This window comes from Cercospora kikuchii, assembly GCF_019650295.1.
Source record: "Cercospora kikuchii DNA, contig_00009, whole genome shotgun sequence".
NCBI classification, from domain to species: Eukaryota; Fungi; Ascomycota; class Dothideomycetes; order Mycosphaerellales; family Mycosphaerellaceae; genus Cercospora; species Cercospora kikuchii.
This window is the reverse complement of record NW_025408590.1, coordinates 664,864-931,023: the sequence shown is the minus strand read 5'-3', so window position 1 is coordinate 931,023 and position 266,160 is coordinate 664,864. Positions and strand designations below refer to the sequence as shown.

General features: G+C 52.6%; 109 protein-coding genes across 111 annotated transcripts in view; 60 read left to right on the top strand and 49 right to left on the bottom strand.

Moving 5' to 3' along the window:
- The window catches only part of CKM354_001248100 (uncharacterized protein), a gene marked incomplete at both ends in the record, with an annotated part of 983 nt that extends 147 nt beyond the window's left edge, over positions 1–836 (bottom strand). Inside the window, 2 exons of the mRNA XM_044808003.1 lie at positions 1–722; positions 785–836. The exon at positions 1–722 is cut by the window's left edge and continues 147 nt beyond it. Of these exons, the coding sequence (XP_044663938.1) occupies positions 1–722; positions 785–836 (774 nt within the window). The remainder of the gene's footprint in view (positions 723–784) is intronic.
- A 1,021-nt stretch (positions 837–1,857) lies between these two features.
- On the bottom strand, positions 1,858–3,131 carry CKM354_001248000 (uncharacterized protein; the record flags this gene model as incomplete). The annotated part of the gene is made up of 3 exons (XM_044808002.1): positions 1,858–2,615; positions 2,667–2,933; positions 2,987–3,131. 3 exons carry the CDS (start codon positions 3,129–3,131, stop codon positions 1,858–1,860), a joined length of 1,170 nt encoding a protein of 389 aa, XP_044663937.1.
- Positions 3,132–5,100: 1,969 nt separating this feature from the next.
- CKM354_001247900 (uncharacterized protein) lies at positions 5,101–5,766 on the top strand (the record flags this gene model as incomplete). The annotated part of the gene is made up of 2 exons (XM_044808001.1): positions 5,101–5,304; positions 5,368–5,766. The coding sequence occupies 2 exons, from the start codon at positions 5,101–5,103 to the stop codon at positions 5,764–5,766; spliced, it is 603 nt and encodes a 200-aa protein (XP_044663936.1).
- A 181-nt stretch (positions 5,767–5,947) lies between these two features.
- Positions 5,948–7,838, bottom strand: CKM354_001247800 (uncharacterized protein; the record flags this gene model as incomplete). The annotated part of the gene is made up of 5 exons (XM_044808000.1): positions 5,948–6,066; positions 6,126–6,910; positions 6,980–7,008; positions 7,063–7,076; positions 7,151–7,838. 5 exons carry the CDS (start codon positions 7,836–7,838, stop codon positions 5,948–5,950), a joined length of 1,635 nt encoding a protein of 544 aa, XP_044663935.1.
- Positions 7,839–8,102: 264 nt separating this feature from the next.
- CKM354_001247700 (uncharacterized protein) lies at positions 8,103–9,839 on the bottom strand (the record flags this gene model as incomplete). The annotated part of the gene is made up of 1 exon (XM_044807999.1): positions 8,103–9,839. The coding sequence occupies one exon, from the start codon at positions 9,837–9,839 to the stop codon at positions 8,103–8,105; it is 1,737 nt and encodes a 578-aa protein (XP_044663934.1).
- A 1,223-nt stretch (positions 9,840–11,062) lies between these two features.
- CKM354_001247600 (uncharacterized protein) lies at positions 11,063–12,250 on the top strand (the record flags this gene model as incomplete). The annotated part of the gene is made up of 1 exon (XM_044807998.1): positions 11,063–12,250. The coding sequence occupies one exon, from the start codon at positions 11,063–11,065 to the stop codon at positions 12,248–12,250; it is 1,188 nt and encodes a 395-aa protein (XP_044663933.1).
- A 254-nt stretch (positions 12,251–12,504) lies between these two features.
- On the bottom strand, positions 12,505–13,336 carry CKM354_001247500 (uncharacterized protein; the record flags this gene model as incomplete). The annotated part of the gene is made up of 2 exons (XM_044807997.1): positions 12,505–12,734; positions 12,790–13,336. 2 exons carry the CDS (start codon positions 13,334–13,336, stop codon positions 12,505–12,507), a joined length of 777 nt encoding a protein of 258 aa, XP_044663932.1.
- Positions 13,337–13,704: 368 nt separating this feature from the next.
- CKM354_001247400 (uncharacterized protein) lies at positions 13,705–15,733 on the bottom strand (the record flags this gene model as incomplete). The annotated part of the gene is made up of 5 exons (XM_044807996.1): positions 13,705–13,980; positions 14,044–14,177; positions 14,228–14,528; positions 14,578–14,955; positions 15,017–15,733. The coding sequence occupies 5 exons, from the start codon at positions 15,731–15,733 to the stop codon at positions 13,705–13,707; spliced, it is 1,806 nt and encodes a 601-aa protein (XP_044663931.1).
- Positions 15,734–17,018: 1,285 nt separating this feature from the next.
- On the top strand, positions 17,019–18,650 carry CKM354_001247300 (uncharacterized protein; the record flags this gene model as incomplete). Its single annotated transcript, XM_044807995.1, has 2 exons — positions 17,019–17,637; positions 17,686–18,650. 2 exons carry the CDS (start codon positions 17,019–17,021, stop codon positions 18,648–18,650), a joined length of 1,584 nt encoding a protein of 527 aa, XP_044663930.1.
- A 972-nt stretch (positions 18,651–19,622) lies between these two features.
- On the top strand, positions 19,623–23,589 carry CKM354_001247200 (uncharacterized protein; the record flags this gene model as incomplete). Its single annotated transcript, XM_044807994.1, has 3 exons — positions 19,623–20,252; positions 20,362–23,434; positions 23,486–23,589. The coding sequence occupies 3 exons, from the start codon at positions 19,623–19,625 to the stop codon at positions 23,587–23,589; spliced, it is 3,807 nt and encodes a 1,268-aa protein (XP_044663929.1).
- Positions 23,590–24,342: 753 nt separating this feature from the next.
- Positions 24,343–25,488, bottom strand: CKM354_001247100 (uncharacterized protein; the record flags this gene model as incomplete). The annotated part of the gene is made up of 1 exon (XM_044807993.1): positions 24,343–25,488. The coding sequence occupies one exon, from the start codon at positions 25,486–25,488 to the stop codon at positions 24,343–24,345; it is 1,146 nt and encodes a 381-aa protein (XP_044663928.1).
- Positions 25,489–25,793: 305 nt separating this feature from the next.
- CKM354_001247000 (uncharacterized protein) lies at positions 25,794–26,557 on the top strand (the record flags this gene model as incomplete). Its single annotated transcript, XM_044807992.1, has 3 exons — positions 25,794–25,811; positions 25,977–26,281; positions 26,395–26,557. The coding sequence occupies 3 exons, from the start codon at positions 25,794–25,796 to the stop codon at positions 26,555–26,557; spliced, it is 486 nt and encodes a 161-aa protein (XP_044663927.1).
- Positions 26,558–27,276: 719 nt separating this feature from the next.
- CKM354_001246900 (uncharacterized protein) lies at positions 27,277–28,237 on the bottom strand (the record flags this gene model as incomplete). Its single annotated transcript, XM_044807991.1, has 3 exons — positions 27,277–27,672; positions 27,736–28,005; positions 28,085–28,237. 3 exons carry the CDS (start codon positions 28,235–28,237, stop codon positions 27,277–27,279), a joined length of 819 nt encoding a protein of 272 aa, XP_044663926.1.
- Positions 28,238–29,736: 1,499 nt separating this feature from the next.
- Positions 29,737–30,408, top strand: CKM354_001246800 (uncharacterized protein; the record flags this gene model as incomplete). Its single annotated transcript, XM_044807990.1, has 2 exons — positions 29,737–30,276; positions 30,352–30,408. 2 exons carry the CDS (start codon positions 29,737–29,739, stop codon positions 30,406–30,408), a joined length of 597 nt encoding a protein of 198 aa, XP_044663925.1.
- An 849-nt stretch (positions 30,409–31,257) lies between these two features.
- On the bottom strand, positions 31,258–32,269 carry CKM354_001246700 (uncharacterized protein; the record flags this gene model as incomplete). Its single annotated transcript, XM_044807989.1, has 4 exons — positions 31,258–31,487; positions 31,539–31,562; positions 31,616–31,799; positions 31,865–32,269. 4 exons carry the CDS (start codon positions 32,267–32,269, stop codon positions 31,258–31,260), a joined length of 843 nt encoding a protein of 280 aa, XP_044663924.1.
- An 801-nt stretch (positions 32,270–33,070) lies between these two features.
- Positions 33,071–33,768, top strand: CKM354_001246600 (uncharacterized protein; the record flags this gene model as incomplete). The annotated part of the gene is made up of 2 exons (XM_044807988.1): positions 33,071–33,610; positions 33,676–33,768. The coding sequence occupies 2 exons, from the start codon at positions 33,071–33,073 to the stop codon at positions 33,766–33,768; spliced, it is 633 nt and encodes a 210-aa protein (XP_044663923.1).
- Positions 33,769–34,654: 886 nt separating this feature from the next.
- Positions 34,655–36,455, top strand: CKM354_001246500 (uncharacterized protein; the record flags this gene model as incomplete). Its single annotated transcript, XM_044807987.1, has 5 exons — positions 34,655–35,326; positions 35,380–35,629; positions 35,687–35,865; positions 35,915–36,047; positions 36,106–36,455. 5 exons carry the CDS (start codon positions 34,655–34,657, stop codon positions 36,453–36,455), a joined length of 1,584 nt encoding a protein of 527 aa, XP_044663922.1.
- A 1,249-nt stretch (positions 36,456–37,704) lies between these two features.
- CKM354_001246400 (uncharacterized protein) lies at positions 37,705–38,451 on the top strand (the record flags this gene model as incomplete). The annotated part of the gene is made up of 2 exons (XM_044807986.1): positions 37,705–37,788; positions 37,837–38,451. 2 exons carry the CDS (start codon positions 37,705–37,707, stop codon positions 38,449–38,451), a joined length of 699 nt encoding a protein of 232 aa, XP_044663921.1.
- A 1,115-nt stretch (positions 38,452–39,566) lies between these two features.
- Positions 39,567–40,151, top strand: CKM354_001246300 (uncharacterized protein; the record flags this gene model as incomplete). Its single annotated transcript, XM_044807985.1, has 1 exon — positions 39,567–40,151. One exon carries the CDS (start codon positions 39,567–39,569, stop codon positions 40,149–40,151), a length of 585 nt encoding a protein of 194 aa, XP_044663920.1.
- A 14-nt stretch (positions 40,152–40,165) lies between these two features.
- Positions 40,166–41,310, bottom strand: CKM354_001246200 (uncharacterized protein; the record flags this gene model as incomplete). The annotated part of the gene is made up of 2 exons (XM_044807984.1): positions 40,166–41,026; positions 41,077–41,310. The coding sequence occupies 2 exons, from the start codon at positions 41,308–41,310 to the stop codon at positions 40,166–40,168; spliced, it is 1,095 nt and encodes a 364-aa protein (XP_044663919.1).
- Positions 41,311–41,879: 569 nt separating this feature from the next.
- CKM354_001246100 (uncharacterized protein) lies at positions 41,880–43,733 on the top strand (the record flags this gene model as incomplete). The annotated part of the gene is made up of 2 exons (XM_044807983.1): positions 41,880–42,747; positions 42,808–43,733. 2 exons carry the CDS (start codon positions 41,880–41,882, stop codon positions 43,731–43,733), a joined length of 1,794 nt encoding a protein of 597 aa, XP_044663918.1.
- Positions 43,734–44,150: 417 nt separating this feature from the next.
- On the top strand, positions 44,151–44,915 carry CKM354_001246000 (uncharacterized protein; the record flags this gene model as incomplete). Its single annotated transcript, XM_044807982.1, has 1 exon — positions 44,151–44,915. The coding sequence occupies one exon, from the start codon at positions 44,151–44,153 to the stop codon at positions 44,913–44,915; it is 765 nt and encodes a 254-aa protein (XP_044663917.1).
- Positions 44,916–45,083: 168 nt separating this feature from the next.
- On the bottom strand, positions 45,084–46,139 carry CKM354_001245900 (uncharacterized protein; the record flags this gene model as incomplete). The annotated part of the gene is made up of 2 exons (XM_044807981.1): positions 45,084–45,338; positions 45,396–46,139. The coding sequence occupies 2 exons, from the start codon at positions 46,137–46,139 to the stop codon at positions 45,084–45,086; spliced, it is 999 nt and encodes a 332-aa protein (XP_044663916.1).
- Positions 46,140–46,361: 222 nt separating this feature from the next.
- On the top strand, positions 46,362–47,377 carry CKM354_001245800 (uncharacterized protein; the record flags this gene model as incomplete). The annotated part of the gene is made up of 2 exons (XM_044807980.1): positions 46,362–46,944; positions 46,992–47,377. The coding sequence occupies 2 exons, from the start codon at positions 46,362–46,364 to the stop codon at positions 47,375–47,377; spliced, it is 969 nt and encodes a 322-aa protein (XP_044663915.1).
- Positions 47,378–48,036: 659 nt separating this feature from the next.
- CKM354_001245700 (uncharacterized protein) lies at positions 48,037–48,759 on the top strand (the record flags this gene model as incomplete). Its single annotated transcript, XM_044807979.1, has 1 exon — positions 48,037–48,759. The coding sequence occupies one exon, from the start codon at positions 48,037–48,039 to the stop codon at positions 48,757–48,759; it is 723 nt and encodes a 240-aa protein (XP_044663914.1).
- A 1,665-nt stretch (positions 48,760–50,424) lies between these two features.
- Positions 50,425–51,255, top strand: CKM354_001245600 (uncharacterized protein; the record flags this gene model as incomplete). The annotated part of the gene is made up of 3 exons (XM_044807978.1): positions 50,425–50,580; positions 50,650–50,853; positions 50,953–51,255. 3 exons carry the CDS (start codon positions 50,425–50,427, stop codon positions 51,253–51,255), a joined length of 663 nt encoding a protein of 220 aa, XP_044663913.1.
- A 1,245-nt stretch (positions 51,256–52,500) lies between these two features.
- On the top strand, positions 52,501–53,130 carry CKM354_001245500 (uncharacterized protein; the record flags this gene model as incomplete). The annotated part of the gene is made up of 2 exons (XM_044807977.1): positions 52,501–52,572; positions 52,630–53,130. 2 exons carry the CDS (start codon positions 52,501–52,503, stop codon positions 53,128–53,130), a joined length of 573 nt encoding a protein of 190 aa, XP_044663912.1.
- An 895-nt stretch (positions 53,131–54,025) lies between these two features.
- CKM354_001245400 (uncharacterized protein) lies at positions 54,026–57,148 on the top strand (the record flags this gene model as incomplete). The annotated part of the gene is made up of 3 exons (XM_044807976.1): positions 54,026–54,143; positions 54,202–56,675; positions 56,729–57,148. The coding sequence occupies 3 exons, from the start codon at positions 54,026–54,028 to the stop codon at positions 57,146–57,148; spliced, it is 3,012 nt and encodes a 1,003-aa protein (XP_044663911.1).
- Positions 57,149–57,653: 505 nt separating this feature from the next.
- Positions 57,654–58,160, bottom strand: CKM354_001245300 (uncharacterized protein; the record flags this gene model as incomplete). The annotated part of the gene is made up of 1 exon (XM_044807975.1): positions 57,654–58,160. One exon carries the CDS (start codon positions 58,158–58,160, stop codon positions 57,654–57,656), a length of 507 nt encoding a protein of 168 aa, XP_044663910.1.
- Positions 58,161–58,982: 822 nt separating this feature from the next.
- Positions 58,983–59,774, top strand: CKM354_001245200 (uncharacterized protein; the record flags this gene model as incomplete). The annotated part of the gene is made up of 1 exon (XM_044807974.1): positions 58,983–59,774. One exon carries the CDS (start codon positions 58,983–58,985, stop codon positions 59,772–59,774), a length of 792 nt encoding a protein of 263 aa, XP_044663909.1.
- A 4,095-nt stretch (positions 59,775–63,869) lies between these two features.
- Positions 63,870–65,722, top strand: CKM354_001245100 (uncharacterized protein; the record flags this gene model as incomplete). The annotated part of the gene is made up of 2 exons (XM_044807973.1): positions 63,870–63,960; positions 64,014–65,722. 2 exons carry the CDS (start codon positions 63,870–63,872, stop codon positions 65,720–65,722), a joined length of 1,800 nt encoding a protein of 599 aa, XP_044663908.1.
- A 3,537-nt stretch (positions 65,723–69,259) lies between these two features.
- Positions 69,260–71,824, top strand: CKM354_001245000 (uncharacterized protein; the record flags this gene model as incomplete). The annotated part of the gene is made up of 1 exon (XM_044807972.1): positions 69,260–71,824. One exon carries the CDS (start codon positions 69,260–69,262, stop codon positions 71,822–71,824), a length of 2,565 nt encoding a protein of 854 aa, XP_044663907.1.
- Positions 71,825–72,088: 264 nt separating this feature from the next.
- Positions 72,089–73,255, top strand: CKM354_001244900 (uncharacterized protein; the record flags this gene model as incomplete). Its single annotated transcript, XM_044807971.1, has 2 exons — positions 72,089–72,852; positions 72,910–73,255. The coding sequence occupies 2 exons, from the start codon at positions 72,089–72,091 to the stop codon at positions 73,253–73,255; spliced, it is 1,110 nt and encodes a 369-aa protein (XP_044663906.1).
- Positions 73,256–75,174: 1,919 nt separating this feature from the next.
- Positions 75,175–76,707, top strand: CKM354_001244800 (uncharacterized protein; the record flags this gene model as incomplete). Its single annotated transcript, XM_044807970.1, has 1 exon — positions 75,175–76,707. The coding sequence occupies one exon, from the start codon at positions 75,175–75,177 to the stop codon at positions 76,705–76,707; it is 1,533 nt and encodes a 510-aa protein (XP_044663905.1).
- Positions 76,708–78,470: 1,763 nt separating this feature from the next.
- On the top strand, positions 78,471–80,429 carry CKM354_001244700 (uncharacterized protein; the record flags this gene model as incomplete). Its single annotated transcript, XM_044807969.1, has 1 exon — positions 78,471–80,429. The coding sequence occupies one exon, from the start codon at positions 78,471–78,473 to the stop codon at positions 80,427–80,429; it is 1,959 nt and encodes a 652-aa protein (XP_044663904.1).
- Positions 80,430–80,696: 267 nt separating this feature from the next.
- On the bottom strand, positions 80,697–81,227 carry CKM354_001244600 (uncharacterized protein; the record flags this gene model as incomplete). Its single annotated transcript, XM_044807968.1, has 1 exon — positions 80,697–81,227. One exon carries the CDS (start codon positions 81,225–81,227, stop codon positions 80,697–80,699), a length of 531 nt encoding a protein of 176 aa, XP_044663903.1.
- Positions 81,228–81,625: 398 nt separating this feature from the next.
- Positions 81,626–82,612, bottom strand: CKM354_001244500 (uncharacterized protein; the record flags this gene model as incomplete). The annotated part of the gene is made up of 4 exons (XM_044807967.1): positions 81,626–81,927; positions 81,991–82,422; positions 82,479–82,505; positions 82,552–82,612. 4 exons carry the CDS (start codon positions 82,610–82,612, stop codon positions 81,626–81,628), a joined length of 822 nt encoding a protein of 273 aa, XP_044663902.1.
- A 563-nt stretch (positions 82,613–83,175) lies between these two features.
- CKM354_001244400 (proteasome core particle subunit beta 3) lies at positions 83,176–83,913 on the bottom strand (the record flags this gene model as incomplete). The annotated part of the gene is made up of 3 exons (XM_044807966.1): positions 83,176–83,425; positions 83,489–83,837; positions 83,892–83,913. The coding sequence occupies 3 exons, from the start codon at positions 83,911–83,913 to the stop codon at positions 83,176–83,178; spliced, it is 621 nt and encodes a 206-aa protein (XP_044663901.1).
- A 279-nt stretch (positions 83,914–84,192) lies between these two features.
- CKM354_001244300 (mitochondrial 54S ribosomal protein YmL25) lies at positions 84,193–84,828 on the top strand (the record flags this gene model as incomplete). Its single annotated transcript, XM_044807965.1, has 1 exon — positions 84,193–84,828. The coding sequence occupies one exon, from the start codon at positions 84,193–84,195 to the stop codon at positions 84,826–84,828; it is 636 nt and encodes a 211-aa protein (XP_044663900.1).
- A 509-nt stretch (positions 84,829–85,337) lies between these two features.
- Positions 85,338–86,432, bottom strand: CKM354_001244200 (uncharacterized protein; the record flags this gene model as incomplete). Its single annotated transcript, XM_044807964.1, has 1 exon — positions 85,338–86,432. One exon carries the CDS (start codon positions 86,430–86,432, stop codon positions 85,338–85,340), a length of 1,095 nt encoding a protein of 364 aa, XP_044663899.1.
- Positions 86,433–87,269: 837 nt separating this feature from the next.
- CKM354_001244100 (uncharacterized protein) lies at positions 87,270–88,166 on the top strand (the record flags this gene model as incomplete). Its single annotated transcript, XM_044807963.1, has 2 exons — positions 87,270–87,291; positions 87,346–88,166. The coding sequence occupies 2 exons, from the start codon at positions 87,270–87,272 to the stop codon at positions 88,164–88,166; spliced, it is 843 nt and encodes a 280-aa protein (XP_044663898.1).
- A 248-nt stretch (positions 88,167–88,414) lies between these two features.
- CKM354_001244000 (AAA family ATPase CDC6) lies at positions 88,415–90,358 on the top strand (the record flags this gene model as incomplete). The annotated part of the gene is made up of 1 exon (XM_044807962.1): positions 88,415–90,358. The coding sequence occupies one exon, from the start codon at positions 88,415–88,417 to the stop codon at positions 90,356–90,358; it is 1,944 nt and encodes a 647-aa protein (XP_044663897.1).
- Positions 90,359–97,601: 7,243 nt separating this feature from the next.
- On the bottom strand, positions 97,602–98,334 carry CKM354_001243900 (uncharacterized protein; the record flags this gene model as incomplete). The annotated part of the gene is made up of 2 exons (XM_044807961.1): positions 97,602–97,912; positions 97,971–98,334. 2 exons carry the CDS (start codon positions 98,332–98,334, stop codon positions 97,602–97,604), a joined length of 675 nt encoding a protein of 224 aa, XP_044663896.1.
- A 2,347-nt stretch (positions 98,335–100,681) lies between these two features.
- On the top strand, positions 100,682–101,388 carry CKM354_001243800 (uncharacterized protein; the record flags this gene model as incomplete). The annotated part of the gene is made up of 2 exons (XM_044807960.1): positions 100,682–100,850; positions 100,901–101,388. 2 exons carry the CDS (start codon positions 100,682–100,684, stop codon positions 101,386–101,388), a joined length of 657 nt encoding a protein of 218 aa, XP_044663895.1.
- A 715-nt stretch (positions 101,389–102,103) lies between these two features.
- CKM354_001243700 (ATP phosphoribosyltransferase) lies at positions 102,104–103,173 on the bottom strand (the record flags this gene model as incomplete). Its single annotated transcript, XM_044807959.1, has 2 exons — positions 102,104–103,028; positions 103,157–103,173. 2 exons carry the CDS (start codon positions 103,171–103,173, stop codon positions 102,104–102,106), a joined length of 942 nt encoding a protein of 313 aa, XP_044663894.1.
- A 587-nt stretch (positions 103,174–103,760) lies between these two features.
- CKM354_001243600 (uncharacterized protein) lies at positions 103,761–104,161 on the top strand (the record flags this gene model as incomplete). The annotated part of the gene is made up of 4 exons (XM_044807958.1): positions 103,761–103,774; positions 103,841–103,887; positions 103,956–104,039; positions 104,100–104,161. 4 exons carry the CDS (start codon positions 103,761–103,763, stop codon positions 104,159–104,161), a joined length of 207 nt encoding a protein of 68 aa, XP_044663893.1.
- Positions 104,162–106,801: 2,640 nt separating this feature from the next.
- On the bottom strand, positions 106,802–107,142 carry CKM354_001243500 (uncharacterized protein; the record flags this gene model as incomplete). The annotated part of the gene is made up of 2 exons (XM_044807957.1): positions 106,802–107,034; positions 107,103–107,142. The coding sequence occupies 2 exons, from the start codon at positions 107,140–107,142 to the stop codon at positions 106,802–106,804; spliced, it is 273 nt and encodes a 90-aa protein (XP_044663892.1).
- A 789-nt stretch (positions 107,143–107,931) lies between these two features.
- Positions 107,932–109,279, bottom strand: CKM354_001243400 (uncharacterized protein; the record flags this gene model as incomplete). Its single annotated transcript, XM_044807956.1, has 6 exons — positions 107,932–108,279; positions 108,337–108,424; positions 108,497–108,771; positions 108,943–108,962; positions 109,019–109,061; positions 109,268–109,279. 6 exons carry the CDS (start codon positions 109,277–109,279, stop codon positions 107,932–107,934), a joined length of 786 nt encoding a protein of 261 aa, XP_044663891.1.
- A 2,278-nt stretch (positions 109,280–111,557) lies between these two features.
- Positions 111,558–116,825, top strand: CKM354_001243300 (clathrin heavy chain; the record flags this gene model as incomplete). The annotated part of the gene is made up of 6 exons (XM_044807955.1): positions 111,558–111,617; positions 111,676–114,570; positions 114,622–115,612; positions 115,665–115,749; positions 115,809–116,457; positions 116,508–116,825. The coding sequence occupies 6 exons, from the start codon at positions 111,558–111,560 to the stop codon at positions 116,823–116,825; spliced, it is 4,998 nt and encodes a 1,665-aa protein (XP_044663890.1).
- Positions 116,826–117,253: 428 nt separating this feature from the next.
- On the bottom strand, positions 117,254–118,324 carry CKM354_001243200 (uncharacterized protein; the record flags this gene model as incomplete). The annotated part of the gene is made up of 1 exon (XM_044807954.1): positions 117,254–118,324. The coding sequence occupies one exon, from the start codon at positions 118,322–118,324 to the stop codon at positions 117,254–117,256; it is 1,071 nt and encodes a 356-aa protein (XP_044663889.1).
- Positions 118,325–118,959: 635 nt separating this feature from the next.
- CKM354_001243100 (uncharacterized protein) lies at positions 118,960–119,593 on the top strand (the record flags this gene model as incomplete). The annotated part of the gene is made up of 3 exons (XM_044807953.1): positions 118,960–118,976; positions 119,189–119,247; positions 119,304–119,593. 3 exons carry the CDS (start codon positions 118,960–118,962, stop codon positions 119,591–119,593), a joined length of 366 nt encoding a protein of 121 aa, XP_044663888.1.
- A 382-nt stretch (positions 119,594–119,975) lies between these two features.
- On the top strand, positions 119,976–121,262 carry CKM354_001243000 (uncharacterized protein; the record flags this gene model as incomplete). The annotated part of the gene is made up of 2 exons (XM_044807952.1): positions 119,976–120,137; positions 120,183–121,262. The coding sequence occupies 2 exons, from the start codon at positions 119,976–119,978 to the stop codon at positions 121,260–121,262; spliced, it is 1,242 nt and encodes a 413-aa protein (XP_044663887.1).
- A 549-nt stretch (positions 121,263–121,811) lies between these two features.
- Positions 121,812–122,642, top strand: CKM354_001242900 (uncharacterized protein; the record flags this gene model as incomplete). The annotated part of the gene is made up of 1 exon (XM_044807951.1): positions 121,812–122,642. The coding sequence occupies one exon, from the start codon at positions 121,812–121,814 to the stop codon at positions 122,640–122,642; it is 831 nt and encodes a 276-aa protein (XP_044663886.1).
- A 499-nt stretch (positions 122,643–123,141) lies between these two features.
- On the bottom strand, positions 123,142–124,505 carry CKM354_001242800 (uncharacterized protein; the record flags this gene model as incomplete). The annotated part of the gene is made up of 2 exons (XM_044807950.1): positions 123,142–123,778; positions 123,829–124,505. The coding sequence occupies 2 exons, from the start codon at positions 124,503–124,505 to the stop codon at positions 123,142–123,144; spliced, it is 1,314 nt and encodes a 437-aa protein (XP_044663885.1).
- Positions 124,506–125,205: 700 nt separating this feature from the next.
- On the top strand, positions 125,206–125,913 carry CKM354_001242700 (RNase P/RNase MRP complex subunit; the record flags this gene model as incomplete). Its single annotated transcript, XM_044807949.1, has 1 exon — positions 125,206–125,913. One exon carries the CDS (start codon positions 125,206–125,208, stop codon positions 125,911–125,913), a length of 708 nt encoding a protein of 235 aa, XP_044663884.1.
- A 431-nt stretch (positions 125,914–126,344) lies between these two features.
- Positions 126,345–126,981, bottom strand: CKM354_001242600 (uncharacterized protein; the record flags this gene model as incomplete). Its single annotated transcript, XM_044807948.1, has 3 exons — positions 126,345–126,471; positions 126,534–126,783; positions 126,864–126,981. 3 exons carry the CDS (start codon positions 126,979–126,981, stop codon positions 126,345–126,347), a joined length of 495 nt encoding a protein of 164 aa, XP_044663883.1.
- A 548-nt stretch (positions 126,982–127,529) lies between these two features.
- On the top strand, positions 127,530–128,327 carry CKM354_001242500 (uncharacterized protein; the record flags this gene model as incomplete). The annotated part of the gene is made up of 3 exons (XM_044807947.1): positions 127,530–127,559; positions 127,697–127,768; positions 127,818–128,327. The coding sequence occupies 3 exons, from the start codon at positions 127,530–127,532 to the stop codon at positions 128,325–128,327; spliced, it is 612 nt and encodes a 203-aa protein (XP_044663882.1).
- Positions 128,328–128,816: 489 nt separating this feature from the next.
- On the bottom strand, positions 128,817–129,416 carry CKM354_001242400 (uncharacterized protein; the record flags this gene model as incomplete). Its single annotated transcript, XM_044807946.1, has 2 exons — positions 128,817–129,130; positions 129,182–129,416. 2 exons carry the CDS (start codon positions 129,414–129,416, stop codon positions 128,817–128,819), a joined length of 549 nt encoding a protein of 182 aa, XP_044663881.1.
- A 1,796-nt stretch (positions 129,417–131,212) lies between these two features.
- Positions 131,213–133,586, bottom strand: CKM354_001242300 (uncharacterized protein; the record flags this gene model as incomplete). The annotated part of the gene is made up of 2 exons (XM_044807945.1): positions 131,213–132,528; positions 132,719–133,586. The coding sequence occupies 2 exons, from the start codon at positions 133,584–133,586 to the stop codon at positions 131,213–131,215; spliced, it is 2,184 nt and encodes a 727-aa protein (XP_044663880.1).
- Positions 133,587–134,121: 535 nt separating this feature from the next.
- CKM354_001242200 (ornithine-oxo-acid transaminase) lies at positions 134,122–135,608 on the bottom strand (the record flags this gene model as incomplete). Its single annotated transcript, XM_044807944.1, has 2 exons — positions 134,122–134,307; positions 134,358–135,608. 2 exons carry the CDS (start codon positions 135,606–135,608, stop codon positions 134,122–134,124), a joined length of 1,437 nt encoding a protein of 478 aa, XP_044663879.1.
- Positions 135,609–136,177: 569 nt separating this feature from the next.
- Positions 136,178–137,528, top strand: CKM354_001242100 (uncharacterized protein; the record flags this gene model as incomplete). Its single annotated transcript, XM_044807943.1, has 2 exons — positions 136,178–136,264; positions 136,326–137,528. The coding sequence occupies 2 exons, from the start codon at positions 136,178–136,180 to the stop codon at positions 137,526–137,528; spliced, it is 1,290 nt and encodes a 429-aa protein (XP_044663878.1).
- Positions 137,529–137,668: 140 nt separating this feature from the next.
- On the bottom strand, positions 137,669–138,103 carry CKM354_001242000 (uncharacterized protein; the record flags this gene model as incomplete). Its single annotated transcript, XM_044807942.1, has 1 exon — positions 137,669–138,103. The coding sequence occupies one exon, from the start codon at positions 138,101–138,103 to the stop codon at positions 137,669–137,671; it is 435 nt and encodes a 144-aa protein (XP_044663877.1).
- A 445-nt stretch (positions 138,104–138,548) lies between these two features.
- CKM354_001241900 (uncharacterized protein) lies at positions 138,549–139,076 on the top strand (the record flags this gene model as incomplete). The annotated part of the gene is made up of 1 exon (XM_044807941.1): positions 138,549–139,076. The coding sequence occupies one exon, from the start codon at positions 138,549–138,551 to the stop codon at positions 139,074–139,076; it is 528 nt and encodes a 175-aa protein (XP_044663876.1).
- A 685-nt stretch (positions 139,077–139,761) lies between these two features.
- On the bottom strand, positions 139,762–140,833 carry CKM354_001241800 (uncharacterized protein; the record flags this gene model as incomplete). Its single annotated transcript, XM_044807940.1, has 4 exons — positions 139,762–140,007; positions 140,063–140,512; positions 140,564–140,700; positions 140,821–140,833. The coding sequence occupies 4 exons, from the start codon at positions 140,831–140,833 to the stop codon at positions 139,762–139,764; spliced, it is 846 nt and encodes a 281-aa protein (XP_044663875.1).
- Positions 140,834–141,439: 606 nt separating this feature from the next.
- On the bottom strand, positions 141,440–143,321 carry CKM354_001241700 (uncharacterized protein; the record flags this gene model as incomplete). Its single annotated transcript, XM_044807939.1, has 3 exons — positions 141,440–142,804; positions 142,856–143,022; positions 143,072–143,321. The coding sequence occupies 3 exons, from the start codon at positions 143,319–143,321 to the stop codon at positions 141,440–141,442; spliced, it is 1,782 nt and encodes a 593-aa protein (XP_044663874.1).
- Positions 143,322–144,913: 1,592 nt separating this feature from the next.
- CKM354_001241600 (uncharacterized protein) lies at positions 144,914–145,723 on the top strand (the record flags this gene model as incomplete). The annotated part of the gene is made up of 1 exon (XM_044807938.1): positions 144,914–145,723. One exon carries the CDS (start codon positions 144,914–144,916, stop codon positions 145,721–145,723), a length of 810 nt encoding a protein of 269 aa, XP_044663873.1.
- A 72-nt stretch (positions 145,724–145,795) lies between these two features.
- CKM354_001241500 (uncharacterized protein) lies at positions 145,796–147,286 on the top strand (the record flags this gene model as incomplete). The annotated part of the gene is made up of 1 exon (XM_044807937.1): positions 145,796–147,286. One exon carries the CDS (start codon positions 145,796–145,798, stop codon positions 147,284–147,286), a length of 1,491 nt encoding a protein of 496 aa, XP_044663872.1.
- A 56-nt stretch (positions 147,287–147,342) lies between these two features.
- On the bottom strand, positions 147,343–148,859 carry CKM354_001241400 (zinc metalloprotease; the record flags this gene model as incomplete). Its single annotated transcript, XM_044807936.1, has 3 exons — positions 147,343–147,602; positions 147,661–148,219; positions 148,278–148,859. 3 exons carry the CDS (start codon positions 148,857–148,859, stop codon positions 147,343–147,345), a joined length of 1,401 nt encoding a protein of 466 aa, XP_044663871.1.
- Positions 148,860–149,232: 373 nt separating this feature from the next.
- On the bottom strand, positions 149,233–150,599 carry CKM354_001241300 (uncharacterized protein; the record flags this gene model as incomplete). The annotated part of the gene is made up of 2 exons (XM_044807935.1): positions 149,233–149,280; positions 149,346–150,599. 2 exons carry the CDS (start codon positions 150,597–150,599, stop codon positions 149,233–149,235), a joined length of 1,302 nt encoding a protein of 433 aa, XP_044663870.1.
- A 2,042-nt stretch (positions 150,600–152,641) lies between these two features.
- On the top strand, positions 152,642–153,311 carry CKM354_001241200 (uncharacterized protein; the record flags this gene model as incomplete). Its single annotated transcript, XM_044807934.1, has 2 exons — positions 152,642–152,761; positions 152,811–153,311. 2 exons carry the CDS (start codon positions 152,642–152,644, stop codon positions 153,309–153,311), a joined length of 621 nt encoding a protein of 206 aa, XP_044663869.1.
- Positions 153,312–153,871: 560 nt separating this feature from the next.
- Positions 153,872–154,617, bottom strand: CKM354_001241100 (uncharacterized protein; the record flags this gene model as incomplete). The annotated part of the gene is made up of 2 exons (XM_044807933.1): positions 153,872–154,008; positions 154,065–154,617. The coding sequence occupies 2 exons, from the start codon at positions 154,615–154,617 to the stop codon at positions 153,872–153,874; spliced, it is 690 nt and encodes a 229-aa protein (XP_044663868.1).
- Positions 154,618–159,763: 5,146 nt separating this feature from the next.
- CKM354_001241000 (uncharacterized protein) lies at positions 159,764–161,788 on the bottom strand (the record flags this gene model as incomplete). The annotated part of the gene is made up of 1 exon (XM_044807932.1): positions 159,764–161,788. The coding sequence occupies one exon, from the start codon at positions 161,786–161,788 to the stop codon at positions 159,764–159,766; it is 2,025 nt and encodes a 674-aa protein (XP_044663867.1).
- Positions 161,789–162,333: 545 nt separating this feature from the next.
- Positions 162,334–163,617, top strand: CKM354_001240900 (uncharacterized protein; the record flags this gene model as incomplete). The annotated part of the gene is made up of 2 exons (XM_044807931.1): positions 162,334–162,642; positions 162,700–163,617. 2 exons carry the CDS (start codon positions 162,334–162,336, stop codon positions 163,615–163,617), a joined length of 1,227 nt encoding a protein of 408 aa, XP_044663866.1.
- A 1,631-nt stretch (positions 163,618–165,248) lies between these two features.
- Positions 165,249–166,880, bottom strand: CKM354_001240800 (uncharacterized protein; the record flags this gene model as incomplete). Its single annotated transcript, XM_044807930.1, has 1 exon — positions 165,249–166,880. One exon carries the CDS (start codon positions 166,878–166,880, stop codon positions 165,249–165,251), a length of 1,632 nt encoding a protein of 543 aa, XP_044663865.1.
- A 572-nt stretch (positions 166,881–167,452) lies between these two features.
- CKM354_001240700 (uncharacterized protein) lies at positions 167,453–168,022 on the top strand (the record flags this gene model as incomplete). The annotated part of the gene is made up of 1 exon (XM_044807929.1): positions 167,453–168,022. The coding sequence occupies one exon, from the start codon at positions 167,453–167,455 to the stop codon at positions 168,020–168,022; it is 570 nt and encodes a 189-aa protein (XP_044663864.1).
- Positions 168,023–168,591: 569 nt separating this feature from the next.
- Positions 168,592–169,899, top strand: CKM354_001240600 (uncharacterized protein; the record flags this gene model as incomplete). Its single annotated transcript, XM_044807928.1, has 1 exon — positions 168,592–169,899. One exon carries the CDS (start codon positions 168,592–168,594, stop codon positions 169,897–169,899), a length of 1,308 nt encoding a protein of 435 aa, XP_044663863.1.
- Positions 169,900–170,421: 522 nt separating this feature from the next.
- CKM354_001240500 (uncharacterized protein) lies at positions 170,422–170,811 on the bottom strand (the record flags this gene model as incomplete). The annotated part of the gene is made up of 1 exon (XM_044807927.1): positions 170,422–170,811. One exon carries the CDS (start codon positions 170,809–170,811, stop codon positions 170,422–170,424), a length of 390 nt encoding a protein of 129 aa, XP_044663862.1.
- A 1,694-nt stretch (positions 170,812–172,505) lies between these two features.
- Positions 172,506–173,327, bottom strand: CKM354_001240400 (uncharacterized protein; the record flags this gene model as incomplete). Its single annotated transcript, XM_044807926.1, has 4 exons — positions 172,506–172,690; positions 172,785–172,948; positions 173,004–173,126; positions 173,182–173,327. The coding sequence occupies 4 exons, from the start codon at positions 173,325–173,327 to the stop codon at positions 172,506–172,508; spliced, it is 618 nt and encodes a 205-aa protein (XP_044663861.1).
- A 475-nt stretch (positions 173,328–173,802) lies between these two features.
- CKM354_001240300 (uncharacterized protein) lies at positions 173,803–175,023 on the top strand (the record flags this gene model as incomplete). The annotated part of the gene is made up of 1 exon (XM_044807925.1): positions 173,803–175,023. One exon carries the CDS (start codon positions 173,803–173,805, stop codon positions 175,021–175,023), a length of 1,221 nt encoding a protein of 406 aa, XP_044663860.1.
- A 993-nt stretch (positions 175,024–176,016) lies between these two features.
- Positions 176,017–176,622, top strand: CKM354_001240200 (uncharacterized protein; the record flags this gene model as incomplete). Its single annotated transcript, XM_044807924.1, has 3 exons — positions 176,017–176,089; positions 176,180–176,252; positions 176,331–176,622. The coding sequence occupies 3 exons, from the start codon at positions 176,017–176,019 to the stop codon at positions 176,620–176,622; spliced, it is 438 nt and encodes a 145-aa protein (XP_044663859.1).
- A 493-nt stretch (positions 176,623–177,115) lies between these two features.
- Positions 177,116–178,186, bottom strand: CKM354_001240100 (uncharacterized protein; the record flags this gene model as incomplete). Its single annotated transcript, XM_044807923.1, has 1 exon — positions 177,116–178,186. The coding sequence occupies one exon, from the start codon at positions 178,184–178,186 to the stop codon at positions 177,116–177,118; it is 1,071 nt and encodes a 356-aa protein (XP_044663858.1).
- A 759-nt stretch (positions 178,187–178,945) lies between these two features.
- CKM354_001240000 (uncharacterized protein) lies at positions 178,946–184,571 on the top strand (the record flags this gene model as incomplete). Its single annotated transcript, XM_044807922.1, has 3 exons — positions 178,946–183,817; positions 183,878–184,080; positions 184,130–184,571. 3 exons carry the CDS (start codon positions 178,946–178,948, stop codon positions 184,569–184,571), a joined length of 5,517 nt encoding a protein of 1,838 aa, XP_044663857.1.
- Positions 184,572–186,230: 1,659 nt separating this feature from the next.
- On the top strand, positions 186,231–188,490 carry CKM354_001239900 (uncharacterized protein; the record flags this gene model as incomplete). The annotated part of the gene is made up of 2 exons (XM_044807921.1): positions 186,231–186,453; positions 186,587–188,490. 2 exons carry the CDS (start codon positions 186,231–186,233, stop codon positions 188,488–188,490), a joined length of 2,127 nt encoding a protein of 708 aa, XP_044663856.1.
- A 526-nt stretch (positions 188,491–189,016) lies between these two features.
- CKM354_001239800 (uncharacterized protein) lies at positions 189,017–189,766 on the bottom strand (the record flags this gene model as incomplete). Its single annotated transcript, XM_044807920.1, has 1 exon — positions 189,017–189,766. One exon carries the CDS (start codon positions 189,764–189,766, stop codon positions 189,017–189,019), a length of 750 nt encoding a protein of 249 aa, XP_044663855.1.
- An 872-nt stretch (positions 189,767–190,638) lies between these two features.
- Positions 190,639–191,250, top strand: CKM354_001239700 (uncharacterized protein; the record flags this gene model as incomplete). Its single annotated transcript, XM_044807919.1, has 2 exons — positions 190,639–191,002; positions 191,054–191,250. The coding sequence occupies 2 exons, from the start codon at positions 190,639–190,641 to the stop codon at positions 191,248–191,250; spliced, it is 561 nt and encodes a 186-aa protein (XP_044663854.1).
- A 128-nt stretch (positions 191,251–191,378) lies between these two features.
- On the bottom strand, positions 191,379–192,416 carry CKM354_001239600 (uncharacterized protein; the record flags this gene model as incomplete). Its single annotated transcript, XM_044807918.1, has 2 exons — positions 191,379–192,296; positions 192,348–192,416. 2 exons carry the CDS (start codon positions 192,414–192,416, stop codon positions 191,379–191,381), a joined length of 987 nt encoding a protein of 328 aa, XP_044663853.1.
- Positions 192,417–193,845: 1,429 nt separating this feature from the next.
- Positions 193,846–196,182, top strand: CKM354_001239500 (uncharacterized protein; the record flags this gene model as incomplete). The annotated part of the gene is made up of 1 exon (XM_044807917.1): positions 193,846–196,182. The coding sequence occupies one exon, from the start codon at positions 193,846–193,848 to the stop codon at positions 196,180–196,182; it is 2,337 nt and encodes a 778-aa protein (XP_044663852.1).
- A 574-nt stretch (positions 196,183–196,756) lies between these two features.
- On the top strand, positions 196,757–198,883 carry CKM354_001239400 (uncharacterized protein; the record flags this gene model as incomplete). Its single annotated transcript, XM_044807916.1, has 6 exons — positions 196,757–196,928; positions 196,987–197,017; positions 197,070–197,322; positions 197,374–197,739; positions 197,789–198,787; positions 198,842–198,883. The coding sequence occupies 6 exons, from the start codon at positions 196,757–196,759 to the stop codon at positions 198,881–198,883; spliced, it is 1,863 nt and encodes a 620-aa protein (XP_044663851.1).
- A 1,345-nt stretch (positions 198,884–200,228) lies between these two features.
- CKM354_001239300 (uncharacterized protein) lies at positions 200,229–201,482 on the top strand (the record flags this gene model as incomplete). The annotated part of the gene is made up of 3 exons (XM_044807915.1): positions 200,229–200,457; positions 200,510–201,230; positions 201,284–201,482. 3 exons carry the CDS (start codon positions 200,229–200,231, stop codon positions 201,480–201,482), a joined length of 1,149 nt encoding a protein of 382 aa, XP_044663850.1.
- A 1,643-nt stretch (positions 201,483–203,125) lies between these two features.
- Positions 203,126–203,841, bottom strand: CKM354_001239200 (uncharacterized protein; the record flags this gene model as incomplete). The annotated part of the gene is made up of 2 exons (XM_044807914.1): positions 203,126–203,193; positions 203,523–203,841. 2 exons carry the CDS (start codon positions 203,839–203,841, stop codon positions 203,126–203,128), a joined length of 387 nt encoding a protein of 128 aa, XP_044663849.1.
- Positions 203,842–203,915: 74 nt separating this feature from the next.
- Positions 203,916–204,221, bottom strand: CKM354_001239100 (uncharacterized protein; the record flags this gene model as incomplete). Its single annotated transcript, XM_044807913.1, has 1 exon — positions 203,916–204,221. One exon carries the CDS (start codon positions 204,219–204,221, stop codon positions 203,916–203,918), a length of 306 nt encoding a protein of 101 aa, XP_044663848.1.
- Positions 204,222–205,124: 903 nt separating this feature from the next.
- CKM354_001239000 (uncharacterized protein) lies at positions 205,125–206,250 on the bottom strand (the record flags this gene model as incomplete). The annotated part of the gene is made up of 2 exons (XM_044807912.1): positions 205,125–205,448; positions 205,507–206,250. 2 exons carry the CDS (start codon positions 206,248–206,250, stop codon positions 205,125–205,127), a joined length of 1,068 nt encoding a protein of 355 aa, XP_044663847.1.
- A 590-nt stretch (positions 206,251–206,840) lies between these two features.
- CKM354_001238900 (uncharacterized protein) lies at positions 206,841–208,898 on the bottom strand (the record flags this gene model as incomplete). The annotated part of the gene is made up of 1 exon (XM_044807911.1): positions 206,841–208,898. One exon carries the CDS (start codon positions 208,896–208,898, stop codon positions 206,841–206,843), a length of 2,058 nt encoding a protein of 685 aa, XP_044663846.1.
- A 599-nt stretch (positions 208,899–209,497) lies between these two features.
- Positions 209,498–210,703, bottom strand: CKM354_001238800 (uncharacterized protein; the record flags this gene model as incomplete). The annotated part of the gene is made up of 1 exon (XM_044807910.1): positions 209,498–210,703. The coding sequence occupies one exon, from the start codon at positions 210,701–210,703 to the stop codon at positions 209,498–209,500; it is 1,206 nt and encodes a 401-aa protein (XP_044663845.1).
- Positions 210,704–211,986: 1,283 nt separating this feature from the next.
- On the bottom strand, positions 211,987–216,872 carry CKM354_001238700 (uncharacterized protein; the record flags this gene model as incomplete). Its single annotated transcript, XM_044807909.1, has 8 exons — positions 211,987–212,113; positions 212,184–213,530; positions 213,586–213,905; positions 213,965–215,086; positions 215,139–215,741; positions 215,797–215,923; positions 215,977–216,086; positions 216,147–216,872. 8 exons carry the CDS (start codon positions 216,870–216,872, stop codon positions 211,987–211,989), a joined length of 4,482 nt encoding a protein of 1,493 aa, XP_044663844.1.
- A 1,581-nt stretch (positions 216,873–218,453) lies between these two features.
- On the bottom strand, positions 218,454–220,095 carry CKM354_001238600 (uncharacterized protein; the record flags this gene model as incomplete). The annotated part of the gene is made up of 2 exons (XM_044807908.1): positions 218,454–219,288; positions 219,347–220,095. 2 exons carry the CDS (start codon positions 220,093–220,095, stop codon positions 218,454–218,456), a joined length of 1,584 nt encoding a protein of 527 aa, XP_044663843.1.
- A 746-nt stretch (positions 220,096–220,841) lies between these two features.
- Positions 220,842–221,666, top strand: CKM354_001238500 (uncharacterized protein; the record flags this gene model as incomplete). Its single annotated transcript, XM_044807907.1, has 1 exon — positions 220,842–221,666. The coding sequence occupies one exon, from the start codon at positions 220,842–220,844 to the stop codon at positions 221,664–221,666; it is 825 nt and encodes a 274-aa protein (XP_044663842.1).
- A 1,794-nt stretch (positions 221,667–223,460) lies between these two features.
- CKM354_001238400 (uncharacterized protein) lies at positions 223,461–224,776 on the top strand (the record flags this gene model as incomplete). The annotated part of the gene is made up of 3 exons (XM_044807906.1): positions 223,461–223,832; positions 223,888–224,476; positions 224,532–224,776. The coding sequence occupies 3 exons, from the start codon at positions 223,461–223,463 to the stop codon at positions 224,774–224,776; spliced, it is 1,206 nt and encodes a 401-aa protein (XP_044663841.1).
- Positions 224,777–225,473: 697 nt separating this feature from the next.
- CKM354_001238300 (uncharacterized protein) lies at positions 225,474–227,210 on the top strand (the record flags this gene model as incomplete). The annotated part of the gene is made up of 1 exon (XM_044807905.1): positions 225,474–227,210. The coding sequence occupies one exon, from the start codon at positions 225,474–225,476 to the stop codon at positions 227,208–227,210; it is 1,737 nt and encodes a 578-aa protein (XP_044663840.1).
- A 658-nt stretch (positions 227,211–227,868) lies between these two features.
- On the top strand, positions 227,869–228,325 carry CKM354_001238200 (uncharacterized protein; the record flags this gene model as incomplete). The annotated part of the gene is made up of 2 exons (XM_044807904.1): positions 227,869–227,913; positions 227,963–228,325. The coding sequence occupies 2 exons, from the start codon at positions 227,869–227,871 to the stop codon at positions 228,323–228,325; spliced, it is 408 nt and encodes a 135-aa protein (XP_044663839.1).
- A 2,702-nt stretch (positions 228,326–231,027) lies between these two features.
- Positions 231,028–232,548, top strand: CKM354_001238100 (uncharacterized protein; the record flags this gene model as incomplete). The annotated part of the gene is made up of 1 exon (XM_044807903.1): positions 231,028–232,548. The coding sequence occupies one exon, from the start codon at positions 231,028–231,030 to the stop codon at positions 232,546–232,548; it is 1,521 nt and encodes a 506-aa protein (XP_044663838.1).
- A 782-nt stretch (positions 232,549–233,330) lies between these two features.
- On the top strand, positions 233,331–234,989 carry CKM354_001238000 (uncharacterized protein; the record flags this gene model as incomplete). The annotated part of the gene is made up of 1 exon (XM_044807902.1): positions 233,331–234,989. The coding sequence occupies one exon, from the start codon at positions 233,331–233,333 to the stop codon at positions 234,987–234,989; it is 1,659 nt and encodes a 552-aa protein (XP_044663837.1).
- Positions 234,990–236,252: 1,263 nt separating this feature from the next.
- CKM354_001237900 (uncharacterized protein) lies at positions 236,253–238,205 on the bottom strand (the record flags this gene model as incomplete). The annotated part of the gene is made up of 2 exons (XM_044807901.1): positions 236,253–237,971; positions 238,032–238,205. The coding sequence occupies 2 exons, from the start codon at positions 238,203–238,205 to the stop codon at positions 236,253–236,255; spliced, it is 1,893 nt and encodes a 630-aa protein (XP_044663836.1).
- Positions 238,206–241,090: 2,885 nt separating this feature from the next.
- On the top strand, positions 241,091–244,902 carry CKM354_001237800 (uncharacterized protein; the record flags this gene model as incomplete). 3 transcript variants are annotated; one of them, XM_044807899.1, is made up of 3 exons in its annotated part: positions 241,091–241,155; positions 241,212–244,010; positions 244,500–244,902. In XM_044807899.1, 3 exons carry the CDS (start codon positions 241,091–241,093, stop codon positions 244,900–244,902), a joined length of 3,267 nt encoding a protein of 1,088 aa, XP_044663834.1. The 3 variants fall into 3 exon arrangements, with proteins under 3 accessions (XP_044663834.1, XP_044663833.1, XP_044663835.1); XM_044807898.1 differs by having other exon boundaries at positions 241,212–244,445; XM_044807900.1 differs by lacking the exon at positions 241,091–241,155 and having other exon boundaries at positions 241,234–244,010.
- Positions 244,903–246,255: 1,353 nt separating this feature from the next.
- Positions 246,256–248,357, top strand: CKM354_001237700 (uncharacterized protein; the record flags this gene model as incomplete). Its single annotated transcript, XM_044807897.1, has 2 exons — positions 246,256–247,336; positions 247,429–248,357. The coding sequence occupies 2 exons, from the start codon at positions 246,256–246,258 to the stop codon at positions 248,355–248,357; spliced, it is 2,010 nt and encodes a 669-aa protein (XP_044663832.1).
- Positions 248,358–250,393: 2,036 nt separating this feature from the next.
- Positions 250,394–254,608, bottom strand: CKM354_001237600 (uncharacterized protein; the record flags this gene model as incomplete). The annotated part of the gene is made up of 4 exons (XM_044807896.1): positions 250,394–251,930; positions 251,988–252,894; positions 252,946–253,397; positions 253,449–254,608. 4 exons carry the CDS (start codon positions 254,606–254,608, stop codon positions 250,394–250,396), a joined length of 4,056 nt encoding a protein of 1,351 aa, XP_044663831.1.
- A 1,515-nt stretch (positions 254,609–256,123) lies between these two features.
- On the top strand, positions 256,124–257,734 carry CKM354_001237500 (uncharacterized protein; the record flags this gene model as incomplete). Its single annotated transcript, XM_044807895.1, has 3 exons — positions 256,124–256,656; positions 256,710–257,049; positions 257,102–257,734. The coding sequence occupies 3 exons, from the start codon at positions 256,124–256,126 to the stop codon at positions 257,732–257,734; spliced, it is 1,506 nt and encodes a 501-aa protein (XP_044663830.1).
- Positions 257,735–257,961: 227 nt separating this feature from the next.
- Positions 257,962–258,792, top strand: CKM354_001237400 (uncharacterized protein; the record flags this gene model as incomplete). The annotated part of the gene is made up of 1 exon (XM_044807894.1): positions 257,962–258,792. One exon carries the CDS (start codon positions 257,962–257,964, stop codon positions 258,790–258,792), a length of 831 nt encoding a protein of 276 aa, XP_044663829.1.
- A 2,108-nt stretch (positions 258,793–260,900) lies between these two features.
- CKM354_001237300 (uncharacterized protein) lies at positions 260,901–263,483 on the bottom strand (the record flags this gene model as incomplete). Its single annotated transcript, XM_044807893.1, has 1 exon — positions 260,901–263,483. One exon carries the CDS (start codon positions 263,481–263,483, stop codon positions 260,901–260,903), a length of 2,583 nt encoding a protein of 860 aa, XP_044663828.1.
- Positions 263,484–266,160: the final 2,677 nt, after the last annotated feature.

Sequence of the window (266,160 nt, the reverse complement as noted above, 5' to 3'; positions counted from 1 at the left end):
AATGTAGTCGATCAGAGTGTTAGACTGACCCTGGAAGCCGCTGAACGTTCCAATCCTGTTGCCGTATCGTTGTTCCTCTGGAACACTCTCCCGCACATCATAGACCGGCGACGATGGTTGCGTAAGATACTGATACGCCTCCTGTCCAGGCTCCGAATTGAAATCCCCAGTAACAAAAATCGCAGGCCTTTGTCGACCACGACCACTTCCCGTCGCATTCTGTCGCTTGTTGATTTGTTCAGCAATAATCCTCGCCGAATTCTCTCTTGCCACAGTCCCCACATGATCGAAATGCGTATTCATAGCCGTGACCAATGCCCCAGTCTCTCTATGCTTAAAATCCCCAATCGTCAAGACCCTGGTAACAGCCGCATCCCAGCCTTTCGATCCAGGAACATCAGGCGTAGGAGATAACCAGATCGTCTCCGAATCCTTCAACTCCCACACCGAAGGGCGATACAACAGAGGACTATACTCTCCAGCTTCCTTACCATCATCTCTCCCGACGCCAAGAAATGCCCATTCAGGCTCACTCGTCGTTCGATTCGCATTCAACCCAGCCACAACATCATCAAGTTGTGATTTCAGAACTTCTTGCATACCGACAAAAGCGGCTGGGTTGTTGATCGTGTTAAATCGAATTTGGGAAATCACCCGGGGTGCTCGGACGCCGCTCCATGGCTCTTCTCCATTTCCTCGGTCCGTGGCGGCAAACCGAATATCTGCAGGAGACGGTCAATTGAACTAAATTCTACGCCAACGCGGTTGGTGTCATTTTGCTTACTGTAGGAAATGATTCTGATGAGTAATGTGCTGAGTCCTACTGGGAGCTGCATGACTTCTGAGGAGTCCGTCGACGACTGATGTTGTTGGGATTGCGCCTATGCAAGTTCAATGAAGGCGAAGACATCAAAGTATATAAACGCACCATGATCGCCACGCAAAGGGACTGTTACCTGCGAATTCTTAGGTTACGCTCAACGTCACTGCCACGAGGTTGCTGCGCGACTCTTGACTTGCTGTTGAGAAGCGAAGGCCAAGAGCCAAGCGGGATCTGCGTCTGCGGAAGATGTCGACGTCAGTCGCAGATGTTGCGGGCAGCTGAGTTCAGTGACTTCGTACAGAAAGCGAGACCATGTGGAAGAGAATCGAATGCAGAGACTGCAGTGTGCATCCAGACTGCAGAACTGCAGTGTAGGGTAAGCGCGATGTACCGAGAGTCCGATGCTGTCGAAGCCGAAATAAGCGACCAGGGCAGTCACGACTGATGGTTCATTGGCGCTTACGCCAATTTGCGATGTCTCTCTTTGCAGGTTGCCATTGATAGCGATTATTCAATTCGTAGTTCTTGTACATTGCTTGGGGTATCATCTTCATCTCTTCACTAATCTCGGGTATCACAGTCATCTTCACTAATAATGTCCTCCTGCATTTGGCTTCCATTGCGAATGCGCACAGCATTCTGGCTGAGGCATCAGCCTATATCGGGATTGACAATCCCGTCGTCCAGCTTCATCCCCGTCGGTCATGCGAACTCTGCTTCCCTACTCCCGAGTGATCCTGGCTCCTGGCAACTCGGCAAGAACCCTGGTGTCGCAACGCCTGGGAAACGGCCATGCCCGTTTAGAAATCAGGTCTGACTGCTCCTGAACACCGATGATGCCAGTCTGTTGATCGTGCCGTGGTATCGTTGCCAGCTTTCTAGCGAGCCAGGAGTGCTGATTTGAGCTCTGTTGCTCAAGGGGCACCTCTCAGAGGACCTGCAAAGGGGGAACGAAGGTAGTCGGAGGCTCGGAGATCCAACACGGTTTCATCTGCGTCTCATCCAAGAGTCTAAACTTGTGCGCTGCTGTTTTCTCAGCGATGCACCGATGGCTGGCGAATCCTCTGGATAAGCTGCTCATTGTACGCATAGGTCAAAGCATTCGCAAAGCCGACCAACTGCGTGCTCGCTTGCATGCCTCGGAGCCAAAGTGGTGCAGTGTCAAAAGCCTCCCAGATGCGAGTGGCCATACCAGGAATCCACAGAATGACATAAAGGATTGGGTACCCATTGAGGAGTAGCATCTTTCGTACCGCTTGCTTTCGCTGTCGGGCTGCAGCTGATGAGATTCGTGTATTCGCGGAAGCGGGCGATGTTTGTCCGACGAAGCTCAATGGTGCAGTGTCACTGGCGGTGCTGCAGCTCGGCGTATGCCCGTGTTTGACATTACTGCCAATGCTGCCCACCTCAGACTCCTCTTCGCCGATGTTGGGCTCTTTAGTCTTCCAAGGCGTGTCGTGATGATGGCCAAAAGTTGTCGTTATAGAGGACCTCACACGTATGTGACGACCTCCTCGCTCCTCGTGTGTTGTGGGATGGTGCTTGTCTTCAATGGTGCCGAGCGGGTGTCCGGAGGAGTCGTATGTGCCGCCGCTACTGGAACCCACACCCAATCGTCCGTATGCGCGCATGAGGTAGATGTAAATATATGTGTAAATGGCAATGGTAATGACAAAGATGGCTATGCGCCAACCATGCGTCAAAGCATATCGCAGACCAAAGTATTTGGCTTGGATCCAACACCAGTTACCACTCACTGGTCCGTAGAGGTCGAGACCTAAAGCAACGTTCGCTATTTGCCGTCAGCGGACAACCTCATCAGTAGAGCTTGCTGCAAATTTACCAGTGATAATCGGTGGTATCCATGGAATCGCACATACGCAGGCCACCTGCCACCACGGAGGCTCGATGACGAATCGTGGTTGCCGCACAGTCAGGAGCACTGACAAAGAGATCACGAGAATGTTGAAGTCGATCGCCTGGACCGAGAATTGTCCAATGTAGCCATTTGCCGTGCATGCGGGGCCAATGGAGAGCTCAGGGCCAGGTTTGTGTACTCTCGACAGCACGACGGCGCCGGAAATGCTGTTATTCAGAGAGTTGATCCAATCTGCAAGGGGTCAATACTTATCCGGCTTCTTCGAGACCGGTGTCATCGCATACCAGATACCAATAGGTTCACAATCAGTGCTTGTCTGAAGTGTCGCTCGGGCGGATACATGATGTAGAAGATGCCGAAAACTGTGCTAGCCAGAAAGGACAGGCAGGAGCATATGAAAGTCGGGATCGCGGCCTCGAGAGGAACCATCTTGACGATTGAGAGGACGTGAAGTCCAGCTGCGCATGTGTCGACTCCGCGCAATTGAGGAGTCGTCGCGATCGGCGGGATACGGCCCTAAGTAAGCTGCGAGCTGCGCAGTCGATGGCCAGCACCCCCATGCTTGCCGTCCTCACGCTGCCAGGTTGTCATCTGAGGCCTGGCAATCCGCTTGCTTGGGCCTGAGCGAAAACGCCGGGACCATGTCTTGAACTCTGCACTTGCCGTCAAATACTCCGAAAAGAGAGACAAGTCCCTTCATCATGCTGGGCACCAAATGCGATAATTGCTGAAGACGACAGTCATCAAACTTTCAAAGGGCGATGCAATCAGATGGAAGATTGAGCGATAATGTCTACGAGGAACGCCAGTTGCAGAGTGTGTCGAGAAGATGAAAGGACGACCGGACACGAACGGGCCAAGAAAAGGTTCGTGCCAAGTCGAATGCCCGCACGAGGCCGGCGCGTGGGGATGGGGAAGCCCTTGTGCTCTCTCGTCACAGTCAGACCTGCCTCAGTTCACTCTTCATCATTGGTCCCTATTTTGAATGACTATGGCTTGGTCTGGTCTTCGCGTCCATCGTATCGACCGGGTGCTTCACTAATCGAGCTCGATGAGGAATTCCAGGGGCTATGCCAAAGCCGCAGTGAGCAGCGACGCGCTGAGGCCCAGAACTTGGCCACGAGCACGGTGATCCCGAGCGATCCTATCCGGAGCATTGCAACCTGAACAAGACGCCATCTTCTCCTTCACAGAGAGCGGCGAAAAGGCCAACGCCAAGCACGGCGATGTAGGGATGGAAGTGCCCAGCTCAATATTGGCTATGCAGTGAGTCCGGAGCGGCCGAGAGATGTTGGATTGTCCAATAGGTGCAAACTTCGTCGGCGTAACTGCAACTGAAGCATTGCGATATCTGGACATCTGCACATTCACACGCGTGTATGGCATTTGCGCATCCGCCAAGCATCGTCCTAGTTGTGGAGAAACCATGATGTCGATGATCGCCGCTGGAACACCGTGCGTCCACCATCAAGGGCTCGGTTAATCAACTTCAAACAATTCCGGTGATGCTGGAAGCCCGGACACGGCGCAAGGACATTCTGTTGTAAACTTTGAGCATCTTGCGACCAGAATTTTGGGACGCGATTTCCATGTCTTGATGCCAATCGATTAGGGCAACCGGCCCGAGATATGCTGCGACCTTTTATATAACAGGAGAACCATACGTAAGTGCTGGCCCAGTCAGACTTGAACCAGTCAACAGATGAGAGAATGTGCGCAGGACGGCAAGACTTCCTGAAAGAGGTGATAAGTAATCCAATCTGACATCTCAGCACCGCCGGCTTCAATTTTCTTCCATGCCGGCCGTCACTGGTTATGGAAAGACATCCTACGATGGCAGGTACCAAGTCTTGGTGTTCCTCTCGCGTGCACAACTCAGCATGGGCCAAAATGCCGAACTCAAGTCGTGATCGCCTGCGGAGAAAACAAGACCGAGGCTGCAGCTGATACCAAGACCTTTCGTTGATCTTGTGCCTGATTGGCTCCATCGTTTCTTCCATGGCACCGTGACAGCTCTAACTTGACTACACTTTCACCTGCAACTGGCTCGCTGGGAGAGCCTCTTGCCAATGTGGGTAGTTCATTGGAAAGATCTGTCGTCAGATGTTGCTTCTCCGGCTTGACTTGCTCGCAGACACAGTCGATCATCTGCGTATTGCATGCGAGCATACGAGCTGAACCACTGTCTTGTGCGCCAACTGCACAAATTGTGCCAAAGCATGGCATCTCATCTGGAGGATCATGCAAAACGAGCCAGGAACGAGATGCGACCCCGCAGATCTAGAGATGTCGTCAAAACGTGAAGAACGTATAATAAGAACGATGGATCACCAGTCTCCAAGGCCTCATCGACAAAGATCCTCCCCAATCAAACAATCGCCCAAGAACATCCTTCGTCATGCGTCTCACATCTCTCATCATCAGCGGTCTGTTAACAGTCGCTTCCGCTCATCCACTCTACACAGTCGTCAAACGTGACGCAGCAAGCATAGTCGCTGCCCTCAAGAACGTCCAAACCAACGTCCAAACCTTGAACGCAACAGTCAACACCTTCAACAAAGGCGACCTCGACGGACTCATCAAAGTCCTAAAGATCCAAAAGGTACCTTCCACCACCTAAGTCCATAACCCTCACCAGAAAATCATCCTAACACCACCCCACCAGCAAACCTCCGCAGTCGGCGACTCCGTCGTAACCGCCGCCTCCACAGCCCAACAATCCGAAGTCCTCAACGAAGCCGACACCCAAAAAGTCGCCGAAGGCGTCCTCGCACTCAAAGCAGACCTCGATACCTTTCTCCCCAACCTCTCAAGCAAGAAATCAGCTTTCGATAGCGTCGCATTCCTCTTCTCTGTCAGCAAGACAGTCGCGCAATCCCTCCAGACGCAAAAACAACAAAGTGCGAATTTGGGAGATGCGATTACGGCGAAATTGACGGGACCTTTGGCTGGGTTTGCGCCTCTGATTAATGCGCAGATTGCGGAGCAGTTTGATAAGGCTATTGCTGTGTTTCAGCAGAAGGGAGGGGTGATTTCTTTGCCGCCGATTCCGTCGTTTGGTTGAAGGATTGTTAGACTGAGGACGATGTCGATGAGAAATGTAGATGAGGCATGACAGGACCTCTAAGTAGAGAAAGCCGACAGAGAATATACCATGTATGACTGTATGACTACTTTGCTGCCTCTGCAGCTTGCAATGTGGTCTTCTGATACTCCCGCCCTGTGTCGCTCCAATCTTTGCACACCTATGCACCTTTCAACACTTTATCAATGACCCTGGCATAGCTAACAAGCTCTTCATCCTGCATTGCTCTAGTCACAAGCTGTATCGACGTCGGTGCACCATGTACGTCTTCACTTCGATCTGCATCATAGTCAGCATAATTGCGTTCAACGACCTCACTTAAACACAACTTCACTCACAAATGCGATTCGTCTCCACCTCCGGCTTCGCCAACTCATCCCGATCAACAGCCTTGTCAACCTTTCCCACCGGGATAATCAACCCCGGATACGACAACAGATTCCACAAAATCGTATAATGCGGCACTCCAAAATCATCGTGCGGCACAGCAGTCGTCTGTGCCGGCGGACAGAGGATGATGTCCAGTTTATTCGCTACCCATAAATCGTGCCAGAGAGCTTTATATTCTCCAGCAAGAACATTCACGCTAAAGAGTTCTTCGAGTGTGTAACCTTCAGGTTTCGCCACCATTGTACCCAATGTGCGCTGCAGAGAAGGGATAAGAGGTTCACCTCCAGCTTCGATGTTTTTGAGGAATGTTCGGGTGTTGTCCATGGACCAGTATGCTGTTGCGATGTCGACGGAGGTGTTGATGGAGGGTGTGTTATTCAATACTATGATTTCGTGGCCGGCTGCTGCGAGGGCTTTGGCTGCTTCGTCGAGGGTTCGGCGGACTGGTGGGTGAGTGGGGAAGGATGGGTCTTCGATGTAGTAGCCTATGCGAAGCTTGGAGGGAGTTTGGTCTGCGATTGCGGAGCGCCAGGGATAGAATATTGCTGTGGCGTCGTGGTTCCAGGGTGAGGCTTCGAGGATGGTACGTAGGAAGAATGCTGTGTCTTCGAATGAGTTTGCGAGGGGACCTGCGCATGCTGGGAAACCTGGGCTTCCGCGTGCTGAGCACCAGGCTTGGTTTCCGTAGGGCACTCGGCCTGGGGTGGGTTTGAAGCCATATGTGCCGTTGCACCTGGTGTGGAAAGCATAGGTCAGAATTGTTTGGGGTCATACAACGCAGATACTCCTCTCAACAACTTACAGTGCTGGGATTCTCACACTACCGCCAATCTAAGCAGCAAAAGGTCAGTAACCCACCCCTCATGACAGCCTCTCACAACTCACATCTGTACCAACACCTATTTCACACATTAGCAAAAAGTCCTTTTACAAGTTTACCAACATCCAAACAAAAAAGAAAGAAACCACTTACCAATCACCGACCCCCTAAAAGCCACCAACGCTCCCTCCCCCCCACTACTCCCCCCAGCACCCAACCTCAAATTCCCGGGATTCAAAACCCGTCCAAAAACATTATTATGACTATCCGCCGTCATAAGCGTCAAAGGTACATTCGTCTTACAATACAAAATCGCCCCCAACTCCAACAACAAATCCACCAACGGAGAATTCTCCTCATCAACTCCCCTCTCCAAAAACGAAACAAATCCAAGCGAAGATTGCACGCCTTTGTAGCGGAAAGAATCTTTGATGGAGATTGGGACACCGTGGAGAGGGCCAACGGGTTTTCCGTGCTCGGTGAGGTAAGCGTCGAGTTGGGCGCCGCGGGTGAGAGCGCCGGAGAAGAAGGTTTCGGTGAGGCAGTTGGTGAGTTGTTGGGCGATTGCGGCGCGTTTGCAGAAGGCTTGGGCGACGGATGAGGCTTTGAGGGTGCCGGATTGGACTTTTTGGGCGAGGGAGGTTGCGGTGAGTTCTGTGATTTCGAGCTCGGTTTGGGAGAGGATGCCACATTTGGCTGGTATGTCGAGGACGCTGATGGGAGTTGTTTCGTTCCCGGTGAGGTATTCTTGGGGAAGACGCCATTCTTGTGGGATCTTGGAGAGCTCTGCTGCTCGTTTTGCAGCTGCTTTGGCTTGCCAGTCTATTGTTGTGTCGGCCATGATAGACGAATGTTGACTTTGATTGCTGTGTTCCTGCTTGATGTGAGGACTGAATCTATAGCTGATTGTCAGCCGAGGTTGCAGGAAGTCTGCAGAGCTCGTGCGCGTTCAATTATATCCTCATCCGGTAGCTTAGGAGCACTCGGACACGAGGTGCGATACGTGTATACCACCGGGCCCACATAGGCAGGGCGTGAAGACGAAGGAAGGAGGGGAAGCGGGCAGGGTAAGCTCGGAAGCCCTGAGCTTGGCATAACATCTAGTTTACTGCTTCAATACAATTGCACCATATGCACCAAGTGTCACCCGATCGCCTTTGATCTGAACTCTCCCATTGGAAATCAGCTCGGTCAAGCCATTATACTTGCCGATCGGGACAGCTTGCTCTTGGTCAGAGAAGTTCAGCAGCACGACAGCTCTAGAGCCCTCTGTATCTGTCCGCTCCCATCCGAGTACGTACTCTCCAGTCTCTTGCTCGTCGATCGGCTCATAGGTGCCGTAGACAAACAAATCCTTCTGCTCCTTCCGCAGACTAAGCATCTTTTTGTAAAATGACATGACACCATCCGGATCGTCCAACTGGCTCTCGGCATTCCATTCCTTGTGATCTTTGTTGATAGTCATCCAAGGTTTGGCCTCGGGCGAGGTGAAGCCTGCGTTAGGGCTTGCATCCCATTGCACAGGCAAGCGTCCGTGGTCACGAGCTTTCAATTGAAGTTCCTTTAGCACATCATCCATCTTCGATGCGTCACCGCCCCGTCGTTGAAGGATTTCCTTGTAGTAATTGCTGCCCTCGACATCGATATATGCCTCGGCAGGATAGTCTTTGCCGAGATTAGCCATGCCAAACTCCTGGCCAGCAAGCAGATACGGAGTACCACTGAGTGTAGTCAGGTAGACTGCGAAGAGTTTGGCCGCGGCAGCGCGATGTTCCGGAAGATCTGAGCCGTATCTGCTGAGACTTCGACCACTGTCGTGGTTGTCCAGGTATATGCTGTTCCAGCCATCAAACTTTGGCATAGCTTGTTGCCACATGTTGGTGATTTTGCGCAATTTTCGCGGGTGGAAGTCATCCCGAGAGTACTTTCCAGTTGGTCCGAAGTCCATGTCAACCACATCGCCGGTGAAGACCATATTCAGCTCGTGTCGGTGTTTCGCCACGTAATCTGACACAGACTGCTCATCTTTGGTAAAACCCAGTTCTCCGACAGTCATCACATCGTAATGATCGAATACCTCGGTCCGCATCTCACGAATGTAGTCGTGCATCCTGGGTCCCGAAGCGAAGAACTCGGACCCGTCTTGGTACTTTGACTCCGGGTCTGTGATCTTTCCGTCCGGCAAGTCTGGGTGTTTGCTCATCAAATTCATGCTGTCAATACGGAACCCGTCGACGCCACGATCGAGCCAGAAGCGCATGTCCCCGTAGGTCGCTTGTCTCATTTCCTCGTTCTCCCAGTTGAGGTCAGGTTGTGACGGGAGGAATAGTGCAAGGTAGTATTGCTGTGTAACTTCGTCAAAGTGCCAAGCACTGCCACCGAAAATGCTCCTCCAGTTGTTCGGCTCTGTGCGATTGCCATGTTCGTCGATTTTAGGAACACGCCAGAAGTACCAGTCCCGCTTTGGATTACTCTTGGATTTCCGGGACTCCTTGAACCAGTCATGTTCGTCACTCGTGTGATTCACAACCAAGTCCATGAGCAGCTTGATCTGGTTGGCATGAAGCTCATCAATCAGCCGCTGAACGTCTTCAAGTGTTCCGTAGGGGCGGTGGATGTCTCTGTAATCTGAAATGTCGTAGCCCATGTCATTTTGTGGCGAGGCGTATATCGGTGATAACCAAAGGGCGTCCACTCCGAGTGACTTGATGTAGGGTATTTTTGATATGATGCCAGGAACATCTCCAAGCCCATCTCCGTTGCTGTCCTTGAACGATGCCGGGTAGATCTGATAAACGCTGGCTTCCTTCCACCACGTCTTCTCGATCGTCTTCTGAGCCATCTTGGCGTGCTGTGGAGGCGGAGATTCTCTGTGAGGCATTGTAAGATTTTGAGAACGACGAATTGGACTTGACTTACAATGCTTGAGTTCACGCTGATATATCAATTGACAACACCACTAGGTCATGGCCTTCGTGCGAATAGTGGAGGGCAATCCTACTGCCGTAGACAAGACCTCCGCAGTGTGGAGTGTGGAGTCGGCGAAATTTGCTTCTTTGGGAGATTTGGCGAAAGAAGAACTTGGTCGGACCGAGCTTACAGAATGTGAAGCAGCAGAGCAGACAGAGCAACAACAAGTAGACATGTGAGACTCGCTCGACATGACGATTTCATTGCCACTGCTCAGTGATGGCCCTACATCCGCGCAGTGCCTCGAACGACGACTCACCCATTCCAAAGGGCCACGTCTGCACTGATCGAGCTTGCACCACGCGACTGTCCGTGGACTCATGATCGACTCTTACAGCGTTGCTGTCGTCAACATCGGGGTGGAGAGGCACTATATCCCAGACCCCAAATCCGATGCCTTGCACTTCGAGATGCGATTCCTCTTTGCCAAGTCCTGAATCTGGCTCCGGCCGTTCGCAGCGTCGCCATCGACGTGGAATGCCAGCAACGCAAGCTCAGCACAACGATCATCCCGTAGAGAGATGCTTGCGGCTGCACACGCATACATGTGCACCATTGTCATCCACTCTCGTCACTGTCGAGATGTGCTCATTTCCTCCTCGTGAAAGCGTGATCGGATGTGATTCGGCGATCTCGGGTTCTTCTGTGCCGTGTTGCACTCGTCGCATCGGTGAGGGCCAGCAGGCGCATCAGGCTGTATATGGAGAGCGTGTTGTTGCTGCCTTCATGCTCGCTGCCGTGAACCAGGCTGTCGTCCAGTGGTCTTGCGCAAGCAGCGAGACTTCGAAGCGGCTCTCGTGGTTGATTTCGTCGGCGACCAGTCCAGCGCGATAACAGACTTCATTGGTCGATGTTGATGCAGATCATTGCGGACCCCGAATCTCCTGGCGAGGCGGGCGAGGAGGCGTCTGCAGGTACCGCCCGACGAGGCTAGGGAGTGGCCAGGCTGAGAGGGCGCGCGAGGCGACAGCTGTTCGCGTTATCCACACTGCTTCACTGTACTCGCGACACCCCGCGCAATCTGCGACACCGCGCGCGCTGGCAGACTCGTAATCGGCGCGTCGTGTGCGACATACCCAGTGGGAGCCAGCGGCGATGTGGTCGGAAGGGCGGAAGCGATCAACATGGCGCAACACATGGGCCGGCAGTCCAGGGGGCCCCGGTTGGCACGGTTTGGATGCTGCACCACGCAGAACCGGCGAGCCCCAGTCGCACACCCAATCTCCCCTCCACGCCAGACACACCCTCCATGCCACCACCTTCCGCGACTTCGCCCAGGCCTGCGCTCTGAAATTCTCCAAGTCGCGGAGCAGGATGTCCTTTCGCTCGGCCAACAATGACCGCGAAATGGTCTCGCCCGTCTCCGACCGATCGTCCGGAGGGCCAACGGGGATGCATGCCGCCTTCGAGTCAGCAGTCACACCTCCCATGGTACCGGACGATATGGAAGGCGTCCAAGTGATCACATCAGACATCGAACCCATCATCCACACCCTGTATGAACAATCCACCAACCGGCATCAGTACCTCGTGGCGGACCCTTCGACCAAAGAGGCAATCATCATTGACCCGGTGCTTGACCGAAATCCATACTCTCCAGGAATCAACACCACCGCAGCTGATCAAATCTTGTATCTCGTGAAGGAATACAACTACCATGTGGTCCACATCCTGGAAACGCATGCCGTCCAGGATCATCCCACATCGGCATGGTACCTGAGGACGCAATTACGAGACAACGATGGCCAGTTCCCACGGATATGTACTGGAAAGGCGCTCGCAGGTGTACAGCGCATGTTTGCACGGCAGTACGGAGTGCAGAACGCAGGATGGGGATCGAAGTTCGATTCTTTCCGCGATGGGCAAGTCTTCGCCGTGGGCGAGATGAGGGTCCAATGCATCCACTTACTTAGCGAGCCGGACTGGTTCGGCTTCGTCATCGGCCATAATGTCTTCCTAGGCAAGGAAGTGTCCCAAGAATCAATGCATTCAGCCTCAGTACGGCCTACGATGCAGGTTGTGTTCAGGAAATTGGCTAGATTCGCAAACATCTACGCTTTCCATCCACAAAAACAACAAGAAATTTCCCGGCCTTCCACAGCACAGACAGAGGTATCCGAATGGATGCACGAGCCCGCCACACCACGAGGCTCGATCAGTATGAGACGCATGATCAGCAGATCGCACTTGGGCGCCATAGGTGGGAGCAGGAGCTCCATATCCAGCGAAGCCTCGAGCAGGCAATCACAACGACGTATCAGCCAGATTCCAGAACTTGCATAGCGAAATGCGGCAGCGAGCATTTTTGGTTCTTCACGGGCGCGAACGAGATCAAAATGATTGGATCGGAGGAAACACAACCACAGCATGGACCACGGCGCACGAATTGAGCGATTTTCGTATGTCTTTCCACATTTCGCATTACAATCTCGGAGAGAGAGCATCATCATCACGACAGCTGTACAGCATTTCCGTTCAGATATGTAGCGCATATTCTCATCGAAGCGGCGGCAGCACCACCGAACAGTTTATACTTACTACTTTGTCCACCAATCGAACCAGTCGAGGATACCTTGAAAACTGGCCTCTTTCGCATACCGCTGCCATTTGTCATCCATATCGCCGCGCAAGGCGAAGCCGTGGCTGACACCTTGGAAGACTTGAACTTGATATCGCGCCTTCTTCTCGTCGAGGATATCGACTGCACGGCGGCGGAACTCCTTTGGAAACGTTTGATCGATTTCGGAGCAAGAGAGGAAGATTGGCTCTGCCATACAAGTCAGCACCTCATGGAACTTCTGACATCCAAGTCACAAACTCACTCTTCACATTCTCAAAATGCGACTCCTGCAAAAACGCCGGATGCGCAAAAGCCCCCGCCTCGCAAATCCCCTTCTCCGAAAGTTGATCGCAAACATACGGCGCACCATAACAATACCCCGTACAAACATACTTGGTCCCGGGTTTCCCATACTTCTGCTTCACCTCTTCCACCCACTTGGGCACAAACGGATGCGAAAATTCCTGGTGTTTCGCTAACCAAGCCGGAAAATCAAATGTCGGATTATCATTCGGATCGGCCAAGTTCTTTTTATGTTTGTAAATTGCATCGCCGCGGAAATAGTCGGGGGCGAGGACGAGGTAGCCTGCTTCAGCCATGCCGTCCATCATGAGTTTGCTGTTGGTGAAGAGGGCGAAGACGTCGGGGAAGTAGAGCACGATGTTGCCGTTTGCTTTGGCGGGGGAGGGTTCGGCGATGTAGGTTTCCACATCGAGGATTTGTTCCGTGCGGCCTTTGGGGTCGCCGGTGTGGATTTTGCCGGAGATGCAGCAGGCTGCTGAGGGGTGGGCTATGACTTTGTCGGACATTATGGGCGATGGATGAAGGGGGCGAGGTTTGAGAGAAGTTGTTCTCGTTGGAGGTTGGATGAAGTCCTTCGAATGAAGTATACCCCTCGTCCCCCACCCGCCCTACCTAGGTACAATAGAGCCAAGCTTTATTTTAGCCTTTCCGTCCTCATCAGAGAGCTGTCTGGTGCTTTGTGCAGGAGCTGCATCTGGAATGTCGTCGGAATGGGGTAGACTAGCGGAAGCTCGATTCCGGAGCTCCATGCGAGCGTCATGAGCCCCCACGTGTGCTGTGCTGCTTCCCCAGTATGCCATGGCGATGTTCCGCGTTCCACGCTCTTTGCATTTTGTATTCTCCGACCATTCTCAGGTCTGTGCAATACAGGAATTCACATGCCCACAGAACTCCTCCGTCGCACCTCCTCAACATCACCACCGAAATACTTCACAAGTTCTGCTTCAAGAGCATTGTCCTCCAGCTTCGGCATCTCTTTGGCTCGCTTCACAGGACTGACACCATCTGCATGAGCACTTGCGAAAATAATATCAAGCTCTTCCAGACTTCGTCCTTTGGGCTCCGGGAAGAAGAAGTACACGGCAGGAATGATCGCCGTGTTCAATACCGCAAAGATGATGTATGTCTGGTAGCCCAAACTTGCGAATGCCTGGGAGAATTGAATCATCAGCATGGAACTGAGAGAGATTTCGTCTACTGCTTCTCGACTTACCGGAGGAGTAATCATAACAATCACAAAATTGCTCAACCAATTCGAGCAAGTGGCCAAAGCATTTGCTTGGATTCGAATTCGCAAGCTTGTGATTTCTGCTGGGTAGAGCCAGGTCATGCCTAGCCAGCCAATGGCTTCTTAAGGTCAGCATAGGCTAGAAGCGCAGCGGATCAGGACAACATACCGAAGAACGTGTTGAAGACGAACAGCATCACAGTGGCGGTGATGCCAGCAGCGTTGCCTAATACCGGGGCACCAGTTTCAGGATCTTCTTGTCCTGTACTGACGGTCCCAGCTAGAATGGCCATACTAGCTGCCATACCGAATGCACAGCTCAACATGAGTTTCCGTCGACCGAGTCGTTCAATCAGAGGTAGACCGCATAGTGCCGCGATGAAATATTCTGTGCCGTTCGCCGCTGCTAGTAGACGGGACATATCTGGACCGAAGCCAAGGGAGTTTTCGAAGACGAAAGTTGCGTAGTACTGCGAATGAGGTCAGCATCACAACGAATCAGTAGAGCTTCTGACTTACAGTGACAAGATTAATACCAGTGAACTGCTGAAAGAACTGGCTTGCGACACCTAATAGAGTGCGACGCAAGTTTTGCGAAGGGCCATTGGTGAGTAATTCTTTCATTTCGAAACCATTGCCCAGGTTCTGGACTTCGAGGGATTCTTTGATATTCTGTAGCTCCATCCGGACTTCTGGGTCATCGAGCTCTTTCCCGCGCAGACGTGCGATAATGTCCTTTGCTTCGGTCATTCGTCCTTTTGAGGCTAACCAACGCGGTGAGTCCGGCAGAACGAACAAGCCCATCATGACTAAGATCGTAAAAAACGACTGGAAAGCAATCGGAAAGCGCCATCGCACGCTACCCTCGAGGAAATAAAATCCATAGTTGGTCCAGTACTGCTTTCACGTCAGTAACCCTCACCGAATCTCACCAGGCTCTGAGAAATCCCCAACTTACAGCAACCATAATCCCCGAAACAATCAACGCCCCCGAAAGAATAATCACAAAACCCCTTCTCTCCGGCCTCGCACACTCCGACTGCCAAGTCGGCATAGTAGAAGTGACCATCCCATTCCCAATCCCCCCAACAACCCTCCCCACCACAAAAACCCCATACCCGCTCGTCGCAGCCTGAAAAATCGTCCCGAAAATCATAATCAAAGATCCCCAAAACGTCGTACTCTTCCTCCCCCAACTCTCTCCGAAAAACAACACCACAACCGCTCCGAGGAAACATCCAATTAAATAAACTGCAACACCCGCTGCTTGGGTATTCGGTGATCCGGTACATTGATTTAGGTCGGGTCGGGCACGATCTCCGTCAATCCAGCAAAGATCGTTGGCGGTTGTGCGAGGTGTCATGAGGGGGATGACGCGTTGGAAACTGTCGAGGGTTAAGATGGCGGAGAGGACGCCTTGGTCGTAGCCGAACATGAGGAAAGCTGCGCCGAGGATGAGGCTCATGCTGTTGTTGAGGGTTTTGCCAGAGAGTTTTTTGGATTCGGGGATTTCGAGGTATTTGGCCCATTTGCTTCGTGGAGGTTCTGGAGGGTGTGAGGTTGTTGTTGTTGTTGGAGCGAGGAGGACATTTTCGTGTCTGGAATCTGTTGAGGAGGTACGGCTTTTGCGGTCTTCGTGTTTTTCGTCTTCTGGTTTCTCGGTGGTGGCTGCCATATTCGCGATCTAGTAAGATAATGGGACGTGTGAGAGAGTCAGAAGAAGTAGCTGATGAGCGAGACATAGTGCTACGCAAGAGACGGCTATATCACCTACCGTCTTGGATCGTACGTCTTAGCTCCATATTTCTTTCGCAGAGCCGCTCCTCGCAATACCTCGTAAGGAAATCCGATGAGCTGAGCCGCGGGCTGTGTGTGCCAATGTCTACGTCCCCAACTTTTAGATTGCGGCTCTGTGGCACACGATGTTAGTGAAGCACTAGTTGTACGTAGGTCAAGGGCTCGGCGCCATGGCCGCCGCTGACCTCACTGACGAGTGGTGTCTATTGGGGACGCACAGCTCACATATGAATTTCCGCGGTACACAGAACCGTTCTTACGAATGCTTGGAATTGTATTGAAGTCTGACCGTGAAAGAGCGCGCCGAGGTGGAGTCGAATAAGTGCAAGCCATTCTGTTTGGAGGGCGCATGCCTGCCAAGCGATCCTTTGAGAGTGCCGGCCTTTATTCTGATAAACTCGCGTATCTATGTTCGTGAAGGTGGTAGCGGTGCGCAGCTAATGAACAGTTATGTGGTCTAATTTTTACTAGAAGACTGCTTACTGATAAAACTTCGAAGGCTTGACCGCGATCGTCGCCGACTCTACACCCGTCTTTAGCAGGAATCATTTATGGATGTGGCCGGGTGTCGAGCCACACGCTGGCATCTCGATCATGCGAGAATTCATGATATGTAGCAGTGCTTCCCGCTGCCGTTCAGCGTGGGGGCGGCCGCAGTCCTGCCCGGTCCATAGGCCGGAGAGAGGGAATGGGCTTCAGTGGCAGGTTTGCGACAGCAACGTTGAAACCCGATGCGCGTCGCTGCACCACCGGAGGCTATAGCCGACCAGTAAGACGGCTGCTCAGTCCAGGAGAAACTGTCCTTCATGTGATCAGTTAGCAGCAAAAGTGGAAGCCTCTGCCCTTGAAAGATTGTTGCTCGCCGAATTCCCGATGGGCACCTGATGTCAATGACATCTAGGCCCTACAGGCTTCAGCTGCGATGAGATGCAGATTAACGAATCACATGCTTGAGATGGCTGCACGAAGAGCAGAACTCCATGGCACCCATGACTTATGTGCAGGCCTGCGGCCTGGTCCGTACTCTCGCCAAGAATACCGCCGCTCGGACCGAGTGGGTATCCTTGTCCACACGAGGTACTGCATGCATACCATAGACTGCTTCTCCGTCGTTCTCCTTCCTCTAGCAACAGCGAGATAATTCCTGGTCGAGCCTGTTTGCAATGAGTAAAAACGACAAGAAGAGGCCGGGGTCGCAAGTGGTTAAAGTTGAAGACGACGAGAAGCAAGCTGTCGAAAGTGCTGTCGATGGCACGCAGACCGAAAGTGTCGAGTATGGCGCGGACAAGATGGGAACAATCCAAAGACGAATCGTCGTCTTCTCTCTGTGCCTGGCCCAATTCTTATACGCGCTGGACATCACAATCGTGGCAACTGCACTACCGACCATTGCCAGAACTCTGGACGCAACAGCCTCGGAATATGCCTGGGTCGGCAGCTCATACACCTTGGCCAGCACAGCGCTGACGCCTATCTGGGCTAAGATGTCCGACGTCTTCGGGACGAAAATATTGCTGATATTGTCGAGTGTCATTTTCATGGCTGGCAGTCTGATTGCAGCGTTGTCGAGCTCTGCGAAGATGCTCATCGTTGGCAGGACCTTCCAAGGTGTTGGTGGAGCCGGCCTCCAGATACTGGTGACAATCCTGATCGGGGTACTCTTCAGGATCGAGGATCGTGCAAAATATTATGGCATCACCGCCGCCGTATGGGCTGTGGCCGGAGGTCTTGGGCCCGTGCTAGGTGGAGTGTTTACGCAGTCACTGGGTTGGAGATGGTGCTGTGAGTACTCGAGACACTCCCTGTTGGCCCGTTACTGACTCGTCACAGTCTACATCAACATGCCCTTCGGCGGTGCGTCGTTGGTGATGCTGGTATTCGCCTTGAAGATAGAGTCTCCAAACTTGCCCATAACTGAAGGGCTTCGTGCAGTCGATTGGACAGGTGCGACGTTGATCGTGACCGGCACGATCTTATTTCTTCTCGGACTGGAAACAGGCGCTGGAGGATCCAAAGCCTGGGGATCGGCTGAAGTGGTCTGCCTGATCGTGTTTGGCGTTGTCCTTCTCGGCCTGTTCCTGCTGTTCGAAGCCAAGCTGGCGAGCAACCCGCTGATCCCAACTAGGGTCTTCTCTTCTCGAACGAATGCCGCCTCATTTGCGGTGACCTGCTTGCACAACTTTGTGTTCATACCGTGCGACTTCTTCATACCACTTTACTGTCAAGTTGTCGTAGGACTGTCGCCAATCATCTCTGGAGTTACCATGTTCGCCTTCGTCTTTCCGGTGACCTTTGCAACCTGTCTTACCGGATGGGTAATCAAGCGGACCGGAAACTACGTCTGGCCGATGTACTTTGGTACAGTAGTAACGACAATTGGAATAGGCCTCTTCATCGACTATGGTGTCGGAAGGGACTGGGCCAAAATCATCATGTACCTTGTTGTCGCCGGCATTGGTCTCGGCCCAGTGATTCAGGTGCCACTGATCGCCTTGCAAGCGAATACAGAACCGAAGGACTTGACTGCGGCAATGTCAGCGATGACATTCGCACGGACCTTGTTCACCAGTATCTCGATAGTAGTGGGCAGTGTCATATTGCAGAGTAAGCTTGGAGGAAGTTCGTTAAGCGACCTGCATCAAGTGCGAGGCAGTCTGGGCGTTTACGCCGCTGCGCTGAAGAACATGTGGGGCTTTTATACAGCCATGAGCGGGCTGATGATTCCTGCGGCGCTGCTTGTAAAAAGCAAAAATCTCAAGCGAGCGGTTGGATTAGAAGAGGTGACAGAGAAGTGACATGAACAGGGATACCGTACGCAAGGGGGCATAAATATCTCAGACCATTAGCCAGTACTGCCAATAGAACCGCTCTCCAGCAATATGTTGTCGTCCTTGCCCCGGAGATACTGACCTGCGAGTTGTGCTTGTAGAAGGGCTATGTGCTAAATCTGCCAAACGCCATTGCTTGTTTTACGGCTCCAAGAGGCTGCTCGTTTCTGCAGAGTCCCGGAGCATCAGCTACTCAATGCATCACTGAGGTCGAGCCAATCCGCCGAGCATATCTTTAACGATCACGACCTGCACTCAATAGTCGGTCCTCCCAAGATGCGCATAGCTGATGGTGAAGTCTGCCTGTTGCGGACCTTCTACTGCCACACCATCGTCGGAATTGTCATGGAGGAGAGTGCGCGTTGGAATGGAGGAATCCGTAGGGCGAGAATTGATGACGGCAAGTATTTGGGTCGTGTCGGCCGCGCGTTGCTCGTCGTGAAGCTGAAGCGCCGTAGAGCATGCAGTCCATAGACGTAGGAGGTGAATATCTGTGCGGTTCAGCGATCGCGAGTGACTTCTGGCGTTGACGTGGTGCTGTGTCGACGAATGGACGACAGGTGCCGGGCAAGCTGTGCTTGGATCTCCTGAGGAGAAGCTGGAATGGAGAAAGCCGTGCGCGCCGTCGAAGCCGTCCTCCTTTGCACAACCCACCTCCCTCCATCGCACCTTTCCACCACCGCCGCCCAGCGCGACCGCGTCACGCCCACGACCCCGGCCAAAGCTGCATCTCCGCCAGCGACACGACATATTCATCTCTTTGTGCCGTCCGCCGCCGTCGCGAGCCTCCAGCGGCGCTTGCAGCATCCGCGTCGCGCGACCTCGGAAAAGTTGGCCGGCGCTCCTCACGCGTCACTTCCACCGCCGGCTCCTCGAATGTTTCACCCCTCATACCGCACCTGCAGGAGATGAGGCTGAAGTGAGCGTCGCGGCGGCATCATGTCGCAGACTGCGGGCATCGGGGCCACCGCCGGGGGTCTCTCTCCCAGGTCGCTGAAGCGTAAGCGCGAGGCTGCAGATTTCACCCGCTCACGCCCATCACCAGCCATGGCCACGCAGCACTCGAGGCTCGTCAACGGCGCCAGCTCGAATCCAGCCTCCATCAATGGCAATCACTACACATCGCCACAATCCGATGAGATGCAGACTTCGGATCATGGCGACATGCTACACGGTGTCGGCTCCGCGAGCTCACTGAACAGCACCGTGTCGTCGGTCTTCTCGCGCAACTCACATACTTTTGGCAACAACAGCAAAACATCTGCCAACGGCTACACACCTCTTACCGCCCACGCAGACTCCTCGCCGTCCAAGGGTAACAGCCCGCGGCACTCGAAAAATGCCTCGGAAATGGCATCCCTCAATGGCGCCGTTGCGTCCACCTCGCACATGCCTCCATCGGACACTCCAGATTCCTCCCAACAACCACAAAACCAGCGTCCGCGGATGCTGCCGCCACCTGGGTCAGTGAAGGGGTACAGAGCGGTTTGGGATCCAGAATTGGACAACAAGCTCAGCAGAGAAGAACGAAAACGGGCCGCATTCAAAAAGAGAGACTTTGGCGCAGAGGTACGCTACATATTTCATATTTTGCTGAGCTTGTACAACATGACAAACATAACTTGAAGATGAGAGAAAGACCGCTCTGTACCCTTTCGCTGACACATGGATAATTCAGACATACGAGCCAGATCCGCCACCAGATCCTCGCTTGGCCATACCTGGATACATGTCTGGGCTGTGCAGGCCAAAGACACAGCCTAGCAAAGCCATTCTTCGAATCGCGCCGTACACTTTGCCACCATACAAAGTGGACAGGTATTCGGTTGGACCTGGTGAGGCACAACAAGTTGTCGCAGTCGGCTTTGATCCGTTCTTGGCGGAAAGCACTTTGAAGCTGAACTTCAGCACATTTGGTAGCATCGCTTCCGTGCAGAACAAGACGGATCCAGAGACCGGCAGTTTCCTCGGCATCGCCCTGATTAAGTATCGCGACGCCGTTAGGGACGGCTTCGAGGTGTCTGCGGTCGCTGCAGCGAAGCGAGCTGAGGTGGAGTTCAGCGGAGCGCGCATTGGTCTACACACGATCAAAGTGGAACTAGATCGCGAAGGTCGGAGGTGCAAGCGATACGTGGAACAAGCGCTCAAACAAGCTCGCGAAGAGCGGCAGAAGCTACACCCCGTGGCACCGCCCGCAGCTCCGGCAGAACCAAAAACGAGGGACTTCCTCGCTCCTCCGCCGACGGCACCGAAGGGACCATCGGGGAAAAAGTCCAAGGCACCACCAGTAGGTCCACGCGGTCGTCCTGGTCCCGATCCTGCCCCAACGAGCGACATACCTACAAATCCACGGACTGGCGCTGCGTCACTGATCGAGGACACACCTGTTCTGAGCAAGATCAAGCGCAAGCCATATATTCACATCCCTCACAAGTCTGTCCCTGTTCTCGGGACGACGATTCCCCACCTGAAGAAGCGACTGAAAGCATTCGATTGGCGAGAAGTGCGTTTGGACAAGAGCGGTTACTATGTTATATTCGACGATTCCAAGCGGGGAGAGGATGAGACGGAGAGATGCTACAATGAGTGCAACCAGGGTGCGCTCTTCACATACAAAATGGCCATGGAGTGTCAGAAATATGGTAATCCGGACTACGAGCGGAGTCCTAGTCCTGAGCGGGTCATGGCGGAGAGCAAGAAGCGAGAAGAGCTTGAGCGACTGCAGCGCGAGGAAGCTGAAGATCTCGAGATCGAGAAGAAGAATCGAGCCGAAAACTTGGATCCCGTGCAAGGTGCGCTGGAGCAGCTTCGCGCGGAGTTGCGGGACAAGATCATGAGCGACATCAAGACTCGCGTCGCCATCCCCATCTTCCACGAGAGCCTCGATCCGGCTCGACATGTCGAAAAGCGCAGAAAGCTTGGGCTGCGAGATCCCGCTGAAAATGACAAAGGAGGCTCATTACTGTACAACAAAGCGGGAGACACACCACCCGATACGCCGAAAGGCCGACGAGGTCATCCTTTGTCTCATTCGAGGCCACTGCGACCTCACGATCCTCATCACCGAGGTAGAAAGGGCGAGAACCGACACAAGGAGCCTAGCAATGCGTTCGTTGATGAAAGGCGGCGCAAGCCCGCCGCGAGGCCGAATCAGCATGCAAGAGGTTTGCACTTCCGACTGCAACAGATGTACGCCGAAGAAGAAGAAGACTCAGATGACGAGCGCCAGACGTCCGGTACGCGCGGCGACACAGAAGAGCAGGAGAGCCGGCCACTCAGCCGTGCGAGTCGTACGTCTACGCCATTTGACACGGAGTCTGTTGCAGACACGCCTAAGCACAAGCGCCGAAAGGTCAGCGAATGGGAGGACGATGACCAGGAGACGTTCGATGCGTTCCACAAAGAGATGCTTGGTCACCTCTTGCGTAAGGAGCCTGAGGATCTTGCGACTCGGGAGTTGGAGCTCGTTGTGAACACGCTGCCACGGACTTCACGATATGGTACAAGAGCGAGGACAGAGCTATACATCCGGCAGCGGTCAAGAGACGATGACGCACTATTCCAAGTCAAGAGCGAGAAGAAAGATGATGTGGCTGATATCTCGATCACAACGAGTCGCGAGCAGGACGGCACACCGGCAGCAGACGAGAGCAAGTCTGTCAAGGAGAAGCCGAAGAGGAAGCGAAAGACCAAGAAGCAAGAGCGCGAGGAGCGAGAAGAACGAGAAGCTCTGGAGGCTGAGCTCAAAAAGGCCGAGGCCGACAGTAAGCCTGTCACACCCATCATCACCAAAATTGAGGAGAAGGAGCGTGAGCTCGAATCGGTTGCGGATGAAGATGGTGTCGATTTGCACCTCACGTTCGACAAGCCCCGACGCACCGTCGAAGAAGACCGCTCCGTTGTGCTTGATATCGATGGCTGGCAGTCATTCATCAAGGACGATGAAGATTTGGCTTTTGCTAAACGCGCACTGGCTGAGTACGCTGCTTACGATGTGGGCGATGTGAAGCAGTGGGCTTGGAAGCAGAAGGAGATCAAAGCACTGAATACCGACGGCGAACCTGGCACCGCTCAACCTGAGCCACTCATTCCTGGATATTACGTGCCTAATCCGACTGGCGCCGCCCGCACGGAAGGCGTGAAGAAGATCATGAACGAGGAGAAGTCTAGGTACCTTCCCCACCGTATCAAGGTCCAAAAGGCGCGCGAAGAGCGGCAGGCACTCGCAAAGGCCACGCCATCTGCGGCTGCTGAGGCGGCGAAGGTAGCAGCAGCGGAGAAAGTGGTCACCACAGCGACATCTCGCAGCAATCGTGTCAACAACAGACGACTTGTGAACGACATCAACTTGCAGAAACAGAGTCTGTCAAACGCCGGCGATGCTGACGTTGCGATCCGCTTCAACCAGCTGAAGAAGCGGAAGAAGCTCGTCAAATTTGACCGCTCTGCTATTCATGGCTGGGGTCTGTACGCCGAGGAGAACATTGCTATCAATGATCTCATCATCGAATATGTTGGCGAGAAGGTTCGACAAAAGGTGGCAGACATGCGAGAGATCAAATACGACAAGCAGGGTGTTGGCTCGTCTTATCTCTTCCGCATGCTGGACGACGAGATCGTGGATGCTACAAAGAAGGGAGGCATTGCTCGTTTCATCAACCATTCTTGCAGCCCGAACTGCACCGCCAAGATTATCAAAGTCGAGGGCACTCCGAGAATCGTCATTTATGCCCTCAAGGACATCATGAAGAGTGAGTAGTTTGCAGAATTGAACATCGGAACACAGCTAACAGATGCAACAGATGACGAACTCACCTACGACTACAAGTTTGAACGCGAGATTGGCGCCACTGACCGGATTCCATGTCTTTGTGGTTCTGCGAACTGCAAGGGCTTCTTGAATTAAACAAAAGACGAGTACTTCATTTCCACCGCGATACCCTGTGACGAATATGATTTTGGAAGGACGAGGAACAGTTGTCACGTAGCACAAAACACTCACTGCTACTAGCATTATTCACATCTCGGCTGTTCTTGGTTCTTCGATTTGCGAGCGTGGGTGGCTGCCAAATCGGATGATTGGCAATTTTCTTGCATGAATGCGCGAGGGGGAAAAAGATAAAAGCACGAGAAAAGGTCGGGGAATGTACGCTTGGGCTGTCGCGCGGTAGAAGCGATTCGCTCCCGCTTTTGCGAGGGCGAGCGGAGGAGTGCTACGAGTAGTAGATTTAGCAAAAATGGGATGCGGCTAGACAGTGCTGCTGACCTTCTGAGCCAGTACGAGAAGTAGTGTGGAGAATGAAAAGAATATTGAGTGCCATTTGACGGAATCTTATCTCCTGCTCAAAGCATCTGTATGCCATTATCAGTGTTGTTGGCCCGAGAATGCTACTCAAAGCTGCTTTGTTGCGTCGGCGAGGGCCGATTTCGATCAACGGTAAACGACAGTACGAAATATAGACTCTGTCTACTAATAGCCTACGATCCATCTTCCAATCTGGTTCATGTGCATACTATGCAATCTGTGGTATACCCCCGCTGCCACACAATCATCCGTGGTCTTACGAACGCCAAAACAAAACGAAAAGAAAAGCTCCTGTGGGAAGAGAATGCTTGTAAGGGTACAGACACCATCAAGCCCCAGCCATCGACGATCCCCTCAGAGATCCTGGACTGGATCAAGCTGGAAGACTTCCTCCTCGTCTTCATCACCAAAGAGGGCATCTAGAGCATTGTTTGTGGGAACAGGTGCTGTGTCTTCGTCCTCGTCCCCGTTGTTCAGCTCCAAGGCGGAGAGCTTGAGCAGGTTGTCGAGGGTGTTCGATTTTGGTTGCACTGGCTCTTTGGGAGCTTGTGGCCGGGCGTGGATATTGGAAAGTGGTGGGCGAGTCGAAGTAGAGACGGTCCTGCCTTTGGAGTACCCGATTGTGCTGTTTGATGCTGCTCTGGCGGCCGCGAAGCGTGGGTTGCCGGATACTGGAGCTGGCTTGCGAGTCGCTGAGGTGGCAGGTCCAGTGAGACGAGCTCTTGCCATCGGAGCAGGTCTAGCCGTAGGCTTCGTACCAAGTGCTGATGCCGCAGTCTTCGCACGCAGGGAAGAGGGAGCAGCTTTAGGAGCAGCCGCAGTGCCAGTCCTGCTCACGAGCGGCTTCGACGTCTGCTTGGCCTTCTTCGCCTCTTCTTTCTTCCGTTGAGCTTCTGCCTTCTCGATTTTCTCTTCCAAGTCGCTGAACTCGTCATCGATGTCTCTCTGCGAATACTCTGCCCACCAGCCTCGAGTCAAGTTCTCTCCCTTCAGCAAGTCCAAGTTCATGGGATGTGGCAAAATGTCGTCTGGATCATCGTTCAACGGCACACCGCGAGGTGGCATATACTCGATCTCGCGCTCCTCGGGATCCGTGTTGAGCACATCATGGGCCGTATCAAGACTCTCGTGGACTTTGATCTTTGATCGTCGTAGACGCGGTGATGTCGCCTTCGGCTTGTCCTCCGATGGCACTTGCAAGGCCGGGGTCTGGAGGGCTTTGGCATTTGTCGTTTTGTTCCCTAACGGCGCACGAGGGCGATTGTTGGCAGGCGTTACAAAAGCATTGAGATCAGCTTTGCCTGGCTTGTCTCCGGCTTTGCCAAAGTCCAGCTTCGAGTTCTCATCGTGCTTGTTGTCGCGCGCGGGCGTCTTGAAGGCCGGCTTATTCGCGGGCGTTTTCGGTGCCAGGCCTCGGACGCTCTGGTTCAGCGGTTTCGCCGCGGCGACCTGCTGCCGCGCGTTGATGGCATTCTCATCCTGATTGCGAGTGGCGAACATGGTGCTGTGAAAGGCGCGTCTTTCGTCTCATCAAAGCAGTCGGTGCATGACAGCTGCGGTTGCTTGTTTGCAAGTGTAAACACAAGAAAGTCGGCGTGGAGATAAACTTCGGCCGTGCCTTCCCTTTGAACCCTGTCACTTTCTGTCACTCTGGGCCACGCTTCTTTGTCCGTCCAGCATCAGGCACTCACCAAACACCCTCTGACCTTCTCTCCGACAACCACAGCTCCGACCACCACCGTCAGCTTTCACTTCGATTCTTTCCCCCACCACCCAATCCTATTTCCCTTTGCACCACCGCCGCCATGGACCAGATCAAGAAGGTGAGTCCGCTGACCGCTCCCACGCTGCCCCTCAATCGCCAGCAGAAACGCCCAACACGCTTTTCTTGGCCGCACGCGCACGATCACAACCAGCTGTGGCGCACTGCCGCGTCGCCCTTTTTGGACAATGTGATGTTGGAACAGCAAGACTGACCATGTTGCCAGCGTATGAATGCCCTCCGCATCGAGGCCGACGAGTCCGCCGCCAAGGTTGAGGAGTTGTCCGCAAAGGTCAAGGCCTTGGAGCAGGAGAACCTTCAAAAGGAGCAGGAAATCACATCGTTGCAGCACAAGACCTCCATGCTCGAGCAAGAAGTGGAGAAGCTCGAGAAGCTGCACAGCGAGGCCAAGTCGGCCGCAGACGACTCAGCACAGCACGGCACACAAAACGAGGCGCTGACGAGGAAGCTGCAACTGCTCGAGGAGGAGGCCGAGGCCAACGACAAGCAACTGCGAGAGACCAACGAGAAGTACGTAACACAAAGTGTACCCCTGATGTGGTGGGATGAATGGACGGCTCGGTGGGGAACCACCAGGTGTTCCAGCAGGGGAACATTGATGTGCTGACAAACGTGTACAACAGGCTTCGCCAAACAGATGTCAAGGCCGGTCACTATGAGCGAAAGGTCCAGGCACTCGAGGCCAACAATTCCCAGTGGGAGACAAAGTACGAAGAGATGGCCAAGAAATATGCAGACACCAAGAAGGAGCTCGACGACTTTGTTGCTGAGATTGGCAACATTTAAGCATGTCATCTTGTTGGAGTATCTCACATCGGTGTGATCACGAGGCGCCGTAATGGCCGATGTGAGCGAGTTGACAATACTGCGAGCGCGGCATCGACTTCGCGAACCACTGCATGGTTTAAGTTGAAGCAATTAGAGGATGCGACAAAGGGACGTGCGGAGCATGAGATTGAGGAGAAGCATGGCTGTAGAATGTCCAGATACATGGCGTTCGTCTGTCACTCCTTTGTGATGTATCTGGCTGCTTGATAGAGATCGGCTTTGTTGCTGATGTGGAGTTCGAAATGCTATTGCAGCAGATACCCTGAATACCAATACCATTTCCCCATTCAAATTCATCTCTATTCGTTGCACACCAGATGATCGCAGCACATGATCTACACTCGGAGATAAAATGGCGCCAGGCAATCTGCCGAAATAAATCTCCGACGCGCGCAATCTTTTCGATAGCACTAGCATATGAAATCGATGGTCGCAGTCGACAATGTAAACATGACCTGCAGGCGACAGACAGCTTTCAGAGTATCTGAGCACCGCGTCAGGTCGTGAGGGTTCCATTCCAGGAGCTAGTTGTATTTCAGACGCTCTATACCCAATACTAGCAATACAATTCACGTATGCAGAGACGCTATTCATAACATTCTAAAACCCTTCAATACCATGTTTCCTATTCACACAATGCCAAATACTCCATCCCTTTCGTGGGCCATTCCTGTCTCTCAGTTGTTACTCTGACTGTTCAGAATCCTCAAAATCGCCAAGAACAAGTTCAGAATGTCCAAATACAGACTGATCGCCGCCGCGATCTCCTCTTCCACGTGGTAGTGGCGGATGATCAGTTGCGTGTCGACGAGAATGTATCCGGAGAAGATGAGTGCTGCGACGATTCCATAGCCGAGTTCGACGCCGCTGCTGTGCGGGAAGAAAGCGGACATGAAGCCGAAGATGATGAGCACCCAGAGGGCACCGAAGAGATAAGGCATCCAGGATGTGAAGTCGTACTTGGTTTGGCAGGCGAAGAGGGAGAGGAATACGAAGATTCCGAGCGTGAATATTAGGGCTTGGAGGACGATGCGAGATTCGTAGAAGGAGGTTATTACGGAGATGCTGTAGGCCTGTGTGGGAAGTTAGTGGGCGGTCCTTCGAGGAGTGTGTGAGAATGGGTTGATACAGCTTACCTCCATCGCTGTGAAGACTCCCAGGAACGCGAGATTCATAGGATAGCTCTTTCTCTTCCAGAATGTCAAGAGCATAAAACCGATCGCTCCGAAGAGCGAAACCCACATCGCCCATTGATTCGATTGGATCCACTTCTTGTATGATTCGGAGAAGAATGAAACCGCGCTGAGCGCTGTGGTGAGGAGGAGCTGGACTGTGAGAATCGCGTAGACTTTGCGGATGAATTGCATGCGGATGGGCAGAGTGGCTTCTGCGACTGAGCCGCCGAACTGTGTCCCTTGTCAGTATACTGTCCTTCTCCTTGCCACTCATGCTAGGCTCCGGTTGTGGCTTCCTCCTTTCTCTTACCTTGAAGTCGTCCGGCACGTTATCATCCTCGCTTCTTGCTTCGCCCATCAACGGTTCGGCTTGGTAGGAGGGTGGCGCTTGGGAGTATTGCGGCGCTTCATCCTCGAAGCTGTCGCGCTGCGGCGCGGGCGTGTACTTGGTGTTCGCTGCCATCGTGCGCGTCGCTACTCGATGAAAGGAGACGGTTTCCGTCGCTGCGCGGAGTCGTGATGTCGATTGGCGTAGGCGGGAGCTGAGGATCTGGTGACAGAATCCGGCAGAAGGTCCAGGGTGCAGCCTGCGAGCTGGCGTAGTGGTGATGGCGGCTTTGTCGCGCGGGGCTTAGCGCGAAATCACCGAGCACGTGAAGGAAGGTCTGTGCACGTGGCCTCTCGACTCAAACTCAGCTCAACTCAACTCAACTTTCGTCCTCCAAAGAGGAGTGGGAGACCCGTTTCCATCACACGGCCACTGAACCCGGACTGACCATGTCGCTGAATCGCTCTCTATGACACGAGCGACCGTCCACCACGATAGGCTTTTCGACTTCTTAGTCGGCGGGAAGGTTCTTGCGAAGCGAGCGTATAGTGGTTGTTGTCTAATTGCTCTGTCAGGATACCAGATTGCACTCACATCTACTGTACTTTCTCCCCCGCACCATTATCCGAACGCTTTGTGTTCCTTGCTAGCAAGTCGTCAAGTACCTCCTGCTCGTATCACAGCCTTGCGACGATGCGCCCTTCTTCACATTGGCCTAGGCCCATCATGGGGATCATGGATTTCGATCAAAATTTGTATATGCCGCAAGTTGAACACCAGCGCGGTTGTTGACTCATCTAAACAGATTGTCCACATTCAATAGGGTGTCAGGCTGTTCTTCAAGATGAGCTAGGGCCGCTGACGAAGGTCGAAGAACTCACAATTGTCGACTGGCTATGGCCTCGACCGCCCATAGATTCACTGCTAACGGGCCCTCTTTCCGCCACACCGCATAGACCTGCATTATGATAAGGCATCCTTCGGCAAGGACGAACGCGCAGGGGGCAGCCAGAGTGCCAGCGAGTTCAGTGGCTTGGGCGTCCGTCCGCAGAAAGCGTGCCAGGGCTCGTGGTGTGATGGAAACCATGCCCGCCCTGGTAATACCACTACAGGCGATACCTTCGCGGTAAACACGGCACACCTCGATTGGCCGCATCTTCTTGCATTTCTCTTCTTCTCTCCGCCTTCGACCGAGGATGTAATCTTATTTACACTCTGCAAGCTTCCTGGAACAAATGAGTGCCGAGGACTACTCATACGTGACCGGCGTCGCGGTCGACCAAGGCCAGGTTCGCATGCGCAGAGCCTTACGACTTATTTGACAGTGAACAGCATCACGATGCGACGCGGAGCTTGACAGGGTGTATAGGCCCTGCCTCAGCGCCAAACGCAACAACCGAATAACAGCAACCTTATGGTAGCGCAACGACAGACCCAGGCTTTCTACCAATATCGACCTGTTCTGACTCTCTCCTTCTCCGTTTACCCCATTGCTTATTCGCAAGCGAGCATTGCTAAGCACCACATTCGTTTACTGGATAGTCTTCGGCACCCACGCTACCCACGCTACCCACGCTCTTTTGAGATAACAGAGACACCTACCCAATCGACTAACCGAGCCGTTCGAGACAAAAATGCGCTTCGTTACCACCGTTCTCTTAGGCGCAATCCCGATCGCTTTCGCTCAGTATAGTGGCTACCTTGTTAGCTGTATTGGACAGATCCAGCAACAGATTGAGGCCCTTGACTATACGGTCGCCGGCTTCGATGGCGCTCCCCTTACCGGAGTAGGAGACATTCTCGGAATTCAGACACAAGCCGATTCTCTTGGTCGCACTATCCAGTCATGCACATACACCGCCTATTACACCCCACTCCTCAACAGTCAAGACTCAGAAGCCGTCTCAGCTGCCATCTTGCAGGTACGACCAATTGTCGAGGATCTTCTGACCCGCCTTCAATTCTTGAGGCCAAAATTCGACTCGGCCTTCTTTGGAGTTTTCAGCGTGAGCAAGCAAATTCAACAGGTTTTGACAGACCAGAAGGCTTTGGCTGTCGCTTTCGCTCATGAGGTCACGAAGAAACTGTCGGGAGCCTACCGTGAAAAGGCGCCAGAGCTTACGGATGAGTTCAAGGATGCTTTCGATGTGGCAATTGCTGAATACGCCGTCGCGGTATGTATCATTCTTTCTTAGAACTTCGACTGATCCACAAACTGCTGAGATGCTGACGCATCATTCTTGTTACAGGACGGTATTCAGCTTCCAGGAATTCCAATCCCACCTTTTGTGCCAAAGAAAGTTTAAGCGCGAGGCTCAGGCTGGGGCGTTGATTTGAGCGAACGAGAGGAAAGGCAGCGGAACTACATATCGACGACAAGTTCGTGCGAAGGCGAGAGCCAGAAGTCTCACCACACGTCGAACCTGAGTGGAAACAGAACATAAACATGTTTGGAGTATATCTCTATTACTTGCATAATGTCTGATTGAAATCACATAAGTGTAGTGTAATTTAATTTATGGAAATATACATTCACATCAGTCTACGCCACATCTTTCCACTTCAAACTTCAAACCCTTCGTACCACTATTCAGTGCCATCCCATACGAATGCTCGGGCGAAAACTTCGCGGCATTGAACTTAGAGCCCGGTGCGAGGATGCGATGTTTCTTTCCGAGTCTCGTTTCATAAGTGACAAATTTGTCCACCTTCTGCAGAACGATGAAGTCCTCCTCCTAGGCTCCTTCAATTCACCTGTGTGTTTCCTGCCCGGTTCTCGGGCCCTTCGGAAAAAGGCTCCGCCGCTTCCGAACTTTGATGTCACTTCCACTTCCACCTCCGTATGGATGGATACGTGGTGTTCAAAACCTGATGCACAGCAAACAGTATGTACAACAAAAGCCCCACAACGACGCAGGACGAGAGTCGCTCAGCGTAGTCGAGGCGTAAAGATGAGCGGAGAAGTTACGCGGGAATACGGGGCTCAGACTTCGAACGGACGAACGGGCTGAGCGCACCGAGAATATTATACTACTACTACTGACTGCACCGTGCGAGCGAATACAAGGTGATGGTCGCAAGTGTTGACCTCCACCACACGAGCTGAAGTCTTGTCATTAATGCTTGGCCGGCCCCCTTCCACTTGTTGAAACCTGCTAAAAAGCAAGCCCAGCTAACATTGCTACAGCGATGGCAGCCACAGAACCTTGTCCAGCGATGTGTACAGCAGCACCCGTGTATGCCGCAGGTGTGAAGGTTCCTGTAGGAGTATTGCCAGTCGTATTGCTCGCAGCGCTAGTCATCGAAGGAGAACCCGCCCCTGGAGCGCCATACCCTGCTGGTGATCCTGCTGGAGCGGATTTTGGCGCTGCGGCGGCGGGCGCTGCTGTCTGCCACATTAGCTCAAAGTCCGACAACATGGCTGCAAATCACTTACAAGCTGCTGGTGACGCGTGTTGTCCTAGGGGCAATGTCAGCACAATACTTTGTACAATATTCGAGCGCAATTCCCACCTTGTTGCGCGGCCGGAGCCGGAGCCGGAGAGGAGCTTCCACCAGAACTTCCGGATGCTGCTGAGCCACCACCAGCACTCTTGAAATCAGCAATGGTGCTGGCCAGCTGGTCCTGAGCTGGTTTGATGACTCCTGAAGCGACTGGGGCAAGTGATGGTGGAACCTTGCTGAGAACGGTGTCGACCTAGAATCACAGATTCATGGTTAACCAATGTATCTCGCACTGCCGACCATTTTGACTGCACTCACCAAGTCCTTCTGTACCTTGTCAGCTTCTTGGAGCTTGCTCAGCACATCCTGGACTGCACCGGCAGAAGCAAGCGCACTCTTCTGGGCACTCAAATCTGTCAACGCCTGCTGTACGGCCTTCGCCAGGTCTTGCACTGGCGAAGCAAGAGAAAGGGCGTCGGCTTGCTCGATGGATGCAGACGCTTTAGCATCAGTTGCACCCTTGCTAAGTGCGGTTGTGATTGCATCCAGCTTGCTCTTGACCTTGTCGTTGTCACCCTGGCCACTGTAGCTGGTGATGGTGGCGTCGAAGTCGTTGACAGCATCGATCGCTGCCTGAACATCTTGGGCTAGCGTAGCAGTATCTCGAGTGGCAATGGTTGCTGCCAAGGCACCAATGGCGAAGCCTAGAAGTGAGAGCTTCATGACGATATGCTTGGATGAGATGTAAGAGAAGGATCGAGGAGAAATGTGGACTTGGATACGGCAAAGGCAAGGCGTTTGTCCCTACAAATATTCTCGCCAACCGACGCAAATCCCTTCGGATTCCTGTATGACTCGGATAGCCATACTCGCAGAAGCTTGCGATGTATACCTGCAAGGTACGCCGATCCGACGCTTGGTCCTGCAACACCTCAGCCTCACCCTGGTTCGTTCCTCTTCGGATATTTACCGAAAGTGGAGAGACTTAACTTCACCGACTGGACAGCCGTTGTACGCTGCACTCGGTCGCAAGATACGCTTTTCTCATGGCATGAGCTTTATACGACAAAGCCAATAAAGCTTCTCGAACTGCTGACGCCCATGTATGGAGGACGTGAAGCATGGATCAGAGCGATGAACGGAAATGTACGTATCGACCATATTTCATGTACACTTTCTCAGTCCTGCTAGTGCGGCCACAACCACATTGAGTTCACCAGGTTCTCCGCACGCACGTGAAAGGTCTGCCGATGGTCTGCACGTACCAACAGCGAGCTTCATCCTTGTAATGGAGAGCCTCGAAAATTGTGACTTTTACCGTATTGGGCAAACAACGGTCCGACTAACTGCCCGTGCTGGTAAACGCACCCTTCCTCACGAGTGTGAAAAGACACTGCGCAGAATCTCTTCACTAATCCACAAGACTACCTCACGGACCTGTCACTCGCTCAGTGACGTTCCGCACTTTGCTTGACAACGGCACCATCTAACTACTTCGCCACTCGCTAAGTGCTATCGCCCACCATGAAGCTCCTAATGTTTGTCACCCTGCTCAGCTGCCTCACGACAGTCTCCGGCCAAGCACAGAGCATTGTCGACGCGCTGCAACTTGTGCAGCAGGGTATCAGGTATTCCGACTCACTTGTATACCGCTTCGACGGCAATCCTTACACTGGCGCTCTGGACGCTATCAATATTCAAGAATCAGCCAATCAAGTCGGCCATGCAGTCGAATACTGTATTGCAGTCGCCAATGCCTCCCCACTCCTGAACGATCAAGACTCTGGAGCAGTCGCCGTCGCCATCCTGTCTTTGCGCCCAGACGTTGAGACTCTGCTCAAGAGGATTATTTCTAAGAAATGGAACTTCGACCAGGTTGTCGTCGGGCTCTTCAGCGTGAGCAAGCAAGTCCAGCAGGCACTCACAGATCAGAAAGCTCAGACTATCGCACTCGGAAACGCCGTCGCGTCAAAGCTATCTGGAGCCTACAGACAAGCCGCACCTCTCCTCTTGGAAGAATTCAGTGCTTCATTTGATAGCGCCATCGCAGCATTTGTCCCCCAAGTGCCATAGGTCAGAACTGCAACCCATGCGATCCAAAGACTACGAGCTGACACATTTGACCTTAGAGTATGGACTACTCAACGAGAGACAGTGGGATCCTCATCCAGGGCGTATGCTTCAGCCCGACGCACCTTCGAAGCAGTTCAATAGTTCAGTGATTTGCACATGTACCATATTCTTTAATATCATCGCATAGTATCAACTGGTCAAGAATCCGCTTCTTGTCCTGATCTAGTCTTCATCACTCTCGCTTCATCATTCTCACCCTCAGCTTGTTCACTCCCAATCATTTCACGTGTTCGAAGGCCTGTCGAAGACGCTGATCACCTTGCCAGGAGCAAATCTCACTTCGGCCGAAATTTGAACGAGCTGGTATAGGAGTTCGCCATTCTCTCTTTTTAATTTAGTGACCGACCTGGATGCCAGAATGTATTTCTTACGCAATAGCCCTGGTCCTGGTGCTGGCCAAGAGATGTACTGTACGTAACGGCAAATTCTGTTACAGACAGGCAATTGCGGCATATTCAATGCTTGGTGCGAAACGCATACCGATGGATGGCGAAGCGAAGAGATGCTTGTCCAATACCGGGCTCCCCGTGGGGTCTGCAGAGTGATGCGGAGCAATTCTGGGTTGGCCTGTCTATCGGGTATGTCTGACGGCTATCGTCGTGGCATCGAAGAGTTCCGATGAAGCGTAAGGTATGGCTGATGAAAGACGTCGAAGAACTGAGATGACTCTTAGCTCGTTTGCATTTCGTCCACTCATCCGTCTTACTGGATCGCACATCAACGAATATCTCGAACTCTAGCTACGATGACTTCAGAGAAACACTTCGCTATCAGCAGTGATCCAACGACTACTCATTCCAGCGAGAGTCCTCATAGTGCTTTCGAACACGAACATGCTTTTAAAGCAGGACTCTCGGACGAAAGAGCCAGTGCCTACCACGGCGGCAACGCAGATGCAGATGCCGGTGCCTTCCCTAAGGTATTCGACCAATACACCATCGTCCACAACCTATACGCCACTAATATTCGCAACAGATGTGCTGGAAACTCTTCGGCTCCCTTTCAGCCATGTCCTTCCTCTGGGTCGGCTCCCAAATCGGACTCTTCCTCTTCGGCTCCTCGCTAGTCCCCATATACTCAGAAATCGGCGGCGCCGACGGAATCTTCCTCTGGATGGTCATCGGCTACCTGATACCCAACTCCGCTCTTTGCCCCTTTGTCGGCGCTCTGTCGGATATGTTTGGACGCAAATACGTTGCGGCTGTCGGTCAGATTCTGCTAGTTGCTGGACCTGCTGTGGTTTCAACATCTCATTCCATGACTCAAGCGATTTTTGGCATGGTCCTTTCGGGTCTGGGAGCGGGTTTGAATGAGATGATCGCTTTGGCTGGAACCTCTGAGTTAGTTCCGATCAAGAAGCGGCCCTTTTATGTGAGTATGATTATTTTCACGATCAGCCCGTTCATTCCGAGTCCCATGTGGGCGCAGTTGATTATCAGGGCGAAAAATTGGAGATACGTGGGATTTCTGGTTGGTGGGTACAATCTCGTGGGATTGTTCTTGGTCATCTTCTGTTATTATCCTCCTCCGAGGCCGCATCGTAGACCGGCGATGGAGATTTGGAAGACAGTGGACTACTGGGGTGGAATTTTGAGTACGCTAGGAGTCACGCTGTTCATGATGGGTATGCAGTGGGGTGCTTATCAGGTAAGTTATGCTTGATTGATGCCATCATGTGCCGGTGCTGACTGTTCGAGTAGTACGCCTGGAGTAGCTCTCACGTACTGGTCCCGTTTATGCTCGGAATCCTAGTCATTGCTGCATTCTTCGTCTGGGAGATGAAGTATGCGCCACATCCTATGATTCCGAAGGCCGTGTTTTCAAAGGATAAGCGATCGATGATCATGATCCTCCTGATCACGTTCTTCAGCGGGGGGAACCTGTTCGTCATGCTCATCTTCTGGCCAACTCAAGTCTATAATGTATATGGCGATGATCCAATCCAGATCGGTAAGGCTTGCAATATCTATCGTGGAACAAAAGTGAATGCTGATGATCGGTCTGCAGGCATTCGGACACTCCCAATTGGTTCAGGAATTATCTTCGGTGCAGCTTTCAACCTGCTTCTTTTTGGCATATTCAAAGGCCGCACGACACTCTTGATGATCTTCTGGACATCAGTTATGACGATTTTTACAGGCTGTGTCTCGATTGCCGATCGACACAATTTGAACCCCACGATCTATGTAAGTCTGTTTGCCTTATCACAGCCAGAGCAACGCTGACGCCGTGTAGGCTATCTTGACTATCGCGAATTTGGGCGTGGGTGCTGTCATCTTTCCTGCGTCAATCATGGCGCAGATATACTGTCCTACGGAGTACATCGGAACCATTACAGCGATCAGCTTGGCAGTACGCTACATTGGAGGTCAGCATCCATCAGGGAGTGGATCGACAACGTTGTTTTGACTGACTTTCTTGATCAGGCGCTGTCGGTTTCACTGCCTACTACAACGTCTTCTACCACAAACTTACAGAAGAATACGCCATTCCCGCAGGCGTCAAGATTGTTCTTGCGGGCATTACCGACGATTATGACACTCTTTTCCACCTCATCACCTACGCTGCACAAGCTCAGTATCATGCTCTGAGGGACTTAATCGAAACCAATCCGTCGGTCACCATGAAAGGGCAAGCAGTCTACGATGATATCATATTTCATGTGCAGGATGCTTTCGTCCTTGCTTATAGATGGCCATATTGGATTAGTGTGGCATTCGGTGGAGCATGCGTCGTATGTGCTCTGGGCCTGTGGGACATTAGGCGGGTGATGTAAGCGTATTGCTGATCGAATAAGGTCAACGCAATATCTGGCAAGAAAGTGCCACCTGGTCGATACGTGGTGGAGTTGAGCAATGTTTGGCAGGATGCAAAGGAAGGACGACTGCGTGTCTGGAGTGGCAGCTAAACATCTACTTCTGATGAATTCGGATGCGACCACGCTACCGCGATGCCAAATCGACGATTTTCCAACGATCTATTGCGAGCTTCCACTTGGGCTTCGAACAGCGTGAATGAACTTGTCAGACTCTCGTGCTGATTGTGCTTTTCACCAAGACAGCGACTCTGACTGAATGAAATCTGCCACAGCCTTGGGACTGACGACATGCAAACGGCTCGGGGGATGAACCCCCGCATCGATACGCTACAAAGGATTTTATGAAGTACGCCACTGTGTGATTAATTTGCATGCCTAATTCTTTCTCATGGAGCATGTCCAAACCATTGCTGTGCATGGAAGATCATGGCGGATCGACGGTCGGAAATTATTCCAGACACTTCAGGCGACTCGCATCTTCCTCGTCATTCTTCGCAACGGCGAAGGTTAAAACCAGGAAGCGTCCAGAACTATGCCGACGGCGTTTTATCAAAGCTGTGCTAGAATGACCCATGTTGTTGTCCCTCCGTGAGCGATCGCAAATTTGCTTTCCAAGCTTGTAGTATTCAGGCCAACTAGCGGCTGTATGCAACTACTTCGGTTGATGTGACTGGAAGACGAGGGCACATTCGGCATCGTGCGGTGCAAGTAAACAATGTGCCGTATCGTATCCCCGCATTTCGGATCGATGGTGTACCATTGGAGCAGCGGATGTCTTTTGACCGGGTTTGTGCAAGGCTGGCAAGCGAACTCGGTAGCGTGTGCTATGTGTAACTTACTTTAGAGTTCTGTTCGTGGGTGAAAATGTCGCTTGCAGTGGTCATGCCGCTCGAGTAGTCAATGCTGAGTATCTTCACATGATCTCCGCAGACGCAGCACACCAGGGCGTAGTTCTAGAGATGAATAGCTCCGCGATAGCCGACACTATCTCCACGAAACTGGGATCATGTCCCTGCCAAACCTTCACGTCCCGTAACATGGTGCCCCTGGGTCTGCCTGAACGTTATGCTTGCGCCGTATTTCCATGATCGTGCGGGACGCAAGACGATGCAAAAGACGAGTGCTGCGCTCAGGACTTGGAGCAGTCCAGAGCGCGATAAAAATTCAAAGTTCTTGCTCTACACTTCCCTCGACCCTTCGCAGCAATATGAGGTCCGCCAAATTTCTGTTGTTCGGTAGCGTGGTGGCTGCCAGTTTTGACAATGACTGCCGTCAAGTCGAACTGGAGAAGGTGTGCAATTTCATCCACGTTGTTGGCTCGTAGACTCATTGAGAACAGGCGCTGGTGAAGCGAACAGATATCGGAAACATTGTTGCCGGCGTGAAAAACATCACAGACCAAGCGACAATCTTAGCCAAAGATATCGAAGCCATCGATCCTACCAACGTTGTGTCAGCCATCGCGGTCAACTCACAAGGCCAAGTGGTCCAAGCTGCGATCAACACCAGTGTTGTACAGGCCGGTACATTCAAAGACATATCCTTGAACGACGGCGTGAAGCTGATCCGACCGATCCACACTCTGGTGACTGTCGCTCTCGAAGTTGTCAATGGCCTCACAAGCAGGAAAGCGTTTTTTGAAGACAGCCAACTTGCGCCCATAGTTCTTGACGTCTTCAAAACCCTGAATGCAACCGCTCGAGACTTCTCCGACACGGTAGTCGGCCAACTTCCGAAAAATCTTAGGGCAAGCGCTGCAGCTCTAACGAAACCAGTGTTCGAGGGTCTCGATGGAGCGATATCTTGCTTCGGGACGGAAGGGACTGGAAAGTGTTTCAATGTCACCGATCCCCTTGTGAACGCCACAATTTTGACGAGCGGCGCAACGCGTACAGCATCGGCTTGCTATATGATGTTGACGGCGGTAGCCCTGGCTATAGCGTTCGTAGTTTGAGCAAACTATTGTAGCTAGGACACTTCGACATATAGACGAATGTCTAGCGTTCGTCGGCTCCTCCATGCTTCGTGGATTCTTTCGACCACGACGCTGACCGTTTGCTCTGCCGAGATTTTCCTCTTGTCCCCAAAGTGCTTCGACGGGAGGAGCTGGTAGGCTTCTGCGACATAGCTGAGTCGCGCGGCGATGACCGCCTCGAGTCCTTTGCTTATCGTCGCCAGGAAGGATATGGGTCGGAGAGCTTTTGGTTCCGTGCAATCGGGCTTTCAGGGCTTCCTTAATGTGGCATCTTTGCTATTTTCCAGCCCGTGGGCAGCCTTCGCAGGTCGAGCGACACCTGGTATGCCCGGAGGACCGCCTTGCCCATACCAGCCTACAGACCTCGAACGCGACCTAGTCAGGTTCCGCTGCCCTTAGGGGATGTGCGCGTGCGATGGCCCGTTGTACTTCTCGTAGTGTCTACCTCGTGAGTGTTGCCGGCATGTCGTCCGGTGGTGGCCGTGTGGGTCCTTGGTCAACTTACCGCGGATGTGGAGGGATCGGGTAAAATATTCGCATGAGGAGGCTGGCCTTCTCGCCCTCTTCTTCCGCGAACTGCGTTCCTTGGTGGAGGGTCAGCACCTCGAATGTCGGTGTCGCTGTCCGCGTGTACTTGTGCGCCTTCCAGATGTTCGCGTCATCGTTCAGGAAGTCGGCCAGTGTCGATTCTTTTGTTCGTCCATTGCTCCACGATTCGAGCTGTTGCTATGATTAGCATGTTCGTTAACAGTGCCCCAATACATGCACGCCAGTGCCACAAGCGTGCTGACGCGAGCGTGGAAGAGGCAGAGAGGTCTGAGTTAGTGATAGAAGTGTGATTGAAACGGCACATGACTAAGCAGCCTCCCGTCCCGTCCAGCCAACAGCCTAAAACCAACACAATTCATACCACTCTCATTCATCCAATTCCTGGCATGTAACAGCATGTTGCAGCTGAAGGGCAGCGCTTGCTTCATGTTATGCTTGCCACAGTGCGAACGTGAAAACCCGCCATCAACACCTTCGACGCGTTCTTCATCCTACACCTGAAGCCGTCCGTTTGAATCATCATCCACCGGCCCCAGTGAAACGAAATGTCCGATAACTCTTCAGAAGCGAGCCATGACCGCCAGAGACGTACGAAGCGCGTGCGCAAGTGGACCAAAGAAGACCGCGCCAAACATCGTATTGTGGAAAAGGAGCGTCGCGAGGCTTTCAATGAGTCGCTCATGAAGCTCGCTGCCCTCATTCCGGCCCTGGAGACTTCCCCGCAAAGCCAGCTCTCGAAGCATGTGGTGGTAAATGCCAGCATACGGCAGCATGAGCTGCAGATGGAGGCCCTGGCGACGGTCATCGCAGAGCGAGATGCCTTACTGGCTGAAGTCAATCAGTGGCGTTCGCTATGCGGCATGGGCGACGCGCAGGTTCCTGGCGATCTGAATTCACTTGGTGCGATAAACCTGCCAGACACAGTGAGCAATCTTCCGTCGTTACCACCATTACAGTCGTCCGCGGTACAAGTACAGCCGTCGGCAACTGCGGAACTCATTTACGACACCATGACACTCTACGAAGGAATGGAACAATCGGCCTCGCATATTGAAGACTCTGTTCTCAGTGTAACACTCTATCCGGATTCTGCGCTACAAGACGCGACATGCAATACGGCTGCGTACTGAAGAAAGCTGTTGTGCTATGGTATCGCCTGGAAAGCTTGCTCAATCTTGGCCTTGCTTTCCATCAAACCACCTGTGAACAATGCGAGTGCGTCGTCCAAGCGCTGTTTAGTCACTGGGTCGCCAAGGATGGCCTTCTGCAATTCTTCTCCATTGTTTGCCAAATAGTCCGTCTCCGTGCCGGCTGCACTTGGAATACCCTTGATGGAGAGCGGATCGCTCTTCGACACGCCTCGCAGACGTTCCGGTGTACTCCAGTCAGCATAAGCGTGTGCCGCCTTTGGCTTGCCCACGCCTGGTCGCTTCGATTCATCGTAGGACAGACTGGCGAGCTCATTCAACACTTCTGGCGAGATTGTTGCGCTGTGGCAGCCATGTTCTCCTGCGGCCATGGCCTCTTTCGCATTGATGAAACTGGCTTGTTTGAGCAACGGCTGCTCCCTGCCAGTCGCTTTGTACAATCGAGCGTACGTCTCCAGGATCTGCAGCGTGCGCGCCGACATTGTGTGCTGCAACGCCGGATCTTCTGAATTGGGCCACAGAGCGTGATCGTCATGGGCTTTCACCTCATTGAAGTACGGACTGATGTACAAGCATTCGGCCTGACTAGCGGCGATTGCCTGTGGCAGACTGAATAGGGCAGTCCCTAATGTCCGAATACCTTCCCTTTTCAAGATCGGGCATGCGTTCAAGGCTGGTCCAGTGGACGGGATCTTGATACAGTATCGATCTTGCGAGATCCCAGCCCTCGCAAATTCCTTGGCATAAGCTCTGGCAGAGTCTAGGACTGCTTGAGTATCGTACGCCTCGTTGGGGTACACTTGGAGAAGCACACGGCCTTTAATGTTGTCGATGTTGTTCTTGCACATCTGAACTGCCTGCCGGAAATCAGTCGTTTTATCGCCAAAGCCAGAGTTTCAAGACTCACAATCCGAGTGTACGCGGCCTTCCAACCTAATGGCTTCAACTCCTTGCACACTTCTGCAAACATGGTCTTATTCTCTGGATGAGACATCTGCTGATTAACCCAAAGATTGTTACTTGTCATATCATTTGGTGTGATTTGCAGATCCTTTGAGTATGTTGGATCCATCCAATCTACATCCACATTCAATTCTTCCTCGAGCTGCTGCAGCCATGTCTTCGATGTTGTGTGAGGCATCTTGAAGTACAAAGATGATCTAAACGTGCACAAACTTTGCAATAGCAGGACTGGCAGCTGTTTAAAATCTTTACACCCTCAGAAACGGCCGTATAAAGTCTTGCCACGTCGCTGACGAGACCTGCACAGGCGCCCTCGCCACCCTGCACAGGCTCGTGTCCCAACCACCCACGTGGACGTCTGGAACAAGAGTATTCTTCCTCGTTTCAGATGGAAATTCCATGAACCCCAGACCGTGCCTGTACAGGCCACGAGGGGAAAAGCGGGGTTCCTGGGGCCGAGCAGGGCGCGGACAGGGAACCTGAATCAAAACTGGCCCACGAAACATGACCCAAAGTTGCTCCACCGTGCTATCCTGTGCAGGTCATCGATGGTTTGTCAGGTGATGTCGCATCGGGTTCGTCGGGTCGAAGTCGAGCACGAAAGAGGCGGCGATATCGTTGCACTGCATCGTACCACCAGGGCCGTTAGTGTATATGAGTAGCACTTCAGGCTCAAGACCGCGCGCTGTCGCACGGCTTGCAACAACAATTTTGTCTCCCAGCGTCACACTACCGTGAGCCGACATTATGTCGAAGCCCATCGATGTCTCGAAGGTTGATGCAACTTCAGCAGAACACTTGGAAGATACGAAACATGCATTAGACTGGCAGCGGAACATCGAAGCAACGATACGCAATCCTCTCGCTCATCTCACCAAGGAAGAGCTCCAACGTCAAGCTGACCTGTTCTGCACCACTTATGAATTCCAAGATGAGTCGGAGATTTTTCGCAAAGCAGCGCTCCTTGCTCAACGGCCAGAAGAATTCGAGGATATCGAGGAGCTTACTGAAGATGACAAGAAATACCTCCGCATGGAACAAACGCATCGATGGAATTTGCCCTGGACTCTGTATCTCTGCATCGGCATCGTCTCGCTGGGTTCCGCAATTCAAGGCTGGGATAACACAGGCGCAAATGGAGCGAATCTCAGCTTTCCCGAAGAGTTCGGCATTGCTCATAATGGATGGCTTGTCGGTGCTATCAACGCCAGCCCTACTATGTTCGGGCTACTGAGCGCATGGGCCGCGGATCCCATTAACAACCTGCTCGGCCGTCGCGGGACCATCTTTCTGACCAACATATTCGTCGTCTTCCCCGTATTGGCTCAGGCGTTCACTCACAGCTGGTGGGAACTGATGCTCTGCCGCCTGTTCATGGGTATTGGCATGGGTATCAAGATCTCGACCATTCCAATCTACACTGCTGAAGTGGCGCCCACAAATATCAGAGGCGGACTGGTCACAAGCTTCCAGCTCTGGGTCGCTTTCGGCATTCTCGTGGGCTTCTCTGTGAATCTGATGTTCAAAGATGTTGGAAAGAATGCATGGAGATTCCAGCTAGCAGCAGCTTTCGCGCCTGCTGTGCCTTTGCTGTTCTTGATCTGGCTTTGCCCTGGTAAGTTTCTCGAAGAATATCGATGTCATTGAGGCTTCAGGTCCACTGATCGCTTAACAGAATCGCCTCGCTGGTACCTGAAGAAGAATCAATACCGCAAAGCCTTCGCATCCTTCTGCCGCATCCGGAACTCACAACTGATCGCTGCGCGTGAGCTTTACTTTGCGCATGCCCAGCTTGTGCAAGAGCGTCTTGCGTTTGAGGGTACATCGCTCGCTCGGCGCGCTCTGGAACTTTTTACAGTACCACGTCTTCGACGAGCTACCGCTGCATCTGCTTGGATTGTGATCTCCCAACAATTCTCAGGAATTAATGTGATGGCCTTCTATTCATCGACAGTCTTCGCTGAGGCCGGATACTCAGTCACAAATTCTTTACTGGCATCCTGGGGCTTTGGATTAGTGACTCTGATCTTCGCTCTGCCTGCCGTGTATAACATGGACACGTTCGGAAGACGCAACATGCTTCTTTCTACCTTCCCCAACATGGCTTGGTGCCTGCTCGCTGCCGGCTTATGCTTCCTCCTGAATGATTCCAACTCGGCCCGCATCCCGCTTATCGCCCTCTTCATCTACCTCTTCGCAGCCTTCTACGGAGTCGGAATTGGCCCAATACCCTCAATCTATTTTAGCGAGGCGTTCCCTCTGTCACATCGCGAAATCGGCGGAGCTTTCACCATCTGCGTCAATAACTCGGTCAGCAGCGCACTGGGCCTGACTTTCCCTTCACTCCTGAACAAGATAGGTGCCACCGGAGCCTTTGGACTCTACGCCGGCCTCAACATGGTGGCCTTTGTCGTCATATTCTTTATCGTGCCTGAGACCAAACAGCTGTCACTCGAGCAACTTGATTATGTCTTTGGCGTCCCCACTACCAAGCACGCCAGCTATCAGTCTCAGGTGTGGTTGCCGTGGTTTGTCAGACGTTGGATCTTGTGGAGGCGGAACGAGAAGCTGGTGCCATTGTATCAGATTGAGCGCTTGTGAACGGCTCAGGCCAATCCGTTTCATGTATTGTTTGAAGATTTGCAGTCCGTTCAATAAAAGTCTACGTGAAAGATGTACTTTTCTTCATTTCTTTTTCCCCCGCTCGGTGAATGAAACGAATATCGGTATAGACCCTTGAGCGTGGTAGCGGGTTGAAACCGTTGCACGAGTGAAGGTGGAGTGAATGAGGGAATGTTCGGTCTGTTGATAGTGGTCTGAAATCTTGAGACAGTGTGGAGTTCAATTGGAAGCAGCCCCAGGGTCTGACAAGCTACGTCATAGCAGTCACGATGAAGCTCCAAACGCATGCCAGGCACGAGCTGTCATTCAAAGTTACACCTCGCCTGAAAACTCTCTGCGAAACCTCCACATTACTCAGTGTGTTAACTCGCACTCGAACCACTCTTAGCGGTCATCATGTCCGCCCCACCGGTCGACTACTATGCCACCCTCGAAATCGACAGCAAAGCAACCCAGCAGCAAATAAGAGATGCCTACAAGAAGCAAGCCCTCCGTCACCACCCTGATCGCGTGCCCGCCGACTCACCAGAACGTCAAACCCGCACGAAGAAGTTTCAACAGATAAATGACGCGTACTACACTCTCTCCGACCCGACTCGAAGACGAGACTACGATACCACGCGCACGAACTTCTACGGCTTTGGAGGAGGCAGCAATACCGGGAGCGGTAGAAACACACGCTCAAATGCACAGAATCCTCCTGGAGGGTTTGATTTCGACGAAGAAATTCCCCGACCAGAAGCTGGTTCGAGCACAGGAGGAAATGGGGGTGGAGCTGGTTTCAATTTCCCATTCGGCATGTTTGGGAATATGTTTGGCGGGCAGGCCAAGACAGAAGGCGACGCGAATCGATTCAGTAATGAGCAATTCGGCTCTGTGTTTGAAGAGATGATGCGTGATGAGGGCATGGCAGATGGGGAGAACAGGCCGACGGGGACATTTTGGAGTATCGTTGGAGGGGTCAGTGGAGGGGCAATGGGCTTCATTGTTGGCAACTTCCCTGGTGCGGTCGCTGGTGCAGTGGCGGGGAATCGATTGGGTGCTGTGAGAGACAAGAGAGGCAAGTCGGTGTACAGTGTCTTCCAGGAGTTGGACCAACCTGAGAAGATGAGATTGCTGAGCGAGCTGGCGCAGAAGGTGTTTGCGCATGCGATTTCATAGGCGACATCGACAGAGGGATGACAAAGTAATGGCGTTGAAGGTGGCTTAGGGGTTGGATTGGCGGATATACCAAGACATTTTTGTGTACTGGCCTGAGATGATTGCTTTCATCCTTTTGTTTCAACTGGGTATCTTGTCTATGTCTTCATATCGTGTTGGCTCGCTCGGTCATCTTGCAATCTGTTGCGTGTCTTTGTCTAATAATTCCCGAGCGGCAGCGATCTCAGCTGCATTGTAGCCATCCCATCCCTTCTCGCCAGATGTACTTCTTCGTACAATCTCAGCAAGTTTTGCTGTCGCCAATTCATTCAGTTTCTTGACGTTTTCTATGCTTGGCGGTGCAAGGTCTCCCGCCGAAGGGTCGGAGCTTGTGACTTGGCCCTTCTTGCTCGTGGATAGGACATCCAATAACCGTGTTGAGCTCTAGAAACACTGTTAGCTCCCATATGTCATCACCGTCTACAAATGCTTCCCACTTACCAGCTTCAGTCCGTAGTAGCCGCGCAGATAGTCGTCACACAATTCTACACTTCTGCAGAACCTCCTCACTGCCTCGCTAAGCTGCTTCAATTGTTCTCCGCTCCCAGCTTGCTGTGCATTGGCGCTCAGTATTGTGACTTCTCCCATCCGCGCATGCAGGTTCCATCCATTCGGTGCAAGCAACAGAACTTCTTCCAAGCAGAACTTTGCTTGATCATACAATCCTTGCTGCACATATAACTCCGCCAGCTCGCTCCAACTCTCGACGTCCGTGGGACTTGTATCAAGTAAGTTGGTCAATGCTGCGGCCGCTTCTCCCGTCTTGCCCATACTTTTCAGCAAAGCTATCCGCCTCTTGCGAATCGTAAATACTGTAGGGTCTTCTTTCAGAATCTCTTCGTAGTGGTTCATCACATTCTCCAAGTCCTCTTGTGTCTTGGCTGTAGCTTCGGCCCAGAGCCCACGGAGAGCTGCCACGCGTTCATTTGTCTGGCCGAAGCGGTCGGTGAGTTCCTCAAGGCATAGGTACGCTGCATCATCGTCGCCGGTGCGTAGCGCAGAAAGGAAGATGTTCTCGTACGAGGCCCATTTCTCCTGCGATTCGGAGTTGGAGAAGAGTGATAGCGGGTACGGGAGCGACCAGGAAGATTGCGATTTGAAGAACGATTTGGCTTGTGCAGAAACGGCAAGAGTCTTTGAAGGGTCGTTCGCAGTCGGCGGCGTGAGGAGTATTGATGAAGACATGATTGACAACTGGCTGAAGTCGTGTTCGTGAATGCATGAAGCTCCAACAAGTTGGTCGCATGTGAACAATGCCAAGCCCCGATCGCCGACCATGCGGACATCAGCTTGCTTCTCTGACAACCACTATTTGTGAACTACTTCGTCTCCGCACTATTTGCTTAATATCACGATGCTGGTCGAAGTAACGAATCCGCATCTGTCACTCTCGAGAAGTCTGCGGTGATGCCTGACACCGCCAACGCCATAGCCGCCTTACAGACCAAGATATGGAGCGGGTCCATCGCACTCGAGATCCGGTTGGCAGCATCAGATTGCAGGACCTATGATCAGTCTGAGACGTACCTGGTGCAGTATCCTCGACTGTCTTACCTAGGCTTCCTCCTGCCTCGATTGCACGCCTTCTTTGCGCCAAGTCTGATCAATCCTGAAGTTCCGGCCCATGATGCCTGGATCTCCTTCGAAGGTGTGCCGATGAAATGGCACTATCCTCTTGGATTGCTGTACGATCTCTTTTCTGGTGCGGAGCCACTTGACTTAGACCCCCCAGGTCTACCTGACGCCGAAGAGTCGCAACTGCTTAGTGGCAAGCCTTCGGGGTCTTCGACTATACCTTGGCAGCTAGTGATACATTACTCAGACTTCCCAGCCGATCAGCTCATCCAACTCGATGCAGAAGGTCGAACGATGCAGGATACCTACATCAACGCAGTGAAGGAAGCAGATTACGTCAGAAATGGAACAGCTAGGACAGTTATGTCGATGAGCAAAGAAGATTCGGACAACCTTTGGCTGTCTGTGCAGAATCGTAGGTCAAATGTAATTCGCAATTGAGACCTCGCTGACTTTTGACAGACGACAGACCACTCTTCAACACGGTCAATGCCAAGCTTCTAAACCCTCCGGGTCTTACAATACGACACGTGCCGATGAAGATCTATCTACCCACGTCCGGCAACAGAGAAGCCACCGAGACCATAGAGGAGGAAGTCGCGCCTGGTCACCTGAGAGTGGTACAAGCCCTCGTTCCCATACAACAGGCCTCGAAGCAGCCACAGACGCTCGGCACTGCGCTGAACACTCTGTTGCCTACCATCTTTCCGAGCAGAAGAAGTCCTATCTATGCTAGGCCCGTGTTACATGGAGCTGCTGTACCTCTTGCTGCCAGGTTGGACGATCTTGGCAAGGCTGGAGCTTATACAGACGGGTTCCTGCATGTTGCTATCGTGATGCATGGGTAACAATGATCGAGACAAACATATCAAATAGGGCAAATCGCAGGTTGGCAGAGTTTACCTCTGTCCCTGGCCCTAAGGGAGCTAAGAAGGCCGGTGTATTCTCTCTGAATCAACGATTCAAGCATACAGCGCAGAGAAAGCAACTTAGTGAGCACAGGTATGTATGCGCATATCAGGAGACGCAATGGCTTTCATCGAACATTGCATGTGCAAATCTCGGCCTCTGCTATCCGAGAGTGGGGACTACTACAGCTGACTTACCTCCCATTCACCATTCTGTGGGCCGTTGGCCAATCGAGTCTCTTCGCTGCGGTGAGTGAATACAAACATTTGTGGGTCGCTGGACCCACAGAAAACTTACTCCCATTCACCCAGCAGCCTTGTTCGCACTATAAATTCTCTCTTTCTGCTGCAAACTTTCTCCCCCGACATCCACTCGAACCATCGGCGACAACCACTCGAACGCACCCTTTCAACAACATTGCTTGTCAATAGAACAACACAAAGCAACATACACAAAGCTCCATCAACACACAACCAGGTAACCAAACACTGTCGCCATTTATGTATTGCTTCGTCGATCGACGTTTACTGACATATCAATGCGTTTATATAGTTCAACACGCACTCTTTTATCACCTCCGAATTTGAGCACCATTACCATGGCATCCACCAGCGCCATCACTCCCTCCGAGAACCCCGCATACAGCCTGAGTGGCCACATGCCAGCCAACCCTGCCTTTCTCGTCGCGTCAAAGACGCTGTCCCAAGCCATCGCCGAGAAGGCCGCCTCAGTCTACGGCCATTACCACGAGAGCGCCCCTGTGGACAACGCGAGCGCAAAGAAGGCAAAGGTCAAGCGCTGCGATATGTGCAAGCCGCTCCGCAAATTTTGCCACCACAACGCCCCCATCGAAGTGGGTTCCAAGAACGATGTCGACGCCGCGGCCAAGAAGATCTTCCAGTTCTTCATAGGCCAATTCTACAGCCATACGGTCGACATCGTCGGGCCAGCCCAGGCGTACTTGAACCGCCGTGAGCAGAAGGGCGAGGCGACCGAGTTCGTGGTCGACTTGATGCTCGGCATCGTGGGCGTCATTCAGGCCTACCAGACGGCTCCGCAGCCGAACGTCATCATTCCGCCGACACCATACACGTGGAACACGTTGCCGAAAGGCACAACCAGTGTAATCTACACCGGCACGGGGTACGCCGAGGAAGTGAATGTGACGGTATTTGAGAATCTGGTCGAGTCTATGGATGGAGATGGGCCAGATGGTACGGAGGGCAATGCGGGGTGGAGTGTTGCTACAGGGCCTGGTGGTGGAGGTGATGATGACGAAGAGAGTGACGAGGGCGAAGAGGGCGGTGAGAGCTCTGATTGAAGAATCGATGAGCAGATGTTGTGATAGGCAAGCGATGACCCACGCTGGCTTGTGAAATTAGCAGAGATCATGAGATCAATCACGGAACACTCGGATGGAACGCATATGAATTGTCTTGCTTGCCTGTGATAGTGTCTCTTTTCCCGAATCGTGCCGTCAACTTCGTGCTTCCAGAATGAAAAGCAACGAGCGACATGGCTCAACGATGTCTTCAGAGAAGGTCAGTGATATGTCATCGAAGTCTGAGATATATTCCATTTAATGCAGTTGCTTCCAATACCTTTGCGGAAGCGATGCCGACAACCTGCCTTTCGAAAGGTTGCAACTAGTAGTCTAGGGAAATGAGAATTGATCAATAATTTCTGAGAATCTTGTAAGAGAAGAATAGCTTTTGGTCTACGTGGCTCGCATGGGTGTTGCTTCTGTATCAATGGATGTCGATTGAGGTAACCAATATTGAAAGTCTGTATGTGACGGGTCTGATGAGTGAGAGGAAACGAAGAATCAATGAAATGCTTCAATCGGCAAGTTTTCGGTAACGCTGTCCTGTACGATCAATGTACAAGACGCCATCGACTAAGTATGTGCTGAGAAGAGCATACGAATCGACCAAATCCGGTGGCATCCTCTTCTCTTCCCAAATATCGAATTGCTTGCGAGCCATCAAATTGAAAGAAGCAGTCTGTTATGGCGTAGTCCTGTACCCAGAGACATAACTGCGTAGAAGAATACTACGGAGGCACAACTTTCTATGTTCGCTCCCTGGCAGCAAGCTGCTGCTCTTGAGCTGGCACGCGGAGTTGTGCTGCCAGTCCGAGAACAAATTGGACACGGGCAACTTGCTGCCATTACAGCTCAATCTTTACAAGCTTATCAATTCTTGCGTTGAGCATAGCTAGAGGCTAAGACTAAGACTAAATACCGTAAGCAACCCATTAACAATCGAATTGTCCTACTCCGCAACTCTATAACCGTTCGCCTTCCACTACTACTCTCCTTAGTACCGTAAAAATTAATGACACCCCAGAATGGCTCTGATCAACGAAATCAGAGCTTGGCCTACGCTACTGCTCGATATCCATTACGCAAACATCTGGATCGTCGAATTCCCCGCTGGTATGAAGGACCACGTGCAATCTCGCGATTGCATCTGGTCCGCTCTGGAGACTGGATTCGGTGTAGAAGGGATGCTGTCGTATAATCTCCGTCTTCAGCAAGTAAGTAAGAGCCGTGTAGGATTATCGTGCTCCAATACTCTGATCCTTTGGCACCGACGGCCTACAATCGAAATTCTGCTGTACTAGTAGTCGACATCCTCAGGAAGTCATTCTCTGCTTGATAGGCTGGGCTGCGTTTCACGCTCATCCTTCTATACCGCAGCTGCGATGCATCGATCTATTCAGAGATACGGATCCTGGATCCTTATGTCTCTGCAAGAAGAGAGTAAAAAGATTTGTGGCCATCTCCCAGTTCAGCACCTGCGTTACTTGCTTAGATCCAGAGTCATCATTTGGTAGTCGACCCCGGTTCGATCGGGAGGAACTGCAACAGTCACGATTTCTGATCAGCTGTCATGAGCGACTTCTCTTTCGGTGAATGGCAAGCGCGACTTCACATGCATTGCTCGTTCACATGCATCCATGTGAAGAAGTGAAGAAGGAAGTCATGACTACCATGACTACCTTTATTCGAAATTCTCTCTTCTGTTCCACTACCACCAACACACCAACACGAGACATCAAATCCACCATGAAGGCTCTCGACCTGCTCATCGCAGTACTCCTTGCTGCTTCCACTGCCACTGCCGCTGCGATATCCAGTGTAAATTCATGCAGAACACCTCAGGTGCCCACTTCCTGTTCGACTGGAGTTACTGATATTGTGCGACAGCTCTCTGCCAACACTTCCACCTTGGTCAACATCAATCTCCCCGCGCCGCCGCACCCACACCCTGATCCTGCGCGGAACTACGACATCACATGTATCGAGCCGAGCAAGAACACGTTAACGACGAACTACCATGATTACTGGCACACACTGGACATTTTCTGTCGCTACCTCTCGGATGAGGGAATTGAGTTCGATCAGGGCCAGGTATGTTCACTTTCGTGTCACTCACTTTCGTGTCATTTCACTTCAGTGTCAATTCACTTGAATGTGATCTTTCACTTGAACTAACGCGAGTGATTCCAGGTTTTCGGCGCCGCTGACAGCCTGTGCACCCCGGACCACTGCATGTTCGCTTCAGCTCAGTACCTGTGCAACAAGCCCAAGGCGACGGTGCAGTGGAAGGATTGCATGCTCAGCATGCAGTATCCGTACTGGACTGGGAGTGAGCCCCCAGATTTATTGAAGGATCACGTGGGCAAATGCATAAAGGATGACCCTCTGCCAAAAATGAGGGGCGCAAGCACGATTGAGCCAACGGGATGCTGGAAGTTCTCCGCCGAAGTCCACAAGCCAATGCTAGAGTGGTTCAGTGGTGCTGATTGGTGAGACCTTCGAGATGGCCATATGTAGTTGGAGCGATTGTGACTCTGATTGTCGAGAGGTTTGCGAGGCCACAGAATGAGATGTTTTCGAATTCGAGGTTTGTGCATCGTTGAGAGTCAATGGTTTCTTGAGTATTTCATACTGTCCGGTACACCTTATCGATCCTCGTTGTCCCCACCTGATGCAGCGTCGCTCAGGTGCTCCGTGTCGACAAGCGTGGTAGTCGCGGATTCGAATTCGCCAGAGATATTGCACAATGTGCATATCTCCGAAAATCCGTGTTGCTGTTGCATTCAGTCGCGGTTCCGTGTGTTGGCGTTCACGGGCGACTGCTCTCAGAGTGCATGGCAACCTTGTCGATGTTATATGAATTTTCGATTCTGTCTCCGAATTTCCATTTTGCAGTTGCAATTAATCGGGATTCCTGGTAGTAGCGTTTATAAGCGACTTCTTTCCGAGAAAACAGCAACTTTGCCTGATTCCATGTGCGTTTTCAGTTCTGTCTCCGAACCCCCATTTTGCCATTCCAGTATAGTCGGGTTTGCCATCGTTGGCTCCTACGAGCAACGCCTTTCTGAGTCGATGGCAACCTTGCCTGATTTCACATGCATTTTGGTCTTGTCTCCGACCCACGCAGCATAGCTCAGGCACCCTGTCTCGACATACTGAGAGATTTGCGGATCCAAGTTCGCGAGACAGATGTCAGCGTGCATGTTTCTGAGTTTCCGGTTCCCTGTTGCAACTCGTCGGGTTTCGTCGTGTTGGCGTTTACGAGCGACTTGTTCCTGAGTGACTGGCAACTCGTCCGATCTCAGGGTGAAAGGTAACCTAACTTAGTCCGATCTCACCTGCATTCTCAGTTTTGTCTCCGCCTTTTGTAGCGTAGCTCAGGCACTCCGTGTTCAGATACTGAAAAAAAACTGCGGATCCGAGTTCGCCAGAGAGATCGAAAATGTGCATGTTTCCAAAGTCCCATTTTGCGGTCGATTACGAGCGACTATGCACTCTTCTCTGCAGGCCATCTCCGCAGCCGGCTTCGCGGATCAGTCGTGATTTCAAGTTCTGATTGTCATGAGCGACTTCCCGTTGACTGAACGGCAAGTTCGACTTCACATGCATCCATGTGATGATGTGGGGAAGTCATCAGTTACTGCCAACTGTAATGACCTTGCCACCTTTCGTTCGGGTTCCTCTCTTCTGTTCCACTACCACAAAATATCAGCACAACCAAACACGACACGACACATCATGAAGTTGATCGACGTGCTCGTTACGGTGCTGCTTGTCGCGACGACTGCTGCCGCCGCTGCGCTCCCTAGTGTGAGTGAATGCCAGACAACGGGAACACTTTTGTGTGCCTCAGCTAATAAGCAGCAGCTCTCTGCGTCTCTCGCCAACAGCTCCGCCTTGGTCGACACCACATTCTCTGGGTCTGCCGCTCCAAATTTCACCATTCAAAAGGCCAAAGATCCGTGGGGATTCATGCAAGGGTGGGGATTCATGTGCGTCCACGCGTCCGCGTACACGATATCAACGACATACGACGACTACTGGCATAGCATGGACATTTTTTGCCATTATCTAGCCGACAACCAGATCAAGTTCGAGTATGATGAGGTTTTTGACGCCGCCGACAGCCTCTGTGACGACGAGCGCTGCTTTTTCGTCCAAGCCAAGAACATTTGCCACGATCCTAAGCACAGGATTGTGACATTGGAGGAGTGTATCGTAGCCTTTCAGTTTCCGTTCTATCAGAAGTCGAGGCCCAGGAACGACGGTCCGTGCATTCTGGCCGGCAAACGTGTCGCAGGCGCAAGCGTAAAGGAACCTACTCGCTGCTGGATCTTCTCGAGCGAGGTGCGTGCGCCACTGTGGTGAGGCTATCGGGTGCCACAGGTGCTTGAAGCGATTTGATGACTCCTCTGTCATTGTCCGAGGAGGGTAGCATCTTCTCAACATTGGAGGCGTGCAGCAGGCTGAGGATTGGTACTTTTCGTGGCGACAATAGATGGTTGTCCTGGCTCGTTCGATTCGTCTCTGCGTATTATAGCGGACATTGTGCCAACCAGCGTCGGCAGGGGGAACAAATCAGAGCCTTCAGAACGCAGAGACAGCCAGAAGCCAAAACTTTCACTCAACGTTTAGCGCATCGCTCTCAGTGCTGCGGTCTTTCCCTGCTCCCTGCGCTCCACTTGCTCAAGTCTTCCGTTCGGCGACTGCTGTGAGTCATGGAACAAGCCAAGCAGCTTCGACTTTAAAGTGAAGGATATTGGATGCTCTACGAAGCGGTCTGACGAAGTGAATTGGCGTGCAGGAGAGAGGAAGATGAAGAGTGCCGGAAACGGAAGGAAGCTCACTGCCAAGTTCAGGCCGCATGCGTGCTGGTGCCGGTCAGACATGGCCGCAGCTGCAGGACCTGCATCATGCAACAGGCGATCGTGGGGTCTGCGTGGTCGGCAAACGTAGGTTTTTGCTTCGATAGGTGGCCTCTTGGCCGCTGTCCCGTAGAAACATCTGGCACCCTCCGAGAGCTCGTCCAGACCACCGCGTGCACGTGTGAGACTACTCCAGCGCCATCCTCCGCCGAACGAGGCGCAACGTGTCCTGAGTCGCATCCCCACCACCATCGTCACCACCGCAGACCCACCGTCGCCACACGCCGGACATGATAAGAAGCGGCGAAGTTTTCTAGAATTTCCCCTCCGCTGCGAGAAGAGCTGTGTTGGAGTGGTAGCACCCACGAACCTGCTGCAAGGCGTCATCGGCGCTAGCCATGGAGAACGCGTTCGTGCGCTCGCCGCAAGACGTGCTCAAGCACTTCAATGTCACCGAGCAGTCGGGCTACTCATCGAGTGCCGTTGAAGGTGCGAGGAAGAAGTACGGAAAGAATGGTATGCACAACGACATCGTGCACCAGCGACAAGAGCAGCACTGACCATCCATCTACAGCAATCCCAGAAGACCCTCCCACGCCCATATGGGAACTCATCCTCGAGCAGTTCAAGGATCAGCTAGTCATCATCCTGTTAGGCTCCGCCGCCGTATCGTTCGTTCTCGCGCTTTTCGAGGAGGAAGAAGGATGGACTGCATTCGTCGATCCGGCTGTCATACTCACCATCCTGATATTGAACGCAGTCGTTGGAGTCAGTCAAGAGAGCTCGGCAGAGAAGGCGATCGCAGCGTTGCAGGAGTACACAGCAAACACGGCAAAGGTGATACGCGATGGCAAGATTCAGACAGTGAAGGCAGAGGATTTAGTGCCAGGTGATATCGTGGATGTGGCTGTTGGAAACCAAGTACCAGCGGATTGCAGGCTGCTCAGCATCAACAGCAATTCATTCCGCGTCGACCAGAGTATCTTGACTGGAGAGAGCGAGAGTGTGGGCAAGGACGTCGCGGCGATCAAGGATACACAAGCTGTCAAGCAGGATCAGATCAACATGTTGTTCTCGGGAACGACGGTCGTGACAGGTCATGCTCATGCCATTGTCGTCCTCACTGGAACGAGCACTGCGATGGGAAACATCCACGAGAGCATCACTTCTCAAATCTCCCAACCTACACCTCTCAAGGAGAAGCTCAATGATTTCGGCGACACTCTGGCAAAGGTCATCTCTGGCATCTGTATCCTGGTCTGGTTGATCAACATCCGTCACTTCAATGACGATTCTTTTGGCGGATCCTGGACCAAGGGAGCCATTTACTACCTCAAAATTGCCGTCTCGCTCGGTGTCGCGGCCATTCCTGAGGGTCTTGCCGTGGTCATCACAACTTGTCTTGCGTTGGGAACAAGGACAATGGCCAAGAAGAACGCTATCGTGCGCAGCTTGCCATCTGTGGAGACTCTCGGCAGTTGCAGTGTTATCTGCTCTGACAAAACCGGTACTCTGACAACAAACCAAATGAGCGTCAACAGAATCGTATACATCAACGAAGGACAATCTGGATTGGAAGAGCTCGATGTAGAAGGTAGCAGCTTTGCTCCTGATGGCGTTGTCAAGCGCGGGGAGAAGGTCATTGAAGCGCCAGCTGCCACATCGAAGACCATCGCACAGATCACCGAATGTGCCTCCATTTGTAACGATGCAGAACTGGCCTACGACAGCAAGACTGGCAACTACGTGAATGTTGGCGAGCCCACCGAAGGCGCATTGAGAACTCTGGTCGAGAAGGTCGGAACTCCTGAAGCATCGCACAACTCGCAAAAGAGAAGCCTGCAGCCTGAGCAGAAGACCAACTTTGCGAGCAAGTATTACGCCACGCACTCGCAGAAGCTGAGGACATATGAATTCTCTCGAGACCGCAAGAGCATGTCAGTTCTCGTCAATGGCGGCAGCGTGCGACGTCTGCTTGTGAAAGGCGCACCAGAATCCATCATCGAGCGCTGCACACAGACAATAGTCGGAGCCGATGGCGAGCAGGTTCAGCTCAGCGCTAAGCACGCATCATTGTTACAGAAGGAAGTTCTGGATCTTGCTAATAAAGGTCTGCGTGTGATTGCATTCGCCAGTGTCAATAACATCTCCAACCCACTCACTGAGACTGCCAAGACACCAAAGGATTACGCGCAGCTCGAACAAGGCATGACCTTCCTTGGTCTTGTCGGTATGTTGGATCCACCCCGACCGGAGGTGGCAGACAGCATTGCCAAGTGCCGATCCGCAGGCATTCGCGTTGTGGTCATCACTGGTGACAACCAGAACACTGCCGAGACGATTTGCAGACAGATTGGCGTGTTTGGCCCTAACGAGGATCTCACTGGCAAGAGCTTCACCGGGCGCCAATTCGATCAGCTCAGCGATGCCGATCAACTCAAGGCTGCACGTAACGCTTCTCTCTTCTCCCGTGTTGAGCCTGGACATAAGTCTAAGCTTGTCGACCTTCTGCAGTCTGACAACCAGGTTGTCGCCATGACGGGTGATGGTGTCAACGATGCGCCTGCCCTCAAGAAGAGTGACATTGGTGTCGCCATGGGATCTGGTACTGATGTCGCCAAGCTCGCCGCTGATATGGTCCTTGCCGATGACAACTTTGCAACGATCGAGGTGGCTGTCGAGGAGGGCCGCAGCATCTACAACAACACCCAGCAGTTCATCCGATACCTGATCTCATCAAACATTGGCGAGGTCGTGTCGATTTTCCTGACAGCAGCGCTTGGCATGCCTGAGGCACTCATCCCGGTTCAACTCCTCTGGGTCAATTTGGTCACTGATGGTCTTCCCGCTACGGCGCTCAGCTTCAACCCGAAAGATCACGATGTGATGAAGCGACCTCCACGAAAGCGAGACGAGGCTCTTGTCGGCGGCTGGCTCTTCTTCCGGTACATGGTCATTGGAACTTATGTCGGTTTGGCCACTGTAGGAGGCTATGCGTGGTGGTTCATGTTCTTTGAAGGAGGGCCACAAATCTCCTTCTACCAACTGGTGAGCTTTCCCTGCGCACTGATTCATTTCCAAGCATACTAACATGGTCGTAGACCCACTTCCACCGCTGCTCCAGCGCGTTCCCTCAGATCGGCTGCAGCATGTTCTCCGACTCCTCCGCCAAGACCGCGTCTACGATCTCGCTATCCATCCTCGTCGTCATCGAAATGCTGAACGCCATGAACGCCCTCTCCTCATCGGAATCCCTCCTCACGCTTCCCGTCTGGAAGAACATGATCCTCATCTACGCCATCACGCTCTCCATGGTTCTTCACTTCGCGCTCTTGTACACTCCCATCCTACAAGGAATCTTTGGAATTGTGCCGCTCGGGTGGCCGGAGTGGAAGATTGTGTTGGCGTGGAGTGCGCCGATTATTATCATTGATGAGGTGTTGAAGGCGCTTGAGAGGGCTTTCTTCATGGAGAAGGCCGATACGCCAAACCGAATTGCGAGGAGCAAGAAGGTTGATTAGACTTCTATATTTGATGTTGAAGGGAGATTTTCTGGATCATAGGACCAACCCTTAGAGATTTTCATAGAATAGAGACTGTAGAGAAATAGCAGAGCTCTCGCTTGGAAAGTCGTGTCTCTGAAGATACAATTCTTCTATTGTTGCTGAGTGAACCACTCTCACAATTGTACTGCAGTGGCATCACATCTCGCTGTGTCGTCCCATGAAAATGTGAACTGTGAGAAAATGGGTGAAAGAAACTGTAACTTTTGATTCTTGTCTGCTAAACCTCCGGACTTTTGATGCTCTCCGCGCCCGTGCTGTGTATGATTCTTTGCAGATAAGACACATGCTCCCTCGCATGCAACAAAACCGATCAAGTACATTTCCCAAAGACCGCCTCTCCAATAACAAAAAAGAGTATAGGGTATATTGCTTTCCAAAGCCCACTTTCGCTCTCGATGCATTGCATCGCATCGCATCGCCACCGAATCAAATTCAACCACATGCCAAAAGGACATCACCCTTACTCAATCGCACTCTCATTCTCCTTGGCCAACTGCGACCCATTCTTCCCATTCTTTTCCTTATTCAACCCCAACAACTCCTTCCCCTTATTCACCATCCCCGAAAAACTCCCCGCTCTCCCTCCATTCGGCCTCTCACTCCCCTCTTCCCCACGACTCAACCTCTTCTCCCTCTTGCGTTCCATACTCTTATCTCTCGCCTGCTGCGCACCACTTTTTCCCAGCGTTGTCATATTTCCTTGTCCGCCTCGTCCCCAGTGGTATGTCCCTTCCATTTCTTTGTTGTGGTGGGCGGGGGTGTCGACATCTTGGGCTTGGCGGGCTTCGGAGGCGTTGGAGGGGTCGTTTTTGGCCATGTTGCCGCTTCCGCCGCGGCCGGTGGTGTAGGTGGTGGATTTTATTGTGGGCGTTTCGAGGTCGGAGTGTTGGAGTTTGGCTTGCGGGCGGGTGTTGAGGTTTCCGGCGCCGCCGCGGCCGGTGAGGGTTGGTTTGTTTTCTGCGGCCATTGCGACCGGTATGTTTGTAGGCTACTGGTGGGAGATACAGTGGGTGTTCTTGTGGTGTCTTCTTGTTATTGGGAAATGGCGTGAGAGCTTGGTATTCGGCGCCGAGAAATGTTCACGCGAGAGTGAGTTTCACGAAGAGTTGAGATGCGCGGGGCAAGCAGATACGGAGGATTGCAGACGTCGGGACTTCTTATAAGCAGAACAATGCCGCCGTTTTCGGAGGGGCTGGAGAGGAGAAGGAGAAAAGGTCAAGAAGTCAAGAAACGGCTACCGTTGCTTGGACAAAGGCTGCGACCCAAGGATTTTTTTTCTCAGACCTCATGATCAAGAAAATGCAAGCCTCCCCTTCACCCCTCCTCCTCGGCAGCGATCAAAAGTGCGTGCTCGACGTGCTTTGCGGGCTGCGCGGCGTCATTGCCGAGACGACCGCTCGACTCGGCGCGGCGAAACGTAATGCGACCAGACATGGCTTCTGCGGTGCTTGGGATCGGTTGAGCAAACGTTCTTCTTCTCTAGTGCCGGCTGCTTTTGATGGTGCCTTCTCACGTGCAGAGGGGGCGGCTGTCACATGCAAGATGCGGATTATATGGGGCCCAGGACGTGAGGTGAAGTGAAGTGAAGAGAGCAGAGATAACGGTGGTGATAGACTCGTCGCGTTTTCATTGGCGGCGCGCGACGACCAGGGTGTGTGTTGCGGGTCAGCCTGTTGCGCTCCTCCTCGTGCTCGTGCTGCAGCTTCCGCATGACGTTTCTCCAACATCTCCATCTGGAACTCTGCAGACGACATCAAAACCACCGGCTCAACACAACGACTTCCCAGCCATGAGCGTTTCCGCATTGGCCTCTCGCGCCGTCCAGCGAGCCTGGACAGCAAGCTCCATCCGGCCCACAGCATCTCTCCTCCAACAAACCTCCCCACAACCTCACACTCCTCCGTGCTCCGAGTCCAGACGAACAACCGCCACAGCAGCCTTCGCACGCAACACCTGGGCCCAACGCCGAACAGTCACACCCTCACCCTCCATCCAGCATGCCGCCCGCCGCGCCTTCTCCGCCACGCCCCCCAAAGCGAAAGACCACCACTTCGACACCCTAAAATTCGTCCAACGCCTCCAACAAGAAGGGTTCACCGAAGAACAATCCCGCGCAATGATGGTAGTTCTCTCCGACGTAATCGAAGAATCCATTCAAAACCTCACCCGCACCATGGTCCTCCGCGAAGACCAAGAAAAAGCCACTTATACCCAAAAAGTCGACTTTGCAAAACTCCGCTCCGAGCTCTTATCCGCCGATAGTACGGAATCGAGTCTCACGCGCGCGAGTCATGAGAGATTATCGAATGAATTGACGAAATTGAATAATCGACTCAGAGATGAAGTGCAGAGGACGCAAGCGAGTGTGAGGTTGGATTTGAACTTGGAAAAGGGGAGGATTAGAGAGGAGGCGAATAGTCAGGATTTGAAGATTAAGGAGACGGAGACGAGGATTGAGCAGGAGAGTGCGGCGTTGAGGGAGAGGTTGGAGGCGGTGAAGTTTTCCACGCTGCAGTGGTTGATGGGTGTGTGTACGGGTACGGCGGCGATTATTTTGGGTGTGTGGCGGTTGTTGATGTGAGGAAAAGGAGAGCTATATCTGTATATGTGGCAGAAACAGATATATGGCAGAAGGAAGTGGGTTTTGTGAGAAGGAAGAGGGCCTTTTCAGAGCGTGGACAATGACTATTGGAAGAGGACCGAGGTGTCGATATTGTGCTACATCTCATGGGCTGAGCGCAGGAACCACAGTGCACGGAAGTGAGGCTTGTAACATTCTCTTGCTACTCTGCACTTGCGCCGCTGTGGGCGACTGTCGCCATGAAAGAGAAAGTTTTCGTCACGAGAGATCGGCTTGCCAAACTTACAGCAATGCCATCAAGACGAACATACACTCGCCATTATCTGTTCCTACTCTCACAGCCGAGATGAAAGCTTCGATACCCTCGAAACATTGACGACTTTATACATCAAGCTGAGCCGTCACATAACCTTACTGGCCCAGTGACGCATCGAAGCGAAAATGAGTGCATTGCACTCTCCCAAACAGCACGAGCTTTATACATCCTGTCATGACTCTTTGCGGGGGAGAAGTCTGTCGACTTTCATAGATTTCCAATCAACACAATAGAGCCGACAAATTGCAGACATTGCAGACAGGCAAATCGGAACGCCATTGATTATGAAGTTCCACGGGGGGTCGACACTACCCATGCGCGGTAACAAATGTCCTTTGGCCCTCGCCGTGCGTATGGAGGACGGATGTACAGTCTCCGATTCTATGGCGGACACAGACAGAGTCGCGAACGGCGGAGAGAGAGTAGTCGCTTTGTTATATGATTCGTCATCTCTACCATCGGATCGGAATGGAATGTCAACGAAAAAAAGAGTATTTCTTCACCCCACTTTGGTCGCAACTTCGGACAAGGGCAACCGCATTGCTTCTCAAAGTCCTGTGGTCGATACGGGCGAAGGACATGAGCGTGGCGCCATTTATGTTGCGCAATCTACATCCACGGCAGCTCTTCAGCATAGATTGAGAATCATTCGAGCATACCTTGGTACCCGTCCAGGTTTCGTAATGCTATTGGTGCGATGTCCCTGTGCAGTTGTTCGCAAGTTGACGGTCAATCGTTACTTGGGAAGAGGAACTTACCGGGAGAGCGCGTGATGGTGCGACGATAGTGGAGTGGGTGCCGCGACTGTGATGCTGCTCAAAGCTCCAACTGCTGCTTGACCCTCGCCCTCAAAGTGACGGCTCAAGCGGTCCGGACCTTGTTCTGCTGGTTATGAGGCTGATTCGAATCGTCGCTGGGTGAGAATCGCATGGTTCATTGAGATATTTCGCACCTCGGTGAGCGAGGCCAAGATCAGGAGGTGATGAGGCACACATGAGACGCCCGACGGTAACTCCCAGTTGCTCGCCGTGTCGCTCGACATTGCGCACGCCAGATGCTTGTCCGGCATGATCGCACGGTTGGGTTCCTGGTCTTCTCACTTCCAGATTTCATAATCGTATTATCGTTGCTGCGCAACAACGTCTCTCGCCCAACGTGTCGTATCGTCGCGTAAGTGAGGCTCTATCATCAGGGTCAATACGAGAGGTTGCAATGCGAGGCGAATTATGATGTGCTTCGTTGGGATCATGAACACGACGAAGAGATTTCGTGTAATTTCTGGACGACTGGCCGTCTCCTCCTTGGATGGACTCATGACTCAGTCGCTATCTTGTGTCCAGCATTGTCGAGGTCCTGCTTAGCATGCACTCTTCCTCTTGCCATCCAGGACGGCCGACTCAGTCAGGGGAACCACCGCACACACCTCTATCTTGCTTTTCCTCGACGTCGTCCGCCTTCAGTACTACAACGAGCGAAGAAGGTCAGTCTGTGGCCGATACCACTGTTGTCGCCCATCGTCATATTTCGTCAGGGCGATGTAGAGGGCGGATTGTACAGGTCGCGACCGGTATCGTTCTTGCTGCTGGGTCGTCACACTTCGTCAGGGTGGTACCGCACCAGGGTTCCGCAGTCCCTGAACAATACCAAGTGTCTTTACTGCCCGTCATAAAGGATCATCTCGCAGGATATCTGCACGGCGGATTCGTCGAGTCCATTGTGCTTGCCATTTTGGTTGACAGGTGGCGAAGATCGAGCTGATCTACGGTCAGAAGGACGCGCCAAACGACAAAAAGCATTCGGCAGCACTGATGAACATGAAGAACGACCGAGATTTGCATACGATGCAGAGTCTAGCATCAGGATCTACGACAGGTGCTGTTCCAGCCCTGAAGATGCCAAGACACGTGCTATCGTTACTGCCTGTCACTTGTTCGGGCAGCGCCTGCTAGGCTGAACGGCTTATAGCCTTCCCATCGCCAAGGAAGCCCGCCACAACAAGCTCCATGTCCTGCATCCCCGGCTATGCAGCCCTTTCGCCTGTCACCAGGCCCATCTAGATCGATGCGTAGGTTTGCGAAGTCATGCTCGGCGTGGGAATAATTATGGGGCTTGCTCCGAATTGGCTTTGAATTTGATGCCCGTCTGAGGCACAGCGGGTTGACTTTCCACTAGGCTGAAGAGCACCGTGAGCACGAAGATTCGATGGGGGTGGCCGGTCAACTGTCGTACCTCCCTATTACCACGTGCATTATATTGCGAGCCAGGACGATGCAGATCTCATGGAGAGATCTTCAAGAGCCTACCTCAGAATCTTTTGAGCTATGCCAGGTGGCGAGCCCAGTCCTGCAGCGATATGTAGCGAGCGACATCGAGGCAATGTTGCCGACCAGAGCTGTTACCCAGGTGCTCGATGTCTGACAGTCCTGCGATGCTGCTAGGGCATAGTTTTCGCCAGCATTCATGCACGGGTGCCGCGGGCCGGAGGTTGCCAGCAAAACTGGGCAGGCGCTGCCGTGGGTATGCGTTGTGAGCGCCGTCAATAACGCCTCCAGCGAGACTAATTGAGCCTTGCTGCCATTCCTCCCACGTGCTGTGATGCAGTAGCTTGCAAGGGGAATATGTGGGTGGCGTGCGTGAGTATCTGGTCGTCGGTCGTCCGAAGAGGCGGCATCAGAGCGACATCAATTGGATCTCGAATCCATAAGGCATGAATTGTAGGACACCTTCGAACGGCAAGACCGTTGATGGGCGATCCATGTCTAAGTCGAGGGAACCTGTTAAGAACGACAAGGCACCCACGTGGCCAAGAGATATCCTACTCGCAAAGCCATGCGTGCATCCAGGCCTCATTAGACAGATGGGGAATTCGAGATTGCCCAAACTCTGATGTGCTCGCGTGGGCAATCGCACGACGTGATGCTTGTCGAGCGCAGCTAAGATTGGCCGAGGCGCATAAGCACACGAACCAAGAGCAGCGAATTGTCCGGAAGAGTTCAGCGACGGGGTGGAGCGGTGCCAAGAGGGTCAGCGTTGGCGGAGGTGATGTTCCATCGAGAGAGAAGTGAGGTCAGCCAGCAGATCAAACACGTTGAAGAATGCGGGGAGGTGATTCGCTGACACAATTCTCCGCCCAGAGTGCCAAGTCGCCAAGCTTTGCGCTCGCTGCGCCTTCAACGAGCTTCCTCGAGCTGAGGCCGGCTCCTCCAGCATTCGCGTGGGAGACAAGCGGTCTTGTGCGCGAGGATCAGACTTGGGCGATTTCTTCGCTGCGGCAGGAGGCAAGCAATCGCCCAGAGATGCAGCAGGAGCGAAGGCCTGTCGATGGAAGGCGCTGTAGAACACCAGGAAACAGCGATATGGACTGGTAATTCTGTTGCAAAAGCACCAGCGGAAGTAAACTCGACGCCACCGCGCTCGCAATCCTCTCGCGGACGCCCACAGCGCCAAGCGCGATGGCCACCGAACCTGCGACGCGGGCGGCACTGCAGCGACCCTCATGCGCGCTCGCCGCTAGAACGCGCCTGGAACGACGACCGCGAGACGTCGAGGGTGGGTTGATCCCAAGATCGCCTCACACCTCGTACCGACCCAATGAGGCCCGGCGAACGCCGTGAGAAGGCTCTTCTCGTCTCGTTGAGCCAGAGGATTATTCTGGTATATAGTCCTCCCAGCCGGACCACCATTCACCTTTTCGAGTCCACAGCATCTTGTCAACACTTCACCCCAACCATCACCTTCCTTGCACGGTATCACTCGTTAGCTGATACACCACCGTCAAGATGGTTCTCACCGATTACACCTACGTGTTCGTGATCGGCACATTCTTTGCCTTGCTCGATGCATACAACAACGGTGCCAACGATGTCGCCAGTGAGTAGCCTTCTACTGAGACCGCACCTGAGCACCGCTGACTTGATATCCAGACGCCTGGGCTACCTCCGTTTCCTCCAGGTCCATCTCCTACCGATGGGCCATGGTCCTCGCTACCGTCTTCGAGATGGTAGGCGCCATCACTGTCGGTGCCCGTACCGCAGACACCATCAAGAACGGCATTATCCCAACCGATTCCTTCCGTGACAACGCCGGTGTTCAGATGCTGGCTTTCACCTGCGCTCTTGCTGGTGCCTCGATCTGGGTCATGTGGTGCACACGCCACTCCGCCCACGTCTCCTCGACCTACTCCCTGATCTCCTCCGTCGCTGGTGTCGGTGTTGCCACTGCTGGTGCACGCAACGTTCAGTGGGGATGGAACGGAGGCAAGGGTCTCGGTGCCATTTTCGCCGGTTTGGGCATGGCTCCAGCCATTGCAGCTGGTTTCGGTGCCACCATCTTCATGCTGATCAAGGTCGTGGTCCACATGCGCTCCAACCCAATCCCATGGTCGGTCTGGACTGCTCCATTCTTCTTCCTCATCGCCGGAACTATTTGCACGCTCTCCATCGTGTACAAGGGATCGCCAAACCTCAAGCTCAACGACAAGCCACCGCCATTCATTGCTGGTGTTACCGTCGGCACTGGTGCTGCTCTTGCAGTCCTGTCTGCCATCTTCTTCGTGCCATTCCTGTACATGCGCGTCATCCGCCGCGATGCTTCGATCAAATGGTACAACGTTTTCGAAGGCCCACTTCTCTTCAGACGTGCTCCACCTACCGGCGACGCTGTCGCCACTGTGCCCAACTACGCCGTTGAGCAGCACGACGACGAGGATGACAAGCAGTCCACCGAGAGCACCGTCGTCGAGTCCGCCATCTTCGAGAAGGGAGCTGCCTCTCCAGCTGTCCAATCCCTCAGCGAGGCTGAGGCTCAGCAAGCCCAGGCCCGCTACAAGCAAGCTCAAGTCGACGCCCGCGAGAAGCTCCACCGCAAGCTCCGCAACGGCCGTGGTCCTCTCGCCTGGGCCATGCGCTACCTCCACGAGAACAAGCAGGGATCTGGTGAGATCTACGAGTTCAAGAACATGGCCATCGCTATCAAGCGCATCCCAGCCATGATCGTTGTCGGTGCTCTTTACGGTTCTCACTACGACATCCACGCTGCTCAGGCCGGTATTTCTGGTACTCCAGAGGGCAACCGCATGTCTCGCGTCTACTCTCACGCACCAAAGTACCCCAATGAGGTCGAACACGCCTACTCCTTCGTCCAAGTCTTGACCGCCTGTACCGCCTCTTTCGCTCACGGTGCCAACGATGTCGGTAACGCTGTCGCTCCATGGGCCGTCATCTACTCTGCCTGGAGGACCGGCGACGCCGCAGCTTCCAAGCTCCCAGTCCCAACCTGGCAAATCGCTGTCCTCGCCGCCACCATCTCCATCGGTTTCATCACCTACGGTTACAACATCATGAAGGTCATGGGTAACAAGATTACCTACCACTCGCCTTCTCGTGGCTGTTCCATGGAGATGGGTGCCGCCATCACTGTACTGCTCTTCTCTCAATTCAAGCTCCCAGTTTCCACCTCCATGTGCATCACTGGTGCCACCGTCGGTGTTGGTCTCTGCAACGGAACTTGGAGAGCAGTCAACTGGCAGCGAGTCGGTCTCCTCGTGATCTCTTGGATCGCTACCATCCCAATCGCTGGTCTCATTGGTGGTATCACCATGGGTATCCTCCTCAACACTCCTCACTTCTCTTAGATTGATGAAGCTGGATTTGTTGTACTATGGTTAACGGCACATACATGATGATACCCGGGACTTTTATGAAAGCGAGCATCCTGTTTCATAGACTTTTTTTGACGTAGCGATTGTATAATTGTCTCTCGTTCAAGAATTGTTCTCGCTTTATTTGCCTTCTCGTCACTGACTAACCTCTTCCACTTCCTTCTTCTGATCGTCGATTTATCATCTTCGCTGAATGATATTCTTCGGCTTCGACTTGTGTTCCTTGTGCCCACAACAGTTCTACTTGCTTTGCGCGCGAGATGATTCGGGTGGCGTTCTCAAGTCAACGTCTTCCCTTCACCTTCTCACAGCACTCATCACCCATCCATACCCTATCCCCTCGGATCCATCATGTGCATCATAGCACCATCAATCGCCATCCTACTGTACATGTACATGCACATGTAATAAGTGAGGTCAAAATTGACTCTGAACATGGGTACCCTTTAGGATGGCAAGCATTAACAGTCTCCGCAAAATGCCGAAGTCTTTGCGGTATGCTTGGTCAGCTTGGCAACTTCCCTCTCCCCTGCTCTGTTCCAAGACTTCGTCAATCTCTAGGCATTCCTGCAGCCGAGAAAAATAGAATGGTTCATGACATTGGCATTGGCATTGAAGAATTTAGCGACTTGTGGTCGAAAACGAGGAAATGGGGAGGATTTTCGAGAAATTTTGGGGTGATCGAAGGGATATTACAGCAGATGCGTGATCGTTTTTTTTCTTTGTTTCTGTTCTCTGTAAAGAAGTAGGAGCGGAGAATTGGAATTGGTGTCGATGTTGTTGAGATCTTGAGTATGAAGGATTTGCTTGCTGTGATTGTCTGCTATGTCATGATGAGAGAGAATTCTATGGAGTCTTCTCTGCTGTGCTGAGATCTTTGCTGCTGCGGAGCCTTTCTCGCGAGTGTAGCAGAGTCAATGGCATAAGCTGGGGGCATAGTGAGATATTGACGTTGGACTTATATACAGTGAACACGGCTGGGCAATTTCGAGAGCTGACGAGACGACTGCGAGATCATAGCATGGATCTGGGCGAGACCATTGTGAGCCACTCCATTGACCGCTCTTCGCGAGTTGCACGCATCGGCGGTTCACTGCTCATCGAGACTCCGGTCTTCAGTTTCAGACGCTAGGCCTGCATGCATCACATGCCAAGATTGAGAACAGGTCGGAAGGCGTGATCAGTATCAGAGCAGGCAAAGTGCTCTCAACAGTGGAGCTCCTTTTCTGGCGATGCGATATCGTAGCAGCAGGCCCGGCAGCTTGCCACTCATCGTTGCCACCGCGACAGCTTACCTGGCGATCAACACCCGACGGCATGGTGGTGGTTTCAGTCATTCTCCGCCTTCGTATGCACAACTGCTGACTGCAGGTAATCAACAACGCGTAGTGGAGGAGCCTGGTCATTGCCATGCTAGGGCTTTGCATGTCATGTCTCAAGAATGTTGATTGTGCCGCCGCGTCCATGTCGTGCGGGGGACAAGTTTTGCGCCATGGCGTTCGTACCGAATTCTCGCTTTCCAATGGTCACAGGGCCAGAGACGTGTAGTTGTTTACTTTTGTAGACATTGTTCCTGGTTCTTCTCAGGGCTGAGCATTGGTGCCTGGTGGGATTTCCCTACTGCATGCCTAGGTCATGGATGCGTAGGAGGAAGTACCTGTGACTTCTTATGTTTCAAGTCAGTGGCGCTTACCGCGAAGTTGTTCGTGCAACGTGGCTCGCCTTGGAGCCCGTTGATTGCAACGACTTGAGAAACAACCGTCTGACCCACAACGCGTACACATGCACGTGGTTAGTCCGACAAACGCGCTGAGTCCAATGGGTTCCAATGGAGTGGAGGAGGCGTCTTGCTACCCTTCCGGTGTTGCAGGATACGCGATCCGTTTGTCTGACCGACGTTGTAAGCCACGCGTTCTGGCGATTTGTCGTCATTTGTGACTACAGCACGATAATCGAGGACCGATCAGTGCAGCTGATGGGAGAGCGGCGTGATCGTGTGCTCAAGGTGACTACGCGTCGAAGGATTCCGTTGGCGTTTGCCGAGCGACGCAGCATTTGCTAATATGCTTGGCGGGAAGTCGCGAACGTGGACTGGCTGTTTTTCCGGGCAGGCATGATACATGCTGTTGAGGCCGTTTTGAAACTGTGAGGATTCCCCAGTACACCGATGTTCGTTGTTTCACGGCACGTGCAGCAACAGCAGCAACGCGTGCGCGTGCTCGGGTTGAGCCGAATGGTCGTGGTGTATCCTGGCTGGGCGTCTGTGTACCCGCGAATTTTGCAAGGAAGAGCTGCTGCGTCGAGACATTGGCTGGGAAGGAGCTGCGGGAATTTGTCTCCAGCACGACATCTTGCTCAGATCTGTCGGAGAAAATTGAGTTTTGCTGTCGAGAGTTCCATCAACTCTACTTGATTGAAATCGCTCAGCGAAGCGAGGTGAAGATACCTCAACGGGACTTGCCAGGGGACACGTGGGAGAATGGAGAGAAGTGGCGCGCGGCGTGTCCGGGCTTGCATGGAAGGTCGTGCTCCAGCCGCCTGGGGACTCTGCAGACGCCCGCCCGTTGAGGACTTGTCGTGCTGTGCGCTCTGCTCATCTCGCGCAAATGATGAATCATGCGTGCGTGGCCGGTTCGACCATGCGACAGAGGGCAGCAGCAAGATGTGGACGAGGAGAGGCAGGAAATAGCACGCCTCCAATGTCGATCGGCCGACATGACGTTTGCGCAACCGGACGCTGCGAGATCCGTGATCGATTAAACTCGGCGCGGCGAGTCGGCTATCGCTGTGCCCATGTCGGGAGCCGCATCTGCTGGGACGTGGTTTGACGCGCTGACTTGTGCAATCAGACCGACTCCAACTTGCATTTCCCGTCTGGTACGTGTACTTTCCCAACGCGGACGGTGGCTCGCTGTACGTCGACTGCAAGAGGCGAATCAGACTGGCCGAGGGCATCATGCAGTGCCCGCTTGTCCTCGTCACCACTCGTCCAGCGCGCTCGCCGCCACCAAAAGGCTCGGCAGCTCTGGCCAGCGCCTCGGGCCTTGTAGGCGCAGGTGTGGCCTGATAGGCCTCTCATTCGAGACATGCACGGGCATATACCAGCGCATTCGCGCTCGGTGCCATGCCTGTCCCGGTGACATCTGGATTCCCCAGTCGCTGTCTCGAATGTCCTGCGAGACCGCCCTCTGCTCATCATCCAGACGCGTGTTGCGCGTTGTATGAGTGCATCGGAGCTCTTTGTATGCGTCCGCAATCCCTGCAACAGCACCACGGCTACGACTCCACTCTGCACGAATTGTTGGCTTTCCAGCACTGCGATCGGCTTCGGGGAGGCCTTGCATGAACCACTCTGCTGTACCCAGCATGCATCCGATGCAGCTCCGCCAGCTGCATATCTGATAAACAATTCCCTACCGACTCCAATTGGTACCACTCCACTTACTCGGGACAAGGCTCGCTCGAAGGAGGCAACGCCGGTCGCTTGATTGATTAATTGGGGATTGTGATATGGCGATGCAGCGGGAGCCTTATGTGCGGTCCTTCACTCTCGACAGCGTGCCGACAATCAACTCTCGTGGCGAAGTTCAACACATTGGCCGTTTCGATGGCATCAACAACAAGACCGAGCATTGGGACCACTTACGCAAAGACGAAGAGCTGTGGTTCCAAGACGCAGATTGCCTAGTACACTTCTACGCAGCTAACACTTCCCGCCGTGGACCAAGTCTCAGAGTACCTCTGAAAGTCGTCGAGCAAACCAAAAGCCGCTTCCTGCTCGAACAATGCCTCCATAGGCCGACTCCCGCTAGTCCAATAACCAGCGAGGACGACAACTCCGATAGTGGTTACAGCGGCTCCGTCAATGGCAGTCAACATGGGTGCTTTGAACTGCACATTCCATCGCCGCCGTATCCAACCCGGCAACAAGCTCATTCGTTTCATCTTACCACGAGGAACTTCTTCGCATTCCTGCTCGGCGTGCCATTGGTGGGCTCGACTCTTGGTAGCGCGCTCACTCAGCTGTGGCATCGGCTTCAGCTTTGGCAGGTCGACGACGCTTGCGAGTCGAAGTTCCATACGTACTGTGAAGAGCAGGGCTACCGCAACTATGTGGAGAATCCGGACTATGCAGCAGCATCGTTGTACTTTGCAGAGCAGACGAAAGCGAGAGAACTGTGGTCGGAGACTTTCACACACTGCGTGGGCATGTACGAGCGATTAGTCCATAGTGAGGACTACGCTCAGCTATGCGATGGAACAAAAGACATGCTGGCACGATCTGCGATTGCCATGAAGGCTCATATTGTTGGTGTGACAGAGAGCTTGGGCACTTTTCTCGAGGAAGATCTTGGACCAGACAAGCTTGGCTTGTCGAAGCAATTGAGAGATCATCTCGACAGGTTTCGAACTACATTGCACTTGTTCTACGTGCATGAGATCAACGGCTACTTCCCTCCGGACGCGAACGATCCTTGGGGTAAGCGACTGTGGCACGGCATGTACAACGACTTCCACAACCTTTACATCTACCTCGCAGACACGAAATCTACCGACGAATATGCTAGCATTCTTGGCTCTCAAGGTGGATTGTGTGTCGCTCAGAATCTCAATGCGTTTGATCGTCGCCACGGGTTTGCTGCTTTGCCGTACACAATGCCTCTTCTGCCAGAGCAACAAAAGAGTACACAGAGCTGGACCACCGGACCTCGGCGAACATTCGGATCCTTGCGTGTGAGCCGATCGAATACAAACAGCCCGCCAAAGTCATCTCCAAGGCAGGCGCTATCAAAAGCAAGTAATCAGAGCGACAGCAGTGTGACGAGCAATCGTTTGGTGCAAGAATATATTCGATTCGAAAACTTAAAAGACGAAGAGAAGCTTCCGGCAACTGAAGCTCGCAAAGTTCGATGGATCCTGGTGTACAGCGTACTGCAATTGTTGATCAGTATCACAAAAGCGCCAGCTGAGGTCCGTCACACACAAGGCACGACTTATCCCCTCTGCGTTCTGGATCCAGCATGTCCTGCATGGCCTGAAGATCACCTGACTGTTCCACGACCCGAGCAGCATCATGCAGCGCAGTATCTTGCTGCTGTGGAGGAAGTGCGAAAGTCTTTTGAGGAGGACAGGATCTCCATTCATCCTGATTGCGAGGCAAGCTGTGCCGCCGACTACTTCTCCATGAACGCACTTCCAAAGAATGATCCTAGCCCGCCTTCGACAACTCCCGCTGTGCCTCCACTCAGAAGGTCCTTGACCTTATCTCGTACTGCTTCCATACGATCCAGTGTGAGTACTCTACACAGGTCTGTGGTTGGCAGTCTGGCGCGAAGGAACAGTTCACGGAGAAACAGTATCTTGGCGCCTTCGACAAAATCCCCAACCCAGGGCACCTTCTGCGAGACACTTCATGAGTTGCAAGGCAGTGAAGTCGGCGAGTCTTCCCCTGTTGACAGCATCATGAATGTCGACTCAAAGTTCGACGAGGCGAAGGCCGCGCCGTTCGAGCAGCCACAGTCCAAGTGGACAGATGCTCCAGCTTTGGAGATGCAACAGCTTTCTCTCACCGAATCTGCAGTGCCCATGAGAAAGTTGCGCCACACGAATGGAATGCAACGACACAAACGGATCAAGTCCCGATCAGGACCTGTCAATTGCGGCAATTCGCTTTCGGAAGATGCATCGGATTCTAACGCGCCCATGGATCTGCCTCAGAAGCTCGCATCAGATCTTAGTACCTTTGCGGGATTCCACTTCGACTTTGACATAGCGCAGAAGACTGCAGAGTCTGACAGGCAGAAGTCTGCAGTGCCGCAAGCAGTTTACCACGAATCTACCCCAGGAAAATGGGCCAACATCAACGTGGGATGTTATCAGCCTACGGGCCAATTCACGAGGAAGAATCGAGTGGCAAGTGACACATCACTGGCCTCGATGGCTTCGAACTCGAGCTCCAACTATCCAGAAGACAGTTTACAGGCAGATGATATTGAGGAAGAAGATGTGCGCGGGAGAGGTCGCGTCAGAGGTCTCGGCAGACGACAGCATTTGGCTTTTGTTCATGTTAGATAAGATACCCACTCCTGCGATCGATGCATTTTTGTAGCTCTTAAAAGACTATCATTTTTATGCTCTACTGTCGTGCATCTTCACAGTGAACTCTTGAATTGTTCTCCACTCGATCGCGTGAGGGCATTTTATCGGCGAAACGTGACCCACTTGCCGCCGCGGCGCCAGCCGCTGCAGGGATAGGCAATGGTTGAAGCCACACTTCAACTTGAGAACGAACTTCTCCCAGACAATCATCAAAACTTCAACAAAAATCCACCACAGGACATGGACAAGCCCAGCCCGGCGGAAGGACCAGATGCCTTCAGCCGGGTACTTCCTCTTCCCTTCCGATTACAATTCGAATTCATTCTCGGCTTCTGGTTCTGGGCTCTCAACCTTCATGGCTTCCATCTCCTGAATATCGACATTTACACGCTCATACACTATCCCACGCGACCGACGCAAGATGAGCCGCCGTTACATGTTTCTACGTACCGGCTTGCGACTCTATTGAGTGGACTTTGGGCAGGCTCGATCGTGTTGTTTTGGTTTTTGACGCAGGGCGATACCGATCTTGTAATTGCGTACGACTGGATCCCGAACTTGTTGTTCTTCGTCATCCTGGCCGTTTTCTTCCTCCCTCGACTCCCATGGGCTCGAGGAGTCTTCGGCACGAACAATGCGCACGGCGTAGCCAGATTATTCACCGGTCTGATCCGATGCGCGCCAGGGGGAATCGCGAAGCCCAAGGGAGAGAAATTTGGAGACGTTCTGCTGGCAGATGCTCTGACTTCGTATTCGAAGCCGATTTCAGAGATTTTGGTTGTGATTTGTATGTTTTTGAAGGGGATGCATACGACGAATAAACCGGATCGCGCTTGTGGGCATGAGTTTATTGTACCGTTGGCGATTGCTTGGCCGTTTGTGATTCGGTTGAGGCAGTGTATTATTGAAGGGCAGAGGGCGAACGCGTTGAAGTATGCGACGGCTTTCCCGGTGATTATTTTGAGCTCGATTAGTGGGAAGGATCCGACGTGGAAGGTGTTTTGGTATGTTTGACAGACGCGTGGCAGTGGAGGAGATTTGTACTGACATGATTTGCTCAGGCGCTTGGCAGCTCTCGTCAACTCACTCTACTCCTTCTGGTGGGATGTTAGCATGGATTGGGATCTGACCCTCCTCTCAAGACATCGTCACAAGTCCCCTTACGGCCTTCGACAGTACCGGATTTTTAGGCAACCAGTCATCTACTACTTGCTCGTGGGGTTTGATCTCGGTATCCGGTTCGCTTGGTCGTGGAAACTGTCACTTGCATTGGTGAAACTGGATGGCATAGAAGGCGGCATCTTCTTGCTCGAGATTCTGGAACTTACACGGCGCTGGGTCTGGGTCTACTTCCGCGTCGAAACAGAGTGGGTCAGGTCGAGTGGGCCATCAGGTATTGCATTATAGAGGACAGGCTTGGACAGAAACATGGTAATCGCACTGGACAGATCAACAAAAAAACGCGAAGCGACTATCTTTAGCAGTGAGGCCTCAAATTCTGCCAAGATATGGTAGTATGGCGGGCACTAAACACAACATCCCAAGAGGAAGCTCGTGAGTCATCCAACCAATGAGCTTTATGAGTGCTGGCCAGCTCGGTGCCTAGGATTGATCAATCTTGCCGCTGCCTGCCAAGAAAGCGCCCACTTTGATATGGATCCCGTTCCGCGTAGGTATAAGTTGTCCGTTTCCCCTCCGCGGTCAATGACATGTGCTCACCCTCGAGTCTAATTGCAGCACAAGCGAGCACTCCATTAGCGCCCTACTACCAGCCTTCGTCAAACTCCATGCTGTATGGCATCCAACCACGATGGCTTGCAAAACAACTTTTTCAGCAGAAGCTCGGTAGCATTCTGTCCTTGAAAGTATAAACCTTATTCAAAGAGTGCTCACGAAGGACCTCGATCCCAAAGTCTGGCGAAGGCCATAGTATACCAAGCCGTCCCGTCCTTAAGATACCTTGCTCTCCGAACACATCGCTCTCTCCCAGCTCCCTCTCATCCGTATCGCACAAAAGGATACATCGCCTCTCTATCAGAGCTACGAACATCACCATTTGCAAACTACTCTCACAAGCAACCATGTCTCCACTCTCTCAAGCCTCACCCTTCTCGTCCATACCAGCAGAACTCCGCCTCGACATCTTTCGCCACGTACACTCTGGCAGAAACGACGCCCACATCCCAGAAAGCGGGAAACTCCCACCTGAAGTAACAGAAAACCTCGCAAGTATGAGAATTTCCTCCAGTTTACAGCACTGGGCGAGAGAAGCTTACTTGGAATCTCTCACATGGTATTTCGAGTCTGTGGAGGCTGCGAGGTGGTTTGTCGGTGCTGGGGAGAATGCTAGGATTTTGAGAAAGGTTTGGCATGTCTCTGTCGACTTAGACCAGACTGAGGTCCTGAAGGTTCTGAAGCGAGCTGGGGTGAAGTGAGGAGTGTGGAGGTTAGGGGAATGTGGGGAGGGCTTTCGGAATGGGTTCTGCTTCTGCTTCTGCTTCTGGGAGTCAAAGGGTTTTACGAGGTACGCAGGGTGACGAAGATGAAGTTTTGGGAGATTGCTTTGAGAGGAGTTGTAAGGTGATGGATGTTCTCGATGAGGAGAAATTCGAGTTTGGAAGCAGTCCTCTCTTGCAAGTTCTGGCGAGTTTCTCTGCCCTCGAGTCTGTGGCCATGGAAGCAAGGTGTAAGCTCTGCGCCGAGCACGATCTCGTGTGCGATTGGAGATTGGTGGTCCGTCGGGCGGAGCTATACGCGCTCACGACGGGGAATAGAGGATGGGTTTCGAATGGAAGACAGCAGAGGATTAGGGAGTTGGAGGGAGAGGTGGCGCGTTTGACAGAGGAATTGGAGGGGAGTCAGAGGAGGGATAGTGTAATTGGAATTGACTGCGGGATGGATTGGGAGGATGAGTTGGAGAGTGAAGAGGAGCTTGCTTTACTTATGCCAGAGTGAATATCGCCACTCAAAGTAAAACACCGTAGTTCAACTTCGTTGCCGACACCAATGGTCAGTACAGTAGCACATTCGAGAATGGTTTAAGCGTCGCGTACAAATACTGTTCATGTGTTGATGTTGCTTCTTCTAACAAGAGCTCAACGGGTACAAGTGACATGATCAGTTCTGTATTGAGTCTCGTTCAGTCCTGCAGCTGGCGAGGAAGCAGAAGTCTGGCCTAATGCTTATTGAGGCGGTGGTGGCGCACAATCCTGCAGCTCGAGGTCTCGACCTGGCGGCAGCTCAGCTGGCTGAATTGCTGTCGATTCGTTGCACCTACAACATCATTTCGGGGTGACTCATATCATCTCTGCTTCCAAACTCCAGTCATGCGTCTGATCAATATCCACACTCTGGAACAGCGGAACTTCAACGCTTTCCCGCCGAGATACGCTTGCCTCTCTCATCGATGGCAGGGAGCTGAGACGACATACGTCGACTTCATCAGCACACCGAGATCAGCGAGCGCCGGTATCGAGAAGATCCAATCTTTTTGCGACTTTCTCAAGCGGCCGGAGCTCTATGAGGATGGCCAAGTGCCACCGGTAAAGTGGTGCTGGGTCGATACGTGCTGCATTGACAAGCGATCAAGCGCCGAGCTATCTGAGGCGATAAATTCCATGGCGAAGTGGTATCGAAATGCCGAATTCTGTGTTGCTTACCTGAGCGACGTGCCCGCATTAGCTGACGCGGAGTCTCACGAAGACTACTTTCGCAAAAGTCAATGGTTCATGCGCGGATGGACCTTACAAGAGCTCTTATTCCCATGCCGTGTACTCTTCACTACGATGCAGTGGGAGCTTCTGCCGAATCTCGATACTGCATCCTCGCATGGACGTCGGATTATCAGCGAAATAACGACAATTCCAGAGTCGTGCATCGGAGACCACAGAGCAATGTTAAGGTGCACAGTGGCGTTGCGAATGAGATGGGCCGCTCGTCGACAGACATCCCGCCTAGAGGACATCGCGTATTGCCTGCTAGGCATCTTCCAGATCAACATGCCTTTGCTGTATGGAGAAGGCGAGAGGGCTTTCCTTCGACTTCAGGAACAGATCATCAGCAACTACGATGACGAGTCCATATTTGCTTGGACGAGTCGCAATAATGGTCCAATGCCAGTGTTGGCAAGCAGTCCACATGCATTCAGAAATAGCTGCATGATATCGCCCGTGTCTCTCCAGCCTCGGCCTCCCTACAGGATCAGCAACAGAGGGTTAGAATTCCAGACAGATGCAGTGCAGCTTACCGTGCAGGGTCTGGCTGTCGATGTAGTGCAACTCAACTGCTGTCAGGACCGATCTGGAGACAGATATGTCTGGCTCATCGCTTTACAGCAAGCTACAGAATTGCCCAATAATGTCGTCCCTCGCTGGCATCGTGTCTATTCGAAATTCGAGCCAGCAGATGACCTGTGGGGCGCTCTGCTTTCTATGGGCGCGAAGCTAGCCGGGAAGGTCGAGTCGAAAATCTACCATATTGCAACCTCCCCCGAGAATCTGGCATGCATGGTCCCTCTGATTGTCAAAAGACGCTACATCCTTACTCTGGATGAGATGTACGAAGACCATTGCCAAAAGGAAAGTGCTGAAGTTCAATTCGATTCGGCGAAGCCCTCCCTGTTGAGAGAATCGTCCAGCAGGGCGCCAGCAGGATCCAGTGGCGCAACCACTACGCATATGGATCTTGCAAAACTGCAAGGTGATAGAAATATCGCTTTGTCTCAGCCGGAAGGCACAATGCCGACAAGCTTCGGGCCACCTATGAGATGGACAGAGATTCAACGTTTCTACGCACAGCCTAATGACTTCAGTGCGCTGGCAGCACTGACCGAGGATGATGCTGATGCTGACTGGTACTGAACTCGAACGGAGTAAAGCTGGGGACTTTCCAATTCAGCGAGCATTGCAGATCAGCCCCTGTTTGAAAACCTTCACTCGTTCGACTGGAGTGTCCGCCAGAGGCCAGCTCATTTGCCAGACCCTGAGCGGTAGAAACTGGCCTATGTTCGAAGGGGCGATTTAAGCCTGCGAGTATATTCCTGCTGCCGCACTGTGAGCCTTAACCCCTGAACACACGACGGACAAGTTGATTCTCATTGCCAGCCCCGTATCTATACCGCCAGATATGTGGTTTCCATACTTGCATCAGACGAGTGTGAGCGATTTCAATTTCATGTCGCTCAGCTATCATGCCTCTTTTGGCTGCGAACATCTCGGCAATGTCCAATAGAGTCTCAAGATGATTGTGAGTACTGAGTTCATGGCGTGAAGGCGAATTGGTCGTGAATTGTTTTGGCAAAGCTCTGACAATGCGCATCGTAGACTCCAAATTTGGTGACTTCGGATGGGCAAGATCCATTCGTGCGCAATCCACATCTGTCAAGCGCTGGACTTTGTAATGGTCGTATAACCTGACAAAATTTCGAAATCGGTCCCATTGGGCAGTGTCGGTCTTTCCGTAATAGCGGCTCGGTAGATTGTTACACAGTTCTACCATGGCTGGTCTCAACGACATGCGTCTTTGAATAGAGGCATAGGGGAACCGCGCTTTCAGATCATGAGCAGTCCAGAAGTCTCGAAGCGCGATGTCGGCGGACCAAGTTCGATACGCACGTGCCTGGTGAAGTCTCACACGAATTATGCTTCTCACAAGCGATGCGCGCCACAAGGATTCTCGTTGTACAGCGTTTTCCTTCTCGGTGTCGGTGAGGTGAGCGGAATAAGTGCTCGGGTCGTCAAACTCTCTCGCATCGGTCTGCATCCAGTCCCACAAATACTTTTCATTGCCTTCTTCTATCAGAAAGTATGACAACTCGAACTGAAATGCAGGATGAGTCACGGCGTCGTTGATGTGGCGCGTGTACTTCACTTCATCCGATCGATCGATGCCCGACCATAGCCAATGCAACAACCTTCTGCCGGCCTGGTCGGTCTGTACTTTTTGTTGCACATCATCCTGCCTCATGCCTTCCAAGGAGAGAAGATATGCGGCCATACATTGGACAGCAGTCGTTACAGTAGCCGCGCCTCTCACAACAGATGCCTGCCAAATAGAGAAGGGGCTCGCATTTCTGGCCTTCAAAGCTTCCAGAGCAATGGGGTCAGGGGGCAGGTATGAGACTTTGACTGCCAGTGGCCTCGTCAGAGCCTCTCTGCGCATGCAAAATACCTCGGCGCCTCGACCGGTAGCGGTCGTAGTGGCATGCTGGCAAACTTGCTGAGTACATGAAAAGTTTCGGTCGTGGTATCGCAAGGTCATGAATGACAGGGTGTGGCCATGGTTAAGAGTGCGCCTCAGCAGACAAGGCGTGCGCCACAAGCTCGCCATCAAAGTCTTGTGCTGTTCAGCTTCCCCTCTGCGTCCACGACATGTTGTGGGGCCTCGTATGCAGAGACAATACTGGGTTCCTCGATCGATGTTGGGTGAGATGGCTCCGTCAGTGTTTATTGTTGATGAAGACTTCCAGCATAAACAGAAGCCACTCGCTAAAGGACGGCAATCGGACATGCGATCCCTGTCAAGCCATGTGGCACAGACTTTCTGCTTCTCCGCAGTCTGATGATCACTCTTCTCCGCTCCCCACCCAGCCCTTGCGTCTTGCTCCAAACATGCATGCGCTATCATGTTCACCATCCTCGACGCCGCCGATGGCAATCTCAACAGCAACCGGCCGAAGACGTCGGCAGATCGCGCGTGCGATCAGTGCAAAAGCAGAAAGGTCCGCTGCGACATGACCAAGCCGTGCCTGACTTGTGCTGCCAAAGGCTTCACATGCACCTACGATCGAGCGAGGAAGAAGCGTGGCCCGGCAGGAAAGCGAATTTCAGAAATCCAGTTGCACCAGAGGAGCATGTCTACCGGCGATCACGAAGTTGTGCGACCGCTGCAAAGCCCCCCAATGAGTGATCTCTTCCGCGTCTCCACAGCACAGTTCGATAGCAAAGGCCATCCCGCCGAAAATGGCTACACTAACGATTCGATGCCCTGGTCTGCAACGACTCCTTCTCAGGGCTCTGTCGGCTACAGTCCTAGGGGCTTTGCAGATGTCGACTATCAACAACAACAAGCAGGAGCTCCACGCTCGGCGCCATCCGAACACTCCGGCCGTGCTTCTACTGGAGATGGCATGATGACTAGTCCGAACGGTTTCATATTCCCAAGTCTCCCTGCAGAGTCGCCCTCAGGCACTGCAGATCCATTCGTTGCTATTTTGGAACAGGAATTGCCACCTCTCGCTGAAGCCGCGGATGTTTGGCCTGCTAAAGTGAATGAGACGACCTTACTACCTTGGATCGATGTCTACTTCAAACGCTTACACCCGACTATACCGATATTAAACAGGACGAATATTTACTCCGACATGCTGCTACGCAAACACCGCATCGAACCACAATACGGAGCCATGCTACTCAGCATGTGTGCCTTTGCCATGACTCAACCTGTACAAATTCATGAAAGGGCTTCGATGCCTTCACGATCTGTTCAGGCTCGCATGCTCATGGAAGAATGTGTCAAGATGCGAGTTGCGGCGGACTTCGGCGAAAATCCAACAATGGAGATGATACTGACCAGCTTCTTCCTCTTCGCTTGTCTCTTTGGCAATAATCAGCATAAGGCAGCCCGTCACCGATTGAGAGAGGCAGTCGACCTTGCATACTCGTTGCGCCTCCACTTGCCCGAATCATATAACGGCCTCACACCGGAAGCCAAAGAACAGTGGCTGCGAACGTATTTGGTGCTTTCTGTCACTGAACGCGCGTATGCGCTGCAGCAGAACCACGCAATTAGCTTCCGCGGTCAGCCTGGTATTACAGCTCGATTCATGCAGGCTTTTGATCCCAACGTGACAAGCGAGTACATAGCGTCGCTCATCTTTCAGGACCAGTCAGACTCGGTGGGCATGACAGGCTTATTGTACCTCATGGACACGTTCGACGCCATCGATGAGAGCGTCACGGATTGCTGGAACGGATTTTGTCGATTTAGCGACGGATCATGCGAGACCTTCGATCGCCGCAGAGCGCTGCAAATGTTCCGAGCTCAAAGAAGAGCGCGCGAGGCGTGTATATCTGGTAACATCTTGTTTGCGCCGACTGTCAACCCATTGCCGCTTCTACAGCTGCTCGAGAGCCAGCAAGCAGATATCTCCGTCACTCAATTCTGGACGTTGAACCGGCTGTGGAACCTATGCCTGTCTCATCAGCTACTGCGAGAGCAGTCGGACCACTGGGAATTGCGACTCGAATTTGCTTGTCACATCGCTCATGCCTTGCTGAGCTACTGCCAGAAGCTGGCTCTGGCTTCGATGGAGGTTCATGGAGTGGGGATCATGGAGAAGGTGTTCGATATGGCTATGGGCGTTATCGTTGCGATGAACACTTCAGCGAGCTTACATTTGGACCTGGCCATCACACCTATCGAGAATGATGTGATACCTGGGAGCTTCGTCCCGGCTGGCAGTGAGATTACAATCAGACAGCTGCTCGACGGTTTGAGTAGACTGATGGGAGATTTCAGAGGTGGCGATCACCCATACAACGCGCGGTTCACAGCAGCGCTGCAAGCATTACAAGGAGTCTGAATGACGACAGTGAGACTGTAAAAAGCATGACCCAGAGTCCTTGAGGGAGGTAGTGGCATTTCGAACAGTTTTTTGCGACATAACCTCACCCAGGCCCAGCTGGCCAGCTCGGAGCCTCCGCGGCATTCAGAGACAATAGATGCCTTTACGGGACTGCTTCGAGGGGTGGCAGTCTCATGCAGATTGGCAAGCATTCGGCTGGAAGGACTACGAGCAAGGACAACAGCACCTCTTCAATTTCGCAGCTCGTTCGTCGACAAGCGAGGATTATGGTAGAGTGTAAAACAGCGAAGCGCCCTGCAACACAAGATCGATCTTTCCAGCGGCCGCACCCCCTGGCAAAACCTGATCAAGGCTCAACTTTGCACCAACAGCCAAACTGAACGTCTCATGGTCGAACTTCAACAAATCAATCGTCGCCTTCACCAGACTAGAAAGCTGCGCCTCATCGAACAATGGCTTCTTCGCCTTGATTACTTCCACGCCGGCAGGAATGCTCACACCCACGCTATTGCTGACATTGTCGACGATTACTTTGGATTCTGCGGAGGTGAACCGTGGAGCAGCGTTGGCGTCTGCGAAACCTTTTCGGTTGATGGCGTGGACTGCAAGTGCAGCGTCAAAAATTGGCGAGGATTCTTCGATCCCGCCTTGGTAGGCTTGGACAGCTGCTGTGAGTTGGCGGACTGCGGTGTCAATGCCTGTGATGTCGTTGTTGACGTCTTGTGCTGTTGCTCGTTTTTGGAGTGGGGCGGCGATCGCCAGTGGTGCCAGGAGAAGAAGGTTGAGGAGACGCATGTTGGCTGTGTTGATTTCTGGAAGACTTGTGTTGCTGTGTTGTCGCTTGCTGCTATGTCAAAGCAAGCAGGACAGAGAAGTCATTTTGTACATCAGTGCCCGCAACGCACATGCTGTGCATGCCGAGGCGATCGACAGTTTTTACATGAACCATTGGTTCTGTCGTTTTGTCCAAGAGAAGACGATCCGAACTCTATTTACGAACCACTTTTGCGAGCTTTGTACGCATAAGTACGTCAGTGGCCTCAATCAAAAGCACGTGTGAGAACGTGGAGGTGATCGAGATCTTGTGCTTCAAGAATTGTTCCTCCTATATATCAATACACATTTGAACGTAAGTAGTCATGGGAAGCGGCTCCCAAAGCCTAGATTACAGCAAATGTTTGTCTCCACTGTGATCACATCACAGCTCTCCCACCCGGCCCTCGGAACGCACCCTCCGCGGCAGTACCATTAACGATACCGTGCACAACGTTCCTCGAAATCGGCTGCAAGATCTTTCTCGCCTTATTCGAATCCTGACTCTCTTTGGGCTCATGTTTCGATACGACACAGCCATCTGCAGAGCCGGTTTCATCACAACAATCCCAGATAAAACCCTCTTCGTATGTGGAATCACTCATTAAATCTTCGGGGTGCCCGTGGACATTCTCATCGTGGTCGGCCCAGGTATCAGCGTCGTCATTGACCTCTTTGTTGCCTAGAGATTTTACGTTAGTGCTGGCTGAGCAAAGGTGAAAAGAAGCGGAAGTCATTTTCGTACCGTCGTGATATACACAATCGCCCTTGCGATTGTCGTTCACTTGATACTCTGCATTGCAATTTTTGCATATTTCATAAGCTTTGCGTTTCAGAGATGTAATTGGTTGCTTTTCTTGTGTTGACGCTTCTGCTTCTGCTTCTGCTACGGACCTGTCTTTTGCTTCGATGGGGAGGAGAAGCCGCTCTTCTGCTAGGGCTTTTGCAGCTGGGATGGTGGTAACAATTTCCAGGAGCAGAGTGTAAACTCGGTCCTGAGTGGAACCGTGGATGGCTTGAACGACTGTTGTTGGCTCCGGGATTGGACTTGCTACCTCGCGATAGTTTTGATGTTCTTCCAAGTTGTCCAACGAAGTGCTGGAAGCAACAGATGATTCTCGTTGTTCTGAGCCATCGCCGTCATTGCTCGCGTGAGACATTGTGGAAAAGTACGAGTCTGCTAGCCATTAGAGAAATACGTGCAAGCGAGCAACAAGGCATTGGCGTACACACCGAAGGTGAGCCTTCTAGCAACCGACGCTTTTAGTTCAGCTTCGTCAAGCTGGTTGTACAATTAATCAATAACAGTCAAGACTGTCAAGGTACGCCCACTTCAAAACGAGACAGAGCTGTTCGGCCTCCGACATTTAGATGAAATGTAGGCAAGTAAGACACGACTGTTGTCGTGGCATCGAGAGTTCGCGACGCGTCGGAAACGCCCTTGTCAGCGGAGGAACGCTAAGATTGGCTCAACCCTGTACACGAGCGCACGTGAAATGGCGATCGAGATTAAGCCGGAAGCTGTCGAGCGTGTCCGCTGTGTGTATCGCTTTCATGTAGTGCTGCGGCTCAAGTTTCGGGGTCGAGAGTATTCAGAGCGATCATGGCTTGATCGACCTAACTGCTGGTGAGTACGCTCATCCTCAAGCATACTTGATTGTTCGACAATTCTTCCCACAAAGCATCGAACCATGGAGCCGGATGAATCATTATGTTGTATCATTGTCATTCGTGCGAGCTATCGCGCAGCGCAGGGCAGAGCTATCGCAACGCTTCTATGTCGCATGCCGCTTCTCCATATGCAAGATTCTTGCTATCATACATGGGCGTGACGCAGGCTCCGGGCTGCTTGTTCTGCGATGTGGCCATATCAAGCTTCGCTGCTCTTCTGAATGCGCTTGACCATGCCGGGCAGATCCATAATGCTCATTTAATCTTGTCGTCCCTTCAACAATCGCTTCGTGACCTTGTCCTTCTCAATGATGTACACATGAGCACCCCAGCCGGAGAGCGCATCACGGTCGACAGCACTCAGCAATGCCTGCGACATAGTCTCGAAGAGGTCCTCAGGCTCGAGATCGGGCTCCCAGAGACCTTCGCATGTACCGAAGAGCTGGTCTGATGCAGTGCCGGAAACGATGAAGTCCTTCGCGAAGTCGATACAGCCGATCGAATCGAATCTGGTAGGAAACGTCAGTATACTTAACCACTCGCATCGTGTACTCTTGCGGCATATCACTCACCCGCAGATGAACGGCTTCCCCGTCTTCTGATCAATGCCGGCCACAACAGGTGACACGAACCATGGCCCAAATCGCCTCTCATACAACGAACTTGACACCAAGTTGGCAAACGTCCGCGGGCTGATGTCTCTCTCTTCTCTTAGTCTGTACATGTTCACTTTGTAGCGGAACAGCTCCGATACTGTGCTGACATCTGTGGCGAGGCCTGTGAGACCGAGGTAGGTTGATGATCCGAAGGGGAAGATCTTGGGGAAGTTGTTGGAGACTGTGAGCGCTTGGAGACCGAGACGCAGATCGCAAGCGATGGCTACGCAGTCTTTGCCGACCATGGCAACGCAGGCACCGCCATCTATATTATCTTGTCAGTGGATGCACGAGGGGCAGTAATGTTGATGCGACTGACTGATGCTGAACGGCGAAGACATGACGCCGTTTGGTGGATATGGAGCTCCAGGCGATGGAGTTGGAGGTAGCTAAGTCGTCGTGATCTTCGGAGTTCTGTGTATCGAAGATGTCGGAGAGAAGTGTTCGGTGTCGGCGGCGGAGATGTGGTGGATATGCAGCAGTGTTGAATGGTCGACCGCTCGATGGCAGTTCAAGGCAACTCAAGCTGGCGTAGACGCGATGGAGCTTCATGCACAAGCTCGCATGCACAAAGCGGATGTTCCCGCACGCACAACTCCCGATGGTCTGTCTTCACTTTCATGTCCGCATCTCCTTCACGCATTGCCCCATCGCTCTCCGCAGCGTCTGGCAAGATGAACGCTTCAAGGGAGATGGCCAACATGTCTGCGGCACAACTGCCTTCCAGATTACTGAACTTCTTCGCGAAATACCCTCCACCACAACTCCGCGCAGTAACAGCGACCTCCGCGGCAGTACAAACGACCTCGAACACTTCATCAGCAGATCCGAATGTCGCCGCAGTGACAGAATCACTATCACAAACGTCCATGACCGATTCCGCGACTGGTGTCACGGATAAAAGATCTCACAACCCTTTCCTACCATTCAAGAACCCACGAACCGGAATCTGGCACGGCCCAGCCTACAGTCTACGACGGCAGGCAGAGCTTTACAAATTGGCCGATAGATACCATGTAATGCCTCTGATGCCCATTGCGCCCAAACATCCTGAAGTGAAAGCTCAGAAGCGGATTGAGCGTGGCCTGGCGGTGCAAGGGACAGGAGAGGGCAAGAGGGTGAAGGGTAAGCTGTGGGAGAGACAATTGAGGAGCAAGCTGGAGGAGAGGAGAAAGGCGATGGAGGGTATGAATGCTATGATTGTGCACTGGAAGGAGAGAGGGCATGGAAGAGGATGGAAGAAGTGGCCGAAATAGATGGTCGGTGGCTTGATGCGATTGAGAAAGCTATGAGTTATGCATTGCACAAAATTGCGAGCGCACGCTTTGCTGGAGTTTGAAACGCCCTACTGGAAGTGCGGAAGGACGTGGGATACATTACGCTCGGCGTAAGCCTGCATTTGTTGGCGACGAGTGACCAGAGTCCAGATTAGTCGACACGAGCAAGCAGAGCGCGCGACGCGCCAGGGGAAATGCTATCAGAAGGAAGACGCTGTACGTCATGTAAAATACCGCGGAGCTCAGCTTCATCACATACACCTTGTACACTGAACTCAGCCTACCTCGCGGAGCAATATTTTCACGCGAAATCGCGCAGGCCACTGAACGCTCAGCACACATCTTCCAACCTACTCTGCTCTCGAAAATGGAGAAATTACGGATCGCAATTTCTGACGATCGCTGCACCCAAGGCAATGGCAGTCGATGGAGCGCGATGGGGAATAGAGACATGGATATTCTGGCTCAAACTTCGTCGCTCTAACTTATCACGTCTTTGCCAACTTATGCTTCCCAGATGATTGCCTTGCGAGATACTTCTTGTAGTCGTCGCACCAAAGTCGCACGCCTTCCGATATACCAACATCTGGCTTGTAGCCCAGAATCTCGATCGCCTTTGAATTATCGGAGTATTGCGTCCTCACTCCATCCTTGACGCTGCCAGTATCAAGCGTGACTGCTCCACCTGTGAAAAACGTGATGATTTCCAGAAGGAATGCCACAGTCCATGCCAGCCACAAGGGTATGAAAATTCGAAAACGCGGCACATGGCCGAATTGTGCCCAGATAGCTAAGAAGAAATCCCAGAAATATACTGGTTCCTGGTTCGAGATGAAGAATGCATGTCCTGCAGCTGTTTCTGTCGTGAGTAGATTTTCGATCGCGAGAACGTGGGCTTTGACTGCGTTGTCGATATATACGAAATCATAAAGGTTGTGCCCGTCGCCAACGACGAAGTAGGTCTCCCCCTTTGCGATGAGATCGTGAATAATACTGATCACAGCAAGGTCTTCGGGCCCGATGATGGTGCAGGGTCGCAATGCACAAGCTTTCAAGCCTTCGGCTGCGTGTTGTGAGGAGAGCACATACTGCTCAGCCATCGCTTTGGATTTGCCGTAGTGCAGGGTTGCCAGACCGAGTGGCATGCTCTCGTTCATATTGTGGTAGTCATGGTCGAGGTCGTCGATGACCGTAGTACAACTGCTGGTGTAGACGAATTTGCGACAACCGGTTTCCAACGTCGCATTGAGGACGTTTATCGTGCCTTGATAGTTGATGGCTTTCACTTTCTCCCATTGCTTGCTGTTGGTGCTGTACCGGAGATCTCGGGCTGGTACTATGCCTGCAGAATGCATCACAATGTCCGGGTGGTAGTCTTGAAAAGCATTTCGGACGCTCTCCGTGGATATGATGTTGACATACTTCCACTCAGCGATGCGTTTTCGAATGTCGTCGTCCGGAGGGTGGAGGTCCATTACTGTGATCCTCCATTTTGGATGCTTCTCAAGCAGAGTCCGCACGACATTTCGACCTAGGAAGCCAGTGCCGCCTGTGACAAGGCACTCGACGATGCCGTTGATCATCTTCTGAAGTCACTGCAGGCATGATGCGAGGTTATGTCGCCAAAGTCAATGATGACAGGAGGAGCAGGGCTCGCGGCTTGGCGTTTGGTTAGACTCAGTTCGCTGAGTCGCAGTTTCTCTATCACCATCATCAGCATGGTCGACGAGTCAGGTCATATTCAAGTTGTGCTCTCAGGCATAACGCCAGTTCATCAATCTTGGATCAAGCCACATCTTCGCCAAAGCTGCTGTCAGCACCAGCAGTACACGGTACCGGTCGTGGCAACCTCCGCGAGCCCCTCAGTCCCTGCGCAGCCATGGTGCTACTGTGCGATGCGGGAGCTCATTCTCACGAACAACGTTTCTTCTGAAGCTCGCGCATGGTGCTCAATGGACTTCCATTGCAAGCTTGCACGACTCTATAGTACAAGTTGAGAATCGGCACAAATCAGGAGCACAACGTTTATGGCACTTCATGCCCGATGTCGGACCGTTTGGCACCGACCAGCACACATTCTTTGCTCCCTGTTACGCTTTTCCTAACTCGTTGCCTTGAGCAGCAGATTGACGCATACTGGCCAACGAAGACCTCAAAACGTGGCAGCGATGGCTTAGGTCTGCGATTGCTATCTTCGCTTGGTCCTGGTGTCGCAGGATAACGTCAAGCTTGCGTAATTGGGATTTATTTAGTCTGCTAGTTTGCATGTCCATATCGCTGACCACAGTCACGAGCTGGACAAGCTCGCAGGACGTGAGCCGAAAGTGCCTTGGGCAAATGCAGATTTGTTGTCCTACCAGACGCCAGCTTCGTGTTTCAAAGCACGCATACTATTCTCAAACGTCTGACGTGAGGGCAAGATGAGAGTCAACGAGCACACAGGTAAGCTTTGGTGACCATTTCTTGACCGATAACTGCGACTGAAAACATATGTAGCCCTCGCTACAGGCTCAATACTTCTGGTACCTTACAGCGAGAACCATGTCCCAACTTATCACGAATGGATGCAAGACCCAGAGCTCCAAGAGGCCACGGCTTCGGAACCCCTGAGCATGGAAGAAGAATATGCCATGCAGCGCTCATGGCGCAACGACCGCGACAAACTAACGTTCATCGTCTGTAAACCTCTGGAGTCAAGCGTTTCGCCCACTGAGGCAGCGCGTATCACAGTTGCCAGGGCAAAGGTTGACGATGCAGAAGATCGCATGATTGGCGACATTAACCTGTTCCTCTTTCCACCTGACTCCGAAGAAATGGAGGAAGACGTCGCAGCCTTGGGCGGGAGCATAGTTGGCGAGGTGGAACTGATGGTTGCTCGCAAAGAGCTTCAGCAGAAAGGCTATGGGAGAGCAGCGTTGCTCACGTTCTTGGATTACATTTTGACGAATTGGAGTTTGATCGCTCAAGAATATGCCGAAAAGCCAGCGACTTCATCAACACAAAATAACGGACTCGAAGAAGGCGAAATGCACGCAGGCAGTGTTTCAAGCGACTCAGGCCGGCTTGCACTTACTCCTCAGCTTGCCTTTCTTCGAGTAAAGATCAATCAGACAAATGTAGGTAGCATTAGGTTGTTTGAGAGTGTGGGGTTTGTCCGCACTGTCGATGAGCCCAACTATTTTGGCGAGTTGGAGCTACGTTGGCTCCCAGATGTCATGATCCTGCGGAGACAGAAGGGCTGGGAAAAGGCGAACGAGCTGATCTATCGCGAGCTGGACGACGAAGGATTTCGAGAGGAGCTGAGTAGGAGAGATTGATGAAGCATGTGAGACACAGTAACAATCGATCTCGATGGAACAGGATCACGAAGATGGCTGGAGGGGAATAGCCTTGGCGGACGCGAAAAACGCGTCGTCGGCTGAATGTCGGAAGTGGATTCACGCGTCGCGCGGCAAGTAACTGCGACCCACCATTCCATTGCTGTTTCTCCAGTACCACACCTTCCATACATCTCTGCCCTCGCGACTTCCCAGCTTCAGAATCTTGATACAGAGAAGCTGCAAGCATGCCGTCCTCCATTCTCGGCAAGCGCACTCGAAGTGCGGCAACAATAGCAGCAGCAGGTGCGACGACATCAGCAAAAGCGCGGGAAAGTACATTGGCTAATGGCGCGCATGCAGACAGCACAATCGTAGCGACACGAACAAAGCGACGGCTAGCCGTCAATGGACCAAACGAGGAGGATGCGAACGTCTTCGCGCCAAAGCGACAGCATGTCAGCAATAGCGAAGACGAGATGGACCTGGACGCGTTGGAGCCGCCCACGAAGAAGACGCGTCGGGCTGCGAGAGTCGCGCCTGCGAAAGATACAGATCGTGTAGCGCGCTCTCCTGCGACAGTCAGCGCGCACTTCCGGGTTGGTAAGAGTGTGTATCAAGATGGCAAGGCCGATCAAGACAAGGAAAACACACCACAAACGCCGAGACATCGCGACGCGCTCTCGAAGAAGGTGCCCATCACACCGCGACACAGGGTGCTTGCAAGCAAAGCGACTCCACAATCAGCAAGAACACCAGTCACGCCTTCGCGCGCATCCATCTACAATCAGGCGCGCCAGCTCTTCGCACGATGCTCTAATCCTGGCAAGCTTGTGGGACGCGACAATGAGCGCCAAGAGCTGTCGAACTTTGTGTCAACCGCGATCGCGTCTAAGTCCACAGGATGTCTATATGTATCTGGTCCTCCGGGAACGGGCAAGAGCGCGCTTCTGAATGAGATCATCGAGGAACAGACGAAAGATAGCGGCGTGCCGGTTTCAGTGATAAACTGCATGAGCGTACGAAGTACGAAAGATCTCAGTCAAAAGCTCTCCGAGGACTTGAGTCTCCGAGAAAATGCGGGCTTTGAATACCTCAAGTCGGTGTTTGTGCGCGGAAAGGCAAAGGACAAGAAGAAATATTTGGTGGTACTTGACGAGGTTGACATCTTGGTGGATCTGGATCTCGAGCTGCTCTACAGCCTCTTCGAATGGTCGATGCAACCAACATCACGCCTGATTTTGATTGGGATAGCGAACGCGCTGGATCTGACTGACCGCTTCCTTCCTAGACTGAAGGCACGAAACCTCAAGCCCGAGCTTCTGCCATTCATGCCTTACACCGCAGCGCAGATCGCCGAAGTCATCACCTCGAAACTCAAGAGTCTAGCCTCGGCAGAGTCTACGGCCGTGCCGTTCCTGCATCCAGCTGCAATTCAATTTTGCGCGAAAAAGGTCGCGGCTCAGACTGGCGATCTACGTAAAGCCTTCGACATTTGCAAACGTGCAATCGATTTGATCGACATTGAGACTCGCGACAAAGCTGCGGCACTCGAGCTCAGCCCCTCGAAAACACCGCTCATGGACAACATCAATCTCTCTTCTCCGGTTGTGTCGCCGTCCAAGAAGGCTACAATTGAACACACGGTTGAAACAGCACCGAAGGCCACAATTGCACACATGGCGAAAGTCACAGCACAGGCTTTCTCGAATGGTGCTACTCAGCGTCTCAGCACGCTGAACCTACAACAAAAGGCTGTTCTCTGTGCCCTTGCAGCGCTCGAGAGAAAGAAGAGGGAGACGCAAGTCGATCGCACCATGTTCGCGACTCCATCGAAGTCGAACACTTCTGCACCAAGCATCAAGCAACTGTACGATGCATACTCGACTCTCTGCAAGCGCGAGAATTTGTTCCACGCGCTGTCATCCGTGGAGTTCCGCGACGTTGTTGCTGGGCTGGAGACTTTGTCATTGGTGAACGCAGTGGATGGAGGGAAGAGCGGGAGCTTCGCAGTCCCGATTACTCCTTCCAGAACTCCCGGCCGACCAAAGAAGAATGGATTCTCTGGTCCTGCGCTGACAGAGGAGAGGCGAGTTGCGAGTACTGTCGGTCTCAAAGAGCTCAATGCAGCTCTTGATGGTCCCGCAGCAGATTTATTGAAGGAGATGCTTGTGGGAGACGCATTGGCATGAATGTTTATGGCGAGCTACCAGACCCGAGGAGACATGTGATGGCGTGATTTGAGAGCGTGTTCTGTCGTTTTGGAAATGTTTGAGAGATTGCGTGGCAATTTGGGAGGTGATGCGATGTGTTTAGCGTGGCGTTCTGGGACTTCTACTGCATAGCGGACGGAGGGCATGGCATAGGGCATATCATGACTTGAGCGACTTTCAGCTAACTGTACAGATGCATGCATGAGTGAAATGAAGATGGCGAGCACCACTGTTTCTCAATACTCAATTTTGCAAGATTACACACAGTTATCAAATCCTGCTCTATGTGCGATTCTCTGACAACTCGGAAATCGGCGTCTGCTACAGCTTGCCAATCATTACCAACACTTTACCTATGGCAAACTGGAGTTCAAGCTCGATTCGATAGCAGCGCCATTCTGGTTTTCTCACCAACGATCGGCCTCCCAATGACAAGCATTTTTGCGATCTTTAAAGTGCTGTTCCTCGCATGGGATGTCGACTTTTCACTACGAGCAAGATGATGCAACGACTTCCCCACGTTTGCTTCGCCAGCGCACGATTGCAAGTGTGGCGTGGACAACTGGTTGTTCTTATCTTTGGCCAGTAAAGTTGGGTCATCTCTTTGCTTCTGCAAAGTGTTGAGGGGATCTATGCTGACTCGTGTTGTAGTGTGAAGTCGCTCTCTGCGAATCTTCGATATCTTCTGCTATCGATGAACTACGACAAAGCGGCTCGTGGCGATGGTAAGCTGTAAAGTGGAAATCATTGTCGTTTGATCAAAGCGGCTTGCTGACCCGGCGCAATGGTGTCACCTGTCCGATTTCGTCTTCGAAGAAAAGAGTGTCAAAGGCAAGAGTCTTGAGGTAAGGCCGGTGTGGCATGAGTGGCGGGACATTAGTATTCGTACTTATCTTTGCATTATCGACATATTGGCACTGCTGCAGTAAGTATTGCGATAGATGGACGAGATTGGGGTTCACCAGATCACTTCCTCTCAGTTGAGGTGCTCACTTTTCTTTTCTTTCATTCTCTTATCTGTCCACGCTGCTGCAAGTTTGGGCCATGATAGGGCCGACTGAAGTCGAGACAAGGTTATACGCATCCGACTCGTGCTGGAAGGAGACGATGCTTGCATGTTCAACAGCGAATAGCGTCAACCTCGCGATGTTTCAACAGCGCTTGGCTACGGATATGCGTCAACGCCAATGCTCGTCCGGACTCGATATCATGATGTTCCTGCTTGGCGGCCACGTCGAACCCACGGAACGTTTCATCTATGCTTGTGATGGTCACAGAATCGGGAGATGTGGCTGGCTTGACTCCAGTGGCGCAGCTACGCTGGAAAGTCGCCCCCAAATCTGCTCGTCGATGAGACGAGATCTGCCCCAATCTGATGCACCCGGCTCTCGGCGGTCGTCGAACCTCGCAGCGAGAGTGGTGGCATGCCCCCATGTACTGCGACAAGGCGCGGACTGGGTGCGTGGGAGCTGAGGAGCTCCTGTCCGACCGTGACACGATGATCGAGCACCAAGGCGTCTCGAGTAACGCGTCGCCCCTGGCCCCCTCACGCACGCTGTTTGGAGCACAGCGTAGCGGGAGCAGTTGATGAGCAGCGTGCGTGGGTGCACCGCCTGCGTACCTGCATGCGTGCTGCGGCGGTCAAGCGGAAGAGGCTTCCGCAGTGTGCTCGCATGACTGCTCCTGCTGCGAAAAGCACCGGCTTGCTCGACCACTTCCGGGCACGCCTTGGCGGCGAGGGCGGTCGAGTGCGGTCAGGCTCGGGCCAAGGTGTGCACGATCAAAAGCAAGTCGTGCGCGAGTGAGGAGGTGTCTCCAAGGTAACCACGCCTGGAAAATGCCCCCTCGTCCCTGTTGTCGGCGTTGACGTGGCCTCTGCTCCAGGCCGTCTGCTGCCAGAGCTCACACGCGTGGGCACAATACAAATCTCGCCGTCCCACTCTGAACGTGCCGCCGACTCCAACCACCGTCCGCCCTTAGACAATCGATTCACGTTCGCAGATCTGGTCTGGCGTCTGAGGGAGACAGCCGCCGGGATTAACAGCCAGCCTTATCGTGAGACCCGAGGACCTGTCACCGTATTCGGTCATCCGTGCGCGCATTCCCCACCGTCATAGCTCGCCGAGCTCCCAGAGCGTCGAGAGCCATTCTTTTGACCAGCGGGCCAACTTTTCTTCTGCACTCCTCTCGCAAGAGTCACGAGCTGAAGAAGCTCGTCTCCCGCCTTACTCAACTCATATTGCACCCAGAGTAGCAACAGCAGCAGCAAGAACGGTCTCAATCGCGAGATCGAGCTAGCTACTCGCCCACCATGTCTGACTCTAACGCCCGCGATGAGTCTGCCATTGAGGATGGAGACTACGGCACTCAGGATCCTCATGGCGAGACACACCACCAAAAGAACACCGTTCACCAACGGCTGCGGGCAAACTCTTCTATTATGCAACTGAACAAAATTCTGGTCGCCAACAGAGGAGAAATCCCCATTCGTATCTTCCGTACCGCACACGAGCTGTCTCTGCAGACAGTCGCAGTCTACAGTCATGAGGACCGCCTCTCGATGCACAGACAAAAGGCTGACGAGGCATATGTCATTGGAAAGCGAGGAGAATTCACACCTGTGGGAGCCTATCTGGCTGGAGACGCGATCATCAAGATTGCGAAGGAACATGGCGTCAACATGGTAAGTCTTGATGCGGAGCGGATACGATTGTGGATGCAGATATGATCTCAGTGATGTGCGGGCAAAGCCTCAGCGTGTGCCTTGCATTTCAAATCTGGCCTTGTCTGACTTGGTGCATAGATCCATCCTGGCTATGGTTTCCTCAGTGAGAACTACGAGTTCGCAAAGGCTGTTGAAGCCGCAGGCATTATTTGGGTCGGTCCTGAACCAAAGACCATCAACGACCTCGGTGACAAGGTCTCTGCACGAACCCTCGCTGCGAAAGCTGATGTTCCGACTGTACCCGGTACCGAGGGACCTGTGGCCAAGTTCGAGGCCGCGAAGGAGTTCACCGACGAGTATGGCTTCCCAATCATTATCAAGGCGGCTTTCGGCGGTGGTGGCCGTGGTATGCGTGTTGTTTGGAAGCAAGAAGATCTGAAGGACTCTTTTGAGCGTGCTACCTCGGAAGCTAAATCCGCCTTCGGCAACGGCACAGTCTTCATTGAGCGTTTCCTGTACCGACCAAAGCACATCGAGGTGCAGCTCCTGGGAGACAACTATGGAAACGTTGTGCACCTTTACGAGCGTGACTGCTCCGTGCAGCGTCGTCATCAAAAGGTCGTCGAATTGGCACCCGCTAAGGACTTGCCACAGGAGACCCGCGATGCCATCCTGAACGATGCAGTCAGACTCGCCAAATCGGCAAACTACCGCAACGCAGGTACTGCTGAATTCCTGGTTGATCAAGAGAACCGCCACTACTTCATTGAAATCAACCCGCGTATCCAAGTCGAGCACACCATTACCGAGGAAATCACGGGTATCGACATCGTTGCTGCACAAATCCAAATTGCCGCAGGAGCATCACTCGCACAGCTTGGCCTTACTCAGGACAGAATCTCGACACGAGGCTTTGCTATTCAATGTCGTATCACCACTGAGGACCCATCTGAGGGCTTCAAACCGGATACTGGAAAGATCGAAGTCTAGTAAGTTTCCTACCGCCAAACACATTTTAGAAAGAGTACTGACAACCTCTCATCCGTTCGGCTGGTGGCAACGGGGTGCGGCAAGTACCTTGAACTACGAATCTTGAGTGATTTGAGCTGATTTTGGTGTCCAGACTTGATGGTGGAAACGGCTTCTCCGGAGCTGTCATCACTCCATACTACGACTCTATGTTGGTCAAGTGCTCTTGCCACGGCTCAACGTAAGTTCAGCAGACTACTCCTCATCTTTTCTCTGCGGAATCGAGTGGCTCAGAGGCCACCTGCTTGGAAATGCGCAACATTTTAGCCTTGGAGACTGGCTGAGACAACTACTGACCACAATCGCAGATACGAGATCGCTCGCAGAAAGGTGCTTCGTGCATTGGTCGAGTTCCGTATTCGCGGTCTCAAGACGAACATTCCTTTCCTTGCCTCGCTCCTCACGCATCCAACCTTCATCGACGGTACTTGCTGGACGACATTCATTGACGATACCCCAGAGCTGTTCAACCTCATTGGCAGCCAAAACCGTGCGCAAAAGCTCCTTGGCTACCTTGGAGAGATCATTGTCAACGGCCCTCAAGTCATTGGACAAATTGGCGAGTCAAAATTCAAGGGCGATGCTATCATCCCAACATTGGCAGGCGACGATGGCAAGCCACTAGAGCTCGACGGGCCATGCCAGAAGGGTTGGAGGAACATCATCACAGAGCAAGGTCCAGAAGCCTTTGCAAAGGCCGTCAGGCAGAACAAGGGCTGCTTGATCATGGATACTACATGGCGTGACGCTCACCAGTCTCTCCTTGCGACGAGAATGCGAACGGTCGACCTGCTCAACATCGCAAAGGAGACCAGCTATGCTCTTAGCAACGCTTGGGCATTGGAGTGCTGGGGTGGTGCCACTTTCGACGTGGCCATGCGTTTCCTTTACGAAGACCCATGGGACCGTTTGAGGAAGATGCGAAAGGCTGTGCCGAACATTCCTTTCCAGATGCTGCTCCGTGGTGCTAACGGTGTGGCTTATTCTTCTCTGCCAGACAACGCCATCTACCACTTCTGTGAGCAGGCAAAGAAGAACGGCATGGACATTTTCCGTGTCTTCGACGCGCTCAACGACATGAACCAGCTCGAGGTTGGTGTCAAGGCAGTCCTCAAGGCCGGTGGTGTTGCAGAGGGTACCGTCTGCTACTCCGGCGATAGTAAGGCTTCCCACTGAGACAGAATCACGTTCACCACGCATGCTGACCGAATGATTACAGTGTTGAACCCAGAGAAGAAGTACAATCTTGAGTACTACATGAACTGCGTGGACAAGATTGTTGGCATGGGCGCCCACATTCTCGGTAAGTCGTTCTCAAGCTTGAAATTATTGATGAAGGTGGTCGTGCCTCGAACAATCTCTGCGGCGAAATTGTACCTGGAGCCAGGTTGATGAGCAGCGGCCCCTCATTGTCCGCGGAGTGACGACCGTTCTTTATCGATCGCGTTTCGGTCAACACCTGCTGATTGCAGATATACAGGTATCAAGGATATGGCTGGTGTGTTGAAGCCAAAGGCCGCCACTCTGCTTATTGGCACCATCCGCAAGAAGTACCCAGATCTTCCGATTCACGTCCACACTCACGACTCAGCTGGTACTGGTGTGGCGTCTATGGTCGCCTGCGCCCAGGCCGGTGCTGATGCCGTTGACGCTGCGACCGACAGCATGTCTGGCACCACCTCTCAGCCAAGCATTGGTGCCATTGTTGCTTCTCTCGAGGGCAGCGAATTTGAGTCTGGACTGAACCCAGTCCACCTGCGAGCAATCGATTCGTATTGGGCACAGGTCCGCATGCTGTACTCGCCATTCGAAGCTTGGTTGACTGGGCCGGATCCGGAAGTCTACGAGCACGAAATTCCTGGAGGTCAGCTTACCAACTTGATCTTCCAAGCTGCACAACAAGGTCTTGGCGAGCGGTGGGCACAAACCAAGAAGGCCTACGAACAAGCCAACGATATTCTTGGCGATATCGTCAAAGTCACACCCACTTCCAAGGTCGTTGGTGACCTTGCACAGTTCATGGTCGCGAACAACTTGACCTACGATGATGTGCACGAGAAGGCTGAGGAGCTTGACTTCCCATCTTCGGTTCTTGAGTTCTTTGAGGGATTGATGGGTCAGCCTTACGGGGGCTTCCCAGAACCACTCCGATCCAAGGCTCTCCGTGATCGCAGAAAGATGGACAAGCGACCAGGCCTCTACCTTGATCCAGTCAACTTCGACAAGGTCCGTGAGACACTGAAGGAGAAGTATGGCGGCTGCTCAGAGACCGATGTGGCCAGCTACGTCATGTATCCGAAGGTCTTCGAGGACTACAAGAAGTGGACATCGCAGTTCGGTGACCTGTCAGTCCTGCCGACGAGATACTTCCTCAACAAGCCAGAGATTGGCGAGGAATTCCACGTCGAGCTTGAGAAGGGCAAGGTTCTCATTCTCAAGCTCTTGGCCACGGGTCCACTTAGCGACCAGACTGGTCAACGTGAGGTCTTCTTCGAGGTCAACGGCGAGATGAGACAGGTAACTGTTCAAGACAAGCACGCTGCAGTGGAGAACACCAGCCGACCAAAGGCCGACTCTGGCGACAGCAGCCAAGTCGGAGCGCCAATGAGCGGTATGGTCGTTGAAATCCGTGTCAAGGACGGCGGAGAGATCAAGAAGGGTGATCCAATTGCCATCTTGTCGGCAATGAAGATGGTAAGTTATCACATGCATTCATGGACGTGTGGCAATGCTGACAATCACAGGAAATGGTCATCTCATCGCCTCACTCTGGCAAGATTGAAGAACTCAGCGTCAAGGAGGGCGACTCTGTTGACAGTGCTGACCTGATATGCAAGATCGCCAAAGCATAGTCTTGCTTCTATGATTCTAAATGAAGCAACGCATTTGATGATGATACCTTTACTACCATCCGCGCTATGGTCGGCGTTTGGTTCACGATGTATGCAACCAGTCTTTCCACAAAGATTACCCCAGTCTCAGCCACCACAGTGCAACCCCCATCACTCATACCATCATGGTCATTTCTTGAGACATCCCGGCCATAGCTACGGCTACGGCTACTGTACGGCTATTGCGGTTGTTCGTTTAGTGAAAGCTCTAAAAGCTTGCTTACCATTTACGTAACAACGACATGGAAATAAGCAAACGATTGAAGTTGTTATTCTGTGTCTCGATCTGTTGCATAGCAGTTCCCTTTGTCCGACCTCGTGCGAGCAATGTGTGCAAGACAAGCATCTGTGGCTCTGCCGAGCATGGGTCAGACGTTGGTCTCGGGATACATTGGCCCGAAAAGGTAATTTACGAGAGAATGCGGAGTGAGCACGAGATGGGGACGGGTCAGCATGTGTGAGTTGTTTTCTTATTGGAAGAGAGGGGTTTGCGCAGATGTCTCCGAAGGTGGTTGGTGGTCTATGGTGAGGTGGTTGGAGAGGCTTGGAGTTTGTGGGGTTTGATGGGGAGCAGAGACACGTTGTTCAGTGCTGACTTGCAAGTTTCTATTGCTGCTTTTGATCTATTTACTTCTCTCTAAACCTCCTTCCCCTTTGGAATCTTCTCATACGCTGCCTTGATTTCCGGCAAAGCAGAAACTTGCTCTAACCACTTCTTCACATTTGGATAAGAGTCCATGCTCAATCCTGCGAAGCTGTGTTGGTAGACCCATGGGTAGAAATGGAAGTCTACGGCGGAGACTGAGTTTCCTGGGAGGATGAAAGGTCCGCCGTGTTTCTTGAGCTGGCCGTCGAGGACACCGAAGCAGCGGTATGCTTGCTCTTCGTAACGCTTCAGTGCGTCGTCGTTTTTGGAAGAGTGGTAGTGGCGGAACCAGTTAACTTGGCCTGTGCATGAAGTGTCAGCAATGTGTTCCAGTTTACCTGACAACGGCGTACTACATACCCATCATAGGTCCCAATGTTGACAACAAGAAGTATTCCCACTTCTCGAAGTCTACGATATCTTGCTCCGAGCTTGATCTTGGGCCAAGTTTGTTTTGCTTGTCGTACACGCGTCGGATATAGTTCATCACAGCACCAGATTCCCAGCTTGTAACACCAGTATTTGGGTCCTCCAGGGCGGGAACACGGCCATTCTCATTGATTTTAGTGAATTGTGCACCTTTCACTCCGTTTGCAGCATCACCGAATTGCCAGAGCTTGACTTCGTATGGAATGTTCAATGACTCCAGGACTGCGGCGACCTTGAAAGGATTTGGTCCGGTGCCATGGGCGTGCAGGATGAGGGGCTTGATGCTTGAGGACATTGTGGCTGATGTTAGATTCGAGGTTGATAGTGATTGTCTGAAAGGATTCAATGTTGTTTTGCGAGGTGAAGTTCGAATAGAAGCTGAATTGCGTCAGAGGGTCTTTGGATAACGTGGGCTAGAGCTTTCCATCATCATGGCTACGCGTTTCAGTCTGGCAGCAGAGCTCTTCTTTAGGTCATAGAAGATGCCCCTCGGACAGCGTCATCCAGTTTGTCAAACCACGTTGAATTACAAATACGGGCCTTCTTCGTGACTTTCGTGGGCGTGGACCAATGCACATCTGACTAGGTGTCCATATCTAGCTGCCCCAATTCTTGGAGACCTGGGATTGAGGTAAGAGCTCAGTGCCGATGCTTTGTACTGTGCCAAGAACATGAACGATTCGTGTCGCATCATTGAATTCGCAGCATCCTTGTCCGTGCACTAAGACAACAACTTCACCTTCCCATATCACTCCGCTACTACCAAGTTTGATGTACGACTATGCCGCGATGAGCCAGTATACGCTTCTCAGAGACAATATGGAGACAGCATCGAGATGACCCAAGCGCAGTCCAGCCATGGAGACGTGCCTGGCCCGGCTGAAGTCTTTCGGAGAATCCTTTGGCGCAACTTCCAGCTCCAGATGTTGCTTGGCCATGATTTCTCTGTTCGACACTCGAGGCTTCCGTGATGCAAAATGTTCCAGTGGGTGGATGTCGTGCGCCTTCTTTATCTCCGCGTGGGCTCCTTCTGGCCTACTGACCCCTAGGCGAGGTGTGCACGTCGCGCCGCATCGCGTCGACTTTCGCCATGCTCCGAGGTCCACAACAAGTCCTCATTCGAATCGCATTTCCAGGCACCTCAACAAGCCTTGTTTGCGATCATTTGCCGTCAACTGCAGCGACCTAAGTCAAGACGCATATCTTCTCATCGATTGGCCCGGCCTAGAGTCAAGTTATGCCGGCAGAGGATCAAGACCGGATGTACCTGTGCACCATTCAGCAGCATGCATTCGCGCGCCTGCAGCTTCCTCCAGTCCAATCGGCGGCAGTCACAGCATATGGTATGACAGGACATCACCTGTTGAAGACGTGAAGGCGATGCAAGCCCAAAGACTTCTGGCTCTTAGCCTTCAGCAACGCGTGATACTCCCGCAGACCGGAAGCAGGCAGGCGACTGTATTCAAATTCAATAAGTAAGCGCCGCGCAAGGCTGACACGGAGACAGCGCTGCCGTCGCGTTAAGCTCACGTACATGAGCCTGCGGATCTTCCTGGTTGTATGGGCGCAGATGGTTCATGCGAAGTGAGCTCGCCTACTCCCTCCTCGGCTGCAAGGCTGAAGCGAAAGAAAAGACCCCGCGCTCTCCCGCGTGTGCGTGGCATGTGTGCAGCTGGAATGCGCCATTGATGCAAGATGAAAAATGATGGTGTGAGAGGTTGGGATTTAGCAGACCAATATGGGAGTGGCCTGCGGCAGTCAAATACTAGGCTCAGCTCGCGCTGCGGCACGCTGCCTTTTTGCTCCTGCTCTCCCCATTGGAGACACGACACACTCGTACTGTTCACCTATCACGTCGACCCTCGCATCCCTCACTCACCGACACAAGATTGATTACATGTCCACGTGATCCATCCCGCCCTCCCGTCTGGCAAGCTCGAATCACTCGCCTCACCAATCCTCCCGCCGCAGCAGCGGCCTCACGCTCCACGCTCCCGAGTCAGGCTGCATTACTCAAGATCTGGTTGTTACGGGCGCTACCTGCCAGTGCCGCGAAGGCTCAAAGACCTGCATAGCAAAGATATCCAAGTGGCTGCCACGAGGTGAATAACATGTCGACAACCACACAACTGGCCCTGCAGCTGTGACAAAACATGCTGGCCCAGATGCGATGCAACGAAAAAGAGCCTGGCTCGTCTGCCAAGTGAGGTTACACGCCTCAGGCACTGCATCTTTGCCACTCTACAGTGCAACATAGCGGTGAAGTTTCACGATTGCGATGGACGAAACCTACGTCAGTCACTCCGAGTCGACTCGCCGGGAGCGATGGGCTGTGCTCTGATCGCTGTCTGTCGCCCTCTGCACGGACCGGGTATGGGATGTGAGCCAGACGTCGCACAGCCCGTACTGGGAGCACGAGCTTCAACTGCGGTTGGGCTCGTGTAGTATTCAGTTTGACGCCTTGATCGCGCGTGCCATGCCGGGCTTGCTAGTCTGTACAACAGGGACCCGAGCCATCACGTAGCGTCAACCCATAAGAGTGGCTTCCTGGTCGGACGTCGAGCTCCTGTTTGCCCTCCTTCACCCAGCCCACACGCACCACAACTCCTGCGGACATCCCGACGAACACAATCGAAACAAATATGGCGGCTTCGTTTTGCCCATCGTGCGGTCAACATGTCTCTGCAGGCTTGAGAAGTTGCCCCCGCTGCCGCCGCCCTACCCCTCTCCCAGCCAACGGCACCTCGCCCAACCCAGATGCCGAGCGACTTGCTATGGAACGCTACCTTCTTCACCAGGCTCGAACGCAGCGTACGTAAGTGTCGCAACATGTGGTGACATCTCCGCTAACAACGAAGCAGAGATTTGGAACGACCAGCAGGCTCTCAACCGTCAGCGACCCTCTGCCCGCGCTACTTGGGGCAACGATCGATCCGTGGCCGACAACATAGTCGGCAGTGCCGGTCCAAGCACTCTGCCGTCCATCTATCCGTATGCGACGGCCATCGATGATCGAGACTTAAATGCGACAGCTGGTCCTGAGCCCATCCAGCAAGGCCCGTTGTATGAAGCGCAGCAAATTCCGCCGTATGGACAGCGGCGAGTCTCGCAGTACGTACCGCAGCAAGGTGGACCATCTGCCCCACAGCAAATCCAGACACAAAGGCCCCAAAGATACGAGAACGGCTTCAGCGCACCAAACGGCGTGATCCTACGCCCAAATCAAGACACGCAGGTTGAGCGCAGGGACACAGAAGACGCCGACCGTACAGAGACTTCTGCGACACCTGTCTCCATGCCGTCAGCACGCCGAAGGGAAAGGGGTTATCGTGGCTCCTACAGACAATAGCGCTGCGCACCCATTCCACAACGTCCTGATCCCATCGATCACGCCCACGGACGACTTCATCACCACCACACTGTCGCACAAGCGTGTTGCTTGACTTGCGCTTCCCGCTGATCCATCCGACACCCATTTCGGCATTACACGGGACGGAGAGGCCCACAAGCATAGCGTAACCACAACGCTGAAATGTCTGACGGTCACAGACCCGAAAATGTCGCCGTGAAGACGCAATGAATCTCGCCTGCCACCGACGCTACCTTGCTGCCTCCCACTCGGCCGTGCTTGGTCAGACCAAACCCCATTTTTCAGCAGTAAGAAAGACCAGAAATGATCACACAACTTCGATAGCTATCGACGGACCTATCCCGACATGCGACGGCGCTTGGATCTATGATACGCAAGCAGCAAGTTCCACGCACTCGCCAACCAGCTCCTGCGGGCTGCTCTGTGCCTGTGCGGCGTTCTAAGGCGCACTACGTCCCGTATAGCAAGCACTGTCTACATCGCAGCGCGGCTTGAACACGCAAAGAACAGCGGCGCGCTGGATACCACAAAGAACTCGAGTCTGAGACGCTCGTTGCACGGACTTGAGACTGGCAAAACCCTGATCGGTGTCAGAGAGACTCATCAATGTTGTCGATTCCATTTCTGCTCGACAGGCCGAGCGAGAAGCCAGGCACTATCGCCTTTTCATTACACATCCCTCTGTAGTACGAATCTATGTAGTTCTAGAATTCTCAAGCTTCGTCACCAAGATGTCTGTCCCACCGACACTCTGCAAAGCGTCCATCACGTTGGCGATGTCTTTCCTCAACACCATCGCCTGCACGGCGACCCAGCCGTCTTCCTCCAGCGAGTTGACAGTCGGCGCTCTCCTGCCAGGCGTAATTTTCCTCGCCTGGTCCAGGTTCTTGCGCTCCACGTTGTACGTGCAGAGCACATATTTCTGTGCTGTGATGACACCGCGAATTCTGTTGGCGATGATCTCGACGAGCTTCGGGTCTGAAGGCTGTCTTGATCGGATGAGAACTGCAGTAGATTCCACGACTGTTGCGATTGCTTTGAGCCCAGCAGCCCTCATGGTCTCGCCAGACTCCACCAGATCAACGATTCCGTCTGCGACGCCCAAGGCGCAAGCAGCTTCCACACTGCCGCCGACGAACTTGACGTTGGTCTTCAGCTTGGTCTTCTCGCCGTTGCCGTTGGTTTGCGTGCCCCTGTTCTCGAGTTGTCGGAAGTACTCCTCTGTCAGACCAGTAAAGCTCGTGACAACATTTCGGCCAACGAGCTGTTCCGGTGTCTCGATGTCACCTTTCTCAGGCACTTGAACTTGAAGTTTGCAGCGTCCGAATTCGAGGTCCATGATTTCCTCAATTCCGTGGCTTTCCGTTCCAGGCACGACAGCTTCATGTTCGGCAACAGTGTCTCGTCCGGTAATTCCCAGATCCACTCGGCCTTCTCCGACGAAAGTTGGGATATCCGCAGCTGGAAGGAAGACCAGAGCGACAGGGTGGTTCTTGACAAGGGCAATGTCCAGCCTGTTGTGTCTGTGGAATTGGATATCTGAACCAGCTAGTAGGTCCAGACATTGTTGATTCAGCCGGCCTTTCTTTGGCACGGCAAATAGCAGTCGATCATTGAGGCTGGCAATTGTATTAGTCAATGTTGGCAGAGAGCGGCTGAACCGCCTCTCCATGTTCTCTCGCGGATTCTCTTGCTGGACGCCCATGATTTTGGAGTATGTATGAAAGTGAAGTGGAAAGAGACGTACTGGTTGACGAGATCCATAGTAAAAGAAAGTTGTAAAAAGTGGGTACAAAGTCGCACACAGGATAAGCGCAGTGCTAGCACAACAGGATGAGAGGCGGTCTCGCTGACGGTCTGGCTGAGGCTATTTGCTGCAAGCTGTCGCGCTGCGTTGTTTCTGCAGGACACCGGACACCGTTCAATGGGAAGCGGGAGTGAGTCAACGGATCTCTAATCCCACGTGCGCCGATTGTTGGCTCTTCAACTCAGCACACAACGGCTTGACCGTTTGCTGATAGCTGCGACGACAACGAGCAGCAAATGACGATGTCCGAATGCTTTTCGGCGAGCACGAAATGGAGCAAATGATTGGAGATCTTCGAATAGCCTTTCAAGCTCCAATGGCGATTCAACAAAAATGTTGCAACAGCTTCAGTGTCAGCGGGCGGGGTGCCTGAGGCCAGAAAGCTTACCCGATTTGAATTTTAGTGCCTCTGCCAAGTCTTCAAATTTACGTCTGGCAAAGCCCACACTAGCACAGTGATACTCCCAGCAGACCGACCATCTCGCAGCACGATCACGCCAAACCACCACCGAAAACTTCTCCACCCGATCACACAACTGCAAAGATGGATTCCGCAAAGTCAGTCGCTCCAAGGGGGCGCAGGAAGAGGACAAAAGGACACCAATACTGACGGATTGCGCGCAGGGTCCCAGTCAAGCTCGTCAAGGTCACCCGTGTCCTCGGCCGTACCGGTATGCGATACTCGAGAGATGGAGCATGAAAGAGAGGACGAAAGAACGGAAATCTGACAAGAGTGCAGGCTCTCGTGGTGGTGTGACCCAGGTCCGCGTCGAGTTCATGGACGATACCACCCGTAGCATCATCCGCAACGTCAAGGGCCCAGGTAAGGACAACATGTGCAGCACTGCAGGAAACAGGGACAAGATACTGACTGTCGCGGCAGTCCGTGAGGACGACATCCTCTGCCTCCTCGAATCCGAGCGTGAGGCCCGCAGGCTGAGATAAGCGCGGAAAGATGGACGAAAGGGTTGCGAAGTTGGAACAAAGCCTGGAGATGGGGACGATGGCTGTCATGAATTGAGGACACTTTCAGCGGGTAGCGGCAGCACCTGGCGTTATGGCTTTGGCATCGGCATGTATGCAGTGACTGAGTTCACTGAAAGCAGCGAAAGTCTTCAGAAATGCGACGCGAATCGCGCAATTTACACCAGCTTCGGGCTCTGAGTCCAAATCAAAAGGAACGATTCTCAAGTGTTCATGTGTTTTTGGCAGATGAGTGGGCTACATGAGGCACGAATCGAGGCGCGTGGAGCAGGACGATCAGTGCAGCTGCCTGCGCAGTAACGAGTGATCTTCCCATTTCATGGACGCTGAGCATTCTGTGCTCTTGAATCCGCCGGCAGCGCTAGTCCATGTACTTCGTAGCCATGATATGGCCGTTGAAACTAGGTTCTCACGCCGAAGGTGCTACAGAGGGCCCAGTGCCCGAGTTGTAGCATCGCGAAATGCATAGCGAATTGCGCATGCACGTCTCTTCAAAGCCAATGCAATCCGCACATTCTAAGCCCAACCGTGCTAACGTGTAGAAATGTGAAGCAAAAACGCAGGTGACCTTCCAACCACGACGCAAAGAGTTACCAATGAGCTCGGCGGGAAGGCCTAAAGACGCTTCGAGTTTATTCAAGTACGCCAATATGACCAGCCAGTCCACGGAGAATCAGATCTGATGGTTGATTATGCGTTCTAGGTATGAATGTGTGTAAAGAAGAAAGGAAGGAAGGTTCTTGCGAGTTGAAGCCGACTTTGACGAGGCTCCAACGGTGCCAAGCAATGTCGGGTCGGTGCGGTGCGTTCTTGCCCTGCAAGCGGCTCTTGTTGCAGCGAGTTCAAATTTCCGGAGTCTCACTGCTCTCTTCTTCTTTTCTGCAACTCTCCGGCCACTTCATCTTCTTCACGCAACATTCTTCTCGCTCATGCACATTCTCTCACTGCCTCTGCGCCCTTGTATGCGCTCTTCCTGCGACCTCCACCTCCGCGTCAGCGCGATGATCCGATTCGACGGACTTCCCAAGCATACCTCGCCCATTCTACTCACTTCCAGAGACCGATGAAGTTGCTCACAGGAAGCGCCGTCCTGAAGCCTCTGTCAACACGTCCAAGAACTCGGCCTTCACTTCAACACCAATGCTACCTGCCATTCTGCAGGATGTTGAGGACACTGTGTGCGCAGTTTACTCTGTTGCTCTCAAGATTCTTTGATATCTTTGAAGGCTGTCTCGTGCAGTTACCAGTGTTCATCACATCCTGCCCAGTGCAGCGTCCAGTGTTTCATGAGGTCTGCTCTACGCAGTACCGCTTACTCGCAATGAGTCTACTTCACGCAATAATCTTGCGAATTTACGAGCCTGCTTCATGCAGTTGCCTCTCCATACTTCGAGCCTGCTTCGTGCAGTTGTCTCTTCATCATTCGAGCCTGCTTCATGCAGTTGTCTCTTCATCATTCGAGCCTGCTTCATGCAGTTGTCTCATTACATTTCGAGCCAGCTCTTTGAGCGATCTCAATCATTACGAGCCTGCTTCAAGCAGTTGTCTCTCTACTCCTACCAGGGAGGTGCTTCGCGCACAATTCTGGGTTCTTTCAAGGCTGTCTTGTGCAGCGTCTTGTTCTTCAGAGCTGCCTCGCGCAGCATCCTCGAGCTTTTTCAAGGCTCCCTCGTGCAGCATCTTGTTCTTCAGGGCTGCCTTGTGCACCGTCTTGTTCTTCAGGGCTGCCTCGCGCAGCATCTTCGAGTTCTTTCAAGGCTGCCTCGTGTAGCATCTTGTTCTTCAGGGGTGCCTCGCGCAGCATCTTGTTTTTCAGGGCTGCCTCGCGCGGCATCTTCGAGGTCTTTCAAGGCTGCCTCGTGCAGCGTCTCCAGTTTTCAAGGCTGCAATCTGCGGCAAAATGCTTGATGCTCAGGTCATTGGGACTTCTTTGACTGTTATCGAAGTGAAGATTACACCTTTGGGTGTGAGTTTCTTTCCGGTGCGCAGAGAACGGCTGAACGACTTTCATCCTCCAGCTAGCTGGTGCTTTCATGATGAGATCTTAACATCGCGCTGTCACCTGCGCGTGTCAAAAGACTTTTCAAGACATTGCCCTCGAGCAGACACTTCAAGTCGATGTTCGCGAGCTGCGGAGATTCGTTTGATAATGCAGCGCTACCACAAGGCAAGCCACTCTATCAACGAGATTCTTCATGGCTCTTTCGCTACTGGGGGACATTACTACACACCACGATTTGCCTGCTTTCCGGCTCAGATACATAGCCTCCAAGCTACTTCATCTCAATCAGTGGAAGAAGAACTCCATTAACTTGGAGGGGATCTTAGCAGGCCCTCGTCTACTCCACCCTTCTCTGCCTTACTTTCAAGTGGCGGTTGGAGGACTAATCACTGACGGACATTCACTCTTTTATTCTTTCATATCTGCCTGGGACGACCTCAAAGTTGTCTTGGGCGATGAGAAGGATCTTGCATGTCTGCATTAATCTCGAAGCTTGTTTCCTCTCGAAACTTACTTCCCCCTACCCATTGATCTACCAACTCCTCCCTGTCCTGACGCCATCAAAGATCCGCTGACATCCGCACACTTCCCACTGAACCTCACTCGCTCGCCCGAAACCTCCGTTCGTGCTCAGCCGAAGCATACTCTAGTCGAAGCTTTCCGTTCTGATCCTCAAAGCTCCAACCAATGATCTGTGGTCGCTCTGAAGGCTGGGTGACGGTCTTTGCTTCGCCATTGATATTCTTGACAGGTGTCGCGACGCGATGACCGTTCGTAGTGACGTATTCTGGTTTCTCCGTCTTGTCATCGCTGCTCGCAGCGGCTGCGTTGCCTTCTGGTCAGTCATCCTGCAACGAGGTCTCATGAGCGGCTATGACTACGGGGTAGGCGTGCACTTACGCGAGGGACTGCTCGATGGCAGAGACGATATTGAAGGCATTGTGTTCAGGTTGACGAAAATCCGTATACGTCGCTCTGCTAGCAATCTTGTCTGCTCTGACAATTAACACGGCGGACTGAGGAACAAGATTCGCTTTCGCAGCTCCAAATGCTCTCGTCGAAGTTTGGTCTGATCCACGGTTTGTCTTATCACTGACCAAAGCGAGAGCTGCGCGAGGTAAGCACGACCAAATTCTGCGTCAATAGCTTGAAGATGCGGTGCTCGCACCAGCTACATAGCTCTCATCAAAGATCGAGGACATCGGAAAGGCACATGGACATTTGTTTAATGTTTTTGGTGTGATATCATCGCTTGCCTAATATGCTAGCTTGGGTAGAGACCGTCAGTAGAGTTGAGTGGAATGCTCATCCTCCGTGGCAACTCGCATGCAACGTCATGCCGATGAGGCCATGATTCAGTGCAAGGGGCGCCGTCGTAAGAAACACATACATCGCCAATAAGAGTCGAAAAACACAGGCACTCATGGGTAAACATTGAGTACCGCCGAGCCGCTCGCAATAAACGCAATATGGGGGGTTTTCAGGGCGTGATCAGGAAAGCAAACTGCATTTGTCTCCGCTTCTCAGATCCATGAGCCGCAGGCATCAGGGTCGATTTCGCTGGTGTCTTGTTGCAATTCTTCTTCACCGTTCTGATTCATCGCATGCTAGTCTCTTATTCCACCTGTCAAGGAGGTGATGAGAAAGATGCATCCTTCGTCCTCGCTCCCGCACTCCAACGCCAAATGAAGCGCACCTCGCTGATGACTGGTAAAAGACGAAAGCAGACTTAAGCAGCAGGCTTGGCCTCCTCAGTCGGAGGTTCGGCAGCTGGCTCAGGTGCCTTCTCCTCGGCCTTGGTCTCGCCAGCAGCAGCCTCTGGCTCGCCACCATCGGATGAGGTCCAGAGGGTAAGGTTGTCACGCAGAAGTTGCATGATGAGGGTGCTGTCGCGGTAGGACTCCTCGGACAACGAGTCGAGCTCGGCAATGGCATCGTCGAAGGCCTGCTTGGCGAGGTGGCATGCGCGGTCGGGCGAGTTCAAGATCTCGTAGTAGAAGACCGAGAAGTTCAGGGCAAGACCCAGGCGGATTGGGTGTGTTGGAGTGAGCTCGGTCTGGGCGACATCGGTGGCGTTCTAGGACACGCGTCAGTCGCTGTCGTGCGCAGCCATGGTTACACAATGGAGTCATACCTTGTAAGCCTCGTGAGCAGCAGTGGCAGCGGTCTTGCGCTTCTCGCCAGAGGCAAACTCGGCGAGGTAGCGGTGGTAATCACCCTTCCTGTTGTCCTGCTGTCAGCCATCGACTTCTCATGATCGAGCATTGGCTGCTCCGATGCTGTGGTATACGCACATCTTGTGATAGAAGACTTTGCTCTCGCCGGTCTCGGCCTTGGGGATGAGGGAATCGTCGAGCACGTCGAGAACATCTTGGCAGACCTTCTCGAGCTCGGTCTCGATCTTCTGGCGGTAGTCGCGGATGATGCCGACGTGCTTGTCTGAGCCCTTGGCCTCCTCCTTCTGCTCGATGCTTGAGATGATTCTCCAGGACGCGCGGCGCGTGCCGACCACGTTCTTGTAGGCCACGGACAGAAGGTTGCGCTCGTCGACTGTAAGCTCACCGCCGAGCTGCGTCAGGTGTCAGTGATCGTTCGTCGTCGTTGCGGGGAGCTGGTCTTTGCAGTCTCTTGTGCAGAAGCTGCATCGATAGCTTATCGAAAAGCTGTGTACCTTTGCGACTTCCTATCAAACCCATCAGTTTCTGTCAATAACTTCTCCATCACGCTTTGTCTGGCATACCTTCATGTACTCGACCATCTCTGCGCGCACTGTTAGCAACTGCCTCCCCGTGACCGCTGGCGGAGGGATGACGTACCATCATAGCGCTCAGCCTGCTCGCACAGTCGTGCGAGGAACGTCTTGCTGCGGAGGGTGTCAGTGAGGGGCTCGGAAGCAGACGCGACATCGTTCAAGACGGTACCTCTCGCGCTGTAGCAATCACAAGTCAGCAAAGAGTCAACCGCAGGAGTATGGCGTGTTGAGGGGGTTTGTTGAGGCGAGGCGAAGGTCGCGCAATGCCTGCTCCTCCTAATCTGCCTGGGCGGCGGGGAAGGATCGAACATACCTCAGTGGCCATGTCGGCGGTGTGGTCAGGGATGGGTGGGGTGGGGATCCGGCGGTGGTGGATCGAGTGCAGCGGCGGTGGGGAGGTGGTGGTGAGTGATCCGGTGGTGTTTGTTTGAAGAGCAAGCGCAGGTGCGAAGGGTTGGAAAACAAGCGGGCGGGACTTCCGTGGCTTGAGCTGTGGCGCGTGTGGAGGAGTAGGGACTCGCGTTTCACCTCCTCAACTCGCTCACTTGGCCGAATCGCTGCTCAAAACAACGTCGCTGTCGACGTGGTTGCCAGCTTGATGCCTGCTGCATTCAGCACGAAATTTTGCGCCCTTTCGTATGGTCGGCTCACCACACCCGCGGCAGCGTTGCAGAGAAACGTGGCCACCACAACGACCCTCCCATCGTCTGCCTGAGCGCAATGGGCTGTGCAGGGTAGGGATCAGCTCTGGCCGTTTCTCAAGTCACGCGACATCGACCGTTCGTCACACAACAATTTAGGGGAGCTTCTCCCGGCGTTGGCGTACGTCAACTTCAATGCACTATACAGCCTGTGTCCAAAGGAGAACGACAGCGGGGTTGTTTCAAATGTGGAGCTCATTTGCCGTTCCTTAACTCACTTCGTTAGCAAGGCATCACAAGCAAAGTCAGTACTTCACTCGAAGAATCCAATTCCGACACGGCCTGAGGAAAACACCTTCGTCTGCTCTGTCCACACGTCCATCAAAGCATGTCGCTGTTTCCAACATCGTGATCCACCTCTGACTAATCGCCATTACTCGAGGCGCCAACCAGTACACTCACTGTTCAGCACAAGCCGACTTGCATGCCGAGAACGTTGCTCGAACTTCAATCCCACCTTCAAGAAGGTCTCCAGTGGTTCCGGGCCAGCTACTTTTGCAAGTCACCTACACACGCCGAACTTGTCTAATAAAGTAGAGGATCATCCGCATTGGCTTATTAACGATAAGTGATGCGTTGAAGACTTGAAGTACCTAGCGACATCAGGGAAGGAAAGTTCAACGTTCAAGGGCGAGTTCACTGTCGCTCTCCACAAAACATCGCAGGCCAATGTCTGTGGCTACCCATCTCGCGACGGACGCCACCACGTACTTGGAAAAGCTAGATCGCAGTGGTTCTTGGACGTGAAGCCGACGTAGTGTCAGAACTGTGCAGCAAGGATGTTGGCGCTTTGCGGCGAGTGTGGCCTATGCTGAAGCAGAAAAGAAATTTCACAGCAGCGCTGATCCGCCGGTCTTCGCAGCAAGACTGTCTCCGGAAATCACAGCTCATGATGTTCAAGATGAAGAGTAAGCCATTGGATCCAGACAATTCCCATACTGTAGCATCTTTACTTCGCCGAGATTCTGCCGGCCCCTGACGTTGGAAGAAGCCCCTGTGCATTCTATTATCGGACAAACGAGCTGGCACTCATATTCTGAGCTCCCTCTTCAATTTGCAAGAACTGGGCATAGCTCTACACCAACTCTTGTTCGGGACCAGGCACTGAAACGACAAGCCCGCAGATTAGAAGTGTTGGACTTTCCATAACCAATGACTGCCTGAATTCGCCTGCATACTCTCGATTCGTGAAACTCCCAGGGCTATCGGCAGTATTGCAGACTCTCGTCCGCTCTTTGACGATGTCCGTCACCCATGGTTCTCATCAGCCTCCACGATGGCAAGACTGTTGCGAGCAGTGCGACTGTGTCAATGTCCGAGCAGAATTAACCTAGCCATCAAGTCTCACAAAATCAGCTTCGGTATGCTGCGAGAACGCAGCTGTGGTTTAGAATATCGCGATGGTTATCTGCATCTTGGTTGCATCCAGAAATCAGCAACCAGTGTGCAGAAGTCTTCTTTGTCACGGTAGTGCGAGCACCAGCCTTCTCGTGAGCGTGTACGCTTCTCCAGATCCTTACGGTAGCACAGGCAGGCTGAACACCTCGAGTCCGTCGTCGTTGTCTTGTTCATGTGCAGTCTCTTGCTTTGTGAAGTGCAGATGCAGGCTGTTGAGAAGTGATATGTCATCCCGCACGTGGCGTTCGGCTGCTCCCAGAGGTCAATGCAGACGCCTGTTTGGCCTGTCCAGCTGGCACCTCGAAAGTCAATAGAGAGCACGACTCCAGACTCCTTTACCCGCCAACACCCACCATCACCACTAATAACGCCGTCACGACCTTCATTCGCTCCTTCAATTCTGGACGATCCATTGCAGAGCGTGTATTTCCCTTTTGCGCGCCTCACGCCGCATAATCACCGAGCGCTGCGGCGCCGCGAGACAATCAGCTGCAAACACACAACATGGCGCCGCTGCCCATCAAGTTCACCGAGCAGCTGCAGCTGACTGCCGTCGGCATCGAGGTATGACAGTCAAGGATGCGCGCGTTCCATCAGACAATATGCTAATGGGCACAATCAGCCGGCGTCAATAGGCTTCAACTCATGTACGCTCGAATCCGACAACTTCGTTTGCGTGCGGCAGAAGGTCAATGAAGCTGCACAACCTGAGGTGATCATCATCAACCTCAAGAATGGCAACTCCGTGATGAAGCGGCCCATCAAGGCCGACAGCGCCATCATGCACTGGAATAAGGAGATCATTGCGCTCAAAGCCGGAGGGAAGACGCTACAGATCTTCGACCTGGCGCAGAAGAGCAAGATCAAGAGCGCGACTATGGCGGAAGATGTTGTGTTCTGGAAGTGGTTCAGTGATACCACGTTGGGATTGGTTACGGACACCAGCGTTTATCATTGGAACATCTTCGACCCAGCCCAGGTCAGCCCGGCCAAGGTGTTTGAGCGCAATCAGAATCTGTCCGGTTGTCAGATCATCAACTACCGCGTCAGCGATGACGAGAAGTGGATGGTCGTGGTCGGCATTTCGCAGCAACAGGGACGCGTGGTTGGCGCAATGCAACTCTACTCCAAGGACAGAGGCATAAGTCAGGCCATCGAGGGTCATGCTGCTGCATTTGGCACTTTGAGATTAGAGGATGCGCCGGCTGATACAAAGCTCTTCACATTTGCGAACCGGTCGGCGACTGGTGCCAAACTGCACATCGTTGAAGTTGACCACCAGGCGACCAACCCCACCTTCACCAAGCGCGCAGTCGACATCTACTTTCCCGCCGAGGCCACGAACGACTTCCCTGTAGCGATGCAGGTCTCTTCGAAGTACAAGGTTATCTACCTGGTGACCAAGTACGGCTTCATCCACTTGTTCGACCTCGAGACCGGTACCACGATCTTCATGAACCGCATTTCGAGCGACACGATCTTCACGACCGCAGGCGACAGCGAGGGGGCTGGCATTGTTGGCGTAAACAGGAAGGGACAAGTGCTTTCAGTGAGCGTGGACGAGACGACGATCATCAACTACCTCTTGCAAAATCCTGAGAACGCAGAACTCGCATACAAGTTGGCGTCAAGAGCCGGTCTCCCAGGCGCCGATTCGCTATACCAGCAGCGGTTTGACCAGCTTCTTTCTATGGGCGATTACCAGAATGCCGCCAAGACTGCCGCGAACTCGCCGCAAGGCTTCCTCCGCACGCCGCAGACGATCGAGCGATTCAAGGCCGTACCGCAACAGCAAGGACAACTTTCAGTCATCCTGCAATATTTTGGCATGCTGCTGGACAAGGGCAAGCTGAACCAGCACGAGACTCTTGAGCTGGCACGACCTGTTTTGCAGCAAAGCCGCAAGCACTTGCTCGAGAAGTGGATGAAGGAGGGTAAGCTCGGGTGCTCTGAGCAGCTCGGTGATCTCGTCCGCCTTCACGATGTTGCACTTGCTCAGCAAATCTACCAAGAAGCCGGCGCATCCCAGAAGGTCATCGCTGCAATGGCCGAGTCTGGCAACTTTGAACAAATTCTGCCATACTCTCGCGAAGCTGGCTACACACCAGACTTCAACGCCTTAATCCAGCATGTGGCGCGTGTCAACCCTGACAAGGCTGCCGAATTCGCTACAAGCATTGCTCGCGAGGACCCTTCGCTGCTTGACGTTGATCGTGTTCTTGACATCTTCCAAGCCCAAGGCATGGTGCAGCAGGCCACGGCATTCCTTCTGGATGCTCTGTCTGCCAACCTACCTGAGCAAGGACACTTGCAGACACGACTTCTGGAGATGAATCTGCAGAATGCTCCACAGGTCGCAGATGCTATTCTTGGCAATGAGATGTTCTCGCATTACGACAAGGCGCGCATTGCGTCGCTGTGCGAGGGCGCTGGTCTCCTGACGAGAGCTCTCGAGCACTACGAGGACCCTGCATCCATCAAGCGATGCATTGTGCAGACTGACAAGATTCCAGAGGACTGGCTCATCAACTACTTTGGTCGCCTGACCGTCGATCTCGCAATGGAGTGCATGGACGAAATGCTCAAGGTCAACATCCGCCAGAATTTGCAAGCAGTCATCAACATCTCCAAGAAGTACAGCGATCTTTTCGGCCCTACCCGAATCATCGACCTCCTCGAGAAGTACCGTACTGCAGAAGGTCTGTACTTCTACTTGGGTGGCATTGTCAACCTGGCAGAAGACAAGGAGGTTACGTTCAAGTACATCGAAGCCGCGACCACCATGGGACAGCTGCAAGAGGTTGAGCGTGTCTGTCGTGAGTCGAACGCATATGATCCTGAGAAGGTGAAGAACTTCCTCAAGGAAGCCCAACTCACTGAGCAACTCCCTCTCATCATTGTTTGCGATCGTTTCAACTTCGTGCATGACTTGGTTCTGTACCTCTACAAGAACCAGCAATTCAAGTCTATCGAGGTCTACGTCCAGCGCGTCAACCCTGCCCGGACTCCAGGCGTCATCGGTGGCCTTCTTGACGTCGACTGCGACGAGAACATCATCAAGGGCCTTCTCAACTCCGTATCGCCTGCATCGATCCCGATCGACGAGCTCGTGTCAGAGGTTGAGTCTCGCAACCGCTTGAAGCTCCTGCTGCCATTCCTCGAGCAGAGCTTGGCTGCTGGCAACCAGCAACAGGCTGTTTATAACGCTCTGGCCAAGATCTACATCGATTCGAACAACGATCCCGAAAAGTTCTTGAAGACAAACGACCAATACGACACTTTGGTGGTCGGCAAGTACTGCGAGAAGCGTGATCCAAACCTTGCCTTCATCGCATACTCTAAGGGCCAGAACGACTTGGAGCTGATCTCTATCTGTAACGAGAACGCCATGTTCAGAGCAGAGGCTCGCTACCTCTTGGAGCGCGCTGACTCGGAAATCTGGTCATATGTTTTGTCCGACAACAACATCCACCGTCGTTCGCTCGTTGACCAAGTCATCTCTGTCGCAGTGCCTGAGGTAAGTGCACGCCTACCACGTCTACGAGCATCAACTAACATCATACAACAGTCTACCGATCCGGAGCGAGTCAGTATCGCAGTTAAGGCTTTCATCGATGCTGACATGCCTGTGGAGCTCATTGAGCTACTCGAGAAAATTATTCTGGAGCCCACCACTTTCTCGGACAATGCTAACCTTCAGAATCTGCTCATGCTCACCGCAGCCAAGTCGGATCGTGGTCGTGTCGCCAACTACATCCAGCAGCTCGATGCGTACAGTCCAGATGACATTGCTCAGCAATGTATCGAAGTCGGCATGTACGAGGAGGCGTTCTTGATTCACAAGAAGGCCAACAACCACGCTGAAGCTGCCAACGTCCTCGTTGACCACGTTGTCAGCATCGACCGTGCTCAGGAGTATGCCGACCAGGTCGACCTTCCTGAGGTTTGGAGCAAGGTTGCCAAGGCCCAGCTCGATGGACTGCGCATCTCAGACGCTGTCGAGTCGTACATCCGCGCTCAAGATCCTTCAAACTACCAAGAGGTCATCGAGATCGCCACCCACGCCGGCAAGGACGAAGATCTCGTCAAGTATCTGCGCATGGCTCGCAAGACTCTCCGCGAACCACCTGTCGACACTGCTCTCGCCTTCGCCTTCGCTAGACTGAACGATCTTCCTGCCCTGGAGGAGTTCCTCCGATCATCGAACGTCGCCAACATCGAGGAGTCAGGTGACAAGGCATACGCTGAAGGCTACCACGAGGCTGCCAAGATCTTCTTCACGTCTATCTCCAACTGGGCCAAGCTCGCTACGACCCTCGTCCACTTGGAGGACTACCAAGCCGCTGTGGAGTCTGCTCGCAAGGCGAACAGCGTCAAGGTCTGGAAGCAAGTCAACGAGGCATGCGTTGCCAAGAAGGAATTCCGTCTGGCACAGATCTGCGGTCTCAACCTTATCATCCACGCAGAGGAGCTCAACGATCTGGTGCGGCAGTATGAGCGTGAGGGCTACTTTGACGAGCTCATCAGCTTGCTCGAAGCTGGCCTGGGTCTGGAGAGAGGTAAATGAAAAATTCTAACGTATCTTCGTTGACATTCACTAACGTACTTTAGCTCACATGGGTCTCTTTACAAGTCTTGGAGAGGCTCTCGCCAAGTACCATCCCGAGAGAGTGATGGAGCACCTCAGATTATTTTGGTTCGTACAGTCCCTAAGAGCCTGCTTCCAAAATGCCAACATCTGCTAACAATGGTTAGGGGGAGAATCAATATCCCGAAGATGATTCGCGCGGTCGAACTGGCCCACCTATGGCCGGAATTGGTCTTCCTTTATAGCCACTACGACGAGTTCGACAACGCTGCTCTTGCCATGATGGAGCGCGCCGCCGATGCCTGGGAGCACCAGTCCTTCAAAGAGACAATCGTCAAGGTCTCGAACCTCGAGATCTACTACAAAGCTCTCAACTTCTACCTGCAAGAGCAACCGTCGCTCATCACGGATCTACTGCAAGTCTTGACCCCCCGCATTGACGTCAACCGGGTTGTGAAGATGTTTGAGAAGTCCGACAACATCCCCTTGATCAAGCCGTTCCTGCTCAACGTGCAGCCGCAGAATAAGCGCGCTGTTAACGACGCCATCAACGACTTGTTAATTGAGGAAGAGGACTACAAGCAGCTGCGTGACAGTGTCAACAACTTCGATAACTATGAGGCTGTGGCCTTGGCCCAACGTCTAGAGAAGCACGAGCTGGTGTTTTTCAGACAGATCGCTGCCAACATCTACCGCAAGAACAAGCGATGGGACAAGTCGATAGCTTTGTCGAAGCAAGACAAGCTCTACAAGGATGCCATCGAGACAGCGGCGATTTCGGGCAAGTCCGAAGTTGTGGAAGAGCTGCTGCGATATGTGAGTACCCCTCCGGTTGCCCATGGCAAGCACCTGCTAACATTACATAGTTCGTCGACATTGGCAGCAAGGAATGCTATGTTGGCATGCTCTACGCATGCTACGACCTCATCCCTCTGCATACCGTCATGGAGATCTCATGGCGCTATGGTCTCACCGACTTCACGATGCCATTCATGATCAACTACTTCTCGCAACAAGCTGCCACGATAGCAGAACTGCAGCGGGATAACGAGGAGAGAAAGGAGCGAGAAAAGGCCAACGCACCGAAAGAAGATACTGGCCCAATTCTTGGACAGTCGAGGCTCATGCTCACTCAGGGACCCATTGCCAACGGACAACCTAATGGCGGATACAGGGGCTTTTAGAGATTTTGAGCGCGGTTGAGGTGTGGAGGATGATCTTGCTCTATCGGCAAGTAAGCGACCAAGGTAACGAAGGGTTCGCTGCCTAGGTCACGACTTGCGATTTGGGCGAGAGTGTATGCGGGTGGCCTCTACAGAGAAGAGGCAAAAAACTGGATTGGTTGCTGTATATTAGACCGCTTGACGCTGCTTTGGTCTGTATGCTACATCTGTGCTATACCGATTACTTTTACCACTATCGTCTCTCAGTCAGCCTTATGCGACGATGTTTTGCTTGTTTGGTAGTCTTAGAGGCAGAGAACCCCGTTGCCTTCTTGGAGAAAGAATTGGTCTCTCGCGATCGTTCTTGCGGACATTCTGCTCATAGCCACCCTCGTGAGCTAGGAGGCGTCCGTTTCTCCAGAGAAAGGTATGTTTACACCACACCGTGGCTAAATGGCAGCTACCGCAGCGGCATGCTTCAATACCTTTTTCGCATCATCGCGAACCTCTTCTGTAATCCTTGCAGCTGACTTGACACTCTTTGCTAGACCAACGCCAGCGCCAGCATATGTTGCGAGACGAGCTTTTGCGCCCCAGCCCTCATCGCCCTTCTTCATGGCCTCATCATATAATTTCTGGTTCTCTTCAATGCTCAGGCCATTCTCCGAATCGAACCATGTCTCGTTGAGAACGCCTCTGCCGCCGTAGCGCTCTGGCCAATCTCGAGTACCGCGAAGAGTGTCGTAGAGTTTGACGCGCTTGGTCCAGACACCACCATCGGAAGCACTGAAGACGGCGTCTCGATACCCTTTGGCGATGTTTGCCTCGGGAGCAGATAAGTATCGTGTGCCCAATGTGACTCCACTGGCACCGAGAGCGATGGCAGCGGCTGCTCCACGACCGTCCATGATGCCACCAGTGGCGATGATGGTAGGCTTCTTGATGCCTTTGGTATGCGCCAGGCCGGTGATAGCATCATCCACTTCTGGCACAAGCGGTACAAGGCCAGAGGCTTGTTCCAGTCCATGCCCACCAGCATCTTGTCCTTGTACGACGAGAACATCCGGCTCACAAATCGTCGTCACGTCGAACGCCTCCGCAACTTGGCCGACCTGGATCCAAATCTTCGTCTTGCCATCCGTCACTCGTCTGATCTCTCTCGTCCATTCTTCAAAGTCGCCAACCTGTCGTGGTGCAAACAACCACACCGCAGCTGGTTTATACTTAGCAAGCAATGGCAATGCTTCGTTCAATAGCTCCTCGCCAGCCCATAATAAGAAGCCAATTCCAATAGGCATAACATCGTTGACCTCTTTCAATACCTGTGCCCCGGTTATCTGCTGCTTGGCCTCTTCTAGTATTGATTCCAAATTTGAAGCATCACTTCCGGCTCCTATAAATCCTAGACCTCCTGCTCGAGAGACTTCTGTTGCCAGACTTGCCAAGGCGATCAACCTCATTGGTGCGACACAGACCAAAGGCGCCTTTGTCCACGGGTAGTCTTTCTTGAGCTGGTCCATCTTGACGATTTACGGGCTTGCGTAATGTATGTTTGTTACTCACTGATCTATGAGGGCAGCTATTATATATATGAGCCGCGACTGCGACATCGGCCGAGCATGCTCAGCTTGGGTGTTGCTCATCAGATTGGCTGACGTCGAACTCAGCTTTCTCCGGACTCGACTGCGTCCTACTGCCGGAAAGCAAAAACTACCCGCAGAGCTCGAGTGCCCTTTCGAAACTCGTATCTCCGCATTGTGAAGCGTAGCTAAGGCGCTCTGTGTTGACAAGCGCGGCATCTGCGGAATCCAGTTTATGAGAGAAATCGCAAAGTGATGGGTGTCCGCAAGCAGGGAATCCTCGGTTTCGGATCTGCACGCGACAAAGCATCGCGACCTCCATCACCTGCACGGTCTCCATTCACTCTCGCTCCACTTGCCGGTAAACCATTCACACACTAGCTTTTGCCTACGCAGGGCCGTTCAAGCTTCGCTTTGTTCAGAAGAAACATTCGACTCGCTCTCGAATTCACACGCGTCTACGCATCGCCCGCACTCGCGACTTCGTCCAACTTCGAGTTCTCTCTCTACCGTTCACTGCACTTGACTTTCGAGCAAACCGTTGTGCCAGCGCGCAGCCCATATAAGTTGCGAAGATGAACGCACCAGACAGGTACGTACAGCACAACAGTTGTAGCTCGAGTCGCAAGGAAGGCAGAAAGAGACAGCAATCATGACGGATCGCACATCTCCCGTCCTCACAGGCGGTCAGAACCCGAACTTGGGCTATGATTCCAAAAAGAATCGTACTGCCTTTGGGCTCGATGCCAGCAAATTGCAACATGTGGGGAGCCTAATTGATACAACTGTTGACACTCCAGACAGATACGAATCCTTTCTCCTTGGTGAGGGCGAGAAGAAGGTCGAGGTTGAGCAGGAGACTCGTAAGTACATCTCCGCTACGGGACATAAGGTGTAGTTACTAACATCGATACTTCAGGCGTCCCAAATGCCTCCATGTTCACTTTCAACAAAGAAGACCACACTCTAGGCAACCTGCTCCGCGCAAAGCTCGCCAAAGCCGACCACGTCCTCTTCGCAGGCTACCAAGTACCCCATCCACTCTTCGCGACGTTCAAACTCCGCGTGCAGACGGACGGTGAGATCACACCCAAGGAGGCAGTTGTCACTGCGTGTCAGGACCTCGTTAAAGAACTCGGTCAACTCGACCAGGAATTCACGAAAGAAATGGAGTTGAAGAAGATTGCTGGCGCTGGTGGAGATTTGTAAGAGCATCGTGCGCAAGACATGGTGGATTCATGATACGACTAGTTGATGGGCGCTGAGACTCGGATTTCGTCTCTGATCGCAAAAGCATGAGCGTGGCGTTTGGAAAGGATGGGCTGGGTACGAGAAATGAGAATCCGTCGCGAGATGTGATGGCGCGAAACATGACGCTGCGGAAGACATCGCGCGGCGTAAACGGCATAGAGAGCACGCAGCTTGCGACTTTGAGATACCCATAAAAGCGCTGTGGTAAGCAGAGCAGTTTTTCTGCTTCAGATTCTTGCGTTCCTTCCCTTTCTGTACCCCGCGTTCTCAACTGAAGTTGATTCAACCACTCTCACTTAGCTCCCAGATACTGGTCACATGGCAGTCTGCGCATCTCGCGATGACTGATCCACCGCAGGAGTCAGGAGGTGATCTGCCTTCTTCTATCGATCTGCCCGATGACAACTCGGAACACCAAGAGAAATCTGGAGCTTCTTCCGATGACCCAAATCAAACGCTCGCGCCCGCAATCATTTCCACTCCGCAAGCGGCTACTCCAGCAGTGGATCAATGATACCAGCCCCTGCCAGTGCTGGATATCTCAAAGTACAAGGCCTTTCCGTCCGCAGCTCGACAGCGCGAAATCGACAGAGCTGTTCGAAAATTCTCAGGCAATGCGCAGAACATGTTTGTTCACCACGTCGAACCTGTACTTCAGCATCGACGTGACGATCTGCGCGCCACTGGCCGAAGCAAGAGGCTGCACCACAAGACAGCGGCTCAAATTTGGTTTCTCATGTCGCCGGAGCAGTCTTTCTTCTGGACGCAGAAGGTCACGGAGCTGCGTCTGGCGCTTAAGCAAGGCACGCTGAAGGTAGAAGATTGCTTGAGGGATGCTGGGTACAGTGATGAATGGTATGAGTATCGCCGGTTTGCAGAGATGGCTGTGGCGGAGTATACGAAGCAGGAAGTGCCGGAGGAGTTCCGCGAAGAGGGAAAGCATTGGGTGAAGGACGAGAACATGGTCACTGATCTTACACAAGACGACATCAAGAGCAGCATGGCCGATCAAGCTACCGAAGACGATAGAGAGGAAGATGAGCAAGTTGAGGATCAGACTGAATTCCTCCATTCGGCGACTTTCCCAACTGGTACTGGCGACGACATGCCGCTTCTCGACCAAACGCTTCCCCAGGTCGATCTCGAGAAGGCTGTCTTGCTGTGCACAACATCGATCACGTTCGCCGCAGGTCAGACAGAGAGCAGCCAGCTGCTAGACGTACTCTCAGACCGCTTCGACTATGAACCTCGAATGATGTACGGCAATTTTGCCCACGCCAACTACAAGGAAATCCGAGCTTTAGAAGGCAAACAGCAAGCTGCCAGGCTTCGACAGGTAGCAGATCTGTTCGACGCGACGGGGATGGTTTTGTTCTATTACTATGCATATCCGCATGTATGGAAGCGTCTTCGTCCACCTGAGGTAGACCAGACAGTGGCGAGCGTGGTTCATGAGCATTGGAGGCGTATGAGTCTGCCGCAGAAGGGCACATGGGAGATTTATGGCAGGCGTGCGAAGAAGCTGCTGGGAGACGGGGACGTGGACGGCCTGGATTTGCTTGAGTTGGACAGTATGGATCCTGATGTCTTCGATTTGCATAGGATCACAGAAGAGACACTGGGCTGAGGAGCACCAATGGAAAAACGGCATAAGGGGATAATCAGCCAGGAGTGTGTTCAATACTACTGTGGCCTCGCAAAGAATTGCCAGCACGGGCCACGCATATCCCGCCGACTCGAGTTTAGCTTTCGGGACTTGAGACAGTCTTGGCGGTGATACGTGTGTCGATGGATGATACCAGGTACTCGACGATGCAGGAGTAGTTCTTGCCAACAAACTGTACATGTGCAATTCTGCAAGTTTTCCTTGCATTTCCGTAGTGGTGCTATTTTGATGCATGTGATGGTGACTCAAAAGTCTTAGCGCGCGGTGATCGCTGCCCAACAAAGAATCGGATGTCATCCTGCAGGTGCCCACAGCCCCCCACCAACGCCTGGTAGACATTTCTCCCGACCCAGACATCTGCCCTCCTTTTCTCGTACCACTTGCCTACAAATTTGACTGCCACCTGGTCACTCGCAACCAGCGTCGCCGCTATTCAGTACACCTTGGAACGAGCTTGACACACAATTTTGCAACGACAAAGACGACTGCCCGCGAAGAACAATCGCAATCATGGCGCCCTCCAAAACGTCGTGGGACGATGAAGAGACCGATAGCACGCCCGCATCCTCGCCACCACCCCCGACTGTCGCGCGCCGCGGCAAATTCGATGACGAAGAGGAAGAGGATGTGCTAGAGTCATGGGACGCTGCTGAGGACAGCGAAGAAGAACGCGAAAAGGCGAAAAAGGCCGCGGAAGCGAAGGCAAAGGCCGACGCGGCGGCCAAGGCAGAGAAGAAGTCCAAGGCGCAACGTCTGGAGGAGCTTCGCGAGCAGCGGCGAAGAGAGCGCGCAGAAGCCGAAGATGGCGAGAGCAGCGAGGAGGAAGACGAGGCTTCGCGACGCGCACGACTACGGGCTCAGGAGATGGAGAGCGATCTCAAGAATGCCGAAGACCTGTTTGGTGGTGGAGGTAGCGGCCCAGCTAAGCGCGGCACGAACAAGGCCATCACTGTGCAAGCCGACTCTGAGGACCCGACGAGCGCGATCGATCTTTCGAGCTTGAAGCTGTTCAACCCATCCAGCGCGAAGGACTTTGCCACACTCCGCGAGACTTTGGTGCCTCTTTTCAACAACATTGCGAAAAAGCCTCAGTACGAGCTCTTCATGAAGGAGTTCTCGAAGCAGATTGTCAAGGAGATGAACAGCGAGCAAGTGAAGAAGGTCGCGAGTGGTCTGACGGCCGTCAGCAACGAGAAGCTGAAGGAAGAGAAGGCTGCTGAGAAGGGCGGCAAGAAGACCAAGGCAGCGAAGACCAAAACGACGTTGAATGCAGCTAGGGACACCTCACGCGCAGCGGACACGTATGCTTACGACGACGATGGACTTGACGAGTATGTATAACCCGATCCTTGGAATTGGGTACATCGGGCTAACGCAATTTAGTGGCGACTTCATGTGAGCGCGTCTTGGAAAAGCATCATCAACCGATCATTCTGGGTTTGAATTTTCATGAGTCATTACTGCGATCACGTATCTGAGGATACTGGATGATTCCTACACACGGTGCATGAGTGGCGTATAGGGAAGTACGAGGGCTAGGAAAGAGCCGCAATGGAGCGAGTGCAAACTCAGCTCTCTTTCAGTTCAGTTCTGCTCAGTTTAGCGTTCATGATACTCGTTTAAAAAGATATCCGACTCGACTTGTTTCTTCACCTTTCCCAGGATGTCAGCTGCCACTCTCTGGTGAGGGGCGCGAAAATTGATGGAAAGGATACACATGAGATAATCCCGAAAGCGAACAGTAGGAAGAAAGAACTATAAAGCGAGCCAGCGGTGGCATAGCTTGCTGCAATGGAGCAGAGAGATCGAGATGACTGTTCGAACCCGTACTGCGGTACAATTACAATCTTGCACCCTTTCTCTCAGGCACCTGCTCCCACGCCTCATCAAAGCCCGCACTTCTGATCCAAGTGTCTCCTTGGATTTCGACCGAGTCAATTACCATATGAGCAATCTTCAACCAGTCATCGCCTTCCAACATAAAACCTTTCTTTCCCTCAAAAGGCTTCGATACTTTCTCTGCATTCGCCACAGCACGCACCAATTTCGACGCATGCCCATCATCATCGAATTTACAAGCTCTCGCAAAGACTTCGTCCCAGTCTGACGACTTTCTCGGCGTGTACTCCCGAATTTCATTCAACCTAATCTCTGGCGACTTTCGGGAGGCGTACATGATCAAATCCAATCGGATCTTCCATTCGAGGAGTCGGACCTTGGTTGCTTCGGACAACCACGTTTGACGATTGAAAGTTGGCCAGAAAATCGAGGCGTTGACGCAGTGCATGAAGTAGAAGTCGAACTTGACAGTCTTGTTGGGTCTTTGGGCGCCTGCTGTGTAGAGGATTGCAGCATTGGTCATTTCGGCTGTCTTGCTTTCGAGGTCGGAGGGTTTGATGCGAACTTGGGAGATGATATCTATGAGCGGCTGGGGCGAGCGGGCGAGGAGGCCGTCGCGGATCTTGTTACGATCGGACCTGGAAGATGTCAGTTTCTACAGTACTGCTTCAAGGCATATGCTGCTCACCAATATGGCGCATCGAAAATCTCCTTGTTTGAGCGGAGTTCGTCGAGCAGTTCAACGATGCTCTTGTCGTTTCCGTTCTGCTTTGTGGCTTTCTCGGCTGGCAAGAGTGCTTTCCCTATCCATTCATCGTGGCAACATGCTTGAGCGAGAGCTTCGGCGATGATGGCTGGCTGCTCGAACTCGATCCCAAATCCAAGATGGATGATAGGGTGCAAGAATCCGGCGTACATTCTGACCAACATAGTCTCTGCTCGCTCGTCGCCGGCAAAAACGTACTCTTGCAGAACATCCTGCCATCCTTTCTTGTCGATTTCCTCTTGGAAGAATTCGAGGAAGTCATTGTAGTACTTATCTGGTCCAAGATAGCCGATGAACTTCTTCGGATCGTGGAGCTCTTTTACGATGGTAGTCTGTGGCTTTTTAGCCGGTCTTTGATAGCTTCTGTTTGTGTCATATCCCCGTTGAATATCCTCTGGACTCGCGTTTAGTGACCATATTGTAAGGAGTTGGTGAGCAATGTGATTATGGAAGCCATCTGTATTGAAGAAAATATGATGCTTCTCGTGATTCTCTTGCAGAAGCTCGCTTGCCTTCTTCGTGGATGCTTGCTGGATGTGTTCAAGTGAGAATTGCGGCTGGGTCGTAGATTGAAGCTGGACGGTATTTGCGGTGGCCATGGTTCTGATGAGGTTCGTCTCGACTTGTCTGTCGGCAGTTCGTAATAACGGCCGAAGGTGTCTAAGCATTGAGCTCTAGGCAAATGCTACAATCGAACGGAGTTATATAATAAGGCAATTCCTGATTGGCACCTTCCGTTGTACCTGAGAGCATGAGACCGCACTATCCATGCAACTTAACCTTCCATGACATAGGAAGTACGCCACACAATGTCCGGCTTGGAAGCGGGGCTAGATGAAGTCAAACGACCTGATGCCAGTACAGAACGCTTTCTGTCCAAACAAAATGAAAGTGAGCGTAACGTTTCGGCCTTTCGGAGGGCCACTATGGCCGTGCTGACTATGCGAAGTCGAAGTTGGCAAATGTTCAATCCTTCGAATCTCGTCTGTGGTGCAGAGGTCGCGAATCCGATGTGAGCTACGCCTGATCAGGATACGGACAGCGAGGTGAAGCTGCTTCCAGCGAGGACTCGATTGATCGATCCGACTACTAGTGATCTGTTGATGAGTTCACAAATCTCGTGATCTTGTACTTCTGTCGTTGTCTTTGCTCACACCGCAACGGGCAGGAGACAGCAGCTCCTTGGCATCTGGGAAAAGCGCATGGATGACTCAGCAGCACTTTTTGATGCACCTCACACTTTCGCTCGCCCAAAATCTCCCACTCAGGTAGCAGACATGTGAACAACATTTCCCCGTCATGGCTGTCCAGCCAACTGATCACATCGCCCACGAGCTCCTGTCTCGTGCACACGAACCCGAAATCGCGAGCAAGATCTTCAGCGACAAAGTCAAAAAGATCCCGCTCTTGCTTCGCCCAACTTCACCAGATCCAAGTGTCAACGCGCGAGCAAAACGACAGTACGAACGGCATCAGAAAGAGAAAGCGAAGCGAAAATCCAAGAAGCCCAAACCGCTCTCTGCGAAGCAGAAACGCGCACTCGGTATCTACGACATCCCGAAAGATCAGCGAAAGTATGCTATTTACGAGCCGCTGCATCGTATGTGGTGCGATTACATGCGCGAAATTCTGGGGTTGAAAGATGGAAAGACGCATGTTGAGCCTAATGGAGCTGGACCCATGCTTGTCACGGCTGACTATCATGGTGCGATGATGGAGATTGTCAGAAGCAGGTGTCCAAGTAGAGTGGGATTGAAGGGGATTGTGGTGAAGGATACGAGGTTTACGTTTGAGATCATCACAGCGAGGAATGAGTTGAAGACTGTCCCGAAAGAGCACACGGTCTTTCGGTTTGAGGTACCATTCGAGGAGAAAGGTGGAGTTGAGGCGGAGGAGAAGGACAGGATGAAGCCGTTGGTCTTTGAGCTATATGGGCATCAATTTGAGAGTCGGGCTCCAGATCGTGCGAACAAGAAGTTCAAGATGCACATAGATCCCGATATATGAGAACAAATGCTCCAAAGAATGAATGCACTCAAGCGCATTACCAGGTCTGCCCACATCTGTGAGCACATGCTAGGCTTGACAAGCCGTGCTTGCTGATGCTACTCCAAATGTACTTCATCGGCAGGGTTGACATGAGAGGCGAGACGCGTAGACGGCGGATGCAAGTGTAACGCGAAGTGAGGTAAGAGACAGGACAAATGAAAGACGCAATGAGGCAGCGATCGAATGGTTAAGCGGCAAAGTCACGCAGTGGTGAAGCCTCCATTGAATTGATCTTGCTCATGCTTGAGAAGAGCTCCGATAGGCCATAATCTTATGTCTGGGTATCTACTCAAACCACCAGCAGCCGTGCTCATTTGCGCCAAGTTCCCATGCTTTTCATTGAGATTTCGTAGGCTGATTTCTCAAGCCGTCTCTTTCGCAGAATGCATTTATCGCACAATACCCTCGAAGCGGTTCTTGTACCACTTGACAGTCTCGTCGCGGGTGATGCGGTGGGAGGCACCGATTCTAGCCTTCGCTCGGCGACGCTTGGAGACACGCTCACCAGGGCGGGTCCTGTTCAGGCTTCGTCAGTAGCCATTCTGCTATTCGAAGTTTTTTGCTCAGAGTATACGCACATGCAGCAGTAGAAGTCCATTCCGTAAATACCGATCGCTGGGTCGTACTTGATACCCAAGTCGATGTGCTCGGAGATACCGAAGCCGAAGTTGCCAGTCTCGGAGAAGTTGCGCTTGCGGAGCTCGTACTCCTTGACCTTGAGGCCACGCTCGAGGATCTCCTCGGCCTTTGGTCCACGGACGGTGACGTGGACGGCAATCTTTTCGTTACGACGGATACCGAAGGTACGGACGGTGTAGCGGGCCTTGCCTGTATTGACCTGTTAATCGAGATTGCTCGGTGCAAAACTTTGGCAGAACCGCATTGATGGCGGCCAGGAGTGTACGCACTGTAGACTGGAGTCTGACCGCTCAGCTGCTCGAGCACCTTGGCGGCACGAGTAAGTCTGTCACCAGACTCGCCGACGGAGATGTTGAGGACGAGCTTTTGGATGCGGAGCTCACGCATGGGGTTGGCGGACTTGTCGCTGCCGCCCTGGGTCTTGACGGCGGAGCCATCGGCCTGCTGTGTGGAAGATTCGCCCTTTGCCTGCAATCCGCGATGGAATGGTTAGCCAATGCACTTCCTCTCCCGTACCGTACACCATTTTCGCATCGACAGACGCTTTTCAGATCATGTTTCAAGAGAAGCAGATCGGGTGCAGTCGTAGAGAGGCGCGCATGGTGTTGGCGACACTCACCATTGTGCTAGTGAGACGGCTGGTCACGTCCTGGTTGTGTTGTGTTAGTACGAGCAGGTGCTGAAGCAGAGCAGTCGAGGTCGCTTCGCAGCGCAAAAGTGAGGGTGCTGATTCAAAGTGGGCGCTTGGCGCCGCTAACGTCGGCACTAGCCGAGCGCAGCAAAGAACTTTGGCTGCTGCGCGGTCAGGCACATGCGACATCCGCACATCTTCGCTCCCACGTCCGACTACAACTTCATATCCGAATACACGCGTGGACTCGCTGGGAACTTCCGACCAGGATCGAAGTCGTGCTTAGGCGCGCATTACCGCCAAGATGGCGTCAACCCAGAAGCAGGGCAAGATGGTGAGTCTCGACCCATTTACTCCACTTCAAAAGGAGTCCTGCGTTGACAGAGACAGCTCGCTGATATGATGAATAGCAAGGCTTCGTGAGTACTCCTCAATCCCGCGACCAGAATGTCTCACTTACATGCAAATCAGATCAACTACCGAATGCGCGCAACGACGAATGATGGACGGCAGCTAGTTGGACAAATGCTTGCTTTCGACAAGGTAAATGGAGCTGTGGAAAGACAGGAGAATCTGTGCTGACGATCAGTAGCACATGAACCTCGTCCTCGCCGATTGCGAAGAATTCCGAAAGGTCAAGAGGAAGACCAAGCAAGGCGGCGCCCCAGGCGCGTCAACAGGCGCACAAACGATCGAATCCGAAGAGAAACGCTCTCTCGGCTTGGCCATCGTACGAGGCGCCAACATCGTGTCCTGCTCCGTCGACGGACCACCACCCGCCGACCCTTCTGCACGACTCGGACAGAGCGCACCCGGCGGAGGACCAGCTGCAGGAGTTGTACAGGCAGGCCCAGGAATCGCTAAGCCTGCAGGCAGAGGAGCTGGTATTGGATTGCAGGGCCCTGCGGCGGGTGTTGGTGGCCCGGGTTTCCCTGGTGCTGGGTTTGGACCTCCAGGTGGATTTCCCGGCAGAGGCGGTCCTGGGTTTGCACCACCTGCTGGCTTCCCACCGGGAGGACCTCCAGGCTTTGCGCCACCTGGGTTTCAGCCTCCGCCGGGTGGTAGAGGTTTCCCTCCTGGACCAGGCGGTTTTGGCAGGTAGAACGTGGAAAACGGGAGAAGGACTGGAGAAAATATTGAGACAAGACACGATGAAGACCTGGGTTACTTCTCGCGTCGCATTCGAGGCTGCTGCAGAATTTGGACAGACCACGCTGTTGGTCAGCCATGGCAGTAGACCCATGCATCACAAACACTAGCAGACGGTGGAGAGCAGCCGGGGGGTCGAACGTTCTCGACCGCCGCTGCGGTCCTCGGAAGAAATCTAGCATCAGGGGCAGAATTGACGACGAGCTAGGTATAGTATGACACTGCAATGCAAAGAACTCGCAGACGCTTCACCTGATAACTCGTACTGCTAATCAATCACTGTTCTACTGACTACGCTGTTCGTATTCTGTTCATAGTGCGTTGTCATGGCTTCGTAATTTTCGTCTCGCAGAAGGGTATCGGAACGCTCCGTCGCAAAGCAAATTGCAAAACCGCTCAAGACCCAAAAGTCGGTGTCCGCATGCAGCCGAAAGGGCTGCCATCATAAGAACAATGCGCCCAGTCCACCTAGGATAGCCACTCCAGCGAACCCGACTCCAACAGTATCTGCGGCGCCCGAACTGGTAGTGGCCGCACTCTCAGTCGTCTCGGATCCGCTGGCAGTCTCGCTCGTCATTGTTGGCTGGGTTGTACGCGTTTGCTCAGAGGTTGAGGAAGATAGCGTGTACTGCTCCAATGGCACCGTGGTCCCTCCGACGACGACTTCACCTTCGCTCGCGACCGAGACACGGAGCCCTCCAACCAATGCGCCTGCGCCTTCTGCGGTGAGTGAGTAGCCGGCAATTTGGACGTAGCCTACACAATTGAGTCAGCTCGGTTCAAAGTGGCGGAAGCTTGGTTGCGCACCAGATTGTGAGGTTATGCCATATACACCATTCGCGCCCGCGGTGAAGACTCCAGTGTATACGTCTGTGACCTGCGACTCTGACGCCGTCGTGATCGCGCTGCTTGTAGCGCCAGTGGCCATTGTCATTGGGGCTTCTTGTCGCCTGAGGTTTGGGACAAGAGCTGCTGGCGCTGGGTTCGCGTGCACCGCGACATTCAGCAGAGCGAGTGCGAGGGTGCTGTATATGAGCTGCATCATGCTTGATGTGATCGCGTTGTAGTTCTGTTGAAAAGTCCAATGTTGATAGTTTCTACTGGAGGTGAAGTGTATGTCGGCAAGGTCTCAGGCGCCTTGTGGGCTGAAGCTAATGACCTTGACAGCTAGGAACCTTGGAAGCTTCTGAATTTCTGGAGAAGGATGTGCTTGCTGGGAAGCCGCCAGGGAGCAAACAAAAAGTGCGAGTTGTGAGCGGATATGTCAATGGGAAGCCACGAAACCTCGGAGATCTTCTATACAGCAACCGTGCAGCATGTCCTATTGGTAGCTATCATACTCATCGTTTAAGCTATACCGCTTGCATTCGCGAGTACGCGGCACTGAATGGTCCTGGACACGAGGCCGCGACGCCTCTGGAAGTCTCGACGCGACTTTGGCTTAGCTGCACCCCGCTTGAGGCTGGGACTCGTGCACTGATGTTCGGGAGACAATCAAAATCCTTATCATTGCGCCTTCACAGTTGAAAGTGCCCAGCGACCAAGATCGGTAGACGAGACAGGTGGAGACATACCCGTGCAGAAAAGGAAGCTGTGATTGTCGCTCGGGGTGTAGCACCGAGAGCTGCGAGGTGAGGTGCAAGGATCATATGGTCGCAGTCCCACAAGCGATCAATAGTCCCACCGCGCTACGATTTTCTCGGCATGGGGGTCACCTTCTTCCCAACCACACCTCATGTCTGTACACTCTCTGATATTCAAGACGTTCTGCACGAGCCAATGATCGGCTGCCTCCGTCTCATGTCATGCTATTGCAGCACCGACCAGCCCTAGGCCTTCAAGTGATGGCATGTTCGCGTACAGCAAGACCACCACAGAGGACACAATGATGTAGCCATACTCTCTCGCGAACATGGCATATCGCAAGAAGTTGATACGGACCTCTTCCTCAGAGACAAAACGACAGCGAGGAGGTGCGACGCGATGGGACAGGCCCGGACACCTGTTGTGGTAAGACCTTTCAATTGTAACGGAGAATAATTGGTGCATCGCGCGGATGTCAAAACGAAGCCACACAGCGGAATCGAACAGAGCGACAGTCGGGCGCACTGGCTCAGCAAACCGATGCTATATTTGAACGACATTCATTGAGCTCGGCGTCAAATCAGCAGGCAAATCAGCCATTGCCTCACATATGTCTTGGCACGCCGTCCATCAAAACAAGAGCAAAAAGACCAACAAACAATAATTGCATACGTCGCACACCGCGCGCACAAGCTGGTTCGCACAAGTCCATTCCAAAAGCAAAAGAAATGACAAAAAAAACGTACACCTCCGAGGTCTTCCCAGTCGGAGCTCGCAGGATCTCTTTTACTGATCAATGGAAACAGTGACAGTCCTGGGTGGAAGACTAATCCTTTGGATTCGAATGCCCTCGTGCCGGAGTCGGGTAAGCAAGCCGTCATAGTACTAATCTCGTCGTTGGGGCTCACGATCTTAGCAGCTAGGCAAAGCGTGATTTTGTCCCCGACTGTTGTGGCGTACGTGGCAGTGTAAGATTTGAAGTCCGTTATAACTATTAAATTTGTGGCTGAGCTGCCGCGGGGTAGGGAGGACGGCGGCGCGGGCGGCGGGAATGCGACGAGGGGGTGGAGAGGCGGGAGAATACGCTTTGAACAGAAGTTCTACATCTTGGCGAGGCGACTGGTTATTAAGGAGAGGCGCTGGGCCATTTTGGGTCGCGCTCAAGCATGTGCTATGCACGACTCGATCTCAGGCTGTTGTCTACCAATCCGCGGGACCAGGTGAAACACTTGCAAGGGAGATCATGCTGCTCCCCTACAGCACAAGATGAGAAAGGGTTCCACCACAGTTCATCGGCCTGAAAACCACTGGAGGACTCGAGCCGATATGAACCTTGCAGTTTTCCGACGTATGTCCAACTCTTCCGCATGCCACGCACTCGACAACGTGATATTCGACCCTCTTCACCTGGCTCGGACGATGAACCTCCCACTTACAGAAACGGCTTTCTTCTGACCAAAACCTGCAACTCAGCTTCGAGAACTGCTCTTTTGGGAGGATGTAGTCCTCCACACGCAGCCAGTCGTCCTTCTTCACGACGAACTCGTGATCTTTGCCAGCGGCAGATCCAAACACGAGGGCTTTCACTGGTGGCTGCGAGCCAAGCATCCTCCTCCAGCTAGCTTCAGGTCGCTCGAACGCCTGGATCTGCGACTGTCCAGCAACGAAATAACGAGCATGGCCGTATTGAATATTGCGTAGGAGCCACTGTTCAGCGCTGCCGAATAGTGGGTTGCTCGCGACATGAACACGCTTCGGTGCGTGCTCCTCCACGGCGAAGAAGCCATCGTAATCTGCCTCTGGACCTGTTCCTCTGAAGAAGTGCACCTCTGGTCCGGGCAGCGGCTGGAAGAAGAGCGCTTGCTGGATCGAGGCTGAGTTGTCGATGACATTCTTGAAGTGCTTGCACACCTGAGGCATGGTGATGAGTAGGTCTTTGAAGGATAATTCGAGCAAGACACTTTCCAGCAGCTCAACAATGTTGAACATCCGCTGAGCTCCATTCCGATCTCCCGCTCCGCCGGCACTGGACGTCGCGACATCTGTACGCTTATGCTCCGGGTCGAGTTCAGCTGCTGAGGTGTTCGAGGCGCTACTCATTGCGTCTCCGGGGCCAGCACGCTTCGCAGAGAGTTCGAGCGCTGCGGCAGATGCCTTGCGCTTGAGAAAGGTCGGATTAGATGTCTGCACGCCACTCAGTTGATGCGCACTGCTCACTCGAAGCGAGGACCATACCATGGTGCTCACTCTCTCAGAAGTCGAACAGTTGGTCGCGGTTCCAATGTGGGTTGCACGAGTTGGCAAGTTACATTGTGGTGGGCGAGAAGACAGCCAACAGGGACATCCTTGCCGTGCCAATGAAGAGCTCAGACGTTTCACATGCAAACCCGCTACATTCGCTGGATGATTTGTAAGATTCGATCCATCACCTTCTTCGAGCTCAAATGCACAAACAACAACCTTATGTGGCTTCTGGCTTATCACGGAATAAGGTGCACCCAATATATTGGATTGTCTGATGGCCATATCCTCGCCCTTGCAAGTCGGCTCAAGCGGCATATAAGCTCCAGCTGTTTGCATGGCAAACATAAAGACTCTCCCTCATTCCGGGCGGGCATTGCGGCCGATCAAACACCATGCAGATGTAGTCGGCGGCCGCAGCCTTCCGCACTGAATCGACACAAGCCGTATTTACAGTATCAAGCTCATGTCTTTCCCTAGGCCTGATCAATCACATAGCCTTTCAGGCCATGGACGCACACTGGTGTTTCTTGAAAGCTTCCAACTCCACTGGCTTCCGCTTGTAGCGATACCTCAGCTCCTGACGCAGAATTGTATCCCAAATCAAAACCCCCTCTTCCTGCTTCGCAACCTCCCAAGCATCGTACATACGATCCAACTCATCACGCTCATTCTCGGCCTCGAGGAAGTGCACGGAAACGAGCGGCGGCTGGCAAGCGAGCATGCGACAATAGCTCGCCCCTTCACGAAGAAGTGCCTTCTTGCGCTGCTTTGGCAGATTGACGTGCGCGGTGCTCGCGCCGCGTTTCGTAGTCTCGTATCCCTCGAGCGCTTCAAGATCCTTCCGCAGGCGCGAAGTCATGAAGAGATTGATGGTGACTTCGATGCGCTTCGAGTCGTCGTTCTCTTCGACGAAATAGCCCTTGCGCAGGACCGATTTCACGTGTTGTGCCCACTGGCCCTCCTCTGGGATGAAGAAGAGCTTCCGCTGTAGATCAAGCGACAAGGAGATCACGGCATGCCATTGCTTGCACACTCTCGTAGCGTTGAGAAGCAGGTCTTCCGGCGACATGTTTGTGAAGATGCGTTCTGCGAGCTTGTAGATGCCGAAGACTCTCGTTTCTGGTGTGCTTGGTTGTGAAGGGCAAGAGTGCACTTCAAGCTGGTGGCCTGGTAATGGATCTGTGGAGTCCTCGAGTAGCAGTCTTCGCGCCTGGGTGCCAGCTCCTTCTGCCCGCGTGTCCTTGCCTCTACTGCGGCCTTTAAAGACGACCTGCGCTAAATCCCAATCGCTCTCGGCGTCTTCAAGCGCGCTCGCTCCAGAGACGTGGCTCTGCGTCCAGAAAACTGCTGGCGGAGAAGGCGATAGCGCTTCCCTGTCTGCCATTGTGCCGACAGTGCGCGGCGTATCTGTTGATGCGTTAGGGAGCGGCGCATTGCATGGCAGAGGGGAAGACTTCCTCAAGGCTGTTCTGTGGTTGTCAATGATTTGTGGAGTGGGTGGCGGCGCGGTTGCTGGCGGCGAGCTTGCAATGAGAGCAATCACGACCGGGGTGCCACGATTCAGCTGCACTTCACACAAACGCCTTCGCAGGCTAACATTCGCCTATCCGAGTTCTCCATATTGCCTTCATCGTTCGATCCAGATATGCAATCTAGACGGCCCCGTGAACGCGTGAACGGGTAGTCGCCGCTTGAGGCTCAGCTGCCTCTGAGAATGATGGGGGAGTTGAATACAGTCTGGGCGCACACTGCGTATCGTAAAGCCAATGAATTCATGCCGCTCGCGGCGAATCGGGGGTATCTAGGTCTAATTCTAGTCAAAGCCGCAATATGCGAGCACACCACCCAGGGTATCGAAGCGTATGTATCGTAAACAAGTCATACCACATGTTGTTGAAAATGTCATGATGCTGTGCCACTCAGTTCTCAATGCCAATGTGCACATTCTTCTCGCTCTCTGGGACGTGCTTGAGCTTCTTGTCTGCCTCCCATGTAGGCAGCTCGTTGACCGCGTCTTCGAGGATCTGCAGCGCGCTCTTCAGCTCGTCTTCGGTGATGACGAGAGGTGGAGCAAGTCGGATGATGTTCTCATGCGTTGGCTTGGCCTAGTGCTAGTCAGTACAATGTACAAAGCGTGAGTTGAGGCACCACTTACCAATAGGCCCTTCTCCTTCATGAGCAAGCACAGCTGATACGCAGTCTTGCCTCCTGTCTTCGACTCATCTATCACTATGGCGTTGAGCAGACCCTTGCCTCGCACCAGTTGGATCATGGAATTCTTCTTCATGATCTGAGCGATACCGTCCCGGAAGATGTGGCCGAGCTTTTCGGCTCGCTCTGTGAGATGCTCCTCCTCCACAATCTCCAATGCCTTGATAGCAACAGCACTGCCAAGTGGATTGCCTCCGTATGTGCTGCCGTGAGTGCCAGGTTCGATGGTGAGAAGCACCTCTTTCGAACCGAGAACCGCTGAGACTGGGTACATGCCTCCGCTGATCGCCTTGCCGAGCAAGACTAGATCTGGCTTGATACCGCTCCACTCGTGGCACAAAAGACGTCCTGTTCGCGCAATTCCGGTCTGGATCTCGTCGCAAATCAGGAGTACATTGTGCTTCGTGCAGAGTTCCCGCACTCTTTGAAGGTAGCTCTCGTCTGGAACCACGATGCCAGCCTCTCCTTGGATAGGCTCGACCAAGAATGCAGCAGTCTCCTTGCCATGCTTCTCCAGTACTCGCTCCAGCGCATCTGCGTCTCCAAACGGAATTGGCTCGTTCGTGACTGGGCAGACAGACCCAATGCCTGGCAGATATGGCCCATAGTTGTCTCGGCTCTCTGGATCCGAAGACATTGTGATTGCAGCAAATGTCCTACCGTGAAAGTTGTCCTGCACGCTGAAGACCAGTGCCTTGTCTTTCGGAATGCCCTTCACCTTGTAGCCCCATTTTCGTGCAACCTTGACTGCAGTCTCTACAGCCTCAGCACCAGTGTTCATGGGCAGCACCATGTCGAAGCCCGTCATCTTGGTGACCTTTTCCGCGAACTTTGGGAACACATCGTTGTAGAACGCTCTGCTGGAGAGCGTCAGACGGCTCGCCTGGTCTGTGAGCGCCTGAATGAGCTTGGGGTGGCAGTGTCCTTGGTTGACTGCTGAGTAGGCGGAGAGGAAGTCGAGGTAGTGCTTTCCCTCAGGATCCCATACTGAAACGCCCTTTGCTCTTGCGAAGACTATGGGCAACGGGTGGTAGTTGTGTGCCGCGAACCGGCTCTCTGAGTCGATTGCCTGCTGTGACGACGCAGCGTGGTAGGCAGAAGCGTCGCTCGAGGGTGTGAAAGTGGCTGCTTTGGCGTTCAGCGCGCCGTTGGTCTTGCTGTCGTTCAGCATATCGTTGATAGCCATTGGCGCCATGTTGATCGCAGGTATCGTGAGTCGTGTTCTAATTGTACCTATGGTAACGAGTAGTGGTAGCAAAATGTCCTAGGTGAAATGATTGTGTGGAGACGTGAATGCGTAAAGTGAACAAAGAAAGAGGACAGTCGAGATATATACTTTCCTGGCATTCCAAGGGTCGCTGGCACGCGAGCCTCCGCCTCCGAATGGGTTGACCGCCCGCCAGATCATTTGCCCCGCGAGAAGGCTCGATGATAGTCCGGGCCCCACCGCCGGCACAAGGTTCGCCTGGTCCTGCTCATAGCGATGTGCTGGAGGGCTCGTCCTGCTTATAGAGGACAGCACGGCGTACGCCTGCACTTAGGGGTCTAGTCGGTGGTCCAAGTGTTATCATGTGGCACATGAAAACGAAGCGCTTACCACCGGCGTTGCTGATGCTATTACGTTTCGTGTCATTGGTTCTGGTTGAGGCGTGAAAAAGCCAGGTTTGCCAAGCTGGTCGCGGCACGTGCTGAACTTGCCAAGGTAGCCTCGAGTGAGGCAGCCAGACGACATCTCCTGTCATCTGTCATCAACGGAACGCGAACATGGTCGTGGGCCCGGACAATCGGAAGCGTAGGGCTCACACCAAAAGCCGGCAAGGCTGTGGAAATTGTAAGCTGCGTAGCATAAAGGTATATGGTTTGCAATCAGTGCAGTTCCCGTTGCCCCGATCCTATTGATACTTGCTCTCAGTGCGACGAGACGAAACCCAGCTGTCAACGATGTCAGTCATACGGTCTGACCTGCAAATATGGAGACAAGACGTTGGAGATGCAGTTCCAGGGTGCGCAGAGCTTCCAGACCCATGTTTCGCCCTGGATGGAGCAGCCTCCAGTTCCAACTCCAGACAATAAACTTGACGTCGAGAAATTGGTCAACCAGCTGGTAGACGCCCCTCTGCACCTCCACGTGGATCGATGCGCAAAGTCGCCCGAGTTTATGCGTCTCGACAAATCACACCTGGGCCTACTGCGTAAGTTTCACGATGAATCGGTCCTTACCATAGGAACCAAGGAGTCGGTCGTTGTGTACCAAAGAGTGATGACCTTGGCAGCAACACGGTTCGCGTATGCCATGCACGCAGTATTGAATTTCACGTTGCTGCACGCCAGATATGAACAAGAACCCTTTCAGGCCGAACAATCTCGCGCGGAAGCATATCACGGCTACCACGCGGTGGCATTGTTTGGCGACGCACTTATCAAAGAATGCCATAGTGAAGAAGAGAAAGATGCGCTTTGGGCCACTGCGGCTATCCTGGGTGCGATCTCGTTTGGCAGCAGTGAAGCAACCTCAGCACGGCAGTCCTGGCCGCTTCGAAGTCCAGAGGCTGGAGATCTGGACTGGCTCAAAATGAGCGATGGGAAGAAACAAGTTTGGAAAATGGTCAACCCTCTGCGGGAAACCAGTGCATTCCATCCCGTGCTAGAGCTCGAGATGAAGAAAGACCAGGTAGCATATCATCGCGCGATGGATCCTGGTCTTGACCTACTTTTTCCATACGTAACAAAGCTGTATAACCTCGACAACGCAATACCTGATGGCACAGTCAAGGACCCATACCGAGAAGCAGCTTCCATCATCACGCGCTTGCTGCCGATTGACCCCACTCATTCGACAATCATGTGGTTCTTGGCTTTCATTGGTCACATGGAGTCCGAGTTTCGACATCTGCTCGAGGCAAAGGATCCTGCAGCACTACTCTTGCTTGCATGGTGGTATGCAAAGCTCATGCCGTACGATGTGTGGTGGCTTGGCCGAAGATGTATGTTCGAGTGTCAGGCGATATGTCTGTATCTTGAGCAAACACTGCCTGCAGATCACGAGACTCGAAAGCTGCTAGAGTTCCCGAAGAGCTGCTGTATACGGAAGCAACAGCAGGAAGTTCAAGCATAGACCGCCTGCGAGGAAGCGACTCTATACAACGACATTCGCTATCCGGCCAAGACTCAAATGCAGCTACGTCTTTGTGTGAACATGGCAAGTCAATACACTATGGACCTAAGCTGATACGCAGCCAGCTGTCGGATCGCAGCCTAGAAGTAACCTCCTGGATACATCTCTAAGCGAGGTTGCTGCATGTCCATGAATTGATCCATGGCGGCATCCATCCACACGTTTCCAGCTGGACCACCCCATCCACCACCATATGACCAATAATATCCCGGGGCTTCCTGAGAGCCATGGCGTCGCATAGCATCGACGCGAGTATTCCACGCCAGGACTTCGTTGCGACCCATGTAATCGTAGCCCGGGGGCCCACGATACGGAGTCGATCTGGAACCTGAGTAGGATCCGCGGGAGCCAGGCCAGGGCTGCATGACCTTCGTTGCGGTGTCGGTTTCTGTCAATTCGATAGGATGCAATATGCGGAGAGTCTTGACATCAAAGATGCGCAAGAGAAAGAGGAGGAAACATGATCGGTGTGTGCAGGCTCGATACGACTGCTTTCCTGGACGTATACAACGCATCACCGCCACACACTGCTTCAGCGGACGTTCCGATACCACGTCGCCATCATTTGCCTACCGCGATGCGTTGGACTGTTTGCGCGCCACGTCCTGACTGGTCGCTTACAAGCAGCTCAGCGACAACATTGGTGTAGCAGAAGCTGAGGATGATAACGAAGCGCCGAACCGCCGGAAAGAGGAGACCGCAGTGATGAGGCCACAAAAGATGCATCCGCTCATAACATTTGGGAGTTACAGTGCTTACGACCAAAGAACAGAGAAGTGATCATCTAAATTTTCCAAATGTGGCCTCGAACATACCTTAGGGCAGTATGTCCTCAAACCCCATGTCCTTAACTTTCTACTTTGGCAGAACCATTCAATCATGGCACAGCAACTATATATGCTACACCCGCCCTTCCCTCGTCACCTCTCTCCATCGAACATTCGACTCAAGCCAGAAACTATGGGAGCTGAAGGACCAATAACCCAAAGAATGGAAAACGCATCAATGCCCACACAAAACACCACCACCATGGAACCTTCACCTCGCCCAAAAAGAACACCAAAAGGAAGGCGCGCCTTCGACGACAATGCCGCAATCCTCCAACCAGACAACTCTGCACTTCGTCCCGCCAGAGGCACCTACTCTGGCAAAGGCAAAGGCCGTGGAACCGAAGTCCCAATCACGCCGCAAATTCCAGACAAGAACATCGTCCCAGGAAGCAACCCACCAAGAAAAGAGACCTGCGCTTGGACGCTTCCCACCTCGGTCGCGGGAGTCGATTACCAGACCATGCGTGCAGCAGCAACTCTCATGTTTTTGAAGGAAGAGTCTGAGGAGGTTTTGGCAGCTGAGAAAGAGAGGGCTAATCGTGAGCAGAAGGAGGCAGAGGAAAGGGGGTATGTTGAGGGTCTGGTGCATGAGTATCAGAGGAAGAATGCGGAGAGACTGGCTGAGTATCTTGCGCAAGGCCGAGGGAGATGGGGATGAGGATGGGAGGGAGACATGATAGAATGAACAGACTGGTATATGTGTGTGCAGAATGTAAAGGAGAAGAGGGAAGGATGATAGCGTAGAATAGACTGCTAGATGTGTGTTTCAGAATGTATTGGAAGATTCTGTTTGGAATTCTGTTCTCGTAAAATGTACTATACTGGCTTGTATATGACCTCTGCGTGTGTTTGACATGATGGATCTTGAGAGTGCTGCTTGCAGAGTACAAGGGTGTGCGCATCTAGCCTGAAAGATGGAGAAAGATCTTGTTTGAAACTCTGTTCTCGTAGAATATTCTATGCTGCGCTATGTAGAAAGCTCCGCGCGTATTTGAGAGCATGAGTTCTCAGTGTCGCGTTTAGGAAACCCGCGCGGCGCGTGTTCCGGCGAGCAGCAGCAAAGAAACAAATGCGCATCGTCGTCCCATCTCCTGAGTTGACTACCTTTTCTTTCCAGATGCAAAACGCCCTCCATAAGTACAGAGCGAGGAAAATGAAAAGATCATCAGTCAGTTAAGCAACAGAAACCAGTATCAGTGAAAACTCCTTCGCTTGCCATGCGGCCCTCTCTTTTTTGCCTCCGGTGTAAAAAATGGTCATGTCGTGTCGCTTTCTTGGATCCTGCTCGCTGTTTGATCGTTGTCGAAAGTAGCCGAAATCGCTGATATGTGTTTGTGGAATGTCTAGACAGTCACCTCATCCACTGGGTATAGGTGACTTGCGAGCAGCTTGTTCATGGTGAACATGTGCACTTTGTCGGCTTTGAAGACTGCTCGCATTTTGTCGTCGCACACGATTTGGCGCTTGTCGTTGGGGTCTTGCATGTCTCGCGCCTTGACATAGGCCCAGATCTGCTTCACCGTTTGCGGACGTGAGAGCTGAGTTTCGCCCAGCATGGCTGCGAGTGGCTCTGAAAGTGCCATGGGTTTCTGTGAAGACGTTAGTGGGCAACGGACGTACGATTTCACTTCTGACCCTGCTTACGTGAAAGCCACCCTTCTTCTCCTTCACCGGCTTGTCTCCGCTCTCGACAGCACTATCGTCGTCGCTATTGACCTTGGCCGAACTCTTCTTCTTGGGCTTCTTCGTCTTCGCCGCGGGCGCTTTCCGCTTTGCGCCTCCACCACGCGTCGAACGCGCTGATTGCGCGTTGAGTTCCACAGCCAGTCTCCTCGCCATCTCCTCATCTGTCTCGGCTTTCTTCTCCTTCTTGACTTTCTTTGGGGCCGGAGAGTCCTCCACGTCACTCAACTCCTCGCTATCCGCTTTGCGCTTATTCGAGGCCGATGGGGAGTCTGCGTAGCCATTGCTCTCGCTCGCGTCGCGTTGCCCGTTGCCGTTGGCAGTAGGAGCGGGCTCGCTATAGCCACCATCCAGCCTCTGTTTCTCTTGTGCCTTGTCGAAGCGGTTCATAATCAGTTCGGTGATGGCTTGCTAGAATCGCTGTCAGCGCATCCTCCCCATCTCGCGGGCCCGAAACCCTACCTTCTGGCTAGAAAGATCATGACCGACTTGCTCTTGGAGCTCTTTTCGTATGCGTTTGGCGGAAATAGTATTGAGGTCGGAGTTGGCCAAGACATTGTCAATGATGGCGCTGTAGGCCGCTTGCTGTTCGAGAGGTACTGTGAAGACATTTTGGTTAGCCAGAAATATTCCACGGGTATGGATGAGTGTCTACAGGAGTGCAGCGCATGGTTGAAGCGCAAGGCATGCGCCTGTGATCGCGGAGGGAGAGCACTTACGAGCGTCGGTCATGGTGGGCGCCTCGGTGCTTGTTCGCCGAATGTTCTGAGCCGAAGGAGAGCGCGATGGCGAAGGAGCAAGCGGAAAGTGAAGATGGCGACGTTTGCGCGCAATGCGTGTCGCGGTTTGCTGTAGCGGTCGACAATGGCCAGCGGGCGGTTGATTGTGCAGAAGCGGGTCTCTGTTGCGGGTTCCAGAAGCGTGACGAGCGTGGCTGGTGAGAGGTGAGCCGACGTGAACTCTGAACTCAATCAAACGCCGCCCGTCTTTCTACCGTCTGCTTGGCGACTGACAACCCATTCACCTCCGCCTCGCTGCCCCATCAACGCGATTGTGTGCACGACTTGGCAGATACGGACAAGTGAACATCAGATCGGGTGGAGCAATCTTCACGTTCCGTCGTGCTGGGATCGCACGTTCCTTTGCTCGGCTACTGTGCAATGAGACAACTGTGTCACTCTCACTGTGGAACAGGCACGCGGGCGCCGGGAGGCATCATCATCAAGTCAACACTGTTGTGAGGTTGTATCATGTGCATTTGCGCTGTTTTATATAAGGTACATTGCTTTACATTACTCATTGAAGGCGTCCCTCATCCCTAAGGCACGTATAGTCTGTCTACTGCTCTCCGAACAAAGACCTCTGGCTCACGTAGCCGCTGGACTGGGTCACATTGCCTTGCACTGTGCCGTTACCATCCGCTTGCGGGGCCCAGGTATCTTTCAGTCCCCAGATGCCCACGCTGCTGCTGGCATTTGCTGGAATACCACCAACGAACACTGCCACAGTGTCCAGCTGCCTGCTTGGGAAGACGGAGAGAGTTCCGACAGCCTGGGCTCCGTTCAGGAACACCTCAATGATGGAGTTGTCGTACACAACCTTGAGGTCCCAGCTTCCATCATCGGCAACGAAGGTTCCTTCCTCGGAGAACTTGTCGGAGAAGTATGGGTTCTCGCTGAAACCCAAAAGGTTTCCACGATCGATCCAGATGCCAGGCTCACCAGCCACCTTGATTCCGCCACGGATGTATTCTCCGGTCACCGAAGAGGAGATGGTGAAGTTGGCAGTGCCGCGACGAGTGGTGGAGGTCAGACCCGTGATGTTGGCTTCCAAGTAGATGGCGCCGCTCTCGACCTTGTCAGCAAAGTACGAGATGACAGAGCCATTGCCCAGGGAGGAGTTGTATGCCAGTTCATTGTCGAGCACAGCTTCGATGTTGTAAGGTGCAGAGACTAAGTCGTAACCGCGCATGGAAATGTTTGCGAGCTCGAAAGTGCGAGGCACAGTCATGGCAGAGCGGAATTGGCCATTCTCAATCAGACCAGTCGGGACAAGAGAAGTGTACTGCCAGTTTGATGCCCAGCCCAATGCAATAGGTGCTTGACCAGCTTCTGTTCCATAGAAGAACTGTGCAGCATAGTTGTCCTTGCCAAAGTCGGTCAGGCGTGTTGCGCCATCGAAAGGAACGAAGTGCGTTCCGTTGAACTCGCCAGGGAAGTATTGAGATACGCTGCCACCACGAGGTCCACCGGGGTTGATGGAGATGAGAAGGAACCACACAGGCTCGTCTTGTCCACGCATAGGCACCTGCACAAGGTTGGGGCATTCGTACTGCACGCCAAGATAGCCGTGGCTGGTGAAGTTGGAGGCGAATTCCCATTCCTTCAGATCGGACGAGGTGTAGATGCCGATGACGAATTCTGTAGCAAAGGCAACAGTCATCACCCAACGGGAGGTGGCAGCGTGCCAGATCACATGTGGATCACGGAATTGCGTGAGGTTGAGGTTGAGAACTGGGTTACCCTCGTAAGCCTCGAAAGAATATCCTCCATCTCTACTGTAGGCAATGGCCTGATACTGAACGCCCTGCTGGCCGTTGGGGTATTCGGCTGCGGTGTAGATAGCAACTACTCCATTGTCTTGATCGGGGAAGAAGCCTGAGGTGTTGTTGGTATCGACTACGGCAGAACCACTGAACAGGTACTAAGCGAGGTTAGCCGATTGCTCATGCTTCTTCGGGATTATAACACTCACAGTATAGTCGTTTGGAGGAAAGAATGGGATCTTCTGGTTCGTCCAAGTATACAGATCCTGCGAAGTAGCATGGCCCCAATGCTGGTTGCCAGCGACTGGCGTGATAGGGTTGTATTGATAGTACAAGTGCCATGTCCCGTCTGGTGATCGATGCATTCCGTTGGGGTCTAAGATTGATCAGCTTCGGCATCTAGCCACGAAAGCATCAAAACCCACCATTCATGAAGTAGCGAGGAGGAGTGAAATGCACTCTTGGTCTCAGATAACTCGTGTAGTTTCCTGGAACCGGTGCATCTGTAGGCACGCCAGGCGCGAAATAAGTCGCCGTGGCATTGGGGAAGACATCTGGTAGTCCCGTTGCCGTATTTGACGTGCCAGCTGCTTGCGCAGCAGCTTGTCGGGCAAACACAGCTGCCGCTGGGATAATGCTCTTGAACAACATGGTGGAAACGTAGGACCCGGACATTCAGGAAAGTTTTCTGAACGAGGTCGGGCCTGTTCTTACTTATGTCTTTTTTGCGATCTCCAGATCTACCCCACTTGTATGCACGCCGTCGATAATGTCTGACCTTGGTCCAAATAGTGGAGTGCAGAACAAGCACTTGGGGCTATACTATTTCGTGTCATCACGCTGCACTTTACGGTCCGATATCGAGATACTGCCGAGCGTCTCGTCATTGCCGCCCAGAGTAAGGCCTCGCGACGGAGAGGCGCCGTGAAGGAAAGAACCCAAAAGAGCGCTCTGGCCATATTAGTGGACGATGTTCCTGGCCTGCAGGCAAGGTGGAGTCCCCACATGGAGGCTGGCGGAGCTGAACAGGCATTGGACGCGAGTCGGCGGTTTTGCGGTGGAAAAGCACGGGACTTGGCGGCGAATGGCAGGCGTCATATTTGCTTGTATTCACAGCGTCATAAAGAGGCTTTGCGGCGGCGGCCAAGGTGGGGGAGAAACACGACCCGACTTCCATATCGTGCGTGGTTGTTTACCAGAAGGATTTGCTTTCCGTATATCGCGGGGAGATGCGGAGATGGAGTCCTGGTCCCTGGTGAAGTGTCCTGTTTGGCGGGAAACGACATGCATCCTGTAGCCATGTGATTCCGCGCGAACAGAACGAGCAGCGTGATTTCCAGGACTCCACGTGGTCCCCACTCACTTGTTCTCGGCAGAAGCTCGACTACCGGCAGTCTGGGAAACGGCGAAACCTTCCCATTCGGCATCGGACTAGTGACGCCGTACTGCCTCAGGCCGGACCATTGAGATGCTTCGAGATGAAAAGAAGTCAGCAGTTAGTAACAGTCGATCGGGCAAGAGGCCACATGCGGCCCCCAGCTACTCTGAAAATTCCATGTCAGCTTTCGATGACCGTAAAATTTGCTCTCCTCGCGGTTCAACCGGAATTTGGGTGTAGGCCGTAGGAGGTCTTGCACAAAAGCAGTTACGATGCGCCGTAGTAGTCGTGCCACGCGCGTCTGGTCATCGAACTTCAGCTGTGCAGAGTGCAGCTTCGTATTTGACTCGGCAGCTATGCAGCACGCCCCAAAAGAGCTCTGGAGTGCATAGGCGAATCACATTCATACTTTGGTGCTTGCTGTAGCCATCTCATCAGCTCGTCAGCTAGATCTCGCAACGTACTAATGAGCCATCAATGTTTCGGCTGCTTCTGCAGTCATCGGTCTGTGGCTGATGGTGCCTTCACACCGGGATAGAGCAGCTGCGGACTAGAAGGTCTTCCTGGGCCATTGGCTGATGAAGAGTGAGCTTCAACGCTTGTCAAGTGTTGCACCTTATCAGGCAACACCCCCCACATCAAGCAGCATGAGTACATCGGAAGCCTTGATTTGAGTTCGAATATCGTGCTGCGCTCACAACATAATAAGTCTCCTTTGCTTCCTTCGTTTGTGCTCCAAAGTTCGCAGCTGGTCCGTGCGGGGGACCCACTAAAATTTCTCGAGCTTCGAACTGCACTTCGCGACTTCGATGCCAATGTCAATAACCACGCAAGGCGATCCGCAGCGATGTCGAATCCACCGCAGGTCAAATGCAACTCATACCCGCCCATGAAAATTCAAAAGACGACGCAGCTGTCAGTGAAAGATGCTCAGCCAATTCTCGCGAAATTCCTCGAGCGCACTAAGACAAGACCACATTTACATCCGGACGCGTGGCTAGCGACTGAGGGAGTGCGATGGGGCTCAAAAGGAGGACCGAACGGCGGTTGGGCCATACATCATCTGAAGCGCATTGAGACTGGCATGCGAGGCGTCAGCCTGATGCCCGAGAGCAGAGAAGAGCTTGTCGCAAAATTCGGCGATGAAGCTATTCAGCATGGAATCACCACTAGTGATCCCAACCAGATTGGCGATGATTTTGCGGTGGATGAGACCATTGCCAAAGCCGAGTCTCACTACGTGGAGGATGAAATTGACCTAACTGGCAAATCTGGCAAGGACTTGACGGCCGCGGAGAAGAAGGCTCGAAAGGAAGCAAAGAAAAAGCGCAGACAGCAAGAGCAGGCAGATGGAGAGCGAGCGGGGAAGCGCAAGAAGAAGGAAACCGACGTTACCGACCTGGACAACGATCCGGATGCACAATCGAAGGAGTCTTACGAGCGAGAGCAAGAGATCCTCGAAGGCGAGGTTGGTGAGCGTGATGGTGGCTTCAATTCCAAGCAGAACATCCCGCCACCTGCGATAGTCACGCACGACTCAGACGGAGAGGTTTCAGTACCGAAGCAAGCGCGCACTGCAGAGGAGAAGGCTGCACGCAAAGCCGCTAAGAAGGCTAAACGCCACGAGAAAATGGCCGCTAAAGCCAAGGCGAGTATGCAGAGTAGTGAGCAAGCAGGCTCTGCTGAGTTGAGTGATTAGGAGTCGCCCAGTCCCAGCAAACCTGACTACAACCAGCGACTACAACGCCAAATCGCACGATGTGTCAGGGATATGGAAACTACTGACACTATTGGACGTGGATGGTACGGCGTCATCATCGTACCCAAGAAGCAGAAAGACGAGAGTTTCCATGACAAAGCTATGCGTAAGGCCGCCAAGATCATCGTGCAGACGCGGCCAGATCTTGCAATCGGGGACTTTGGTAAGCCTGTACGGGAACGCGATCACAAGGTGGCTTTCGTATTGGACAGCAGCGGGAACATTATGGTGCCGAAGAAGCGGAAGAATGAGACCAGAGGGGATAAGGCTGCTCGCAAAGCTGCTGAAATGGCTGTGAGCCTGCAAATGGTGAACACGACGCGCATCAGAGAGGACTCTGGCAGCAACGCTTTGCAGAATCGCGGAGTGGTCGACCTGGCTGGCGATCACTCTGGCAGCATTGTCGTGCCGAAGAAGCGCAAAGGTGAGACATCAGAAGAGAAAGCTGCGCGGAAAGCTGCGAAGAAGGCGTACAGACTTCCAACTGCCAACGCCCATGGACTTGGCCAAGGCGGCCACAAACTGCAGCGGAAGGGCCCAACTGAAGGGCAGAGAACGGCTCGTAATGAGGCTCGACGAGGCAGATCGCTAGAAGGGCGGTTGGCAGGCAAAGAGCGAGAGGGCGCTTGGGAATCAGCTGCCTTCGTGTCCAACAGATATGGTGCTCTACCCGCTCTTGAATTCGCTGGCGACCGCGCACTGCGGCCGAACAAGGAGACAATGGTAAAAAAGTGTAGCGACTGTGGCGAGAACAACGACCGGCATTGGTATTGGGGCACTACGATTCATGGTACTTGGGTTCTAACATGCAGCAACTGCTATCAGACTCGCTACAACAAGCGTTGGAGAAAATCATGGCCCGAAAGTCGCAACTATATCGATACGAGAATTGGGCAAGATCCGGTTCACGAGCAGTTACGGCAGGCAATCACAGGCAATGATGAAGCTGCTCAAGTGAACGAGCTCGTTCTGCGCGATGGCGAGGCGGAAGAAAACATGTCTCATAAGCGCAAAGTTGAAACAGCAGAACAGCGGTCATCACGAAATGCCGCAGGACAGCCGAGCCGCAGCCTAGTGCCAACGTCCGAAGTGGACCTCGATGCACATAAGCAACGCGATCGAAAGCAGGAAGAATGGTATCTTGCTACCAAGCGTCGGAGACGCGAGCAAAGAGAAGCTGCGGCAGCTGCGGCACAAGGCGGCGAGGAACTCCAGATGTTCGGATTGGGGAGGAACCAGCATGGCAACAAAGGGCTGCCACTGAGGCCAAGAAAATCTGTTATGGTGCAAGAGTGCGTACAATGTGGGAGCACCGAATCAAGTTGTTTTCGAGGCGCACTGCAAGGCGGCAAGACCTGGGTCCTTGTGTGTAATCAATGTTACAAGCGCGCCTACAGAGCCGAGAAAGGCGACTGCAAGAGGACCAAGAAGAATCCTCAAGCCTACCACGGCGCTCGGAGCGACTACATTTTCCAAGGCAAGCTGGACAACGTGCCATACTGAGCCGGTACTGCAATCGCTCTGTTTCATGGCATCAACCCCTGCCGCTGCTTGTCCGCCTACAACTCCTTTTTCTCGCCGTTTGCGGTCTGGGCCACCTCCTCAGCAGTTTCCTTTCCACCAATCTTCACATCCTCGGGCGAGATCCTCTTCTCGCTCGTCCAACCGATAGCCTTCAATCGCTCAGTCAGGATTGGGTGTGAGTAATGAAAAGCGGAATACATCCAGTCCGCGTCCATGGAGCTCAAGTTCTGCTTTTGCAGCTTGATTAAAGCTGCGGCAAGTTCACTCGCATAGCCAAGCTCGAAGGAGAAAGCGTCTGTTGAAGTGTTAGAATTGATAGCAGCAATCAATGTTGTTAGAGAACAAAAGCTTACCAGCCTCGAACTCAAACTTTCTCGTTAGTGCATTCATTCCAAACTTGACCAGCGAATCCGTCGGGCTCAGCACTTCGTTAAAGAGCAGGAATCCAATGAGAATCGGCCTCTCCGTCTCGAAACCAAATGCCCTGTATAGACTGTTGTTCTTGATGAACACGCTGAAGAGCGCGAAGATGTAGAACAAGTGGAACGAGCTGATACCTAGCAACTTCGCAGTGTGACCCATCTTCCAGTGTCCGAGCTCATGCGCCAAAACAGCCTCAATTTCTAATGTCGTGCTCTTCTCAATCAAAGTATCGTAGAGGACAATCTGCTTTTGTAGACCAGGGAGACCAGTGAAGTATGCATTGCTGTGGCTGCTGCGTTTCGAGCCATCGATAACCTGGAGTTTGCCGAGTGGAAATTTGAGCTTCGCTGCGAGCGCTTCGACGCGGTCTTTGAGGTCGCCGGCTGGAAGAGGAGTGAGTTTGTTGAACAGCGGAACGATTACGCTGGGGTAGATTGTGATTGCGAGGAGTTGGACGAGGAGCATGAAGACCCAGATGTAGAGGAAGAACTAGATGCAAGATCAGCACACGAAGTAGGTCTCCTTTCCCACGATTAGAAAAACGTACGTTGTCACCCGTCTTCTGAATAATCTTGAAGAACGCAGCACCAATCGGTATTCCGAAGGCCAGACTCAGTGCCTGCCCCTTGATCATGTCCGTAACCCATAGTCCAACCGTCTGCTTATTGAATCCGAACTTCTCCTCAAGCACGAAATGATGATACCAGCTGAACGGCAACCCAATAATTGTCTCAACCCACGAATACGAGAAAGCGAAAACCAAGGACCTTGTGATCTCTCCTCCAAACCTCGCTGGGAAGAACTTGTTCACCAACAATCCGCTGACAGCCCACCACGCGGGGTAGAAGTCATATGTGATGAGAGCGAGGTTCTTGAGCTGATTGAAGGCGCCATTAACGACTCCGAATTGCGCTTTAGCGCGGCCGTAGGCTTGGGACTTGTCGTGGGTTTTCTGATCGATTTCGTTTTTGAGCTGGGCGGGGATGCGCTGGGATTTGAGGATTTGGTATTGACGGTAAGTGAGGTACGACTCGAGGGCGTATTCGGCGACGGAGAAGGTGATGATGAGCGTTTTCCAGGGGATGTAGTCTTGGTCGATGGCCGCGCCGAGGCGGCGGAGGAAGTCCATGTTGAGGGGCAACCTCTCTCGTTCTTTCGTGATTTTGTGGTTTTGGAAGGTGTTGTTTGCTCCCTACATGCGGAATGAGTGGTGGGAGGTGAGAATTATAAAAAGAGCGACGGGATGTTGGAGCAAGACAGCAATACGTGTCGTCAGTGAGAGCTTGTCCGCTGGTCCCTTTCGCATGTGCAAGGATTTCCCCACAAAAGTTGCTGCTGGAAACGACGCGACTCGCACACGTCCCTGCTCGGCGACTTCACTTGCAGTGCAATACGTAAATAGGTGACTACGACAATTTATAAAAGACAACAGCTAAAAAAATCATGCTGATGAGATACAATGCAGCTGATCATCACGCACAGAGAGACCAGCATCCACAACTTTAAGCGCCGCTCTTTCCGTGTGGCTGAAAATCGATGCCCATTTTCCACTACAAGCAATCATGGCACGGTCAGCAGGTATGCCTCGTCTGATGTCTTATCTGGTTACACTTACCGAGCTAGCAACACCGCCACTGATCGAGATATTGGCAGTCTCCTTGCGCTTGTACCAATTCTTGTTTTCACGATCACGGACACTGCCAGCGACAGGTTTCTCGTACCAGCGCGTTGCCGTGGTCTGCACGGTCCCGGCCTGGACATTGCTGAAAGTGACCAAAAGCGACGCCGTTGTGGTTCCGTGAGGAGCTGCTTTGAGATCTTGTTCTACCGAGATTTCGAGACTTTCTTCCTTCTTCTTCTCGGTGGATTCGCTTTTCTCATAGTTGTATGAGACTGACAACGAATACTCTGCGCTGAAATCTGCGACGCCTGGCACGCCGGCGCTGACAGTGCTTTTGATGGAGCTTGAAATACCGAAATTTTGAGTGTCAGTCGTGCCAATGGTTAGGCTATTCGTGATGGTCTTCTTGAGAACGGCCTTAAATCCTTGTTCCAGGTCAGTGTTGTTCCGTTGACTCATATGTGCCTGATTTGTCTCCTGGCCACCGCCTTGCAATGGGAGTATGATGTCGTCGATAATCTCCTTCTTGGGATTGATCGCGCTCCAACTGAAGGAGCTCACTTTTTCGTTGAAGTCGATAGCATCGCAGTTTTCTATCTGTTTCCCTTGTGCCCAGCCCATCACGTTGGAATATCGCTGTCCGCCTCCGCCCACGTCGTCGAACAGAGTCACCGAGGCTCTGTCAGATAAGGTGGTCCATCGTAGGGAGGACGCACTATCGTTCATGAACCAGTCATTGATATTGTAGGTTGTATCTCTGTCCCACTCGCTCAGAAAGAGGCACTGTCTGACACCACCGAATCTAGGATCCTGGAACATCTCCAGCGCCCCCAGGTCCAGGTCGACGTTGCGCCAGAAGAAGCCAGATACCATGTCGTTCATGTTACTCTTTCTCAGGTCGGTGCATTCTGGCAATCCTGTTCCGACCAGATCGATCGTTGCACCCAATGAACTCAGATCCCCGACGCGCCTGTTCGAATCGTTGGTGAGGTTGTCAAATAACGTAACAACCATGCCGACAGGCAAGTTCCAGGCCACCCAAGTTAAAGTATCGCGAATACCGGGTTCAAGGCGTTGACGGTCGTTCTCGGCATAGTTTTCAACGACAAATTGCGAGACGGGCCCTTTAACATCAGCTTCTAGGAACAAACAGACCCGGCCAGGTAGGAGGAAGCTGAGATTGATCCCTTCGAGTGGAGGTGGCTTCAACTGTTGTGCGATGGCTGAAGCGTTCGTTGAGCTTGACATGGTGAGGGAGTACAGATAATGGACGATCTACCAAAAATATGTTGTGAAGGTCTTCATGCTCTCGTTGCTGTACAATGAACGAGGAGGATACCGTCAATACATAATGGCTTTTTCTTTGCATCTCTTCCAGTCTAAGTTTGCGGTGGCCTGACCGAACGCACGAAGATCGATAACAACAGAGCTTGATCCGATTAGTGGTTGGGTGGTGCGAGACAACTTTGATGCGTATTCTCAGCCCAAGAGCTTTGGAAACGACAATGCAGTTGGCATCTCTGAAGTTACATCTCAGCAAGCATGTCCAAGACAACGGAGACGCCGTACCGCTCCATATGGCAGCCAATGTGAGCGAGATCGCTCCAGTCCTCACAAACAAACCGACCTGTATGGCTTCATGTCTACAAGGCCCGAGTCCCTCGTCTACGCCAGGGTTTGCGCCACTAGATGGTGCGTTTAAATCACAGCTCGTGCTCGATACAGCTCATCGAATCTCGAGGTCTAGAAGCAGCAGGTACCTGAGACAACTATCAGCTCGCTGTGAGCATTCGGCAAGCCCGCAACTCTGGAGTGTTGCAGGATTTCGAGGGTTGCAAAGCTAATGCGGGAGCTCGAGTAGTCTGGCTTGCTCTTTCGGTATAGAGTAGGATATGCTTCGCAGCTTCGGGGTTGCGGTGCTCGCATTCGCAATGGTCCATTTGGTAGGGTCCACGTGCACAGATCTCAGCCTTTCGGAGGCAGCGAAGCTTTCCGCGTGGCGGCGTCTTGTTTACTGAGCATGTTGCTTGCGTCGGCTAAGCCGTGATCGCATACAGTATGCGTGAGTGATTCGACTACCATTCTTTGTTTTTGGACTACTCTTAGTGGTGGCGTGACTTCTCAGCTTGCGGAGAGGAGACCAGAGGGGAGCTGCCGTTGGAAAGCAGAAAAGAATCTTAAGGCCAGTACGCCGGGGACACTCTGCCCGGCAATTGCAAACGTCCTTTCAATTCTCGCATCTCTGCCTTGTGCTGAGCAGAAGTAGCTGAAGCACTCTGCCTCGTGCGGCGAGGCGGAAGCGGAATCAAAGTGGCGAGGTGAGGCCACAAACTAGTGTGGACATTTCTCGGTCGCCGTTTTGCTGTCCGCTAGAGAAGACGAGGAGAGAAGCGCTGAAGTCTGGCTTCGAGCAGTTCTTGGCATAACATTCCCGAGCTCCGCAGCGTCTACCTCACATCGCTACGTCGAACTACAGGAGCCGGGCCCAGACACCACCATCACAATGCTTTGCTCACGCTGCATAAGAGCGACGACAAGCGCTCTGCGCATCTCTTCTCAATCAGCACAACGGAGGTGCGCGATCCAGGATCTTCAGACCTTCGCAGCTACTGATCTCCTCTAGATCTCTCTCCCTTCTCACCACAACGCCTACGCGGCCAGCGCTCACACCCACACGACCGAGTCTACCAGCGTCCACAGTCGAGTCAACAACCTTCGCGCAGCCCACATCATTGACTGGCCTGTCAATATCGCAAGTCCGGGGCGCGAAACGCAACACATATAACCCATCGCACGTTGTGCGGAAAAGAAGGCATGGGTATCTCAGCAGGGCGAAGACACGAACGGGCATGATGATAATCAAAAGACGGAGAGCGAAGAAGAGGAGCACGATGAGTCATTGATGTGGAATTATTGTTCAATGGGAGAAAAGCGGACTGCAGAGGGTAGCCAATACAGGATTCTGCAACTGCATGCGCAGTGCAGGCGATACCATACAGGCGGTATCAATGCCACCACGGGTGTTGTGATATAACAGTGTAAGACATAACTATGAGCTTGGCATACAGCGATCGTGTAGGCATCACGAGGCGGCATAGGCCCAATCCGCGAGGAGCATGGAAGGAATGCCAGAGACAACGGCTCTGCGCCTGTAAGACAATCACATTTGCCAGTGAACGTCTAAGACAGATCTCATTCACTTCGACGCCAAGACTCACTCACTTACTACATATTCAGTACACTCCACTGACATTTTGTTACTGACATTCTGATCTGACTCCACCATCACAATGGAAACGATCCTGGAAGAAGATTGCTTCGACATGGCTCCAAACTCCAGCTCAACTCGGAGTGAGTCCCCGAACGAAGAAGCCCAGGAGATCCCAATCGGGGTTGCACTGGGGTTCGCAGTAAGTAGTGACTCGACAACGCATTTCTACAGATGGCTAATGATCTTAGTTGAGCGCCGACACGCGCATTGCCGGGCCTACTGATCGCGCCGACACGAGTAGTCGCCCGTCGCAAATCGTCAACGATGGAAGTGCCAGCAACGAAGATACGCCGCCCACCAATTCGTCACCTCCTGGCGCCTACCCGCTTGACCAACTGGAATCCGACCTCGCGATCGCTCCGGCTGGCTCTAAAGATACGCTGCCGACCAGTGCCCCACCACCACGGATCCATTCGCGCCGCCCGTCAGAGCACGACATCATGGTCGCTCCTGTTGGACTCGCGGCACTTGATGACACTGAATACAACGTAATGCTCGACGTGCTTGTCAATGCAGCAGCACAATGCGAGCTGACTCGAGAGATTTGCGACAAAATCATGAAGGGGTTCTTGAGCGACGAAATGAGCTTCGGAGTTGCGCTGCGGGATGTTTGCAGGAGCTTTGATGGGTTTTGCTGCGCTTGGGCTTTGCTTCTGATGATTTGCGTGTTGGTTCTTACTGCTGCTTGACCTCCTGGATGCATGGCAGTAGGGTTTGTTGTCTGAAGCTTGGAAATGGCAGACGAGTGGATTGCTCGGATGCTCTGGGAGTCCAAGGTGAAGTCGTACGCTTTCACGTGCTCCTTTCCCCATTTCTGACCTATAGTCATTGCAATTACTTTTTCGCCGAGGTCACCTCGAGAGCTCAGACACAGACGGAATCTCTGAGCTACTCTCGGACGATAACCATAATTACAGACCTTGGTACGCCCAGGATATTGCATGTCGGCGGCATTGTTCATCTTGAACAATGGTGATCTGTGAGGCAAAGAACAGAATGGAAGTGTTGAAGCAGGAAGATTCTGATATGCGAGGGAGACGGCATTTCCGAGCTCGCACGATCTTGTGTCCTCGCAGTATCGTAGCTCGTGCGGAGCCAGGTTCAGCCAATACCGTGGTACATTCACTCAATGCTGTCGACCATTTCCGCTTTGGGTGCAGTTGCGGAACCAGCGGAAGTGAAAGCTGCTTTGACACGTTACGAGAGTCTATCGTATGGTAGACTTTTGAGGGTGCAAATTGTACTGCGTTCACTCTTTCCACTCATCTCGCCCATATTTGACCACATCTGCTTGCTCCAAAACCCAATACTTCGAAGGCGCTTTTCCTTCCTGCGCAAGCTTGGCGGCCGCAACAGCAGCTCTACCAATGATCTTTTGATCTTGGCCTGTCGAGATATTAGTACCTCGCGCAACCGGCAATCTTGGTAGTACTGTCGCATACCTATCTTATCCTGAAATGCTGGACTGATCATATGCAAACTGCTCACAACCTTCTCTGCGAGCGGAGCTTTGGGCTTTTCGCGTGCCAGGATCATACCGGGTCGGAGAATGATTGCCTGCTCGAAGTCTAATTCTTTCACAGCATCTTCAACTGCGACTTTCATCTTCGAGTATGGCACGTAGCCACTCAAGAAGCCTCTTGTGCCTGCACTGGAGATGAAAACATATGTCTTCACGCCAGCCTCTTTGGCAGCTTTCGCGATTTCTATGCATAGGTCCTGGTCAATCTTCTTCTGGTTCTCTATTCCCCCGGCGGCGGCCTTGGTGGTGCCAACGGCATTGAAGATGATATCTGGCTTGGGGTTGAGACTTGAAATTCGCTCTCCCCACTTTGATGAATCGCTCTCCTCGATTGCTTCGAGCTTGGGTGATTGTTCCTGAGGCACTCGTCGCGATATCGTCTTGACCGAGCCAAACGCAGCATTGCCCAGCAGGGTACTCAGGATCTGGCCACCGACGGCACCTGTGGATCCGAAGACGGTTGCTGTGGCCATTATCGCAATTGTTTCCGAACGACTTGCTTCACGCGTGGCGGACTTCTTTACACAGAATGCCCAGATGCACCGAATGATGCCGAGATGCGAAAACCAGAAGGGTGCTCGAGGTCTTCAGGCAGGATACGAAATGTCGGTTCCGATTCTGTGTCGCTGGACGAACAGCAACCAAAAGGAGAGGTCGAAGTACATATGTGCTTCAACAACGCTAGCGCGTCATCGGCATAGCGCCATTCGGCGGCGGCTTGTGTTCTCCGATGATAAGGCGCACGTCTTTCTTCGGACCACTGCGTCATTTCCTTCTCCAACATCACAGCAGACACAGTTCCGTGAGATTCGTGGGAAGATAACCGCGCGACCTTGTGCTTTCTTTCGAAGCGGCGCGTGAGTTCGTTCACTGATCTCCTCACCCCAATAACTGACTCTGTGTACACCGAAAGTATGGATTCAGGCACTGCATCAATACTTCCTTTCCCACCTTCAAACTCAGCACATCGACATCGCTGAGGTAGTAAGTAACCTCGCCTCGTCGGTATTTACCCCTTCTTCAGGGCAAGTGTTTACAACGACAGCCTCACGAAATGCAACGCGGACAATCTGCTAGGACAAGCATACCTTCCAACGCCCGTGATCACCAATCTCTGGCCGGCGGGAGATCAGCAGGCACGCCTTTTATGAGTATCGCTTCAATCGCGGTAGGCACATCTCGCAACATGCCTGAACAAGCTCGAGTGACTGTAGGGACCGGACGATGGCTGAGCTGCACAGCCAAGACTTTGTGGAGGCTGGTCCACAGCATGAAATATGAATTAACAAGCTCAGCTCATCACGAAGGATAGCCTAGCCTCGATTCTTCTCTTGGCATACAAGCGATGGACGTAATCGGACACTCAAGACGCGTTCAATGCCGCGCAACGTACCGAAGCCGAGCCGTGAAGCCCTCTACTATTCTATCTCCCAGTTCCTGGACGGCAAAGACCGGTGAGGGGCGTAGAATCTCTAATCGCCAAAGATGTAAACAACTTCGGAACAAACAAGGGCAACGACGCGTCCCTGCTACGAAAATTGATCCACCTACGTCGCAGTATGATCCAATTGCCACCCTCCCTGAACTAGCCTATTTTGTGGGGGTAGCGCTATACTGATCGGATTTGGGTTTCGTGAGAGCTATGGTACTGCAAACACATAAGATTATAAAGACAGGCTGTGCTGGATCACCTGTCACCTGTCCGAAAAGCTTTGCCGGATAACAAGACTTCCCCTCCCTAGTACTTCTTCTTGTGCTTTGTGTACAAACCGACATCAATCCCCCTGACATTACCCAAACCGACATCGCCCAATATGAAGTTGACAGGACTCGTTACTCTTGCTATACTAGCCACCTCTGCATCGGCACGGAAACTCAAGAAGAAAGTCTGGCAATCGGAGAACCACGGAGCAAACTCTACAGAGCTCATCAAATGCGTTGACCAGATACGAGCAGACCTAGAGCAAAATCCGCAGAGTAATTAAATGCTCCTAATAGCCAAACAAAAGACGACCGATGCTAACTACTATATTCATTACAAAAGAGAATCGCATTACAGGCTATGAGTGCGGAGGCAGCTGGTGGCAGTACGGCAACGCCCTTCTCGATTTCGACATGAGTCGTTATCCGAGCTTGGCGGGGTTCCAGACATGCGAGGACTCTCTTGTCCAAGCGGCACATACCGCTACGACTTGGTTCCAGTGCAGGGTGCATAAAGGCCGGTTAAATATGGTTTACAGACATGTCGCATACTCGCCTCTCGGCTACGAAGCCTGCTTCGATAAGCATGTGCCGTGCGAGCCCGACAGCAAGAAAGTCTACGATGGTTGAGCTTTGCCGGGAAGATGGGATTGGAGATCAGAAAGCGTATATCTGCAGGAAGGCATTGGTTGTAGCTTGCGCCTGCACGATTAAAATGGGGCACGCACGGACTATACATTTTGAGCAAGTGCGGACTACATGTATGAGTAGTACCTACTCAGTTGCAGTCGAGAGTGCCTTCTTGACTCTGGTGTCGACTGGGTGTCGGTGACGACGTCCGTCCGAACAGAAGCTGTTAATCATCTCGTGCTTAACCGGTACATGTACCGTACATCCACACACACACACACACACACATTGCATTCGCAAAAGCATCCACTCACTCAGACAACATCGATACCTCCATCACATCACAAACAAGTTTCGATGTTTCATGGAAGACCACCCTGTAGGCTTTGGGTTTGCGGTGAGGACTCCTATTTTGGTATTTATTTTCGTATGCATTGGTGTAAGTTGGCTTCGCTTGGCTTGACTCCATGAATTGTGACAGAGCTGTGCTAAGAGGTATGCATAGATATTTCTTGTGCATACGCCGCGCGAAGCAGACGCGCTTTGGAGAGGAAGATGTGGCCTCGCATTGGAGTGCCGTGAAGGACTGCACAGAAGCGCTCGCAGAAAGAAGATGTGGCCTCCCATTGGAGGGCGGTGAAGGACTACACAGAAGCGCTTGGAGAAAGAAGATGTGACCTCGCATGGGAGGGTCGTGACTCGTGAGGGACCGGGATCGGGCCTTCGATGTCCTGATAGAGCGCCCACGGGCAGTACATGTGTACCACAGCATTCTCATGCGACTTGGCGCAGAACTACCGGAGTTGACTTATGCAATGGACGTGCCGCAGCTTTTCACCACTGCCACTTGGGCCTGGCTAAGCCTGCCACCTTTCCTAGATATCATCAATCTCGTTACCAACTGGCCGCAAAACGTCAAACCTGCACTCGTGGTGCGTCGATCAGAGCGAAGACAAAGTGCAAGACTACGTAACAAATCTGTGCATGACATTCACAGGCCGGCGGGGATTCAGAGTGGATTGGCGCCACAGGAGATTCGCGGACACAAAAGATCTAGCAGCCACCGAACGCAATGCTCGTGCCTCTGGAACTCAGAGGCATTTTCTTAGATCAGTTATCCTGGTACTTTGGTACTTTGAGCCGACCACGTTAAGGCTCTTGCATGTTAGCGTTGGTTACATGGCTGCTTCTGTCCAGCGCTGCCGTGCGAAGGCGTGCAAGCAAGTGATGCGAATTGCTCTGGCTACGATGCTCATCGGAGCGGGCAAGAGCCACAGAACAGAGGTTCTTGTAGACAAGTTCGATGAGTGCCCGGACATCCTGGAAGATCTGAGCTCAGCAAGCGGAGCCGAAGTAGATTTTGATTGTCCTGGGCAGACAATGGCTCGAGGGAATGGCGGAGTGCGCGCGGCGTCTCTGGAACCACCATCTCACTCTACCGCTACCATTAGCAAAAGCCGAATGGGAGGAAGGATGCTATCGAGGCAGGGACTTATTTCCCTCTTATACCGCTAATGTGGGACAAGATGGGAAAATCGTCTGCTGCATCTACAGTATAGTGCACCCTGAATCAGCTAAGCGCTGAACGCTCAGAGGAGGCGAATGTCGGCCGACTGAGATTGAGTGATAGAGCGCAAGGCACAAACTCCTGGATCTGAAGAGTTGGCCAAGCAGAGAAGACAGCATACCAGACACATAACACAAGTGGCTCAATTGCTGCCTGCCCTTTGAGAAGCGGAAGTACATCCAATTCACGCTTCCGTCCCATGCACTTGTTCCATCCTGGACACCCATGCGCTCACGATCACTAATCGTAGGATCTGGTAGACCTCACCTCACTCTTCGCAGATGGAGCCTAGATGTGATCAAATGCAAGGCAATAGCATGTTCCTCATTTGCTAAGAGCACGTTAAAAAGGCGTTTCCGAACACGTCGGCTGTACTGATTTGCCTCCCCACCATCGGAAAGCAAAACAGAGACTAGGATTACGGCCCTGACCGCCCTCTGCCCGGGAAAGTCGAGTGTTCACTTTTGATACTCTTGTCTCCATCTTGTGAAGCGTAGCCAAGGCGCTCAGTCTCGACAAGCGAGTTAATTGCGGAGTCAACCTCGCGAGAGAGATCGCAAAGTGACCGCAACTAGCTTGCCTCGAACATAGCACGACTACTCACCAGCCTCTTAGGTTGGAGTCTAGCAGTGATGAACAAGCTCTTTCCCCTTATCGCCATGGTCTCAGCATTTGCCATTGCACTGGATTATACATACTGAAATGTTAATCACAAGCCGTGTCGTCTCCTTAGAGAGAGTCAGCCATACGCACTCGAGCCAAACTCCTATCCATCATCCATCCACATCGCAAGACAACCGAACCCGCTCTCCCAGCAGCCCTCCCCAAACGCTCTTTTAACTACAATGCGCATACCACGCCCCATCTGCCGGATCCTGCCACGCCTTCGGCACACACCCATTTTCCTCATCTACACACGCGTGATCCTATCCAAAACGTCAATCAAATCCGCACATCTGCACTGCATTGCCCAAAAGACTCACCGAAGTACACGCAAACCCATTACTATTATCCACGGGTGAGCCCTTATTCGAGCAATACCCATTCGGAGCAGGTCCCCCATCACGTTTATAGCAAAGCCACTGCAGAGAATTCCGCGATCAGTATCAATCCCTTAGTGATAGAATTTGAAAATGGAAAAGGAAATGGAAAGGAAGCGCAATGTTACCCAATTTTCTGCATAAGCAGAATGAGCTGCGAACAGCCCAACAAGAGTGAAGATGAGTAGCTTCATGATGCCGGTGCTGCGCTTTTCTGTTGCAAGTACACTCGGGAACTCCCTGAAGTGATTGTCGAGAAAGGGGAGCCGAAATTCACAGAAAGATTGATGGTAGCAGCGAGGTAGGCGTGGAACTTTTTGTATTTCGCGCGATACGAGATGGGATAATTACTGCTGCATTCTCCATCAAGACCCTGGACAGACTAGTTAGTTGCTGACCGCTCATCGGATTGCGAATAGCGGCCGGAAAACCAGAAAAATGGTGCGAGCCACGGAACGCGCGGGAGAACAAGACGAATAAAATACCAAGACAGTTGACCACGCAACAGTATCGGATTATTCCATCACGAATCTACCTACTCGGTCAATCAGCAGAAGAATCTACCACCTTCCATGCAGAATCATACAATTCATCAAGCGTAGAACAAAAAAAAGCAAAGACGAATGCAGCACTCAGCAGCGCGCCTCTATACAACAAATGATAAGATAGCCTGAACTGGTCTCAAGCATCTTCCGCTTCAACGCGACACAAAACTTCTTCCAAAAATCCTTCCAACAGTCCCTCCACGCCATCGCCCATGCCAACAGGCGATGCGCTGTCCAAGTGATCGATATCTTTGAACAGGCGTGCGACTTTACTCATACACTTTCGTATTTGCTCATGCGCTTGGCGTTTGAGTTGCAAGTCCTCCGCGGACAGGGCAGTCTGAGCGCCGGTCCCGTTCGATCTGCTGGCCTGTGAAGCGTTATGTTTTCTTTGCTGCAAGGAGAGTTGATATGAGCGACGGTGGAGCGCTGCTTCTAGTGCTGGGATCACCACAGAGTTCAAGGCTGTAATTTGCTGCTCCTGTGAGTCACCACCCGATTGGTCGGTAGACGTCTGGTACGCGGAATCGATGGAGGAACGACGAGAATCGCTGGTATCATCCACCGACTTCGGTTGCGACTTCGTCGGAACAGGTGGTGCAAAGCTCGGCAGCGGCTTCTGATATAGCTCGTTGACTGCTTTGCTTTCACTCGAAGGCACTCTTGGTTGTGCATACTCCACAGGGGTTGCCGAGTTGTCCGTCAGAGGCGTCGATGGTGCTGCCTGCTGCGTAGCGGACTCATCATCCTTGATGGCCAGACCCTTCATGTATTGAGACATGTCGCTTGCTATACTCTGCTGCAGAAAGTCATCGTTCAGAAGTCGTGGGGTGGCAGGCGTGACAGGCGGCTTTGGTGACGAGTAGGCGGGTTCTTGACGAGGCGTACGAGGAGGCGTCTGCTGTGCTGTTGCGACCGCTTTCCTTGTGGGTGACGCCGGTAGAGGTACCTTGGTGGCAGGCCCAGGAGATGGTGGCGGCAGGGCCGATTTTTTGGTAGGCGACGGTGTCTTGGGCAGCGGTGGCGGCAGCATTGCACCTCGCAAGTTATTGCCCGGCTCCCGCTGTTCTACACTGTCGCCATCGATGTTCTCTTTGTTCGATACAGTCCGTCTGGTGGGTGAGTTCGGTGCGTGGGACCTTCTCGAATTCATGCCAGATTCGTTCACTGGCCGTAGTGCCGTCCCTGCGTTGCCACGCCTGCCAGCAGGACGAACTGTGCCAAAGTCCCAGAGGTCCTCATCCTCTGGCCGTGATGGAGAATTTTCGATGTAATCGTCCTCTTCATTGTCCTTGTCATCCCGGTGGGTAGCTTGCCATCGCTCGTGTCGTTCGATCAGCTCTGTCAGATATGCTGTGCGCTTCGCTTTTCGTATCCATGGGTGTTTGAGAAGTTCTCGTGCGCTTGGCCGTTCTCGGGGCTCTTTTCGTAAGCATCGCCAGACGAAGTCTTTGAAATCCCTGCTGAAGTTCCCCTCCAAGATCGGCGCTGGGTTCTTGGGTATCAAAAATAGAACTTTCATGGGGTGGATGTCGCTGTAAGGTGGCTCGCCGAGTGCCAGCTCCAACGCAGTAATGCCCAACGACCAGATGTCGGCCTTGTGATCGTATCCAGACTGCTTGATTACTTCCGGTGCCATCCAAAACGGTGTGCCCACGAAGGTATTCTTCTTCGTCATCGTCGCAGTCAATTGTCCCGAAACGCCAAAGTCCGCCAATTTGACCTGCCCATTCGCGCCCAACAGAATGTTGGCAGCCTTGATATCGCGATGCAGTTTCCCGTCATTGTGCAAGTACTCCAGCCCCAGCAGTAGTTCCCGGATTATGATACAGATGTAGTCTTCGGGCAAGACTCCTGGCTTCAGCATGTCCCCGCAACTGCCTCCCGAGCAGAATTCCATGATGATCCACAGATCAGAGCCCTTGAGGTACGAGCCATAATACCTGGTGACATAGGGCGAGTTCAGGCCCGACAGAATCGATATCTCTTGAATGATGTCGTCCACCTCATCGTCGGCATTCTCAACATCGATAATCTTGATAGCCACCGACTGCCCCGTGCGCTTGTCGACGCCCTTGTAGACCTTTCCGAAGCTGCCTCCGCCAATGCATGCTTGTTTGGTGTACAGTGTCTCGGGATCGGCGTTCTGTGTAGCGGCCATAGTAGCGTAGCGTGCCTCGTGGGGTCGCGTCAATGGCAGCCGGACGACGTGTTGGATTTAGTAGGAAGATGCTGTGATGCGCATGCCCGTTTCAGTGATCACCAGGCGCCGAATCGCGTGGTCTCGATATTAAGAGTAGAAGAGCTGGTGGGAGTCGTGCTGCTGCGGAGCAAGAGCCTCTGGGGTGGCTCAGTGGATGCTGTACGCGAAGCTCGTCACTGCCGCCGAATGACCAGCATGCGGCGAGAAGGGCAGGTAGGAGCGGCGAGGTATGACCCGGTTTTATGGGAATCTGGGTGAGTGGGTGGTGGCAGCAACAACCAGGTGCGCCAGCTGGATTGTTGGATCCGGTGGCAGTTGTCAAGCGCCGGGATGTGGTGTTTATGTATCAATCAACAAGCTCTCCAATCCACTCGCTTCCCTGTCCGACTCGACTGGGGACGCGCGCTAGTCGCGCCAAGCCGTCGTCGTACCTGCTTTGCCCGCGCGCCGCCTGCACGATACATCGTGTCTCTGCCCGTCTGAAACAGCTGCTGAGCAACACAATGAGACTCGCCCAATTGCTTTCGGCGCTGGTCGCTGCATCGCCATCCGTGGCTTCAATTCTGCCCGCACCTGAAGACAAGCTACTTCTCGCTTCAGATCTCGTCGATTTCCACAAAGCATTGGTCGAGATCGAATCCATTTCGGGCAACGAGAAGGCCGTCGGCGATTGGCTCTATGAGAGTCTCGTGAACCAAGGCTATCATGCAGAGCGGCAATACGTTTCCAAGGACCCGGAAAGATTCAATGTATTTGCTTGGCCAGGCCACAACAGAGACCCGCCAGTCGTGCTAAGCAGCCACATTGACACGGTATGCCTTGCAGCTACGATAAGGCCCAATTCATGCAGATGCTAAGAAGGACGTCAGGTGCCTCCCTTCCTTCCATACAAATCTACCAAGCACAAGCACAACACGACAATCTTCGGCCGTGGCTCAGTAGACGCCAAAGGAAGCGTCGCAACGCAGATCATCGCCGTGAATGAGCTCCTCGCCACCTCCAAAATCTCCCGCGATGATGTGGGAGTTCTCTACGTCGTTGGCGAAGAAGTCGGTGGCGAAGGCATGAAGGACGCAAACCAACTCTCTCTTACGCCCAAGACCATCATCTTCGGCGAACCCACCGAACTCAAGCTCGTCTCAGGCCACAAAGGCATTCTCTCCGTGCACCTCACCACGAAGGGCAAATCCGGCCATAGCGGATATCCCTGGCTCGGCCGCTCCGCCAACGAGGTTCTTGTGAGCGCGCTTTCTGCCATAATGCAATTGGGCGACAAGCTCCCCAAAAGTGACAAATATGGCACCACGACTTTCAATCTCGGCCGCATCGAAGGAGGCGTAGCTGCGAATGTCATTGCGCAAGATGCCTCTGCGAACATCGCAGTCCGAATCGCAGAAGGAAGTCCCGAATTGATCAAGAAAGAAATCACAATTGCAGTCCACGATGCAGTCTCTTCGTACCTCGAAGACGATGATGACCTCAAATTCTCCGATATCATCGATATTGATTTTACAGGAGAAGGTTACGGACCAATTGATATCGACCACGATGTCCCAGGATTCGATGTTATCACTGTGAACTATGGCACCGACATTCCGTGGTTGAAGAAGACCGTCAAAGATCAGAAACGGTACTTGTATGGACCGGGATCGATTCTGGTCGCGCACAGTGCGAATGAGGAGTTGACAGTCCAGGACTTGGAGGATGCCGTGGAGGGCTACCAAAAGATAATTTTGTTTGCGTTGGGAAAGGGTGAGAAAGGAGAGGAGGGAAAGGAGGATTTGTAGATGGGGAGCTGAGAGATCCCCAGATTTATGTGTTTGACGGCCGAGCATGATGTGTATAGGGAATGCCATGGTAATGTGCGTTATAGTTGAGACGACAGCGACATTTGCAGATAGAGGATAGAACTTGTCACGACAAGAACGAGAAAAATGCTTCAATACTGGATGCCTTCCGAGAGACAGCAAGAAGGAACCCATGTGAGCACTGCGCACTTTGTCCTCAAGAACTCCAGTGGTTCCCGTCCCCGCTCCTTGTATCTCTGCCTTACACAGCGTAACTATGGCACTCTGTCCCGCGAAGCGAGATAGGCGCACAATCAAAATTACGGCGAGAGGGTCAACCACTGTCATTGTGTGCGCATTTCCGTTTTACTGTCCACAACTCGGTTCTGGCCGAGCAACATGAGGGAACTAAGGACTTGTAGTTGGCTAGAGCGATGGCCGCCTGTGTCGCTGCCTCTGAGTTCTGCTTTTTTCAATCTGGGTCGTGATATCCAGTCCTGTGCGTATACTTGCACGTCGCACTCGCAGAAGCACCCATCTCACACAAACACCACACATCTCAAGCTTATCATCTCGATCTCTATCTCTTTGGCAGACAGAATGCCTTGTCCACGCTACAAAAGACGGAGATACGAGGATCGAAAGGAACATTCGAATTTTTCGGCCGGATGAAGGAGTACACGGTCTCGATCCTGACTTCAATCTCTATTCCAATGGCAAACACCAAGTACCAGTCCCCAAAAATCCGGTCGTCATTCACCTGCCATTGACTGACTGTCATCGACACAATAGCACCGAGCAAATGGACACAGTCCATCAAGATCCGGAGTTCTTCGCCCTGGCCATCGCAGCAACGGCTGTGGTGTTCATCCAGTGTCGATATGTATCACAGTGAATTCGCTCTGTCAAACAGCGAAGATCCATGCCGACAGAGATAATTCAGACATTTGTTCGCGTGCGCCGCGCGAGGCAGAAGAAGCAGCGCAAGGATGATCGGGCTGCTCAGGCCGAGAGGTCCTTATATTGGCGAAGGATAGCCGCTGCGAATAGAGTCATCGAGTCTCGATAGGCATCACAGTGAGCTCGCTCTATCAATCAGCAAAGATCCAAGCTGACAGAGGTGATTCAGACATTTGTTTGCGTCCGCCGCTGGAGACAGACAAATCCTTCTTTCGTCACTTCGCTTGAGAAGGACTGTACCGGCGAAGAATAACCGATTCAAATTGTGACATCGAGCTGGGAGTTGTGCTGAGGAAAGTCCAAAGCCCTAAGAGAGTTCACGTTAGACAGTAGATAAACATGTTTCGATACTGGATGCACTTCCGAGGGCCAGCAGAATTTGGAACCATGTGAGCACTGCGTACTTTGCCTGTGGGCTCAAATATCACCTGCTCCGCTCAAGGTATCTCTGCTTTGAGGGGCGTGTCCAAGGCACTCCGTCCCGCGAAGCGGAACAGGCGCATGATCTAGGCCGCGGCGAGAAAGCAGAATGTGCAGTTGAGCCACGGACACATAGCCCTTGCAGACAGAGAAAGAGATTGTACTTGTCGCGACAAGAATGATGTAAATGCTTCAATACTGGATGCTTTCTGTTTCACTGGGTACAAGACATTAAACTATTCTGACACGAGTTACTTCTTCTCTCTCCTCTCCCACTTCACAACAGCGGGGGCCAAAGGTCTCGAGAAAAGACTACTGTAATCGGTTTCGACGACCTTCTTGCTTCCATCCGGATTGTAGAACTTGAAGTCCCGAACTACAGTGGCCGTGATTGTTTGCAATTGCACATACGCGAACTGCTCGCCGATACATCGGTGACGCCCAGCACCAAATGGCAGATAGGGCGAAGCAGCTCCTTTGCTGACCAGACCGTAGCCGTAATCTTCCTTCTCCTCTGCGACAGCTTCCTTGACCATGCTCGGCACGAGATGGGCGTACTGCTCGTCGGGTGACTCGTCCCATCGGTGAGGCTCCCACAACAATGGTTCTGGGAAGTGCTCGTCCATTCGGCTTGTGGCGCCTGGTGCTGCGAGAAGAGAGTGAGTCGTTGGAATGACATATGGGGTGCCTTCTACAGGCATTGGGGATTTGACTTTGCGGAGAATGGAGTGGATGGGTGCGTGGATGCGCAGAGTCTCCTTGACAACTTGGCTGAGCAGAGTGAGCTTGGAGAGGCTCTCGTATGTGAGCTCCTTGATGCTGCCGTCCTCGTTCACACCGAGCACATCCCTCTGTTCCTGCACAAGCTCGTCCTGAATGTCTGGTCGCGTGGCAAGGCGCAGGAAGATCCAGGAAGATGTGGAAGAAGACGAATGTTGTCCAGCCATAAGCAGTGCAATCATCATGTGTGCCACCTCCCGGTCAGGAACAGGCGTGCCATCCTTGTATGTGCATGACATCAAATTTTTGATCATATCTTCCTCTCCATTCTCTGAAGTCTTGTCGCCAGCCTCGCGTCTCTGCTTGATGATGGACATGTATGTTTCGGTCATCTTTTTCTGAGCGTAGTCGCGCCTTCTGTTTTGTGGCAGCGGCGCCCATGGCAACATGAAGTTGATCGGGGTGAAACCCATATCGAGGTAGTGGTACAGCTCGGCGAAGGTCGAATCGAATTTGCTGCGAACTTCCTTGCCTTGGAGCGATCGGCTAGCAGTGTAAATGGTGAGCTCGGCGAAAGCAGGCGGGAGGTTGAAAGTGCCGCTGGTCGAAGCGAATCGCTTATGTGAGTTGTCCTTAGAGAAGAATTGACGCGTCTCTTCGGTGATCAACTTGACATAAGACTGCAGAGCGGCGCTGGTCAGGCCGAACTTGACAAACTTCTTCTGCTCCATCAGTTTTGAATTGGGGCAATCGTAGACGACGTCCTTGCCAAATACGGGCGTGGTAAGAGGGCTGTAGATCTCCTCGGCATTGACATCGCGCAGCTTGCCGTTCAGAATGAAGTCGTTGCCCTTGGTGCCCAGGCATACGGTGGTCTTCTTGCCGAGCAGGATGAAGGTGAAGACGTCGCCATATTTTTCGCGGCAGGAGAAGAAGAATTTGTACGGGTCGATGCCGTAGGAGATGGTGCTGCCGATGATGGGTACGAAGTGGAAGACGACTGGCGGTTCATTCTTGGGCTGGCGGAAGAGAAGTTGTCGCAGAACGTTGACGGCGACGGATAGGAGGAAGAAGGTGGTGGAGGCCAGCAGTACGAGTTTCCATGTCGCTGTCTGGCCAAAGTGATTGTCGAAGGCGACGGCGACGTCCTGGAGGAGCCCCATGGCGGTGATGGGCGGTGGTGTTGTGGTGGAAGGGTGGTGTTCAAAGCATGGTGGTGCTGGCCTTGAAATGCGTGGCCAATGGTCACTAAATGATTAGAAGTCGCCGCCTTCTCCATCGTACGGTTTCAACATTTTGACAGGGATCCGCGCGGGAACCACCTGCATTAGCGGCGGGCCGTGCGTCATTGCCTCTTTTGTTGTGGTGCCTCGTCTGATTTCTGGTGCGATGCTTGATGCCATTCGTCAAACGAACATTGCTCTGCTGTGTTCTGCATACATCGTGCCATCATTCCTCTTCGTAGCGGTACGAGGGGAGGGCAAGGCAGATGGAAGCACACGGTATGGCAGTATTCTTGGCCGGACCGAGCAGATCCAACTGTTCACAATCTCGGAATGACGAGAGCAGCATTGCCGAGCTGTACAGCCGATCATGGTAAGAGCTCTTCCATAGCAGAAGAGAAGTAATCCCCATGTCTTCACTCCATCTCCGGCACCATCTTCGAGCATTCAGTCGACACACTTCAAAGAAGCATACAACAGCGCGAGCTCTTCACGCCACCACTGCCACCACAATGCGCATTCCATACGCTCCCTCCGAACCGCCCGCGAATGCCACCGAGGAGACCAAAGCAATATACCATCGCATCGCCGAACGCCGGAAACCACGACCTCTGATTCCCCTCGATCTTGCTCTCCTCCACAATCCGGCGATTGCAGATGGCTACAATTCATTGCTGGGAGCCATTCGTACGAAGTCTTCGTTTCCATTAGAGCTGGCAGAATTGGCCATCTGCTACATCGCTGTGCTGAACTCCGCAACATACGAGTGGACTGCACATGCTCCCATCTATTTGAAAGCAGGCGGCAAGCGGGAGAAGCTGGAGGTGGTTCTCAAGAGCGACGTCCGTAACGAGTCGGTCCTCAGTGAAGAGGAGAGAGACGTGCTGGCCTTTACAGAGCAGAGCACGAGAAACATCAAGGTCGAGGACGGTCTATTCGCCAAGATCAAGGAGCGGTACACAGATCAGCAGGTCATGGAGCTGACCATCACCATCGGAGGTTACAACATGGTCAGCCGGTTCCTGGTAGGTCTGGACGTCACAGAGAGCAATGGCAAAGACATGGTGCTGCCGCCCGCATAGATAAGCTCAAGAATCCTTGCCTCCTCAAGATAGATCCTAGATGTGATCTGCATCAGCTTCGAGCTGCTTCCGAAGGATTCGCACCAGATGAGCAATGCATGTGACACGTCATGGTCCCTCTCTCTCACCACACTACAATCGGAGTTTGTGCATGCGGAGGTAACGAACACTGCTGGTCGCGTGGCTGTACAGATGCTGCCTACAATAGTGGCTTTGGAGCTGACAAATGAACCAAGGCGCTCAGAACCGATACTCTCTTATGTTTTGGCCTATCTGGATATCGATTGTGTTCTGGCAAGCGTCCAATCTAGTTGTGGACAGCCAAAGGGAAGTCCGGGTACACTAGCGCTTCTGTATCTCTTGTAACCTTACTGGTTCTTTCTTCTTCCTTCATTGCACAGGATAGCTCAACTACGCCACAGGAGGCAGAGTCACGGGTGGCAAAGACATACTGAGATCCCTCTGGCAGTAAACGCAGTATCGAAGTCGTGGACCCGGAGGTGAGCTTCTGTTTCGCCTCTTGGCCGTAGCCAACGCGAGTACAGAGCATCTCGTTTGCGAGCTCCGCGATGTCGAGAACGACCACTGTGTCCTTGGTGCTACCCAAGACCAAGGTTCGCCTCCTGCAGATGAACGGCTTTGAAGGTCCAGACCAGCGGCCCTCGTTTTCTTCGCATGTAATAGAGGTGGATGCACAGCCAAAATACGCTGCGTTGTCTTACGTATGGGGAACAGATATCCCGACACACGAGATCTACCTGAACGGCCAGTCAGTGCTCGTGCGCAAGAACCTCTACGACTTTTTCTACAACTTGACTCTCGAATTTTGGGAGTACGGCCCTGCGCAGCACTGGAAATATATTTGGATTGACGCGCTCTGCATCGATCAGAGTAACATTACCGAGCGTAACCAGCAAGTTTCAATGATGGACCGGATTTACTCCGAGGCTGCTATAGTGATCGTCTGGATGGGCCAATTGTTCGGCGATGTTCCTCGTGATTTGCCACAGTGGACAGAGGAAAAACGACAAGAAGAACGACAACGCCACCGCGACTGGGTCGGACTCAATGGCTTTCTGAGCTCGGATTACTGGGATCGAATATGGACAATACAAGAATTTATCCTAGCGCGAAACGTTCATTTCTTCTGGATCAATCGCGAAGGGGAACGAATGGATATGCTGGCCGAAGAAGCCATGGCACAAATAACCAGCATGTACAAATTGTACATCGGGTTCATCAGAGGTGGAGCACGGGCTTACCTTAGTATGCTATATGAAAAGCGTGATGGCTGGCTCGAAGATTTGTCTCTGCTGGACTGGTCGCTCGAATTCTACAACTGCGAATGCCTGGACAAACGAGATCGGATCTTTGCGTTGATGGGCCTGGTCAAGCAACAAGAAAGAGAGCTTCTATCAATCTTTTTTCCGGACTATGGTTTGGACCACGAAACTGTCGTTATTATCACTCTGGCCATCATGCAGCACGTCAAGGGAACGCATATCCTCGGGCATGAAAGTGGCGAGGGTTTCGTAAATGCGAAGCACATGTCTGACAACTTTTACGAAAAAGCTCATGGATCGTCTTGGCCGAGTGCTGTGCTCTCAGTGATGGGTGTCGAAATCACTACGCATGAAGAAGTCGCGAAACGGCAGGCTGCTGTGGATACTTTTGATCTTGAAGCGGCGAAAAAGCAAGTGTTGCAGGGGCAGTCTCTCGGTGTGTCTAAACGATGGCCTGCTCCGCTGTGGAGGAAGAGAGCACAGTGGATGCCGCAGATCAGTCTATGTTGGATTCGAATGTTCGGGTTTATCGCACTTGCAGGCATGGTCAGCAGATTTGTGACTGGACTCCGGGCGAAGCGTTCGGGCTCATGAGTAAGAACTACCCAGTATTTGGAGCAGATATCAGGAGCTGAGACCGCCCATTGCAAGACAGGGGTCTGCTGGCGAAGAACCGAAAGGCTCGATGTGTGCGAGAATGGGACAGAGACGTTCAATTTCGTACTATGCTACTCAAAAATATGCATACCACTGTGCATGTCCCTCTTCTGGTCCATCTTTCGATATAATGACCCTCACCCCACTTCCGCCTCTTAGTATCCGACAAGAAAAAACAGCTTTCGTCATCACAAGAGTTGCCCGTGCTCTTGGTAATTCGTATCATGAAGTGGGCGAAGTGATGGCGGAAGCAGCGGATGATGTGTTGTTCTTATTCTTGGTGTTTCTTGTTGTTGTGGTGGGATAAGCATAAGCCGGAAGCCGGAGCCAAGACGGCGTCGAAAGGCCTGATGATGATGACAATGTTTCGAATGCGATCGGTCATATGGCGAATAACAAAGGTCGATCAGCTTATCCACACCTTGAAATCGATTGTGGTTGGGTTGGAGAAGTTGACGTTCAATCGCCGCGGAAGCGAGCAAGACCGATCGTCTCACGCTCGCAGACGGTGGGCACTGGCTTGAAAACTGGGGACCTGGTGCTGACTGAGGCGGCGCTGCTGATGGAAGAGGAGCGGGAAGCCGGAGCGTGGTTGCTTAGAAATCCTCCGTCATCGAGGACGAGGTCGGCGACGGCTTGCTCGTTCTTGCCGGCGCTCATGGCTGGAGATGGCAGGATGTCTTTTGGCGTGAGAGCGAGAGGGGATGTCTTCTCTTGAGGGACGGCAGCGGACAATTGGAGCCAGGTGCCTGGGATGAGACCTCTTCGCATTCTATCGAGGGTAGCAGCTTGTTGTGCTGCTTTGACCTCGTTGTCGCTTGGGCGTTCCTTGTTCCAGAGACCAGACATTGTTGTTGGTGGTGAATGAGTTGTAAAAGTTGGTTGCGGTAATGTTCCGATTTCTGTGTCTTTGGTAGATGTTCACTGTTCAAGTTGTGAGGTAGTGCTGGGATGATAAAGGAATCACACAAAGGAAAGAGGGAAAGCTCTCTTATAGCTCTGACCAGATACACGCCTCCTCTCTCCAGTCTGTGCCAGACAGACCTGGGGCACTAAGAAAGTGGGATGCATCGCTGCAACGGGGAGCAGCACGCCAAGCGGAGGTTTGATAACGCCGAGTGAAGCATCGTCTCAGCACAACACACAGAAATGGGAAGGCGACAGGGCAAATCTCTGCTTCGTCATCGACCATGTGACCATTGACGGTTGGAATCTGTGAACGGGGGATTTAAACGTTTGGGCTTGGCTCTGGAGAAATGCAGCGGCAGTGCTGGGGAATGCTGGTCAGTCTAAGATCAGGCCGAGCCTTGCCCAGAACATCTTCCTGGCAACCGTCGCAGCGCGGATGTGCTCCCACACCAGTCAGGAGCTCGCTCTGCTTGGACTTGCCCACTTTTACCCACTGTTTGCTGCTGTTCAAGAGTTGTGGCCAAGGGGGCTAATGCACACCGATCTTCTTGCGTGCGTGCTTGACCTGACGGACTTTTTGCTCCTGCCTGCGCTCGGGGTTAGCGGAAGGCGAGGGGTGCGACGGTTCGGGGCACGGCGCCTGTTCCAGACTCTGCTTGATGGAGTGGAGGAGTAACGGGGGAAATGGAATGGGAAAGCGTCGGTGTCCGGTAGGGCTTGGCTTCGTTCTGTTTCAAAAGCGCTGCGCCCTCCACTCTCCGGTTTTCCCAAACAGGCAATATGGTATGGAGTGCACGCGTCTCCGATCAGCGTGTCAAGATGAGGCGGTGTGGTTGGTGGAAAAGTGTGGCTGCGATCTGCTGCGAGAGAATGGGGAAGGGGTTCACCTGTGCAGCGTGCAGTGGGATCCCACGTCTGTGGATGCTCTGATACTGCATCTGCGCGGGACTTGCATACTGCTGCTTGTTCGGTGGCGCTGCAGCTGCGATACTGCGGTCGTGCCAGCTCAGCGTTCACTTGGCAAGTCTCATGAACGCGTAGCATTCGAAATTGCAACATGCTGTGACGACATTGCACAAAAGCTACAGCCTACAGCAGTCGCTGCTGACGAAGCGGCATTTCGTAATCAGATACGGATTTTCATTTGATCCGTCTTAGCAACTGTCCGGAGTACGGCCGCAGGACACGAAGTGAAGCTAGACAGATAGGCTGACAGATAGCGGCATGAAAAGACCAGATTGCCTGATGCCTAATCTGATGGGTGGACGGACCATCGATGTCGATTGAACGGAAGTAAAAATTCCACGATTTGGCAGCCAGTTCCAGTGGATAGCTTATTGTCCTGGAAGCTAACTTGCTCTTCTATCCAGGTGATCAAACCTTCGAAGTCTCAAATGCTGTGTCACATTGAAGCACACCGACCACTGTCGCCCAGTGAAGGCAAATGGACGTGCATGAACTGTATCTCGTGCTTGGCAAAAACCGATGCCCAGAGCTTTTCGTGCTCATATCGTAGCAGCTTTACCCGCTGTCTCAAATGCAATACCCCTCCAACGCCTCGCTAAATCGACACCCAGTAATGCGTACAATTTTGTGTTGTTCCTGCGAGCGCCAGTGCGGTGTCCTGCCACTCATCATATTCCCTTGCCCATGCCTCGTCCTCCAGCATCAGGCGCATCCGGCAGCCTCTCCACAGCGTATCCTCCCCTCTTGCATGATATGATCGGCACGCCTGGAATTTTACGAATGCGTCTCTTCAAGTCGCGATCGTTCGTGGCCACCAGATATACACGCTGCGTGCTAACACGAGTAACGATGCCTACAGAGAGTCGTTAGTAAAGCTCACATCCTAGGCAATCCCCCAAGCCAATGTGTCCCTAAGAATCAGGAAAGGTGTAGAAGTGACAACTCACAATCGTCAGCATATGTGCCTTTGTGGTCACATTGCAATCTCTCCCATCGCTCGTCCCGAGCAATCTGCAAGGCGATTCGGTATTTTGGTCCCAACTTCTCCAACTCGGCCATTACGCAGGACGTAATTATAGGGGTGCACGAAGCGTATAGTGTGTCCATAAGCCTAGCAAGTAGTCAGGTCTCCTGCATCTTCCTTTTGCGACGAGGGCTGTACTTACGTCGGAAGAAGTGGCAGCTTGTGATGAACTGTGTGACTGAGGAAATTCGTATCGACGAGAACAGAGTAGGGCGGCGTGAGGGCGGTGTTGTGCTGAAAGAACATGGACGAGGGCACTTGTGGTCTGCAGAGCATCGTCAGTAAGAGCACCTCGCAGACATCTTGTCGCATTCACATACATCTCTCGTATCAATTCATCTTTGCCCTTCGTCTTCTCTTTCTGCTTCGCTTCCTCGGCGACGATGTTCTTCTTCAGCCGCGCATCACGCTGGCCGATCACGCGCTTGACTGCCGCGAACTTGCGCGTCTTCTTCTGCACTCCCATGGTTGTATGCGACAAGAAATGCAGTCGAGAATGACGCCCTCCAGAAATTCTGTATCACTAGCGGCGGGTGCTGCCGGTAGTGTTCGCTATTCCTGGCGCCGTGCTTGCCCATCCCTGTCGCCTCCCCAACGCCCCTTCCCACATCTGGTCGCACAACGACTCTGCACACGCAACACACTTTCCGCTCGTTTGGGACACACTCGTTCACGCGCCCGTCTGTCGCTCACAGGCACTCCGCGATACACACCGTCGACCTTGTCGCCGCATTCTTACCCGTTGCCACCGAGCGGAGGAGACGGTTGGAGCAATCGAGAGAGGCTGAGCGAGTGGTTCACATCCCTGCCACAGCGTTACCAGAACGACAGCCACCTGGGAGCACATCATATACCAGCAGGACACCGCCGCCTGCGCTCTGCAGGGCCCTCCCACTACTCCCGCTGTGCTACCGTGATTGCTGCTTGACACCGCCGACATCATGGCCACGTCTTCCCGGTTGATGCGCCTCATCGCGCTGCTGCTCTGCCTCTCAGTTGTCGCCGTATACGCTCAACAAGACCTCCCGAATCTCGAAACCGCCACGAACACCAACGATGTCACGCCCACCGAGAACACTGCCAGCGCTACCCCCGAATCCACTGGCGACCAGACCACCGCTGAGAACACCGCAGAGACCACGGCCGAGTCTACCGCAGAATCGACAGGAGATGCGACAACAACAGGTGACAGCACGGAGACCACGAGTGGAGCCACACAGGCGCCCACGACAGCGACCTTCCCGGATGCTACCACAAACACTGCTCCGGCGACTTTCCGTCTGACCGGTCTCCCAACCATTGCTGGTGCTGGTGTTCCTGAAATTGGCGTACCCTACACTGCCAACGCGCCATTCATGCAAAAGTCGTCCATGCCAGAGGGTACCGTGTTCATTGCAGTTGGTGCAGTACTGGCTTTCCTCGGCGCTTGCGTGTTGGCTTGGCGAGGTCTTGTCGCCTGGAGCATCAACAGATCTGTCAAGCGTGCCGCATTGGCATCTATCCGTGGCGAGAAACATGGCGCCTGGGGTGGCAGTCAAGGATACAGCACCAAAAGTGCCTACTACAAGGAGTACGAGGCTGGCAGTAGTATGTCACTGGACCATTTGACTGCCAATGGCAAAACACAGAAGCCGGGCAAGCACGATGATTCACACAGACATTCTTCCGCGCCACCAGCTGGTTTGTTCTTCTCTCCGACGGCACAGGCTTCCAATCGTGCAAGCTCCTACACTGTGGACAACAACCGCAGCTCTGCATTCTTGCCCGCGGGTTACTACGCGTCGCCCTCGGCGGATGCTCCAGCAGGTGGCCGTAATAGCACAGTGATTGGCGGCTCACATTTGGCTCCGTATGCGCGCAACAGTCACATTGGAGGTGCTTCGCCTTCGCCACCTGGGTCACCAAATCCTACCCTTCCCGGATCCCGATCAACAACAAACTTCCATGGTGACTCTCGGGCAGGTCTTCGCACGGCATCTCGAGGACCGCCCAGCAGAGATGGGTACGGCGGAGGCAGAGGCAGCCACCTCTACACGCATCCCAGCAGCAGTAGTCTCGCAGTTGGCCAGAGCCAAAGCGACCTGCCTGGCCAAAGAGCTCCTTCGGCCATTTTCGACGACATGCTCGACGTACACGGGAATGGTCCTCGCGAACGCTATTAGTTGGAGCGTGATTCGAGCAGGACTACGTTGACGCCATCGGAGAGCAGGACCACGTTGGCTCCGTCAGCTAGCAGGGTCACCTTGACCCCGTCCGCTAGTAGGAGCAGATTTATGGAGAGGCTATCTATTAGCAACGACTGCTCGATTGGTCAGGATCCGAATCTTTACTGAAACACTCAGTCCCGGAGACAGAAGGCGGGCTGGCATGTCGCAAACCTGCTTGCGGCAAGCACGCCTGGAAGCATGGAAGTACGCACATCTCAGTGTGCGGCGATGGCGCGTGCGCCCAAACATGAACCCTTACTTCGCCGTGGAAGAATTTTGTACAAGACCTGCGATGAGCCAATGTCCTTTGATGTTCCCCTCGGGTGTTATGCAGCGGTGGGAATTGTGCCTCTCTTGCTCATGAGCCAGTGGCATTTCAGACAATGGAGGTCTGTCGACTAGTGAAGAAGCTATGATTGCGATCAGAGGCATGAGCCCACGCGAAATTTTGAGTACGAGGCGGAGGCATGAGGGCGGGCCGAGGGCGCGGAATGTTAATGTGTACATGATTAGAACTTTGATGCAATTCTTGTCGACACAGCGGCTACATGTATGATGGGCAGATGATACTTATGAGTACTAATTCAACTCTCTTGCCTGTTCGTAATTCTCCACAATCGCCATATGCGTCTCCCATGTATTCCTCTCTTGTGCCTCAGGTGTTATTGCAACCAGCAAATGGCGAACAATGAATTAGCATGGTTCGCTCGAACTCGGAATGAAGTGAGAGTGAAGTGAACTCCCGCACTGACCCTTCGGAAGAGCGGACTTGGAAGCGGGGATAACAAGCCGACCTCAACTCTTCCAGCTCCGTCAGCCAGCCATTGAGTTGCGCACTACGACAGCTCCAAAAACCAGCACCCTCGCGCGCCGCCGACGACACTAGCACACTCGCTCGACTGTCCCATTCGACAACACACATCCGGCAAAGGAAGCAAGCCAGCAGCCATGGCCGCCGCAATCAAGGCCATCAACGCCAAAATCCGGTCAAACCCGGTGTCGGATTACCTCTGCTCAACACGTACGTGACTGCCAGGCGCTTGCTATACATTGCACTGCATGTGCGAGTGAGTATAAAGAGTACGGAAGCTGACATGATCATGCGCAACAGATTTCTGGGGTCCCGCGAGTAACTTTGGTATTCCTCTCGCCGCAGTCATGGACACGCAAAAGGATCCTGAAATGTACGTCCTCACAACCACTTCCGTCTTCTCACACATGTCTCTCACAAGTCCAAACTAACTCCTTTCTTCCCGCTATAGTATCTCCGGCCGCATGACCGCCGCCCTCTGCGGCTACTCCGCCGTTTTCATGCGCTACTCCCTCGCCGTCACACCGAAGAACTACCTCCTCTTCGGCTGCCACTTGGTCAACTTCAGCGCACAATCGACGCAGGCTTACAGGTTTATCAACTGGTGGTATATGGGTGGCCGGGAAAAGAATTTTGAGGCCAAGGCGAAAGAGGGTTTGAATAAGGCTGAGGGTGTTGTGGGGCAGGCGCAGGAGAAGGCGAAGGAGTTGGTTGGGAAGGTGGAGGAGAAGGTTGGACGGTAAGGTTAAGAGCCTGGGATAGATATGAAAGGAAGAGGTTAAGGTGTTGATGAGTTGGAGTATACCTCAGTTGAAGTGGGGTGTGGGACGTGCGAAGTCATCTGGTAAAGACGACAGAGCTAGCTGCGAGGTTTCGGTTGGTGCTTTTGATATCTGTATAGTGGCATCTCGATCGTAATTGAGCGTTGCAAGATTCAAACACAGTGGACTTCCCGCTCGAGGTCCAAGAACGATAAGTGACAAGGCTCGCTCGCGAAATGTTCCAGTGGAGCTTTTCACGCACAGACAACACAACGGAGAATCAGACGGACGAGACATGAAGCTGAGCTGCTGAAAATCTTGCCCTAGGCCACTGCATCAAGACACTCATACGAAATAGAAGATGTTCGAATACCGCCAGACCACGCTCCTCTCGTACACGACCGAGCCAGTCTCTGCAAACCCTGTCAAACAAAAGAAGCACGCCAAACGACGATACCCTCCATGATCTACCAGCCTACCCTCCCAGACTCGCTGACTCCCCATCCCTCCCACGATAAAACCCTTGCATCTCCGCCCTCTGCTCCTTCCAAATCGCCTTCAGAATCGGATCATGACTCGGATCACCATCCCAATACTTAGCATGAAAACTCCTCGCCCCACCTCTCCAATCATTCGCCGTGGGCCAATTGACATTCCATCCATACCACAACGGCTTCCACGGCATATTTCCATCTTGTCGATGCGCATAATTGAGTAGATTCTGCTCCGGAAAGCTAGGATCGAAACGCCCCTGGAGTTGCAGGAGACTCATGTAATAGTCAAAGAGTTTGAGAGAGGGTGTGAAAATGAAGAAACCGCAGTTGAGGTAGCTGAGATCAGTGGGTGGAGGGTATGGGTGATCGTAGCCCCAGAAATCGCTGTGCGTGGCGAACATGTAAGTGCGAGGGAGTTCGGCTTCATCTTCTTTGATGGCTTGAGGGAGGGCTTTGGTGCCTTGGGTGAGAGTGGATTCGTCGAAGAAGACGCCATCGAGGGGTGCGGTGACGAGGGTATCGGCGTCGATGAAGAGGATTTTGTCGTAGTCGGTGAGTTGGAAGAGGCGGAGTTTGGAGAGGACGTCGGCCCAGCGAGGGTCGGCGGCTTGGACCCAGTCTTTTTTGAGTTTTTCTACGAGGACGATTGTTGCGCCGTCTTTTTTGAGGCGGTCGCGTTTGCGTTTGGAGACGTCGCGGGTGCAGACTACGAGGAAGGGAATGCTGTTGTTTGTTCCGGCGGATTTGGAGTGGAGGAGTTGGTAGGCTAGCACGCGAGCGCCTAGATAGTAGCCATCATCTGCGTCGTTTATTGCTGCGGATTCCTCGTCCGTTTCTCGACGATCGCCACTTGTGCTGCCGGCGAGGAAGGTTGCGTAGGCGACTTTGTGCGTTTGGAGGACGACTTGCTGTGAGTATGGTGCCGCGCCTTTGGGTCGCGGGGGGAGCCAGCGGTGATTGGGGTGACTGGATTTCAAGGTGAGAGTGATGAGCGATGAGGTCAGGAATAGGAAGATGCAAAGACCGACAGTCTTCGGATTAGCAGCAGTCATTGTAGCATGGTTATTGCAGTCGGGACAGTAGAGTGGAAGTGGAAGAGTGGCATCTTCAAGACGTGAAGCTCGTGGCATTCCAGTCCAGAATCTAGAGCGAGGGGCTTATCGCCAAAGGGATGAGGATTATGGTAAAAATCACTTCAGTCCACGCATTAAGTCAACAAGATCTCCGGCGGTGAAGTTTCTCGGTCTGGTAAGCAGTCGTAGTAGGAGAAGCCATCTCCACGACAGCGACTGTTCGATGGGCGTCGTCAGAACATATGCGTTTTAAGGTACCAGCTTACTTGTTGCGGTCGTGCATCGGCGAGTCCTGAACTTATGGACAGTTGTCAAACATGCCGTATGTGGTTTTGTCAGAGTGTCCGAAGCCGAGATATATATCACGATGAGGTTGATGATAGACAGAGGTCGACGTGCGTCTCGTTCGAGACGTGAAGGTGAGAGGCGACAGCAGGAGCCGGGCCGGAATCCGATGGCAACGGCCAATCAGAGAGTCGAATGATCTCCACCGTGCTCACTCAGATGACAAGTTCGAGGCTGCCGTCTGTTTACGACACCATCATCTGCATCCACCTGTGGCGTTTCTGGGAGTTTCCACTGGCACTGTATTTTCAATACACTAAGTCTTGCCTTAGCCATTCGCTTTCGCCTGCACTCCGAACTTTGCCTCAAGGCGTTTGGCTCAAGAACACAAACGCCCCCCAGAACACCATGATATCGGGAACCATCATCCACTAGGTCCAACTTGCCTTCACCATGGCTTCTACAGACGAGCAACGTGAGTTGTCGCTCGTCGGCAAGGTCGAGCTGAAGATAGCTCTCACGGATACCGATGCCAAGCTCGAAACGATTCTGAAGACTTACCTGGCACCACTGCTGCTCAAGCTCGCCTCGCCTCACGAAAGCGTGAGGAAGAAGGTCATCACCATATGCCAGCACGTCAATACTCGCATACAGCCGAAGTCCATTCAATTGCCAGTCGCTGCGCTTGTTAAGCAATTCAAAGAGCAAGAAAGCTCTCTCATTCGCCACTTCGATCTTCTTTACATTCAACAGGGCGTTGTCCGACTGTCCAACGCCGACAAGGCAGATTTACTTCCTGTTGTTGCGAGCGGCATATCGAAGACCGGACAGCATGGCTCCCAGATCTTTTATCTGCTTTTGCGGATATTGCCATCCATCGTGATACCTGCTCGAGGTAGTAAAGAGGACCTTGAATTGAGGTCCAATTTGTCAGTGTCTGATGAGGATGCTGCATATCTAGCAGGGCATCTGGGCAAATTGATACTTTTCACGCCACAAAAGTCCGCGGGGAACAGCACTGCAACATGTCCAGGTCTGACTACAGAAGACTATGCTTTCTTGAGCGTGAATGGCAAGGATGAGTGGAATCCATCTGCCGGTGGTCTCAACCTACTCCAGACCAAGACTATGACTTCCAAACTACTTGCGAGTGGCTTGTTCAACGACAGCGATCGTTTCCTCCCAGCGTTGTTCGCCTCGGCCGATCCAGCTTCATCGATTAGTGATGTTGGCGATGATATATTGAAGCGAGCTCTTCCTGCTACAGACCTGGAAGACGAGGCTTTAATCAATACGCTCTATGATTTGTATTTCGGCAAAGGCACTGCACCAAGAGTGCGTGCACCTCTGCGAATCAAGATCCTGAACTTTTTCGCCAAGTCCACCAAAAGTACCACCTTCGACAGCCAGATCATCAAATTGGTCCATGATGGCCTGTCGACTACCTCAGATGGTGAAGATGTCGTCATGTCCAATGGACCAGTACAAAACATAAACATCAGCCGGGAGACTCTCAAATTGAGGGCCGCGATTTTCGCCTACATCACTTTTGTGGCAAGATTCGGCGACAAATCGACTTTGCAGACAGTTGCCATCCCTATTGTAACCAAGTTGCGGGACTTCGTCGAGAATCAGGGCTGGCCCAAAATTGGACCGAGTGAAGACTTGACATCGCGTGCATATGCGTACGAAGTCATCGGGCTTCTCTCAAAATCTGGTCCCAAGAGCCTGCTCATTGAAGATGAGCATCCTTCCTTGGATTTGCTGCGATGGCTCTTCGACTCGTTAGCGCGCGATGCCTCTGGCAATTCGATCATCGTCAGCATAGAAGAGTCTCTTTCAACAATCCTCGGAGGAATGCATCGCTTTCCGTTACAGACGCATGAGCAGCAAGTCCTGGAAGAGCTCCTGATTGATCAGATGAATCAGTCCGCAAATCTCGAGGCTTCCTCCCGACTCCGCAGCACCCGATACGTGGCAGTAAGATTTGCAAATCGATGTTTGCCCTATTCTTCAGTCAAAGGGCGCTGGATCGATGCGCTCGCGATGGGTGCAACGTCCGATCGCCCCGAAGTCCGGGAAGAAGGCGAACGAGGTCTCAGTCCTTACTGGCATCGCATGCTGAACGGCACAAGCGAAGGAATCGAATCCGCAGAGACGAAGTTCCCAGGATTCAAGGCAGTCGTCCAGGAGTTCTTCGTCGTGCAAACCAAGATTACGAGCGATGAAGCGGGTGTCATAGCTCGAAGATCGAGAGAGGTATACGAGTCTTCATATCTTGGACTCACAGCTTTCGCCAGACGGATGCTCATTCAAGAAGCATTGAGAGAAGCTCAAATACCGCTCAATCTTGATAGCGAATGGGAGCGTCGACTAGATGCAATGGCAGAATCGGATCTGCCTGCACGGCAAGCAATCAAGAGCAAGGTCTCAGCACTGACTATGAGTGATGCACTCATGATAGATGTTGTGCTTTCGGCGCTATTTGAGTGCACAGCTCTAAAGTCTACAACGGGAGAACATGGGCATCTCGTCGAATTGCTCTCGTTCAGCCCAAATGCATTGGTTCAGAAACACGTTGGCCGCGTGACTGAGCTTCAGCAAGTGTTGAAGTCGAACAACCACACGCGTCGCATGGCCGCCGCTCACGCCTTTGGGATTCTGGCGTCTCACCAGAATTTCAACTCTACGGCAGTTCTGAACGATCTGCTAGATGTTGCGGGTTCGTGGCAGACAGCTGTCGGTACTAGCCTAAGTGCCACACACGGCGCCCTCGTCAGCCTTGGGTATTATTACAGCCGGGCTTCTTGTCGTGGTCGATCGACAGCCGACCTCCCCGATTTTGGTCGATTCCTCACTACCCTGTTTGGCATCTTCGAGAATGCAAGAGATGACTTGCTCCAAGAAGCAACCTTTGTGACGATTGGGCAGCTATGCATGTTCAACTGTCTTACAGCTGAATTGGTGGGCGAGTACTCTTCGATTGGCAAAGTGTCGGACAAATTGTACTCGAAAGCGAAAGATGGCAATGAGCCGGCGGTTCTTTGCCTTGGACAGCTATCGATGATCGTGCCAGAAGATGGCGATGACCTGCAGAAGATCCAGGACAGCTTGCACAAACTCCACGAGGTCCGACAGTCGGAAGTGCATTTCACAGTCGGCGAAGCATTGACTTATGTGGCGAGCGGCTGGAACTCAACTGCTCTTGCCACGAAGCTCGACGTCGACGTCGACCCAGTGCCGCAGCTAGGCCAGACAAGACAACACACGCTCGGAAAGCTTGTCGATAGAGTGCTGGCCGATTGCGCGAATACCAAACCGGCTTTGAAGAAGGCTGCAGTCATGTGGCTGTTGTGTCTGGTGCAATTCTGTGGCGAGCGATTGCAAAATCGACTCGCCGAATGTCAGACTGCGTTCCGAAGATGTCTTGCCGACAGAGATGAACTTGTCCAGGAAACCGCATCGAGAGGTTTGGGGCTGGTGTATGAAAAGGGCGATCGGATCCTCAAGGACGACCTCGTGCGCGAGCTGGTGTCTTCCTTCTCATCGGACAAGCAGCAACTTGCTGGCAACGTCGCCGCTGACACTCAGCTGTTCGAACCCGGACAGCTACCTACTGGAGACGGCTCAGTCTCCACCTACAAGGATATCATGAGTCTTGCATCGGAAGTGGGAGACTCGAGCTTGGTATACAAGTTCATGTCTATGGCATCTTCGAATGCAATCTGGTCCAGCAGAGCTGCCTTTGGCCGATTTGGTCTCAGTCGCGTCCTTTCTGACTCCAGTGTCGACGGATACCTGGCCGACAACCCAAAGCTGTATCCAAAGCTGTTTCGATATCGTTTCGACCCCAACAGCGGTGTGCAGCGCTCCATGAATGAGATTTGGACAGCGCTTGTGCCTGACTCTGCGGCCACCATCACCAAACACTTTGATGCTATCATGGACGATCTCTTGGTGAGTATTCTAGGTAAAGAATGGCGGGTACGGCAAGCATGCTGCGCTGCGGTCGCAGATCTCGTCCAAGGACGGCCGCTGGAGCAGTACGAGAGCTATCTTGAGCGTATCTGGACGCAGTGCTTCAAAGTGCTGGACGACATCAAGGAATCTGTCCGCGCGGCCGCCGCTTCGCTCGCGAGAACACTGACCGGAGTACTCACCAGAGCTCTCGAGGCCGATCACAGCTCCACAAAAAATGCCTCAGCCATGTTGAAGCACGTGTTACCTTTTCTGTTATCGCCGTCTGGCATGGAGTCGAGCGCGAAGGAGACACAAATGTTCTCTGTGCACACTCTTCTGGAAATCATCAAGAAGGCCAATGGAGCGACGTTACGGCTTTTCATACCGGAGTTGGTCGAGAGACTGATCGGTCTGCTAAGTTCTCTTGAACCCGAAGCAGTGAACTATGTGCACATGAATGCTTCAAAGTACAACCTTACTGAGCAGAAAATTGACGACATGCGCCTGTCTAGCGTACGCAGCAGTCCGTTGATGGAAGCTATTGAGCGTTGTCTGGATCTGCTGGACGAGGAGACGATGCGCCAACTTCAGCCTAAGCTTGAGAGTGCCATGAAGAGCTCAGTGGGGCTGCCTTCGAAGGTCGGGTCTAGTCGGGTGCTCGTATCACTGGCGACGAGGCGTATGTTGCTATTCCGACCTTATGCGGATGACACGCTCAAGCTGTTGGAGCGACTAATCATCGATCGCAACGACACCGTCTCAAGCTCGTATGCCGCCGCTGCCGGGTATGTGGCGCGTGGAGCTTCCGACAAGCAAATCCTGCGCTACATCAGTTTCGCAAGCAAATTATACTTTGACTCAGAAGGGGACCGAGCTTCGTCAACGCCACGGCGCAGCATCGCTTCTGGAGAGTTGATGCTCGCTTTTGCAAAGAATGCTAGCGACAAGTTCAATGCTTTCGCCACATCAGCTCTACCTTTCGTCTTTGTAGGCAAGCATGATTCCAACGAGCAAGTGCGCACACCTTTCAAAGACACTTGGGAGGAGGCTGCTGGTGGATCGCGAGCTGCGCAGCTATACCTGAAAGAGATATTGGACCTATGCACGGCACATTTGGACTCTCCACAGTGGCACTTGAAGCATACGGCCGCTCGCACGGTAGCTGAAGCTACCAAGACTGCGTGCGCCGGTGAGTCGCAGCTGTCTGCAGCCACTGGTGCTGCCTTGTGGCCAGCTATCGAGAAAGCTCTTTCGGGCAAGACTTGGGATGGCAAGGAGGATGTGCTCTCGGCTTTTGTCAAATTCGTCGAGTCGGCGCAGGTGTATTACTCTGAGAATGAAGTGGTTCGAAACGCCATCGTCAAGGTGAGTTGGTGCTGATGTTTTGCTCTTAGTCATTCTCTGCTGACAGTATGGTGCCCTTAGATTGCGATCAGAGAAGCCAAACGTCAGAATGTGGGTTATCGCCAGCACTCCATAGGTGCACTCGCAAAGGTCGCACTTGCACGGACTGATGTAGACCTGAGCGAGGCGGTCTTGGAAGTTGCTACTCCATTGTTAAGCGAGACCCCAGACGAAGATGCTATGGAGATCGATGGAGCGGATGGAGGCCGCAAAGCGGACGAAATGTACGTGTTTCTCCAAACCCCCATTATTCCCCCGCTGACGTCCATCAAGCAAGGAAATCACCACGGCGGGTGCTATCGAAGCCATCTTCGCTTCCATCAATCCTCGTGCATCATCCGGAACAGAATTGGAGCACAAGGCGTCTCGTGGTCTACACGAAGTGGCTGCTGCGAAGACTGCCACGAGTGCGCGTACCCTGCGAAGCCTTTTCGAAAGCCTGCAAAGCATGTTCGAGCGGGTCCGGAGGGAAGAGCGAAAGTTTGAGCTGGATGCCACAGCCATCGCAGACCTGAAGACGCTGCTATTCGGCCCTTCGATATCGATTCAGGCTATTCGCTTGGCGAGGGCGCATGCGGTGCTGGCGTCTGTGACCACCTGTCCCACGATTTCGGCCCAGTTGGGGGAAGGAATCCGTGCGACCATGGCGGAGGAGCCGTCGAATGAAGTTCGACAGGTTCTAGAATCTGCATGGAAAGGCTGCGAGGCGTTATGAGGCGCTGTCTGTACGACCGCGCGCATGGCCAACACGTGGGAATGTGGTCCCGGAGCTAGACTGCAGCCTTCCTGCAGCCATACATAGGGCATTATTCATAGACTAGCTAGCACTTCATCGTGACGCCAGCCTACCCACCCTGAAAGGCGGTTCGAGGTTTGAGATGAGCTTTGTTGACAACGCTTCCAGGCTACGAGCAGCAAATGGTTTATTCGCCTCGCATTCGTGGAGGATACCAGTTTGTTCCAGAATTTCAAGCAAGCCAAGAAAGCCACATGGCGCAAGAGCTCGCTCGATTGGGTCTGGACCGAGACGTCCTTTTCGCCACAACACCTCGATACCAGAACATCGCTGCCCAATGGGACACAAGCCTACGGTAATGCCATGTGTCTTGCGCGTCGCCTGCATGACTCTCGTGACGCCATCGCGACCGAAACGACACGGAAAAACCGCCATGTTGACACCGAACGACTGATGATGAGTGATGCAGAAGCTGGAGGCGGACTCCTTCCTCCGCCAGCGTGCTCGTGCAGCGTCAAGGACGCTGCATCGGGGCCACGGACACGCTCCTATTGGCAACTGCACGCCACGATGCACGAGCTAGGACTGTGACCGGCAAGGCGGTTCCAGTTTCACTGCCATGCTCTGCACGGAGTGTAGACCGTATGCGGAGAATTTGTATTGTCAGGCTATGTACAACTCCACCTATGGTCCAATATGCTCCATGGATGGTCGCACAAGCTTTCGAATATTCGCGCAGTGCTGGGAGACATGCAAGGGCGGAACAAAGCACCAGCCCTCAGCCGGAGCCCTAACGTCTCCTCTCTGCCACCGGCCACACTCACCCACCGGGCTTGCAGGATCTTGGCGTGACTACACATGCTGCACGCTGGTGGCCATGGCTTCCTCGCTCGCTTAACACACATGGACTGTGATCATGATAAGGCCAGCTTCCAATGATCTTCTTCAAGCAAGCTTCCGGCCACCCTGCGCTAGGCTCTTCAAAGAAACAGTAGCAGCTCAGTAGCTTACCATTCTTCGAGTCGCCTTCACATCCCGAGACAGCACTGGTTGTGCCATTCGGTTCCGTCCCAGTGGCACTATGTGGCAGCACGTGGCAGCCACTACCATCAGCCCAGGTCCTCAGCCGTTGACTACGACTATGAGGCTGATACTTGCAGCGCGCTTTCGGGAGCCCCTTCCTCCTCGAACGACGTGTAGCAAGCGTGTGAGTCGATTGACAGAGCAGAATCGGGCGCGATCCCGAGGCTCGCCTTTTGCTCTTTTCTCGAACGTGGCTGCAGTTGTTTCCGTCCACAAAGTGTGCCGCCGAGCGATGTGGTCGTCGTCCGAGTGTTACTACCAGTCGGACGCTCGTCGACACTGATCGGACAACTCGCCGCAGCCATGCTACTCAATTTGAGTTCATATATATGAGCGATGCGCTCGCAGTGCTCGCAACTATCCCAAGCGCAGGCTCTGAAATGCTCGTATACCCAGTAAGCGCAGACATTCTGAGACATTCTGAGCTGCTAGAGCTGACTTTTGCGCGCAGTGACAGCTCTCATACAATCCTTGGACGCTTCATCGGCTACGTTGACCACAGTTCGGAGAGACCCTCTTGATCGGCCGTTGTTGTGCTGGCAAGCGAGTAAGAGGATGCAACCCGGCCGACAGCAGGCCACGTCTGGCCCTTCGAAACAACAACAACCACCACGACCTCAACTGCCGCCGCTGGCTCCTAGTGATGCTTTGTCTTCTTCGAAGGAGAAACGACCTTCGGTTCCTTCTACTACGAAAGCACGTACTGCTCGCCTCTCGCATCGATCGAGGGCTGGTTGCTGGACGTGTCGGAGTCGCAAAGTGAAATGCGACGAAGCTCGTAAGTCGTACTTTCCTTTGGCATGTTCGCAGATCTGCGAACACGAGCAAGGACAAAACAGAATGCCGTCGCGAATCGGCGTCGGTGGATTGGACGTTTTCGATCCTCGTGCTGACCATCGATCTGTGTTTAGATCCACGATGTGGACAATGCACGCGACTGAATCGCAAATGCGACTGGAACTTCCGATGGAACTTCACCGATGCTACGACAAATACTCAAAAGAGATTCAGCAATGTGAAGACGGAAGGCAATGCGGTCTGGGATCCTGCCACGCCTACGTCACTATCTCCTTCCTCATATTACCAAAGAGACGATCTTCCTGCCTTTTCTGAGCTCAAGTCAGAAGAAGACCGGGAACGAAAAGCTGAGTCTCACCAGCCAGGCACTTTTGGTGTCATCGTCACACCAGAGAGCTTTCACGATCTGCCAGAATATGCAGCGTCCGCATCTCATGGATCGAGCAATCGACGAAGAACGAGTACTCATTCATGTCGAGGCGGAAGGAGTAGCCCCCGAAGTTCGCCAAGGCGAGCTGCGACACTGCCACCAGATCCCAATATGGTGATTTTGGATCGGTTCGAGGATTCATCGTCAGAAGTTACGCCACCGGTGCGCAGCTCAAGAGAGGACTTCTCTGAATCGATCCAAGCTCTTTCGATTACAAGTCCGCCATATACGCCTAGCGCGACTTCGACAGCAGCAACGGCAAGTATAAGAGAATATGAGGAGTTGATAACCCACTTTCGACGATACATTGTTCCCAGGCTCGTTCATCCACAATCTGAAGCGATGCGCGGTATTGCGTCGCAAGGGTCAACGACCGATGTTCTCGAGCGTGAAGCTGCGAAGTTTCCGCCTCTACGACACGCATTGTGTGCAATCAGTGCGCTGAATCTGGCATACAGTGGTCACTCATCGCTGGAGGAAGCCATGCAGAATTATCATCAGGCGCTCGCAGCCTCTTCTGCTTCCAGTATGGCGAATGACCTCCTATCAGATGGCGTCTTCTTTAGACATTATCTGCTCTTCGTCTACGATATCTGTGTGCCGATGCAGTCTGACGACCTTGGATCTGATATGTGGGCAAAGCACCTGACCCAACTGCAACGGATCGCGGTTCAACGGCATCACCATCACAGAGGGCAAGAGTTGCACGCATATACAATCTGGAATATTTGTGAGCTTGATATCTATGCTTGTTTGATGGGCAGTGGTACTTGCGAATTTCTGCGCACGATCATCCAGAACAATATGCTGCCGCATATCAGTCAACAGGTGCCGTCCCTCACAATAGGGCACACTCCACAGCTCAGCCCCCACGATGAGCAGCTATTTTCAGCAATTCTTCGCCTCAATGAAGGCGTCCTCCTTCGCGCTGCGATCATAGCTCAAAGAGCTCAGAATTGTCGAGCAGGAATGATAAACGACCAGCAAGCCGCTCTGCTATCACCTGGTCGACTCGCTCACTGGACTGCGATCGCTGCGCAGGCACAAAACGATCTTTTAGCCTTCTGGCAACATGCGGTACCACCACAACTCGCTTCTGAGTCTACACATCCAAACACAATCGGCGAGCTCCCCGACCGCGCCAAAACAGTCTTCGAAAGCGCACTCCTCCTCTACCACGCCATGATCATCTACTCCCGCACGAGCATGTTCCGCGGCCAGCGCCCCATCCCCACCGCAACACACATGGACATTCCACAAGACACCGAACGACGCATCAATGCTATTCTCACCCTAACAAACCAACAAATCGAAAACGGTCAAGTCGAGAGGAGGAACTCTGTATTTGCAATTTTCATCGCTGGAGTGGCGAGTAATATCGATGCGTCCAAAGTTCGAGCGATTGAGCTTATAAGAGAATTTGAGGGCAATGGAATTGGACAGAATACGGCTAGGACGAGGCAGTTGCTTGTGGAGGTTAGGGAGGAGCAGAGGAGGGTTGTAAGTATGGGTGGGAGGATGGAGGATGTGGAGTGGTTGGGGGTTGCGAGGGAGAGGGGGTTGGGGGTTGCGAATTGTGGGCTTTGATGAGGGGTGGGATGGAGGGAGATGTGTGTGTGTCACTGTACATGGAGAAGTTGAGTGGAGAGGAAGAATTTCGAACAATCTGTTGAGCTACTGAAATGTGGTGCGGACACTCGCAGATATGTGTCTTTCGATGACCAATGCTTGACACCCAGTGATGATTGGGTCCCAAGATATAATAGCCTGCCCGTGCGCCATGCGACTGAGGCTCGAGCGTGTTGGCGCAAGATTCGGCCATGAGTCTTTCGTTGATGCGCTGCGGCTCCCGCAATTGCAAGACGATCTCTGCGCCAGTTTTTGTAGATTTGCTCACCGTTGTCAGCTCGTTCACTGAAGTGAGAGGTTCCACCAGATAGCTCTTGCTTGGGTAAGCCCGAACGCCGGCCTCGCTACATATGCAGCGACTTTGCATCGCGGTTTGTAGGATCCTTCCTCATAATCTCGACTCACGCATCCAGACTTCGCCGAGCTCCGACTCTCGACGCACCAGAATCTTTACCTTTTTGCGGTACGCTGGCTGTGTGGGGATTCACCACGGCTCTACGCCTGCATCACTGAAAACATGCCCATGAATTTCCTGTTTGGGAGCGACCAATGCTTTCACCAGCATTGCCGCGCCCTCTCTGGGATCCTTCTTGCCAGCATGGCCGTTTAAGTTCGTAGCGCAAAAGCCGGGAGCCGGACCACTCACAACAAAGCCTTCCGTTTCCAAAGTCTTTGCGTAATACAGCATGACCATATTGAGAGCTGTTTTGGTTGTTCGATAGATCGGGAACTTTTCCACGGGTTGGGTGCCATCGGCTGCTTTCGCCAAAGAACTCAAGCCTGTAGACGTGAAAGCGATTCGTTTGCCGGAGCCTCGTTGAAGGAGAGGAAGGAAGGCTTCCGTCACGGCCGCAGCACCGTATACGTTCACGTCGAATTGCTCGTGATAGACTTCTCGTAATGATTGGTTCGAAGTCGCGGCTTGGCTTGTAGCAATTCCTGCATTATTGAGAAGCATGTCGAGGCTGCCGAAATTCTGCTTTACTTGGTTTGCGGCACCGGCTATCGATTCATCGTTCGTGACGTCGATTTGGAGAGGAGTGATGTCGGATTTTGATACGTTGTACGACTTATCGGCCACGAGGTCGTTGATGGCTTTGTCGGCTTTCTTGAGGTCTCGACTTCCCATCAAGATGTGGTATTTGCCAGTGGCGGCTAGCTGTTGAGTGGCATAGTATCCTAGGCCTTGGTTGGCTCCTGTGATCAGGATTAATTGCTTGGCAGTTGGAGGCATGGCACTGGTTTGGTCACTGCTGAGTGAGTACACGAATGCAAGTGTGAGAGAGAGGTACAAGATGAGCTGAGAAGTCCAGAATTCCATTGATGCTACTACCAAGGATCAACTGAGTTTTGCTGTTAAGTCATCGGTACTGCGTGTTGCGCGTCACTCGGGGTTTCGGACATCCTTCGAGACAGAGTTTGGAGTTCAAACCCGAGGGCTGTTGACGTGGACAGCAGCAGCTGCATTTTGTGAAACATAGGCACGAAGTATGGCCGGTCCTCTCTAAGACATTCAGTGCTGAGCACGAAAAAAACTCGCATGAAGTGTTGTTCTCTTGTATGTCCTCGCAGTTTGTGTGAGATGGAGTGTAGAGAATCGACTCCCGAGTTGGATCTCGAGCATGTGCAAAAGCGGGAGAGCGTGCCGTACGGCCCGTTCCTCCTTTACACAATCTCCGAGCGGCCGAGGATGAGATGGGGCTGCACATCTTCTCCAGCTTCACACAAGGTTTCCATGTCCCGACACAAAGATCTCAGGTCGACCGCTCGTCTCCCGCCAGGCAGGACGAAACCCTCGAAACTGCGATAGGCTTGAAGCAAGCATGGGGGTATGTACGATAACCGCTGGTCCTCCGACGGTGCCTGCCCAAATGCGTAGCTGAAGCCCCAGCTCAAGTGATGGGCGGTCGGCTCTCAATGTACAGTAGGTGGTACTGGGGATCTGACGATTTTGTATCTCGGTCAATGAAAGGAACCCCGGCTTTGCAGCTTTCCCGCCACGGGATATGAGAATGTATAAACAAAAGTTGCCGCGACCTCAAGAACTCATGACATTTGGGGCAAACACTAACATCAAAGCAACTGACTGCTACATTATTGTTCATCATGGGTTCAATCTCACCTCCAGCAGAGCCACAGATGGCTCTTCCTGCCAAGCTCTCGCCTGCACTGAGTGACCGAGAAGCCGTTGCGGATACGCTCTCTCGATTCTGCCTCGGAATGGACACCAACGACGTGGAACTCTTCGATTCGGCTTTCACTACAGACGCGTTCTGGGATCTCAGCGGCAAGAAAGTCCATGGTCTCGAGGCCATCCACAAGGAATGCTACTATTACAACATTGTTCGCCTCGATACAACACACATGGTCAGCAATGTACGAGTACACATCGAAGAGAATGGCACAGAGGCCAGCATGACTTGTTTATATGTTGCTTGGCATTGGCCAGGTGGAATGGGCATGCACCCTGGTAAGTGGAAGCGTAAATCACCATGCTAGGCATGCTAACACAGACTGCCAGATTCGCACCGTTTCACAACCGGAGGCCAATACTATTTCGATGTTGTCAAAGATAATGCCAGTGGCCTTTGGAAAGCCAAGACTTTCAGAATGAAAAAACAGTGGTCAGAAGGAGATATCGCTGTAATGGGTCACAAGAAGCCAGTGGAGATGCTCAAGACAGAGTTGGAGATGCAGAAGATGGCGCTGAAGTCATAAGAGATGTATGCTGACTATAATGGATATTCGATGCCTACGAAAATCTGTAACGAAAATCAGTCCAACTTCATTCGCAAAAAGAAATCGCTTCGAAACCCCAGAAAATGCAGGCCGGGCTGAGAAAGAGCCTAGCACAAATGCCCCGTCGTGAGAACAGAATAGATCTGACCAAAGTAATCGCAGCCATTCTTGACGACGACAGACTTGGTATCGCCCACCTCGTAGACCATGAAACCAGCGAACCCCTCCACACCCTTGGCAGCATTGTAGACATCCGCAAGATGAGCAGTAGGAACGTACTCAGGAGCTTCTGCCTTGTTGCCCGGGATGCCAACGTAAAGCTTTGCATTCTTGGAAGCACCATTTGCAATGACGCCTGGCCATTCGTTCAAATTGAATTGGTTGGAGCCATCATATGCATGAGTTGCAGCACATTCATTGTTGTAAAATTGAATCCAGAGATAATCGTACTTGGCTTGATTGATCGAGTTGCCCATGTTCAAGTCCATGTTCTTTCCTTGATCATGGTTGAGGTAGCATTGAGGTGCTCCGCCAATGTAGTATTTGTGAGCGGTATCAGCTTCGAAGTAGCTGCGGAGCTTGTTAAGCATTGCGCCAAGGTATCCCTTTCCGTCTTCGTCGTAGGGGTTGGATTCGATGTCAATGTCCCAGCCATCGATCCTCACGTTGCCGAGAGGTCTTTTGCTCTTGTCTTGGACTGCATTTGGTGCTCCGTAGGAGTTCCACAGAGAGTATGCGACTCCTTCTGCGTCGCCTTTGCTGTTCAAACCAAAATCTCCTTCTGAGCCTGGCATGCTGATGAAGATTTTCTTGCCTAGTTGTTGGCAGGTCGCGATGTCTTGTTCAAGTTGTTCGCAGCCGCTGCTGGTGCCATCGGGATTGATTTGACAATAGCCAAGGTTGCCGTTGGGGTATTGACCATGGCCGAAGTTGGTGAGGAAGGCTAGGACGAGGATGTCGATGTGCTCTTTGTCTTTGCACCAGTCTGCCAGGTTGCCGTCGGCTTCGGTGTAGCCTCCGTTGCCCTGTCATGGTCAGCTTTGAATGATATGTGAAGAGAGGAAGGGAAATCTTGCCCAGTATGCAACGATCTCAGCGAAGGCACCTTGTGCGGCGAGGGCAAGAAGAGCAGTCTTGAACAACATGTTGAAGGTATCGATGGCCGAGAGTGACTGAGATGCTCATGCTGGTGACGGGAGAATGTCCTTTCTTATGTATGCCCGAAGTTGTTATGTGACCGGTCCTTTGAACTTGGACAGTAGCCATTGTTGATCGCCCAAGACTGATTGTTACAATCGTTGAGGTTACATCGCTATCGTTAGGCGAGCAGCCAATATTTCTCTTGAAGATCGTCTGTGTAAGGCGACCCGTTCACAGATGAAGACATGCGTCCACGTACGATCCATGGCCCGTCAACTGGAACCCGGAATTTGGTGCGTGCCGATGGTTTCGTGCTCCTAGTTGTGCTCTGCGACAATCATTTGCAGGAGCGAATCCTTCGCCGCTTACAAAGTTCATGCATATCGATGGTGACAGTGGCGCTGTGCTAGCGTTTGAGGCCTGCAGTGAACCGCTCTCGATGCCAATGAAGCGTCAGTGGTCGTTCCTCATCTGGTGGTGGACGGATCGCTTCGCGCTGCGTTTTGTGATAGTAGTCACGCAGTCAATATACTGTCACGAAGTCGTTGAGGTATGCCATGGTTTCGATCGTCCTCTGTTGGAAGGTACCGATGATTCCGAAGTTCTTGTCTGACGTTCGTGAACAACGTGTCGACCATGCATCGGCCATAGCAGAAAGAGGATGTCGATCTTGTCCTAGCCCCAGCACTTGTTCACGCTACGTAGGACACTATAGGAGCGGGATGCCGATCCCAGAAGTGATCGTCGGTGGAAAGCTTAGCATGCTTAACGATCCAGATCCGATTTGTTCCTTCCAATTCAGGGTCACAGTTCAGGGGACAAGCAAATTTCACCTCTGACCAAGCACTCTAGACTAGCTCTAGGCTAAGTTGTTCAGATTGGTGGCCTTCTATCAAGGCAGCATCTGTCCCGTCAGGCGTGCCACTGCATTCACTTCATCTTGATTGACGGACATTACAGTCGCACCTTTTATGCTCTATTGACAAGCAATAGTACAAGCATGCCAATGCAGTGACCGCGAAGATCTGGGACGCCTGATGCTCTACGCTGCTCCAACGAAACGTCTACATACTACCTTCACGATACGGAAAAGATTTGCATACCATGCGCTCCATTCTTGCAGGACGGTTCAACTTGAGATGTCAGTCATCATTTCGTGATTGAAACTCCTTCTCAGAGCAGTTAGCACAAGTCGCATCATTCTGCTTCGGTAACCCTGCGCTGATTCTGAGCCATACAGGAGGGTGACATCGCTACATTGCCATCTCGTGAGGCGTGCCATGCTTTACGTCGTACAGCATTGTTCATCGGGCACAACTGATGGAGGAGCATTCATGACAGCATGTCGTTCAAGAACAATACAAAAGACAACAACTTCGCCCCTTCTGCTCAAAGACCATCACAGCTCTCTCCTATCACTTCACCCACAGCAGTATGCATCTTCTATCTTTTGTTCTGCCCCTAGCTGGGCTATCACATGCTTCTCCACTTGTCTTTCCCCGTCAAAATCCCGTCCCATCGCTTAGCAATTCGACTGCTCATACGTCCGCAAATACATCACGCTTAGCCGCTGCAGCATCATCCAACTGGTGGTATGCAAACATCGATCACACCACTGGTGCTGTCCGCGACTATGCTCCTGGTGTAGGCGACTACAACTATCCAGTGTACAAGTCCGCCAGCAATGTGAACGATCTCTACAACGCCATTCTCTCCGACGGACCCAACGGCAACCAACGACCATCGGCACTGGGTGATCAAGATCCAGGAAACATCATCTACAATGACTACCTCGCCGCTTTGCCGAGAGTTGTGTACATCGCACCCGGAACTTATGTTCTAAATCGCAAGCTTGCCCTCACAGGCGACACCATTCTCATTGGCGACGCCGCGAATCCTCCTATCTTGAAGGCCTCATCAGGCTTCGGCGATCCCTATGTCATTCAAGGTGGCTCTGGCATCACTGATCCCAATGACAATGGTGGCCACGGAGAGCTTCGCTTCTCGAGAGTCATCAAGAACGTCATCATCGACACAACACAAGCGACTGGCAACTCAGACTTGATCGCACTCGAATGGGGCGTAGCGCAGAACTGCGCCTTGGTAAACGTTCAGATCAACATGCCTCCACAGAAACACACCGGTCTTTATGTCGGTCAAGGATCGACTGTCCAAGTCGCAGACGTGGGCTTCAGTTATGGTACCACCGGTGTACGGATCCGAAACCAACAGGTCACGCTCAAGAACTTGAAGTTCGACAAGACCACTAATGCTATTGAGGTGGCTGGCGGCTTCGCTATCAATGTTTTGAACCCTTCATTCGATACTGTCGGCGTTTGCGTCAAGCAAACGAATGGATCTCCTTGGCTGTCTATTGTTGATGCGACTATCACAAACTCTGGAACTCTCCTTCAAACAACTGGTAATGCCAATTTCATGCTCGAGAATGTCAGTCGGGACAACAATAATGCCATGGCCACTCTCGATGGCAAGACTATCGTCGGAGGTACCCAGCAAGTTGGTCACTATGTCTACGGCAACACATATGGCGCCAACCCTGTCCACAAGACCGACAACAAGCCATCAGCGGATCGTCGTCCCTCGTCCTTGCTGGTAAATGGGAGGTATGCTTCGGTAACACCAAACCAGCACACAGACAAGACCTCAGCCGATGTTCTCAACCTGAAAGACTCCACTCAGAATGGAGGCTTCACCGTCCGTGGAGATGCCAACAACATCGATGGACCAGGTCTACAGAGTGGTCTGAACAAAGCTGCTTCCGCTGGCAAGATCGCATACTTGCCATTCGGTGTATATCGTGTCGACCAAACACTTACAATCCCACCTGGAACGATTCTCTTTGGCAACGGCTGGTCTACCATTCAAGGAGTTGGCAGCAACTTCAAAGATGAGAGTAATCCTCGACCGGTTGTGCAAGTTGGTGCTCCAGGATCTACGGGAACAGCTGAGATCCATGACATCCACGTTAATGCTGGCGAGCGACTTCCTGGTGCAATTCTTGTTCAGGTCAACATGGCTGGTGCTCCAGGCGATGTTGTCATTCACAACTCTCTCATCACTCTAGGTGGAACACTCAACACTGGACTGAGCTGTGGTGGCAAAAACAATTGTGCTGCTGCATACCTTGGTCTTCACCTTTCGTCTTCGTCTTCAGCTTATATCAACAATGCTTGGGTCTGGGTCGCCGATCACGCCGTCGATCACGCCAACGTCGGCACAAACACTGCTGGCAAAGGCGGTGTCCTCGTCGAAGCCACCAAAGGAACATGGCTCACTGGTCTAGGTAGCGAACACTGGTGGTACTACAACTTGGGCTACAACAAAGCCTCCAACGTCTTCGTCTCTATGCTCCAATCCGAAACCAACTACCAAGAAGGCAATTCCCAAGACGGCTCCGGCGCTCCAAGCGACCCTCCACCAGGACCTTTCACTCCTACAAGCTCTGACCCCAGCTGGGATCACTGCAATAATGCTCCTGCTGTCTGCCGCATGACGATGAATCAGTGGTTCAAAGGCGGAAGCAATATTGTCAGCTACGCTAGTGCGAGCTGGAATTTTGGAGACAATAATGTGCAGGCGAACGTTAATGTTATTGAGCAGACGCCGAGCAACTTGCAGTTGTACGGGTTGTGTGCTGGTCCGAGTACGAATTATGCTATGAGACTTCCGAATGGGACAAGGTTTGGGAGGCCGCAGGATGGGTTTAATGGAAGTTGGCAGACTCTTGTTGCGGAGGCTTACTTCAAGTGAGCTGAAGGCCTTTTTTTTTAATGATCGAGCGGGTTGCTGTGCTTTTACTAGAATGGCTGGGGTCGGAATGATGTTTCGTAGCTCGTTGCGGATCGTGGTTCTTAGAACAACTTGTTAGATTCACACTTCCGCTGCTAAACAATCGCGTATCTGCTTGGAAAATAACAAGTCTATGGCTCCGGTGGCACAGATTCATCATAATGCAGCAAGCGACGAGCTGAAGCGCTCTCGCAGCAGTCTATAGAATCCATGACTCGTCCGTTGCCAGTCCGCCGGTTTCTCCGTGCAGCTCAAATTGTGTGATAGAACTCCAGCTTTCTGTACCAACTCAAGCTTCAACAAGCTCAAAAGCTTGTCACTTTAATCGTGCGGCTGTGTAAGGATCCGGTTCCGGGTTCGATTTAGAAAGGGCACAGCTACTCCCGAGAGGCGAGTCTTGATACCCTATGTGCGAAGCCCGCTGTTGATGGTCTGAGCAATGATCTTTCGAACGCATCCGTCTTGCACTACTATCTCATCATGTTCGTGATGCTTTCATCTGCATGAGTCTGTCTCTACAAGGATAATCACCACTATGGCGTGGGTCTTCCTATTGTACTTGAGTCTTTTCGGTCTCACTATCAGTAGCGCAAACTCCGGAGCCCTTCATGGTGCTGAGGATCTGAGGCCTAGCTATGACTATATCATAGCCGGAGGTGGTACGAGTGGCCTTGTTGTCGCGAATCGATTGACAGAGGACCCTAATGGTGAGCAAATCCTCCATATCGGTCATGCGGAAGTGCACTGTTGATATTATTCATGCAGTCAATGTCTTGGTGATCGAATATGGATACCTGTATCTTGCCCGTCGAATCCATACTGTGGGACCATCAAATTGACAGTCACAGTGACGACGGCGGACCAGACGCTTTAGTGCCAGGCATCAAGCCTGCAGATAAATACTGGCGAACGTACACCAGTGTTCCTCAGCCTGGATTGAACAATCGAACAGGCATTCTACATACTGGACAAGTCGTTGGCGGTGGCACCGTCGTGAATGCCATGTTCTTCAATCGTGGATCAGCTGAGGACTATAATTCTTGGGAGGAATTGGGAAATCCAGGCTGGAGTTGGAATGACCTTCTTCCGTATTTCAAGAAGGCATGAGATTGTACTCGAGTACGTCGGAGCAGCGGGCTGACGTCTTTCCAGAGCGAGAGCTTTACGCCAGCAACTCCTGAGATCGCAGCACAATATCAGATACCGGCCGATATAAGTGCTCATGGAGTGGATGGTCCTGTTGGAACGAGTTATCCGCCTTACTCCTTCGCTATCATCGATTATTTCTATCGAGCCTGGGAAAGTATAGGTGTCAAGAGGAATCCTCAGCCTGACGATGGTCTCGCCGTTGGGGTTTTCCATTCCAGCTTATCTGTAAGACACGACAGTATGACACGAAGCTCGGCAAGCGCTGCTTATTACAAGCCGATCGCTGACCACAGACCTAACCTACATCTGTTGACTGGACAGCGTGTGAGCAAGGTCATCTTCGACGGAAAGCGAGCAAGTGGGGTGGGGGTGAGATCGATATCGGCCAGCTGAGTAGACATTGCTGAGAGACTGTTAGTACTTTGCGAGAGACGGAGTTCGCACGACTCGACAGGTCCGAGCATCTCGAGAGGTCTTGCTTGCAGCAGGCGCGCAACGTACTCCGCAGCTGGCGCTTCTCTCAGGCGTAGGGTGCGAGAAGTTGCTCTCTGATCTTGGTATACCAATCGTGGAAGACTTGCCTGGAGTCGGCTACAATTTCCAAGATCAACCTTCGTACATTACGCAACTCAATCTCACTGGCTGGTCCGGGCCTACGCCAGATTGGCTGTTCTCGGCAAATGCCTCGCATCCTGACTTCGTCCAAGAGCAGTGGAAGCTGTACACCGAGGCAAAGCAAGGTGCTTATACCCTACCGGCTACTGGAGGATGCGACGTGGCGTTCCTCCCATTGCCAAATGTAACTCGGCAGCACGAAGCGATCATCGATGCCGCCAAGGAAGTCGACGTCACTCAATGTGTGCCTCGAGGAGCAAGCGATTCGGTGCTTCGCGGCTATAAGGCGCAACAAGAAATACTTCTGAAGTATTATGGTTCACCAAGGACGGCCGTCCAAGAGAGTGCCCATACCGGAGGATCAGGTTTGGCGTTAGTGCAACTCAAGCCGCTGAGTCGTGGATCCATCTTGATCAATTCTACGGATCCTGAGGATGATCCTGTTATCGACTTCGGCACATTCATGCATCCTTCGGACATCGATATCATGGTGGCGATCTTCCGCAAGAACAAGGAGTTCATTCGCTCCGGACCAATGCAGGAGATTGGTGCTACAATACCAGATGCTGAAGCTGATGCTGAGAGTGATGAGCAGATTGTTGAGTTGTTGCGCAATAAGACTCAGAGTTCATGGCAGCATCCAGTGGGGACCATGGCAATGATGCCGCGCGAGCTTGGCGGAGTTGTGGATCCTGAGCTGAGAGTGTATGGCGTGGAAGGACTGCGCGTTATTGATGCCTCCATCATGCCGCTGATACCCGCCGCACATACATCTTCGACAGTCTATGCTGTTGCAGAGAAGGTATGGATTTGAAGTGGGCCATGTGCTGGGCACAGCTGACTGGATGAATTACAGGCAGCGGATATGATCAAGGCAAAGTATAACCAGATGCCATGATACGCAAGAGCGATGCCAGCTGTCATGAGTTCGTTACTTGTCTGTGATCTTGTAGTGGCGATAGATGGCAGCTTGAATTTCAAGGTGCAAGTCGCGGATGTATTGGCCTCTTACGACTAATTGGGATCTTGTGCTTGTCATGACACGCTCCATTGGACCAGATGGGTGCGGTCTGGAGCAAAGCAGCCAGGAAAAATGAGGCTCGCCACTCTCCGGGACGTGGATGTGATGTGTAGCCTGAGAAATGTTCGAATCGCCGTTCGTGGTGGTACAGTAAGCAGGTATGTAATATCTGCTCAATGATCTCAGTCGTGTCAGTCTTCCCAATCACAGACTCAATCTCAGCCTGATGACGAGCATCCAATCTATCGTGGTTAGCCAAGAGGTGCGAAAACAGCCACATCTGCTGCCCGTCCATGCCAAGTGGTCCTTCCTTTGCAGTCCCAGAACTTCGCTCAGGTGCAAAAGATGCTGCCCAGAGCTGCTTCTCGTCTTGACGTCCCACAGCCTCTGCTTGCAATCACGACTTTGCTCTCGCGAGTGGATCATCAGGAATTATCGATGCACTCATTCTGCAGAGACGCAGGTGAGGTTTTCTAGGCCCAAAGGAGATGCGGCTAACAATCAGGGTCTTTTTCGTCCCCTGTCCCTCCCTTGCTCGTTCGCCGGCTCAGTGGAACCAGGGTTCAAATTGGCTCGAAAAAATCCCGGCCTGTTTCAGAGTTTTCGATCGCGTGGGCGGAATTTCTGCCATGGCGGACCTTGGGCCGACAAAATTTCTCCTTGGACCGCAGATCTCGGATGTTATGGTGCGATGCGCGACCACTCATGGCACGTCTCCTCGCACGTTACAGACTAGAGTGCATCGCCTTCGAGACGACCACGTTTTGGCAGACCTAGAACTCTGGGTGTAACCGAGCCGCCATTGCGGTGTGGGGACCAAGTACCGAAGTGATGGCGACGCAGACCATTCTCCAGGCCCCTCCTGACGGGGGATGCGGTGTCGAAGAATAGCGCGCGAAAATGTGAGGATGCCGTCTGTTGGCGTCTGTCGCTATCGGGAATGTAGCAGTTGGCGCCGGTACGACTTCTGCGAACCCGCAGTGCACGAATAAGGTGAGGACTAAGGGCGAGATCTGTGCTTCAACAAACAGCGCTATGCCAGTGCCGATCGTGTTGAGAGCAGGCACTCGCCCAGCACGCACACGAAGGCGGTAGACGGCAGACCCGTCATAGGGGCCGCCGCCGTCATGATCGCCGGGCACCGAGCACAGGAATAAAAAGTTGAAAGCGCAGTCGAGAGTGAGAACGACACCCACCTGGAGTGGCCAATTCTGACGCGAAAATGGCTACGAAACCGAAGGAGATCTCGCTGAAGACGATCAAGGACGCGATACCGGCGAAATGCTTTCAGCCATCGGTCACCAGGACCTGCGCTCACATCGCTCTTGATTTGACTCTCTCGAGCGGTCTGGTTTTAGGTGTTTTTGCCATCACAGCACGAGTAGAAGATTGGTGGCTGCGCTCTCTCGTTTGGGCGGGCTATGGCTATCTTCAAGGGCTCATGTTCACAGGTATGTTCAATCGTGCAGCTTTGAAGCGGTGCAGTGCTCACTACGATCTCAGGCATCTGGATTCTTGCACATGAATGTGGACATGGTGCTCTATTCACCTCAAATTGGGCCAATGACTCCGTAGGCTTCGTACTCCACACCGTTCTGGGAGTTCCGTACTTCTCCTGGAAGTATGCCCACGCACGCCACCATCGGTACACCAACCACATGGAGAAGGACACCGCGTTCGTGCCTTCTCGAGGAACGGATCCAACGATTTCAGAGAAAATAGCTGCCATGCTCCATCTTGCTGAGGATGCGCCTCTTTTCACAGCTGGCACTCTTCTTCTTCACCAGCTTCTCGGCTGGCAGGCATACATTCTGACCTATGCCAGCGGCGGCAGCAAATCGACTCCTCGGGCCCCAGAGAACAGACTAGGCGATACGAATCTTCTGAACCCTTCCGCCTGTATCTGGACTCCTTCACAGCGATTCTTCGTTGGCCTGTCCACCTTTGGCTTGGCTGCTGTTGTCTTCGGATTGAAGCTGATCGCCGACGTGACCAGCTGGTCGACTGTGTTTCTGCTTTACGGTGTGCCATATCTCTGGGTAAACCACTGGTTGGTGGCAATTACGTTCCTTCACCACACGCACCCGGATGTGCCTCATTTCGAGGATTCCACCTGGACGTACACGAAAGGTGCTCTGTCGACTGTTGATCGCGAGTTCGGATTCATTGGCCGCTACATCTTCCACGGAATCATCGAGCATCACGTTGTACACCACCTGTTCACGTAAGTCGAAGACATTTGCTGCACATTTGATGAAGTCGAACTAATTTGCCTAGCTCCATACCATTCTATCACGCCGGAGAAGCAACCAAAGCCATTCAAGGCGTTCTCGGAAACTCTTACCATCGGGACGAGACTCCTTTCTTGCTTGCTCTGTGGAGAACATTCAAGAGGTGTAGGAAAGTTGAAGCTTCCAAGTCCGTTCCTGGTGAAGTGCACTGGAAGCCCGCGCGAGTGGGTCTCCGAGATTCATGATCGAGGATGAACGCCTAGTGCAAGAGTGGCCAGAGTTGTAGCCTCCAGAACGGGAGCAATATTCACATGATCGACTCGGTGGTGGCTCGAGCCTCTCGATCTACAATTCGCCTAAAGCCTTATTGGAACGTCGGAAAGAACAGGCCAATGCGAGCCCGTGGTCGACTCCAAAGCCAGAAAGCGCGTCCAACCGCACAAATCGGGACTCTGCGCTGTACATCACTGCTGTGGCAGGAGAACCTACTGATGATAGAGAATAGAAAAAGACTTGATAGATGGAACACTCCGTATACCGTATGATACCCCCAGAAAATTTAAGCTACAATCTAGCTCAACTCGTCTCATCCGGGCCGGCAGTGGTGCATCCCTAACCAGGAGTGGCTGCACAGTGGATCGTTAACACTACACCAAAATCTATAGACGGATAAAGACTGATACATTTCGCCCCGAATTTTCGAACATGGCATGATCGAGTCATTCCACGATCCGCAGGAAGAGTTTGTTCTAGTGGCAGTGTCTCTGTGGTCAAGAACAGCCTGGCCTAAACTTGGGAGTGAATCTGAGTGCTGCAACATATACAGACTTCACGCTTCAGTACAGTACGATGGCAAGCCGTGCCACATTTAATTGTATTGGATGTGTATTGCGACTCATTGTTACCCAATAGACTCGGCTCCTTCTTCACGATAAAATAAAGGCTTGTTTTCTCGCTCGCCCATTTTCCATACTTCTACCTTGTCGCTGTTCACCTTCATAACCAAATCGTCGGTGATCTCGAATGGCGGGGACGCAAATCACGCGTCATGCTTAGTTTTCAGGAAGTGTCGAATCAACTTCCGCTCGTAGATTCGCGATCGCTCGTCTGGCTCCAGTCGACGAACGACCTGCCCTGGAGGGTACTCGCGAAAGCGCACAAGCGATTGTCGATAGATTGGGGGATTTGAGGCCGCTAAAAGATGCAGAGGCAGGCACTGCTTCCACTTTGGTCTTCGAGAGCAGTTGTACAACATTTCTTGTTCGTCAAGTAAGCTCTGACTTGCGGTCCATTCGATTTCTCCCAGCTCATCCATACGCGCATGCCTCTCCAGCAAGACGATGTGTTCCGTTTCTTCTCTGCTCAATGACGCTGAGACGAGAAGTACTTCACGTCCAGGAATTCTATGGGTTTGCGACGCGTGCTTCTTCTGCCATGCGTTTCGGAACAGAGGCAAACCTGCTCGCTTCCCTGGGTTGATTGGGATCGGGTGGAGGAGCTTGTGCGGTGTTCTGTGGAAACATTGAAAGTCGACATTCCCATTCCGTTCTGTTTTGCAGCTCACCTGTATCAATGGACTGATTAGAAACAGCGGGCGATCAATTTTGATGCATAGACATAAATAATATGCACGTCTCTGTCTATCTGCAAAAGCGAAATATTCGGTTTCCGGAAGTAAACCTCGAGCGTTTTCGTCAGGAAGCAAACCGCTGTATGAAAGAGACCACGGTACAAGCTATTGAGCGCCACTTTGAGCCGTGCTCGAGCTGGCTTGCATAAATTGTCCAACTGCAGGTCTGGCATCACGCACCACAGAGACCGCGAACTTGGACTATCTCTAGGTACAGACGACCTTGCTTTTGAAGGTAGAAGCGATCAAAAGAGCTCGCTAGACTTGATCCAGAGGCCCCCTAGCCCAAAAGCCTTCCATCTTCCAACGACTCTTCTGCAACTCCTCTTTCAAAGCCGGGTCCTCCTGACTCCTCCGAAATCATTTCTCATGTACTGCGGCGATCCCATTCTTGTAGTCCTCATGCTTGGGACTGTTCATGACCCATGTGTGTTCGATACGGTTCCACGGCATATCGCCATCTGGTCGATGTATGTAGTTCCAAAGATTCTGCTCTGGGGCGCTGCTGGAGAATCTTCCTCTATCGACGCGATCCGCACGTTGTACTCGTACATCTCTTCAGAAGGATGGACAACCACGAAGCCGGCATTGATTGGTGAAGCTCTCCTCTTCGCAGGCCAAGAATGTTTAATGCCCTATTCTGGTGAGGTGTCACCTGCCATGAGATATCTTTGAGGCTGCGGTCCTTCATCATCCTTGACGTTGGAGCTGTTACCAAGGTTGGTGCGGATTTCCGTCGTAGGCGATTCGAAAATGTCGTCCAGTCGTTTGAAAATGACAATGTCTGAGTCGAGAAGCAACACCTTTTCAAACTGGACCAGCTTGTACACATTGAGTTTGTCCATAACATGGGCCCATCGATCGCGACCTGGCTTCATCCATGAGAAGTTCGTTGCAGGCACTTCGACCACTGTGGTGCCTTCGTTTTGGAGTCGATGTCGTTTTGAATGTGAGACGCTTGGAGGGACGAGCATGATGAACGGAATCGATCTCTCGGTACGTGTTGCCGGGTCATGCAGAAGTTGATATGTGAGCATTCGTGTGCATATTAGGTACTTGTCGTCCTCTTCTTTCTCGGCACCTTCAGTGAATGAAGTTGCATGGGCATATTTCGAGGTCGTGGAGTGAAGAGTGTTGATGTCAGTTGTGAGTACCGGCATATTGGTTCGGCTGTGGGTCCGAGTGTGTTCGTTCTCCCATCCGTTGCATGCAGAGCAATGGAACGCGGGAGTGGTGGGAAGCTCTGGGTGGACGACGTGATGAGGAGGCATATGGCAGTGAAGAACAGCAGAACGATGGCCAACTTTCTTGCTTTGCTCTGAATTCGCCGGATGCGTGTAAGGTCGATCGCCATGGCTGAGTTGTCCTTCAGGTCAAATTCGCATTAAGTTCTTTAGTGTTGGATGGGGCAGTATTGATCATCAACTTGGCATGCCGCAGCGTGTGTTCAATCGATGCCAGAAAATCTGCTCAGTTGAGCCCTCGCACGGTGACGCGGGCTCTCTACGCCCACGTAGACAAACATGGTCTATGGTGCTGCGCCACTTTTGAGGAAGCGTCTCACTCCTGATTGAGATTGATCAGGGCTTATTGCTGCATCGACGGGACATGCAAGCCACGGCGTTGACTCTGGTCCACTTGCACATATTCATTGATCATGTCGTCTTCAAATAACACGCCTGCTGTAATGTGTCAACACTCTGCTCGCGTACTTGCAGCTTCGTATTGATATATGCAGCCACCCGACGGCAGCAATATTAATTCGACTTGCGAGCACCGAAGCAGTCGAAATGGCCAAGAGCGATGATTACGAACGCTCGCAGCCCGCGGGTACATGCAGCGTTCCTGGTCTCGATATAGCTCATTGGTTGCAGGCTGACGTCCCCGCATGGGCATCACAGAATCACGAGCCGCTCCAAAGCCTAGGCTGAGTGCAGGCCCGGCGTTGCTGAGGCATTGCCACGAAGAAACCCTGCCTAACCATAGTGTGCCGCTTATCGAATGCTGTTTAGCCCGCCCATGATATACTTTGGTCGAACCAGAAAATTGCACGAATGTTGATCTGTCGACACTTGCAAAGGTCAATGTTGAATGCGTTGTTTGTCGACTCTTGGCTCGTCACCGAGAACTACGCTTCAAAGTGTTCCAGGCTCAAGGTTTCCATTTTTCCGTCAAAGTCCATGCCACTCGTTTCATCACTCTCAAACTCCTCTTTCTAGGCCCAGGTAGACATTGTCCCCTTCTCTCCTCCAATTGCCTAATCCTTCGCCTCGGACACCACTGGCTGATCCCACGAAAGTCTCTCCCTCTCAAGTTTCCAAAATAACGCAACCTCCGCTGGCAAGGTCGTGTCTTTGAGCTGACGAGCCCACACAGAAGACCTGTTAGCTGCGTAGTCCAGCCATTCAGAAACATGCGCCTTGTTCTTCTTCTTCCCTGCAAAGTGCAATTGTAGATCGCCTTCTTTGATTGTGTTCGGAGGGACCGTTGCTCCTCGAATCAACTTGTCTCCTTCGCGTGGCCCTCGATAAGCATTGAACCATCTCTGCGGCACGAATGCTGTGCTGTTCTTGTATTTCTCCTGTGGTTTCCGTTAGCGTGAATTTTTTAGAACTGTATTGAATGGAAGAATCGCCTACAGTCTCGAGCAGAATCTCAGTTGCCGATTGTTCTGAGTATTTTAGCTTTGCTTCTGGGCGATAAGAGCGCAATGCAAGCACATCGATCAAAAGTCGCACACCCCATTCGTGCACTCGAAGAAAAAAAGCTCCTGTATTAAGGCCATTGTGATCGTTCGAAATCAGCAAATTGATGTGATTGAAGTTCTTGGGCGGCAGGAAAATATCCAGAGGTACGTGTTGGTTCATAAGGACGACATCTGCATCGCAGAAGTGCAGCCACTGCAATCGACTTTCCTCTGGCTTGCGCAACTCGGTCAGCAAGACACTTAGAAGCCATGCATGTTTAGTCCACAGGCCGTCCAATATTTGTCGTTCGAAGAGCTGAAAGGGATGACCTTGGAGAGACGCATGCTGTCTATGGCCTTCTATCACACGCTTGCTGATATCTAATTCAGCTAATGTCCCGTAGACAACCATCACTTTGCCAATTTTCGATGTGACTCTGGGCTCTTTCGTTTCGTGCCCTTCGATCATCGTAAGCTGTGCGTCATTTTGCATTGTCGAGCCAGATTCCGGACGAGCTTCAGTCGAAGAACTGGTTGCCGGGAGACTAGGAGTAGGTGTTGCTGGAAGTACTTGTGTCTCACTATGATCTTTGAGTTCAATGCAGCGAGAAAGTACTTGTCGCGTCGTTAAGTATTCCACCGAGGTGTAGATCACGAAAAGGGCCAACAACATGAGCAGTGTTGCTCGTTGAACCATCTTCGCGATCTGTTGACGAGGACGTCCAACGAAAGAGGTCAAGAGGGCCCTACGATTGGTGAGCTTAGGTTTCCCAAAATGTTTGCGGAAAGCATCGCAATAATTGCAATCGAATTTTCATATGGCCCAGGTTTGAGGCAGCAACTGTAAGCTGTTTATCACGTCCTGTGCGCCATCATAGCCCTGACCACCTTGCAGTAGATCATGCCTTCGGATGGCTGAGTTCATTTGAATCTTGTTGCAAATACAGCCGCCTTTTGGCGATCGTATTTCGGAACCCTGCATGTGTCTGAGATCCTGTCTTATCGAAGCAACAGAAGAGTCTCCTACGCTGGTTCTGGCATTTTTCCGAGGTCCGCATCGTCATAGTCGCAAGCCACATAGAGAAGTGCAGAAGACGGAGAGTAGTCAGTCCCACACTACTGTGCAAGTGGCTATAACATCGGACGATACCGTCTGATGTTGACGAGAAGACTTTCTCAGCCCGTGAAAGCAGGACATTTGCTGAAGCTGCGATTGATCGATTGACTGATAGACCACTTCGCTCTGTTTTGCGTAACATGCGGCTATCTTACAGTGGAGATATATGCTCACGATTTCTCGAATCGGCTCGGACTGGGACAGAGGCCTTCAAAGAGCTTAGTCATTGCCTTTACAAGGTCTTGCAACTCTGTAGGATTCTGTGTAGACACATCATCATTCAAGCATAGCTGGCCAACTTGTTTCTTCTTGGTCAATAGTCTCTTAATCAACGTAGTTTCCACCTGTTCAGCGTCGGTAACCATGACAAACAGCGCATCTGGCTCATGAATGACATATTGATATCGTATTAATGCCTTGACCACGATGTCGAACGCTTTCGATTGCGTAGATGTGGGCATCATAGGCCCGAACCCTTTGCGCTGCCGATGAATTAAGATTTTGATCAAGCAGTCACCACAGTCGGGCTGCTGACGCGCAACACGATCGAGAATCGCGGCAGTCAAGAGGACTGGTGCATTGGAAGAACTCCTCGTGTTGTCCTCTGCGGAGAAACCAGGCGCAAGACAGTCATCCACGTTGAAGCTTAGACAATCTACGTCTTTGATGGCAAGAGGGCCGTCCATGGAGGTCCACAAGATGTCGAGATTGACCTTGGGAGGATCGAGGCCAGCTGTCTCCAGTGTCTCTGGGAGGTGATAGAAATGCCGCATGCGGTATGAGCCTCCCATGTTCTGCAGCCCGTCTTGGAGATCTTTGATGACATGTGCTCGTTCTTCCCATGATAGATACCCGTTGCGATCCTGGTCCGATCGATGCATCAAGTAACTCCACAGCACTACCTCACGATGCCTTTCGATCGTGTAGTGAAAGCTTGCATACCAACTGTAAAGCTGGAAACCAAAGTCACCTTGAAATCTACTGCATGCACTTTGTAGCTCAGGTTTGGGAAAAGACAGCATAGCTTCTCGATGGAGCTTGCGGGATAGTGAGTGTCCGAAGTGTGCCTGCCCTTTTCGCTTTCGAGAGCCGAATCGCTTGTTCAACAACCACGATGTATAGATCAGCCAGGGTTTCTCGCCGAATCTTTTGGCATCTGCTTCGGTTGGCGCATGCAACGTGTTGTAGCCATTGGTCTTGAAAGCATAGAGCGGACCGTACAGAGGTGAGCATATGTCTGAGGCGGCATGCAGTCGACCGAGAAGCATGTCGTCGGACAAAGCGAATAGTCTGTCGACACCGGATTTCGTGTTGTGCAACTCGTTCTCAATACTAAGAGAGTTGAATGTTGGCAGACATCCTCGTTTCTCTTCGCCAAAGAAGTCTTCCTGTGTGAGGACGTCCAAAATGCCACCAAGCTTGCCTTCGTCCAGCCATGTGGGAACTTGCCTGATTGGAACTCCAGAAGCATTATTGTCAATCAACGAGTTGACCAAGAGCTGAATCTTATTTCGAAAGGGTGCATGTTTCTCGACGCTCCGGATCGAATATTTCAACTCATTCCAATCTCGATAGCGATTCTCGCCGTGCCTGCCAAGCCACGTGCCATCGTCATCGTTGAGCGTTGAATTTAGCTCGTAAGGCCGCATTGTGTCTTTGAAGGCCTGATCAGAGCCATTGACCCAGGTGTAGACGAAGTCTATGCGAGGCTCCCTCAAAAGACCCCATTTGCTGACATCGTACGTCCCGTTGACAACCCATTCCGCTTCCCATCCGTCCAGAGTATCGTTCTGGACAGCATCTTCGAAGGGAACATAAACGATATCCGGCAGTGTGTCGGCCATCTCCACAAGAGCAGCATATCTTGCATATGATGGGAATCCGTGAGTGTCTGGAGCATTCAATGATCTCGGATCCGCTTCAATCGATAAGCTGATGGGGCGGCTCGCGAAGTTCTTGCTATCTCGTTTTTGGCCCGCCTTGTGATCGGCTTGCATCGATAGTCCTGCCTTGTGTTTAATGCGCACCTCTGCGTTATCACTGATAGCTTCTTCTGGGGCAAACAAGTCCTTCGGCAATTCCTCGATAGAGACACCACCATCCCAGGCCAGCGATGCCAATCTTGATGTCGACCACAGTAGAGATAATAGCGCGATAGCCGGAAAAAGAGTCAAGCATCGTGTAACATCTACTCGGCGACGTGTCCTCGAGGTCCATAAAAAACCCATTGGGCGATCTCGTTGGCCTTGGTAATGGTAACATGAGCTCCTAACAAGATTTTCCAGGAGTCAATGCCATTCATGCCATCGCAGAGCGCCATGTTTCACCTTGCAATATTCAGATGCATCGCCGGGTCGTATCGAAGGCTGGATCGAGCAAATGCTACACAGCGTAATTGTTGCGGGCCGGAGCTTGCATGTCTCGGGCTTGTAGGGCCCCCTGTCGAGCGCCATAAGGCTGATGCGCGAAGCCGCTGGAAGCGTCCAACTTCTTTAAACCTGTGGCTTTGTGGCTTGTGCGGCACAGGCCAGGAGTTGAAAACAGTGAACTGATAAATGAGACACTTTGGCTCACGAAGGGCTCTGGCATACTTGGCGCAAGAGTTTGCCACTCGGTCAGACGACCAGGATCGCTCTTTTCTCCTCTAGACCTACCACCTGGTGGCCCTGGTACTGGTCAAGTCCAGCTGCAGTAAGTAGAAATGATTATGCAAAATATCAACAGAAGAGAAAATTATAATTTAAGTGAAAGCATCCTCATCGACCTGTGATTGTGCCATCACCAAAAACGATCCTGAGTCGTTGAAGACGTGCAGCTCCAGAACGTGTCACAAGCCCCAGAATAGAAGACCACCACGCTTCATGACATGTCCTCGCGGCTGCTCAAGACCGTGTCGTTCGAATATCTTGTAAGAATGAGTTCGATGATGATGGTAAGCAGTAGGCGCTGGATGCTCGGATTCCACATTGCCAGATGGATCGCCCGATGGGTCAGCAGATGGATCAGCTTCGCCACCACCATACCCTTCTGTTGGCTCCGGCTCGTCGTCGCTCGTAGTGGTAGTAATGCATCTCGTTGGTGAAGAATTGATTAATGAACGTGTAGAAGTTGCAAAGCTCGTGCTTGCAGTGGTCGAGAAATTCGAGTGGGAAGCAGTTCTCTGAGAGAATTTGGATGGCTCTGCCGTAGGTATGTCCGTAAGCGAATGAGTGCTCGATGGTGCAGAGAGCAGGTGCGTATTTCCGGGCCTTGCCGTCTCGTGAATAGCGCTCGGACAGTAAGCCTTTGTCGTGGTGACGGTATGAGTTTTGCCACTCGCAGTGTATGTGGTGGGTGATGAGATCCAGGTCTCGTTGAAAGTTGTGCAATGCCGATTCGAGCAAGAAATGACTGTAAGTCGCTGCGTGAGAGCGTTGTTGACATCTGGTCCACATTCCATACAAAGCCCGCTTCCTCCATAGCCTGAAATGGCCAATGGGCCGATAGAGTCGTACCCGCAGAATTTCTTGATGTTGATCGTAGAGAGTGTGACCTTGATTGAAGTGATCGGGCGCAACTGGTTGTGATATGTACTATTCAGATTTGTGCCGTTGAAACCGATTCCAATTCTTGATAGATGGCGCTGGAGAGTAGTAGTCGTCGTGGTACGCGCCTCGGTGTAGTGCAATTCGCTGAAAATCACCGGCTGGTTTGTTGTAGTTATCACAGCTGATGTCTTCATCTCATTCACATAGACAGGAATCGTCGTAGACACCCAAGCATATGTGCTGCACGAGGGAACAGTCTTGATCGTGGAAGTGGTGCCTGTCTTGTGCCGCTTCGCAAAGTAATGGAAAATTGTCGTAGCAGATGGCTCGCAGGTTGAAACCATGTGGTATTGAGCAGTGATCGTAACAGGCTTGGGTGCAATAGATGTGCTGCAGTGTGGACACGGTGTAATAGTTGCAAGATTGTCGGCCTGACCAGGCTGGACTACATATTGCCAGACAGCAAGAAACGCAAGCCATCGCCATAGAAGTATCCGAAGATCCATGGCATTGATGCTTGATCTCTCGCCGTGTGGTCCGACCAAGGTTGTCGACGTCTACTTGCGGCTTCGTGTGGCCTTTTGCAAAAAAATTTGAGGTGAATACCGGAGGCCTGGACCTTGTCTAGTCCTTGCCTCGACCAGATTACTGCTTGACCTAGGCCATGACATGTGAGTCGGTTCTGAGCATCAGTGGCACGGACTCGGTCTATTGCCGACCCATGATTCAGAGAATGTTAGGGAATATGGAGGATGGCCGTGTTGGGTCACAGCAGAAGAAGTTTGAGTGCCCGTGAGGCGCGCTGTAATGCCAATAGCCGATGAAGAATGAGTTCATCGACAATTGCAACGCACTGATCAGGTCAGGCCCCGTCTAGTGAAGGTGTCAGATAAGTCGGTTGGACCTGTCAAGCCACATCAGATCGGTGGCGATCGTATGAATCGAGAACATAGCACACAATTGCCAGGATGGCAAGTTCCTAGCGCTTTCATCTCCTCACGATCTCAAAGGAGAAGTGAGAAGCGAGAAGTAGAGTCATCTAGACCCAGACCAGAGACGAGAAAGCGCGAATGTTTCTCGCGATGGCGGCGGTGCTCGCATCACGTTTGAGGCAGTATCGAGCCTGGCATGCTCTGCAGGTTGTGTGGCTTGATTCTGATCCAGACCTCTCTCCACTTCAGCCTGACGAAATTGCTGCGGCAAGCGTTGAGCGATGTGCTGATCGACGAGCTTTCCGAGCCGCGACTTTTCTGGACGCCAAAGAGACAGTGTCAGCTCGCGACGAAAGAGGAAAATGGATCTTGCGCCAGGTTCGACAGTTCGCTTGGGGGACTGCGGGCTGCCGATGGTCTTGAGAGGTGGGCATGAATATGCATCTTTCCGCGCACCAATCTCAAGATTTCCGCAAAGTCATCGGAAGCGTGCAGAAATGTTTCGCGGGCCTTGAGATTGAGGAAGTGAGGTGAGCCAAGCGAAGAGTCTGTGCAGAGACAAGGATGTTGCGTTGTTCGTGGCGTTGTGCTCCGCAACCCGGCTAAGGAGGCCTCTCCGGTTGGACGCCATTTATCAATTCAGTGCCAATGGTGACCTGGAAGCCGTCTGGAAGTTGGAAGCTGATGACACTGTCGCGAGATCGCCGTGCTCTGAAAGTGGGAACTGCCTCGTCCGAATGTCAACATAGCATGGGGAAATGCTCGGCAGCGCATTGGATGCATCAGCACACCTTTGTTGATACAAAATCTCTATAATCTATCATCTCATTACTTGTTCATTATACCCAAAAGGCTTTTCATTTCTTCTCCTTCGTCTCTCCCTGCGAGACGTTCTGCGTTCTTCTCTTTCTCTGCACAGGCAAAACTCTGAAGACATAGTACAGCGAGACCGTGATGGCGACGCTGGCAATAATGTAGACCCATCTGTGAAAAGAATCAGAAGTCAGCTTCGAAGTTCATAATAGAAAGGTGAGAGAGGAAAGACAAGACATACACAAGTCCAAAATCTCGCCATCGGTTCCCCCATTCGATTCCAGCATTCGAGAGGTACTGATCGGCGGTGGTTAGAGAACAGTATCCGCAGTCGCTCGTCGCTTGAGGATTCTGTAGCACTCCGTTCGCGGTGGTCATGTAGTCTGCCAAATACTCGCCACAAGTCTGCCCAGCTGGAGGTTGAAAGACATTGACTTCGCTCGAAGAGCATTCGATCGGACGTTGGTGAAGCATTGTAATGGCGATGGAGGAGATGAGGTAAGTCATCGGCGACGTCCGGTACATGAACATCCAAAAGCCTGGCAACTGGCTTGGAGGCTGCATGACACCGCAGAAAATGATCATCATCGAAAACAGCAGGACGACAATCGCACTTGCTGTCAAAGCGTCTGGCATGACGACGATGCACATTTGCGAGAAGACCGAGGCGTAGATGAAGAATGCGATGAAGAGGAGAAGGACCAGGATTTGGCGTTCTGCTGTTTGGCCGGCGCCGACGACGGGGTAGTAGAAGACTGTCCAGGTGAAGATTCCAGAAAGGATTTGCCACGGGACTTCGACAATGATATTCGCCAGGAGGAAAGCTTTCCAGCTATATGCCTTACTTGGACGTTCGCGGACCTCGTACAAGGCTCGTTGCGTGACGAAGAGAGGCATGACCTGGTTCGTGATGTTGGTGAAGATACAGACGACCATAAAGACAGCGTAGAGGACGTTCTGCATGCCTTGTAGCGAGGTTTGGGCGTCGTAGAACGAGAATCCGATGAAAAGGCCTGATCCGAATCCTAGGGCGACCTTTGCGATGATGTAGCCCGGCATCCGCCAGTACTGCTGGAACACTCGTCTTGTCACTTCAGCGATTTGGAACGACAGTGGCATGGCGAACTCAGACTGCGCCGAATCGTGGTCATCATTTCCAGAAGGAGTCGATTGTCGTTGCGTTTGATGGATTTCCTCGATCTCGTCCTGAAGTCTTTCGGCTTCCGGGCTCTTCCTCCATGTGGATACCCAGTCTGCTTTCTCGTCGCCAACAATGTCAAGCATGTATTCCGCAGGGTTCTCTTCTGGATCGCAAGCCCTAGCTCCGTTCTTGGTGAAGTAATCAAGCAGTGTCTTGTAGTCTTGCCCGATCTCGCCGAAGTACACGGTTTGTCCGCCTTTTCGAAGGAAGAGAAGTCGATCGAATTCGGCGAAGAGCGTAGCACTGGGCTGATGGATGGTGCACAAGACCGCTTGTCCGTTGTCGGCCAACTTTCGCAGGAGGGAGCAAATTGCCCATGCGCTTTGAGAGTCAAGTCCGCTGGTCGGTTCGTCGAGGAAGAGAAGCAATTTTGGTTTCGCAGCCAGCCTATGGAGAAGCCAGTCAGCATGCAAATTCCGCTTCCAGAGATGGGTCGACTTACTCCACGCCAATGGTGAGCAACTTGCGCTGCTCAACGTTGAGTCCCTCACCAGGCACACCAACCACGGCCTCGGCGAAGTCCTCCATATTCAGAAGTTTGATGATCTGTTCCACGTATGCGAATTTCTCTTCCTTTGATACACTTTCTGGCTGTCGAAGAAGCGCAGAAAAGCGAAGCGATTCTCTCACTGTTGCTGTGTCTAGATGCAAATCCTGTTGTTGCACATACCCTGTTTTCCGCTGAAAGCTGGCATCGAGAGGCGCGCCGTTGACGAACATGGAGCCAGTAATGACACCCATGCTTACACGTTGGGCGAGCACCTGTCATCACATGCGTGTTAGTCAAAGCGCTTAGTCGTGCCATTTGAAGTCAAACTTACGTCCAGTAGAGTCGTCTTTCCCGCACCAGAAGTACCCATCAAAGCGGTCAGTGTCCCAGGCTTGACGTATCCGCTAATGTCGTCAAGCAAGCGTCGAGGCTCGCCTTTGATCTCAATGTCGTAGGTAACATTTCGCCATGTGAACATGTCCGTTTGCGCAGTGATCTGAATATCGCTCGCGCTATCATTGCTCTTCTCGTCTTCGGTGCTGAGCTCTTTGATAGGTCTCGCTCTGTCTTGCTCGCCAGTCTCGACGTCGGAGACCTTCTTGTTCTCGGCATCCTTCAAGTAGCCTGGCACACGCCCACGACGGAACACGAGGACTTCCGCCTTCGATGCAGTGGTCGAATTGAGTTCAACAATGGTAAAGTAAAGCGACAAGAATCCGACCAGGAATGCGATGAGAATTCCAAAGTTGCGCCAGACGTTGTCGTATGTGTACCCAAAAGCGGCATCGATGAAAACGTCACCTTGCACTGTCAATTCTCCCGCGACTGCACCCTGGCTGGAGCAGACAAAAGTGTCGCCAGTCATGTTCGCGTAGTTCGGGACGAAGACCGCGCAATCGAACTCCCTGCCGTGGAACTCGTTGGCTACCAGTATTTCGAAGCTGTAAAATACTGGATTGATCCAGCGAATCCATGCGAACCAGTCACCCATATACTGTGTCGGGAGAATGAATCCGGTGTACACTCCGACAGCCAGGAGAAGAACTCCGCAAAATGTCATGGCTTGAGATACTGTAGATGAAAGCGCGGCGATCGATCGAAAAAGCGCTGCCATTGTGAAGGTTGCCATGTAAGTGATGAGGAAGTAGAGAAAGAAGTTGCCCGGTTCAGCCCTCAGTCCCGAGAGGAAGTAGATTACCAGATTGAAGGCCGTCCCAAGCAGGAACTTGGGTATGATATCAATCACAACTCCTGCGATTGCTTCAGTAGCTGGGTGATAGAATGCGTAGGATTTGTGTTTCTCCACGATAGGTCGCTGTTCGTATAAAGCATTGACCTCGTTGATGGCTGAGAAGACGCAAATCAAAATGGCGAAGAATAGTGTTGCTCCTTTGGCCGAGAAAGATGCTGTGTCGTTTGGTGTTCCGAAGTAGATGCTACCGATGAGAAGAGCCTGCAGGGCAGTCAGTTTCAGCCACTTGGTGAATCTCTGAGATTTTACTTACCATGATGACATTCATGATGATTGGCGCCACTGTAGCCGGCGGATCGCCTATGATGCGCTGAAAGGCACGTTTGGTGTTCAGTTTGATCTGCATCGGCACACTGACCGTGTACGGCGACGATTTGCGCGTGTGCCTTGACTGGACACCAGACTTGAATTCACGGAAGTCCTGCAGCTCAGCTTCGTTTCCAATAGGTTTCTCCTGCTCGTACTCGGCGATCTCGCGCTGCAACTCCTGGTATTCGGGGCTGTTCTTCCAGTATGCTTCAAACTCATCCGGCGTACGTGGGACCTTGCTGTGGTACCCAGCACGTGGCTGTCTCTCGCCCGGGTTCGTGACACTTGTCAAGAAGTCTCCCGCAGTCTGTCGAGGAGGACAGTACCAGCCCATGCGTTCGAAGTAGGCCTTGCCGTCTTTAGCCTTGCCAAAGAATACTTGACGCCCTTCATATAGCACTACAGCTTTGTCGAAGACATCGTAGATTGGCTGGCTGGCTTGGTAGATTGCAACAATGTGCGCTGAGCCGTCGAGGTCGGCGTTGACTCGAAGCGCTTTCACGAATTTGAGCGCAGTGGCTGAGTCGAGACCTCGCGTTGAATTGTCCTACATATGGTCAGCCGGTGTCGCAATAGACAGAACGCGGAGCTGTGGCACTCACCCAGGCTGCAACGGCAGGCTTGGCCAGTGCCATTTCTGCTATGCTGACACGTTTTCGCTCGCCACCTGACACGCCTCGAATAAAGTCGTTGCCGACCTTGGTGTTGTATGTATGGCTCAAGCCATATCTGGTTCGAGAAGTTCAGAGCTGGGTCATCGTTACTGCATTACGAGCACTTACACAGCCATAATGACTTTGGTGACATGCTCGACGGCATCTTGCCGTGAGCCTTGGTATGGGCGGTTTTGCGGCATTCGCATAGCAGCGGCGTGTTCGAGGGTTTGGCCGACCTATCACGACGATACGACATCAGCAGTGGTCGTGAACAACGCTCGACGCAGGAACCATACCGTCAGGTGAGGAAAGTGCTTGTCCACTTCTTGATTGTAGATCACTTCACCCTTGAACTCCTTCATCATTCGACTCTGCTCAATGCCGTTGTAATGAACGACCGTATCGTGATCGACTTGCAGTCCATGCATCTCTCCTGTCAGAGTCTTCAAAAGGGTACTACAGCCTGCTCCGGGGCGTCCCAGAACGACGAGAAGTTCGCCACTCTTAACCAGGCCATTGAAGTCTTTGAGGATATGTCGAGGCACCTTCTTTCTTGACCTCCACATATCGCCCGCACGAAATGGTGCCGTCAGTAAGCTTCCGACAGTGGACTGGATGTTCAAAGCCGGCCCAGTGCCTCGCACGTTCACATTGCGGAAAGCTACTCCTGTACGCTTGACCTTGATGCCTTCTTCGTTTGTCATCTTCGTGTTCCATCGAATCCATTTGTAGAGGTCGAACTTGTCGCTGCTGGGGTCGAAAACATCGTCGTCGGGTTGCAGCCCTTGCAAGGTCGCATATCGATCTAGTGCATTTGGATTGGACTGTGATGCTGAATTGCTGAGAGCACCAATCGACTGCTGCTTGGCTAGCGAGGCCAAACGGGTCAAGGTCTTTGCATCTTCTAGCTCCAGATAGTCGTGTTGACGGATGATGTCCAGCTCGTCCTGCTCGGTCAGGCTGATGCCATCGTCGCTGTCCGTCTTCTTCTCCTCCACCGCCATTGTTGATCCTTGACTCATGATGCTGCTGTAAGGACAACGGCGTTCCTCCCACAACGAGTCTTGAGGTTAGCCACCGAGCAAAGGGTGTCCACGGGTTTGTACAGGCTTGCTGGACGTGCAGGACGGAGACTTTTGTATAGCATGTTGACCATCCCCGGTCGTCCGCTGTCTGAGAACGGAGACCGCGAACATCGATCTCCCGTGAGTTAATCAGCATGGTGCTGTGGACGTGCTACCATTGTACGGCATGGTCTACGTGCAGGGGAACGGACACGGAGTCGGAAAGGTTTCAGGTGGCCGATCCGGTCGCTGGCAGCGTATAGGAAGGAGCCAGGTTGCACTTCTCGTAGCACACTAGGCAGCCATGCTCAAAATCGCTCACCTCGTTGAGCAGCCTATGGGGACTAACACCGAATAGGCCAAGGTGTCATCGGGCTGACGAACAATCAGTGCATATAAACAGCTCAACGAACCCGCGGTGACTTGTTTTGCGGATCGAGGTCGACGAAAGTCGTTACCGTCTGGCTTGGCAGATGGCGTGCCATGGGTACCATGCTGAGACGAAGCAGCGTGAGAAGTCAAAGACTCATCACTGGCTCGCTTATGGCGCAGATCCGAAGATATACACAGCCTTATGTATGCATTAGAGGTCTATGCAGTGCATTAGTGGACTGTGTAAAGTGATGCGCTGTGCATAAACGTGCTAGTGTCGGTATTTGGCAATCTTGGTCGTCAGCAGCAGCTCTTGGCACTCCTTTTGTCGAGGCTTGGTCGTGTAGTCAGCGGCACAATGTGGGTGAGGGCTGCGGATGTGCTTCGTAATCCGAGCGGCCGCTTCGTATGTCCGACGGCGCTTGTCTCGACGGCACCTGGTAGCTGGCGGCCACGATCGACCGCTACAGCTTTGGATATACGGTTTTGCAGAGCTGTGATATTGTAATCAAGTGCGTTCAGTCACCAAAAGATGAGTGAAGATGAGTAGAGAGGCACGCATGTGCCGACGACGTGCACGATTCCTGGGGTCCAACACTTCCGCCGGGGTTTCTCCCCTCATCCATACTGTACAGGTGTTACTGCCGTGCCATGCCGATGTCCTTGTGTGTGCTGATGTTGAGGTGTTTGGAGATTGTCGTGGAACATCACCACTCTCCTTCTCAACCTTCCTGGAGGATGACGCATGGTCGGTGCCGGATAAACATTTTTGCGAGCCTGTCCTCGGTGATCTTGTACCGCTCGTCTTGCCCGGCGAACCTTTGTCTTCCGTCTCCTGTCGTCTTTCATCTCCCACAGTCACGCCGACATTCATCGTCTTGGCGTTCGGGACTACAGAGACACACGCCCTATCTTGGCTCCCCTAACCAGCTGATCGCAGACAAGGCAACAGACGTGAAGAAGCTCTGCACAAGAAGATGCGAGCTGCCACGACGAGCGGCACCATTAGTCGCAATTGACAGGTCAAGCCAGCATTGCAATGAGACGAGACAATACGAATGAGAGGGATGGTACTGAGACTTGGTCGCGAAGCTTGAGATGAGCTTTGAGTCCAGCAAAGCTCATCATCTCAAAGATGCATCCGAATTCGTATCACGCTTACTGGGGCTAGAACATCTCATACCTCCATCTCAACCCCACCATCTCCTGCGTGACACCTCCTTTCATGACCTTGGCGATCAGCTCAGGCTTTTCAGAATCAAGACGCTTATTCTCACGAAGCACAAGCCAGCGGTAGATGCTGATCGTGATTGCAAAAAGTAGAGCGCAACCCATCAGCGCTCCAAAAGCCGCATAGAACTGTGGAGGTGCGTAGTACAGGTAGGATGACCAGATGTTGGAGGTCCCACCGATTGCATTGACCAGAGCAGAAGCAGCAGCACGTTTCGACACTGGTCGTGCTAGATGCAGGTTGATGGTCTTGAAGAGCAGAATTTGGGGTCCAACCGAAGCGAATGGCAGTATCATCATCGCAAAGTATCGAACTCCGATGTTCTGAGTCGACATCGGAATGATGTACATGACAGTGGCGATGGCGATGCACACCAGGATGATCGGGTACACAGTGTTCTTCCTGTCCGAGAAGAAAGAGATGCCGTAATACACGAAGCCAGCAAGGATGTATGGTGGTGCCGTCAAAAGCAAGCTGATTGTTCGCGAGTAGCCGAGCGAAGCTACCAGAGACGGAAAGTAGTTTGCGATGGAGCCTTGGCCTTGGGAGAACATGTTGCAGAGGATGAGCAGGATCAACTTGGGATCCGACAGCGCGGCGGCGAAGCCTTTCAGAACACTCTCGTTCTCTGTACCTTCTGCTGCTCCTGCTTCGGATTCGATTCGCCAGACCGCCAGTTCTCTCTCGGTTGTGGACAGCATGCGACAATTGTGCGGGAATTCGGGCATGATGAACGCGAAGATGAGACCAATCCCTACAGTCGCAGATCCTCTGGAGGTGAGGGCAGTCAGCATCAGGCCAAGCAGCCAGAGATAGTCGAATGACTTACTCGATGATAAACAGCCACCGCCAACCTGCAATCCCATGCGTGCCATCAAGCTGGAGAATAGCTGCAGCAAACAACCCGCCGAAAGCATTTCCCACCTGCTGCGCAATATACAGCCCAGCAAGACGCTTGCCCAGCTCTTTCTTCGTGTACCACGCAGAGAGATAATAAATCGCTCCCGGGAAGAAGACCGCTTCCACAATTCCAAGCACACAACGGACTGCGAGGAGCTGGCCATATGTCTGAACAGCAGAAGTCGCCGCCGAGATCGCACCCCAAATCACTGCCGCGGAGCAGATGTACAACCCTGGTCTCGAAATCTTGGTGATGATCAGGTTACTCGGGATCTGGAAAGGCAGGTATCCGGCGAACAGGATGGAGATTGCCGTGGCGAATTGTTGCTCGTTCATGCGTAGGTCGTCCATGATGCCTTGCAGTTTGGCAGCGGAGAGGTTTTGACGATCGATGTAGTTGAGGATGTATAGGATTCCGATTGTTGGCAAGATGATGAGATCCATCTTGCGGACCAGTTTTCGGTTGAGACGTGCGTTCTCCTCATGACTGAGATTATGGACTGCTGCTGGCTCGCGAGGGTTGGGCAAGTGGCTAAGATCTTTCCACATGCCAACGCCGACCGCACTGGCATTGTCCTCGCCCTCCTCAAGCTGGGACTTCTTGTCTGTGTCGAAGCCTCCGGTACTGACTGGATGACCGGGCCCCTTGTCGGTCGGAGAAGAGATGACACTGGCCATGACTGTTCGTGGAGCGAAGAGAAGTATCTCGAGCAGAGGCAGAAATACCTCACTCGCATTCTATACAACACACACTTGGTGAACCTTATATGACTATCACTTATCAATACATTACCTACTCCGCGATACGGATTCTCGGATAGGACGAGGCTTGCGACTACACTCTAGCCGTTCCCAATATCTTCTGGCTTGCGCGACTCCTCATTTCTTGATGATAAGGGCGCATAGCGAGCACTTCTGGGAAGCCGATCGTCCTCCTGCGGGGCTCCACCAATGCTTGTCGATGGTAAGTGAAGTTGAGGAGGAGTATGAAGGCCGACGCTCACGGCAATGTCCCGGCCCGAAAGATAGGATCCCTGTCAAATTTGGGAGGAGCTCCGCCCAACTCCTCCTCCTCCTCCAAACCTGCAGTTGCCGGTCTTCTCCACACTACTTTCAGCAACGCATCATGCAAGGTACGCAGCAGCCTGAGCTCCGTACGCAGCGTGCGTTCGGAGGAACGATGCGGTCATCGTCATGTAGACAGCGCGATTGGTCCGGTAAGGTCAAACGCTCCGCTCTGTGATTTCGACATCGGCGAGGAAGTCAATGTCTCTAGGCAGTACATCTTGAGTACTGTTCTCTTTCCAAGCGCTTTCCCACCTCTATCTACAAGGAATTGTCCCCAGCATATCCTCATCTTTCTCTGGTGTATTCTTCCAAACAGCAGACTCTCAGGCAAAAAGCTCACAATACCTCTCAACAACATGGGCAGCATATCCCCGCCTTCGCCAGAATTTGCAACACCACTCACCACAAAAGTCCAAAATGATCGCCTTCGACTACTCAACAAGCTCAAATCCGGAGAATATCCTGTCATGACATTCATGGCAATCCCCTCAGTCCGCATGGCCCAAATCGTAGCCCTCACAGACCTCGACGGCATCATCATCGACTGCGAACACGGCCACATCGGCGACGACGCCATGCACAATTCCGTAGCAGCAATTTCCGCACTCGGCGTATCACCCATCATTCGAATTCGCGGTCCAGCTCACGATATAATCAAGCGAGCTCTTGACACAGGAGCACACGGTATCATGGTCCCACAAATCAACACCGCAGAAGAAGCAGCCCAAGTCGTAGCATCCTCAAAATTCCCGCCACAAGGAATTCGAGGTCAGGGTTCGGCGTTCCCTGCTATCGGCCATGGTCTCGCGACGCCGGAGTACATGAAATCCGCAAACGAAACAATTATTACAATGATTCAAATCGAAACTCGCGAGGGACTAGAGAATGTCGACGCGATCGCTGCTACTCCAGGCGTAGACCTCATTTTCATCGGACCTAATGATCTTGCGCAAGCTTTGCTGGGATATGTGCCTGCACGAGGAGATGAACCGGAATTTGTGAAAGCGATTGAGAAGATTGTCAGTGCGGCGAGGAGACATGGGAAATGGGCGGGACGAATGGTGAATAATGGTGTTACAGCGAAAGAGGCGAGGGGGAAATATGATACTGTGGCTATGACGGGTGATACGAAGGCGATTCAGAATTGGTATATTAGTGAACTGGTGACTGCTAGATCGTAGGAGAGAGTATACAAGCAGACAAAGGTTTAATCTCGTGTAAAAATTGACTGATGAGATGGCCTTGCTATTATATTAAGTATTTCCTGCGAGACGTTGCACATGAAGGGCACGGTCTCCGGATCAAGTGTTTCGTTGCGTTCATGGAGTGTTGTCAGTGGGCGTCATGCCTACATCAAGACTTGTCGAGTGAACGCCAGCATTTACTCGTGGAAGCCATTCATGCACATTGCTTCCAGATCAAGTGTTTCGTCCCATTCATGCAATAGTATCACCTGGACGCTAAGCCTGCATTCAGGCTCATAGAGTGCACACCAGAGTCTGGTCATGAGAGCCACGATGCTGTGCTACTCCTCAAACCGATGTCGAAGAGAGTTGGCGAGGCATCTGAATCTAGCTCGCAGGTCGTCTTGTCAAAACATGCAAAAGCAATCTCTCGCAGCATCGGAAGTTTCTTGAATGTAATTGTTAGGAAACATGCCTTAACTCTCAATGAATATTGTTCTCACTGCCAACTGATCTAAATTTTATCGAAACCTCCCATCAAAGATCGTTGTTGAGATACAGGCACATCTACCTCACTTTTGAAGAGCTCAAAATACACATCCGCTAATTGCCATATGACGCTCATTCCTGAACAATGTCTTCAGCCCACTATGTATAACATTCTCTTCTACGCCTGCGCAATACACTCAATCTCAATCACGGTTCCCTCTCCCGGCGGCAAAGCCTGCAAACACGACCTCGAAGGCATCGGCTTCGGAAGAAATTCAATATACACCTCATTCATCGCCGCGAAATCTTTCATATCTGCCAAGTAGACATTGTACTTTACGACTTGTTCTAGTGAGGATCCGGAGAGTTCGAGGACTTCTTTGAGGTTTTGGAGGACGGTGCGCTGGTGGTCAAAGTGTTAGAGGTTGGTGAGGGGTGAGGAGTTTTGGTGAGGATTGGAGGGGCTTGAGCGTACAGTTGCTTGTTTGATTTCGCCTGTGGCTGTTTGGCCGGCGCAGAAGACGAGGCCGGGGATTTTTGTCGCTGGGGCTGAGGAATATTAACATCAAGTCGATCTCTTTCGTGTGCTCCGAAATGATATCGGTTGGGCATCGACGTGCTGCTTACAATTGTGTGGCTTGGGCGGGAACTTTTCGCTCGAGATTAGTTGGCGAGACATGATTACTGCTTTTTGTGCGCGTGTGATGTGTTGAGCGCAGATGATTGTGTGAGTGGGAGATGTTGAGTTGAGTTCGAGCAGGTATGAAGGTGTTTTCTTGAACGACAGGAAGTTTTGTAGCTCGGTCGAGCCTAGGACTCCGGTTTTCGGTGCTGCGTGAGCGAATACCGCGACCACCATTCACAATCGATGCAGATAAGGAGCCCCATCAGCTGCGCCCTCGACTAGATTGGATGATGTTCACTGGCATGGAGATCGTCCTTGTGGAGGTGTAACGCTCAGCGGGCCCACTTTTGGGACCAGATGGGAGGAGCTCCTCCCGGAGGAGCAGTGAGGAGCTCACATTGGCACTGATAGCAGTTCGGAGGAGCACCAAGAAGCATCAGCTCCAGATACGCGATCAGTCGTTGGAAGATGTTTGTCGATCCAGCAAAGTCGGCAAGATGTCAGACAGGAATGGCGATATGGCAACATTCGGCTCTACTGCAGCTGTCAGCAACCAGAAGCTCAGAGATGAAGGCAAGCATATAACAGATTGTCAGAACTGATTATTGCTACTGTTCGCAATCCATCAGACATACCTGCAACCTATTCAAAGAACCAGATTATTAATCACGTCGAGAATGGCGCCAACAGCTCCATTCAGCCCTCCTTCCTCAACACAAACTGGCAAACCTTTCGTTCCGGACTGGATCCCACCTCCAGCGACACAGCAGAAGGAGCGATTTGCAGAGCTAAGCTCTATTGACTTGTCTCTTCTCGACTCCGAAGATCCTACAGTAGTCGAAGGTCTTGTCCAGCAAGTCAAGAAAGCCATTCGAGATGATGGTTTCCTGTTTCTGGAGAACTATGGCGTATCACTAGAGCAGCTTCATCGTCAGTTTGCGCTTGCACAATATCTGTACCACAACATCACAGAAGAAGATAAGGAAAAATTGCTGTTCGATCCGGATACTGGCCGATGGTCGGGATACAAGCATCCGTATGGGTTTAAGGTGAGCGGAAGTCTTGCATGTACGGGTGATGATCGGTCGCTGATATTGTCGTTAGCGTCATCGAGCAATGCCAGATGGTATTGAGCAATTCAATTGGTACAAGGATGACTGGGACAATCTTGACCGCGTGCCAAAGTGCTTGCACCCATTCATGGACGAGATCACCGCTTTCTGCGAATACTTGACCAAGTCAGTCAACCGCAGATTGCTGACATTGTTCTCGCGCGTGCTGGAGCTTCCGGATGATTACCTGTGGGAGAATGTGCAGTCGCACGGGAGCCCAACTGGTGAGGGCTACTTCCGACATGCACTCTTTCGACCAGTAGAGAAAACGACGAAGGAGGCTTCGAAAGGACTTCGCATGCATGGCCATACCGATTTCGGCCTGACAACCTTGCTGTTCTCTGTTCCAATCTCATGTCTGCAGATCTGGGGTCGCGATGAGCAGTGGCACTACGTGCCTTATAAGCCTGGAGCTCTGGTCGTCAACATTGGCGATACTCTGGAGATCGTATCTGGCGGCCACTTCAAGGCCACGCGTCATCGAGTGTTCTCGCCGCCAGCTGACCAGCAGCACGAAGAGCGACTTTCTTTGGTACTGTTCAACAGCTCTGTGGGCGACCTGCGCATGACACCGGCTGCGAGTAAGTCTGACCTCAGCATTTCTGTACAAATGCGTGCTGACCAATTTTCTCCCAGCATCACCACTCATCCAGCGAGAAGGTTGTGTGGAGGAGCAAGGCGTATACAAGGAATTCGCCAGAAGAAGAGCCATGGGAATGGAGGTACCAACAAACCGAGAATGGCGAGAAATACAGATCGCAACTGCAACAGATCCGACTGATACGGTTCGCAACCGGATTGGGGCAGATCAGGTGCTGGTCAATGGTAAGCTGATGCAGCAGCGAGACTACATGGGCGTCAGAGTAGTGCTTCCGGTGTAGGAGTATCCAGAGGCGGTGAAATCGACGCAGTATAAATCGTGTCTTCAGTACTTATGGCTTGATGCCCACTTATCACTCTGGCGTAGCTGCCCAGAATCATGGTCGTCCCGTGCTTCGTAAGGTCGATGCTTCCTTATTTGTAGACGCGAGCTGGAGACTGGCCATATATGGCAGCCTGCTTCGGCGCACATTCACAATGGTATGACCAACTTGCAGTTTTCGGGGAGTCCCCCCGTTCTCAATGATGCCTCTGCCGAAGTTGATGCAAAAGAGCAGAGCGGGGAGCAGGAGGCGAGCGGAGAATCCCTGCGAGGCTTGGCGCCGCCTTCCCTGATTCTCCCATTGCCGACGAAGATAAGTATCTCACACGGCCAGCGGCCATCACGATAGGCACACTATGTAATGCCAATGGACTCTCTGGGGCCGTCAGATGCCGCCGGGCACTCCATTTGATGCGGAGGTCGATGCTCAGGCAATGGCATCTGCCTACGAAGTCCTTCCAACCTAGGCCGCCATGCCTCCGAACAACCCCACAAGCAATCAGCCATTCGGATGCAGCATCTGCGAGAGACGATTCACCCGACATGAGAACCTCAAACGGCACGCAGCGCTACATGGGCCGCCACGTCCTGGCAGAGCCATCGCGTGTCCTATATGCGAAACGACTTTCTCGCGGCGTGATCTCCAGCATCGCCACATGAAGAGAAAGCATCCTGAGCTGGCGAATGCAGGCGCCTCGATAACACGGCAAGTGCTTCGAGACGTTACTGTTGTGTCACCAGAGGGAACACTGCCTCCCCACAGCCCGCCAGACAGCATATTGGGATTCGGATCTCCCGAAGATCGAGGCAGAGACTGGCAGGCATGTCAGATCCACGACAGTACTGGTGCAGGATCTCGTGATGAGGACGAGGTACTACTCGATGAGACGCCTGGCGGTCACTCCTGGTCTTCACACGATGGCTCCTTTTCCATGTCAAGTAATCAAGGCTCGTACGAAGCTCCATCGGGAGCTTTGCTCGACTATGGCACGCAGAGCCGGGCAAGATCCGAGAATATGCATATTCAGCAAGACTGGACTTCGCTAGAAACCCACACGAAACGTGGCATTGAGCTCTATTTCAACATTTTTGCGCCGTCTTTGCCAATAATTCACCAGGCCACGTTCGATCCTGCGGCTGTGCCAGAGTTCTTACTTCTTGCTATGTTATCAATCGGATTTCAATACAGCGAAAAGACCATCTCGGTAGCGAATACCGCCATGCACTATTACGAACGAGCAGTCGCTCTTGTGGACTCCATTAGCGATGTCGAAGTTAGCAATGCGAAAGATGCCCTTGTCCTGGCGCAAAGTCTTTTCCTACTCGAGATCTGCGCGGTGCTTTACCTCTGCGGACGCCACTCTGCAACTGGATTTAGGTTGCATACTCGATTGATCACATTAGCTCGCTCTCACCGGCTTCTACAAGCCAGGCCACAACAAGATGAAACCATGGCCGAAGACCTTGAAGCCGTGTGGGAGCACTTCGCCTTTGCGGAATCGTGTAAGCGCACCATTCTTGCCGTGCATCAAATGGACGCTCTGTGGTACCACTTGCTTTCCGTTCCTCGCCTGCTCTCCCATCTTGAGATCAAACATGATCTACCTTGTTCGACACACGACTGGACAGCTCCCACGTCCGCTCAGTGGGCCTATCGCCGACTAACTCGTCGACCGACATCAAGCTCCTGTCCCACGTACGCAGACGCCGTGCGCCAGATATTCGCGAGCGACTGTCCGGCAGAGCACATCATCGCAGCCTCCGACCCGTTCGGCCTGACGAGCTTCGCACACTTTGCATTGTCAAGTATTCGTGAGGTTTCCGGGTGGTCTTCGATAACCGGCTGTGTCAGCATGGACCGAGTGGAGCCACTCAAAGCCTCTCTACACACTATTTCGCCCTACAATGAGTCCACCAATGGCACAGAGATTTCCAGTATCGCAGACAACATCAGCTTCAGAGCGACGTGGGAAATGGCCATGATAGACCTCCGCATCTGGTCCCTTTCACACACTGACGGCGTGGTACACTCCAGTATTGATGCTGCATTGGAACATTCAACCTACCTTGCGGCATCACGCAGCCTGACTTTCAGCGCAGATATCTTGCATACGATACAGCCGCATTTTGACTGGTTCTTGAGCTACCTGGACACAGCGTCCGAGCGAGCCGGAGATCCGCCATGGGTGTTGTTGTTCGCCTATCGAGTCTTTTTGTTGGCATGGCAGTGCTTGCAGCAAGCTTCAGAAGGTGTCATGGAAGTTATTGGTATCCCCGACAGAGAACCGAAGATGGCGATTACATGGGCCCGGACTGTCTTTGGGAGAAGAACTCGTTGGCAGTATGCGAAAGTCATCTTGAGATGTCTGGATGTGCTGGAAGGAGTTTCATGAGCTGTTGGTCCAGGTCATTGAAGTTCAATGTAGTGAGTGCTCGAAGGCACCATTCGCTTGTTCCTCCAACTTGACACGCGGAGAGACAATGAGGACATCATCAACATGGAGGGTACTGTGACTAAAAAGCAAACCAGGCTGTGTTTGTCGCACAGCCGGTAGTCTTCCATAAAGTTGCGCTGCTCATGCGCACCATCTCGGACAACTGAGAGCCTGCAGGCCCTCTTCCTACTGGCACTCTGCGATTGAGATCGATCGATTGCTCGAAGCGCACGCAGCTATATGCTCAAATCGCAAGCTACGTCCGTATGTGGTAGCCCCCAATTCAATTCCCCTTCCTTCAGTAGCCCACTGTTGCTGCCCACCCTTCGCCTACGCGACTTGTAAGTCCACGGCAATCCCTACACCGCCGCTCCCGACGTACTAGGCCCCTCGCCCACTGCACACACCCAAGAACCAACGCACCAATCTGCGCCCTTCCTCGCAAGCCATCGTGCCTGAGTCTCCAATCTTCGGACAAAGCCTCACCGCTTCTGAAGACGGCCTCGAGATCTTTCTCGTGCGCGCGGTCGACGGAGAGAATGGCTCGTTCAGCATCCAGGCTGACTATCAAGAACACCCCACCCTTGAAGACATCAAGGCTCTGGCAGACTTAGCCATGGCTCTCGATCTCAGCTTCTTGAAGTCCAACACGATGGAGCTCGTCAACGCTGCCAGAATCACCGATGTCAGCGTAAGGCAGATAAGACAAGGTCATCCTGCGCAAGGAGAAGTCAGAAGACGAAGAGACCTTCTGCGTTGACGTCTGCTATTCCATGCAACACAGCGGCAAAGCTGTCGTCCTCAAACACAAGTCCCCCGGCTTGGGCGAAGTCTTCACCAGCTTCACGCTCACGGCAGGCGGCTTCGAGTTGTCGGCTGACATCGACAATGAGGGGTACAACGCACAGTACGCCGCATTCACGCCAGTCAACTTCGCGGACAAGAACGACTTCGTCGTTCTCGCTCGCATTCAAGATCTCATCAACCCTGCCCATGAGTCCAACTCAAACGCCCTGCAGTCGCATGAGTACTATTCCCATCTGGCCCTGATCAAGGACTTCCACAAGAACTGAAACGAGGAGACGCAGACCTGGGAGGATCTGCCCGTGACAGCAGACACCATCATGGTTGTCCTTTCTGTGCCAGCAAACTCTGATGCAAAGGAGCTCAGCAATCACATCAAGGTCGTAGACCCCGATCTTCCTGCTCGCTTCGTCATTGATCACACCTTCCTTCCGAAGATCGAGTAGTAGAGATTGGTCAATATCCTGAAGATGACATGCTCTCTCGTATACATGAGAGTAGCACTAGCAGTGCGGGTACAGCTGCCTTGGACTGTCGGCGAGCGTGTGCCATGCAAAGCTATCTAGGACATTCCATTCACTGGCAAAGGCGCTTTGAAGGACTTTCGACTCGAGTATGAACCCCGCGGCCCTCGTTGCGTGTACACCTTGACATTCGAGTGTGACGGCGGTAAGCCTATGAGAGGCCAATACAATATCAAGCAGCGCTCGCGCTCAGAGGAGGCCTGGAAGCCCGAGGACCACCAAGTATACAATTACGTGAACGATCTGATAACAGCGAAGGGCAAGCACGTCAAGATGGAGCTCTAGCAATTCCCACCACCTCCCAAGAACAAGAACAAGAAGGATCCTGAGTCGGATGAATCGTTGGCTGTCGCTGAAGTCAACACTTTCGTCGCCAAGATTTTCCCACATGTTCCTGGCACCCCATAATCTGAAGCGGAAGCTGGTTTTGTGCTTGAGTCCTTTGAGAAGCCACCATACTACGCGTGGTTGAAACAACAATGGCCGTATCACCGTACACCCAGGTCTCTCCAGCGCTCCTCTACGGCTCATGACCTGCAAGGTGCCGGCCGCGGCAATGCGCTCTCCAGTGCGCATTCGATCCTGATATCTCAGCCTTATATCGCGTTGCCAAGGCGCTCTGTCTCGACAAGCGATGCAGCTGCGGAGTCAAGTTTGCGAGAGACATCGCGAAGTCAGCGTATCCCACAAATTCCATGTTGCTGTCCGTCACGTATAGGCCTCGAGTATCTCTGGAACGTTCGAGCGACTCGGTAGTTAGCGGACATGTGAAGATGCGCGGAGAAGTCCAGCGTCCGAAGCCGCCAATCAGCGCTCTGGAGACTGGCTCACCGCAATGCCAAGCTGTGGTGTCGAAAAGTTGTCTTGCAGCTACCAGTTCGTCGTCTTCATGTGCAAGTCGCAAAAGCTGGAGGGTAAACATTGGATTGTCTGTGTGCAGGTGAGTCGGGCTCTTGCACGCCCTTTGTGCCACAGAACGGGCAGGCGGAGAACACCCGTCTACGGATTTGCCGGCAGCTCCCATACAAGTACATCCTGACGAGCCATACGAACGATATGATGCATTGCCAACAGCACTGACAGAAAGCTGCGGAATTGCTGCTCTGGAATTGGACCATTGCGGCTGCGACAGAACAAAGCGTACAATAGTACGAACGCAGGGATCCCTCTATGAAGGAGTTGTGCTGATCACTATCTGTCGAAGCACGAGGCTTCATGAATCATGATGGAAAGCCGTATGCACGTACCAGGGGCCGTACGGATTTGTCCACGATCGCTTTAGCAGCACCTTGTGCAGTCTTTGTTCCAGTCATCCCAAGTTTGTCCTGGAGGAGAACGCTTGCCAAAGCCCGTAGAAGGTAGTCCCAAGCTGGATCTCAGTATCTCGCATAATTTCAGGCCGCACGCCATTCCCCATGCGTCCCGTCTGCATTGCCAACAAGAAAATCAGCTGTGGCAAGAGAGAAGTGGCGTTCATCTCGCTAAAACAGAAGCCCAAATTCCTGCATTAAGCACCCGCGGGTGGCGCAACTTGCACTCGGGTCGGCGATTCCAGCTGACCACGTGATGTCGATGGTCGGGGAGAGACTTAGGCTTCTCGCCGACAGTAGTAGTGAGAGCCAGACCACAAATAGTGCAACCAAGCGCCGCTTTCTCATTTCCCCCGCGTCCAGAATACACTTCGCCTTGAGTCTCCTCTCACACTCTGTACCAGAGAGTAGTGATGTTGCCCACAAGCGGTGTACGCTACCTATACCGTGTAATATACCGTATACGCAGCCGTTCAGCCGAGGGTCTTACGTACACGATTCGAGACTCGTATTAGCGTAGATCGTCCCCAAATCGTGTCTTCTGACGTACCTACAGGACCTAGCTAGATAACCCTTAGTATTCGCTAACCTGCCTTCCCGACCTCTAGAGGCCGCAGATCTGTACTTTGTAGTATTCATATCGCATTTATATATAGGTTGTCACCTGTAAGGACCTCCGGACAGGTCAAGGTAGATAATTGGTCTTTTGTTAGTAGGTGTGGCCATACGGTGACTCCGTATAAGAGCACTAGCGTAACTAGCTTGCCAGGCTGAATATTTATAGCTCGCGACCCTTAACCCAGAACCCTTTAGTACGAAGCGCAAGCTAAACCACTCTAAGTTATGTCCCCAGCTGTATATACCAGTGTATATAGGTGCACAACCACGTGTTCGCGAGGCCAAATTTAAATACACCGTGGAACTCCAACACTACCAAAGAGGAATATGTATGCAGAGCCGCGGCAACGCCCAGCCCTCCGATCCGTGGTGTCCGCCGGCCCTGACGGGAACAGTACAGAGGAGGCGGCTTGCACGCAGTCATCACCAGCATCGTCTCTGCGACCGGACGTCGCTATTTGTTCACCACTCGCACATACACGGCCTGGAACATCGTTCACTACAACCAAGGCCTAAGTCATGGACGCATCAACAGCAAAGTCCATGACAGGGATGGGTCTTTTCAAATTGATGCGTGTCGTCAACACTTCTCTCTCGCTCATCGCTACAGCTTTTCCTCGCTCCCTCAGACCAACAAAAGACACTGGCGAACTCCATCCGACAGCCTACTTGGATGCGCTCCGAGGGTACGCCGCATGGATAGTCTACAATGGTCATACGGTTTTTTTTTGGCGATCATGGAAGCGTCCGTTTATGCAGATTTCGGCTTTCAAGGTTCTCTATCAGGGTCACGGCATGATCGACGTCTTTTTCATCATCTCAGGATTCGCCTTGAGTTACTCGATGCTGGGTTACATGCACAGCAACCAGTCTGACAAGGTGTTGGACTCTCTGGCTTCTTCCGTCGTTCGCCGTTATGTCCGATTATATCTTCCCTCCATCTTCGCCACTTTCATAGCCATGGTGTGCTTCTCGACCGGCATTGCCTACAAGTCAGAGCCTCCGGAAGTCTTGCAGCCGACACATCTTGGGAATTTCCGGAATTGGATCTGGGACACCATGAAAATGATGGATCCATTTGCCCACGTCTCGACCTCGTGGGTTTCCGGAATACTTGGCGGCAACTATCTTCCTCAGATGTGGACCATCCCGATTGAATTCCGGGGCAGCATGTTCTTGTTCCTGTTTTGCGCTGCGGTGTGCAAGATGAACGCTCGAAAGCGGGGCATTGTTACGCTGGCGACCAGCGCAGCATGTTTCTGGTACCAAACTGCCTACGCTGGATTGTTTCTATTCGGCATGTGGCTGGCAGATCGCCGGCTTGGACGAGCGCACAAGGAACAAGCCGAATCGACAGTGTTGCCATCGAGCATGCATGATGAACGCAACCCTGCTGTCTCCGGGAGACCAGACTACGACTTGCCTGAGATCGATGTAGGATCCCATACAGCCGTTGACCAGTCCACTTGGCCTGGCTGGGCTCAGTTCTCCCAGAAGCAAGGAGAGAAATCACCTACTTCGCCGCTCACATCTACACTGCTTCGGCAGCTACCCTACTTCATTCTTGCTTACGTCGGCATAGTTTTCCTTTGTGCTCCAGCTGGTCCAGAGTACATCAACACGGAGTCACCATTCCCCTACAACGTAGCGGCTTCGCTTATGCCACCCACTTACAAGGACTCGGAGGGCGACATCATCGAATGGCCGTTATCGATCGGGGCAATGTGCTTGTGCTACGCATTGGAGCATTCGTCGCTGCTGCGAGCACCGCTTTTGACGCCGTTCTCCCAATTCATCGGCGAGCTATCGTTCGGTATGTACGCTATGCACAACACCGTCCGTTGGATCGTGTGGGAGCGATATTTTGTGCCGTGGCAACAGCAGTTGTTCGGAACCAAAGACGAGGAAATCTGGTACGTGCTTCCCGGCTATCTCGTTATGACATTCCTCGTCATTTGGGCTGGGGAAGGATTCCGGAGAGTCGACGTGAAATGCGTCGACTTGGCACGACGCATGAAGGACCATCTATTTGCTGGGTAGAAAGCAAGGCGTGCGACGAGAGATATTACATTTGGTAGATGAGCAAATAATTCAATGAGGCGTTAACTTGCTGTGTTGGGTGCTGCTGAACAAAGCCCGGTCGGCGGGAATTCACCAGCCAACACCGGACAACAACTTGGAGCTTCGAAACACCAGCTCAGGCATTCATTGCTCCTGTTCAGACTGTCTCTCTCTCCTACATGCACCACTAAAGCTGTGGTCGGTGTTCCACAAAATCCGAGGCGCTTGCGTTTCGCAATGACTCTGGCAACAGCCTGTTCCATTGCTTGCGTCATGTCATGGCGGTATGGAGTCGATCCGTTAATTGCGTCGTCCTGAGGTGGCTGTCCTCCATCACGATCTGCATATCGCAGCTGGGGAGCCGGGAACCGGACGGACGAACGAGCATGTCGGGCCAGACGCTCACCCTGCATAATGGCTGAAGTAGCGCGAACTCTGTCATGTGTCCGGCGACCCAAAGCGGATGTTGAAGCGATGGTGCTATATCTGGCCTGGAGCGTTGAAGAGACAGCACACAAATGATTGTGTCCTTGTTCCAGAACGAACGTGGCAGACTTTAATCTTTCAACACGCGGCGATGTCCGGATGTGGCTTGCAAACCCGCTGCACGAGTCCAGCTTGGTAGGGGCGGCGGAATGCAAGCGAAAAGTTGTCGAACATGTTGACTTACATCATCATCGCATGAACACTCCCTCCAGACAGCCATATGACATCCATCTCGTCGACATTTCGACGCCTTCTTCACTGACCAGCCAACTTCGATGGCCTGGTCAGGCGGGACTAAGGCGAGGACAGCGCGGGCGGCCATTCGCGGCTACTATGGCCTCATCGCTGCCGCTCTCGTCGTCTTTTGCCTTGTACACTTCGGCCTGCTCGATCATAGCCAACCATTCGAAAGCCGACAGCAAGAAACAATAGCGGACCACCCGCCTAGCCATGACATTACTGCTGAGATGGAAAAATTCACGGATAGCCTCGATTTCGGCCTGAAGGGCCGCATGGTATCCGTGATGGCAGACATTGCCGAGGAACACACGGGCTCGACCTCCGAGACTTCAAGCCTGTTGAATGCGGCGGTCCAGAAGCTCTTTCCCTTCTGGCACCCCGAGAAGATCGAGTACTACCCATGGAAGAATGTTGGCGGTTCGCGCGACAGCCTCTCTACGGGGATTGTCATTCCGGTTGGAAACAATTATGTCTACAACGTTGCCGTGGCCATCGTCACCTTGCGAAAAGTCCATAAGAGCACGTTGCCAATCGAGTTGGCATATCTCGGTGAAAACGATCTGTCGCCCGCATGGCGCGAGTATCTCTTCAATCTCGTAGACGGAGTCGACATTGAAGCTGTCGACTTGACCAAACACTTTGACCAGGACCTGGTCGGACTACAAGGCTGGTCAGCCAAGCCTTTCGCGATACTGGGTTCGAGACATGCACAAGTCATCTTGCTGGACGCGGATGCAACCTTCTTCGCCAAGCCTGACGATGCCTTCGAAACACACCCTTCTCTAAAAGAGTTTGGCTCCCTCTACTTTCACGATCGCTCCAAGTGGTGGGGCGACGGGAGGCGGAAACCGGTTGGAGAGCGGAACAAGTGGCTATCTGCACAATTAGAAAAAGCCGGACACGGGCCTTCGGCATTCCTCACTCGGGAATCGTTCCTGTGGGCTGGCGATTTTGTGACAGAGGGTCAGGACTCGTGCGTCGTCATGTTCGACAAGTCCCGACCTCGCAACTATATCATGATGTTATTCACAGCATGGATGAATGCGAAATCTGGTGGCAAACCAGAGATCTATAATTACTTCCATGGCGACAAGGAGACATATTGGATTGCAGGGGAGCTCAGTCAGCTCCCTTTCCATTTCCATCCCTGGGCTTCAGCCAGATTTGGTATGGCTCCGGACGAGCTCAGTCACTCTGCCATCGACCCCGGCACGCAGATAGACTGTACCGAACACATGGTACACTCGACCTGGGATGGAAAACAGCCGTGGATCGCCAACGGTGGGATTCTCAACAATATGAAGGGCCGCGACCATGGCTTCGCGCACTGGACGCACTGGTATCTTGGAGAAACCATCCCTGATGCCCTCCGTCGTACCAAAAAGGTGCTCAAACTGTCCCCAGATTTCGACTACTCCACAAAAGTAGACAAGCAAGTTCGCGCAGATCTTGCTACTCAAGCTCTTGCATACCAGCCCGAGTGGAACTCGTGCAGAATGCGGCACTCTGAGCGGTGGGCGCCACTACCACAAGAGTTCCGGGACACTCTGCTGGAAATGGTAGCGTGGGGCAGCACCATAGACCAGGACTATCACAAACATTGGCACCAGCTCGAACTGGAAAAGGAGGCCAGAAAGGCTGCAGATGCGAAGAAATTACAACAGCGTGTAGAGGACAAGGCCAAGAGGGAATGAGAGCAAGAAGCCAAAGAAATGCAGTGGTTCTTGCCTAGTTGGCGAAACAGTCGTCACCTTGTATTTAACGAATTCATGAGACGATGAATTATACGACCCTTTCACATTTCAAGAAAAAATTGGTCAACAATAAACTGTGGCCGAAGGAGATGCGCTCCATGGGCTTGGGACAAGTCACGTTGAATACTGGGCTCTTCATGCCAGCCCACGCTTTTCCTACTGATGAGCGTGAAAGTCTCTCCCGTCGCTTCTGCTGTTGGTCCCTCAACTCTCTACAGTGATCAAAAAGTGGCACCGGGCAAGGATCTGTGCATGAAGACAGCTCCTCCCGCCCTAACACGAGCCGGAAACCCCAACGCCGGTCGAGTGGCGGGCCCGAATCAGTCCCGCAGCCACAATCTCACTCATCAGGGATAAAGAGAGAGCAGCCAGCCCTGTGCACGATAAGCCCCCTCCTGGATAGATTTTTAAGCGAAGGCCCCTCCCCACTTCTCCGTCTTCCGTCCGTTTACCGCATTCGGCAGTTCCTCCTGCAGAATACCATCTGATGGCGAGAGAGGAAAACAGGTTCATCAGCTCATCGACTTGACTCGTTTGGGGGAGGTCCCTTTTTTGTTTTTTTTTTCAACTGGCACAGTGTATATTTGTGATGAACAATGGATGTGGATCAGGAAACCTGCAACCTGTGCGAAGAGCGGTGGTGGATTGATCCACTATGGACATAGATAGTAAGGATATCTGTTCTGACGATGTCGATTATAAGCAGCATCGTCATCATCATCATCATCATCATCATCATCAGCTTCGTTTTTCTACCCTTTCGTAGCTTTGCTTTGCGAGGCGGGAGATTGAGGAGACGCCGGAACAAAGTATGAACACAGCAATGATATTTCCCGAGCCCTCACACGAATGCAAGATTGGTAAACATGGCCGCTCACATCATCAACAAAAGTCCAAGCAGATATGTCTCCGGAGTTGGTCTCGAGTAGTATATCGCTGTCCGCGCACGATGCAACCGAAATGGCTCGTTGTCACAGACGATTCGGAACAGCTTTACTTGCATCGCACTGCACGTTTCTTTGAGCCGTCGCGCGATGGACTTTAGAATTGGGGAACAGCGAGGGCCACCGCCGCCGCCTGTGGCACACACACGGAGACGGCACACACACACACACACAGACAGGAAACGGCGAATTGGATGGAAAGTTTTCAGAGTCTATATCAGTGCTAGTACGCTCAATTCGAAATCTCAAAGTCTAAGTGCTATTGCGAAATGTTCATGGTATTCTCGTCAACTCGAATGGATTGTGTCCACGTCTTCCTCTTTTCGCTTCGTCTTCTTCTTCTTCTGGCCTCTTCTTTCTGTTTCTTCTCTTCCTCCTCCTTTCGCTTCTTCTCTTCCTCCTCTTTTCGCTTCTTCTCTTCATCCTCTTTCCGCTTCTTCTCTTCCTCCTCTTTCCGCTTCTTCTCTTCCTCCTCTTTCTGCTTCTGCTCCTCCTCCTTCTTCTTCTCTTCCTCCTCTTCCTTCTTCTTCCTCTCCGCAGCTTTCTCCGCATCATGGATCGGTTTCTGTTTGCTAAGTGTATACGCAATCTCAGCACCCCGAATCGCCGATTCGACACAGCACCCATGCACATCGTATCCGGGGACAGATACCGCCAGGTTATCATGTTCTTCTGAAATTTCGTGCGTATGATTCGCAGAGACTCCGGGTAAAGTTCGTAGCATGGAATAGATGCCTTTGAGTCTGACGACTTCGGTCGTGTAATCGTCCACGCTCACAGACACGGTCATGGTATCATCTGCTTCCGTTTTGTCCCACTTGGCGATACTGTTGGCGATCAAGATTCTGCCCGTGAAGCATTGGTCCGGGGTAGCGTGAATAACGGCTGCGCCAAAATCCATGGGGCCAGAGAGATAGTCCAGATGGAATTGGTTGTCTGCGGTGGCGGACAAAACGGCGAGTTCGGGACGATAATACCCGTCTTTACACGTTCCATCGACGTGGGTTCGCGGGAATCCGACAAAAGACTGTTTCCCATCGGCGAGAGTCACCGGGACGAAGTTTGTGCCTCCTCGCAGGGAGGCTTTGGTGTCGTTGTAAATGGTGTCCTTGTGCTCGATCCTGTGCTGCTGCGGAATGTCCTGATGGTAGACGTCGTCGCAATAGCCATACTGTAGGCGACATTTGACAATGATGAGAGGCGAAAACAAGTACACAAAGTGCAAGTAGCGATTCGGGCCGGGAATCTTGCGCTCTTCCTCGTTTTGGCTTTTGTAGAAGAAGGGCATCCAGTTTTTCTCAACCACCCCGGGGTCCCTTCCGCGCGGCGCAAGTATGGTGGCCTTGTTCGAGAATGGCCGATAAACATACATGCTGCGACGCTTCGAATTGTCGAGATCGTTCATCATGTTGAAGATGATGACAGGCTCCGCATCCGGATGTTCCTCGATGATGATCCGTGGGTCTTCAGGCCCGTAGAAAATACCACCGAAATGGTAGGGAGTGGGTATGTCAAAAATGCGTGGAAAGACGATGCGCTCGTCTTCCCAGCGCAGAACATATCCTTTGAGCTCCTTCCAATGCCGATCGTGAATTTGACCACGAATGAAGCTGATGACGGGCCAATGCCGGACGCCCTTGTTGTAGAACAGCACGCGCGTGACCGTTAGGTAGACTTGGTACTTTTCGAGCCACACGCTCGACTGAGCCATTCGGAGCCAAGTCTTGGCAACGAGCTCTTCGACTGTGTGTGTATTCTTTGCATCGCCGTAGTCCACCAGCGGATGGTCGTCGAGACTTTTGGCAATCGCAACGAGGTCGTCGTCGACGTGCAGGCTGTCCTGTACGCCTATTTCCCCCACGTGTTCGATCTCGTTGCAATTCTGATGCGTTTGCATTGCTCCCATGTTCACAAAGCCCGTCACGTTGTTGGATGACCATGCAGGCGTCGGCGCGAAATAGTCCTGAATGGAGTGCGCCTGGGGGAGTCAGGATCCGAGATGGTACGATCAAGGTTCTTGTTTCAATACTATACACACCTGAGAGCTCCAGTGCCATGCGCAGCCAAGCGCGAATAGTGTCACACATACTGCCGTGCGGACGATGCGTCGGCGAGGGTTCCATACTCGTCCACTCAACTGGTTGAAAACCACTTGCAAGCCTGACGATGGTGAAGGGGCAGCGAGCATCTTCGCGTCATCCCACTCTCCCATCGTGGAGGTGGTTCAAGGCGTCGGGATTGACAGTCGTCTGCTGTAGGAGAAATTTTTGGAACGGAGCATGAACATGTGAGTGGTAGCAGTGACGATGGAGCGTCCCGTCAGGCTCTCGCGCTAGCACGTAGGCCTTATCCCATGCGCCTGGGTCTGGGTTCTGGGGTGGTGACAAGCCGACTCCTCACACCAAGCGTGAGCACTGTGGCGCGTCGAGATGCACCACTCCTGCAGCGGTCCTGGAAGCGTGGCCAGCTCGGGACGACTTGGCAGACAGCCGGATTGATCTGCGCCACTAGTTAAGGCCGAACCTTTTGTGTCCCGCCGCGCAGCTTCGGATTCGCGTATGGAGTCCAACTAAGCGAAAAGGGGGTCGGGAAAGTTCATTTCGTGGCAGCTGTGTATCAGCAGCAAAACAGTGACGGATGGCTCCGTGCAGAACATGCTCACCGCCGTACCTCTGTGGCCGCCGAGAGAGATGTTGCGCGAGTGGTTGCACTGAGACGGCTCTCACAGCGTCACGGCTTGCTGTCTGCCTTGGCACAGTCGAATGGGCAACACATGCCACATACCGTTCGTCCCATTCGCCGTCTCCATTGGCGTTGATGGGTTCCCTGCGAGCAGGATCAGAGGCATCGGCATCGGCGCCACTCCAATGCCAATGCCAGCTTCCGAGCAGCTCATCTCCATCACGCAGGAGGGGGAATGACGCCAGCAATGGAAGGGATTTTGTTGGGAACTTTGCATGCATTTCCCCTCCCGGTCCAGTTCGCATGGCCAGGAAGGGGACTGAGGCAAGAGTTTGGTTGCTCTGCAGCTCCGCGCCATCTTGTCGACGAGATAGTGGCACGACGGTGGGTCGATCACTCGGCGCTGGCGTCATGCGCGCGCAATGGAGAGCCGTGGTGCTGTGGAGGCTGGCTGGCCGTCTCTCGTCATTCGACTCGTTGCAGGCGGAAGCGAAGGCTCTCGACCACGCGTCCGGCGGAGACAAGTGCAGACAGACACGCTGGAGCAGGGCCGCAGAGAGCGGAGGGCGTTTGCAGCAGCTCCGCGCGTGGTGTGGCGTGAAGCGGAGGCGTGGGATGCTTGCGGCGCAGGGCGGTGATTCGCCGTGGAGTGCGGCTCTGCAGAAATGCATTCGGCGAGCGGCGCAGCCCGATCGGGCGAAGCGAGTCTGCCTCGCCCCGCCCCGCCGGGCCCGGCCCGGCGCTGCAGCGGCCGACAGAAAGCTGGACTTGGGACGGGCTTGCGACTCGGCAGCCACGTGGGTGATGAGAGCTCTGGACCTCACCAATCGACTCCCCGCTCCGCTTCTGCCACTCATTGCCCATTGTGGAAGAGAGAGGGGAGCATGAGCTGTTCCACCGTTGATCTCGCTCGACCGAGACATGCCGTGTCTCGGAGCGGCGGACGCGCTGCACTGCAGCGAGCGGCAACTCGACGATCGAGTGCCCATTGCGAGCACCGCCGACACTGCACGCCTCTCATGCCATCGCGACTGGAGAAGACGCCGCGAATGAATCGTCACCAACGATAAGCGACATTGGGATCCAAGAAGCATTGCCTCTTCCGGCCTGCTCTAGCCCGCGAGTGATGCGGTGCAGCGCCAAGGACAAGCGAAAGTCCTCGTTGGGCGGTCGAGCAGATGGAAGAAGGTTCAGCGCAGCTCCATTAGCGCGGGAAGTGGTGGAAAGTGTACATGCACTTCCCGTTTCGGTCGGCGCGTCGCGGTGGCGCTCATGGCAAAGCTTGCCCCAGCGTCGGCTATCTTGGCCTTGCACGCATCATCGCAGCCCCTTCATCAGCGCGAACCTTTCCATATCCGTACTGGCGACAGGCAGTGGCGGACGTGCTCGATCTCGCTTCCGCCCCTCTCCTCAGCCCTGTCTCCTGGCGCGTCGTGCGCGCGCAGGTGAAGGCGAAGGCGTCACGACTACGGCAGCCCCGAAAGCATGCCTCGTGGCAAGCAAACCGGTCCTCGTGGCAGCAAACCAGGCCGGCCTTCCTCCTCATGGCTCCAGCGCGCCATGGCGCCGCCGAGAGCAGCATGGAGCAGTCGCGCAAGAGCTCCCACCGTCGCCGGGAGTCACGACGCCGAGGAGCATCCATCTTCATCAGCATCGCGGCGGGCGTGGCAAGATCAGCATCCCCAGCAGCAGCGCCCGTGTGCAGATCGCTCAACGCGCCGAGAGCAGTGCAGAAGACTCATCTCGCTGTATCGAGCCTGCCTACTTGTCGCGCCGCCGAAAGAGGAAATCGGATCGCTGCACATGCGGGCGCTAAGCAGGCGCGACTCTCTCTGCGCGCCTCTGCTGCGGCCTGCCTACCGTTGCCAACGCATTTTCCACCGACCACGCCACGCATCCGCCATCGCTGCCCGGACAAGTCGCCCACGTGCAAACGAAGAAGCTCTGCCCTGCTCCCAGCTGCTGCGGAACCACGGCAGCAACAACACGTGCATGCCACCGTCGACTGCGCCGGTCCCGTACCACGACCTGCCCGACCTCTTTGGGCTCGAGACTCGCCGCCTGCAGCGAGTGCCCGCCGCCATCCCCAAGCAGGCATATCTGCTGAAGATGCGTGACGCCAGACTAGGCCGGATACAGTCGCTGGACGATCTCAATGACTGCCGCGACTCCGGTAGCCGAGTCAAGCATGAAGCTCTCGAATTATCATGCCGAGCACAAGTCACAGCGCCACGGACCGACTGATTCGACGGGCTCCGTCCCTCTGTGGACGACGCACAAGCGATGCGGCACGTGTGGCGCTTGGTCGAGACTATCGTCGAGCATTGGGAAGCCATCTGTGCCGTGCTCAGCCCTCGCAGCACTGATCAGCCTCCAGTAGACTCGGGTAGGCCGCCGGGAGCACAGCACATTGGCATGATACCGCCATGTCGTGATGCTCGATATGGCACGATCCAGTACTTAAGATTCATCTGCCCTACGTATCGCTTTTCCTTTCTTCACCCACCCACTCCCTCGCCCGCCCAACCGTCGACAGGGAAGACCACCCGAACGCCATCATGAAGTTCGGATCTGTGCTGGCAGGGCTTCTTGCCCTCCCACTCGCACTGGGCAGCCCCGTCCAAGACGCTGACCTGGAATTCTCGGAGCTCGTGACCAGGGATACTACTCTCAAGGTCAGAGCAGATGCTCCTGGTTGCCCACTTCGAAGGAATAATCCTCCACGCAACGCCGTGTGCGGTGTCAGAGGAAATACGCCTGGTTTCGAAGCATTCTCAACCTTCCGATCGGACTCGAATGATTTCCGGGACTGCTACTACGCATGTTATCCGAGCAGGAACTGTGTGTCGTTCGCCTACAATTCGCAGAACAACCGTTGTCTGCTGTTCTCGCGACGTGTGAACCAGATGGGTTTCCGTGAGGTCGCCACCGCCAACCGCATCTACTACGACTTTGAGCAGTGCTTCCAGTACAGGAGATGCACCGAGGAGCCTAATCCCTACCCTCCCCTTGGAACCACAACAACCACCACAACTACCTCGGCGGCTACCACTACCACCACAACGCCTCCTGTGACCACCACAACTACCACAACGACTCCTGTGGCCACCACAACCACTACCACCACCACTCCCGCGGACACTACTACTACTACCACTACGACTGCAGACGAGGCCACTACTACCACCACGACCGCGGACGAGACTACTACTACCACCACGACCGCGGACGAGACTACTACTACCACCACTACAACCGCAGACGAGACTACTACTACCACCACTACTACTGCAGACGAGACTACTACTACCACTACTACTGCAGACGAGACAACAACTACTACCACGACTGCGGACGAGACTACTACCACTACAACTACAACTGCAGACGAGACAACAACTACTACCACGACTGCGGACGAGACTACCACCACCACCACGACTGCAGACGAGACTACTACTACCACCACGACCGCAGACGAGACTACCACCACCACCACGACCGCGGACGAGACTACTACTACCACCACTACTACCGCAGACGAGACTACTACTACCACCACGACCACCGCGGACGAGACTACTACTACTACTACCACGACCACCGCCGGTGCCGGACCAACTTGTGTCACTCTCGGCATTCCAGTCGTTCCCATGTCGTACACTCCCGTCGGAGCCAACTTCCAGATTCTCGATCAGACTGTATTCAGCGACCAGTCTCCAAGCCGGGAGTCTTACTCTGCCGATACCGCGCTCGCGCAGACTGTCATCCAGAGCGGCGTGGGACTGAATAATCTGGCATGGATCAGCGCCAACTGGCCTCTTGGAAGCAACGGCATCGTGAATCTTCAATCCAACCCGCCCATCAACCAGATCGACCTCAGCACAAAGTCCGTGTACGTCCGAGGTTACTTCATACCACCCGTCACTGATACCTATACCTTCACACTTGCTGCCAACAAGGACGATAACTTTGCGCGGTTGTGGATCGGTCCTATCAACACGGCCAACCCAACAGAGGCAAATGCAGACCTGAAGATTACGTTCGACAGCCCGGGAAGCACGACGGTTGATACCATCACAAAGCCTCTGATCGGGAATCAACTCCTCGAGATCGCATATCTCTGGTCCAATGGTGGCAGCCAGGCGCAGAGTTTCCTTGGAATTGTGGGTGCTTCAGCTGGCGATGTCTCCTCGGGACGCTTCATTGGAGATTGCAACCCAGACACGTCCACAACTACTACGACTACTACCACCACAACTACTGCCGACGAGACCACTACTACTACTACTACTACGACTGCGGATGAGACAACGACTACTACTACTACTACCGCCGACGAGACTACAACAACAACTACTACTACCGCCGATGAGACTACAACGACAACCACTACTACCGCCGATGAGACGACAACGACTACTACTACGACGACGGCGGACGAGACTACAACAACAACTACTACTACCGCCGATGAGACGACAACGACAACCACTACTACCGCCGATGAGACGACAACCACAACCACTACTACCGCCGACGAGACTACAACGACTACTACTACCGCCGACGAGACGACAACGACAACCACTACTACCGCCGATGAGACGACAACGACTACTACTACGACGACGGCGGACGAGACTACAACAACAACTACTACTACCGCCGACGAGACCACAACGACAACCACCACTACCGCCGATGAGACGACAACGACAACTACTACTACGACTACTGTGGCCGGTCTTCCAACCTGTGTCTCTGACCCAACCAGGGAAATCCTGTATTCCGCTAATGGTGGTGGCGCGAATTATGTCGTTCTTGAACAAAACGACTTCGTCGACTCCAATCCAAGCAACTACAATGCCGACATTGCCCTCTGCAAAGCATCAAGCTCAATTCCAGGTGGATCAGGCTTGACTGACCTGAACTGGCTCAACGTAGGCTGGCCAGGTAACACCGATCCCACTACTGAAGGTGTCGTGACATTGTCGAGGCAACAAGGACCTACCTCAATCAATGTTCCAAACCAGTCCATCCTCGTACGAGGCTACTTCGTAGCACCCAACTCGGGTTTCTACACATTCTCCGTCACTGCAGCCAATGTGGACAATTTCGAACGCGCTTGGTTTGGCGGCAGTGCGGCCAACCCAACCGAGGCGAACGCAGATATTCGCGCGAATCGCCAATTTGTGCTGCCGAACCAAAAGCTGTCTTATGAAGCAGGTACACTCGTACAAGGCCAGGCCCTCGCGTTCACCTACTTGTGGTCCAATGGTGGCACCCAGGCCCGCAGCGAATTTATCGTCACCGACAGCACAGGCACTGATGTGTCCACTGGCAACTTTATCGGCGACTGTACTCCACCACAAAATCCCCCACCAGTATGCAGCCCTACCACTACTACGACCACCACCACCACCACCACGGCTGAGACTACCACCACCACTACGGCGGCTGAGACTACCACCACCACGACGGCGGATGAGACTACCACTACCACTACAACTACCGCCGATGAGACTACAACCACCACCACCACCACCACTACGGCTGAGACTACTACTACTACGACGGCGGATGAGACTACCACTACTACCACCACCGCTGACGAGACCACCACCACCACTACCACTACCACTACCGCAGACGAGACAACAACGACAACTACCACCACCGCCGACACCACTACCACGACGACAACAACAGCAACAACCACCACTACCACCACCACCACCACCACTACAACTGTCGGCCCATCCGCCACGTAAGACCTGCCTGTTTGCGCTGTAATGAATTGCGTGCTGACGAAAATTTCTAGCCCATTCTGTAATCCATCCGTTCGGGAAGAGACTAACGTGCCGGGCGCCGGAGGCTGCTCGAGCGAGTGCTACTGCGATTTTGAATCCGGCTCTGGTGGAAATCGAGTCTGCGACCCCAACCCTCGAGCGTCCGACCCCATCCGCCGCTGCACATCTAGTGTCCAATGCGGTGTGAACGAGTTCTGCGCTGGAGGCTTCTATGCCCGCTTCTACGGCTCGCCCGTCTGTATCACTTACAACGGATGCACGAGTAGCTACGTCGACCCTCGCACGCCCCGTGGTCGCAAGCGAACGCTCAACGCTCGTGGTGCTGCCATGCCCGCTATCTCCCAGATCCACGACTGGAATATCCGTGTGGCCAACATCACTGAAGGCATTCCATACTTGCCAGAGGACCAGTGATCTCGTATTGTCATTTTTACAGTCACTGATCCTCGAAGCATGAGGAAATCATGACCGCATTGTTCTGTCATTATCATTTGCATGGCTGCAATCGTTTTGGAAAGAATGAAAGATGGGGAGGAATTTGGTCTTTTTCTATTCTGCTGCTAGCAAGCGTGACGGCTTCTGCACTGATTCTCGCAACGACCGAGATCAGACAGTAACGATTCGACGAAGAAATAATCTTAGAATGGATGGGACAATGGGAAGCTTTTTTGGTATTTTCTTGAAAATGTAGATTCATCATATATAGCAATGTCATCCATTGCTTCTGTATCGAATCTAAAGGACTTTTTTTACTTTCCATCACTGCTGTTGCACTGTATCATGGCCATTTGCACTGTTCTTTCTGGTGATTCAATAATGTACGGAATGCGACAGAGATAGTACGAACGTGATGGGTCTATACAGAGGAAACACGCTGATTGATCAAGTGAAGTCGAAACTTGAACCTGAGCAAACAGGGAACCATCAAACGGTCACCATCGGCCTTCGAAAAGGAAACCATGGGTCCTCCAAAACATTACAAAAATCCGGGGGCCTGAAGAGACCCGGAAACGCTGATGACTGAGCCGAGACACGATGCGCACCATCAACCGTCAACCGTTCTTGTCGCCCTTTCTGCAACGTCGGCGAAAACGCCATCGTCACAAAAACTCAAACCGAAGGGCACCGTTGAGACGCACAACGGGCGAGATCAGCTCTCCCTTTGCACATCGAATCTGCTGGTCCTCCAACTCTTTTAGGAAATAGAGTTTTCTGGGTCACTTCTCTTTGTAGCAGATTTGGATTTCCACTTGTGGAACGCCACAAAACCTTTTCTCGTCCTCGCTTATCACTTTGACGATTTTTGGAAGGGCCGAGACATGCAGGTGTTTCTTGGCGGTAGCCAGCCACTTCTTTTGTGATCTCGCTTTCGATTGCCAAGTATCAGATGCGCTGCGGTTGAGGCGTTTGGGTTTGGGGACTACTGCTACTGTGGAAGCAGGAGCATGGGCCAGTTGGGGATATGCAGGGCCGGGCGGAGCTGGATGAGCTGGAGCTGGAGCTGGAGCTGGGTTGCTTTGGTTCTGATGAGGTGAGGTTTTTTTTTGTTTGGGTCGCAGAGTGAGAAGGAAGCAACGATTTGGAGCGGCTGTTTCCTTTTCCCCTCCTCTGCTACGCGTCTTCCTCGAGAACTCACAAACGCGTCTCTGATGACACTTGGGCGTGAGGGGCACGCATCATTGGCTGGGCATTATTTCTGTTTCGCGTGTTTTGGCCATTCGACAATTTTCTTTTCCAATCGGATACAGCTTGCGAGTCATCTCGAAGATGTCGACGGTCGTCTGTTTCTCAAGACGGAAGCGTCGAATTCTGCTGCAGCGTTTGGTCTTCATATTTGGCGTTTCCATATGCATCTGTCTTGTCTTTTTCCCGTCTACGGCACGCGCCATTGTGCAATCACTGGCTGGACCAGGAATTAAAGACACAGAGGTCGTCAGCAAATATGGGAAGGGCTCATCAAGCGTTCCTGACGAATTTGCAGATGCTGCAGATGGATCGTCAATAGCAGGTGCGAGGAACGAGGAATATGAATCGCCAGACGGGTCATCTACGCTCGATGCAAGGCGCAGCGAGTATGAGTTGTCAGACGGACCGGCGAGACTTGACGCAAAACACAATGAGCCTGAGTTGGAAGAACAACCGCGAATGTTCCGAGGCCGACCGCAATACCCTGGACAACGAAGAGGTGGTCCCCCTCCACGGCAGGAACAACAACCATTGAAGAAAACAAAAGAACGCTCCGGAGAAGACATCGCAGACAAAGTTCGCGACCTGGAAGCTTTGCTCCCCAGCGATGATTTCATGGAAGATTTACTCTCTCCTCTCCCAGAAGTTGGCGGACCAACACTCCTTCACGCACTGACGATCCGCGTCCGAATGTTCAAAGAAGCCTTCGAAGCATGGGAAGACTTACATTTACACGAAGATGGAACTTCGGCCGTCCAATCCCAGGATGTGATCAATCGTCTCAGCAAATCCAAAACGCTGTCACGAGCTTCTCGGAAGGATGCAATTCATGTGTACGACACCTTTCGCGCGTATTTTACTTCGCTGGCCGAGTTGCTGTTTCCCTGGACGATGCCGTATTACAGTGATCATATGTCACTGCATACCAGCTTTTACCAGGGTGGTAAAGGTATTGTTTTCACGGGCGGGGATAAGCAGGTGCGGTATATCATGACTTCGATCAGAGGCATTCGCGAGCTGGGATGTATGCTTCCTGTGGAAGTATTGTACTTGGGAGACCAGGATATCCGGGAAGAGAATAGGGATAAATTAGAGGAGATTGAGGGTGTCACGACACGGAATATCGCACAGATGATTAGAGACGAGGGGTGGACGTTGAGAGGTACGCAGTCCTGTTCTTTCTTTCTTTCTTTCTTTCTTTCTTTCTTTCTCTCCAACTCCACCAAAATCGCGGGAGTCTCTAACATTCACCAGGCTGGGCAGCAAAACCTTTCGCCATTCTGATGTCTTCCTTCCGAGAAGTGATCTTTATCGATGCTGACGCTCTCTTCCTTCAAACTCCTGACCTGCTTTTCCACAGCCCCGGGTATGTCGAAACCGGAGCTTTGTTCTTCAAAGACCGCAATCTTATGCCTGAGAATCGTCGGGATTGGATCAAATCGATTCTGCCGAGACCTCATTCCGCGAATATCAAAAAGAACAGAATGTGGACTGGTGAGAGCGGGCATATGCAAGATTCCGGAGTCGTTGTAATCGATAAATGGAAGCATTTCGTCGCTCTCCTGCTCACTACGCGAATGAATGGACCGGATCGAGATGGAGACAAAAAGATCGGGAAGAAGGGCGTTTACGAAATGGTATACGGAGATAAAGAGACCTTCTGGCTAAGCTGGGAAATGGCCGGCGACCTGGGTTACAGCTTTCACGACAGCGTTGCTGGGACCATGGGAACACCCGGTCCACTCGAACCCGCTGAGGGCGAGAAAGCTCCCGTGGAAGAAGACGACGACGACGAGGACGAAGAACCAAAACCTGTAGGCAGCGGCCAAGAGCCACCAAATGATAAAGCCCCCAAGAAAAAGAAGAAGAAACCCAAGGAACAAGGTGAGGATACAGTCTGCTCGTCACAACTCCTTCACTTCGACGACGAGGGTATGCCTTTCTGGTTCAATGGCTGGCTCGCTCGCTCGAAAGAACACGACGCCAGTTTGGAGATCTATCCGCGATTCGATGGATACATGACGGAGCCTCCGGAGACTGGCAAGCATGAGAAAGAGGGAATTACGTGGCATGTACGCAAGTCGAATGTTGTGTGTTTGCACAAGCAGACTTTCACGCGGTTCACTTACCAGGATCAGAACAATATGAAGATGTTGGTAAGAATTGCGAAGGAGTACGTTTGATGGGGATCATGATGGTCGAATGGCGACAGATTTCAACGATTAGACTTAGACTATAATGATCAATCATTGCAAAAACCCTCGTACTGGAGATGGTGATTCCTGTCGCTCAGAAGGAAGCGTTCTTGCGGCTAAGGTGAACGCATACCACGTGGCTCAACGGTGAACTCCGCTGGCGCTGAGCAGATGAGCAAGATCAAGCGATGCTCCCAGCAACAAGGGTCCCGGGTCCCGATCCAACGTTTTCGGACCCGACAAGAAAATCGTGGCTGGCTGAACGACCACGCCATCCCCGGCTAGAGCTTGCCACATATGCGTTGTACCTTTCTAGCTTCTTCAACAATTCGCTTCCTGGTTTCAACGGGAAGGGCTTGCATAGTGCATAGACAGTATGCAAGCCTCTGTACCCATTCCATTGATGGAGTACCACGTGGAAAGTGGCTTCCGGTATCCGTCCAAGGGACTTAGTTCCATGCATATAATATAATACACGCATGATCCGATTTCCATTCTCGGATACTGTGCTATGTGTGGCGCACGAGAGCTTTCGGAAGCGCTTGTAAGCCAGCTAGTTGGATTTGGGAAGAGGCGTTCTCACGTGGCGGGACCTAGAATGTTCGGTCAAGACTTCCAGCAAGCCCAGTCATCTCCACGTCTTCGACTCAATGGGCAACGCGTTTTGGGAAGATTTCTTGATCCGGCGGGCAAGGCTCCCCTGCTATTATTGATTGTGGCTTCGAACGGTGGATAATCCAACAGATTAGACGCTGCCAAATAATGGCACCAACCTGCCGTAGGCTTGAGCTGCATTCATTGCCATTCCACATTCCAACTCTTTACCGGGCGGGCGTGAGGCCGGTCTCTGGTTTGCGGCGTGCCATGGCCTAATGAGCTATCGTGTCCCTGCCGAACTTGCCCAATACGGAAGCAAGCGCGATGGCTTCCACATACCAGCGTGAAGCTGCAAGCCGCTACGTGGCTTTTCACGAGGCGGAGATCGGGGCTGCCGTAGAACAACGCCGCATATTAGGACCTTTCGTCTTCACTTGCTTCATTTTGTAAACTTTCACCAGGTCAAGGTGGATTTTTGTCTTTGCGCCAATGCATGCAAAAAGACACCAGCGCGGCAATGGGCTGGCTGAGGTACGCTTGGACGAAACTGGCTGGCGGACGAGGACCACGAGCGGAACGTCTGCATGAGCGGGAGCCGCCATTTGTACGGCGTCAGCTGTATCAGTTCAAATGACTCAGATGAGGACTCGCAGGCATTGTGCTGAAGAACGAGGCGAGGGCTCCAAAGAGTGCAACGGGTGACACGTTGCGCAGACAGGATGTATGCACCTTTCCTGTGCTGCATGCACGATTGGATGTATTCGGATCGTTTCAGTGTCGTGTTACGACGATCATCTAGCACATAGTCTGCAACGAGTGCTCATACAGCTTGACAAGTAGGTCACTTCGCGCGAAGGGTTTGCCTGTGCCCTCCTAGTCTCGCCAGGAGAGGTTCCCGAGCTCACTTGCAATATCTACACTTCAACGTCTAGATACAACTTATGTTCACAATCATTCGAAGTCTGAGCACTCCTTGCAGTCTTCGCAAACCCTCAGAAGTGGATCATTCTCTTGCACCTGGAACACAGAGCTGAACCACGCACCTTCGGGGAGCGAGTGGCACAATACTGTCACCTCGTGCAAAGCTGACATGAATACATTTGGAGGTGATCGAGCTCCCAACGAAAGCACCTACTCTCCGGCGCCAGCTCGTAGCAAAGCATGATCTCGATTCCAAAAGTGTCTGCCCGCTGTCGCCACCAAAGCGGTCCCTTTACGAATTCCGTGTACTTCTTGACACCACTACAAAGAGTCATTCTTGTGGTGGGTGTATGAGGATATGGTATCTGCCGTGCGTGCATTGGCAAACAGTTTGTGTTTTCCAACGTAGTTGATTGTTGTCAGAATACTGATGCCAGACTGCTACGGCGCAGGTACTGTTTTCCATACCAGGTAGGAGATGATGGCATGCTGGTTGTCGAAAGATATTACGCTCCTGCTCCCGCAGTCTTCAACATCTGCACAATGGTCTCATGCCCTGCGGCCATGGCTAAATGTAGCGCGGTGTCAGAAGTTCCTCGCCGAGCGTACACATCCGCTCCGGCTTCCAACAGCAGCTGCACTATCTTCTCTTGGCCTTCCAATGCTGCCAGTTGTAGCGGGGTCTGTAAGCGCTCATCCATGCCAATTCTTCCGCTGAAATTGAGGTCAGCTCCAGCGTCGAGAAGAAGACGCACTACTTGCTCCTGTCCGCTCCGTGATGCGGCGTGCAGTGGGGTAGTATCGGTTCCCTCGGAATAAGCATTGGCATTCGCTCCTCGCTTCAACAACATCTGAACAATGGCGTGGTAGCCATTACCGGCTGCTACTTTCAGCGCAGTGCTATGAAGACCTTCATTGCCGTTGGCATCCGCTCCACAACGCAACAACGCCTCGACCACATAGGCGTGGCCATTGGCAGCTGCTGCTTGGAGGGCGTTGTCGTGATATCCACCTTCAGCGTTCACATCTGCTCCATGATGTAATAGCACATCCACTATTTCCACGTGGCCATTGGCAGATGCTGCTTGGAGGGCATTGTCATAATGCCCTCCTCGAGCATTGACGTCTGCACCGTGCGCCAGAAGATCTCCTACTACTGCGAGGAGGCCTAGAAAGCTTGCGTAATAGAGACCTGACCCAATACTTTCAAGAGGTTCAACATAATCTCTCCACGGTGCGTCCGGTTGAAAAACGAGGAGCCAGTCCCTCATTGCCGGTGAGGTAAGTAATCTCATCTCGCCAATAGGCTGGCCGGGCTGCGCACGAGATGCATGGTAGGACCAATATCGTGCTGAATACTCGAGTAGTGGAAAGTGGACAAGATCTTCTGATGTAGCCGTTTTCGCGCTGCTCTCACTGTAGTGCATAAGGTAGATTATACAGCTCTGAGCGATGATTCTGTGTTCTCCAGCAGTGTCAAGGTGAAAGGCTCGCCCATCTCCAGCGAGCAAGCGCTCCGACTCCAAGAATTCTAACACAGAGTAGTGTGCCAGTCGGACGATGTCACCTTTGTAAGTCGAATCCGTGTGGATCGATAAATCGGAAGCATATATTGTACTTGACTGGACATCATCGGCATGGATGTATTTTCCGTCTTCGAACTTGACGCTCATCTCAGTCAGTGCATTGCCGCCGCCTTTGGGTTTCGAAGCGGCACATTCTACGACAACCAGTCCCGACAGTATCTCTAGCGCGTCTTCCAACCCTGGACGTTGGTCCGTCAGTACTAGTCCTGGGTCTGTCGCAAAATCGACTATAACAACCTCTGCAAGCTCCGGAAGGTGTACGGGAGTTTGAGCGTACGCGAGCCATCGAAGCATCGCCAATGCGTCACTGGCGGCGTATTCAGGAATTGCACTCAGCATTCGCTCGGACGTCTCATCGAGAGTAGCTGGAAGATAATAAAGTGCTTTTCTGACATGACTAGGCTTTAGCGATTTCAGTTTCTTGAGTTCGCCCAACTGGCAGTGCGCCCATCGAAACCTATGGAACAACCAGACGTCAGTCAAAGTGGTAGCGACCGGGGCGAGATCTGCTTACATTCCATCTGCCTTTTGGTAAATCGTCTGTTCAATCGGTGCTTTTGTCTCTTCATCTAAACGTGATAGTATTGGATCCTGCGAAAGCATCGTGATAACGTACTGACGAATGTCTTCGTCAGTAGCCTGTGTCGAAATGTTTACCGACTCTACCCCAAGTCGATTCATCGCGCTCCGGATATGCGGCAGGTCGCGACTTGTAAGTAGAAATTTCACGTTCTCCCTTGTCTGCGACAGTCTCTGGAGGTATTCTATCATATTGTGCAGTAGATTAGAGTCTTCTGGACATTCATCCAGAGCATCAATGCAGAGGTATATCTGATCGTATGCTTCGAAACAACCACTTAGAATATACTCGAGCTCTGCTTCTCCTGGAGGGCTTCGTCTAGGGTTGTCGTAAAGCTGTAGGAGCACCGATAAGGCTCTTCCCGTCCCACCTAGCTGCACGATCAAAGAGCGAAGCAGACTTATTTTACCGAAAGTGGCATCGTTGGAGAAACTGATATAGAAGAAAGCATAACCGTTACCAGGACGATCTTGACAGTACGCTCTGATATCTCGGATAGCGAGCGAACACAAGGTGGTCTTGCCACATCCAGCCTTGCCATTCAACCACAAGTGGTGTGTCACTCCAAGTTTCCAATCCAGGTATCGATCCGATTTAAGAAACCATTGCCCAGTAGGTGACTCGTGCAGCACGATCGCGTTGGTATACGCCATTTCCATATCCGGCGGCGATAGCCAAGCTGCGATTTCTTGAAGTTGATCTGCTCGCATTTTGGCGTCTTCCTCTGCTATGGATTCTTGATCTTCGGTTCGGTCTGCTGGATCGAAATACTCCTCGATAGGAATTGTCAGATACCTCGGGATGTCAGATATAGGATCGTCAAAGACTTGCACTTCGCCGGCTGCTACAATCTCTTGGGTCGTAACGTGATAGCGCTCATCGCTAAGCTAACGACTCATAGCCGCCGCCGGAGCTAGTTCTGGCTCCACATCTCGAGCGGGCATCATATCGTTCCAGGGCAGAGAAAGCAGTGAAAACTCATGCAAATGTTCAGCTAGATGATTCATGTAGGCACTGGTTTCTGAGGGAGGTCCTCGACTAATGTTGCAGACGGCGCATTGGACGGGGAGGTCAACATCTGTCCGTTGTGAGACCTCGAGCAGAACATCAATTCTATTGTTGTCGAAGAGATCGGTATGCAGAGCCTGAAGATGCTTTTGTAGACTCGTGGTGGTAACGTGGTGGGACTCATCGCTGCAGAACGGACATCTCCAGTAAGAAAGTGTTCGGTGGTGGGTCTCGAGATGTCTCTGCCAGTCTTTCTTCTTGACAAAGAATGTCGTGTCTGCCGTACAGCTGACAATGGGACAATTGTAGGGATACACATCTTGAGCCAGATGCTTCCTGGGGGCTCAATCAACTCAAACAAAGCTTCGCTAGACCGTCCTTACGTACCTCCAATTTCTATCATTAGCGCCCATTCTTTTAGGCAGAACCTGACAGCAACAAGGACACTTGAAGGCATGCTCTTCACTTATCTTTGGTGGTTTAGGATAGACTAGCTTGTCCTGAGAGACGGAGAACTGTGATACACTTGGGGCGTAAAGCCCCGTGTGCTCTTGGCTATTCGTCAAAGTCTCCAGTGAATCCAAGTTCAAAGTCGCTATTGCTGAAGCGGAAGGTTGACTGGGAATACCCTTGACTACATCCAAAGGCATTGGAAGAGATTTGCTCGTAGAAGGCATCTCTGCCAGCTCCTCCTTTGGGCGGGTAGGTTTCTGAGCAGTTACTCTTTGTGCAATCAAAGGGATTGGGTTGCCACGATTGGGAGCTGCCAGCATGTCGGCTCTCTTCCAAGCATATGTAAAGCGATGTCGACGCCGCAAATTGGCAAGTATCAGGACACTTTGATCTGGTCTGATGTCGCTTGTTTTCACAGAAGTGATAGCAAGGGCAGCATTCGTCCTCAGGAAGCCCTCAGTGTTGCTGCCAGACGTCTGGAAGTTCTGAAGCCTAAGCACGAAAGCCAGATACTCCTCAAGATCCTGATGAAAGCGCAGATCGAAGGTCAAATCTGCTTTCATGATTCGGGACGATACGCCTGCGCTTCTGACCAGATTCGCAAAATCGATGAGCCGGCGCAAAAGGTTCTCAGCATCCTGGCAACACTCATTGAGAGCATGTAAGCCCTCAACGGCGGGCCAATCGTCAGTACTTTCGTCAGAATCATCCGCCTCTGCATCCGATGACCAAGGAGATAGCGACAACGGCGAGCCAGTGCCATCGAGGGCAGATGTGGAGTCGCTGGTGTCAGGAGAGTTGTCGATTCGCAGATTTGCTAGCGTCAGAAGACGCTCAAAGACTCCGGTGAGACTCTCAAGCACGGAGAGCAGCATTTGTGCAGCGTCCTGATGGTAGCGCAGGCGATGCTGGAGAGCGTTTCTGCGGCTGGCAAAGATGCCAATCCCATCGGCCCACAGATTAAAATCGATGAGACGGTGGCGCGCCCATTGCTGCTGTGCGAGTAGTGGGTCGTCCTGAATAGCTTCGATAGCTCGCAGACATTGCCGCGCAGCTACCTGTAACGCATCTGATGCTCCGTGATTCTGTTCCATCGCCCAGGCGGACAAGCCTCGGTGAGGGCAGAAGTCCGTGGCGGCACTCAAAGCTTGGTTGTGTGCAGGTATGTGATCGATATCTGGCAGAGCTCTAGCTTTTCTGCTAGCTGCGGTTTCATACTGGACAGTATAGATTAAGATCAAAATGGTGCTTATGAGACGTGGAGTGAATGTGGTGGGGAAGGATCGAAAGGCTGAACGCCGAAAGTCTAGTCTAAATGGGGCACGGATCACGTCATGTGGACAGTGGTTCCAAGTCAGCCGCAACAAGCTCCCCTTGGACGACTGACAATATTGCTACACACATGTATTCCCCATGGACACCGTCGCGCTCGAGTTCGCGTGCGATGCTACGCGGGCACTCAGCACTGCGGCCAGGGATCTCGCCCACAAAGCTTGCAACGCGGCCGAGTCTCCAAAATTGATAGATATCGCCACCCGGCTCTTCAGCATCGTTGAAGTATTGGACCGTCCGACCCCTGGATAGTCATCGCCGTCATCGAAGCATGTGCTGAAGGTTTTGAGAGATCTCGAAAAGGTGTGCAGTGTAAGTGAAATATTCTACGATAATACTCGTGCAGAAAATTGACGTTGCAGTGGCCTCACAGAACCTACATTCCTCTGTCAGGACGCTCTTGCGATCCAAAAGGGGATTTTCCAAAACTCTATCTACTCTGCGAAGGTAAAATAGATCTCAACAAAGTCGCGTACTCGCTCAAGCATATCGCTCGGGACGAGGTTGGAAGAAGAACGCTCTGCAGGAACCTTGATTCTCTGCTTCCCCGTCGGCAAAAATCACTTGACAAATTCACACCACAGCAGATTGCTCCAGAGGAGATCCCAGCAAGTGTCTACGCCAACCTCTCTGCTGCATTGGTGAAGTACATCGAGTGTCGATGCGACGAAGGTCACGGTCTCCCAAGACAGCAATGTGTGCACAACTTGTACCTCAGACTGACTCCCCAAAGCTTGTTGGATAGCGACGACATCGCAGTTGATACCGTGTATCAGCTTGCTGAATGTCACTTGAAGGAACATGTGAGCCATTGGACTTGCGTGAGATTCTGCACAGCCAAGAGAGCTCGTCCAAGAGCGAGGGCACGACCTGGGCCGCAGCCTACGAGTGGATCACAACGACCTGTCCAATGTGAAGACGCTGCTGTACCCGTCCATGCTCGTCTCTTGCTCGACGGTTCCGATTTCTGCCAGCTTCTCTTACTTCCCCGTGGTGCAGTGCGCCACCAGATTCGTGTCACGGCGGAAGGCCTGTATGACCTACAGGATGTCATCGAAGCGGAGCAAATCCTCTTAAACAGGCCTGAGATTCAGCTCTCCAGAGCACTGCAGTCGTACAGTCTTTCTGACGACGGCAAGATCTTTCTTGCACACAGCATCGCCAGAACACTTTGGCAATTATACGATACCGAATTCATCAATGGTCGTTGGACGGCGGACTCTATACACTTCGTTCAGGAGTCTCAAAACAAGAGAAGAAGGAAAGAAGACTTGGGCATGATTAGTCCGGTGTACTCTTTCGTCCAACTGCCTGTCGCGCACACAACCCAAACACAAACACCACAAGAGACAGAGCTTGAGTTCATTCTCCACAAGGGCTCGGTCCATTGGGCACCTAGAATACTTGCATTGGGAGTGGTCCTCACAAACATCTTCAATGACGACTATTCGATGGATGAAGATCATAATCTATGTTGGCAGGCCAGATTCAATGACGAATTGCTTTTTTGCCGTGGCATCGTGGAGAGGCCATCATGGCCGTCGCTCCAAATCAAGTCGGAACACGTGCGGGAAAAGATTCGAGAAGCGGTTCTAGCTTCCCTCAGAGGTGATGTATTCAACACAAAAGAAGCCGACATTTTGGAGAGAAAGGCACTACTATGGAAGCATATTGTCTCGCCACTGGAAATGGTAGGGAAACTTGTGGGAGTCGACAAAAGTCGAGCAACGTGGCAGGTGAAGGAGGAATCTGTCCCACCATCTCAGCTGTTCTTACAGCGAAGGCCAGCGGAGAATCAGAATGCAGCAAGGTCAGAAGTTCAGTGGTTCCGTATCGCGTTAGTACTAACTGAACCGCGAGCAGTTCTCATTCGCAACAATGGCTCAGCCGTTTAGCGTCGTCTCTTCTCAACAAGGAAATCCACGCCTTCTATCGCAGCTCGGGCACCATACGCACCAAGATTGCCATTCTGGACACTGGCTATGACCCTGAAAATCTCTTCATGACACGACCACGCCAGAACCGGCTGAAGAATCGCTGGAAGGATTTCGTGGACGCCTCTGCCACTCCTTTGGACGAAGACGGACATGGAACCCATGTTTTGGCGACTCTCATGACAGTTGCTCCATCGGCTGATGTCTGCGTTGCCAGAGTTGCAAAAAACGACGCAGATTTTGACAAGTCGTACGAGAATATCGTCAAGGTCTGTCTATCCTCGGCAGAAAGTCGTATACAAACTGATCGAAATAACGTAGGCCTTGGAATGGGCAGTGAATGACATGGAAGCTAACGTCGTGTCCATGTCTTTCGGTTGGCCTCAAGAGAGAGAATCTCGTGCTATTTCGAGAGCGATCTCCAATGCGATCAGCATAAGGAAGGACGCTATCCTGTTCTATGCCGCGGCATCCAATTCCGGCGGCGACCAAGGGGAAATGTTTCCCGCGACCCACGAATTTGTCACTGCCGTCAGAGCCACAACACACGAAGGAGAGTTTGTCGGATTCAACGCGCCACCCAATTTTGGAGGGGCTGACGTTATTGGCACTCTCGGAGTTGACATGCCTGGCGCATTTCAAGAGTCCCAGGCGACAATCGAGTGTCTTGAAGGAACCTCATTCGCGGCGCCAGTCGCAGCAGCGATCAGCGCTTTGGTATTGGACGCCGCGAAGATGTGCGACCCTGTCATTGAGCTCGAATCAACGAACAACATGCCGAGGACAGTCACGACACTCGAGCAGCTGCGAACACGACATGGCATGAACAAGATGTTCTGCATCGAACACATGGCTCGAAAGATAAATGAGAGATCCTGGTATTTGAGCGCAGCTGGCTTTTGCAACAGATCCTACATTGACAGGAAGAAGATATTTGAGTATATACTGCTTTGAACCGCTAGCTGCAACACGCAATGCAGTGGTGCGGGGTATTCATCAACAAAGCTTCTGCTCACGAGGAAGCTGTGCAGGATGCAGCTTGCCGTAGCGAACGATTATTGGTCTTTACTGTGGAAGATGCAACTCGGGTGACGTGCGATGCAGCCTCCTCAGCCGCAGCTCAACCCACTTCGAAAGAGCATTTCTGACACTGGGGGTGGTTGCTATCTCTTCCACAGACCATGGCGACTAGGACCTACATTCTCGCACCCAACCTCACCACACATCCTGGCGACGCCTTGGCTATCGGCACGATTGTAGCCGACCCATGCCGACCTTTGAAGCCATTGAGTGAGTGTAAGGAGACGCTCGAAACAGTGACACACACCGAATTCGAGGCTGCATTGAGTGACTCTTCCAGACGTGGTTTCTCCAGTGGTGTCTGGGCCCAGTTCCTAGAAGGCGCCAACGCAAAGTTGTCCGCGAAAATAGGACGAGATGTTCGAGCAACTTATACTATAGCGTCTCTCGAGACAATCACATTGCGACAGCATCCTGGAAGCGAATACGCCGCTTTTCGTGCTCAGGAGCCAGCAGTCAGAGCAGCAATGAATTCTGGCCTATTGGGACGACAGCCGGTGTATATGATCACTGGAGTGAAGATTGCTCAAGGTCTACAATGGTCTCAAGAGCAAAATCGTTCACTGTCAGGTGAAGTAGGAATCAGTGTACCCATCACTCCAGAGGTTTCTGCTGGTGTTGAGATTGGTGCCGAGAGGGCATCCGAGCATCACTATTCATCTCGCACGGAGCAAGATATCGTCTTCGCTTACCAATTACATCTCATCGCCACCAAAGGATGGTGGAAACCAAAACTCTCTGTCGACCAGTACGTTCCCAAGGGCGGTCTATTGGGAAAGAAGGATCAAGGTGAAAGTGATGACGTCGATGTACGTGCGGCCACTAGAGATGATTTGACGATTGTTGCGGAGGAGAATGAGGATGAATTGCATTCGACTGAAGTATTGGAAGCAAGCGAGAGTTGCCTGTGTTTCCGGATCAATGATGAATGATGTTTTTCCGTGATCAGGAGATTGGCAAGGCTGTTGGCAGATAGAACGGAGTGAACACCGCGAAAAGATTACTTGATGCCAGTTTTGCAGCCTGAAAAAAGGCTCACGATAAGTCAACAAGAGCCTAAAGGTGGCGTTGGCAGACCCAGCTCCCACTATGGGCGCCTCGTGCTTGATAGCTGAGAGAAGGCTCGGGCGCATTAAGGCCTGCGTAATACAGGCGACCTCTTAACGACAACGATCGAAAGTGGAGTGCCCGACAACAACATTGAAAGCATTCCATGATGTCTCAACATCATGTTGGGCACGAATCTAAAGCGTTCTGTGGCGCAGCAAATTTGCTGCATCCCTGGGGTTTGCTTTGATCACAATTCGGAAATGTACATCAGTTCCGACTGTGAGTGACTTGAGGACCTCTCGCGTTGTACCAATGATCAACATTCGCGACGCGGAGAGATGGGACATTTCAAAGCCGGTTCCTCTCGCTAATACATCTATTAATGCTAGGCAAGATGTCTACGTGTTTCTCAGGACAGCGACGACAATCCTCGAACCCTTGCTGCTACTATACATTATTCATCCCGTCACTGGAGTGCAAGATGTGGACAGACACCCTGAGCGCATACGCAATGTGCCTCCATCACACTGCTCCTGATCACAAAATCTCTCCAAGCAATGTTGCCGCAGGCAAGACCCGTTGCCATCGATCCAGTGTGTTGGGCTGCGGGCTGGTTTTCGGATGTCCTTGCGGTCTCCAGGCGAAGTGGAGGAGTATTTCACTGATGGCTTGGCGAGTTTTCATGTGTCTCAGTCTTTTCCAGACCCTTCGCCGGGCATGGGAGCTGCAAGGACGAAGAGAACAATTTTAGGTATCATGACTCACATGTAAGACTCACCCGCCTTCCATGCTTGAAGACCGGACTACCATCAGTCGGACATACATCGGATCGCATTGTACATCCCGTTTGAGACGGCAAGTGTCGTAGCCAGCATACTTCTGAGTCAGAAGATCGAAGGATACGATGCAAAGTGTTCGACGGTGCATTTGGGTACGAAACGGTTATTCCGACTGCTGGGCTAGCATCTTTGCCAGACTCCATATATCACATCCATCCGGGTATAAAAGTATGGATTAGTTTCAAGCTTCAAAGTGACTGCAAGAACCTTCTCTCCCATGATCTCAATGATTGATATCCGCCGTGCAGAAGACCCGGAGATAGATGCCATAGCGAGCATTCTCGCTGCTGCATACATCGACGACGAGCAAGATGCCTACATGTTTCTTCATCGCCGGAAATATCCACGGCGATATTTATCGACCAAAGCAAGTATCGTTCGTCATGCTTTTGCTGATGCTACTTCCTGCTTTGAAGTAGCAGTAATAGGGTCTGGAGAAGATGAAAAGATCATAGGAGTTTGCATTTGGTACAAAGATTTTGCAGAAGAGGGCGTCGAAGGCCCTGAGACTGTCAAGAGCAAAAGATCAGTATTCCACAATATCGAAGGTAGGTTTAGCAGAGAACAAGCCCTGGTCGGCCGGTACTGACTGTTCGCAAGGTATCGCCTCTCAGATCCGGAACTCCAACACTGTCCAATTCATGGTCGACCTCTGCGATTCAATGTGCTTAGCCACGAATGTTACCGTATGGCTCGCACCTGCGCGGACCCGTCATCCAAGTCTTACGTGGAAGATTACAAGACTAATGAAAGTGACACTTACGGCATCATGGACATCGCAGTGCACCCCGACTATCAGCACCAAGGCATAGCTCAATCATTGATCAGTAGAGGTCTTCAGAAAGCGACCAATGAAGGGCTAGCGATAGAGCTATGTGCTACCCCTGCAGGCTCTGAAGTGTACAAAAAGCTTGGGTTTCGGTCTATTGGCGTATGGAGATGGCGCCCAGAAATGATGGAAAACGGGCTCGGTTGGGAAATGCTCAGGTGGGAGCCTCAGAGCAGAGATTGATGCGCAGTACTGGCTTGATGTCAAAGTCGATTGTAACAATTCAGGGTCAATTGAGCACCATTGCAGTACCAATGACTTCCACTCACTCATCGGCCTACTTCATACCGAAACGTCCTCGCTAGACAAATGCCAGTTCTTCTCACGTTTTGCGATACTCAAGTTCCATCATCTCCCCCATCATCATTCCCGCAATATAAGCTTCACCCTTCAGGCGATATGTTTTAGATCCATCATCTTCCAGCACTTCCGTGGCGATCACTGGTCGTCCATGACCCTTCAGAATGATTACGACATCTCCAGCAGCAACACTGTTCGGTACAAGACCCAGGAACCCCCGCTCTGTAAGCATGAGCCTTTTTCTCTTCGTACGAGTAGTGACGGTTTGTCTCAAGGCCGATGTGTCGCGGCTCATCATGTCTGGCACAGCGCCGGTGTCTTCTGGGTTGAAGAAGTAGTCCTTTATAGGCACGCCACCTATTCTCAAGTTCCAATTTGCCTCAACAAAGTAATATGATAGGTCCGCGAATGCCCGATTGACGACGAAAGAATCGAGCAAGTCAGCATTCTCTTGTCCACGGGAAAGCCTTGCCCCATTCTCGTCCGTTCCAGCAATGAGGCAGGCAAAGATCGCTGCTTGGTGGCTGATGAGTTCTGCACACCATGGAGGAGACCTTGTTGGCTGGATAAGGTCGGGAACGATCCCAGGATCCTCATAGTCTGAGTCTGTCTCCGTACCTGACCATGTGATATCACCCAGACCATCCACGGCGTCTATAACGAATCCACTGATGTGCAGTGTCCGATCTACACCCAACGTAATTTGAGGTCGCGCATCTACATCCTCCCATCCATCCTCTGCCAGAAGATTCCATTCGTAGTCCGGAGGGTATCCTGCTCGAAACGTGCCCTCGATGATTCCAGTCTCTCTCTCTGACGATAGGTTTGGTATCCACGAAGGTAGCTTCTCTTGGTCAATGTCCTCCATGCCATCATTCCTTTTCCGATTTTTGTGGGGTTCGTTTCCTACGCCATCAATAAGGCAGAAAAAGCCCAAAGGATCTTGATCTACGTTCATGCAAGCAGTTGCAAAATCGCCATAGACTTGTACGAGGGCTTCTTTCGAACCATGTTCGGTTCCAAGGTTGGGCAGACACGGCAAAGCCAAGATGCCGAAAACGCGATCTTCAGGATAGGTACATCTCGCGTACGATATTACTCTAAAGACCTGCCAAAGAACATCGCCTCGTTGTGGGCCTGCTTTTGGGCCGCTGCGTAGGTGTGTGGTGAATGGCATAACGGCATTCAGATCAAGAGTCGGCTGGATTCGTCTCCGATGCGTATCGATCTCCAGCTGTGCGAATTTTGCAATGTGCACGATAGTATTCCGTACAGCAAAGTCCATTCGGTAGTCCGCGATGCTCTCATGAGTGAACATGTCTTTAACGACGGCGAGCACGAATGCGGTATCACGAATGTAACGCCATTCAGTCACCCGCTCGCCAAGAACCACAGCCATATCTGCCTTACCCATCACCAGTTCTTGGATCATCCAAAGTCGGCGCCAGTATGTGAGCGAAAAGAAAACGTTTAGCAGGGTTGTATCCTTGTCAGTGAGAATGATGTCTCGATCCGTGGTGCGTGCCAACGACATGATCCTCTCCATTGCAATCTTCGGGTCCACAGCTGGGCCTTGCTGGTGCAGAAAAGCTGGATTTGGATCTCCACCGTCGTAAGCCTCTTGAAACTCCGTCCGGTAAATCCGCCCACACTCTTGCACAACATCGAGCGATTGGTATAGCTTGGTGTCTCCTTCGCCAAGCCAAACGAGGATGTTGCCGGCTCGTTGATAGATTGAGCTCATGATTTTCATCTGCGCATGCTTTTCTCCAGCATCGTTCTGAGTGATGCATATTGAGTCAGCCCAGAAACGGCAGCCATGGCCGAATTGAGGCATCACACGGAGTCTACGCAATGCTGCGTGCAAGTTTTTGTGGATGACGAATGGCAACTCGCCGTCTCGGTGACCTCCAGCAGAGCAGTGCTCGATGAAGATCTGCTCCGTAGGGCCGTCTCCCCACTCATACGAGAGTGCCACATAGTTTCCCCAGGAAAATTTCGGTCCACATGCCTGCCTTTGAAGCGGTGTTGGGGGTTGAACTCGTCGCTTCGCTGCCAGCCAACGGCACAAAAATTTCTTGAGCCTGCGGCGTACTCGATTGCTTAGCTTCGAGAACCCCGCTGCGTCGTCGTCGTAATCGTCGTCGTCACTTATGCTCCAAGCTATTGTCCTTCCACCACCATGATCTTCCGGGTGACCTACTAGATTTGCGAGAATCGCTGCAGGGGGGAGTGTTGCCTTTACAGCGGGCTCTCGCTTTTCCACGAGCCACGGCTTGCCGTTTGTATTCTTTCGAATCCGGCCGGCTTTCGAATCTCTCACCAGACCCAAGGCGTGTGGCGTTCTCCATATTTCAGTCGGACGATTTGTGACTTGCGCATGAAAGTTGACACTCGGGGCTCGAGACAGAAGTGCTTCCTCTGGAATGCCCGGGGCCAGATGGCATTTGCAAATATGGACATTCGTCAGAGGGCATCTTATCGGGCTCGTATTATCGACATATTCCACAGGTTTGGGAAAAATTATCAGCAATCGTATACAGTCGTGATCACCAGGGCATAATGGCGTGTAAGGGAAGTTTGTGTTAGGAGGCTCGTCTTCCATGGTTTGTGGCCACGCTGTAGACATATCACAAAAGAGCTGAAGGAAACGATATGTAGACAGCAAGGCCTTTCACAGCATATCGCCTAGACATGCTGTTCGCGGCGGTGCGTGATCCAGGCGGAGAATCGGAGTGGTCATCGGCCGATTGGACTCGAAGGCCAAGAAGAGCTGTTTCGGACCAAAGTACGATGTGGCCCAAAACAATGCCGATTGGGCTTTTGTCCACCGTGGATACAGCAGCTCCGAGCCCCTCGCTACACCGGTAAGCCGCCCACTGACAAACTTGGATGAAGGGTGCCTAATTATGGAACATGGAGGATCCGGGACAAAACTATTCTGTCCGGCCACTTAGAGACGGCACCGAAAAGAAGTCCAGAGTTGTGTATGCTATAGACTTCAAGGCTGATGCTATTGATGACAGGACTATTCCATGAATAGCTTTTAGACGAGAACATCGCTTGAGATATTGTTCGAGGTTCTGAGCTGGAGAGTGTGTTACTTGTCGTATCGATCAAGGCCATCCTGTGGGCAACATCAGCAGAGATAGGTCGCATCGGCACAAAGCTGGAATTTCCTAGAGCGTGCAGTCCGGATAGATCTTGTATCCTGCTGCTAATGGATTGCACCACAAAGTTCGATGTCTGGCGTCGGCATTATGGCTTTCGATCGTGTAGAGATTTGCAGGGCTTCTTTGCAAAGTTACTCATCGTTGCAGGTAGTTGATGCTTCGTCCACGCATCTCTTTCGCCGCTGTCTTTGACACGATCAAGCAAACGTTCGACATTGCCAAAGTCTTGACTCACGTTCATGCAAGCAGCTGCGAATTCGTCGTAGACTCGTACGAGGGAATTTTCCGAATCATGATCGAAACGCTGTAGACATGTCATGAGAGACATAGGAGATAATGTGTAGCGAGCAATGCGTATTCTGCGCACCTGCAATGCTGCTTTGACCATAAGAGGCTGGTGTTTTTGTCGTGCTCTGTATCAAAGCATTAGATTACGACGATCCGTGTGCTGTCCCGCTTCATTCCCTCTTATTATACGACCCACACGGCCCATTCCCGACTGAAGTCCTGCCGTTACCATCAAGTGAAACAAAACTTGTACGGTCTGCTTGCGCCCTACAATCCGAGAACTGGAATACTGCGCATTGCTCGTTGTTGCCGTAGAATGCCCAATGCGACAAGCCCGTACGGCTCCGCGTTTCGTTGCAACAATCTTGCGCGCTGGCGGCCGTGAAGAGCTTAGCTAATGATGAGGCATCGTCCGCTCTTGCTTGGCGGATACGAATCCCTTCGAATCGGTTGGCGATATTGCGATTGGCCGGGTCGCAAGCTGTGTATGTATACCGTGCGAGTGGGCTGCTCGGAGATGGTGGACGTGGTCGTGCTGGCTGTGGGAGTTATCGTTACGGTAGACGTGACGAGCTTGGTTTGAGTGGAGCATCGTGTATATGTTCGGGTGGTCGTTTTGGTGATGGGTTTGTGGCATGTGCAGTACGCGACTTGTCCACCATGCCTCTTCTCAATGTCATTCACTTCTTCGGCACTATTTTTGCGCTTTTGCTTGGCTGCCGGTGCCACGATTTCTGAGTCGGGAAGTGTATCGAGGATCGGCTGGTATCCAGCAGAAGTCGGAATCGTCACTGTGATTGTAGACCCTGTTGTGGTCGTTGTGAAGCTTGTTATGATGTTGGCATCAAGCGTTGTGGTGACTGTGGTTACGGAGGTCAAGGTCGGCTTGGACTTGCAGATTGTCGTCTTTTTGGTATGGTAAGTTTTGTAATGATTCGTCTTCCAGGAATGTGCTTCTGCAGGCAGCTTTCGGTGTCTTCGACGAGCACTTGACACTTTCCTTGACAGTGTCGCGGGATGCCACGGAGAATGTAATGAGTATCAGGCTGCAAAGCAGCACCGATGGCCCATGGGAAGCCATGAGAGTGGTATGATAGTGATGATGAGATGAGAAACAAGAAGTGACGGGCAACGGGAGCCTGGTATGCATTCTCTCGCTTATGTGTATCAGGTCTCGCGACTACAGATGATTTGGTCATCTTCAAGCCTAGAAAAGTGGTCACGCATAGTGTTCACTAGTCCGCGTCCCGAAACGGAGATTTTCTGGCGCGACCTTCCCGAATGCTGCAAGCATGGCTGTATCCAATAAAGCAAAAGACGCCACATTGAGGTACAGACGTGAAGCCAAGCAAGACGACAGCTCGCCGAGTTGTAGCTGTCCACACCTGTAGCTTCCCAAGGTTCGTGTCGAAGTGTCGCTGTCGTTGCCAGGAGGGACTCTTGCCTGTACCGCATCGCTCTGCCGTAGACAGGGCCCACCTCTCAGGTCTCTCTGCATGCGCAGGAATGGCAGCGATGCTTGCGTGGCAAAAGCAGAGTGATCGTTTCGATAAGCTCGCGTGCAATCGTGTGGACTTTCTAGAGCGACATGTCGCTGCATTGGATCCATTTTCCGGCCGACCAAGACGTTGTGAGGGGTTTATGGCAGGATGAACTGCTCGGGGCAGGCCATGGCGAAAACGGCTAGCCAATTCCACACGGCTTGCACTTGAAGGTTTGGCGGATTTCTATACTTTGGTCGTCACATCACCCACCTCTCCTCTCTGTGGGATTGCGGAACCAGACCAAGCAAGGCGCTTCTGGCCCCAGAGCTGCTGTGGG